This window comes from Amblyraja radiata, chromosome 17, assembly GCF_010909765.2.
Source record: "Amblyraja radiata isolate CabotCenter1 chromosome 17, sAmbRad1.1.pri, whole genome shotgun sequence".
Classification (NCBI taxonomy): Eukaryota; Metazoa; Chordata; class Chondrichthyes; order Rajiformes; family Rajidae; genus Amblyraja; species Amblyraja radiata.
The window spans coordinates 48,225,220-48,451,260 of NC_045972.1; the positions used below are offsets into that span (position 1 = coordinate 48,225,220).

The 226,041-nt window shown below is 42.1% G+C and overlaps 5 protein-coding genes and 1 long non-coding RNA gene across 9 annotated transcripts; 2 read left to right on the forward strand and 4 right to left on the reverse strand.

Moving 5' to 3' along the window:
- The first annotated feature begins 7,565 nt into the window (after window positions 1-7,565).
- Window positions 7,566-43,806, forward strand: slc7a9 (solute carrier family 7 member 9). The gene is made up of 12 exons (XM_033036482.1): window positions 7,566-7,799; window positions 13,931-14,078; window positions 18,275-18,517; window positions 20,092-20,217; window positions 28,862-28,961; window positions 30,264-30,308; window positions 31,719-31,842; window positions 36,233-36,336; window positions 39,091-39,187; window positions 40,089-40,238; window positions 41,622-41,796; window positions 43,405-43,806. The coding sequence occupies exons 1-12, from the start codon at window positions 7,566-7,568 to the stop codon at window positions 43,464-43,466; spliced, it is 1,608 nt and encodes a 535-aa protein (XP_032892373.1). The 3' UTR covers window positions 43,467-43,806.
- A 3,325-nt stretch (window positions 43,807-47,131) lies between these two features.
- On the reverse strand, window positions 47,132-143,734 carry tdrd12 (tudor domain containing 12). The gene is made up of 38 exons (XM_033036483.1): window positions 143,682-143,734; window positions 140,869-140,924; window positions 138,673-138,837; window positions 135,018-135,154; window positions 132,824-132,943; window positions 130,814-130,869; window positions 127,284-127,369; window positions 122,957-123,155; window positions 120,617-120,791; window positions 116,235-116,295; window positions 115,928-116,041; window positions 112,096-112,278; window positions 110,177-110,333; window positions 109,172-109,299; window positions 108,190-108,381; window positions 103,069-103,197; window positions 101,232-101,343; window positions 92,584-92,723; window positions 89,919-90,121; window positions 88,664-88,766; window positions 87,124-87,338; window positions 86,579-86,789; window positions 83,559-83,651; window positions 76,407-76,579; window positions 73,383-73,508; window positions 73,140-73,259; window positions 72,716-72,857; window positions 68,747-68,882; window positions 67,796-68,005; window positions 64,604-64,787; window positions 62,165-62,223; window positions 61,857-62,049; window positions 59,164-59,239; window positions 55,718-55,815; window positions 52,111-52,224; window positions 51,879-52,032; window positions 48,881-48,953; window positions 47,132-47,392 (listed from the first exon to the last, which is right to left on the reverse strand). Exons 2-38 carry the CDS (start codon window positions 140,890-140,892, stop codon window positions 47,295-47,297), a joined length of 4,959 nt encoding a protein of 1,652 aa, XP_032892374.1. The 5' UTR covers window positions 140,893-140,924; window positions 143,682-143,734; the 3' UTR covers window positions 47,132-47,294.
- LOC116982888 lies at window positions 52,333-55,818 on the reverse strand. The gene is made up of 3 exons (XR_004414551.1): window positions 55,718-55,818; window positions 53,283-53,407; window positions 52,333-52,384 (listed from the first exon to the last, which is right to left on the reverse strand). It is a non-coding gene; the product is annotated as an uncharacterized LOC116982888 (long non-coding RNA).
- A 6,949-nt stretch (window positions 143,735-150,683) lies between the features above and the next one.
- Window positions 150,684-152,073, reverse strand: LOC116982890 (regulator of G protein signaling 9 binding protein). Its single transcript, XM_033036437.1, has one exon. The coding sequence runs from the start codon at window positions 151,681-151,683 to the stop codon at window positions 150,964-150,966; it is 720 nt and encodes a 239-aa protein (XP_032892328.1). The 5' UTR covers window positions 151,684-152,073; the 3' UTR covers window positions 150,684-150,963.
- A 434-nt stretch (window positions 152,074-152,507) lies between these two features.
- ankrd27 (ankyrin repeat domain 27) lies at window positions 152,508-210,560 on the forward strand. 4 transcript variants are annotated; one of them, XR_004414553.1, is made up of 29 exons: window positions 152,508-152,703; window positions 158,671-158,801; window positions 160,248-160,367; window positions 160,678-160,834; window positions 162,276-162,430; window positions 164,907-164,966; window positions 165,086-165,139; window positions 165,249-165,314; window positions 165,565-165,641; window positions 168,884-169,005; window positions 171,247-171,325; window positions 172,375-172,507; window positions 175,082-175,174; window positions 179,730-179,857; window positions 182,026-182,108; window positions 182,731-182,846; window positions 183,302-183,394; window positions 187,961-188,158; window positions 189,468-189,527; window positions 189,640-189,759; window positions 192,884-192,928; window positions 197,477-197,593; window positions 197,878-198,075; window positions 199,122-199,241; window positions 201,148-201,321; window positions 203,648-203,762; window positions 204,655-204,736; window positions 207,911-207,993; window positions 209,691-209,745. XR_004414553.1 is itself a non-coding variant. In XM_033036438.1 (29 exons), the coding sequence occupies exons 2-29, from the start codon at window positions 158,694-158,696 to the stop codon at window positions 210,003-210,005; spliced, it is 3,261 nt and encodes a 1,086-aa protein (XP_032892329.1). In that variant the 5' UTR covers window positions 152,508-152,703; window positions 158,671-158,693; the 3' UTR covers window positions 210,006-210,560. The 4 variants fall into 4 exon arrangements, 3 of the variants coding, with proteins under 3 accessions (XP_032892329.1, XP_032892331.1, XP_032892330.1); XM_033036438.1 differs by having other exon boundaries at window positions 207,921-207,993; window positions 209,691-210,560; XM_033036440.1 differs by having other exon boundaries at window positions 183,302-183,334; window positions 207,921-207,993; window positions 209,691-210,560.
- Window positions 210,561-212,511: 1,951 nt separating this feature from the next.
- Window positions 212,512-224,027, reverse strand: pdcd5 (programmed cell death 5). Its single transcript, XM_033036441.1, has 6 exons — window positions 223,897-224,027; window positions 221,021-221,064; window positions 220,640-220,701; window positions 217,116-217,207; window positions 213,632-213,703; window positions 212,512-212,823 (listed from the first exon to the last, which is right to left on the reverse strand). The coding sequence occupies exons 1-6, from the start codon at window positions 223,963-223,965 to the stop codon at window positions 212,776-212,778; spliced, it is 387 nt and encodes a 128-aa protein (XP_032892332.1). The 5' UTR covers window positions 223,966-224,027; the 3' UTR covers window positions 212,512-212,775.
- Window positions 224,028-226,041: the final 2,014 nt, after the last annotated feature.

Consider the following 226,041-nt stretch of genomic DNA (forward strand, 5'->3'; position numbering starts at 1 on the left):
GGCAGCAAATTAGATTTGTTATCTGATTAAATTGATTGAGTGAAGAGGTTTCTGTGCACATAAAATCATGTTCGCAATAAAATGAGGCAGGTCTCTGGAACCGCTGCAGAAAATGCATCTGTTGTGGTTAATCATTTCTCCATTTTCAGATACCTGCCTTTCTAGTTGATTACTTGAGGAATTTAGATCACCAAGGAGTCAGATTTGAGTCAATTGCACCCATAGATACAAACTTTGTTCCACAGTTATTTATTTCTCAATTACTTGGTAATAAAATAATGTGGGGATTTACACGTTTTATTTTTTTTAAATTTGGATTCAGATGACAGACAGACTGCTGGCGAGGCTGCCGCACGGCGCCACTCCATGACGTTAGAGTCCGGTATTGCATTTTGATGAAAGATAGACATACGGTGGAAGATAGAGTAACTCAGCGTGTTAGGCAACATCTCTGGATAGAAGGAATGGGTGAGGTTACGGGACGAGACCCTTCTTCAGACTGGATGAGTCTGAAGTCCAGTTCTTCAGACTGGATGGAGTGTGCAGATCATGTGTAGTCCTCTGTGATTACCCATTGTCATAGAAATATAGAAAATACGTGCAGGAGTAGGCCATCCGGCCTATCGAGCCTGCACCACCATTCAATATGAATGATCATGGCTGATCATCCAAAATCAGTACCCCGTTCCTGCTTTCCCCCCATGTCCCTTGTCCTTTGATGTTGGATATAAAATCCTTGACGTTTTATTTTCATAAAGCTTTCTCTGATCTTCATTTCAGGAATGAGGTAAGATGTTTCTTTGCCCACTGGGAGGTGAATCTTTGGCATTCTCTGATGGAGCCTCAGTCATTGTTATTCAAAATGGAGCTGAACACAGAGCAAAGTCCTTTGGCCACTAAACCTCAGGTTGACCATCGCAGGTTGACCAAAACAACATAATACTCTGTTGGCAGCCTCGCCAACGTCTGGTACTGCGGTAGCAGAACATCCCTCTTTGCTCACTCACTGCTCGACACCTCGCTGCACCCGCTCTGCTGGACAACCTCTCTGCTCCCTCACCGCTGGATACTCTCTCCACCTGCACCTGCACCGCTGAACACCTCTCTGCACCCTCACCATCATGCTCAAATACTCAACTCTGCAGATGGCTGGTTTCTGCAACAACCACATCCCATCCTGCATCCAGGTCGTTAAACAGCTTGGACTTCTGCGTCGACTCCGTTACATCCACAGAGGCTCTCGGCGCAGGCGTGTTTGCTTCAACCACGGACGTTCCATTCCATCCGTCTGCTCATTACCACGCTCTGCCCCCCCTCAACCGCGTCACCCCCCATCCCAGCTGACCGCACGCACTGTCAACCGGGACAACCTCAGATCTCTCCAGCCTGCCCCCATCCCTCCACCCTCTCACAATGCCAACTTTGCCCTCCTCAACACCAGGTCGCTCAACAACAAAGCCCTTGCCCTCCATGAACTAATCCTTGACAACACTCTGGACTTCCTTCTGCTCACTGAGACCTGGCAACAACCCAATGTCTTCTTCTCCCTCAATCAAACATCCCCACCTGGATTTAATTACATTTCCAAATCCCGCCATGGAGGTGGCCTCGCTGTTATTTTTAACCAGAATTTTCGTATCACTGAACTCACCTTCCCCCCAGTAGCATCATTTGAATTCCTCGCCTTCAAAGCCCTTTCCTCCATGACAGTCATCCTCATTTACCGGCCACCTAAACCAAACCCCTCCTTCCTATCTGACTTCACTGAACTCCTCACACTTGCCTCATCCCTCTCCTCACGTCTGCTGCTACTTGGTGACTTAAATATTCACATGGACTCCCCCACCTGCAAGCTCGCATCTGAATTCGCCTTTTTACTTGACAACTTCTCTCTCTCTCAGCACGTCACCTTTCCCACCCATGACAAAGGTCACATCCTTGATCTGGTCTGCTCCATAAATCAACCGGTACTCGACCTCCATCCTTGCCTCTTCCCCCTCTCTGATCATAAGCTTATACGGTTCACCATCCCTTCTCCGACACCTCGCCCCCGCTTCCTCCGAGAAATCACCTTCCGTAATCTAAAATCCATTGATCCCCTCCATCTCTCTGACCTGCTCTCCACCACTCTCCCACTGGACTCAACCCCCATCTCACCTGATGATCTCACAAACCATCTCAACTCCACCTTGTCTACCTCCCTCAACACTCTGGCCCCCCTCAAAACAAGAACCGTAACTTTCAACACATCCTCACCCTGGTACACACCTGCACTTCGTAAACTGAAACAGACTGGTCGCCAACTCGAACGACTAATAAAGAAATCATCTCTCACAGTCCACCTTGAAGCTTACAAACTCCACCTCACTGACTACAAAGATGCCCTCATTGCTGCAAAATCTGCCTACCTCTCCTCCATATTCACCGATCCCTGCCTAAACCACAGAACCCTCTTCTCCACAGTGGGCAACCTCCTCAAGCCTCGAGCCAACACTCTCCCTACCTCTACTCCGGATCTCTGCAACTCATTCCTCCACTTTTTCGCTGATAAAATCAGCACCATCTATCAATCTTTATCCCCTGTACCCGACTCCCCAGCATCTACTCCACCACCTACCACGGCCCCTCCTTTCAACATCTCCACTGACCTCCTTACCCCTCCTCCACACTGCTTCCTCTCCCAGTTTGACCTGGTCACCCCTATTGAAATCTCCAAACTCATCAGCTCTTCCAAACCCACCACCTGCTCCCTCGACCCTCTCCCCACTCCCCTGTTGAAGTCCTGCCTCCCCGTTCTCTGCCCCTACCTCACTAATCTCTTCAACTCCTCATTGTCCCAAGGAATTGTCCCCTCCGCTTTCAAAACTGCTGCCGTTACACCAATCCTAAAGAAACCTGGTCTTGATCCCTCCTCTCTCATTAACTATCGCCCAATCTCAAACCTCCCCTTTCTTTCAAAAACCCTGGAGCGTATCGTTGCGTCGCAACTTCATTCCCACCTCCTTGCGTATAACCTACTTGAACCCCTCCAATCTGGCTTTCGCCCCCTCCATAGCACAGAAACTGCTCTCCTCAAAGTCCTCAACGACCTCCTCACCTCTGCTGACACTGGTTCCCTCAACATCCTCATCCTCCTCGACCTGAGCGCAGCCTTCGATACAGTGAACCATAACATCCTGCTCACCAGACTCAAGGACCTCGGCATTGAAGGCTCTGCACTCAGCTGGCTCCGTTCCTACCTTTCCAACAGATCCCACTTCATCTCTCTCCACAACCACACCTCTGCTACAGCCGCAGTCACTCAAGGCGTTCCCCAAGGCTCCGTACTCGGCCCCCTCCTCTTCATCATCTACATCCTCCCCCTTGGTCAGATACTCCGCCCCTTCAATCTGGACTTCCACTGTTACGCTGATGACACCCAGATTTACCTTGGCACCAAATCCCCCCACAACCCCCCCCTCTCCCATATCAACTCCTGTTTGTCAGCTATAAAAACCTGGATGCAACATAATTTCCTCAAACTCAACAGCGATAAGACAGAATTCCTCCTCATAGGCTCCAAAGCCACACTCAGCAAAGTCAATAACCCCACTCTCACCATCGACGGCACCACTGTCTCCCCATCTCCCCAGGCCCGCAACCTTGGCGTGATCTTTGATTCCACCCTCTCCCTTGAGCCTCACATCCGCCATGTCATTAAAACCTCCTTCTTTCATCTCCGCAACATCGCCAAACTCAGACCCTCTCTCACTCCGCCTGCTGCTGAAAGACTCATCCATGCCTTCATCTCCTCCCGACTGGACTATTGCAACTCACTTCTCCTTGGCATCAGCTCCACCTACATCAACCGACTCCAACTGGTCCAGAACGCAGCCGCCCGACTCATCACCCACACCAAATCCTGGCATCACATCACTCCAGTACTCAAAAAACTTCACTGGCTTCCCATCTCCCACCGGATCACCTACAAAATCCTGGTCCTCACCTACAAAGCCCTCCACCATCTGGCCCCCACATATCTCATTGACCTCCTCTCCCCCTACCAACCCTCACGGTCCCTCAGATCCACATCAGCCGGTCTCCTCTCCATCCACAAGTCCAACCTCCGCAGTTTTGGGGACAGAGCCTTCTCCAGGGCAGCTCCCAGGCTCTGGAACTCCCTCCCCCAACTGATCCGCAATTCCGTGTCCCTCCCCATCTTCCAGTCCCGCCTCAAGACCCATCTCTTCACCTCTGCCTATCCTTAGCCCCACGTCCCCGTCCCTTTTCATCTGTGCATTAATTGCCTCATGCTGTGTTTTGTATTGAATTCTGTCTTTACTTTGTGTACTAGTCATGTCTCTACTATTTATTTCATTCCCCTTACATGTTTTTCCTATACATGCTCAATTTTTGTAAGGTGTCCTTGAGACTCTTGAAAGGCGCCCATAAATAAAATGTATTATTATTATTATTATCCCAACTTCTGCAACCACAATTGTGAGACACAATGTACCATGTACAAAACAACACTGACTATCTTTAATCAGCCCTTGTCTATCCAAAAGCATATATATCTTATCCCTCAGAATCCTCTCCAGTAACTTGCCTACCACAGATGTTAAGCTTATGCCCCTGTCCCACTTAGGTAACCTGAACGGAAACCTCTGGAGACTTTGCGCCCCACCCAAGTTTTCCGTGCGGTTCCCGGAGGTTTTTGTCAGTCTCCCTACCTGCTTCCACTACCTGCAACCTCCGGCAACCACCTGCAACCTCCGGGAATCGCACGGAAACCTTGGGTGGGGCGCAAAGTCTCCAGAGGTTTCCGTTCAGGTTTCCTAAGTGGGAACAGGGACATTACTGGTCTATAGTTCGCAGGCATTTCCTTGCAACCTTGGTAAAGACATTAAGCCACAATAGCCACCGTCCAGTCAAACGGCACCTCATCTGTGTCTAACAATTATTTAAATATCTCGTCCTACAATGTCCTCAGATATATGGGGGATTTACAGGGCCCTCCATAATGTTTGGGACAAAGATCCATCATTGCAGACGGAGCACCAAGGCAAATTCCTTGTAGACAATAGGTGCAGGAGTAGGCCATTCAGCCCTTCGAGCCAGCACCGCCATTCAATGTGATCATGGCTGATCATATGTGATTGAATGTGAATATTTGACCAATAATCTCATTCATTCATTATTTGTTTATTTGCCTCTGTACCCCACAATTTGAGATGTGTAATAGAAATAATCACATGTGGTTAAAGTGCACATTGTCAGGTTTTATTGAAGGCTATTTTTATACATTTTGGTTTCACCGTGTAGAATCTGAAAAATAACAAAGCAGCAGGCCTCGACCATATTCCAGCAGAACTACTAACGAGCGGAGGGGAAACACTGAGAGGGGAAACTCACAAAGCTGTGTAATACATGCTGGGAAGAAAATCCTGGAGGAAAGGTGTGATAGTGAAATTGCCAAAGAAAGGAGATCCTAGTGACTGTGGAAACTGTAGAGGGTTCACGTTGCTCTCTGTCCCAGGGAATGTGCTTTGTACTGTACCACATCACAAACGAGGAGATCTACCGGGAAACTGCAACAAAGCCACTCAGCCAGGACATGGAGGGACGCAGGATGAAATCTGCAGGACATGTACTCACAATGTCACCAGAACATGGACCTAAGATAGCAATGACCTGGCAACCTGACAGAAGAAGGAAAGGAGACCGACCAAAACACACATGGAGGCGAACATTCCAGAAGGATTTGGAAACCCGGGACACAAACCTAACGAGGGTAACCGAACAGAATGGCAAAAGCTTGCTGCCCAATGCACTCAACAGTGTGGGAGGAACTAAGCCAATGTAAGTCATGTAGAAATTACTGCTATGTTTATACATAGTCCCACCCATTTCAGGGCACCATAATGTTTGGGACACATGGCTTCGCACGCATTTGTAATTGCTCGGGTGTGTTCAATTGCCTCCGTAATGCAGCTATAAGAGAGCTCTCAGCACCTAGTCTTTCCTCACCTTTGGAAACTTTTATTGCTGTTTTATCAACATGAGGACCAAAGTTGTGCCAATGAAAGTCAAAGAAGCCATTATGAGACTGAGAAACAAGAATAAAACTGTTAGATACATCAGCCAAATCTTAGGCTTACCAAAATCAACTGTTTGGAACATCATTAAGAAGAAAGAGAGCACTGGTGAGCTTACTAATCGCAAAGGGATTGGCAGGCCAAGGAAGACCTCCACAGCTGATGACAGAAGAATTCTCTCTAAAAATGAAGAAAAATCCCCTTTATTGCTGTTTATTCAAGGTGTGGTTTTGACAATGACCACTGTCCGCAGAAGACGTCATGAACAGAAATACAAAGGCTACACTGCAAGATGTAAACCACTGGTTAGCCGCAAAAATAGGATGGCTAGGTTACAAATACTTAAAATAGCAACCACAGTTCTGGAAAAGGGTCTTGTGGAGAGATGAGACGAAGATTAACTTATATCAGAGTGATGGCAAGAGCAAAGTATAGAGGAGAGATGGAACTGCCCAATATCCAAAGCACCACCTCATCTGTGAAACACGGTGGTGGGGGTGTTATGGCCTGGGCATGTATGGCTGCTGAAGGTACTGGCTCACTTATCTTCATTGATGATACAACTGCTGATGGTAGTAGCATAATGAATTCTGAAGTGTATAGACACATCCTATCTGTTCAAGTTCAAACAAATGCTTCAAAACTCTGCTGGTGGTTCATTCTGCAGCAAGACAATGATCCCAAACATACTGCTAAAGCAACAAAGGAGTTTTTCAAAGCTCAAAAGTGGTCAATTCCTGAGTAGCCAATTACCTGATCTGAACCCAATTGAGCATGCCTTTTATATGCTGAAGAGAAAACTGAAGGGGACTAGCCCCCAAAACAAGCATACGCTAAAGATGGCTGCAATACAGGCCTGGCAGAGCATCACCAGAGAAGACACCCAGCAACTGGTGATGTCCATGAATCACAGACTTCAAGCAGCCATTGCATGCAAAGGATCTGCAACAAAATACTAAACATGACTACTTTCATTTACATGACATTGCTGTGTCCCAAACATTATGGTGCCCTGAAATGGGGGGACTATGTATAAACACTGCTGTAATTTCTACATGGTGAAACCAAAAGGTATAAAAATGGTCTTTATTAAAATCTGACAATGTGCACTTTAACCACATGTGATTTTTTTTTTTTGTATTCTCAAATTGTGGAGTACAGAGGCAAATAAATAAATGATGGGTCTTTGTCCCAAACATTATGGAGGACACTGTATATACCTTACCTGGTGAATGTGGAGCAGTTGGATCTGATTACTATCCTGACACTCAACTCATTTGTGAACCATTATGAATTTGGAATTCAGTTTCCCATTTTCCTAAATAGTTAACTTCGTAAGTTATTAAAATATTCTCTCACCATAATAGCGTTAAGAATTGAAAAGCAGAACTTGTAAAACTGTATGCAAATGAAACAAATTAACTTATCAGCCATTAAAGGAAGCTTTGCTCTTCGCCCTTGATTTTGAACAAAATAATAAAAATCTTAATGACGGTGATACAGTGTACTGTTTTGATTAATCATTACTTTATGTTCTCCTTGACCAGCAAAGTGCATTCAGAAAACCAAGTCAGCAGGAATGAACCATTACAGAAGAACGTTTCAGAATCTCTCACTGACAGCTCAGTTGGCAAACTGTTGCAGCTTTTACAATCAGAAAAACTGATCTCCGAGCACAATTCTTCTTGCATTTCATCGAAACTGCTCAATACTGCTACAAAGGTGGGTTGTGTCATTTTAAGTCTTCTTAGAAGCAATAGTTATTTAAAGTAGATAATAAGACGTGACTGAGTTTAACCACAGTAACCACCAATTTCTAAGGAAAATCTGTTTTAACTTGTTGGTACCAACTTTTTTTAATGCCTGTATGGTACAGGTGGAACTGGTGTTGGACCAAATTTGTATTGTACCATCTAGATAGTGTGTTTCAGTTTAGCAACATAACATAGATAATGGAATACTAGATAGGGTTCACATTCTCTATAAAGTCATGCCTAATAACAACATGATGCTTTTTTTGTTAAATGAGATGAAAGCTTTTTAAAGATGATAATATTTAGCAGGGGTAATTCCAGTTGTCTTAATTGTAGGATTCAGTTTGAAAATATTTCCATTTCTCATTGTAAATGTAAAGACATTATGTACATGGTGTTCTATCGATGCAACCAGTGTGGCTGCTGCATTAGTTAGATTTCAAATTGAATTTTACTTTGTCAATTTGCAGAATGATAGTCTATAAAAAGACTAGTGGAGTAATGTTCTGATATTTTCCAAAATGTTGAAGTTTAACGGGATCTTTAAAACAACGTGAGATCTTCCTGTGTGGAAAGGAACTGGTTTAAATCAAAGACAGACACAAAATGCTGGAGTAACTCAGCGGGACAGGCAGCATCTCTGGAGAGAAGGGATGGGTGTCGTTTCGGGTCAAGACCCTTCTTCACACAGACCCAAGACTTGGGATCTTCTGATTTAGGTTTCTGTGGGATCTTCCTGCTCTTTATTCACAACATATAAATCTTAGCCTCATTAATAATGCAAATTATCTGGTCAAACGTATGATTTGTTATGGAATTTGTTATTTCCCTGTCTGAAGGGAAAACTCTATTGTAATCCAGGAAAAATATGTGATTTTTATAATTGTAGTAAATTTCTATTTCCTATTGGTTTTGTTGCAATTGTAATTAACAGCTAGCGTCTTTGATGGCCTCCACTGACTGCTTCAGGTAGAAGGTTCAAGTTTTCAGAAAATATGTTGTTTGATCCAGTGATGTTGTCTTTTCCTGAAATGCCAAAACGAAATGCCAAAATGTCTCACATTCCAGTAATTAGCAATAAGCCCCAAACTGTGGTCTTCAGACGATCCTTTCTATGCAATATAAACATACTCCAGTGCCTTTGCAAGCTATGATCTTTCTATGTTGGCTGCTTCCTAATAACTGGCAGACATGTAACCCCACAGGCTCACCAGCAATTATTCCAGAGCTGACAAACCAGCGACAATGGATGAGATGAACGTGACAGAGAGAAAGATTGATACAAAGGGGAATTGGAATGTTGAAACAATCGAAACAGAGTTACATGACAAACGGAATGAACCCAAAAATGTGGCTTTACAGAAACAGGCAAGTATGATATTGCCAGCAATACTCGGGGAAGTGTCTGAGTTTAAAAACTTTGTGCGACTAAATGCAAAATTAATTTTTTTAAGTGAATCAAAACTATATGAAGAAGTTTCGAGATCAGGGGCAATGTTGATTCTCTGAAGAAGATAAAATATGATTTTTTTTGAATATGCCATATTTTAAATTGTTTACTTTCTGTACATTGATCAATTTCCAGCTCATTTCAGTACAGATACGCTAGATCTAATGTTCAGTTTAACTAAGCATCAATGCAGGAAATTGCCATCGCATCCAGTTGTATGTTGAATAAATCAAACTATTTTATCCCCCTTTGTTACATCAAAAGAGTCTTAATGGCTGTATTTGTGAAAAACATATTTTCGATATTCATATTGTTTACCAGTTTTGCTCTGAGATTACCCTCTGTAAAGGTTCTAATCCAAATGGGATTTCTTTCACAAGCTTCTCATTCAAAAATATTAGTTTCCGTAGTCAGCTCAAAACCTATTTTGTGGGTTCTCCCCGTATCGATATTTTTGTTCTTTCTGCCTTACCATTTTTATTCGATTCTTTTTAATTCATTGGAAAGCAAAGACTGGATCGACTTGGTTTATACTCTCTAGAATTTAGGAGATTGAGAGGGGATCTTATAGAAACTTACAAAATTCTTAAGGGGTTGGACAGGCTAGATGCAGGAAGATTGTTCCCGATGTTGGGGAAGTCCAGGACAAGGGGTCACAGCTTAAGGATAAGGGGGAAATCCTTTAAAACCGAGATGAGAAAAACTTTTTTCACACAGAGAGTGGTGAATCTCTGGAACTCTCTGCCACAGAGGGTAGTTGAGGCCAGTTCATTGGCTATATTTAAGAGGGAGTTAGATGTGGCCCTTGTGGCTAAGGGGATCAGAGGGTATGGAGAGAAGGCAGGTACGGGATACTGAGTTGGATGACCAGCCATGATCATATTGAATGGCGGTGCAGGCTCGAAGGGCCGAATGGCCTACTCCTGCACCTAATTTCTATGTTTCTATGTTTCTAAAGATAACGATAAACCAAACATGGGAACTGTCCAATGCATAGAACAGCAGAGCACAGTAACAGGCCCTTCAGCCCACAATGTATGTGCCAAACATGATGTCTACTAAAACTAATCACATCTGCCTGCATATGCTCCATATCTCTCTATTCCTTGAAAATTCATATGTCTGTCTAAAATCTTCTTACGCCATCATCATATCTGCCTTCACCGCCACCCCTAATGCAGTAACCCTTAACCCTCATACAGTAGTTTCCAGACACCTACAACTCTTTGTGGGGAAAAAAGCCTTACTCCACACAAAAAAAGACACAGAGTGCTGGAGTAACTCAGCGGGTCAGGCAGCATCTGTGGAGAACATGGATAGGTGACGTTTCGAATCGGGATCCATCTTCAGCTTTGTGTGTTCTTTCTCAGAACACCAAACCATTGTTTCATGAAAGATTTTCCAGTTTTAAGCTCAAGAAACTCACCTGGAGATGGCCTCATGACCGAGCAAATATGGAATACGGGCTAACTCAATCTCACGACCATCTTTAAAGAAGGAGCAAGCAATTGCCACTTGATAAAGTGCTTAAGCAGAATAACAGAAAGGTGCAATGAAAGGTACACAAAAATGTTGGAGAAACTCAGCGGGTGCAGCAGCATCTATGGAGCAAAGGAAATAGGCAACGTTTCAGGCCGAAACCCATAGATGCTGCTGCACCCACTGAGTTTCTCCAGCTTTTTTGTGTACCTTCGATTTTCCAGCATCTGCAGTTCCTTCTTGAACAAGGTGCAATGAAAGACTAGTTTGCGTAAGAACAGCTTTACACAAATTAGTGTGTGGATGATCGGTCCTCAATATCCATCGGAATTTTGTCCCATTAATATCTTCAATAAATGTTTTTGAGAACATTAATTTCTGTCAGTTATAGATGAGGAATGTCCTGTTCCTGACGATGGCAAAGTAAGTAAGTAAGTAGGTTTATTGGCCAAGTATTCACATACAAGGAATTTGCCTTGGTGCTCCGCCCACAAGTAACAACATGACATACAGTGACAGTTACGAATGACTCAGAAAACACTAAACATTAATAATAATAAGACATTAATGATAAGAAGGTGATTATTACCATACCTCTATCCCACAAGGTGACACCATTTTCCATTAGTCTGGGTCTGATGTCTCTTGCCGTGGTCATTGTGGCTTTCTGTGTACAGGCCACCTTCATGCATTGATGGAGAGACAAAAACTGCAGATGCTGGAATCTTGAGTAAAACTCAAAGCGCTGAAGGAACTCAATGAATCAGGCAGCATATCTGGAGGGAATACACATCAGCCTTCAGTCCCATCAGTCTACCCAACACCATTTCCTGCCTAATGAGAATTTCCATCAGTTCCTCCGTCACCCCAGATCCTTTGGCCACTAGTACGTCAGGGAGATTGTTTGTGTTCTCCTTAGTGAAGACGGATCCAAAGTACCTGTTCAACTCATCTGCCATTTCCTTGTTTCCCAAAATAAATTCACCCTTTCGGTCTTCAAGGGTCCTATTTTGGTCTCCACTAATTATTTCCTCTTTACATACTTAAAGAAGCTTTTACTATCCTCCTTTATATTCTTGGCTAGCTTACCTTCGTACCTCATCTTTTCTCCCTGTATTGCCTTGTTACGTAACATTTATGTAGTGGATGGATATATAACGAAATCACAGCTTAGCTAGATTGTTTGGTAAAGACATAACCAAAACGTAGTTGTCAAATGGTATTTCTAGATTGGAGACTTGCATCGACTGTCTCTTGGGCTGTATCCTCTTTGTTTTGATTAAGTAATGTATGGTTGAGAGAGAATAATTAAAATATTTAAAAAATAAGTAATTTTGGTTGAGAGAGAATAATTTCAAAAATTGCCATATTATGCCACACTGAGGAAGTGTGAGAAAGATATCTCAGTGACTTGCGGGTTGGATAGAAATATATTAAACGCAATCTAATCTAGATATTTACTTTAAATGACAAAGCATGCAGATTATAAAATCAGTCGACTACAAGAGTACATTGTTCTCAATGTTTGTGTACCTTGGTTTTATAATTTGGGGTAAGAAAATACACTTCACATGTTCTTTATTATTTTATACTCACAGTGCATTCCGTGACAATGTAAGTATTTGGAGCAACTTCAATGTAATAATAATAATAATACATTTTATTTAATGGTGTCTTTCAAGACACTCAAGGTCACCTTACATCACATAATATCAGTAATAAACATACAATAAGCAACATAGCATTGCACAACGAGTTAAGATTGATATAAAATAAGATGCAGTTGTTGTAGTTAAAATGAACAAGCTAGTTTAAAAGGATAGGTTTTAAGAGCGGTTTTGAATTCTGTCATGGAGTCCAGTGTGTGGATGTGAGGGGTTAGTGTGGAATAAGGCCCTGGTACCCATTGTGCTGAGGTGGATGGGTGGCAGTGCCAGTAGACCTGCTGATGAAGGCCGCAGGGAGTGGGAGGGGGTGTCAGTCTGAAGGAGGTCTGTGAGATAAACTGGGGAAAGGTTATGAAGCGCTTTAAATGTTAATAACACAATTTTATTCCTTTGTGACAGCAAGGGTGTGACATGATCAGTGGACTTTGATCTTGTGATAATCCATGCTGCAGAGTTCTGGATGAGTTGAAGTCGAAGAATACGTTTGTTGGGGATGCCTGCCTGGATCGCATTGCAGTAGTCAGTGCGTGATGTGACCAAAGCATTGACTAGAACTTCCGTGGAGTGTTGTGTTAAAGCAGGGCGTGGTCTGGAGATGTTTCGTAGATGGAAAAAGGCAATCAGGGAGACATTGTTTATATGACTGGAGAAAGAAAGGGTACTGTCCAAAATAACACCAAGGCTCTTAACTTGTGTGGAGACTGGTATGATGGCTTCAGCAATGGGGAATGAACAGATATTGGGTTTTGAGAGTGTAGATTCAGAGCCAATAAGGAGTAGCTCAGTTTTACTAATGTATAAAGTGTGGACAAAAATGTGTGGAGCATGCAGGTACGGGAGGCAGTGAAGAAAGCGAATGGCATGTTGGCCTTTATAACAAGAGGAGTTGAGTATAGGAGCAAAGAGGTCCTTCTGCAGTTGTACAGAGCCCTAGTGAGACCACACCTGGAGTATTGTGTGCAGTTTTGGTCCTCTAATTTGAGGAAGGACATTCTTGTTATTGAGGGAGTGCAGCGTAGGTATACAAGGTTAATTCCCGGGATGGCGGGACTGTAATATGCTGAGAGAATGGAGCAGCTGGGCTTGTACACTTCTGGGGGAGTCCAGAACCAGGGGCCACAGTTTAAGAATAAGGGGTAAGCCATTTAGAACGGAGACGAGGAAACACTTTTTCACACAGAGAGTTGTGAGTCTGTGGAATTCTCTGCCTCAGAGGGCGGTGGAGGCCGGTTCTCTGGATACTTTCAAGAGAGAGCTAGATACGGCTTTTAAAAATAGCGGAGTCAGGGGATATGGGGAGAAGGCAGGAACGGGGTACAGATTAGGGATGATCAGCCATGATCACATTGAATGGCGGTGCTGGCTCGAAGGGCCGAATGGCCTACTCCTGCACCTATTGTCTATTGTCTATAAAATGGGCTAATGGCTTTATTTTCTTATCCTTTGTTTTCTTATCCTTTGTTAAAACATTTTTCTCTCTATTTTCTCTTCTTCCATACGAAGGTAGGGCTGACCAGCGCTATCAGTCTCATTGTGGGTACCATGATTGGCTCGGGAATTTTTATATCACCCAAATCTGTTTTATCCAATACTGGAGCAGTCGGACCATGTTTGATTACCTGGACAGCTTGTGGTGTCCTGGCAACAATGGGTAAGCTGCAGGTGACGACATTTAGAATATATGTGTTTGAATAGAATCGTAGAAGTTCACTCATTGCATGGTAAAGGAGACCATTGTGTCCGTAACATTCAAAATAGAAACTCAATCTTTCCTCCCTCGCCTTCTAGAAATAAGTCCTTGCGTGATAATTCAGGTATTTGTTTCATATCGTGACAGTTTTCATGCAGGAAATTAGTTCCAAGCTCCCACTTCACTTTGGGTGAAAAATCTTTTCTTCATTTTCTCTCTTAATAGTTTTTCAATGACAAAATAATAGTTGTAGCCCAACAGCTGAAGAAAATTATAAAGCACGTGGAAAGTACTGATATAAAAATAGGCCTTGTGACCCACAATGTCTTTGCCGAACATGATGCCAAGATGATCACTTGTCAAGACAAGTCACATTTATTTATATAGCACATTTATAAAACAACTCTCGTTGGCCAAAGTGCTTTACATTTGTTATAAGAATAGTATAAACAAACAAACTACATACATATATACATATAGCCCTCGCTCAGTGGACGTCAGGAAAGGCCTGCACGTATTCCATACCCCTGCATATCTATGTGCCGCTCAAAAAGTCTCTTAAATGCCACTATCATATCTGCCCCCACCACTGACATCACCACCGTCTGTGTACATCTCCTTTAAAGTTTGCCCCCGTCGCCTTAATGGACAATAGGTACAGGAGCCAGCACCGCCATTCAATGTGATCATGGCTGATCATCCGCAAATCAATGCCCTCAAATATTTGATATTTCCATGCAGGAGGAAACGGTTCAGTCCATCTATCCCATCTATGCCTCTCATCATAATTGTATATACGTCTGTCAGGTCTTCCTTCAACCTCTGGTGTTCCTGAGAAAAGAATCCAAGTCTCTCCAGCCTCTCCTTGTAGCTAATACCCTAATTTAGGAATCATTCTGGCAAACCTCCTCTGTATCCTCTCAAGTCTCCAAATGTATCCTGTAATGGGACAGCTAGAATTGCAGACAATAGTTCAAATGCGGCTTAACCAAAGACCTATAAAGCTGAAGGTACACAAAAATGCTGGAGAAACTCAGCGGGTGCAGCAGTATCTATGGAGCGAAGGAAATAGGCAACGTTTCGGGCCGAAACCCAAAAGGGTTTCGGGCCGAAACCCAAAAGGGTTTCGGCCCGAAACGTTGCCTATTTCCCAAGGGTTTTGTCCGGAAACGTTACCTATTTCCTTCGCTCCATAGATGCTGCTGCACCCGCTGAGTTTCTCCAGCATTTTTGTCTACCTTCGATTTTCCAGCATCTGCAGTTCCTTCTTGACCTATAAAAGCTGCATGGTGACCTCACGACTCTTATACGGAATGCCCCAATCAATGAAGGCAAGCATTCCACATACCTTATTTACCAATCTAAATCTTCACACATTTTTAAAGTGTCTGTGAAGTGTAAGAAATGCTCAAAGCAAAATGTCTGAAAACTTTCCTACGACAAAGAATAAATTTGTTCTTTTAACCAATAAACACTCTAAGTACAAGATAACTCTCAAACAAAATAAGAGTTCTTTCCTCCCTGTGTCATTCTAAAACATTGAAACTTCATCACTGGTTTCTTGCTTTTAGTCATAATTGAACAAATGTGCATGAAATTGTAAAGGGCTTAAAGTTGTATTCCCAGAATTGAGTGTAAATACAATTAATAGAAACATAGAAACATAGAAAATAGGTGCAGGAGTAGGCCATTCGGCCCTTCGAGCCTGCACCGCCATTTGATATGATCATGGCTGATCATCCAACTCAGTATCCCGTACCTGCCTTCTCTCCATACTCTCTGATCCCCTTAGCCACAAGGGCCACATCTAACTCCCTCTTAAATATAGCCAATGAACTGGCCTCGACTACCCTCTGTGGCAGAGAGTTCCAGAGATTCACCACTCTCTGTGTGAAAAAAGTTCTTCTCATCTCGGTTTTAAAGGATTTCCCCCTTATCCTTAAGCTGTGACCCCTTGTCCTGGACTTCCCCAACATCGGGAGCAATCTTCCTGCATCTAGCCTGTCCAACCCCTTAAGAATTTTATAAGTTTCTATAAGATCCCCTCTCAATCTCCTAAATTCTAGAGAGTATAAACCAAGTCTATCCAGTCTTTCTTCATAAGACAGTCCTGACATCCCAGGAATCAGTCTGGTGAACCTTCTCCGCACTCCCTCTATGGCAATAATGTCCTTCCTCAGATTTGGAGACCAAAACTGTACGCAATACTCCAGGTGTGGTCTCACCAAGACCCTGTACAACTGCAGTAGAACCTCCCTGCTCCTATACTCAAATCCTTTTGCTATGAAAGCTAACATACCATTCGCTTTCTTCACTGCCTGCTGCACCTGCATGCCTACTTTCAATGACTGGTGTACCATGACACCCAGGTCTCGCTGCATCTCCCCTTTTCCTAGTTGGCCACCATTTAGATAATAGTCTGCTTTCCTGTTTTTGCCACCAAAATAGATAACCTCACATTTATCCACATTATACTGCATCTGCCAAACATTTGCCCACTCACCCAGCCTATCCAAGTCACCTTGCAGTCACCTAGCATCCTCCTCACAGCTAACACTGCCCCCCAGCTTAGTGTCATCCACAAACTTGGAGATATTGCCTTCAATTCCCTCATCCAGATCATTAATATATATTGTAAATAGCTGGGGTCCCAGCACTGAGCCTTGCGGTACCCCACTAGTCACTGCCTGCCATTGTGAAAAGGACCCGTTTACTCCTACTCTTTGCTTCCTGTTTGCCAGCCAGTTCTCTATCCACATCAATACTGAACCCCCAATGCCGAAAGTCTTCCCTCTTATCCTTAAACTGTGACCCCTAGTTCTGGACTTCCCCAACATCGGGAATAATCTTCCTGCATCTAGCCTGTCCAACCCCTTAAGAATTTTGTAGGTTTCTATAAGATCCCCCCTCAATCTTCTAAATTCCAACGTGTACAAGCCGAGTCTATCCAGTCTTTCCTCATATGAAAGTCCTGCCATCCCAGGAATCAGTCTGGTGAACCATCTCTGTACTCCCTCTATGGCAAGAATGTCTTTCCTCAGATTAGGAGACCAAAACTGTGCACAATACTCCAGGTGTGGTCTCACCAAGACCCTGTACAACTGCAGTAGAACCTCCCTGCTCTTATACTCAAATCCTTTTGCTATGAATGCTAACATACCATTTGCTTTCTTCACTGCCTGCTGCACCTGCATTCCTACTTTCAATGACTTATGCATTAATATTATGCATTTTAGTTTAGAAATATAAAGAGAACAGTAGATTCACGTGGCACTTAAGCAAATATAAACAATGTGAGGTTTCCATGTCAAATTGCTGGAAATTCAACCTTTTTCCGTGCCTTTATTAATCTAGAAGCATTTTAAATTTCCTCTTTCTGTGAGTGGTTTCCACGTTCTGTTTATTGTGTCCTCGATGAAAAAGCTATTGATAATAAACCACATCTTAATATTATATTACGTGGAACATGTGTTTGAATAATAATTGAAGGTACACAAAAATGCTGGAGAAACTCAGCGGGTGCAGCAGCATCTATGGAGCGAAGGAAATAGGCAATGTTTCGGGCCGAAACCCTTCTTAGAGAAAATCCCCACATCTCACCATTTATTTTGGCAATGATATATTTCCAGTAATGTGTAATTTGAGAGGTGTTCCTATCATCATAAGGTCTTTTCATTCTTGATGGTAGAGATCCTAAGGTTGGAAGATGCGGTCAAATTATTGTAGGTAGGAAATTGCAGAGCACTTTGTAAATCATATACACTACAGGGTTTTCAGCCCCTTTCCCCCTGTTCTCTATCCTAGTAGATTAGGTCCTGAAGAACCCCATTCCCTTGATTCCATTAATATTCAAAATTCTATAATTCTGTTTGAAAGTGCCCCATCTCTGAGCCTCCTCGGCCTGTTGAGCAAAGAATTCCCAGGGTTCACATCCTCTGGGTGGGAAGAAATGTTTTCTTATCTTAATTCTGAAAAGCTGACCCTTTATTTGAGACAAGAAACATAGAAAATAGGTGCAGGAGTAGGCCATTCGGCCCTTTGAGCTTTCTGGTGAATAGTATCAATTTACCTGGAGTCCACAATAGGATTATATGAGAGGACTTGTAGATATAATATCACGAAATGCATATTATGATGGTATTTTCCCTTTTTTCTAGGTGCTCTATGCTATGTTGACCTGGGGACGATGATCACTCAATCAGGGGGGGAATATTCATATCTCCTCGAAGCTTTTGGCCCAGTTCCTGCATTCTTGTACTCCTGGATGAGTATAATTGTTGTAAAGCCCTCGTCGTTTGCTATAATTTGTCTGAGTTTTGCCGAATATGCAGCAACTCCATTCTATCCAGGCTGTGTACCGCCACAGATTGCTATCAAATTACTCGCTGCTGTTGCTATTAGTAAGTTCCCACAAAGGAATCTTTTAAATAAACATATCTATTGGTGCTTTACCAAATATGATTTCTGAAAGTAATGTTTCTGTTTGAAGAGCAAGTTCCAAACACAGAATAGCTCGAGTGTTTCACATTTAACATGGCGTTGGAGCTAAAATGAAAAGTTTAAAATCATCTGTAACTGATTACCCGACAGTTTGCATGACTTTGTAAGTCAGACAGTCTAACATCTTAAAGCACATCATATTTGCTCTACTCTTTGAAATGAAATTAAGTGTGTGAGATATTTACCTAATGCTTCTGCAGTTCCTTCTTAGTTGTACAAGACGTTGGTGAGACCACATTCGGAAAACTGTGTTCAGTTTTGGTTACTCTGCCATAGGAAGGATGTTATTAAGCTGAGAAGGGTGCAGAGAAGATTTACGAGGATGTTGCCAGGACTCGAGTGCCTGACCTATAGGGACTTTATTCTTTGCGTGCAGGAGACTGGGGTGGGGGGGGGGGGGGGGGGGGGGGGTGATCGTAGATCTGTATACAATCATGAGGAGAATAAATAAGGTGAATGTACAGAATCTTTTTACCCAGGGAAGGGGAATCAAAAACCAGAGGACATGGGTTTAAGGCGAGAGGGGCAAGATTTAACAGACACTTGAGGCGCAACTTTTTCATACAGAGGAGGTGGGTCCATAGAACAAGTTGCCAGAGGAGGTCGTACAATAGCACCATTTAAAAGACTCCTGGGCAGGTACATGAAAAGGAACAGTGTTTAAGAAGGAACTGCAGATGCTGGAAAATCGAAGGTAGACAAAAATGCTGGAGAAACTCAGCGGGTGCAACATCATCTATGAGCGAAGGAAATAGGCAATGTTTCGGCCCGAAACGTTGCCTATTTCCTTCGCTCCATAGATGCTGCTGCACCCGCTGAGTTTCTCCAGCAATTTTGTTTACATGAAAAGGAATAGATGGATATGGATCAAATGTGGGCAAATGGGTGTCGATGGAGCATCTTGGTTAAAGAGATGCTGTATGGTTGTAAGTGGTGCAGACATTGTGCCTGTTCCTGTGTTGTTCTGGTCAATGTTCTAACATCATTAACATTAATTGATGATTAATTTCAGTTTGTATTAAGAGTTGAAGGAGTTGCTACTGGAGCCTGGTGCAGATCCTGACGTGCTCTGCCCGCCTTGCATCAGCTGCTGCCCGCTGCCTGCTCATCTCTCCGCGTCTGAACCTCATTTCTCATAACTTCCTGTTGTCGTGCGAGTTAGTGGTCAGACCTGAAGCTGTTGGTGCAGTTGCACAGGTGTAGGCTTGTAATCAATCTGATGAAGTGACTTGTGCTGAACAGATGGAGAGAGATGGATGCACATTGTTTAAACTTGCAACATCAGCTAACACATGTGGGGCTCCATGCTATTTCATTCTGACAACTTTGTGAAAGCATTTCAAGAATCCTGTTTTATGATAACTATTCTCGTATTGTACCGGTAATTGCGAATTTAAAGATGCCAATAGAAATGTGACTGTTTTATGATCATTGTTTTTATGTTTTATATGTTTATATGTTTTTCCTTTTGCAGTTTTTATCACCCTGGTGAATTCGCTGAGTGTGAAGTTAGCTAGTTATGTCCAGAACTTCCTCACCGTGGCCAAACTGCTGATTGTTGCTGTCATCATTGTGGCTGGAATTGTCCTGCTAGCACAAGGTGAGAGGTAGTGGAGATGCAGCAATGAATGATGTACTAGGATAGGAATATTCTGTTTCACGTGGATTGTTTTAGCTATCGCTATGTTTTAAAGTGAACATCAGTGGTATCTGCAAAGCCCTTATCCAGAGTCAACATAGCAGGAAGTGTCAGTTGATGTTTAGTTAAATAATGACTTTACTGGATTTGCAAAGCAAGCCTGGCCCTTGAAGTTAATTATTATTTCTATTTGTAAGCAATTATCTGAGTTGTAGAATTGTAGGAAGTTGAGGAGAAATGTCTTTAGTCAGAGGGCAGTGAATCTGTGGAATTCCTTCCTACAGAAGGCTGTGGAGGCCAAGTCAGTGGATATTTTTAAAGCAGAGATAGATAGATTTTTGATTAGTAAGAGTCTCAGAGGTTATGTGGAGACGGCAGGACAATGGGTTAGGAGGGAGAGATAGATCAGCCATGATTGAATGGCGGAGTAGATGTGATGGGCCGAATGGCCTAATTCTACTGCTATTACTTATGACCTTATGACCTTCGGAACAAAATTGCGATCTAGAAGATTCTAAAGTAAATGGATATCATTCAGAGGGAGATCATTATTCCTTTAAATGCAGTCGTTTCAAGTGAATGAATGTTCTTCCAATGTAACTAATGGCCAAAATAATTTATTTTTAATCTATTTGGTTGAGAAAACTGTTTCTCCTTTGATCAACAAACCAGGACTGCATAAACAAACACACACTCACTTTCTTCCAATCAAAGAGAATGATTCCCCACATCTCTACACTTCAACCTGATCCCATCACCAGTCGCATCTTCCAGCTTCCTCCCTCCTCCACCAGTCTGAAAGGTGCCGATCTGAAACGTCGCCTGTCCATCCCCTCCACAGATGCCGCCCGACCCATTGCCAGCCTGCAGCACTTTGTGTTGTAATCCGTTCCCGTCTATCCCATCGAGACGTCCTGTCTGTCCCACTGTAGACATCCCGTCTGAACTATCACAGACATCACTGAAGCAAGGTGTCGACCCGAAACGTCATCCATTCCTTCTCTCCAGAGTTGCTGCCCGTCCCGCTGAGTTACTCCAGCATTTTGTATCTCTCTTTGGTTTAAACCAGCACCTGCAGTTCCTTCTCCCACAGACACCGTGTCTGTCTTCCCCTGTAGACATTCCGTCTAATTTGCTGCAGGTGCCTCCATCTGTCTGAGTCAGATGCTCAGGGTTTATTGTGCTCCTGGCCCCATGTCATCAGTCACGTTGGATTCTAGAATATTCTGGAACACAATATGCTAGAATACTCTAGAATTACAATACAGCATTTTAGAATAGTCTAGAATACAACATTCAAGAATGGAGCTTTGGGGATTTCCACGGGTTTGATTTAAGCAGTTATAGATATTATCTAAATCGTATAATATTGAAGGCACTGAAGCTGTGTAGTTTTCATCATGTTGTTACTTGTGGGCAGGGCACCAAGGCAAATTCCTTGTATGTGAACACTTGGCCAATAAACTTACTTACATACTTACATCTATCTATATTACTAAAAGTCTGTTCTTGACCGGTTTTGGCCTTCTGTGCTGCGATTTCCGAGAGAACGCCGCCACCTATGGCTGTCATTTTTGGCCACCTTGCTCAGAGCCCCCCTCCGCCGCATGTGTGCCGAGGTTTTTCTCGTCGATTATAAATGACAGAGATATTAATGTTTTTACAAAATTTCCCATTCTCTGCTGCCCCCGCTGGCGGCAGGGGGGAGGGACAATAAAACCAGGAAGTGGTGTGCCACACAGTCTCTTCAAGATGGAGGAAGGCAGAGGGTCACATTTCTCTGAGCTGTGAATAACACAGAACACATGTCTACTCAAATGTAAGTGCCCTTAGTGGTTCTAAAATGCTTGCAGAATCTGTCTATTGGTTCTAAAGCTTGCAAAAAAAAGTGTCTATTGGTTCTAAAGCTTGAAAAAAAAATGTCTATTGGTTCTAAAGCTTGCAAAAAAATGTCTATTGGTTCTAAAGCTTGCAAAAAAAACGTCTATTGGTTCTAAAGCTTACAAAAAAATGTCTATTGGCTCTAAAGCTTGCAAAAAATGTCTATTGGTTCTAAAGCTTGCAAAAAGTGTCTCTATTGGTTCTAAAGCTTGCAAAAAGGTGTCTCTATTGGTTCTAAAGCTTGCAAAAAAAACGTCTATTGGTTCTAAAGCTTGCAAAAAATGTCTATTGGTTCTAAAGCTTGCAAAAAGTGTCTCTATTGGTTCTAAAGCTTGCAAAAAAATATCTATTGGTTCTAAAATGGTTCATACTAGCGCTCCAGAAAGCGCGCCCCCTCCCCTCCCCCCCTGGTTGGCTTGGCTTGGGTGTGTCTTGAAATGGTGGCATGAAGTTGAAAGGCACTACTTACTGCAAATGGTGGCTTGGGAGCTTTGGCTTGAAGTTGAAAGACACCTCTTACAGGAAATGGTGGCTTGGGTGTGGTTTGAAGTTAACATAGAAACATAGAAACATAGAAATTAGGTGCAGGAGTAGGCCATTCGGCCCTTCGAGCCTGCACCGCCATTCAATATGATCATGGCTGATCATCCAACTCAGTATCCCGTACCTGCCTTCTCTCCATACCCTCTGATCCCCTTAGCCACAAGGGCCACATCTAACTCCCTCTTAAATATAGCCAATGAACTGGCCTCTACTACCCTCTGTGGCAGGGAGTTCCAGAGATTCACCACTCTCTGTGTGAAAAAAGTTCTTCTCATCTCGGTTTTAAAGGATTTCCCCCTTATCCTTAAGCTGTGACCCCTTGTCCTGGACTTCCCCAACATCGGGAGCAATCTTCCTGCATCTAGCCTGTCCAACCCCTTAAGAATTTTGTAAGTTTCTATAAGATCCCCTCTCAATCTCCTAAATTCTAGAGAGTATAAACCAAGTCTATCCAGTCTTTCTTCATAAGACAGTCCTGACATCCCAGGAATCAGTCTGGTGAACCTTCTCTGCACTCCCTCTATGGCAATAATGTCCTTCCTCAGATTTGGAGACCAAAACTGTACGCAATACTCCAGGTGTGGTCTCACCAAGACCCTGTACAACTGCAGTAGAACCTCCCTGCTCCTATACTCAAATCCTTTTGCTATGAAAGCTAACATACCATTCGCTTTCTTCACTGCCTGCTGCACCTGCATGCCCACTTTCAATGACTGGTGTACCATGACACCCAGGTCTCGCTGCATCTCCCCTTTTCCTAGTCGGCCACCATTTAGATAATAGTCTGCTTTCCTGTTTTTGCCACCAAAATGGATAACCTCACATTTATCCACATTATACTGCATCTGCCAAACATTTGCCCACTCACCCAGCCTATCCAAGTCACCTTGCAGTCTCCTAGCATCCTCCTCACAGCTAACACTGCCCCCCAGCTTCGTGTCATCCGCAAACTTGGAGATATTGCCTTCAATTCCCTCATCCAGATCATTAATATATATTGTAAATAGCTGGGGTCCCAGCACTGAGCCTTGCGGTACCCCACTAGTCACTGCCTGCCATTGTGAAAAGGACCCGTTTACTCCTACTCTTTGCTTCCTGTTTGCCAGCCAGTTCTCTATCCACATCAATACTGAACCCCCAATGCCGTGTGCTTTAAGTTTGTAAACTAATCTCTTATGTGGGACCTTGTCGAAAGCCTTCTGGAAGTCCAGATACACCACATCCACTGGTTCTCCCCTATCCACGCTACTAGTTACATCCTCGAAAAATTCTATAAGATTCGTCAGACATGATTTACCTTTTGTAAATCCATGCTGACTTTGTCCAATGATTTCACCACTTTCCAAATGTGCTGCTATCCCATCTTTAATAACTGACTCTAGCAGTTTCCCCACTACCGATGTTAGACTAACTGGTCTGTAATTCCCCGTTTTCTCTCTCCCTCCCTTCTTAAAAAGTGGGGTTACGTTTGCTACCCGCCAATCCTCAGGAACTACTCCAGAATCTAAAGAGTTTTGAAAGATTATTACTAATGCATCCACTATTTCTGGAGCTACTTCCTTAAGTACTCTGGGATGCAACCTATCTGGCCCTGGGGATTTATCGGCCTTTAATCCATTTAATTTACCCAACACCACTTCCCGGCTAACCTGGATTTCACTCAATTCCTCCAACTCCTTTGACCCGCGGTCCCCTGCTATTTCCGGCAGATTATTTATGTCTTCCTTAGTGAAGACGGAACCAAAGTAGTTATTCAATTGGTCCGCCATATCCTTGTTCCCCATGATCAACTCACCCGTTTCTGACTGCAAGGGACCTACATTTGTTTTAACTAATCTCTTTCTTTTCACATATCTATAAAAACTTTTGCAGTCAGTTTTTATGTTCCCTGCCAGTTTTCTTTCATAATCTATTTTTCCTTTCCTAATTAAGCCCTTTGTCCTCCTCTGCTGGTCTCTGAATTTCTCCCAGTCCTCCGGTATGCTGCTTTTTCTGGCTAATTTGTACGCATCATCCTTCGCTTTGATACTATCCCTGATTTCCCTTGTTATCCACGGATGCACTACCTTCCCTGATTTATTCTTTTGCCAAACTGGGATGAACAATTTTTGTAGTTCATCCATGCAGTCTTTAAATGTCTTCCATTGCATATCCACCGTCAACCCTTTTAGAATTAATTGCCAGTCAATCTTGGCCAATTCACGTCTCATACCCTCAAAGTTACCTTTCTTTAAGTTCAGAACCATTGTTTCTGAATTAACAATGTCACTCTCCATCCTAATGAAGAACTCAACCATATTATGGTCACTCTTGCCCAAGGGGGCACGTACAACAAGACTGCTAACTAACCCTTCCTCATTACTCAATACCCAGTCTAAAATAGCCTGCTCTCTCGTTGGTTCCTCTACATGTTGATTTAGATAACTATCCCGCATACATTCCAAAAAATCCTCTTCCTCAGCACCCCTGCCAATTTGATTCACCCAATCTATATGTAGATTGAAGTCACCCATTATAACGGTTTTGCCTTTGTCGCACGCATTTCTAATTTCCTGTTTGATACCATCTCCAACTTCACTACTACTGTTAGGTGGCCTGTACACAACACCCACCAGCGTTTTCTGCCCCTTAGTGTTTCGCAGCTCTACCCATACCGATTCCACATCCTGCAAACTAATGTCCTTCCTTTCCATTGCGTTAATCTCCTCTCTAATCAGCAACGCTACCCCACCTCCTTTTCCTTTCTCTCTATCCCTCCTGAATATTGAATATCCCTGGATGTTCAGCTCCCAGCCTTGGTCACCCTGGAGCCATGTCTCCGTGATCCCAACTATATCATAGTCATTAATAGCTATCTGCACATTCAACTCATCCACCTTATTACGAATGCTCCTTGCATTGAGACACAAAGCCTTCAGGCTTGTTTTTACAACACTCTTACCCCTTATACAATTTTGTTGAAAAGTGGCCCTTTTTGATTTTTGCCCTGGATTTTCCGGCTTGCCACTTTTACTTTTCACCTTGCTACCTATTGCTTCTACCCTCATTTTACACCCCTCTGTCTCTACGCTCACACATTTAAGAAACCCGTTCCCTTTAACTCCATCCTCCACTAGCCCATTCGACACCCCACCCCCCTTATTCAGTTTAAAACCACCCGTGTAGCAGTGGCAAACCTGCCTGCCAGAATGCTGGTCCCACACCTGTTAAGATGCAATCCGTCCCTTTTGTACAGTTCCCCCTTACCCCAAAACAGATCCCAGTGATCTAAGAATCTAAATCCCTGCCCCCTGCAACAGTTCCTCAGCCACACGTTCAGGTCCCGTATCTCCCTGTTCCTGCTCTCGCCAGCATGAGGAACTGGAAGCAAACCGGAGATAACAACCCTGGAGGTCCTGCTTTTCAGCATTTTTCCGAGCTCTCCAAAGTCACGCTGCAGAATATTCATCCCCTTCTTTCCGACATCGTTTGTGCCGACATGCACTACCACTTCCGGATGTTCACCTTCGCCCTTGAGGATTTTCTGCACTCTGTCCGTGACATCCTGGATCCTGGCACCAGGAAGGCAGCACACCATCCTCGCATCCCGTCTGTTGCCGCAGAAACCCCTGTCCGTACCTCTCACAATGGAGTCTCCTACTACAATGGCGTTGCCTGCCTTTGGCCTTTTTGGTTTTGGCTCAACAGCCCTATTCGCATTACAAGCCAGTCCGCCGCCCAGTGTAAACACCTCTTCTGTCCCGACAGCTTCTAAGTGGGTGAACCTGTTCACAAGAGGTACAACACCCGGGGACGTTGGCATTCCATGCTTCCCTCCCGTTCTCACTGTCTCCCACCTTCTCTCTTCCAGTACCTTAGGTGTAACAATCGTACTGTAGGACTTGTCGAGGAACGACTCCGTTTCTCGGACGAACCGGAGGTCATCCACTTGCTTCTCCAGTTCCCCAACACGGCCCTTCAGGAGCTCTACCTGGATGCACTTTTCGCATTTGTAGCAGCCAGAGGCACCAGCGGTGTCCTTGACCTCCCACATACTGCAAGCATCACACTGAATCAGCTTGCCTGACATCTCCTTCTTTCGTCTCTCCCTCTGCAGTGTTTTGCGTAGTCTCCTCTCCTCAGCCTCCTCTCCGAAGACTCTCGAGCCAAAGACTCACACTTTACTCACAGGGCACTTCCCTCGCAAGGCCGCTCACTCACTGCCGCTCGCTAAGAGCAGTCTTGCTTAAATTGACTGATAAATTGCCTGATTTACCAATTTACAAACCAAATTCCTCAGTTTTCAGCTGTTTTCCCAGCACTGACTCACTTCTCTCCTCCCACTTGGGCTAGAGCCAATCAGTCGTATCTCTTGCTAATCTCCTCCTGCTGCTGCTGTTGTTGTTGCTCCCAAAGCTACAGCAGTTCTGAGTCAAGTCTGCCTGTCCTTGACCTGTACTTAAACTGTTTTCACTTCTCTCCTCCCACTTGGGCTAGAGCCAATCAGTCGTATCTCTTGCTAATCTCCTCCTGCTGCTGCTGTTGTTGCTCCCAAAGCTACAGCAGTTCTGAGTCAAGTCTGCCTGTCCTTGACCTGTACTTAAACTGTTTTCACTTCTCTCCTCCCACTTGGGCTAGAGCCAATCAGTCGTATCTCTTGCTAACCTCCTCCTGCTGCTGCTGTTGTTGCTCCCAAAGCTACAGCAGTTCTGAGTCAGTACTGCAAATGGTGGCTTGGATGCATTGGCTTGAAGTTAAAAGGCATTACTTACTGCAAATGGTGGCTTGGGTGCATTGGCGTGAAGTTGAAAGGCACTACTTACTGCAAATGGTGGCGTGGGTGCATTGGCTTGAAGTTGAAAGGCACTACTCTAAATGCACTTACTTCCTGTTTGCACTGTATATTGATTTTAGATAAAACGCTACCACTTACGGCTGTGATTTTTGGCCATCTTACTCAGTCCCCCCTCCGCTGAGCAGGTGCAGAGAATTCTTCCCATCAATGAAAAATAAGTGTTATTAGTTTTTTAAAAAATGTTGAGAATCTCTCTCCTGTCAATCACTCCATGAAAGCCACACCTTTTCCGGTGGGGGGGGGGAAACCCGGAAATGTGGGTGTGGCTCAGTCTCTGCAAGATGGAGGAGGGAGAGGTCACGACTCGCTGTCTTTAGTGGCTTTGCACCCTACTTCTAATGGTATGAAACTGCACTTGAATTTGGTGGCCTTGCACTCTGCTAGAAGTGGTAAGAAACTGCACTTGAATTTGGTGGCCTTATACCCTGCTTGAAATAGAATTTCAAGGATTAGCCGTGAGTCAACTACCAGCCCACCAGTCGTGAGTGAGTTGCCAGCACAACAGGCTTGATTGACTGAGACGCCAGCCCAAGAATCCATTTGGCGCACAATTTGCATACTAGCCCTCTGGAAACCAGTCCCTTCAGCCCACAACACCCATACTAGCGCTCCAGGAAGCCCCCCCCCCCCCCCCCCCCCCAACTGGCCACCAATAATGGAATTGGTGGAGAGGTGGAATATTGCGTTGGATGACCAGCCCTCCTGTGTGATGCTGGGACCCAACGGGTCCCACTTAGTCTAGTATTATCAGAAAAATAGACACAAATTTGTCTTGCTGTCTTTGTATGTAATGTCTCTATAGTTTGACTTTTATACTGTTTTGGTTAATTTGCTCAGCTTCTATTCTTGATCAAAAGGATTTAGTAAAACATTTTCAATCTTTGATCAAATTAATTAGATTTAACGGGTGTACACTTTTCAAGTGGAGAATAAAACAAATATCTCAAATTACTACATAATTAAAGACAAATTAATTTGAGTGCACTTCAACCATAATGTAAATTCTCAAGAATTAATTGTAGCAATGTTTGAAGGCAAAATGTTGGCATAGATACCAAGTGTCTCTGCTCTGATCCAAGAGTAAGTACATGTCGGCATAGATACCAAGTGTCTGCTCTGATCCAAGAGTAAGTACAACGTTTTTAATTTCCTCTCAAATGAGCAAATAAGACCTGGTCGATGTTGCAAACAGATTGGATCCATTGGCCGCCCTGGTTATTCTGTGCAGGTGACAATGGTTGGCCATTACGGCCTTTTCTTAAAAGTTTAATGTAACATTAATAATGACTCCGTAAATTTCAAAGCTTGAAGCAATCGTTTAAAATCTGGCAATGTTAATCTTTGCAGGAAATACACAGAACTTTGAAAATTCATTTGCTGGATCTCAGACCTCCTTTGGTTCGATTGGTTTGGCATTTTATAATGGAATGTGGGCATATGATGGGTGGTAAGTCACTTCCATTGCTACATTTGTCCATTTGGTTGCATAATTAACTCAATAGATAATTGGGTAGATACAATAAGAGATTGCAGTAAGCATGGCTGTACCAAGCTCACAAGGCAGCTTTGTCTTTCTGTAGGCTGATGACTTAAGATGAGAGGGGAAACATTTAATATGAAGCTGAGGGGCAACCTTTCCATGAGTGGTCGGTGAGTGTACACAAAGAGCTGCCACAGGAGGTAGTTGAGGCAGGTGATGTCACAACATTTAAAAGACACTTGGATAGAACAGGTTTAGAGGTATATAGACCAAACACGGGCAGGTGGGACTAGTGTAGATGGAGCATCTTGTGCAATCTGGCTAAGAGGTGGACAGGACTGACAGCTTAATGATCCAGGGTACAATGTTACAGGAGAGGCAGAGGTGGGAGGTAAAAAATGAGTGATTAAGGAGAATGTCACGACAGTAATCTAAGATGACATTACTGATGGTTTGTCCAGTGTGGCTGTATGGAACAGAGAAATAAAACCTTGTTGGGAATGTGCTATTGGCCCCCAAATCATCAACAGGAATTAGAAGAATGAATATGGTGGGAGATTACAGACACCTGCAAGATGAATAAAGTGGTCATAGTTGGGGAGTTTAACTTTCCCAATATAGACCGGGACTGGCTAAGAGCCAAGAGCTTCGTTAGGGTGGAATTTGTAAATGTGTTCAGATATGTTTCCTTGGGCAATATGTGAAGATTACTACAAGGGAGAGGACAAAGCTCGATCTACTCTTAGGAAGAGCAAGTGACTGGTGTCCATGGGTCAGCTTTTGGGACCTGCGACCACTAGTCTTAAAATAGTTGAGGATAAAGGCAGGATGGAGTCACAAGTTTCTGAATTGGGGCAAGGCCAACTTTGACGTGTTAGGCAGGAACTCGCCAAATTTGATGAGAGTGGGTTGTTTGTGGGTCTAGTAACTGGGATGCTTTTAAAAGTGATATCAAGAGTTATGGGCATGCATGTCCCTGTCAGAGTGAAGGGCAAGGCTGGTACGATTAAAGATGCTTGCATAATGAGTGAAACTGAGGTTGTGGTCAGGAAAAAGGAGGAAGCATGGAAGAATGGATATGGGCCAAAACAAAGATGAAACTCATAGTACAATAAAATAAAATATTGCTTTTCATTAATGAATAAAGCTATCGATTCATGATGCGTTGGTCTTTAAACTATAGCAAGCACTTCAAAAATATTTTAACAATCGAAAACAGGAAGCTAGTTTGGATTAATGTCGTATTATTAATGTTTTACTTGCACCTAGGAATCAACTCAACTTTATCACAGAGGAACTGAAGAATCCTTACAGGTAAGATCACATTTTGCAACTAAAACAATTCAAATGTTGGACCTCATATTTATGTGTAGGAAGGAACTGCAGATGCTGGTTTAAACCGAAGGTAGACTCAAAATGCTGGAGTAAATCAGCGGGAGAACCGGGTTCGATCCCGACTACAGGTGCTGTCTGTACGGAGTTTGTACGTTCTCCCCGTGACCGCGTGGGTTCTCTCCAAGATCTTCGGTTTCCTCCCACACTGTAGACGTACAGGGGTGAAGGGTAATTGGCTTGGTGTGTGTGTAAATTGTCCCTAGTGTGTGTAGGATAGTGTTAATGTGCCTGGATCACAAGTCTGGGCGGACTCAGTGGGCCGAAGGGCCTGCTTCTCTGAACTAAACTACATTAAAGGGTTGGAGACAGTCAGACTGGTGGGAGAACTGGTAAGGGGGAGAGGATGGGGGGAGAGGAAAAGCAAGGGCTATTTGAAGTTAGAGAAGTCAATGTTCATCCTGCTGGGGTGTAAGCTTCTCAAATAAAACATGAGGTGCTGTTCCTCCAATTTGCGCTGGGCCTCACTCTGACAATGGAGGAGGCCCAGGACAGAAAGGTCAGACTGGGAATGGGAGGGGGAGTTGGGTCTAAAGGGTCTCTGCAGAAAGCAGAAAGGGGTGGAGATGGGAAGATGTGGCCAGTAGTGGGATTTTCCCATCTCCACCCCTTTCTGCTTTTTACAGAGACCGTTCCCTCTGCAACTCCCTGGTCAACTCGTCCCTTCCCACCCTTCCCACCCCCTCCCCAGGTACTTCCCCCTGTAACTGCAGAAGATGCAACACCTGTCCCTATACCTCCTCCCTCAACTCCATCCAAGGACCACGACAGTCTTTGCAGTGAAGCAGAGGTGTCAACTTCTCGACATCAGCGAGACAAAGCACAGGCTCGGCGATTGTTTCGCTGAACACCTCTGCTCAGTCCACCTAAACCTCTGATCTCCCGGTTGCTCAGCACTTTATCTCCCCCTCTCATTCCCAATCTGGCCTTTCTGTCCTGGACTTCCTCCATTGTCAGAGTGAGGCCCAGCGCAAATTGGAGGAACAGCACCTCATACTTTGCTTGGGTAGTTTACACCCCAGCGGTATGAATATTGACTTCTCTAACTTCAGATAGCCCTTGCTGTCCCTCTCTCTCCATCCCCTCCCCCTTCCCAGTCTTACTGTCTCAGACTACATTCTATCTCTGTCCCGCCCACTCCTGACATCAGTCTGAAGAAGGGTCTCAACCCGAAACGTCACCCATTCCCTCTCTCCAGAGATGCTGCCTGTCCTGCTGAGTTACTCCAGCATTTTGTGTCTGCCTTCAATTCAAACCAGCATCTGCAGTTCTTTCCTAAACTAAATGTTTGATGTTCACACTGATTCTAATGAGAACTAATATATTGGGCAGAGATTTACCACTCGCCATCATCATCGGTATTCCTCTGGTTACTTTTTGTTACGTCCTGGTGAACATCGCCTATTTCGCTGCAATGACTCCCACTGAATTACTGCAATCTTCTGCCGTGGCTGTGGTAAGTGTTACTTTAATTGTTTGTCCATCTTCAAATTCTGTTTGGAAATTCTTCCCAGACATTTTTTCAGGTATTATTTACATAGATACATAGACAATAGGTGCAGGAGTAGGCCATTCGGCCCTTCGAGCCTGCACCGCCATTCAATATGATCATGGCTGATCATCCAACTCAGTATCCTGTACCTGCCTTCTCTCCATACGCCCTGATGTAACATCGCCCGGGGGGTATCGCCTCAGCGCAGAGGGAGAAGTGGAGGGAAGAGACTGGAGACCTAAGACTTTTGCCTCCATCACAGTGAGGAGATGCTGGGTGGACTCACTGTGGTGGATGTTAATATGTGTTTATTGTTGTTTTTTATTGTATTGTATTGTATTGTATGTATGACTGCTTCAATTTCGTTCAGACTTCGGTCTGAATGACAATAAAGGCTATCTAATCTAATCTAATCTAATCCCTTTAGCCACAAGGGCCACATCTAACTCCCTCTTAAATAAAGTCAATGAACTGGCCTCAACTACCTTCTGTGGCAGAGAATTCCGCAGATTCATCACTCTCTGTGTGAAAAATGTTTTTCTCATCTCGGTCCTAAAAGATTTCCCCCTTATCCTTAAACTGTGACCCCTTGTTCTGGACTTCCCCAACATCGGGAACTATCTTCCTGCATCTAGCCTGTCCAACCCCTTAAGACTAGTTGAAAGACTCCATAACATTTTAGAGATGTATAAAACACTGTTAATTGCCATTTATTGTATTTAAATTCTCATACACACACAGTGCACTGTTCCTAATTGTTTTTGGCCTATTAGCTCTGCATATAATATGCCAGTCTGCAACCTGACACAAGGCATTGTTCCAACTAATAGGACGGCCGTTGAGAAAGCAAATGGTGCTCCCTGCGACCTTCAATCTGCTATTGAAGGAAGTTTCACAAGATAAAGGACATTGTAGAGAACGTAAGGACATAAGAATAGGTTGGCAAATCTCTGTGCTGGCTCGCATTCAATAAGATTAAGATTGGCCTTTCTCCTCAAGGGTCTAAGAGTCAACAGTGCTTAATTGTCAGATGTACTGACAACGGAAGAATGAAATTCTTGCAACAGCATATCAGGCCTGTAAACACAATACTCACAGATAAGATGCTAAATAAAAAAAATGCAATGAATTGAAAACCCCAACTATTATTGCTAAAAGCCCCAAGTCCTTAGTGCAACCAAAACAGTAGACAGATTATTGTTTAGTTAGCGTGTTTAAGAAGGAACTGCAGATGCTGGAAAATCGAAGGTAGGGAAAAGTGCTGGAGAAACTCAGCGGGTGCGGCAGCATCCCAGAACACGGGGTCACAGTTTAAGGATAAGGGGGAAATCATTTAGGACCGAGATCAGAAAATCATTTTTTTATACCGAGAATGGTGAATCTCTGGAATTCTCTGCCACAGAAGGTAGTTGAGGCCAGTTCATTGGCTATATTTAAGAGGGAGTTAGATGTGGCCCTTGTGGCTAAAGGGATCAGGGGATATGGAGAGAAGGCAGGTACAGGATACTGAGTTGGATGATCAGCCATTATCATATTGAATGGCGGTGCAGGCACGAAGGGCCGAATGGCCTACTCCTGCACCTATTTTCTATGTTTCTATCTATGGAGCGAAGGAAATAGGCAAAGTCTCGGGTCGAAACCCTTGGGAAATAGGCAACGTTTTGGGCCGAAAGCCAAGGGGTTTCGGCCCGAAAAGTTGACTATTTCCCTCGCTCCATAGATGCTGCTGCACCCGCTGAGTTTCTCCAGCATTTTTGTCTACCTGTTTAGTTAGCATTCTCTGGTGTTCAAGAGCCTGGTCATTGTTGGGATGAAGGTGTTCCACCTGGTGGTCACCATTTTCAGATTCCTGCAGCTTCTTCCCAATGTAGTGGCGAAATGAGAGCGTGGCCCGGGTCTGTTGGATTCCTGCAATAACTCAATGTCCCTTGAAGGATTTGATATCCAAACAAATATTGAGGTCTGTCTTAATTGTACTCAGCAACTGAACCAGGGTGGGTGATTGCAACCTTCACGTGGTCCGCCCTGTTTTGACGAATGCAATCAACCTGGCATGCACAATCAAATAAAAGATTAAATAGAACAAGTTGTCCTACAACTTTAGGCTGTGCACGCCATACGCAAGAAGAAGAAGCAACTCAACCCCATACAGTAAAGAGCCTCTCCCACCAGCATGCGATTGCATGCGTCTAGCGCGACCAAACGTGGTCGCTTGAGGCATACGGCGCCGGTCCCACTTCGAACCGCGGAGGCGTATGGAGTTGTGCGGGGCTGGTCCCGACATCGCGCGGGGCTCTGAAAATCCTGCACTGTCCGAAAATTCAGCTCGCCAACGGCCTGTTGGCCCGCAGGCGCATTGAGGCCGTACGCAGCGTCTTGACGGCGTACGCCTAGCGCGTGGCGTTGCGTGATGACGTCACCGCCCGACGCCGTGCAACGTCCAAATTCAGTCGGCCCGCCTCCTGCCCAGCTGATTGGTGAGTATGATGTCGGGACCAGTCCCGCGCAACTCCAGACGCCTCAGCGGTTGGAAGTGGGACTGGCCCCGCGCGGCCCTACGCCTCAAGCCACCATGTGTGGTGGGACAGGCTCTTAATAGAAACCCAAAGATTCATCATCATCTGATGAAAGATTATCTTCCCATCGTGGTCTTGAGCAGACTGACCATGAATTGACAGACTCCTCATTCGGGGACAACATCCATTGATTCATCTACAATCTAATGAATCTAATAATTAATAATTAACCTGGTCTGAGAAGCTCTTTAAGAATGTCATGTTTTTATAAGATTGCCTCTCATTCCTAAATCCGCCAATCCTCAAACCATTCTAATGAATCTTCTCTGCAAGTAAACAATGGTATATGTTTTCTTGGGTAAAGAGACCAATGTTGTACACTATATTCTAGGTGCAGTCTCACCAATACAATTGCAATAAGGCTCACCCTGAAATCAAATTCTCCCATAAAAAAGGCTCAATGTACTATTTCCCCTCATGTGAACAGGGAATAAGTGAGTTCGGTATTCTGGCTGAGCATGCACAGGTCATAGGTCACTTGCTATAAACATTCTCGGCAACTGTGGTGCTGCATTGTGTGCAGGCTTGTGTTTCGTCCGTGGTTGGGGTCAGGCCCGGGTCTCTGGCGCTGCGGCCGCTGTTGAGTTGCTGTTGTGCCTAGATGTTTCTGTGGAAGTTTCCTTCCATTCGGCTGATTGGATGGTTAATGGTGGTTAATCTCATTCAAAAATCATCTAACATTTAGAATCCTCCTGTCCTCTAGCGCATCTTCATTTGAGGAAATGATTACCAGAACTTCTGCGATTTCTACCAATTCTCCCCTCATCAGTGTAAGATGCATTTCATCTGAGCTTGGATATTGTCCCATTTGGTTGGCGGCCAGCCCTTTAAATGCCACATCTTCATCTATTTTTAATTCATCCAGTACCAACACTGCCTTATCCACTCATACATCAGAGAGATAATGGTGCCAGTGAAGTAATATATCATGGATAAAAGTTAAAAATACTGGAAACCCCAGCCCTTCAAATGGGGAGTGAAACAGAATTAATGTTTCAGACATTTGACCTTCCATCGGAACGGGGAAGTCTATGAGATGTGACACGAAGGTGAAGCAAGGTTCAGAACGAAAAATCTGTGATAGAATTAAATGTAAAACTGATTAAATGATGAGAGTGCAAAACACAAGGGTGTTGTAATGGGACAAATGATAAAAATAGAGATGGTAAAATTGCCATTTAAAAAACTTATTTCATTAATTAAATAAAACGAAATCAACATTAATAAAATTATTAAGGGATTGGACAGGCTAGATGCAGGAAAAATGTTCCCGATGTTAGGGGAATCCAGAACCAGGGGTCACTGTTTAAGAATAAGGGGTAGGCCATTTAGGGACTGAGATGAGAAAAACCTTTTTCACCCAGAGAGTTGCGAACCTGTGTAATTCTCTGCCACAGAAGGCAGTGGAGGCCAATTCACTGCATGTTTTCAAGAGAGAGTTAGATTTAGTTTTTATGGCTAACAGAATCAAGGGATATGGGGAGAAAGCAGGAACGGGGTACTGATTCTGGATAATCGGTCATGATATTGAATGGCGTTGCTGGTTCGAAGGGGCCGAATGGCCTACTCCTGCACCTATTTTCTATGTTTCTAAAACTGAAAGTGGAAGATTCTTATGCTTGCATTCTAAAATCCAAACTGCCCCCTCCTGCTTCACTCTGGAAAAATATTTCTGCTCATATTTCATCTACTTTTATGAATAGCACTATGAATATTATGAATATAAATATGTCTGAAACATTCTGTTTTGTTGGTAATCATTTTTATTTATTGCACAGACTTTTGGAGATCGAATCCTCACTCCCGTCTCTTGGGTAGTTCCACTCTTTGTCGTATTTTCTACCTTAGGGGCTGCAAATGGTTCCTGTTTCACAGCCGGCAGGTAAAGAGTTATTTTACAACAGTATATTCTCTGAACGTGTGTCTGAACAAGTCATCTACTAATGCAAACACTGTTTATGAACTAGCATCTCAAAAGGTAGGACTGCGATATAAATGCTGCATATTGTCAATATTTCAGTAGAGAGTTTAATTCAACACTGTCTTGCTGAGTTTTCTTTGTCGACAAACACCCACAACTCTTGGACTTGAGAGCAGGTACATACTTTTTATGCCATTTTCTATAACCCAAGAGCAGAAATACTTCTGCATTGTTTAAGTAATTCGATGGTTGTGATCAAGTCTCTCTGCCCTCACATCAGTAGTGTTTTCTCCTCGTCCTCCCAGATAACTGGTCCAATCCCTACTCCCATTTCACACACCAAGCAGCAATGATTTCCACTCTATATTCATTCTGGATTGCTGGTCCGAGTTTACCCCAGACATGTCCTGTCCCACTCTCCCCCTGCCAATTACTGCATGTCCAACTGCTCCAGTCTCTTACCACTGCTGTTCCTTACGTATTGATAAATAAATCAATTATCAATCTCATCAATATCATATGGTTCTTGTCTATTTCTGATTGGAATATTTAGTAAGTGGCAGATCTCTGTTTAAATGTCTAGTCTGGCCCAGACTATCAAATGAGACTTGGAAAATTCCCAAAACTGATCTTAGCATTAGGAAATAATCCTTCATGAACTATTTCTGTGCTCCAGGCTGGGGCTTCCGACACAGATTGATTGAAATGTCATTTATTTCTGTGCTGTGCAGTTCTGTGATGGATGCCAATGATAACATAGATTGTTCAAAGATAGATATTTTGCTAGCTGAAGTTTGTAGCTGGTTTGTTGAAGAACCTGCTTATCATTCAGATTCAGTGGCCAGCAGAACTTTGTACATCAATATTGGAGACTCTGTGAGTTTCTGGGAAAGGACCTGCAATTGTGACACATGTTCGGGCCATGAATTAAGACAATAGACAATAGGTGCAGGAGTAGGCCATTCGGCCCTTCGAGTCAGCACCGCCATTCAATGTGATCATGGTTGATCATCCCCAATCAGTACCCCGTTCCTGCCTTCTCCCCATATTCCCTGACTCCGCTATCTTTAAGAGCCCTATCTAGCTCTCTTGAAAGCATCCTGAGAACCTGCCTCCACTGTCCTCTGAGGCAGAAAATTCCACAGACTCACCACTCTCTGTGAGAAAGTGTTTCCTCGTCTCCGTTCTAAATGGCTTATTCCTTATTCTTAAACTGTGGCCCCTGATTCTGGACTCCCCCAACATCGGGAACATGTTTCCTGCCTCTAGCGTGTCCAAACCCTTAACAATCTTAAATGTTTCAACGAGATTCCCTCTCGTCCTTCTAAACTCCAGAGTGTACAAGCCCAGCTGCTCCATTCTCTCAGCATATGACAGTCCCACCATCCCGGGAATTAACCTTGTAAACCTACGCTGCATTCCCTCAATTGCAAGAATGTCCTTCCTCAAATTAGGGGAACAAAACTGCACACAATACTCCAGGTGTGGTCTCACTAGGGCTCTGTACAACTGTAGAAGGACCTCTTTGCTCCTATATTGGATTCCTCTTGTTATAAAGGCCAACATACCATTCGCTTTCTTCACTGCCTGCTGTACCTGCATGATTAATTTCATAGCCTGATGAACAAGGACCCCCATATCCCGTTGTACTTCCCCATTTCCCAACTTGGTGCCATTTAGATAGTAATCAGCCTTCCTGTTTTTGCTACCAAAGTGGATAACCTCACATTTATCCGCATTAAACTTAATCTGCCATGCATCTGCCCACTCCCCCAACCTGTCCAAGTCACCCTGCATTCTCATAGCATCCTCCTCACAGTTCACACTGCCACCCAGCTTGGTGTCATCAGCAAATTTTCTAATGTTACTTTGAATCCCTTCATCCAAATCATTGATGTATATTGTAAATAGCTGTGGTCCCAGCACTGACCCATTAATCCCTACTCTTCGTCATTAAAAAAAATACCTCGTCCGTCATTAAAAAAAAAAAAGCAGCATCCTGTGACAAAAGTATTTATTACACCCCTCATGACCAGCTTTCCCCATTATCAACTCAAACTAACACACTACTTAATCACTCATTTTGTTCCTATGCCTATTTCAACCATTTCCAGTTACTCTTTCAGACAATCTGAGGATGGATTTTGGGAATGTCTAAGTGATTTGGGTGTTCATGTAGACACTTGTGAAATGTCAGCAGCACAGGCTCAGTCAGTCTCTGTGGCAGTGTACATCATGGTGCTTAGCACTTTCTGGATGAGGAAGACCTCATTTATAACCCCTCTAAATCTCTATTCACCCGCCCGCCAACATCTCCGTTGACCTATGTCCTCTAGTTTTATCTATCTTTGATGAAGGGAAAATATTGTAATCCGCCCTGTCTATACCCTCATAATTTTATATACCTCACCCGTGTTACCTTTTGGCATTCTCTGCTCCAGAGAGACCACACCTTGATGCCCAGGAATGACGGCATATTTAGTATGACCATTCCTTTGATCTTAGTTTCCCAGCATTGGGCTAAGATTCACTTCTCTGCGGCCCTACTTCCACCAACCACCACATCAACTGATTTAGAATATTTTCACACCAATTTCATGTCTTCTTTTCTGAGCGGAATATTTTCTTTTAAACTTACTTTAGAACATTGAAGTTAGCTGCAGACAAACTTGACGTAACTGTGGAGGTCTGTTTTGACTTTACTTTTCTTAACAGGCTGACTTATGTGACAGCCCGTGAAGGTCATATGGTTAAGTTATTGTCATACATCAACATCAGACGTTTAACACCCTCACCAGCTCTCATATTTAATGTAAGAAATTCATGTTTTTATTTACAATTACAAAACGTGATAATGCTGCTGTCATGCTATCTTCTGTGGACAGTGGTCATTGACAAATCTACACCTGACTCCTGAAGAGTGTTTCTGATCTGTCACACAGGTGTTTGGGGTTTTTTCTTTATTATAGAGAGAATTCTTCTGTGGAGGTCTTCCTTGACCTGCCAGTCCTTTTGCGATTAGTAAGATCTTTCTTCTTAATTATGTTGCAAACTGTTGATTTTGGTTAGCCTAAGGGTTGGCTGATGTCCCTAACAGTTTTATTCTTGTTTCTCAGTCTCATAATGGCTTCTTTGACTTTCATTGGCACAACTTTGGTCCTCATGTTGATAAACAGCAATAAAAGTTTCCAAAGGTGATGGAAAAAACTAGAGGAAAGACTAGGTGCTGAGAGCTCTCTCATACCTGCATGAAGGAGGCAATTAAACACACCTGAGCAATTACAAACACCTGTGAAGCCATGTGTCTCAAACATTATGGTGCCCTGAAATGGGGGGGCTATGTATAAACACAGCTGTAATTTCTACATGGTGAAACCAAAATGTATAAAAATGGCCTTTGTTAAAATCTGACAATGTGCACTTTAACCACATGTGACTTTTTCTTTTACAAATCTTAAATTGTGGAGTACAGAGGCAAATAAATAAATGATGGGTCTTTGTCCCAAACATTTTGGAGGGCACTGTCTATAACCATGTGCTGCTTTTGTTAGTTTGTCAATGTTTTATCCATATCCTGTGCATCACCTGCAGTATCTATCAAATGGTGTTATAATTATGTAAACTTCCTCAAAAAAGGCTAGTACTACACTAAATGTAAATCTAATTATTTTTTTTTCACTGTAAATTATTTAACACTACACTCTGTTTCACAGGGCTTTCTAGCTATTATCTACATAATTCCAGGAGATATCAACACTCTTATAAATTACTTCAGCTTTGCTTCCTGGATTTTTTATGGACTGACTACGTTCTCGTTAATCGTCATGAGATTTACAAGAAAAAATCTGCGAAGACCTGTTAAGGTTAGATGTAAATGACATTTCTTTCCTTTCAATTACGTGGACCAATTGGTCATTAAGATTTGCATTCATTTTCAGCAAACCTGTTGAATTTTAGGGATCACAAAATACATTTTTCTTTAAGGAATTTACATTAGTAAAAGAGTAAACTAAAATGTCACCATTTGTGGAAGAGGAGTTAATATTTCAGTTCTGAAGAAAGATTAGTGCACTGAAATGCTAACTCATCCTTGACAATCATGGATAACCCATCCAGGGGTTGTGTTTTTGTTTCATATTTGAAGCATCTACAGAAGTTTCCCATTCTGATTTGTTGTTATCCACATCAGTGCATATGAAATAGGTTGTTTCATATCTGACATTTGGAGATTTTGTTTTAGATTTTTTTTTTAATTGTCTCACCGACTCTCTTGTGGCTTACACAAGCACCATGGCAGAGTTGAGGTGGCGATGGCCGTCATTGACGTAGAACTAACCAACTAAACATCTTGTAGGCTTTCGCTTGACTCTACAACTTTGTTTAATTAGATCCAAGCAATCAACGTATTCATGAAATCTATATATTACTAAAAGTCTGTTCTTGACCGGTTTTGGCTTTCTGTGCTGCGATTTCCGAGAGAACGCCGCCACCTACGACCGTCATTTTTGACCACCTCGCTCAGAGCCCACGTCCGCCTTCCTGGACCAGAAGATTTTTCCCATCGATGAAAAATCAGAGAGATATTAATGTTTTTTTTTAAATCACCATTCTCTCTGCTGCCCCTGCTGGTGGGAGGGGGAGGGACTATAAAACCGATAGTGGTGTGCCTCACTCAGTCTGCAAGCTGGAGGAAGCCAGAGGGTCACATTTCTCTGAGCTCTGAATAACACTGAACACATGTCTACTCAACTGTGAGTGCCCTTAATGGGGTTTGAAAATGAAAATATGGTTGGTTTGAAGTAAAAAGATGCTGCCTGCAAATGGTGGTTTGGCTGCTTTGGCATGAAGTTAAAAGTTCAATTGCGTCGGGGGACCAGCCCTCCCGTGTGAACATGGGACCCAACGGGTCCCACTTAGTCTAGTAAATTATAATGACAGCTTTCTCATTAGGTTTTTAGACTGTTCACAACAGCGCTGCTTGTTTTCGGTCGATTCAGTGTTAACAGTATATCTGTGGATGCTCAGTTTTTAAACTATGATTAGCCAACATGTAGCTAAACACTCTGGCCTTTGATTGTGGAATGTAACTGGAAGGAGATAAAGTATAAAACTCACCAAGACAATGGGAAAGTACATATATGTGAACCAATTACACCTTCATCTGAAATTGAGAATGTTGAGAGGAAGGTATGCCTACATCTTTCAGGTTTGAACCACTAAAGTCTCACTGTGTGTTTGTGTTTCAGATTCCCATCATTGTTCCATGCATTGTAACTGTTATTGCAGTTTACTTGGTTCTTGCTCCAATCATTGACTCCCCAGACTGGGCATACCTATACTGTACATTATTCATTGTGGGAGGACTAATATTTTACGTCCTGTTCATTTATTTTCGCTTCAGCTGGATTAGCAGAATAATAAGTAAGTAGTAAAATTAATTGCTTAGTACCTGTAGTCACGTGCACAGTACTGATCTGCTTATTTGTGAGACGATATCACTGCAATGGCAGCAGTTCTGCCAAGGCTTATCTGAGTAATGCCTGGAATGGGTGATTTATCTAATGACGGATTTGGGCAGGCTAAGCCTGTGATTGCTGAAATTTAGAAGAGAGGTCTTGATGGGTTGGAGAGGGAGTTTTCTCGTACAAGGATATTGACCAGGAAGACACTACATCAGGGGTCATCCTTTTAAGACACATGAGATGAAACGGAAGTGCATGAGTCTTTGGAACTATTTTCCTTAGGGTGATGAAGCAACATTGTTGAATATTATTAAGGCATAGGTAAATACTTAATAAAGGTGTGCAATGAGTGGTCTCTTCCTGCCCTGAAACTAGATATGCAAATGTAAAAACAAGTTTGATATCTTCCTCTGTCAAAGTGCATGGGTATTAGCTAATGGAGAGTATAGAGAGACTTGGATTATTTTCTATGGTACTCTAGAGGCTGCAGGGAGACCTATACAAAATTGTGAGAGGCATAGTCAGAATCTTTTTCTCAGTTCGGTGAAGAAGACTTTTGGCACATTGGACCAGTCAGGAAATTGAGTATAGAAGTATGTTACAGTTGTACGAAAAGTTGTGAGGATGCACTTGAGTATTGTGCGTAGTGCTGATCACCCTTAAGTTGCAAAGCGTTCAGAGATTTACGAGGATGTTGCCAGACCTCGAGGGTCTGAGCTTTTAGGGAGAGGTTAGGCAGGTTAGGGCTTTTAGCCTTGGAGTGCAGGAGACTGAGGGGTAATCTTGTAGAGGTGTATAATATCATGCTGGGAATAGATTGGGTGACTCGGCCAAATGGGAATTGCTCAGTTGGGGCATCTTGGTTCGTGTGGACAAGTTAGGCTGAAGCGCCTGTTTCCATGCTAAATGACTTTATGGCAATCTTGCCATTTTCTGAGCAGAATTAAAGCTAAATCCTAGGAATATCAATGCTATTGTGTTTTCAAATTTGTAGGTGCCCTTTATGGGCGACTATTTGCATACCTTGAGTATGCAAGCAAGGAATTTCATTGTGACTTGTCACATCTAACAATAAAGTATTCATTTGTTCAAATAGTTGTTTTTTCAAATTACAAGAATTATTTGACAATAGTATAAACATGAATTAAGACAGAATTCCTTGGCATTATGTTATTAAACTGTTTCCTGGTGGTAAATCTCATTCAGTGTTGTTTTAAATTTATATAAGGAGAGCCCAGATTCAAATTCTTATGTGAAACTTGTTGGACAAAAACTGACATGTTACTTAAGAACTTGAATTAACCAGAGAGAATCTTAGATTAAAATAATGAACTTTGTTTGATTCTCAAAAGGGCATTTGTTAAAAATAAATTTAGATGAATTTCAGCAAATATCACAATATCTCAGATTAATTAGACTGATGCAAATCATAAATCTGAGAATATAGTCTGCTGCACAAACTGCTTTGAATTTTTGGGATATACATTTCCCTTAAACTATAAAATATCTTTGTATAATATTGTCAAGTTCATTGAAGTTGGAGATAATAATTTAGTTGTATTTCCAGGGCCGATTACCATGCATCTACAGTTGTTCCTGGAGGTGGGACCAACAGAAACTGAAAAATAAAAATATTGTTCTTATTGCTTAATGCACCTCTACCTCATTATCATTGATGGAATGAATGAGGCAGATTACAATGTAAAATACATTTAGTGCCACTGAGACACTATTTTCAGACATATTGGTGACTATTCAATAATTTATTCTGATGAACAGTTTGGGATATTATTAACATATCTGTAGCTGTTTAACCAATGCTACCCAAGTCTGAGAGCTTAAAGGGCCTGTCCCACAGTACGAGGTAATTCAAGAGTTCTCCCGAGTTTTCCTCTGATTTGAACTCGGTGAATGTCCATAGCGGTCCGTAGGAGTTCGTGGATGTCTCGGCTCGTACAAGTAACGGTAGGTACTCGGGAAATCCGGTAAACTCGTGACGTTTTTTCAACACTGTGAAAAATGTCCACGAGTAAAGAAATACTCGTGATGAAAAAAATTGTTACTTTTTACTCGTACGAGCTGAATCCATATCCCCCTCCATTTTTTTACATATCCGTGTGCCTATCCAAATGTCTCTTCAATGCCACTATCACCCCCCTTGGCTTTGTGTTCCTGGCACACACCACCCTCTGTGTAAATCAAAGTTGCCCAGCACATCTCCTTTAAACTGTACCACTCACCGTAAAGCTTTGCCCTCTAGTGCTTGATTTTTCCATCCACTACCTCCTAATCCAGGCATCATTCTGGTAAACCTCTGCACCCTTTCCAACGCCTCCACATCCTTCCTGTAATGGCGTGACCAGAATGGCACCTAATACTCCAAATGTAACCCAACCAAAATCCTATAGAGCCCTAATCTTTGAAAGCAAGCATACCATATCAATTCTTTAACACTCTATCTACTTATGTTGCCACTTTCAGGGAGTTATGGACTTGGACTCCACAATCCCTCTTTACATTAATGCTGTTGTCGCTCATGCCATTAATTGCATATTTTCCCCAGACATTTGACCTCCCAAAGTGCAACACCTCACACCTCAGATGGATTAAACTCCATCTACCATTATTCTGCCCATTTCTGCAGTTCATCTATATCCCAATGTATCCCATCAAATCGTTTTAGGCACATGTCTCTGCGACTTAATTTTCCCAATGATGTTTATCTCTGTTGAGTTTAATCTTAAAATTAAATTCAAAACATGAAACATTCAGACTAATATCTGGAGCCTATATTTAACTACAATAATTACAGACACTGCATATCAAAGATCCTATAGCTGAGCAAGATAGACCACTCCTGCTAAATGCAATGGGCTGACGTGTAGTATGCAACGGAGCAGAACGTGGGCCTTTTTTTCGTCCATTTCAGTAACCCGACCCGACTTGTAAATCCCTCTTGGCATTGTGGGGGAACAGTTTGTGTATGTGATATAGGGTTAGATTCATAATTCTGTTAAATTTTGTTAAAGATTAATATGTTAACAAATTAGGATTCTGTTAATTGTCTTTTTTAATGTTTTTTTTTAAACTTTTCTTTTTTTAATGGCTCATGTGCTGTGTTTGAGTTGATTTTTGTATTGCACTTGCACTCTGTAATTCATCTAATCACACTGTTCACAACTGCAGTATTTGGTAAAATAATAGCAATATGAAGATTCCAGTTGCTCTACTATTGGAATGTTCCTTAATAATTTTTTGTGTCTATGGAATTGTTATTCAACAATAAAATGGGCCTGGTTTTCCCAATAGCCAGAGAGTGGAATGAGATCTGTATGTAATGGTGGGGTAATCTAAATGAAGTATTTAACAAAATAAAATTTGTTTTGAGCAAGATTAAAAAATGATGTATAACTTAAGGATGGTTTTATTCAGCGACCATACAACTGATTAGATTGTGTAGGAAAGAACACACATATATTAATGTAATATAGATGTATATAATCATATAACACACACACACACACACACATTTCTCCAGATTTTTACATATGATAAACTTTATTTCAGACACAGACAAGGGACAACATAACATAAAAATACATTGCAACCCCCCTGTAACTATACACTAGCGTCCCAGCCGTGCTGATCCGGGCCAGACTCCCCACACACTGTGGAAGGAACATAGGCATCTTTTTGCTGTGGCAGAGAGGCAGAAAGAAAATGAGAAGATTTTGACGAGGATGTTTCCGTAACCGGCTTCTGTCACTAGTATCTTTGCTCCGCTATGGTGGAGACGGAAGCCGGTTACGGAAATGGGGCCGAAGATTGCCAATGAATCTGCCCATGACATTACTACGCCTTTTTCGTCGAGTGGACTATCTTGCTCGCTATAGGATCTTTGCTGCATATGTCCTGAGTTTGAAGGCACTGTTCATACCATTATGTGGAACTTCGCAAAGTACCCTCTACTGCCCCCTACTGTTAGTTTCAGCCGTTGGCAGAGAGATGCTTGATCAACCTGCAATCTTCAGAATTTTGAGGCTTTAAACAAAAATTGATTCTGTCATTAAACATAGGGCCTTGAATTAGAATTCCTGCAATTTGTTTCCTGAAGATCCACTGATGTGGAGAAGTAATTAGGGGCTAATTAATTAAATAATCAACAGATTAAATAACAAAGATCTGCAGCTGCTGGTTTATAACACAAGAGGCAAAGTGCTGGAGTAACTCAGCAGGTCAGGCAGCATCTCTGGGGAGCATGAATAGGTGGCCTTTTGGGTCAGGGCCCTTGTTCAGAATGATTGCAGGAGGGAGAATACAACATTAAACCCCTCCTCCCCCAACCACCCACCACTGGACTTACACCCATTTTCCCCCTTCCAGGTCCATTCCTCCTTCCAGGTTAAACATTTGAAACTTGCTGTAAAGGCAAACGGAATGCTAGCGTTTATTGCAAGAGGGCTAGAATACAAAAACAGGGAAGTAATGCTGAGGCTCTATAAGGCGCTGGTCAGGCTGCATTTGGAACATTTGAGCAATTTTGGGCACCATATCTGAGCAAGGATGTGGTGGCTCTGGAGAGGGTCCAGAGGAGGTTTACAAGAATGATCCCAGGAATGCGTGGGTTAACGTATGATGAACCTTTGACCCACTGGGCCTGTACTCGCTGGAGGGGGTGTTGAAACGTATCAAAATCGAATAGTGAAATGCCTGGATGAAGTGGATGCAGAGAGGATGTTTCCACTGGTGGGAGAGTCTAGGACTAGAGGTCACAGCCTCAGCATTAAAGGACTTTTCTTTAGTCAGAGGATGGTGAATCTGTGGAATTCTTTGCCACAGAAGTCTGTCAGACCAAGTCAATGGATATTTCTAAGGCAGAGATAGATAAATTCTTGATTAGTATTGATGTCAGGGGTTCTAGGGAGAAGGCACGAGAATGGAGAGATAGATCAGAATGTTTGAATGGCAGAGTAGACTTGATGGGCCAAATGGCCTAATTCTACTCCTATCACTTCTGACATGAACTCCTTCCTCCTTTTGCTCACACCTGTCCTCTGACCAGCCAGCCACCTATCATTACTCCCCCTTACCTGTATCCTCCTATCTTCCAGCTTTCTTTCCCCCTTCTACAATCAGTCTGAAGAAGGGCCTCGACTTAAAACATCAGCTTCGCCAGAGAGGCTGCACAACCTGCTGTGTTATTCCAGCACTTTGTGTCTTTGGAGAGACATTTATGTTTATAAGACAATCTTTACATTAAATCTAATGTTAACCATTGAATGCCTCTTGAAATATAAAGGATACATAAAACCAATTTACACTTTATTATATTTATAGAAAATACTATTTAGAAATTACATCTGAGATACAAAGAACACCACAGGTACAAAATCCTTTACTGAAGTGACTGCCATTTGAATAACTAAGACCGTAAACTTTTTTAATATACCAGAATTTTCAATAATCTTCTTCGGAGCTGTCATAATCATTTGTCAAACTATTCCATTCATCGACAATGGGTTCTAGCACCAATGGATGTCCTTTACTTCTCATGTCTATACAAAACAAAAGTAAAAATAACATGCTAATGCATGATTGTCAATATTTGAATGCATCACATCTGCAATATTTTGTTCATCTCAACTATTAAAACATTTCAATAAAACTGTGGATAATGATCCAAAGGCAATTCATTTCTCCTACAGTATCTGAATCTGTATGGTCTGTTACTGAGTGTAAGAGTGCTCGCACTACTGGATATGGTGCAATGAACGATGAGGTACTAGGTCAGGTATTGAAAAGCAATGTTCACTTCTTAACTCACGGACAAGGACCATTCTCTTTAGACAGGCCCACTCATATTCCTTCCAGACTCAATGCTCCATGGGCAGTCAGAGTAACTATATATATGGTCCACAGAAAGAACCAACTGTTTCTCAAATCAAATGTCACAAAATGCAAAGAAAGTTCAGCACAACTTTATCTAGTATTATGATGCCAGTAATGAGGCTGGTTCTGCGAAACAGTGGGTGGATTTACATGATGACATAGGGACCTGCAGATGTTGGTTTACAAAAAGGGACACAATGTTCTGGACTAATTCAGAGGATCAGGTAGCATCTCGGGAGAACATGAACAGGTGATGTTTCGAGTCAGGACCCTTCTTCACACTGATTTGACCTGAAATGTCACCTATCCATGTTCTCCAGAGTTGCTTTGTGGCCCACTGTTACTCCAGCGCTGCATGTCTTTTTAGGTGCATTTATGTGTCTGTCTCCTTTTCAAAATCCACCTGGTGCATGTGAAAGGAAGGAGGTTGGGCATGGTTCATAAATTGTAGGAGCAGAATTAGTTCATTTGCCCCACCGAGTCTACTCTGCCATTCAAGCATGCTGGATCTATATTTCCCTCTCAACCCCATTCTCCTGCCTTCTCCCCATAACCCCTGACACCACTGAGTAATCAAGAATCTGTCAATCTCCACCTTAAAAATACCCAATGGCTTAGCCTCCACAGCCTTGAATTCCAGATTCACCACCCTCCGACTAAAGAAACTCATCATCGCCATTCTAAAAGTACGCCATTTTATTCTGAGGTTGTACCCTCTGGTCCTAGACTCTCTCACTATAGGAAACTCTCCACATCCACTCTATCCAGGCTTTTCACTATTTGTAAGTTTCAATGAAGCTCATCCTTCAAATTCCAGCGAGTACAGGCCCAGTGCCATCAAATGCTCATCATATGTTCACCCATGGTTACTGGTATTAATAATTGAATGCATCATATCAGAAATATTTTGTTCATCTCAACTTTTAAACATTTCAACAATAAAACTGGGGATAATGATCCAAAGTCAATTCATTTTGTGGTCCAGCCACTTACAGCAGTAATGCGGTTCTTATATTGATCAGCTAGTGACCACGAGCAAATTAAATACTGCAAGTTTAAAATGCTAATCATTGTGCTGGAATACATTGTCCTCATTGAACTGGTTTGGCATACCCACTGAAACAAGATGTAACTCTAGGATGAAAGGACCTTACCAGTGAAAATTGGAAGAGTTCCATCATCTGGCATTTCCTCAAAATAGTTGAAATCAAAAGTAACATTTGGATTCTGAAAGACAATTGCAATACAAACTCTTCAGTTACAGGGTTAATGACCAATATGTATTGGAAACCATTCCCTCACCTTGGCATCTTTGGAGAGAAGACAGGATGCTCAATATATACAACTCGTACTGTTACAAAGTTATCCTAAGTAATGATAAAGTCTCCTAATATCACTACTTTGTTGTTCTTGCAACACCTGGTGAATGAGTGAAGGAATGTTTTGTTGCCTCATGTGACAAGTCACGGTGAAATTCATTGCTTGAATACCCAAGGTATGCAATTAGTCGCCCATAAAGGTTAAAGTGACATCTTGCTTTCTTCAGTCTTTCCTTCTAGCCATTTGGTGGCTGAGGATACACCCTGTAGCATGAAGGTGCTTGGCCTGAATTCCAAGCATGGGCTTTGTCTGTGGCCCCTCAGTTACATCATCCCTCTCCAGTTTTGTAACAGTTTCTTTGTTCAGTCCTGTCACCAAGGCACCTAAACATTTTCCTCTTCCCATCTTTCGCAATAGCCTGCAGCCAGGAACATAATTTAACATTCCCTGCTCTACTTGGAGTAAGATACCTTTTACTGATAATGAACAGTTGCAAGTAACGTTTTGTGCATTCAGATTCAAGAACATTTATAATATTGAAATAAACTATTTGGTTCATTATAAATAGACAAAGAAGCACTTATCCTATCCATCATAACCAAGCTCCATCATATCCAATAGCCAGTACGACATGGTTTTTCAATTATACATTCAACTATATTTTCATTGTTACGAGGATCTTTGCCCAGATCATCGTTTCAGTCTGAAGAGGGGTCTCGACTCGAAATGCCACCTATTCCTTTTAGCAGTTACGTTTGAGGGAGAGCACTTTGTAGGTAGTGACCACAACTCTCTAGGTTTCAAGGAAGTTATGGAAAGGGATAGGAATGGTCTGGAAATGAAGGAAAGCCAATTCAATATAATTATACTGGAACCAACTAAGCTAATGGGAACAGCCACGTGCAGGTAAGTCTACATCAGGCAAGTGGGGATCATTCAACAGAGTTCGGGGCCAATGTGTTCTCATTAGGTTGTAAGGTATACAGCAAGTAAGGGATATCAAGGGCTGGATAAAAATTAAGAGAATCATACAGCAGGGAGAGGACTGAGGGCCTTCAACAGGACAGAAACTGTACAGATGAACTGAAAAACAAAATCTTGACAGCAGATTGGAGGGAAAAACATCAGTAGTGAACAAAATTAAAGAAGGTGGCAGCACAATAAGGTGGTTAAGATGGTGTGTGGGATATTTGCATTCATTAGCCAGGGCATGGATTTTAAAAACAGGGAGGTTATAGTATAACTTCAGAAAAGATAAGATGCAGAACCCAGTCTGAAGAAGAGTCTCGACCCGAAATGTTACCCATTCCCTCTCTCCGGTGATGCTGCCTGTCCTGCTGAGTTACTCGAGCACTCTGTGAAACGTCACCCATTCCTTCTCTCCAGAGATGCTGCCTGTCCTGCTGAGTTACTCCAGTTTTTTTGTGGAGAAGAGATTCACCAAGAGAGCTTTGCTTGGAGAGTAGAATTAGGCTGTTCGACCCATCGAGTCTACTTCACCATTCAATAATGACTGATCTCTGCCTTCTAATCCCATTTTCCAGCCTTCTCCCCATAACCCTTGACACCCATTCTAATCAAGAATCTGCCTAACTCTGCTTTAAAAATATCCACTGACTTGGCCTCCAGAGCCCTCTGTGGCAATGAGTTCCACTGATTAACGACCCTCTGACTAAAGAAGTTCCTCCTCACCTCCTTTCTAAAAAAGTACCCTTTAATTCTGAGGCTACGGCCTCTGGTCCTAGACTCTCCCACCAGTGGAAATGTCCTTTCCACATCCACTCTATCTACGCCTTTCTTTATTCTGTAAGTTTCAATGAGGTCCCCCCTCAACCTTCTAAATTCCAGCGAGTACAGGCCCAGTTATGAGTTAAGATTGGATAAACAAGGTTTTTTTCTTCTTGGGGGAGAGGACACCTTTCTTCACTGCAGAGGTATCTAAAACTAGAGGGCATGGATTTAGAGTAAAGGGTAAAATGTTTAAAAGTGACTAGACCAAGTGCAGACCCGTTGGGTCTGCTCCCCCAATGCAGCCGTTCCCTACCCGTAGCCCCCACGGGAGACGTGGTCCTCCAACTCAAGCGGCTCAGGAATCAGCAGTGCGGCTGTTTTTAAATGGCGTCTTTGAGGCGAGATGCGGGCGCCAGCAGCAGGCGACAAAATGAGTGAGTGGGGGGGGGGAGAGAAGGATTTTATTGAAAATGTGTACATAAACACGACAAAATTTAATGAGGAGTGGATACATGGAATGACAAGTGAAATCTCTACCGAAACGGAAAAAAACTCGGCGTTTCAGGGTCTGACGTTGGCGTAGCAACGAATCAAAGGCTGGCAGCCACAAGTCAGAAACACACACAGTCAGCCAGCCAGCCAGCCACAGAGTTTTAAATATAGATAGATAGATGTCAGGGAAGAACATTTTCACCCAGGTGCTGGTTGGAATCTAGAAGGCAATCCCTGTGAGGATGTTTGTGGCAAGTAATCTCACAGCATTTAATAAGCATCTGTTGCCAGTGGAATCACCAATGGAAGGGAAATGGAATGAATATAAACAGATACCTGATAGGCAACATGGACAGAGTGGGCAGAAAGGCCTATTCCTCTACTGCAATGGGCGATTAAGTAAAATGATAATGGGGAAAAGGAGAGTTGCTTGGTGAGCATCAATTTTGTCAAATTTCAAACCACGGATCATGTATAATTTTAAAATAAATTAGATTCAAGACTATTTTTGTTACTCTTGATCTTCAGTTTAGATTTTGCAAAGTATTTCAAGGTTCATTTCATATAACTATCCAAGTGTTTAGAGTGCCAGAAAAAAATATTGCATACCTTAAGTTTCAGCAAACTGCTCCAGGTACCTCTCTCTTCTTTAAACAGCGTAATGACAGGCTCTGCGTTTTTTATGATACATGAGCACTTTCCCTCTAAAATACTGCCTTGAAGTTCCAAATCTGCCATGTATAATTTGGCATCAACAGAGGCACTGCATTTGAATAAGAAATGTCAGATCAATTGATGAAATATTGTAATATATTTTGTGGGTAATACATATTCTACACACCTGAATATCACTTTGCAATGATCAAATCTGCATGAGTGTCGTGTCACATTTTGCAACTTTATATTCAGCACAAGATGATCATCCTTCTGATGCCACTTTATTTCAGGGTGAAAGCTGTAGAAATATGAAAGATGTCAGTTAAAGGAATGAAGGTTTGAATCATATAACCTTGTTACATGACTCAGTCACAGATTATGAGTAATTATCAGAATGCATAACCTTTTATGATCCACTGTAGACTGACTTGATTTCTCTCTGGGAATATCCATGATATCTGTGATCAGAACAGAATGCATCACAAAATATGCACTAATTGTAGAATGCTTAAAAAACACATACATTCACTTGGCAATTCTATTTTAAGGATGCAGTTAAATGGATGAATTCCAATGACATTAGGCAAGAAATCATTGAGTAGAACACAGTGCAATGCTGATGTTTCCAAATGAAATAAACAGCTGGTTTGTACGACATCCTCAGACCAATGCCAATAACCCGTTTCTAACTCTGGAGAATACGGCATACAACAGATGTTGGGCCAAGCATGCAGCACTCAAAGAGCGGAATCATTGTTTTCCATTTCCAGATAATTGATTGTTTAGATTCAGCCAAAAAGCTTTTCAATAAATTACATAATTTCAATGAAGCTATAAATGCCCTTATTGACCTTGAATCTTAATGTCTCCATTTCATGCAATTTATGCTGTGCTTTCATCATACACTATGATACGATGAGACAGACATCAGAACAGATAGTTTCACAAGCAAACATGCAGCAAACATTATGTAGATATGTTTATCTACATCTTTCCAGTCACTATTGAAAGTAAGTAGGAACAAAGAATTGCAGAGGCAGCCTCTCAAGAGACCCGTTGAGGTACTCCTGCACTCTGTCTACTATTGGAAGTATGGTCACTAAAAAGACTACTTTAAAACTGATGGACATTTGAAGTTATTTTTAAATAGAACCCGTTGCGGAAGAGATGAAATGGGAACAAAAGTGGTTTATCTGTCACCACGGTGATGAACCATTCCTCAAAAACTAGTATAGATTTCATGTAACTGCAAAAGACATTGCAGCTGACAGAATCGTTTCAATACACGCTAACTTCAGGTATATAAAACAATTTCCATTCCATAATAAATATTAAGTATAAATAGGTCAACCATACCATTATTCCCTTCACAATAGACGGCATCATTTTGTAGGTGAACATTTTGCAAACTGGTCAGTGAAAACTTCATTTTATTTGCAACCTTATGTAAAATACTTTTGCTAGATGTGCTCAATAACAACCTAAAGTCAAGAAAAAGCAGTAAATTAAACTGTGAAAGTTCAGTATAGCATCAAAAACCGAGATGTTTGCTCTAAATGTAATAAAAAGCAACTCCAGGTGCTGGTTTATACCAGATAGACACAAAATACTGGATCAACTCAGCTGGTTAATGGCCGGTTCTCACGGTGCGACCTGACGCAAGATGTCACCAGAGTGAAGTGGTCGTGGTCCAGCACGAGTTCCGCACTATATAACGGGGGGTAGATAAAGAGTTCCCACGGTACTCGGCATTTCTGTTATTTGTGCGAGTGACTTGTCCATCTCCCGATCTTTCCCGTTAATCTTGAATGAACATCGTGGACTGTAGTGTTAATCACGTGGCCAAATGATGTTACTTTTTTTCACACACTATATTGGTTTTTTTCGCCCGAGCTCTTTAATGAGCTGAAGAATAATCTGTTTTTTTTTTAGACAAATGTTGTTTGGTGTGATGCACCTTCTCTCAATATGTGCAAGAAGTCGTCTTTTTATTTTGTCAAATAGGAATAAAGACTGTGTCTCACATTGACCGTGATGATTGTCTTATTTTATTATCTACTGAGAGGTGAAACTCTCAGTCTGAAGAAGGCTCTCGACCCGAAAAGCCACCCGTTCCTTCTCTCCAGAGATGCTGCCTGTCCCGCTGAGGTGCTCCAAGCAACTGGTGTCTATCTTCAAAGGACTGACCACCGGGCTGGATGTCGGGGCTGGCGTGTTGCGTTTCACAGACCGAACTGTCCAATTAATAATAACAGATGGGCACTCCCTCTCAACCACATTCTCTTGCCTTCTCCCCATAACCTCCTGACAGCCGCACTAATCAGGAATGTATCTATCTCTGCCCCTATTCTTCACCCTTTTGACAGTAGTTTTGTTTTATTGGAGACGCGGGAGACAGCGGATGCTGGAATACTGAGCAAAACACGAAGTGCTGGAGGAACTCGGTGCATTTGTGTTTAAGAATTATGATTAGAGGATACCGTCTCGCCATCACTCGGATTACCCGCTTCATTTCCAAAACGTTGCCACCTCTCTTTACTTTGCTTACTGAAGCCTGATCCTTGTCAGACCCAGTGCTCTATCGCCCAGCCTCTCATTTTTCAATCGGGTTCGGCCAAGAAGGAACTGCAGATGCTGGATTAAAACGAAGATAGACACAACATGTAGCTCAGCGGGACAAGCAGCATATCAGAAGGGTCTCGACCCGAAATGTCACCCATTCCTTCTCCCCAGAGATGCTGCCTGCCGTCGAGTTACTCCAGCATTCTCTTTAAACCGGCATCTGCTGTTCCTTCCGACACATGCACAAGAAATAGGCAACTTTTCGGTCCGAAACGTTGCCTATTTCCTTCGTTCCATAGATGCTGCTGCACCCGCTGAGTTTCTCCAGCATTTGTGTGTGTGGGTGGGAGTTGGGGGGAGAGAGAAAAGGCAGCCTGAAGAAAGGGTCGCATGTCCATTTCCCTCCGTAGATGCTGCCTGGCCCGTGGAGTTCCTCCAGTCTTAGAAACTGCTTTAGACAAAAAGAGACACAAACTGCTGGAGTAAAATAGCTCAGCAAGTGAGGTACCTGAACACTCAAAAATGAAAAAGAATGAAAATGTGATTATTTCACCTCCCTTCAACTATTTTGTGTTTCAGCATGAGAGGGATTATAACATTAGAGACATTCATCTTGTAGTGATGTGTTAATGAAGAATTGCAGACATCAATCTGATAGTAAAAAATATATTTATTTAACAATGAGGTAAAACAAGCACTGAAATTCAAACTGCTCAGTTACTCACCGTTCGCAGGAGTTCCCACGGTACCCGCAAGAGTTATTACGGATATCGCACGGGCCACTGCGTTCATACAATGTTGCAACGCTCACCAAAAAGTGCTCAAGGCACTCTTGGAGAAATTCAAAGATGTTTGAATTTTCTCCCGACCTTACAAAGTTACACGACTACCTGCCGTTAGCGCCACGGAGGTCCTCGGTGGTCCACGAATGCCGTACTGTTATCGCAGGAGGTTCCCACGATGTTAAACTCTTGTTAAGTCTTGCTTCAGGTCGCACCGTGAGAAAGCCCTTTAAGCAGCATCGCGAGATAAAATGGATGTGACGTTTCGGGTTGGGACCCTTCTTCAGACTGAAGGGTTCCGATCTGAAATGTCATCTATTGATTTCAACATTTCAATACTCCAACATTTTGTGTCGATCTTTTTTCTACATTGGTTCTAAAACCTGTTTTAACTACTGCGTAAGGCAAAACACAAATGCATTTTACAAGTGGTGCAACAATACCAACCTGTTGATAGTTAACTCAAGTCCATTTGCTAACATTAAATTCACAGTCTCAGCTCTTCCAGTGAGATGACACAGAACCCTTAGGATGTTTTCCAAAACCTTTCAAAGAAAACATTTCAAAAAGATTTACATTCACATCAGCATGGTGTCTTCACTTCAATGTTCAATGTACTGATGTTCAATGTTCATCAGTACTATTCAGTGGAGTTCAGAAGTGATATTAAATGTGAAGTGTATTACACTGAAGGGACATTAAACCGAGACCCTGTGTGACACTTTGCTGATGGAGGTACAAGATTCCACAAATTGAAGATGGACAGGAGTTCTCCCAATGTTTAACCCTCAGTTAACATTAACCCGAACACCCAGTTAACACTAAAACAACAATTATCCGATCATGCATCTCTCACTGATGCTTGTGGGACCTAATTTTATGATCTTATTGTCAATCCCTTACAGAGTGCTTGTCAGCCCAATTATTTATATTTTTCCAATTTTAAGGACATTTTAAATAAATATTATCCTCCCACCTTCCTTATATACAATTTGATTCAGGAAATGCACATAGGAGAAAACTGGAATCTTAGCATTAAAAATAATGCATCCAATAAGCCACGTCTTAAGATATTGATACAAATATATCTGAGATCAATCTGCTGTAAAATGGTTTAAAAAAAATATATATAATATATTAAAAAAATTAAATAGTATACATTTTGGAAAATTAAAAAAAAATCTGTATATCACAAAGTTGAGTTCATATGCAGTAAAACAAAACTTCTACAATTTTCAGTGTAAAATAATGGCAACATAATCATAAATGATAGTATTGTGCATAGTGGAAACATTTACTTTAAATACAAGATTCACAAGTGAAGTGCTAAATAAGATATTGCATAATGAACAAAAGATGTACAAGTGGTCCAGGTTATTACCCTTCCTAAATCTTCATTGTAGTTTAGTCTGTATTTTACAACCTAGTTACTAAACTGTGATCCTAATCTTTGTCTTCTCCAATTTAATTCAGAAAATATGGTAATTCCAAGCTAAAATGTGCAGTTGGTGTCAGTTTTGAAACCTGAAATGTGTACAGCGTTTTGAAGAAAAAAAAAAGAAGGTACACAAAAATGCTGGAGAAACTCAGCGGGTGCAGCAGCATCTATGGAGCGAAGGAAATAGGTGACGTTTCGGGCCGAAACCCTTCTTCAGACTTTCTTCAGTGAGAAGAAAAAAAAGATACTGTCTTGTATAAGCCAATGGGAAAGATTAGAAAGGAGAGACAGTAACGATGTGACCATACCAATGCAACATTTTAATGGTGCTCTTAGTGTAAAGCAGACATTCCAAGTTGGTAATTTTAGCAGTTGATTATGTTGATTCTGAAGTATACACTTAAAACAAACCATTTAATGTGTTAACAGCCTGGCCTTAAGATAAGTGCCAAAATTGGCATACAAAATCTTGGATAAAATGTCACACCATACCATATATGAAGCTTCAAAAATGATGACGGAAACGCAAAATCCGTGCAGAAACAGCACACTTATTTTTGTTGCTTAACCATAGGAGACGGTAATGGTCTAATTACATCTACCAATACGGACTGTTATATTTTATGAGATTAAAGGGATTGAGGTGAACAACTATCTATATACTTTAAAGTGTGTGTGTGTGTGTGTGTCTCTCTCTCTCTCTGTTTGTGTTTGTTTGTGTATAATCACATCTTCTCGAAAAAACGACGAGCTAACAGTTACATCTATATACTATTGGTAGAATATTCTGCTAATGTTTTCAAGAGAGTTAGATTTAGCCCTTAGGGTTAAAGGAATCAAGGGATATGGGGAAAAAGCAGGACCTGGATACTGATTTTAGCCATGATCATATTGAATGGCAGTGCTGGCTCAGTGCCCGATGGCCCACTCCTGCACCTATTGCCCTATTAGACAAGACTATTAGCAATTGGACTTCATCCAAATAGATTTGCACACATCTCCCTGAGCTAATTATCAATTTCCATCACAAAAACATGTTACACAAGTAATTTTCAAAAATCATAATCACAGAAAGGTTACAGCATGGGAGGAGGCCACTTTACCCATGAAGTCTATGCTGGCTGCATGCAAGAGCAATCCAGCTATTCCCATTCCTAACCTCTCTAGATAAATCTCCCGGGCCCGATCAGATATATCTGAGGACGCTGTGAGAAACTAGAGAAGAAACTGCAGGCAACAAGGCAAAGATACATGAATCATTATTAGACAAGGGTGAGGTGCCGGAAGACTGGAGGCTGGCCAATGTTGTGGCTCTATTTAAGAAGGACTGCAAGGAAAAGCCTTGGAACTATATGTTAGTGAGCCGAATATCTGTGGTAGGCAAGTTATTGGAGAGTATTCTGAGGGATAAGATATATATGTATTTAGATAGACAGGAACTGATTAGGGAGTCAGCATGGTTTTGTACTTTGGAGACCGTGCCTTACGAATCTGACTGATTTTTTTGAAGATGTAACCAAAAAGACTGATGAAGGCAAAGCTGTAGACATTGTCTATATGAACATCAGCTAGGAATTTAGTTTAGTTTACAGATACAGCGTGGAAACAGGCAACCAGTGGCCACTGTTTAAGAATAAGGGGTAAGCCATTTAGAACGGAGATGAGGAAAAACTTTTTCACACAGAGAGTTGTTAGTCTGTGGAATTCTTTGCCTCAGAGGGCTGTGGAGGCTGGTTCTCTGGATGCTTTCAAGAGAGAGCTAGACAGAGCTCTTAAAGATAGCAGAGTCAAGGGATACGGGGAGAAGGCAGGAACGGGGTACTGATTGTGGATGATCAGCCATGATCACATTGAATGGCGGTGCTGGTTCGAGGGACCGAATGTCCTACTCCTGCACCTACTGTCTAAAGTAGAATATGTGATTAGTAAGTTTGCAGATGACATTAAATTGGGTGGTTTTGTCGATAGCAAAGATGGAACGAGCTGCCAAAAGGGGTAGCTGAGGCAAGTACTATAACAACATTTAAAAAACATTTAGACAGGTACATGGAGTGGAAAGGTTTAGAGGAATGTGGGGGAAATGCAGGCAGGTGGAACTAGCATAGATGGGTCAGCATGGGGAAGTTGGGCTGAAGGGCTCTCCACTTATCCAGTTTACTGTTGAATCTGCCTCTAGTGCTCCTTGTGGCAGTGCATTCCAGGTCCTAACCACTAATTCCATGAAATGTTTTTCCTCATGTCATTTGCAGTTTTTTTCCAACACCTTTATTCTCAATCCTCTGGTTGATTCTTCCTCTTTATATACTGTGTTTCTTCATCTGCTTCTGTTCTCAGAACAACAGTAACTTCCCTGATAAATATAATTAGACTCCCTCACCCTTGGAAGCATTTTGGATTTTACCAATGTTTTCAGATTATATCTAAATTACCTGTTGAAATCAGTTATTCATTTTACCTTATCTTCTGATGATTGATGAATCTTTGCACAAAGGTGGCTGACAATCTGTTGATTTTCAACTTCTTCACAAAACCTGAAGTAGACATTGGATTTAATCTTTCCACAAATTTATGGTGGTTTCAACTTCACAAATTATGAAACCAGCACGTCAGCAAGGTTGGTTGAAAAAGGACAAAGATATTGCTGATTTTCATCTGTAGAATTGTAGCTGAATGGTACCTCCAAGTTACTATCTATTCAGTGGAGATACAGTCACTGACACAGTTCACTTGGATAGAGGGATTACTTAGGGACAGCGAGAGAGTGCTAGATTACTTTTAGCAGAGGAACAGTCAATGACACGAGGTGCTGTGAGGAATTAAAGTCAGAGCTGTACAGCATGGAAACTCGACCATGCCTAACTGAATTAGTCGCTCGTGTCTGCACCTCTCATATATTCCACACAAACTAGTTTCCTCCATAATGTCTGGGACAAAGACCCATCATTTATTTATTTGCCTCTGTACTCCACAATTTGAGATTTGTAATAGAAAAAAAAATCACATGTGGTTAAAGTGCACATTGTCAGATTTTAGTAACTGCCATTTTTATACATTTTGGTTTCACCATGTAAAATTACAGCAGTGTTTATACATAGCCCCCCCATTTCAGGGCACCATAATGTTTGGGACACATGGCGTCACAGGTGTTTGTAATTGCTCAGGTGTGTTTAATTGCCTCTTTAATGCAGGTATAAGAGAGCTCTCAGCACCTAGTCTTTCCTCCAGTCTTTCCATCACCTTTGAAAACTGTTATTGCTGTTTATCAACATGAGGACCAAAGTTGTACCAATGAAAGTCAAAGAAGCCATTATGAGGCTGAGAAACAAGAATAAAACTGTCAGAGACATCAGCAAACCTTAGGCTAACCAAAATCAACTGTTTGGAACATCATCAAATGGTGGAGAAACTCAGTGGGTGAGGCAGCATCTATGGAGAGAAGGAATAGGCTACGTTTCGGGTCAAAACCCTTCTTCAGACAGATGTCGGGGCGGGCGGGGCGCGTTGGAAAAATAAAGGAATAGACGGAGACAGTAGGCTTGTGGGAGAGCTGGGAATGGGAAGGGAAGGAAGGAGAAAGCAAGGACTACCTGAAATTGTAGAAGTCAATGTTCATACCACTGGGGTGTAAACTACACAAGCAAAATATGAGATGCCGTTCCTCCAATTTATAAACACTGCTGTAATTTCTACATGGTGAAACCAAAATGTATAAAAATGGGCTTTATTAAAATCTGACAATGTGCACTTTAACCATGTGATTTTTTAAATTACAAATCTCAAATTGTGGAGTTCCAAGGCAAATAAATAAATGATGGGTCTTTGTCTCAAACATTATGGAGGGCACTGTAGTTACGTACCTGTCCAAGCATCTTTTAAATGTGATAATTGTTCCCATCTCTACCACTTCTTTTGGTAGCTCACACGTGAAAGCATTTGTCACTCTCAGGTCCCTTCTACATCTTTGCTCTCTCACCGTAACCACACACCCACTCGAGTCCCCTACACTGTGATCAACCACCTTTTCCATGATCCTCATGATTCTATAAACTTCTGTGGGACAGTGTGTGGGAGCTGCATTAACATCAGTGGAGAGATCGGATTCTACTTCTACAACCAAAACTAATCTTAGAAGTTGTTTAGCTTTTCACTTGCCTTAAATGCAAACATTTAACTAGATTTCTTTGTTCTTGCAATTCTCCGACGGTGCCTAAATTGGCTGTCCTTTCTACAAAAGTAGAAAGTTGCTTCAACTTGTCACCATTACATTCCATTTGCCCATCCCCCAGCCTGTGACCTTTTGAGGTCCATCACTTTCCTTCTCACTGTTCATCATCCTTCTAAGATTGCATCATCCGGAAAATCTGAAAATGTTACCTTGCTGTCCTAAGTACGACATATTAAAAAATAGTATGCTCAAGACTGACCCAAAGGAAGTAAGTCAGCCTGGCACACTCCACTCAGGAGAAACAATCCTTTACCAGTATTCTCTGCTTTCTGTTTGTAAACCATTTTCCGTTCCACTGTGCTAATGATTCTAATTCTATGTCTAATTTTGCTACCTGCCATTTGTGTTGGACTGTGTTAAATATTTTGTAAAAATCTACATTCCTTCCATCAACTCCTCTGCTACTGAGTTAAAAATAAATCCAGTCAACTTACTCAAAAAATGTTCACCTCTGCAAATCTGTGTTGGATCTTTATCCATTCAAACCTCTCCCTATACACAACCATTTTTCCGAGTTTAGTATTCAAAGCTTGCGTGACAAAGGTATGCTGACCGACGTGTAAGTCTCTGGCAGGCACTTTTATCTGTTTGAACAATGGTGTTTCTTTTGCTATTTCATGTCCTCTGGTATTTCTTCTATATCTTGGGGCTACTGAAAGATTATGGCAGTCCTTTAGACATCCTACCTGGATACATCTCATCTAGACCAGATGCCCTGTTTACTTTAAGCAAAGCAAGTTTTAAGAGTCCCCTTGTCAATTCCCATCCCAACCATTACCTCTCCAACCTCACCTCCTAAGATTTTGCAAGAATTATCTTCCTTACGATGTGAATCTTAATTTCATCCATTTTATGGTTTTATGAGTTTTCTTCCACGTGTATCATCACTTTTATAAGGAAGATACATTGTCAATCCATTTTACCTGTTGGATGACAGAAGCTCAGCTAAAGCTTCTATAACAGCTTGCCAGATGTTATTTTGCACTGGCATCTTCAATAAATCGCAAAGAAGCTTTAATGCATTGGCATCAGTAAAAGATGAGTACAGGTCAGTACTTTTGCCAAGAATCCCAAGTGCAATACATACACTTTCTTGTAGCTCTGAATTAGCTGTACCTAAAATGAAAAGAATTTGAGTAATTATGAAAACAAATTATAATACTGAACAAAATTCTGTGAGATAGTTAAAACTCTATTTTGATCGTAAAAGCAAAACTGAATTCATTCTCACCCTGAAGTAGGCTCACAAGTACATAAATTCCTCTTTCTTCGTTGATTTCATTGTAATCTCTAGTATAAAAATGAATTGAAAAGTAAACACTAAGCGAACAATTCAAATTGCTTAGTCATAAAGTTTTGTTTCAAAGCAGGTACATCTATAAAACCCAGTATTATCATTAAAACAGCTGAGAATTGGGTTGTATAATGAGAGAAATTGGAGTTTGTCGATTTTGGACTGTTAGCGAGCAACTCATATTTTCAGATTACTCGTTTCAAGTCTATATTTATGAGGCCTAGATGTTTAGAAAAGGATGCGAAAGTCATGTTGCCACTTGTCACTATGCTCTCTCTCATCCAGGTTGAGATATTTCCAGATTAATGGTACTGTTAATTTAATGATTACATTTTACCAATAGTAGTCATTAGGCCTGCATTATAGTGGAAAGAATACTTCACCTAGAGGTCAATTAAAGAACAGAACTGTAAAAAGACCATGTGTAAATTGTCTGCTAGTCCTCTTACCTGTGGTGTATACTATACGTTTACTCATTCATTTAAAATTGGTTCCTCTTAATAGTGTTGAAACCACAATTCTATTGGTTAAAAAGATTTAGTTTTAATTTTTGGCCTCCTCTGGATTGGCTGTTCACATTCCAGGTAACAGCACAAAACAACTCCAAAGCAAAGTGCCAAAGGAGAAAACAATTTCGCCTTTTGGTTCTCATAAACTGATTTAACGTTTTAAAAATTGAAGCTCGGATTTTGGTTCAGATGTGATACTCTCCATCCTGGCCTGTTTTTTTTTTAGCCTGAATTGATATGAAGAGTCAATACTTGGGTAATGGGCCTGTCCCATTTAGGCGACGTTTCAGCGGACTGCCGGCGACTGTCAAGTTGCTGAAAAACCGGGAACTGGAACGGCGACTGTCAGAGTGGAACACACACACACACACAAACACATCGCAAAGGCGGGGGCCAGGGCAAACGGCGGAGCATTGCCTAAAAAATTCTCACGGTGCAAAGCCAATGTGATACAGACATACATCGAGTCCGTAATAACGTTTATTATTATTATTATGATTATTATACACCGCGATGAACAGGAAGGTTGGCGCTGCAATTAAGACGGCTAGCACAGTGTATGGTAAGTCCTTTAAAAGATGGGGGAGGGGGGGAGGGGGAGAAGGGGGGGGGGGGATTGGAAGAAGGAGTGGAGACAACTTTTAAGAAGCCAGACAACTTTTAATAAGCCAGAGATACACAGCTGTGAAGTTCGGCGGACATTTAAAATTACCGGTCGGTTATCCTTGGTTCTGAAAACTCCTGCTTACGTTTTTTCCCACCAATGAGCCAATGAAAATGTCCGGTCAGCAAAGGCAATTAACTAAAACTACTTACAACTACCTACAACTACATGGCGATCCCACTACAACTGCACCTACGACCACAGGATTATTGATTATCTCCATGGCGACCAATTTTCTACATGTTGAAAGATTTGCGGCGACCATACTGAGACCATGACTAGTTCCCAGAATGCGGGAACTCCTCGCAACCATGAAGGAGACTCACCAGAGACCACCAGCGAACATGCGGCGACCATGTGGCGTGTGCAGTCTCCTGCACTTGCCTAAGTGGGACAGGCCTATAAAGCCCTACAATGGGGAAAGCAGGAAATTTGGGGTTTTGTTGCTTTTAAAAAATGTTTACAAACTAAGTTTGTGGGCCACGTTTTCTATCAGAATTCATTAGCAACAGTAAATACATATGTAAATATCGTGCAGTGTCTTTATTACTGTTGGTAGCCTGGCAACAGATTTTGGAATCACAACTACGTTAGAGAATATTTTATTCTGCAACTGCACTATCTCTTTAGCACATTTCAAAAATTCCTTAAAAAGTGTTTTTTCATTCACCATGATTTTCTTCACAGCTGAGATATTTAAATAAGTGTTCAAAATAAAAGTTCAACCAAAATAAAAAGTCAGAATATGATTACATGTATCCACGTTCTTCAAGCGGAAAGCTTGGTATTGCCGAGAGAGATTGAAATACACATGAGTCTTACCGTACTTGCATCTTATATACTCCAAGTCTTACCATACTTGCATCTTATATACGAGTCTTACCGTACTTGCATCTTATATACTACGAGTCTTACCATACGTATCTTATATACTATGGGTATTATCGTACTTGCAACTTATGTACTATTACAGTCTTACCATACGCATCTTATATACTATGAGTATTACCGTACTTGCATCTTATATATACTATATACTAACTGCATTTCGTTGTCTCTGTACTGTACACTGCACAATGACAATAAAATTTGAATCTGAAGAGTCTTACCATACTTGCATCTTATATACTACGAGTCTTACCATGCGCATCTTATATACCATGAGTATTACTGTACTTGCATCTTATATACTATGACACTTACTGTACTTGCGTCTTGGCCTTATGAGTCATTGCGACGATTACATCAGCTTGTTCTTTTGGAGTAGATAGGAACCGCAGCAATCTGCATAAGTAGCGCAAACAACCAGATTCGGATAAACCCTCAGCAGGATGGTGCAGTACCAAGTTTTTCAGTTCTTCCACTAATGAGATTCTTAAAGAAGATGCTTTAAAATAAAAATGATTAGAAATATGCTCAAATTCCATTTCATTAGATAAAGTGATTCATTTATATTTTATAAAACATGGTATGCAGAATTAACAGAACTAACTCTAAGCAAGCCATCTTTGTGATGAACAGAACTCAATCAATTTCTTATCTACCTGCCATCGAACCGAAAAACTGCTGCAATCTTGACAAAATTGAATGGTTGAAGTTAAAAAAAACTACCTGAATACCAGATTTTGACCCAAGGGGTTAAAAAACATTGTCATAGTGATACAGTGTGGAAACAGGTCCTTATGCCAGATACATGGAAGTCTCGACAAACTCCATCTAGAGCACTATGCTCAGATCTGTGCAATGTACCTCAATTGTATACTGTATATTAGACTAGGAAGGGCTGTTACAAAGATCAATGGTAAAAGGATCAAAATGAAATGCTAGGTTGCACTAAACAGCCTTTTTTTTAAAAATTCACTCAACTGTAGAAGATTACCAGTGATTAAACTGAAGAATTTCAAGTGATTACAATTTATCATGTACATAAATGGAGATAAACTGTTTCCTCTGGTGGAAGTCCTCAACAAGCAGGAATAACCACATTAAAACCATGATTTGTGTCGTGTTGGCAGGCATTTCTTCACAAAAAATGTTATGTAAACGTGTAAACTAAACTCATCTACACGCCTGGATCAAAGCCTCAACAACCATCTCTGCCTGATTCCCTGACCCACAGATCCCAATCAGTGAGGATAAGTGACAAGACATACTCCACCATACAGTGCCCTCCATAATGTTTGGGACAAAGACCCATCATTTATTTATTTATTTGCCTCTGTACACCACAATTTGAGATTTGAAGTAGAAAAAAATCGCATGTGGTTAAAGTGCAAATTGTCAGGTTTTATTAAAGGCCATTTTTATACATTTTGGTTTCAGTGTAGAAATTACAGCAGTGTTTATAGTCCACCCATTTCAGGGCACCATAATGTTTGGGACACATGGCGTCACAGGTGTTTGTAAATGCTCAGGTGTGTTTAATTGCCTCCTTTATGCAGGTATAAAAGAGCTCTCAGCACCTAGTCTTTCCTCCAGTCTTTCTATTATCTTTGGAAACTTTTATTCTTGTTTATCAACATGAGGAGCAAAGTTGTGCCAATGAAAGTCAAAGAAGCCATTATGAGACAGAGGGACAAGAATAAAACTGTTGGGAGACATCAGCCAAACCTTAGGCTTACCAAAATCAACTGTTTGCAAGATCATTTAGCAGAAAGAGAGCACTGGTGAGCTTACTAATCGCAAAGGGACTGGCAGGCCAAGGAAGACCTCCACAGATGATGACAGAATAATTCTCTCTTTTAGAAAAATCCTCAAACACCTGTCTGACAGATCAGAAACACTCTTCAGGAGTCAGGTGTGGATTTGTCAAAGACCACTGTCCACAGAAGACTTCACGAACAGAAATACAAAGGCTACACTGCAAGATGCAAACCACTGGTTAGCCGCAAAAATAGGATGGCCGGGTTACAGTTTGCCAAGAAGTACTTAAAAGAGCAACCACAGTTCTGGAAAAGGGTCTTGGGGATAGATGAGACCAATATTAACTTATATCAGAGTGATGGCAAGAGCAAAGTATGGAGGAGAGAAGGAACTGCCCAAGATCCAAAGCATACCACCTCATCTGTGAAACATGGTGTGGGGGTGTTATGGCCTGGGCATGTATGGCTGCTGAAGGTACTGGCTCACTTATCTTCATTGATGATACAACTGCTGATGGTAGTAGCATAATTAATTCTGAAGTATATAGACACATCCTATCTGCTCAAGTTCAAACAAATGCCTCAAATCCCATTGGCCGGCGGTCCATTCTACAGCAATGATCCCAAACATACTGTTAAAACAACAAAGGAGTTTTTCTCAGCTAAAAATGGTCAATTCTTGAGCGGCCAAGTCAATCACCCGATTTGAACCCAATTGAGCATGGCTTTTATATGCTGAAGAGAAAACTGAAGGGGACTAGCCCCCAAAACAAGCATAAGCTAAAGATGGCTGCAATCCAGGCCTGGCAGAGGATGTCATCAGAGAAGACATCCAGGTGATGTCCATGAATCGCAGACTTCAAGCAGTCATTGCATGCAAAGGATATGCAACAAAATACTAAACATGACCACTTTCATTTACATGACATTGCTGTGTCTCAAACATTATGGTGCCCTGAAATGGGGGGACTATGTATAAACACTGCTGTAATTTCTACATGGTGAAGCCAAAATATATAAAAATGGCCTTTATTAAAATCTGACAATGTATACTTTAACCACATGTGATTTTTTTTCGATTACAAATCTCAAATTGTAGGGTCTTTGTCCCAATAAATGACGGGTCTTTGTCCCAAACATTATGGATGGCACAGTAACTCTCAATACCAATGTCCCACAAGGATGTGTTCTCAGTCCTTTACTTTACTCAAATATGATGTACAGTCCTATACATTCACAACTGTGCAGCCACATTCTGTTCCAACTCCCGATTTACAAATTTGCAAATGACACCTGCATAGTGAAACTTGAAAAAGTGCACCTTCCCTCGAGCGTGTAATGTTATATTCTGCGCTCCGCACTTTGCCATTTCACTCACCTTTTCTTATCACATTCCATCATTCCAGCCCGTCTTCACCACATCACTTGCCTTTACAATCATTTCCATCTTTCTCTCCCCACCCGACTCATCTGAAAATCAACCCCTCGTTACATGGACCACCTTGGACTTGCCACCTCCTGCCCCCTTGGCCAGAATACTGTTGAGTTTAATAGCAACAGGTGGGTAGTTGTGAGTTTCAGAGGCCGAATGGACTAAGGCAACCTGAAGTTGCTTTCCCACTAATATATGGTATATTATATTTTTGATGTTTCAGAAATTTCAATAAATATTTATAGTCAAAACTGAAATTTAGATTTAAAACAACCTACCAGTACAATTTACTATTTTAAAAATAATCATGTAGGCACTTACAATGCTCATCTCCCAAAAGCGCATACAAGGATGAACAAAGGCAAAGAATGGAGTTCCTTTGGCCATTTGCTAGTGCTTCTTCTGGAAACAATTGATTCCTTGCTGCAGGAGTCCCTCGTCCACATCCTCTTGATATAATGCATTCTGACAGTGTTATGAAGCATCCATTAGTTGGATCTTGCAAATCGACATGGTAGTATTCAGAATTAGCTACAATGGGAAATAAACACAAAAACACAAGACAAATATTGTTTTGTTATGCTTTGTTTTGTTTCTCAGACTTGCAGGATAATCAAGGAATTGATGGTGATGCATTTATGTTGGTATGTTAGTAGAAATGTTCTCATTTAATCTGCAACAATGCCAAAAGGTAGCCAAGGAATTTCAAACACACCAAGCTTTGTGTATTAAAAAAGCCACAAAGTGCTGGAGTGACACAGTAGGTCAGATAGCATCTCCAGGGATGCTGCCTGACCGCTGAGTCACTCAGTTCGTCAATCTCATACATAGACAATTCATAAACATCGGTTAATTCTAAGAATTGATTCATGCACTGAGTGGAACAAAAACGAAACTTTCAAATTCTGCACAATATTTAGCATGCATAAAGTTTACTATTCAAAAAATGACAATGGTTACTTGGAATTTTGAGTCATATTGTTATCTGTAATTTTCTTCCAGAAAAAGAGAAATGACATTGAATAGAATGTTTCCTAATCCAGACTTAACATTTTGCTCATGAAAAGCCATTTAAAACACTCAAATCCAGGAAATAGTGTATTAAATTTCAGGTTAATTTTCAGAAAATAAATCAGACTCAAAATAAATAACCCTCCTATCTTCAAATACCAAATTTAGCAGTGAACTCAAGTCATGGTTTCAACAATAATAATATGTCTGGCCTATTATAATTCTGAATAATAACAGAACTATCATTCTAATACAACTCACTTGATTCATTTCTACTTTGTTCTATAACTTTAGCTTGGAGTTCCTTGGTTTGAAAAGTAGTCCATATCAACTCTTTAATCTCTGGATTCCAGTTTTTCCCCACACGTTCTACACCAAATAGCGAACAGCAGATAGCCTGCAATAAATGCCATGATAATGAAGTACATAATAATTTACAATCATTTGAGAGATCTAAAGGAAATAGTTAAATGAATGAATCAGTACTTCACTCAAGCTAAAACAATGAAAAGAATGGAAACAAATGATTGAGGGAACCTCTGGCAACAATTGGCATGACGTGTCTTTTTCAATTCTGAAAAGTTACCCAATCTAATCCAGCCACAGATGAATCCCCCTGCAGCTCATCACTCTTCCAAGTACACATCCAAGCCCTTTTCAAATGTGACAAGACATTCTGTTTCAGCCACCTTTTCAAGTATTGAGTGGAAAGCTCTTATTGTTTGTGTGGAAAGGTTTTTCCCTTTCTCTCCTCTAATTCTGCAAGGTTACCTTAAATCTCTGCTCTTTGGTGTTCTCCCCTCTATGTCCTGCCTATCCACTTTATCTTGACCTCACAAGTGTTATACATTTTATCAAGTCTCCCCTCACTCCGAAGAAAACAACCCTAATTCATCCTATCTTTCCTCATAGCTGTAATTTTCCAGTCCAGGCAACATCTTTGCAAGTATCTTTTGATATTTCCCCAGTTCAATCACATCATTTCTTAATGCATAAACATACGGTATAGTTAACTGGTTTTAAATGTGCTTGTACAAGTTGGATTTTTGTAGAATTTTCATCAAAAAATGGCAAAGCATTCCATCTGATAAATCAGTTATTTTGTTATGTTTACATAGATACATACATAGACAATAGGTGCAGCAGTAGGCCATTCGGCTGATCATCCACAAGCAGTACCCCGTTCCTGCCTTCTCCCCATATCCCTTGATTCCTCTAGCCCTAAGAGCTCCATCTAACTCTTTTGAATGCATCCAGTGAACCGGCCTCCACTGCCTTCTGAGGCAGAGAATTCCACAAATTCACAATTCTCTGGGTGAAAATGTTTTTCCTCATCTCGGTTCTAAATGGCCTACCCCTTATTCTTAAACTGTGGCCCCTGGTTCTGGACCAACATCGGGAACTTGTTTCCTGCATCCAGCGTGTCCAAACCATTAATAATTTTATATGTTTCTATAAGATCCCCTCTCATACTTCTAAATTCCAGTGCATACAAGCTCAGTCGTTCCATTCTTTCATCATATGACAGTCCCGCCATCGCGAGAATTAACCTCGTGAACCTATGCTGCACTCCCTCAACAGCAAGAATGCTCTTCCTCAAAATAGGGTACCAAAACTGCACACAATACTCCACGTGTGGTCTCACCAGGGCCCTGTACAACTGCGGAAGGACCTCTTTGCTCCTATACTCAACTCCTCTCGTTATGAAGGCCAACATGCCATTAGCTTTCTTCACTGCCTACTGTACCCTGCATGTTTACTTTCAGTGAATGATGTACAAGGACGCCCATGTCTCGTTGTACTTCCCCTTTTCCTAACCTGACACCATTCAGATAATAATCTGCCTTCCTGTTCTTGCCATCAAAGTGAATAACCTCTACATTATACTGCATCTGCCATGCATATGCCCACTCACTCAACCTGTCCAAGTCACCCTGCATCCTCGTAGCATCCTCTTCACAGTTCACATTCCCACCCAGCTTTGTGTCATCTGCAAATTTGCTGATGTTACATTTAATTATTTCATCTGAATCATTCATGTATATTGTAAATAACTGTGGTCCCAGCACTGAGCCTAGTCACTGCCTGCCATTTTGAAAGGAACCTGTTAATCCCTACTCTGTTTCCTGTCTGCCAACCAATTTTCTATCCATGTCAATACCCTAACCCCAATACCACGTGCTCTAATTTTGCCCACTAATCTCCTGTGTGGGACCTTAACAAATGCTTTCTGAAAGTCCAGGTACACTACATCCACCTGCTCTACCATGTTCATTTTACTTGTTACATCCTCAAAAAATTCCAGAAGCTTAGTCAAGCATGATTTCCCCTTCGTACATCCATGCTGACTTGGACCGATCCTGTTACTGCTATCCAAATGTGCCGCTATTATATCTTTAATAATTGACTCCAGCACCTTCCCCACCACTGATGTCAGGCTAACTGGTCTTCTCTGTCTGGCTTTCTCTCTAACCTCTTTCTTAAAAAGTGGGATAACATTAGCAACCTCCAATCCACAGGAACTGATCCAGAATCTATAGAACATTAGAAAATGATCACCGATGCGTCCACAATTTCTAGAGCCACCTTGAGTACCCTAGGAAGCAGACCATCAGGCCCTGGGGATTTATGAGCCTTCAGTCCCATCAGTCTACCCAACACCATTTCCTGACTAATATGAATTTCCTTCAGTTCCTCCGTCACCCTAGGTCCTCTGTCCCCTAGTATATCTGGGAGATTGTTTGTGTCTTCCTTAGTGATCTTCCTTACTTCTCTTATCTTTAAACATGTTTATATATCTATATTACTAAAAGTCTGATCTTGACCACTTCCTGTCGTTCTGTATATTGATTTTAGAAAAAACGCTGTCACTTGCGGCTGCGATTTTTGGCCATCTTACTCAGAGTCCCCCTCCGCTGCACAGGACAAGAGGATTTTTCCCATCGATGAATAATAAGTTATTAGTGTTTAAAAAATGTTCAGATTCTCTCTCCTGAAGGCCACGCCCCTTCCAGAGGGACTATAAAACCCAGAAGCGTTGAATGCCTCAGTCTCTGCAAGATGGGGGAGCAAGAGGGTCACGTCTCTCAGTCTGAGCTGTGAATAAAACTGAACACATGTGTACTAAACTGTGAGTGGTTTTACTGACCTGTCAGTTCCCTTAATGTGGTTTGAAAATATAGTTTGGAAATGCTAAAGCTGTGTTGCCTTTGGTTTGGAAATGCTGAAGCTGTGTTGCCTTTGGTTTGGAAATGCTAAAGCTGTGTTGCCTTTGGTTTGGAGATGCTAAAGCTGTGTTGCCCAATTAAAGTTGCCTTGCCTAATTAAAGTTGCCTTGCCTAATTAAAGTTGCCTTGCCTTCTATATAATTAAAAGTCTAATCTTGACCACTTCCTGTTTGCGGTTTATATTGATTATAGAAAAAACGCTAAGATGGCTGTGATTTTTTGGCCATCTTACTCAGAGTCCCCCTCCGCTCATCAGGTGCCGAGAATTTTTCCCATCGATGAAAAATAAGAGTTATTAGTGTTTAAAAAATGTTGAGATTCTCTCTCCTGTCAATCACGCCACGAAGGCCACGCGCCTTCTGGTGGGAGGGACTATAAAACCCAGAAGTGTGGGCGTGGCTTAGTCTCTGCAAGATGGATGAGGGAGAGGTCACGACTCGCTGTCATTAGTGGCCTTGCACCCTGCTTGAAATGGTATGAAACTGCATTGAATTTGGTGGCCTTGCACCCTGCTTGAAGTGGTAAGAAACTGCACTTGAATTTGGTGGTTTTTCACCTGGCTTGAAATGGAATTTCAAGGAATAGCCGTGTACCAGTAATTTCCTCCCTTGCTTCCCACAACAACCTCTCTACCCTATGATAAATGAATCCACAAAGATTAATATGTGGAAGTTGTGCCAGATAATTTGATTACATTCAAACTATTTGTAATGATTTGATGCTTACAGATGGACATAAAAAAAATATTGTTTTCACTAATTTTAAATGTGATTAATTTTAAAATAATGAATAATTTGGTTGTTTGTACTGATGGCCTGTCGTTTACAGTCCTGATGGCCTGTGGGAAGAAACTCCGTCTCATCCTCTCTGTTTTCACAGCATGACAGCGGAGGCGTTTGCCTGACGGTAGCAGCTGGAACAGTCCATTGCTGAGGTGGTAGGGGTCCCCCATAATGTTACATAATTTTCATAACAATGTACCGTAATTAACAGTCGAACTGACCTGAAAAGGAAGTGCAAGGGCAGCTTTCATTAAAGGTTGAATTTTGTTGATAGAAATCCAGCTGTATGACCCAAAATCCACAAATAATACATGGCAGTTGTTGTTAGAATAGTCAGCAGACATGATTTTCACTCGACGCCACCTTAAATTAAAGAAGTCTTGATTGTTAGTTTTCTAAACACAGTACAAGGCACTGCTAATTTACAATTATTATAAATATTCACTTTCTGTATTTACATTCAATGTAGTTCTTTCATAAAATATGCTAGATTTTAGACAGCGGAGGCAAGTATGTGTACTGTGGGGATATACACTACATGTGTACTGTGAGGGTTGAGGAATGAGAATGAACCTTAGATCAATTCACTAATCTGGCATTGCAAAAAAAGCTACAGGAAGGTTTATAAAATTGTCTGCTTGTTACCTTTTCTTTGTTGTACAGAATGCCAAGCAAATGTCACCAACAATTGGCATGTAACTACTTGGAATATGATCTTGCTTTTCTGTAGCTTGTTGGTTAATTTCATCCTCCAAAGCACGCAGTCTGATAACGGAGAAAAGTAACTCTAGTCACTAGTTCAATTTCAGAAAGAGTATTCCTAAACACAGATATCACCATTCTAGGAATTCTTCATGAATGTGCAAAAACACAATATGGTTTACTCACTTTTCCTGATTTGCTATGGCCTGCAAATAGAAGCACTCTGGAGTATAAAATTCAGAGATAATAACTGAATGATAATTTCCATCATTCTCAAGAATGGCACATTCTAAATCTTTACCATAAGATAACCTAGAAAGTAAATGAGAACATTTCCGTAGAGTTTGGATTTAAATAATATGACGGCTAATGCCTTTTTTAATTTTGTTTTATATTTCCTTGATATTTGGCAAAGCTGGAAATGGAAAATAAAAAAGTGCTTAAAATACTCTTTGGTTTGGAACAGAAAGAGAGATAATACGTCCCAATGTCCAGGAAGCCAGTGAGTCTATCTTAGGTGAAGCAGTGATACACGTGCACTTCTTCCAATCTAGTGTACAGCATTCTGAATTCACAATGTGGTTCTCTCTAGATTGTTGAAACCATTTGTTTTGCAGAATACTCATGTTGAGTCTGCAGAAGCGACCCTGTGCTGCCTGATGTCTCCCATATTAATTCTCCAACTCACACCCACAGTGACCCATTGGTCTGTTGCCTCCGGTACTGCGCTGTACCCAATGTGTGAGCTTGGGGAAGAATGCCTCATCTTCCATCTGGAATCTCATGTAGATAGGGTGGTAAAGAAAGCTTTTGGTGTGCTGGCCTTTATAAATCAGAGCATTGGGTATAAAAGTTGGGATGTGATGTTAAAATTGTACAAGGCATCGGTGAGGCCAATTCTGGAGTATGGTGTCCAATTTTGGTCGCCAAATTATAGGAAAGATGTCAACAAAATAGAGAGTACAGAGGAGATTTACTAGAATGTTGCCTGGGTTTCAGCAACTAAGTTACAGAGAAAGGTTAAACAAGTTAGGCCTTTATTCTTTGGATCGCAGAAGGTTAAGGGGAGACTTGATAGAGGTCTTTAAAATTATGAGAGGGATAAACAGAGTTGACGTGGATAAGCTTTTTCCAATGAGAATAGGGGAGTTCAAACAAGAGGACATGATTTGAGAATTAAAGGACAGAAGTTTAGGGGTAACATGTATCAGTTGTCCATCTATGGTATTATAAACAATAGACAATAGGTGCAAGGGTAGCCATTCGGCCCTTCGAGCCAGCACCGCAATTCAATGTGATCATGGCTGATCATCCACAATCAGTACCCCGTTCCTGCCTTCTTCCCATATCCCTTGACTCCACTATCTTTAAGAGCCCTATCTAACTCTCTCTTGAAAGCATCCAGAGAACCGGCCTCCACCAGGCTCAGAGAATTCACAACTCTCTGTGTAAAAAAGTATTTCCTCATCTCCTTTCTAAATAGCTTACCCCTTATTCTTAAACTATGGAACCTGTTTCTGGACTACCCCAACATCAGGCACATGTTTCCTACCTCTAGCGTGTCCAAACTCTTAATAATCTTATATGTTTCAATAAGATATCCTCTCATCCTTCTAAACTGCAGAGTGTACAAGCCCAGCTGCTCCATTCTCTCAGCATATGACAGTCCCACCATCCCGGGAATTAACCTTGTGAATCTACGTTGCACTCCCTCAAAAGCAAGAATGTCTCTCAAATTTGGAGACCAAATCTGCACACAATACTCCAGGTGTGGTCTAACTAGGGTCCTGTACAGCTGCAGAAGGACCTCTTTGCTCCTATACTCAACTCCTCTTGTTATAAAGGCCAACATGCCATTAGCTTTCTTCACTGCCTGCTGTACCTGCATGCTTACTTTCAGTGACTGATGAACAAGGACCCCCAGATCCCGTTGTACTTCCCCTTTTCCCAACTTGACACCATTTAGATAATAATCTGCCTTTTTGTTTTTGCCACCAAAGTGGATAACCTCACATGTATCCACATTAACCTTCATCTGCCATGCATCTGCCCACTCCCCCAACCTGGATTGGCTCAGCACATTTGTCGTCTACTCCAGTAATGGAGGACAAATCTAGCCCAATCTGCTGGCTATATCTCCTTGCTCTGCATTTTGTTATGCCTCTGTTCTTTTGTCTATGTTCTCACTCTCCATTTGCTCTCTTGTTTATATATATATATTTCAATGGTCACTCTGGTTCTACCTTATCAGAGGCATGCTCCCTCCTCCCCAACCACCTTGCAACTTAATAAGCTTTTTTGCCCCCTACCAGTTCTGAAAAAAGGTCTTCAATCTCCCATTTCTTTCCCAACAGATGTGGCCTGACCTGCTGAGTATTTCTGACAATTTCAGCTTTACAATTTTCCAACCCGTCCTACCCATTGACTATCCAATTGAGGACTGCTCTCACCCCAGCCACAGTCTGTTTACCCTCCTACCATCCGGGAGGCGCTACAGGTCTCTCCGTTGCCGGACCAGCAGGTCCAGGAACAGCTTCTATCCTGCGGCTGTTACATTACTTAACTCTGTACCTCCGTGATTGCCAGTCTCCCCCCCCCCCCCCCCCCCCCCCCGGACACTCCTTTGCACTACGACGACTGTGTGTACGTATATATATTTATTGCTCATATTCTGTGTTCGCTCTTCTGGGGAGATGCTAACTGCATTTTGTTGTCTCTGCACTGTACACTGCACAATGACAATAAAGTTTGAATCTGAATCTGATCCAATCCATTAGTATTCCAGGCAACCATAATTTCTTCACATTGAATCTCAGTCCATGATCCCAACCACTGGCCCATCCAAGATATCCTCTGTCCCTTCCCAGCCCTTACCTTCTTATCAGACCAAGCCCACCAAATTAATAAAAATCAAGTAAACAACAGAAAATTAGGCCAGAAATGGACTGTTCATTGTACACATTCTATAACAAAATGACAGATAAAATGCTTATTAGCTTAAATTTTGGTAAATCTAAACATATTTTGCTGAATGTGATCCATCCGATGTCCCAGGGTATCAGATTCAATCCAGCACATAATTGCATTTGAAACTGCAAACGTTGGAAGAAGTTCAATGAAGATCGAATCCTGGAGACAAACTGAAGGATTGGAATTAGTTTCAAAGTTGATAATTGCAATTATTTAGTTGATAAATCCCAAATCACTTACTCCTCTTGGGAAGAATCCTCGTCTGGTACATCAAAGCCAGCTTCCCTGCAGAGAGCCTGCACCCTTTCAATATGCCTCACATTGTCAGCTCCAAATCCAGAATTCATGATTTCTGAGCGTATGTTATAGTCTAATATTGTGGTTTTCAAATCAGGTAATTTAGACAGGTGTACCTAAATAAGAAACAGAATCAACAAAATTCATGCCAAGACATCTTCCGGTGGACTGTTTCATTTTGATACCAAGTTAAAATATATCATTTTTTCCATGATAAAGCATAAAGTAACGGTTACCTGTTACACTGATCACATTCAACAAATCTGTACAAATAAAACATTCATGCATTTGTCAAACACTCGTCTCCTAAGTTTTCCACAAAGATAATGCGTATGAAGTGAGTATTTATCATTGTAATTTTTAAGAAGCAGGAGTTGTCAAAATATACTCATTACTAGGTAGACATCTGAAATGTTCTCATTCTTCAGGGAACGGGGGTTCCCCATCCCTACTATAGATGAGGCTCTCACCAGGGTTTCTTCAGTGCCCCGTTACACTGCTCTCTCTCCCCATCCCCCCCACTCGTAACAAGGGCAGAGTCCCCCTAGTCATCACCTTCCACCCTACTAGCTGTCACATACAACAACTAGTCCTCCGTCATTTTCGCCACCTCCAACGTGACCCCACCACTCGCCACATCTTCCCATCTCCCCCTGTCTGTTTTCCGCAAAGACCGCTCCCTCCATAACTCCCTGGTCAATTCTTCTCTTCCCACCCGTACCACCCCCTCCTCGGGCACTTTCCCTTGGAGCCGCAAGAAATACTACACTTGTCGCTTTACCTCCCCCCTCGACTCCATTCAAGGACCCAAGCAGTCATTCCAGGTGCGACAGAGGTTCACCTGCACCTCCTCCAATCTCATCTATTGCATCCGCTGCTCTAGATGTCAGCTGATCTACATCGGTGAGACCAAGCGTAGGCTTGGCGGTCGTTTCGCCGAACACCTCCGCTCGGTCCGCTTTAACCAACCTGATCTCCCTGTGGCTCAGCACTTCAACTCCCCCTCCCATTCCAAATCCGACCTTTCTGTCCTGGGCCTCCTCCATGGCCAGAGTGAGCACCACCGGAAATTGGAGGAGCAGCACCTCATACTTCGCTTGGGCAGTTTATACCCCAGCGGTATGAACATTACTTCTCCAATTTCTGGTAGCCCTTATTGTCTCCTCCCCTTCTCAGCTCCCCCTCAGCCCTCTGGCTCCTCCTCTTCCTTTCTTCTTCCCGCCCCCCCATCCTACATCAGTTTGAAGAAGGGTTTCGGCCCGAACCGTTGCCTATTTCATTCGCTCCATAGATGCTGCCGCACCCGCTGAGTTTCTCCAGCACTTTTGTCTACCTTCAATTTTCCAGCATCTGCAGTTCCTTCTTAAACATACTCATTACTAGCATTGCTTTTAAATAAAAATATCAAGTAGAGGATTTTAAATGTATTGCCTTGATACTCATACAAACACGGTGACAAGCCTATATCTTTCATGCTGCAACCTAACTGGTGAATGCTCATAATGCATTGGCGAGGAAGTTTCAGTAGTTTGATCCAGTGAAAACGATAAATCTGCTTGTGTTTCAAATAGTGACTTTCCTGTATGCCAACTCCCATGTTCACTCAGGTGAATAAAAGTTGCAATTTTTGGATTGGCAAATTGATCAAGCCATTATACCTCACCAGTGGATATAATGAATGTATAGGGAAGTGGTGACATGTCTTCACTAGAATGGATAACGCAAGGTGAACCATGAAATGACTGAAATAATAAAGGCTAACATACCATTTGTCATCATAACTGTTTGATACACCTACATATTGGCCTCCAGTGTCTTGTTAAAAAATACTTCATTTCTTTTGAACAACAATATCACCAAATCACTCATGATTTAACAAATATTCTTCTTAAATAGATGCCTTTGTGTTTTTTCACATTATATTTCTCATTTGCCAAGTTCTGGCCGTTCCCTGTTTATCTATAGCTTCTTGAAATCTTTATCCATCTTCCTCCATACTCACAGTTCCAACTTGTTTGGTAACATCAGCAACATTTGACCCCTCAGTTAAATCACTGATATAGATTGAGAATAGTAAGATTAAACGAGAACTTACCAGTTTGAAGTTTGATCTGTATTTTATGAGGAGTTACGATGAGGGATTACGTGAAGAACCCCGCCATGACGCATGCGTGCCATTCTTCAAAGCAGCGGTGTGAAATCACAGATAACTATAATGACTAAACATAGTAAGATTAGAGAAGAGATACCAGTTAAGTATATGATCAAGGGTGGGAGCGGAGGGCACGTAATCCCTCATCGTAACTCCTCATAAAATACAGATCAAACTTCAAACTGGTAAGTTCTCGTTTAATCTTACTATTTTACTTCGGAGTCGCGTGAGTGACTACGTGAAGATTTTAAAGCTCTGTGATTTCATGCCGTGGAAACGAGTCCATGCATCACGTCTGCCTTGATGACTGTAGGAGGAATTGTGTTAACATAATTTGGACATGAATTCGACATTGAAATCATAAAATTTATTAACACAAATTTATAACCCCTTTTTATGGGTTTAAATTAATTTACAGAATTTAAATTTGTTTCTGCAAACGTTCCAGGTTTCATTACTGGTTTATTGTAAAATAATTGGAATGTTCTTTCCCCCAGACCATCCTGCTGCCTTGAGGATTTGGTCCATTGGTACATCCAACTGTATCGCTGCCGATGTAGCTGCAGCCCTGGCGGAATGAGATTTAAAAATATTAGTATCCACCCCAGCCTGTTTCAGCCATCTTGAGATGGTCTGGACCGTCACTCTTTTGTGTGGTTGCTAGTGGCTGACCAAAAAGTGCCTTCTCATTGCCTCTTAGGATTTTCGTTTTCTCCATGTATAACGACAGATGTCTTACTATACACAGACGGTCATCTGTTGGGTAAGACCTAAATTGTATATTGAGGCCTGCTGATCCCTGTCTGTTCTGCTTACTAATTCATAGATATGAAACGTAATATTTTCTGTTGAGGAAGTCATGTTGTCCAGTCTTAGTTTATGCAGTGACTGTACCCTCTGTGCCGTGACCAATGCCATTAGCATGACTGTTTTTAATGTCAGTCTGTGTAGGGACAGAGCTGTTGCTGGAGACCAATTCCTGAGCATCTTCAGGATAATACTTACATCCCATATTTGGGAGTACCTGGTTCTTGGGTGATTAGTATTAAAAATTCCCCTCATAAGTTTTGTTACCAGTGGGTGAGTCCCAACAGAGTAACGCTCTGTCCCCTGCCATATGTAAGTCGATAGGGCACTTCTGGCGCAGTTGATGGCACTGTAACTGAGCCCCTCATCATAGTGGAGGCCTGCCAGATATTCCAGAACAGACGGGATGTTCATGTCTCTGCAGGTGATGTTGTTTTTATGGCAGTGCATCGCCCACTTCCTGATATAGACCAGATACTGTTTTTTTTTTTTTTGGTTGACTGTCTTTGGGCCGCCGAGATCATGTTCACTGTTCGGTCCGTCAGTCCCAGTTGTAGTAGAGGTGTTTTTAAAACTCTACAAATTAGTAAGTTCAAATGTTTATGGCATGGGTGGCTATCCCTTGTTACGGGATGTAGCAATAAATCTGGTCTATGTGGGATGGTGGTACATGCTTCTAATACCATGTTTAATACCACTGGGAACCATGGTTGAGTAGGCCAATCGGGTACTACCAATACCAGACGCAGAGTCTTGTTGTATTTTCCTTAATACCCGACTGACGAGGCAGGAAGGAGGGAATGCGTAAATAAACAATTCCCCCCCCCCAATGCAGCGAAAATGCATCTGTCGCCGCTGCCCCAGGGTCTGGTTCCCATGAAACATAATTTGATAACTGGTGGTTAAGTCTGGATGCGAATAGATCGATATCTGGTGTTCTATATTTTGCTGTAATATCAGCAAATACTTTTTTATTCAACATCCATTCGGTGTTTTCATTAAATTTGCGTGACCTGGTGTCTGCCACTGAATTTAGTCTTCCTGGTAGGTAAGTGGCTGATATCCAAATATCTCTCTGGATACACCATTGCCAAATTGTATTAGCCAGATTGTCACATGATGTCGATTTGTTTCCACCCATGTGGTTAATGTATGCTACCACAGTGGTATTGTCTATCTGTAGTCTAACATGCTGGTGATATGATCCAGTACAATATGACTTTAGGCCATGGAATGCACTCAACATTTCCAGGTAGTTTATGCCCAGTGTGGGTAATAATGATGCCTCCTGAGCAGTCCATCTACCTCCACAGCTGGTGATGGTATTGGTGGCTCCCCACCCAAGTGCACTGGCATCAGTTTGTAGTACCATGGAAGGGTTACTGACAATGATTGGATTGGAACAAAGCCAGATGTTATCTATCCACCATTTTAGCTTGATTGGTAGTTTCATAGGTCTGTCAAAGTGACCTGCATTAATTTAGAGTGCTTGTATTTTTGCTCTCTGTAAGTTTTGGTAATGTAGAGGTCTAAATTGTGTGGCTGGAAAGGCAGCCACCATTTGCCAATTACTTTTGCTACCAATCTGATGGATGGTTTGCTGATGTCAATGAGGTTATGCAAGCCTCTATTAATTCTCTAGCCTTTCCCTTAGGCAGAGTCACCGACATGTGAACTGAGTCAATGGTGAAACCCCCAAATAGTCCATAGTAGTGGAAGGCGTTAGTTTAGATTTAACTGGATGGATAATAAATCCAAGTTTTTCAAATAACTGTTTTGTGGCTGTTACAGTTTGTTTGGCCAATTCCAAAGTTTTGCCCACAATGAGAAAGTCATCTAAATATGCCATGACCATGTGTTTACGTTTCCGTAGAAACGCTAGGGCTGGTTTCAAAATGTTTGTGAACAGCCTGGGGCTGATGACCCATTTGGCAGTGCTTTATACTGCCAGAGTTGCCCATCCAGTTGAATTTTAAGTAACATCTGTGGTCACCTCGTATAGGCACTGAATAGTAAGCATCTTTTAACTCGATGCTGGCCATGAAGTAACCTTTGGAAATTAATTGTTTAGCAGTAACAAAGGTATCCATTTTGTCAGATCTATGGTGATGCGACAACCACCACCTTTTTTGTTTTTGATAAATATATTGGACACGAATTCTAATGGTTCGTGTTGAGTTTTCTCAATTACACCTTTTATGTAAAGCCGCTCCAGTTCAGCTTGCGCTTTTGATTTTTCTTTATCAGAAGGCACGAACATTCGGTTCGGTATATGTTGAACTGGAGGGCTGTACTTGTGTATAAACTCTATTGTATATCCCTGGATACTGCTTAAGATGTAAGTATCGGTTGTTAACATGCTCCATGCATTCAGAAAAGAGTGTATTCTCCCCCCAACCTCCATGCTCCCTGTATTTTGTAGGGAACCAGACCCGCCTACCTCCATAGTTACCAGTGGCAGGTTTACTTCTTTTTGTAAGTTCTTCGCTGCTGTTGTTGCGCTGGTGTCTGGATTTTCGGTTTGGTTGGCGTTGGAGGTCCCCGCATCTTCCAAGAAGGCCGGCCTGGGCCATGGCCTAAAAAGACTCATGTTTTGAATACCGTGCCTTCGAGCTTTCACCAGTTCTGCTGGTGGGTGCGTAGGGGTGCTGTCTTTGGCTGTAGTGTTTGTTGGGAGTCCATTTTATTAGTCCAGTAGGTTCTCTTGTCTTTCCTTCTGCGGACCCCTCTTCCAGGTCAGCCCAGAACTGACCCGCAGTGCTCCCCTCTGATGAAGTAGAAGCACTGTGCAGCCCTTCAAGAGGTACTGCTGTGGGTTTATCATAGGGCCCACAGTGACCCGACTCCATCTCCTGGAGTCTGTCACATTGGAGCAAATGCTCCACACACCGCTCCATCCGGCTCCAGCGCTCTCGGTCGCTGGCCGCCCGCGGTTGTTCAAAGTCGGACTCCTCTGAGTCCACGACCTTGTTTGATTTTGTGTCTAGCCTTTCCGCCCGGCTGCGTGGATCTGGCCGGTGCGGAGGCGACATCGGGCACAGCTGATCCCACTATCGGTGATCCGAGTGCCGCTGGCTGCTGCTGGCTGCCCGCTGCTCCGCGGTCCTCCCTCACCAGCTTTGTCCTTACTGCCCTGCCATGGAGTGGATCTGGCCGGTGCGGAGGCGACATCGGGCACAGCTAATCCCATCGCAGCCCGTTGGTTTCTCCACCTGTAATTAGCATGGTAAAAACACAAAAAAGACCGCAGCTCTTACCTGCAGGTCCAGGTTAAAATTGTCGCTACGGGGGAACGTCGTTCCACCCCGTCTCCTGCCGTTTTCGACTTGTCCAAAAAGTCGACGGCCCCATTTGAATAGTCTCCCACCCAGCCGTGGAGTTCTGGCCGGCGCGGGGCCAAAAGTCGGCACAGCTGATCCCTTACGGGGCTTGTGCCTTCAGCTGCTGCTGGCTCCTGCAACTTCGCGGTCCTCCCCACCCAGCTTCACTCGCAGCACTTGTGGACACTATTTTGTCCAGCTTCCCCCCCTGTGTAAAAACAGCGCGGGGACAAAAACTATCGCAGAGTAAATCACTTACCTGCAGGTCGCGGTTTCAACTTACCGCTGCGGGGGACGCTCCACCCCGCCTGTCGTTTCGCAAGCGTGAAAGCGATATGGCACGCATGCGTCGTGGCGGGGTTCTTCACGTAGTCACTCACGTGACTCCGAAGTAAAATAGTTGAGGTCCAAGCACCAATTTCTGAAGTAAATCCTGCTATTCCCAACTTGCCAACCACCAGTTTATTTCCACTCTACGAAAATTCAGAATATTACCCCCAGTTCCGTTTGCTCTAACTGGCTGGTGGTTGCTTCCTTTCTTAATTAGTAGGGTGACTTTACTACCTTCCAATCCACAGGGACATTAGAATTTGTAGAATGTTGGAAGAAGAAATCCTCATTTGACTACTCTTGCTTCATTTCACTTAGAATTGCATTATAGATCGCTACAATATTGATTTAGTCAGTTGACAGATCTAACAATTTCGTACAAATCTATATAATTTTTAATTAAGTTTGTCGAAAAGAAAATTCTGGCTGCTTAGCATCCACATCATTAACATATCTGGAACAACACAATTAATTTCTCATACTTACTACAGGGTGTAGCCATAGAGTATTACCAAGAGCAAGGACAATTTTAGCTTCAAGTGATTTATTGCTGATTTTTTGCTTAATAAATCTGGATACCTGTTTAAATCAAACAAAAATCTATGTGAAAACTAATCTCTGCCCCTGTAGACTTCAAATGTGCAATAAACTGTTTACTTATAAGAGACGTAACTCAAATATTCAGTGTTAATCCTTGAACAAGTTAATTCCTTAATTTCATATTTTCCAAAAATAACTGCATGGTTTTCTGTATTCGGAAAAAAGGGTGGGGGAGGGGGAGTTGTTAAATTTAAATTGATTATAAACAATGGATAACAGTGCTAAAAGTCAAAATGTGCTGGAAGATATAATATATTTTTGCATTGATATCATGTATTCCAAGTAATTTAACTATCAGGTTCAGATGAGTTTACTGCCACACACAATGGGGTGCAATCATGTTCCTTGTTCTCATGAAGTACATAGTTACATAATGATAGGTGCAACATGGATATCATGAGAAATGCAAAACAGCTTGATGTTGGAAATGGGAAGTTTCATCCTTTCAATCTCTGCTACCTTCAGAGTGAAATGCCTTTTGGTGACAGATCAGTAGAAAAATCACAATTTGCAAATGTATTCTGCAAATGTATTACAATTCTTATTGTAAATGATTCTTCAGTTCATAAACAATGATTGTGTCATAAATCCAGTATCACTATTAACATTATGAAAAAATATTATTTTTTGCCTTTTCAAATGTGGTAATGTTCCCTTACAGCTTGTTTGAAGCAGCAAAACAAGACAATCAATGTAGAAACATAGAAATTAGGTGCAGGAGTAGGCCATTCAGCCCTTCGAGCCTGCACCGCCATTCAATATGATCATGGCTGATCATCCAACTCAGTATCCCGTACCTGCCTTCTCTCCATACCCTCTGATCCCCTTAGCCACAAGGGCCACATCTAACTCCCTCTTAAATATAGCCAATGAACTGGCCTCGACTACCCTCTGTGGCAGAGAGTTCCAGAGATTCACCACTCTCTGTGTGAAAAAAGTTCTTCTCATCTCGGTTTTAAAGGATTTCCCCCTTATCCTTAAGCTGTGACCCCTTGTCCTGGACTTCCCCAACATCGGGAGCAATCTTCCTGCATCTAGCCTGTCCAACCCCGTAAGAATTGTATAAGTTTCTATAAGATCCCCTCTCAATCTCCTAAATTCTAGAGAGTATAAACCAAGTCTATCCAGTCTTTCTTCATAAGATAGTCCTGACATCACAGGAATCAGTCTGGTGAACCTTCTCTGCACTCCCTCTATGGCAATAATGTCCTTCCTCAGATTTGGAGACCAAAACTGTACGCAATACTCCAGGTGTGGTCTCACCAAGACCCTGTACAACTGCAGTAGAACGTCCCTGCTCCTATACTCAAATCCTTTTGCTATGAAAGCTAACATACCATTCGCTTTCTTCACTGCCTGCTGCACCTGCATGCCTACTTTCAATGACTGGTGTACCATGACACCCAGGTCTCGCTGCATCTCCTCTTTTCCTAGTCGGCCACCATTTAAATAGTCTGCTTTCCTGTTTTTGCCACCAAAATGGATAACCTCACATTTATCCACATTATACTGCATCTGCCAAACATTTGCCCACTCACCCAGCCTATCCAAGTCACCTTGCAGTCTCCTAGCATCCTCCTCACAGCTAACACTGCCCCCCAGCTTAGTGTCATCCGCAAACTTGGAGATATTGCCTTCAATTCCCTCATCCAGATCATTAATATATATTGTAAATAGCTGGGGTCCCAGCACTGAGCCTTGCGGTACCCCACTAGTCACTGCCTGCCATTGTGAAAAGGACCCGCTTACTCCTACTCTTTGCTTCCTGTTTGCCAGCCAGTTCTCTATCCACATCAATACTGAACCCCCAATGCCGTGTGCTTTAAGTTTGTATACTAATCTCTTATGTGGGACCTTGTCGAAAGCCTTCTGGAAGTCCAGATACACCACATCCACTGGTTCTCCCCTATCCACGCTACTAGTTACATCCTCGAAAAATTCTATAAGATTCGTCAGACATGATTTACCTTTTGTAAATCCATGCTGACTTTGTCCAATGATTTCACCACTTTCCAAATGTGCTGCTATCCCATCTTTAATAACTGACTCTAGCAGTTTCCCCACTACCGATGTTAGACTAACTGGTCTGTAATTCCCCGTTTTCTCTCTCCCTCCCTTCTTAAAAAGTGGGGTTACGTTTGCTACCCGGCAATCCTCAGGAACTACTCCAGAATCTAAAGAGTTTTGAAAGATTATTACTAATGCATCCACTATTTCTGGAGCTACTTCCTTAAGTACTCTGGGATGCAGCCTATCTGGCCCTGGGGATTTATCGGCCTTTAATCCATTCAATTTACCCAACACCACTTCCCGGCTAACCTTGATTTCACTCAATTCCTCCAACTCCTTTGACCCGCGGTCCCCTGCTATTTCCGGCAGATTATTTATGTCTTCCTTAGTGAAGACGGAACCAAAGTAGTTATTCAATTGGTCCGCCATATCCTTGTTCCCCATGATCAACTCACCTATTTCTGACTGCAAGGGACCTACATTTGTTTTAACTAATCTCTTTCTGTACAGGTAATGTACAGGTAATGACTCCTACAGATCTGCCTTTTCCCATTGCTCAGCAAATAAAATGTATTTTTAGAGATTTTAGTGGGATGAATGACCAAGTTCAGAGAGACCTGTCTGAAGAAGGGTCTCGACCTGAAACGTCACCCATTCCGTCTCTCCAGAAATGCAACATCACCCGCTGAGTTACTCCAACATTTTGTGTCTACCTGTCGTTATTAAACCATGTTGCACCATTCCATTGTACGAAACATCAAGAGGTACATTCACATTCCGAGCAGGATTTCATGATTACTCAGTTTGAACATCTAGTGAAAACAAGGTGTCTAAACATCTAGTGAAATTTGAGGACTTAATATGCAGTTCCCCAAACTTAAAACCATTTACTTTACCTGTGGATTCCAATCCTTTTCATGGTCAATAGGTTTCACCTTAGAGACGATAAATTCAACAATCTGTGCGGGTAGAAGCTGGAACTTAGCCGGGAGTTCAAGCAGCTGTTTTTGCATCACACGTCCAGTTTGACCACTGTCGATATATTTCACTTCTGCATTACTGAGAACTGTACTTTGATCTTGGGGTGGTAATGCCATTAATTGCACCCTTATAACACAATACATAAATCAATAGAAAGTAAATGTTCAGAAAACTTCAATCAGATTTTGGTTGATGCGCGCACCGCTGCCCGCTCCCTTCCTCCACTTCCCGCTCCCTTTCTCCTCTCCTCCCCTCCTCCTTTCCCCCCTCCTCCTCCACCCCTCTCCTCTCCCCCCCTCCCTTTCCCCTCGGGCTCCCCCACCCCACCCGGCCTCTCTTTCATCACCCCCCCAGGGCCTCTTTCCCCCCCCCCTCCCTCCCGCCCTCCTCCTCTCACCCAAATAGATCCTAGAAGTGCAACACATCCCTGAAATATCGTTCTTGAAAAATCCCACCTTACCTGCAATACATTTTTTCTTGAAGTGCATACAGAGCAAATAGTTTCAATTGCTCTACCGGTTTCTGGTGATTCTCGTCCATGTAGTATTCAGCCATATCTTTTAGAAGTGTCAGATAATCATCTTCCAATGAGACTGGAGGATTTTCCCATTTATTTCGGTGATGGATTATTCGGCCATAATAAATAGAAGCATTACTGACCCAAGTCGGAATTATCTAGAGAAGATTCAATTCTAATATGAGTATATTATTTTATTACCATATACTCTATCTATATATTACTAAAACATCCATCCATCCATACATATTCATGTGATCCTGGAACTACGCCAAAATGACACACGATGTCCCGTGGTGGTCACTGTGTCAAGTTTCATTTAGATTGATGTTATATTTCACAAGTTATTCATAATTTTTAACATTAGAAATTCAAGTTTAAAACAAATTAAGCAGCTAAAGTCCTTGCTGGCCCAAGTTGCAATCGAGGAACATTCAGTCCTTCCAGCAAGTATCAAGAATGTTCCTGGCAGCATGGAGGGAGATTCAATGTTTTAAAGTCACAATACACTGTAATTTGAATAAGGTGAAATGAGCAGCCCCTGCGCAGTGGTGGAATATTGCATTGGGGGAACGGGTGAGTGGTGGAATATTGTGTTGGGGGAATGGGTTGCATTGGGGAAACAGGTGAGTGGTGGAATATTGCGTTGGGGAACGGGTTGCGTTGGGGGACCAGGCCTCCCGTGGGGGCTATGGTTGATTGGTGGAATATTGCATTGGGGTACCAGGCCTCCCGTGTGAAGGGATCCAACGGGTCCCAGTTGGTCTAGTATAATTATAAACTCATCCTTATTACAATGTCCATCAAATATTACAGCATAGCAACAAACAGATCTTTTGCATTAATGATGACCTCCAAAGAGAAGCCAGTAATGTGAGATTTATTTACAACTATTAGGTGCCAATATAATCTATGAGAACATTTACCTGTTAACAAATAACAATTGCTTCTCGGGGACCAAAAGGATGGAAGACAAAAATTGCAGTAAAAAGGGGAGTTTTGGCAGCTCAGCACACTCAAAAATGGTATAGTCTACAAAGTACTTTTCAGTTGCAGACATTATTGTAATTTAAGAAAATATGTTAGCAAATTTGCCAGAAAACAATTATGGGATAAAACCAAAATCATAAACTTTAAAAATTCAAAACTCTGTTGATACATGGAAATGTCATCTTCACATTAAAAAAAACCGAATTAATTCAACATCAGAGTTAGGTTGCATGCATGTAAATTATAAAATATTAGCTTTCAACGGGATTAACTGAAGCTACTGTGCAAGTTAGTTATCACCCGTAACATTACGCTGGAGAAACGCAGCGGGTGAGGCAGCATCTATTGAGTGACTGCCATTAGTAAACACAATTGTGGAAATAATCTTCATATTGCTAATTTCTAAAAGAGAAAGCTGAATGAGGGAATGCAACAAAAACTTGAAATCCTGTCCGCAAACTAAGGCACAAAAATAAATCGTTAGCAAGCTTACCTCAACGTATCCTCGAGACGGCAAACACTTTTTATCTGAAAGGCGCCGTGGTTTGTCCATATTTGGGTGAATTTTATGACGACTTGCACAAGTTTTAATATCTCTGAAATGGACACATTAGAGTAAAACTTTCACAGAATCTTGTCCATCTGATACGGATTATAAAATATGAAAGTATCAAAGAACTAACAACCTCAGCGATGTATATCGTTTACACAGCTCAAGCATGTATGCCGCGAAATTATTTAAAGAAAATTAAAGGTCTTTGCAGTTACTTTAATACAAACACTTTGAATTGCTTATTGTAAATCTCCCAAATTTAGAGTTAATTTCCTTTGTGATACCAAAATCAAGTGTTTCCAGTAGGTGTAGTTTACGGAGGCTAAAAGTGCAACTACACAAGTATCAACATGTACTTTAAGAATACCATGCTGTTATGGAGAATGCACTCACAAAAAGTCTTCAAGCTTTTTATGACCCCATTTATTTTAAATCAAGGCACGTTCATTCATTTTCCATCCTGTATGAAAATATAGCACTTTTAACAATGGACCATGGTACCGAACATTGGAAAATGTACTAAACATCAAAAAAATCATTTATTTTTGTTCCTATACACTCTTGATTTTAAAAATAATTGCATGTACAACACTAGCTAATCTATTTGATGAACTTAAAATTGAATCATTTTCAAGGTCATATAATTGTCATTTGCACATACAACACACATCATCATTAATGCTGGGGTGGGAGACTGCAACCTTCACGTGGTCCGCCCTCTTTCAACGAATGCAATCAACCTGGCGTGCACAATCAAATAAGATCAAATAGAACAAGTTGTCCTACAACTTTAGGCTGTGCATGCCATACGCAAGAAGAGCATTAATGCTTTGACCTGTTGTAGACGTCTCAATTCAAATACGAGTGGATTACACCTATGCGTAACTTGAAATTTGATATTCCACTGTCAGGTATCAAACCCAAGTTAATTATATGAAACATCCCTGATCAAGTGAACAGTTTCTCTAATGGATGTTATAAATAAATCAAAATATATTTGGTGTTTCATGTGACCCAGAGCTAAAGCATCTAATGTTAACCAATCATGAATTCATCTTTTCCAGAATATAATGGACATCTTGTGGTATTTCTCTCCAGCAAATGATGGTAAAGCCTCATCATTGTAGTTACCGAGATATTTCTCTCAACTTGCCTTAAATTGACAAAGCAAATCATTGTTAAATAAATTTCTTACCTGCAGATTCCATACGCTTTAAGGTATTTACATAGAGATTTGTCATAGCAATTGTCATCTTTGTCATTCAAGTTAGAAATAAACTTATACAATTCAGTAGGGATTTTGGCTTCTGTTCTTTCTAGGTACTGAAGAAAGGAGACTATTTGAGGCGCATTTTTGTCACTCATTATAATAATTGACTGAGTTCGAAGAGTTGATTCCTAGTATTAAAAAGAATATTTTTATATCATAATAGGAAGTCTAATTTGTTAAAGGTTCTAAACATATCTTTAGCTGCAAGGCAACACCAAACAAACAAAATGCACAAGACAAAATTTGAAATTTGAAATTAAATTTATCGAATTCACATCAATCCCTCAAATTTCTTCCTCAAAATAATAAAACCACAATTAGCTACCAAAATAACCATGATTGCATCCATTTTAACCTCCTGTGAACCTTTCAAGCTAATTTCAGTAAATTCCTCATTTCGCTGAGGACAAAGATCCAACTGCAGCTGCTGGTTTACAAAAAAAAGACACAATGCTGGAGTAACTCAGCAGGTCAGGAAGCATCTCTGGACAACATGGCCGAAAGAGTTAGTTATTAATTGATTGTTGTCATATTTAAGCTTTCCTGTTGTAAAAAGCCAATTGTAATGCATGATGGGATTTGGACAACTCCCATCGTGACAAGGGTTTTTTTTTAACTTAAGTTGAATAGTTCACAGCTCTCTTACAAGGTTTTTTTTAATGTAAGTTGAAGAGGTTAATCAGATAAGAAGGGGCCAGAGGATGCCATTGGGATGACTGCCTTTCGGCAGAGTGAAAAACAACTCCATATATGGAGGTGGCTGATGGTTTTTGTACATTACATCATGCAATTGGTTTTATATCTGTACGTATATAAACTCGGGTTTTCTGGTATTTCTTTGTGTGTGCTGCTGGAGATTCAGACGTAAAACTGTTGCCTCTGGGTCTCTAGGTCAACATCCGTCAGACGTTAAATTAAAGCTTTGTATGGTCTTAAGAATTTGTACCTTGTCTATCTTCTTAAGTGAACTTTTACATGGATAGGTGACGTTTCGGGTTGGAACTCTTCTTCAGACCGACTGGTGGGGGGAGGGGAAGAAAGCTGGAAGAGAAGTGGAGGGAGGCCAAATCTGGCAAATAACAGGTGGATACAGGTGAGGGTGGGTTTGATTGGCAGATGGTTGAACAAAGGCAAGAGATAAAAAGATAAAATGTGTGAGAAGAGGAGATAAGGATAAAAGTGGTACACATTATGAAGCCGGGGATTGAATTTTGGTGGAAGGGGATGGGGGAGGGAAAGGGGAGATATGGGTTAGCATCCAGGAGGGACACGAGGAAGAAAGGAGGCAAAAATGGAAGGGATGTTTGGAGGTTAGTTATACAAAATTGGATACCGTATTTCCCGGCAATGAAGACACTATTTTTTACCCTAAAATAAGGCCCAAAAATTTACCTGTGTCTTGGAGGCCGAAGTTTGGATTGTTAGCCAAGAAAGACAGACTTAGCTATCCCTCAGCACAGCGGTTGTAAAAGGACAGCTATGCTGGGGGGGGGGGGGGGGGGAAGAGTTCCTTTCACAGCAAGTGGGGAGTCTGGCCCGGATCAGCATGGCTGGGCCGCCAGGAGTAAATTTGTGGGGAGGGCAGGAGCGTTGAGAAGGAGGATGTCGGGGATCATTCCAGCAACTCATTCAGTAGCTCGGGTGGCTGCGAGTGGCCGCCGGGACTGGACAGCAGAACTACAGCTAGTCCCGGGCCTCGCAGGCGAATTGGGAACTGCAGCCAGTCCCGGTGCTCGCAGGCGACCTGGGAATTACAGCCAGTCCCGGGGACACAAGGGATCTGGGAACTGCAGCCAGTCCCAGGGCACGCAGGCAATCTGGAAACTGCAGAAAACTAATTGAAAAACATGTGAAAACTAAGTATTATTAGTATGTAATATTACTAATTTATGTATTATTAGTATGTATTATTACAAATTACTAATTTAGTTAGTATGTATTATTACCTCCATTTATTAACTATGGCGATAGATGTGGCCCGCCATCAGCTCACAAACATGGGTCCTGGCCCCTATGCAAAAAAGGTTGCTGACTCGTGGACTAAATCAAACCCTTGATCCTGTCCCGCCAGCCTTTTTTCAAAATTTAGCAACTCAAAATGGGGGTGCGTCTTCATTGCCGGGAAATACGGTAATTCAATGTTCATACCGTTAAGTTGTAAGCTATCCATATGTTGTTGAATATGAATAAGTGTTGTTCCTCCAGTTTGCATGTGGCCTTACTTTGGCAATGGAGGAGGTCCAGGACAGAAAGGTCAGTATGAGATTGGAAGAGGAGTTAAAATGGTTAGCAATCTGGAGATCCAATTAAAACGGCCATTTGACACAAATGTGCAAGCCAGCAAAATACCAAAGTACGATTAACATGAATTGAATAGGAAATAACGTGGAATTTAATAATTCTAGTAATACAGCACACTAAAACGTTGGGACTGAATATTGTAAATACATGTGGTAACGTGTAGCTCTTTACAACGTCAACACATATTCTAGAGCTAGCAACGACAATTATAACAGTAGCAGTAGTGAACAAATTATCTTGTCCTGTAAAATTACAAATGTAATTGCATTTTCCTTAAAATTAACAATACCTCTATAATCAGGTTCTTAAAATTGTCAACCATGCAACACAGGCGAGTTCCAAATATTTCCTGAGATGAAGGAAAACTATAATGGATTACATTGGTGGCATCTGTAATTCCCAGCGCTTGGAGGCACTCATCTGTTGTGACTGTTAAGAAAATAAGTGTTTAAAACAATATTCAAGATTTATGAATGTACTGGAAAATGTATGGGGTATTATTATGAAAATATTTTCTTTTGAATACAACAAATATGACCTGCAAAATGTTTGGACAATTAATATTGTGGCAAAACAACAATGACAAACCAAACATATCTCACATTCCTGGAACTAGGACTCAGAAACATTCTATGCAACTGGATCCTCAATTTCATGACAAAAGATAGGTGACAAACATCCTCTGCAATAATTTCAACATTGTTGCCCTTCGATGACACCATTGAAGTAGTTGAAAAATGACAAGATGAAATACAGGAAAGGGATAGGGAGCTTATTAGCACAATGTCAGGACATCAACTGCCCCCTCAATGTCAGCAAAATGAGGAGCTACTCATCCACCTCAGGAAGTGTGGTGGACTATATGCCTCAATCTACATCAATGGTGCTTAAGCTTCAAGTTCTTAAGCGTATATATCACCAACATTTATTCCTTGTAAAACCACATTGACAGTACTTCAAAGAAAACATACCAACTGCATTAAGATACACAAAATGCTGGAGTAAATCAACGGGACAGGCAGCATCTCTGGAGAGAAGGAATGGGTGATGTTTCGGGTCGAGACCCTTCTTCAGACTGATAAATCTGAAGGGTCTTGACCCGAAATGTCACCCATTCCTTCTCTCCAGAGATGATGCCTGTCCCGCTGAGTTACTCCAGCACTTTGTGTCTACCTTCGATTTAAACCAGCATGTGCAGTTCTTTCCTGTACCAACTGCATTACTTGTTCAGGAGGCTAAAGGGCCTGTCCCACTTACGTTGTCCTTGGCACGCAAATTACGCGACCTCGTGGTCGCGTTGAGGCACACAGGCATCGTAGGGCAGCGCGGGGCCGGTCCCACTGAGAAGCGCGGAGGGGCATGTAGTTGTGCGCGACATCGCACGGGGCTCCGAACTTTTTGTAGCGAACAAAATCTTCGCTCGCCAATGGCCAAATCTTCGCAGAACTGCCGGCCAAAGTGGGACAGGCCCAAGACCCTGGCGCGACGCAACGTCTCACCTCCAACAGCAGCAGAAGCAGGCAAACTTCCGGTTGGCGCCACGATGTGAGTGGAATCGCGCCATTACAGCTCCGAAAAAAACTGGATTTAAAACGGGGGTAAAAGGGTCAAACAAACGCACTTACCACAGGAGATCGATTGTGAACGGCTCCGGCAGCGTTTAAAAGGTGCGTGACGTCATCAGGCGCGCGATTTAAGAAGAAATTATGACCCAGCGCTCCCCCACCCCCACCGCTGGAAAAAAAGCTACGAGAAAAGAAACTGGCCTCAGCTCGGGTGCAACTGCTGCTTCTCAAGAAGATATCTCACAGAGGAAAGCTGAAATGGAGGAACTTAAGACTACCATTCTAGGTGAGATAAAGAAGCAGAGGAAGGAGTATATGGAGGAGATAAAGAAGCAGAGGAAGGAGTATATGGAGGAGATAAAAAGTTTAAAAGCGGATATGCTGGTGTCTCACGAGAAAAATAAAGAAGATAAAGAAGACTTAATAAAACAAGTTATAACGACGGTAAAAAGTATGATGGATGAGTGGAAGGAAAAGGCTAATGCCGAGTTACAAACTCAAATTGAGGATGTAAAGGAAATAGCTGCTGGGATGGAAAGAAAGCTGGATGACAAGATAGATCCTACTATAATTTCGCTAGACCAACAAGGCGAAGCAATTAAAGAGCTAACTAAAATTGCTGAAGTGAATACTAAGGAGACCGAAAAACTCCGTGCCGAGAACAAACGCCTCTTAGAATTATTACATAAAACAAACGAGAAATGTATTGATCTGGAGGGACGCCAACGCCGTAAAAATTTGCGTATAGTTGGTCTGAGCGAAGGTCGTGAGGGGAGTCAAGATCCTCGAAAATTTGTTGCTAAACTTTTAATGGATATTTTGAATTTGGATCATGAACCCCTGTTGAGCCGTGCACATAGGGCTCTAAGACGGGCCCCTGGGATAGGTTCATCGCCCAGACAAATGATTGTAAAAGTGGCCTTTGACCATGTCTTCGAAGACATGATGAAGATTATAATAAAAAAGAGAAACCTGAAATACGAGGGAGACAACATCAGTATTTTTAGAGACTTCCCAGCAGAAGTGGCCAAGAAAAGAGCACTATTTAAAGAAACAAAAGGTATCCTGAGGAATGTACAGAATACTAAGAATCTGAGATATGGCTTGATGTACCCAGCAATACTGAGAGTAACTTATGATGACAAGGAATATCGTTTCGTTAAGCATACTGAAGCATTGAAATTTGCCCGAGGCATACAGCAGAAGCCAGAAGATGAAGAGAGAGAAGATGCGGAGGAAGAACCCGAGGGAGAAGGAGAGGACTGAACTTTTATCATCGACCTGTGGTTATGAAATACTCACTTAGAAGGAAGTGGAATAATGGGCATTTAGTAGTAGTTCTGTATTAATTATTAGAAAATATTTAATTATTCCATGATAATAGTATTACATATTATAGTATTAAATACAATTGATATTAGTAATTAGCAAATAGTAATATGAATAATATAAATAATTACTAAGTACTAAGTATATAAAGTTAGTACCCCACCCCAATATATATAGCATTTGAGATAGGAGCTGGTATAATCAACATCTTTTTTTTATTAAAAAAACGGAAGTCTTTAGATTAATGGCCACGTTAGTGTGGCTTTCACTTTCACATACTACACACTATACAAGTGTAGTTTCTTTTTTTTCTGAGCACCCTATTAACACCCTTTACTTTTTTTTTATTATTGATATTTCTTATTGTTTTTGTTTTTTATTGATATTATATTATATATTATTTGAATGTAGATGTGAAGGATATTGTGTATTTAGTTTAAGAAGACATAGATGTGGATTAAGGTGGAAAGAAATTCTCATTGGATTGATGTCCGGGTGCAACGGGGAGCTGGGTGAGTCAAGAAGGCTACTCCAAAATAAGCCGCCCTAATAGTAAAATGCATGATATAAAGGTGAAGACTGGGGGTGATGGAGTAACCTTCTGCAGTTGGAATGTAAAAGGAATTAATGAACCAATTAAAAGGGGAAAGGTGTTAGCTCAGTTGAACAGATTGAAGACAGATGTCATTTTCCTTCAAGAGACTCATCTTAAAAAAGATGCTCAACATAGATTAACAGCTAAATGGATTTCTAAGGTGTATCATTCTACATTTATTCATAAATCTAGAGGAGTTGCAATAATTATTCGCAAAGGTATACCTTTCATACAAAGTTCTATTATAGAGGATAAAGAAGGCAGATATGTAATAATTACAGGGGAATTATATTCAAAAAAGGTAATTTTAATGAATATATATGCCCCTAATTTTGATAATCCATTATTTTTTAAGAAAATATTTAATAATATTCCTATATCCACTCAACACAATTTAATAATTGGAGGTGATTTAAATTGTACTTTAGATAATTATCTAGATAGATCATCCGCAAAAAGGAAAGCTGCCTCGAAATCAAGTAAATTCATAAATGCTTTTATCAATACATCTAATATTAAAGACATCTGGAGGTTAGATAATCCATCCGGACGAGAATATTCTTTTTTCTCGCCCGTACATGGAACCTATTCGAGGATAGATTATTTTTTAATAGATTCTAAATTACTTCCTTTTACGTATGATGCAAAATATCATAATATTATCATCTCGGATCATGCGCCATTAACATTTAAGATAAAATTAAAAGATATATCTAATAAAACTACTACCTGGAGATTTAACCCTCAGATATTAAAGGACAATGACTGTTGTAAATATGTGATGGATCAGATTAAATTATTTTTTGAAACTAATGATAATCCTGAAACTTCTCCATCACTATTTTGGGACACATTTAAGGCATTCATGCGTGGCGCAATAATATCCGCACAAGCACATCTCAATAAAGAAAATCGAAAAATAGAACAAAATTTAGAAAATGAGATAAAACGTCTAGATAATGAAAATATAAAACAGCCTTCCAAAGAGTTAAGTAATAAAATTGCATCAGTAAAATATAGATTAAATAAAATATATTCTAATCAAGTGATTAAACTTTTTCAACAAACTAAGCAAGTGTATTTTGAATTTGGAGATAAGCCACAAAAATTACTAGCACGACAGCTTAGAAAATTAGAAGATGAGAAGATGATACACGGAATTAGATCTGAGTATGGAAATATATTAATTACTCCAAAAGATATTAATGATAGATTTTTACAATATTATAAAAATCTTTATTCGTCAAAACTAACAGGACAAACAGATAGTATGGAAATATTTTTACAAGAATGTCAAATCAATAGCTTAGATCAGGAAGGTAGAGAATTGTTAAATGCTGAAATAACAGTAAAAGATATTATAGAATCAATTAGTTCGCTAAAGAACGGAAAAGCAGCGGGCCCAGATGGCCTGAGTGCAGAATTTTATAAAAAATTTCAAGATCTGATTTCCCCAAGATTACAAATAATGTATAGATATGCATATGACCAAGGAAAATTACCAGAATCTTTAAATGAATCCACAATTACACTCATCCCTAAAGTAGATAAGGATTTGGAAGATCCTGGATCATATAGAGCGATTGCCCTTTTAAATACAGACCAAAAAATATTAACTAAGGTCTTATCTAGGAGATTAAGTTTAGTGATCTCTAAATTAATACATTATGATCAAACAGGTTTTATCCCAAAACGTTACTCATCCCATAATCTCAGACGTTTGTTTAATATTATATATTCAAAAAGAATACGAGATACGGAACTAGCGGTTATATCACTAGATGCAGAAAAAGCGTTTGATCAGGTGGAATGGATGTATTTATTTAATATAATGGAAAAGTTTCAATTGGGGGATAGATTTTGTAAATGGGTAAGAATTTTATACTCGAATCCTATGGCAAGAATTTTGACTAACCAAATTTTATCAGCCAAATTCAAACTCTCTAGGGGATGCAGACAGGGATGTCCGTTATCACCCTTATTGTTCGCATTGGTGATAGAACCATTGGCGGAAAAAATTAGATCTGAACCTGAAATATATGGCTATAATACTGATACAACAATTAATAAAATTTCTTTATATGCAGATGATGTTTTGATTTATATTACAAAACCGGAAATTAGTATTCCCAACCTGCTAAACATTATAACTAAGTTTGGTGCATTTTCTGGGTATAGGATTAATTGGGATAAAAGCGAGATTATGCCAATAACAGGAATAAATCTTAATACATTACAACAATACCCATTAAAAGTAGTTACAGACAAACTTAAATATTTAGGGATTAACGTAACTAAAACTCATAACTCATTAATAAAATCCAACTATCCTCAACTATTAGATAAACTTAGAAAAAATATTTTATATTGGAAAACACTGCCTATATCCATGATTGGTAGAATAAGTGCCATAAAGATGGTATTTCTACCGCAGTTGTTATATTTGTTTCAGGCTATTCCTTTTTTTCTTCCGAAAACTTTTTTTAAAAAAATTGATAATATTGTCAATAGCTTTATTTGGGATTATAAAAATCACAGAATAAATAAAAAACATCTATGCAAAGCTAAGATAAATGGAGGATTAGCACTTCCAAACTTTTTATATTATTTTTGGGCTGTTCAGATTAAGAATATGAATTTCTGGTGGGTAAATATGGATCATGAACCGACATGGTTAAATATAGAAAAGGAGGACTGTCTACCTTTCAATGTAGGTTCGATAATTTTTGCACCAACGGAAGTACAAAAAAAATATTATAAAGACAACCTAATAATATATAATAATAGACGTATTTGGAAACAAATAGTTAAGACTCTACACTTGGATAATCTCTCATTTAGATTACCAATTATGAATAATCCATCGTTTAAACCTGCTATATTAGATGGGGGGTTTAAACAATGGGATGATTTAGGAATTACAAGGATAGAACACCTGTATAGAAAAGGAAAATTTCTTTTATTCCAGGAGTTACAAGATATTTATGGATTGTCTCCACAACATTTATTTAGGTATTTACAAATTAGAGACTATATTAAATCCAATACACAAGATTATAAAAATAAAGAAGCAGGATTGTTAGATGAACTGTTTAATTTATATCCAAATACAGAAAAATTAATAGCTTATATATAACATCATTTTGGATAAGGAGAATCCAATAACGGAAGTATATCGTCAAGCATGGGAAAATGAAATGGGATTGGCTATAACAAAAGAAAACTGGGAAGAAAGTCTACAACGAATACACCGGTGTTCATTAAACGCCAGACATATACTGATACAATTTAAAGTATTATATAGGTTACATTATTCGAAAACTAAATTAAATAGTATTTTTCCGAATCTCTCCGCTATTTGTGATAAGTGCAAGAAAGCAGAGGCAAATTTAATACATAGTTTCGTTACATGTCCTAAATTGAATTATTACTGGACAGAAATCTTTAAAGTTATTTCTGAAGTTATCAAAGTTAAATTGGACCCTAACCCAAAGCTAATAATATTTGGAATTCCGGATTTACATCTATCACTTACAGTAAATCAAAGAAATTTCTTTGATTACTGTTTAATAATTGGAAAAAAAATCATATTGAAATTTTGGAAGGGAACATTATCCCCCACAACCAAAATGTGGGCAACAGAGATGATGGAGACGTTACATCTGGAAAGAATTAGATTTGTCCTATTGGACAAGTATAATTCTTTTGAACAGATATGGTCTCCATATATACAGTATTTAGAGAAGTAGCTGTTCTTGGCAACACAGCTCGACGTGCACCCTGCGGGATTTGGTGAGAATAATTCATTTTTATATTGGAATTACATATATGTCTTTATTGATACTATCACTTGTAGTAGTGTTATTAATAATACATATTGTGGTTACTAAAAATTTTTTTTTTTTTTTTTTTTTTTTTTTCGTTTCTCTTTTCTTTCTTATATATAATCAAATTATTATTTAATCACTCTCTTAATGATTTATAACTGTTCTATTCTTTCTCTATCATTATTTCTAAAAAAATAGTAGATAAGTATTACTAGTGTTTTACTTAATGCAAATTGAATTAATTTGATATAAAGTTGTTTGAAGCATTGTAATTGATTACCTTTAATAAAAAAATATATTAAAAAAAAGAAGCAGGCAAACGATCGCCGAGCTCGGCCTGGGGTTCACGGCCGTTGCAGATCCGGATCCGCCCCCACTCCTACTCCCAGAGCGGGGCCAAGAAAATTGAAGATGGACACAAAATGCAGGAGTAACTCAGCGGGACCGGCAGCATCTCTGGAGAGAAGCAATGGGTGACGTTTCGGGTCAAGACCCTTCTTTTCAGACTGAAGAAGAGTCTCGACACGAAACGTCACCCATTCCGTCTCTCCAGAGATGCTGCCGGTCCCACTGAGTTACTCTAGCTTTGTGTCCATCTTCAAATGACGTCATGCGATCCAGACGGCTGTGCGTACACATGAAATCGCGCGCGACCTTCGCGGGACCGTCGCGGCTCAACGCGACCACGAGGTCGCATAATTTGCGTGCCAAGGACACGTAAGTGGGACAGGCCCTTAAGGATATTTATCATGTCTCCAGTGACTCTAACACATACACAGCATCAAAAGCATTTTATCATAACCTATCATCTTTGCAAGACATGAAATTGCAGAAATGTGAATGCAGCCCAGCCCAATACACAAACCGCCTCCCTGTCGCATTCCCCTTTCCCCCTTCACTTTGCACTTCCTGAAGAAGGCAGACAACATTATCAAGGACCACTCACACCACAATCATTTTCTTCTCTCCTCTCCCATTGGGCAGAAAATTACAATGGTTTGAAATCATGTACCAGATTCAAGAACAGCTTCATCCCCACAGTTATCACTCTTGAATGGACTGCTCATATGCCAAGGATAAATTCCTAATCTTCCAATTTATTTCATTGCAGCCATTGCACTTAATAAAATCTGCACTTGCTGTGCCAGACACTATATTCTGCATGCTGTTTACTTTCACTTTTGCATCACCTGATGCTCTCAAAGTTTGAGTTGCTTCGGTAGTATGCAAAGGTGTTTCCACTTTATCTCTGTGCACACGAAAATAACAACAAACCAAACCATTTCCATGTTGTGACTGTGTACAATACACTTCCATGGTATCAAGTATCGAACAAAAAAAGTAATGATCATTTAAATGTAAAGGTTAACTGGATGGAATATTGCAACAACGTAATAATTCAACATTTTATTTGTTTTCGTAAATGGATTATCTTTTTAAACTTGCAGGACATAGCAATGACCAATCTGGGCCATCCATTCTTTTTAAAAAAATATTTTTAATAAAAAACATTGTTTTTCTTTCAACTTGTAAAAACGATTTTCATTAATGAACATACTTAAATTGTCATACTTAAATTGAATATATTCTCTGCACATTTTGAAAACATTAAAATACATACCTAATATTACATGTGTGCCAGGGCTGAATTTATTATTCCACTGTTCCATTATTTGGCTCAAGCTTCTTCCTTCATGGGCTTTGATGCAGAAATTTGAATTGCTGTCCAAAGCCTAGAATTTATGACCAAAAGGAATTCAAGTAAACACTATTTTTAAGTCCAGGGATATCTGAGTTATGGAGTGGCCCAGAAATTCACTCAGGTGTAAATATTTCCGATACAGTAATTCAGTATTTAACCTGCACAAATTTCAAACACCTACAAATGAAATCATTTATTTTGTATCAAATGTATTTCAGCAAGATACATGTCTCAAGATTCATTAAAATGGTATGATTTTATTGAAAAATGCAAAAATCCACATTTTGCAGTCAGTCAAAGATGATCAAAAAAGACCAAAATAGAATGCAATTGAATGGAAAAGAAATAAACTTGAATTGTAATGAACATGTTACAGTAAAAGACCATTTGATCCAAATAGTTTATGCTCATTCCATCTGGTTCCTCCTTATATGGGATAGATGATGGTTAAACAAATGCATGAAAAAGATAAAGTGACGAGGTGCAAATCAGCCTTATTGCAGAGAGAAAATAGACACAAAATGGTTGAGTAATTCAGCAGGACAGGCAGCATCTCTGGAGAGAATGGGTGACCTTTCGGGTCAAGAATCTGTTTTAGTTCTCAAGATCTAGAACCTCAAGTTCAGAAAAATTATAAATAAATTTCAGCTAGGCATTAAGTGGGTGGTATCATAGGTAACAAAGTTGGTTATCAAAAATTACAATAGGATCTTGGGAAGCTGGGCAAGGTGGCTGAGGAATGGTTAATGAAGTTCAATGCAGGTAAGTGTGAGGTGTTGCAACTTGGGGTGTCAAACCATGGCACAATCTTCACAGTGAACACCAAGGCCTCCCCCACCATCCCCTGCTCTCTTCATTGACGCCAAACATTAAGATTGATGGGTTGGTAAAAGAGCACTTTGCCATTCGAAAGAAAGTAAGTTAATCACTGTATACTGCAGTAGAGTATTAACAGTCAAGAGAAAGAGTGAAATAGAAGAAATGGAACAAAGAGCACTGGTTGACATAAAGTGAGTTTGTGAATTGGGATGAGGCTAGAATTGGGACACCTGGTTGGTGTTGGTGCGGGAACATAGCTGACAGAATTTACAGCTGTATTGAAAATTCCTCTACTGCTGAGCACAGGGAAAGCAGAAAAGAAAGTTCTGAAAAATAAACCCAGCTAACCTGAGCATCGTGTCTTGGGGAACAGGGACAATGTGTTAAATTGTAAAGGCATAGAAATGGTCATTGGAATGCACTGCAGGGCTTGTGGAGTTAGCAGATATGAGAGTGGGGTTTAAGAGACATTGAGATAGGCACATAAATAAACAGGGAACAGAAGAAGTGTTCAAAAGGGAACTGCAGATGCTGGAATATCGAAGGTACACAAAATTGCTGGGGGAACTCAGCGGGTGCAGCAGCATCTATGGAGCGAAGGAAATAGGCGACGTTTCGGGCCGAAACCCTTCTTCAGGGAACAGAAGAATATTGATCATGTGCAGGTAGATGGGATTAGTTTCATTTGTCATCATGTTCGGCGCAGCCACCATATTGTGACAATGGGCGTGCTCCTGTGCTGTATTGTTTCAAGTTCTATGTTCATGAAGGACTTTTTTGGATGCAACAAAAGAATGTGTGCAATTTTGAATTATTAAACAACTATCAGTCCGTGCCAGGCGAAGATGCACATTCTTTTTGACGTGGCAATTGCATATAAATTGATTGTTTTATTCTTGTGAACGTCTCAAAATGTATTGTAACCATGATTACTTACTTTACACAGATGATCCACTTCCTCAGCACAATTAGCAAGAATTACAGTCTTCTGTACAACCTCAGAGGTGAAGTCCAATATGGTCAATAACTGCGATGTTTTCTCATGGTCTAGACAAAGCTGCACTATCTAATGTAGAAACATCATCAAGAAACATTTATTGCAAATAAAATCCCCAAATATATTATTTTCAATTGCTACAGAAAACCTTACAAATAAAAACATCTTTTGATGAAATTCATGAACTGCAAGCAGTACTGGGCACATCCACTTCCACAACACTCCTAATTCTCAAGAGGGGGAAGGGAAAGAAAAAGAGCAAAAGAGAGTTTAGTTTAGTTTATTATTGTCACTTGTACCAAGGTACAGTGAAATGCTTTTGTTTGCATTCTATACGGTCGAAGAAGATTGTAAGGTTACAATCAAACCGTCCACAGTGCACAGATTAGTGAAAGATAACATTTAGTGAAAGACAAAGTCCAATTAAAGATAGTTCAAAACATCTCCCATGAGAGAGAGAAAAAGAGGGAGATGGAGAGAGGGAATACGTTCCGGAACATATTCATGAACTGATCTTCCACCTTATCAAGAGTGTTTTATTGTCATGTGTCCCAGATAGAACAATGAAATTCTTACTTGCTGCAGCACAACAGGATATGTAATCATAATAAATAATATAACAAAAACTCATAGAAAAAAACCCAAGAACAGTGCAATAATAATAATATATTGTCAATCACAGCTTATGAGGTTGTAGTATTTAATAGCCTGATGGCTATGGGGAAGAAGCTGTTCCTGGACATTACAGGTCTCAGGCTCCTGTACCTTCTTCCCGATGGCAGTGGTGAGATGAGTGTGTGGCTAGGATGGTGTGGGTCTTTGATGATGTGAGGCAGCGACTATAATTTGTTGCAGTCTTTTCCGCTCCTGGACGTTCAAGTTGCCGAACCAGGCCACGATGCAACCAGTCAGTATACTCTCTGCTGTGCACCTGTTGACGTTCAAGAGAATCGTCTTTGACATACCGAATCTCCGTAATATTCTCAGGAAGTACAGGCGCTGATGTGCTTTCTTTATGATTGTATCAGTGTTCTGGGTCCAGGAAAGATCGTCGGAAATATGCACGCCCAGGAATTTGAAGTTTTTGACTCTCTCCACCATTGTCCCATTGATGTAAACAGGATTGTGGGTCCTCAACCTTCCTCTTCCAAAGTCCACAATCAGTTCTTTGGTTTTGCTGATATTGCGAGCCAGGTTATTGTGCTGGCACCATATGGTCAGTCGGTCGATCTCACTTCTATACTCTGACTCATCACCATCTGTAATTCGTCCCACAACGGTGGTGTCGTCAGCGAACTTAAAAATGGAGTTTGCACTATGTCCGGGTTACACAACCATGAGTATAGAGTGAGTAGAGCAGGGGGCTGAGCACGCAGCCTTCAGGTGCTCCGTTACTGATTATCATTGAGGAAGAAGTGTTTGTGCCAATTCGAGCAGACTGTGGTCTGTGGATGAGGAAGTCGAGGATCCAATTGCAGAGGGATGCGCAGAGACTCAGTTCCATGAGCTTCGTAACCAGCTTTTTATTCGTATCAAAAAATTATTTATTTAATTTCAACACGATACAAAAACCAAAACCGTGGTGACATACCCACCACCATGTTACAAAATCATCAAACTATGTTACAAATATTCGAATAACTATTATACAACCACGGTAAAGGGGCAAGCATCTGGCTCAGGCAAAGCCCTGTTACATCTGGCACCGTGACTAGCGGATGGCCAGCTTGGCCAGGCGTAGGAGCAACCCAACCAGGACATCTTCAGCCCTGCCTACTCCTATCACCAGTCTTTCGGTCACTGACAGCAGAGCTACTCCTCGCCTTGCGGACCCTAGGTGGAGTGGCGGTGCTCCTTGCCCTCCGGACCCTGGATACAAGGGACGCTCTACTGTCCCTCTACCCTCAACAGGAACGATGCTGCACTTGGTCTTGTCGTCCTTCTCCAGGTCGTCCAAGAAGGACCTGAGCTGACGCTGGTCGTTCCCCTTCACCCCCTTGCCCCTCCCCCTCCTTCTGGTGAGCTCTTGTAGGTTTGGACACCGGAGGGAGGCCATTCTGGGCCAATGCCGTGCTCCCTTGGTGGCCTGGATAAACTCGTGGATTTCCTCCACTGGAATGAGTGGAGTGGCGACGGGAGGAGCGAGAACATCCACTAACTCATTGTCCAAGGAGTCCCCTTCCACCTGCTCACTACAGATGGAGTCACCATCCCCATCCCAGACACAGCCTCAGTGCTCGATACTCTTGCCCCACTCTGTGCAGCGGTTGCCTCTTCCCCACACGCTGGTCTCTCCTCCACCTCAGTCCCAACCCTAGGGCCAGTGGCAGAGGGGCCTTCCCCAGATGTACCCGGAGAGTCAAGACCTTCGACAATGGGGGCGACTATCCCTCCCCCAGTTGGGCCCAGAGTGAACTCTGGTGCACCAGACTAAGGGAGTCCCTCTGGAGCCAGGTCGACCCCTTCCCCACCTACAGTCTCTACACCCTCCCTGCCTACAGTCTCTACCTCCAGAGGCGTGCTCTGCGCCTCATCTTTGGTGGGTTGCTCCTGGGCTTCCTCGGGTGCCTGATGCTGGACTCCCTCCCCAACAGGAATCTACCCCCGCTCTATATCACCCGAGTGGTCCCCATCGCCACCCTTCCCAGAATCCCCTCCAGAACATGGGACCGGGGCCTGAACCAGAGGGAGGGAGTCTTCCTCCACCACAGTACTCCCCTCCCCCCTGAAGGATTCCCGTTCGTCCCCCTTCTGCTCCTCCCTGGAGAGATTCCTCCTTCTCCTTTTCGATGGGGAGGAGCTCACAGACTCTGGGGTCACCTGAGTAAGCTTCCTCTGTGGCACCCCCTCCTCCCGCCCGATCCCCACCGCCCCCGGCTGGATTATGGGGCTAGCAGACTCCCTAATGGGAGGTGATGGGATGTCACTGGGGGTTTTGTTCTCCAGGTGCTTCACCTTCTTTGCCACCTTGCCCCCCCTACCTTTGACCCTCCCCACTCCCAACCCCAGGCATCCCTGACTCAACTGCAGGGAGGGTGGGAGCGGGGGGAGAAGAGAGGTTAGTGGCACCGGAGGCGGAGGAATTTGGGGCAATTCCTCCAAATATGCCCCACTTCTTTACAGGCATGGCACCTTGGGCGCCTCGATGTCCAGAAGATGGTAAAATTACACCCATCCTGCTGGGCACAGAAGCGCCCGTCAACTACCTCCTCCCGGTCCAGCAACATAGTCAGCTGGCGCTGGAGGGAAAGAACGTTCCGCAGCTCCTTCCTGCCGAATCCCTGGGAGATCGGGGTGATGTCCGGGAGTACCCTACCCAGGGTGAGAAGGTGGGGAAGGAGGGCCTCGTTTGTAATGCAGGGCGGGACGTAGGCCAGGACCACTCGCTGCGCGATGGACCCTATGGGGTCGACCTGCAAAAATACTCCCCCCCCCCCCCCACTGTGACCCCTTTCTCACAACCGCGTTCAACCCCTCAACGGACTCAAGGAAGAGCACGGCCTTCCCAAACATTTTGCCCACGTACAGGATGCCTGCGTGCTTGGCCGCCACCGCCACGGCAGCCGAGCATCCTCCAGGTTGATCTGGGGGGGCAAGTAGCATCTTACCCCATGCTCAAAAGGCAGGCTCTTCATGGGGGACCAGGCCCCAACAGGAGTAGCTGAAGCAGCTAAAGCAGCCTCCTGAGCATAGCTCCTGGACGGCCCCCGCTCCCCAGAACACTGACCCGGCATGTCTCAGGCACTACAAATAAACAGAATCAAATTTTTGACAGTCAAAACTGGCACGAAGCCAGTGTCCAAACACAAATATGGAACAGTTCGAGGGAGGCAGCGAGTGAGACGCTGATAATGGCGGCTCCCCCACAAAACTGCTGCGTCGCCACCTCTTCGCCCGGCTATCTCAGCTCTCCTGAGTTCCGCTGCGAGCTGCTGACCTTCACAGACAATCCCAGCTGTTCCTCTCGGCTTCTTCAGCAACAAAAGGGACTTGCCTGCAGCAAGTTGATGTTGGAAAACAACCTCCCTCCGGGAGAAAGGAGGCTTTGTCAGCTCCAAGGCCACAGAAAGATGTCGAGATGGTGCAGGTGTGGAAATCCTCCCACACCACACGAAAGCCAGACCGGCCCAGTCGGCACCGAGGAGGCAGTAAGGGGCGGGTTGTTCTGGTGTAAAAGTCCAGAAAGACTTACTCCCCTTTGCTGGCACGCAGCTCACCAACTCCTCTCTCCCCTCCTCACAGTAACTTGTCTATCGTCACCCTAGCACGACCAACTCCACCCTAGCACGACCAACTCCACCCTAGCACGACCAACTCCACCCTAGCACGACCAACTCCACCCTAGCACGACCAAACCCACCCTAGCACGACCAAACCCACCCTAGCACGACCAAACCCACCCTAGCACGACCAAACCCACCCTAGCACGACCAAACCCACCCTAGCACGACCAAACCCACCCTAGCACGACCAAACCCACCCTAGCACGACCAAACCCACCCTAGCACGACCAACTCCACCCTAGCACGACCAGACCCACCCTAGCACGACCAGACCCACCCTAGCACGACCAAACCCACCCTAGCACGACCAAACTACTCTAGCACGACCAAACCCACCCTAGCACGACCAGACCCACCCTAGCACGACCAGACCCACCCTAGCACGACCAACTCCACCCTAGCACGACCAAACTACTCTAGCACGACCAAACCCACCCTAGCACGACCAAACTACTCTAGCACGACCAAACCCACCCTAGCACGACCAAACCCACCCTAGCACGACCAACTCCACCCAAGCACGACCAACTCCACCCTAGCACAACCAAAACCCCAACAACAATATTAATTCTGGGCCTGCTGAGATATGATGTCGCATTTTTTATATTTTCTAAAGTTTCAAAAAAAAGCACACTTTATTTTCTTGTTTGCTCCTTAACATGTTGGAGTACAAAACAGAATAATATAGAACTTACGATATCAGAGACCAAAATTTTGAAAACAAATAATTTGTCAACAGTGAGGCAAACCATTCTGAATATGTTTCTCTGGTACGAACCTGATGTACGTTTCCATAAAGTGCAGCTTCTTCCATGGCTGCTATAACAACATAAGGATCACTGTGACTTTCCTTAACCAAAATTTCCATTTCTTTTCTCCACTGCTTTCCAACAGCTATGAGCTGTTGTGGAGTTGACAGTCTTTCTGGGACATTAGTAGCCTCCCTGAAGCATTGCAAGATAGTAGTCACCTATGATTCAAAGTTAATCAGTACAATTATTCTATTATGAAATGGTGCTTATTTTTGTTTTGGCCTGAAGCAGTATTAATTATTAGCAATTATTACATTTCAAAATGTATTTCAGTTTGAGCTTCATAGATTATTACCATTGACAATATGTAGCTTCCCTACTGGAACAGGACAGTACAGGAACAGAACTTTGAGACTTTCATTAAAAAAAAAATCATCTCTAACACAAGACCCCAACTGAATCTTTTCACCATCTGCAAGGATCAACCCACTTGTATGATGAGTCCATCCCCAACAATGCAAGCAGTTTAACGCAAACGAGAACAGCTGGCTTGATTAGCACCCTTCTATTTCCCTAAGCATACATTCTCCACCACTATCGCACTGTGGCTGCAATGTGTAATGTTTACAAATCCATACAAAGCTGAAACGTAAAAATATTGGTGTTGGCAGCAATACCCACATCCGAAATAATAAGAAAGGATTTTCACCTCATCTATGCTCTTTACTATCTCCCCGTCACTGAGATTTTCATAGCACCCTCTTCCTTGATCAGTAGAAAAACAAATAAAGCATATGTATTTCAGGCGTTCCCTCTGCTTCCTTGCAATGATAATCGTTGCGGTTCTCATATAATCATAACTCTCCTTTTATGACCTATTTATCGTTTGTATGCCAAAGGACGGTTTTAGATTCCAGATACAAGCCTTTTGTTTACAAAAAGCTCAAGATATTGTTCTATCAATCATTTCAACACGTGGATCCTTGTTAAAATTGTGACTCTACTCACTTCATCCATTGCTTTATCGAATAGCACATCAACTGTGTCCAATACTAAATGACCAAGTCTGATGAAAAACAGGCAGTGTGTTTTGAGGACCCGTACAAGACTGTGTGGAGTGGTAACAACTACATCACCTGCAATTTAATTTATATATTTCAGTTGTAAATTAGACATTAACTATTGTATTCACAAGGAAATGCTGCTGGAAAATTACATTCACTAAAACATAGTATCAACAATGAATGTAAATGTAATTTTGTCATTTAAACAGCTTTTTCCATTTTTAAACTAAACTCTATACAATTCAAAACGTTTTTTTGAAAATACTACAAAAAATCAATGTTTAAACAGTTGGGGAAAATACTGTAAATTCAAGACAATACAATATTACGTTAACAATAAACATGAATTATCAGGATAAATTGAGGAAGGACATCCTTGTGATTGAGGCAGTGTAGCGTAGGTTCACAAGATTGATCCCTGGGATGGCAGGACTGTCATATGAGGAAAGATTGAAAAGACTAGGCTTGTATTCACTGGAGTTCAGAAGGATGAGGGGAAAATATTATAGAAACATATAAAATTATAAAAGGACTGGACAAGCTAGATGCAGGAAATATGTTCCCAATGTTGGGTGAGTCCAGAACCAGGGGCCACAGTCTCAGAATAAAGGGGAGGCCATTTAAGACTGAGGTGAGAAAAAACTTTTTCACCCAGAGAGTTGTGAATTTGTGGAATTCCCTGCTACAGAGGGCAGTGGAGGCCAAATCACTGGATGGATTTAAGAGAGAGTTAGATAGAGCTCTGGGGGCTAGTGGAATCAAGGGATATGGGGAGAAGGCAGGCACGGGTTATTGATTGGGGACAATCAGCCATGATCACAATGAATGGCGGTGCTGGCTCGAAGGGCCGAATGGCCTCCTCCTGGACAGAGGACATTAAATTCCATATGCTATTCTTTTCTTAGCAAGAAGAAACAGGTCTACCAGCACTTACAAATTATATACTTACATCCTTTGACAAGCTTTATTTTCTTACTTTCTTCTGGATCTTGTCCAACCAAAACCAAAGATAGATTAAACCGTTGTGAAAACTTTGTCAAGTCGCTTAATACTTGGCAGACAAAATGGGCCTTCTTTTGTCCAGGGCACACAATTATTGCTGATGGCTATTATTCAAATGAAACAAATACAAGTTGATCAGTTCATATTATATGCATACATTCAATTTTTTTTAAATTCGGAAAACACTAGATTGTTGTTTTACTCTAGCCATTAAGTCTAATTTATTTGCCTACTGTCTTGGAGAGGAATCATAAAATTAATAGTGAAGTTCACAACAAAACCATTGCATTAACAAACTCCCCACAGATACCAAGAATTCTCTGGACACCTCCAAAACAAGTCCGATGTACAGGTTAACTTACCTTTCCTCTAAATGTCTGTGGCGATCTTTTGCTTGCCTGCACTTTCAAATGTCCAGAGTAGTTTACTGGTGAGCGTTCCAGTAAACACCTGCAATAATGACTGATTATTCACCGACAACACTGAGACGTGGATATAATAGTTATGATAAGGTCAAAGTGTTGAGGGGAAAGGGATGCCAAAATCTGTAGAGGTAAGCCTGGTCTTACCACAGATACAGCAACATGTCACACTCCAGGGAGGACCTGGAGCAAAATGAATAGAGATGACCCCAGGTATGTAACCATGATGTGCAAGGTGCGAATTTATAAAATCATAAACTGGGTGTAAATTGGTTAATGATCACTCACTAGTCTTGGGGATGAAACAAGCATTAGATAGGGTAATTGAAACATTTGTTAATATTTGTTAATATTATCACCTTATTTTATTTTGTGAAAAATAATCAAAAGATATTTACTGGATGCAAAATGAAGGTCTTTGTATAAAGTTGAGAACATGACTAGGCTTGTATTAACTGGAGTTTAGAAGGATGAGGGGGTATCTTATAGAAACATATAAAATTATAAAAGGACTGGACAAGCTAGATGCAGGAAAAACGTTCCCAATGTTGGACGAGTCCAGAACCAGGGGCCACAGTCTTAGAAGGCAATTTAAGACTGAGGTGAGAAAAAACTTTTTCACCCAGAGTTGTGAATTTGCGGAATTCCCTGCCACAGAGGGCAGTGGAGGCCAAATCACTGGATGGATTTAAGAGAGAGTTAGATAGAACTCTAGGGGCTATTGGAATCAAGGGATATGGGGAGAAGGCAGGCATGGGTTATTGATTGGGGACAATCAGCCATGATCACAATGAATGGCGGTGCTGGCTCGAAGGGCCGAATGCCCTCCTCCTGCACCTATTTCCTATGTTTCTAAGGTCATCTGTCTGGTCCAGAACAAGTATTTCAGAAGAATGAAACTCATTTTTTTTAATGACACATTCTAGGAACTGTAACTGTGGGGATATTTAAATAACTGGCAACCTTTGACCCATCTTGTAAAATAAGGGGAAACAAGATTAGTGTTATTTAAAATGGAGTTGCAAAAAACTCACATTCCCAGCATTCAAATCACACCCAACATCTGGTAACTTTATTATCTTCAACAATTTCTACTTCTGATGAACTGAATAACTTGAAATGTTAGTTCTGCTACACTCATCACAAATGCTGCTTGACCTACTGAGTATTACAAGAATTTTCAGTATTTAGTTCTGAAAATGAATCATTTTTTAGATCTGCATAGAAATATGTAGGAGGGTAGAAGCAAGGACAGCAATCTGTATTAATCCTGCTAAATAACAGATGCTATAATTATAAGATGTTCATAGTTTATATTACATTTTGTAGTGTATTTTGTAGTGCACTGTAAGAATTAATCAATATTTTTGGTTGCCATTTACATGTTAAAGTTTGTGCTTCCCATCAAAATAAGAACAGAAACAAGATCTACAGAGCTCCTTACCAAATTCCGCTTGGGTTGGAAACTGTACACGGATGGAAACTGCAGAAATGTCAACAATGGAGGGATGTATAAAAGAGGATCATCTCCTTGACGTGATACTGCAACTAAATCACAACCGCGGCTGATGGCTGGCCAGCAGTACGATTGCACAACATCGGGACTAATATTTTTCTTACACAGTTCCTTCAGATAAAACGCATCAAGTAACATGTAAAGGAACAACATTCATTATTTAAAGGGACAACATTCATTATTTAAAGGGAAACATATTAACACTAACTAAAAAAGATTACAAATGTTATTTAAAAAGTTGCATTCTGCTTTACAATGTAATAATAATAAAATGCTTTTGATAATTCGCCAAGGTTCCGCATGGTAGGCTGCTCTGGAAGGTTAGACCGCATGGGATCCAAGGAGAGATAGCTGAATGGATAGCAAATTGGCTCCATGGAAGGAAGCAGAGGGTGATGGTGGAAGGTTGCTTCTCGGACTGGAGGCCTGTGACTAGTGGTGTGCCTCAGGGTTCAGTGCTGGGCCCGTTACTGTTTGTCATCTACATCAATGATTTGGATGAGAACATACAGGGCAAGATTAGCAAGTTTGCTGATGATGCAAAAGTTAGTGGTTTTGCAGATAGTGAAGATGATTGGTAACGATTATAAGCAGGATAGTAAAAGCTTCTTTAGGTATGTGAAGAGGAAAAAATTACTTAAGACCAAAGTTGGAACATTGAAAACGGAAAAAAGGTGAATTTATTATGGGGAACAAGGAAATGGCAGATGAGTTGAACAGGTACTTTGGATCTGTCTTCACTAAGGAGGACACAAACAATCTTCCTGATATAGTAGTGGCCAGAGGATCTGGGGTGACGGAGGAACTGAAGGAAATCCACATTAGGCAGGAAATGGTGTTGGATAGACTGATGGGACTGAAGGCTGATAAATCCCCAGGGCCTGGTGGTCTGCATCCCAGGGTACTTAAGGTAGTGGCTCTAGAAATCGTTGATGCATTGGTGATAATTTTCCAATGTTCTATATACTCAGGATCAGTTTCTTTGGATTAGAGGGTAGCTAATGTTATCCCACTTTTTAAGAAAGGCGGGAGAGAGAAAACAGGAAATTATAGACCAGTTAGCCTGACATCGGTGGTGGGGAAGATGCTGGAGTCAATTATAAAAGATGAAATAGTCGCATATTTGGATAACAGTAACAGGATCGGTCCGAGTCAGCATGGATTTACAAAGGGGAAATCATGCTTGACTAATCTTCTGGAATTTTTAGGGAATTTCATTGAAACATATAAGGTTGTTAATTGTTTGGACACGCTGGAGGCAGGAAACATGTTCCCAATGTTGGGTAAGTCCAGAACTAGGGGCCACATTTAAGAATAAGGAGTAAGCCATTTAGAACGGAGATGAGGAAACATTTTTTCTCACAGAGAGTGGTGAGTGTGGATTTCTCTGCCTCAGAGGGCGGTGGAAGCAGGTTCTCTGGATGCTTTCAAGAGAGAGCTAGATAGAGCTCTTTAAAATAGCAGTCAGGGGATATGGGGAGAAGGCAGGAACGGGATACTGATTGGGGATGATCAGCCATGATCACATTGAATGGCGGTGCTGGCTCGAAGTGCCCAATGGCCTTCTCCTGCACCTATTGTCTATTGATTGCAGCAGGATCTAGATCGATTGGCCAGGTGGGCGGAGGAATGGTTGATGGAATTTAATACAGAGAAGTGTGAGGTGTTGCATTTTGGGACGTCGAACAAGGGCAGGAACAACACAGTAAATGGCAGGCCTCTTGGGTAGTGTTGTAGAGCAGAGGGATCTAGGAGTACAGGTGCATGGTTCCTTGAAGGTCGAATCGCAGATACATAAGGTGGTAAAAAGGGCTTTTGACATTTTCGCCTTCATCAGTCAGAGTATTGAGTATAGAAGTTGGAAAGTCATGTTGCAGTTGTATAAGACGTGGTGAGACCGCATTTAGGATATTGTGTTCATTTCTGAGCACCATGTTATAGGAAAGATATTGTCAAGCTTGAAAGGGTTCAGAAAAGATTTACGAGGATGTTGCCAGGACTAGAGGGTGTGAGCTATAGGGAGACGTTGAGTAGGCTGGGTCTCTATTCCATGGAGTGCAGGAGGATGAGGGGAGATCTTATGTACAAATTCATGAGAGGAATAGATCGGGTAGATGCACAGAGTCTTTTGCTAAGGGTAGGGGAATTGAGAACCAGAGGACATAGGTTCAAGGTGAAGGGGAAAAGATTTATTAGGAATCCAAGGGGGTTACCTTTTCACACAATGGGTGGTAGGTGTATGGAACAAGCTGCCAGAGGAGGTAGTTGAGGCTGGGACTATCCCATCGTTTAAGAAACAGTTAGACAGGTACATGGATAGGACAGATTTGGAGGGATATGGACCAAGCGCAGGCAAGTGGGACGAGAGTAGCTGGGACATTGTTGGCCGGTGTGGGTGAGTTGGGCCGAAGGGCCTGTTTCCACACTGTATCACTCTATGACTTTAATGAAATTTGTTTGCCAAAGGTATATTCTAATTATTTTTGAAAATTGGCGTAAATTGCAGGTGAAAATTGTATATTCAAAAACAAATATATCTCCTTGAATCATGATATAATTAATCCATGAGAAATTTATGCTGATGTTTAATGATAATAATTTCACATGAGATTTGGGAAAGTTAAAAAAATGAACTAAAGTTGTACTTTTAGAAGGTAGTTAAAGTTGGGGACAATGATGGAGAGGCAGATGAGCTTGGGGGGAGAATCTTAAGTATACTGAAGACTTTTCTGTCAAAAGTTGAGTAGCGCATAAGGAGAATGAACAGGAGGCCTATTTTAAAATCATGGATGTGGCTGCTTAGAAACCAAGTAGAGTGATGAATGAGTAAATTTGTTGTCAATTATCAAAGACATTTGGACAAATAGCGAGTCAGAGTGATACAGCGTGGAAACAGTCACTTCGGCCCAACTTGCCCACACTAGTCAACGTGTCCAGATGGCCTCGTTTGACCCGTATCCCTCCAAACCTGTCTTATCCATGTGCCTATCTAACTGTTTCTTAAATGTCCCAGCCTCAACTACCTCCTCTGGCAGCTTGTTCCATACTTCCACCACCTTTTGTGTGAAAAAGATACGCCACAGATACAAAAAAACATTTCAGCATCAGTCGACAAGGTGGAAGCAGGATTGAACAATGTTATGTAGCGCATATTAGTAGAAACGGTATTTGAAGTGGTCTGGCATAATAAACAATCCAACATTGCCTGTAGTCTGTGGGCAGTCAATGAGCAACAAATAATTCTGAAATTTGGCCATGTTGACAAAGCAGCTCCAATTTAAAGTATAGTGTTGAATTAGAAATTAGTCTAAACCTATTGCCAAAGTTACATCATTCAAAATAAATATATTTTACACCTAACATCATAGAACTGACCAAATTGATGTGCGGAAACTAACAGCAATAAAGAAGAGAATGTTGGAGACACGATGGGGACAAAAATAATTAGCTGGTGTAGTGTGTGGCAAGTTCTGGGTTAATACTTTTACAAATGAACTACAGTTCCCCTTCAGGGTCACATGAGGGTTCCTCTCCCGAGAGCAGTTCGTAACCCGAACAGTTTGCAACTCTGAAATGTGGCTAGAGACTGAGTTTCCCCTGCAGCTGCTGGCAAATCCATCGCACCATTCTTCCAAAGACTAAAACACATGTACAGGCTATGTACAACTTGAGCGTACATAAGCTGGCGAAGATCTATACAATACATATCAGTTACAGGAAGCTATTTAAAAAAAATGTATTTAGGACTGCAAAAGATTACCTTTTTTAAATCCAGAGAAATTGGTGCAAATTCCATGCTGCTACATGGAGTCAGTTTGTTAACTGCATGCACCAGGACGCCACTCCATCGGTCAAAGGCTATTTTCAAAGATGGCTGAAAACAGAACATCGAATAAGAGCAGGATTTTACTCAGACATAACTCTGAAGTAAAATATTCAATAACATCTTCAACACAGAAAACATGTGGGTATATCACATGAAATGTGTTTGCCAAACAATCTCCATCAATTTAATTAAATAAAATTACTTAAGTGAATACAGATAATTTGTTATTCCAGAAAGTTACCTGTTGTGGATGAAGTACTCTTTTTGTGTTGAATGGATCTGGGTTTAGAAACTGTAAGAGTCTGTGTAAAGCAATTACATACATGCTGATAATGGTAACAACATATAAATAATATGCAAAGCATTGAAATTAGCCAGAGATTTTGAAGAGGAAAAAAAATTAACAATGTATGTCTAAGAAGGAACTGAAGGTGCTGGAAAATCGAAGGTAGACAAAAATGCTGGAGAAACTCAGCGGGTGAGGCAGCATCTATTGGGCAAAGCAAATAGGCGACGTTTTGGGTCGAGACCCTTCTTCAGACTGAAGAAGTCTGAAGAAGGGTCTCAACCCGAAACGTCACCTATTTCCTTCGCTCCAACAATGTATGTCAATATTTTTACTTTTGCTCCCTCATATTTGATTTTTTTAATTACAATTAAATGTAGAAAAAATGAGAATTTACAATATCCTCCCATTAAATTTCTATGCAATTTTGATCAGGGGTTATGGGGAGAAGACAGGGTATTGGGGTTGAGAGGGAAAGATAGATCAGCCATGATTGAATGGTGGAGTGTAGACTTGATGGGCCAAATGGCCTAATTCTGCTCCTATAACTTATGAACATGAGATGGTAGGACCACTCATGGATAAAAGAGGGAATTTATGCTTGGAGTCAGAGAATGTAGGTCAGGTACTAAATAAGTAGTTTGCATCGGTATTCACCAAGATGGACATGGAGAATGGTGAGATTAATGTGGTGTGAACTATTATACCAGCATTTTGAGATCAAGTAGGAGGTGGTGATGGGAATGTGAAGAGCATTAAGGAGGATAAGCCTCCAGGGTCTGGTGAGATTTTCCACTAGAGGCAAGAGAGGAAATTACTGGGAGATACACACAGATAAATAGATACATACAAAATAGGTGCGCGAGTAGGCCATTTGACCCTTCGAACCAGCACCGCCATTCAATGTGATCATGGCTGATCATCCACAAACAGTACCCCGTTCTTGCCTTCTCCCCATATCCCCTGAATGTGCTAGCCCAAAGAACTCTATTCATCTTTCTTTGAATTCTGAGGCAGAGAATTCCACAAATTGACAACTCTCTGGGTGAAAAGTTTTTTCTTCATCTCAGTTCTATATGGCCCGTTATTCTTAAACTGTGGCCCCTGGTTCTGGACTCCGCCAACATCAGGAACATGTTTCCTGCATCTAGCGCGTCCAATCCATTAATAATGTAATATTTCTCTAAGATACCCTCTCATCCTTCTAATTCCCAGTGCATATAAGCCCAGTCATTCCATTCTTTCATCATATGACAGTCCCACCATCCTGGGAATTAACTTCATGTACTGACGCTGCACTCCCTCAATAGCAAGAATGTCCTTCCTCAAATTAGGAGACCAAAACTGCAGTCAATACTCCAGGTGTGGTCTCACCAGGGCCCTGTACAACTGCAGAAGGACCTCTTTGCTCCTCCTACACTCAAATCCTCTCATTATGATGGCCAACAGGCCATTAGCTTTATTCACTGCCTGCATGCTTACTTTCAGTGACTGATGTACTAGGACACCCAGGTCTCGTTGCACTTCCCCTTTTACTAAACTGACACCATTCAGATAATAATCTGCCTTCTTGTTGTTGCCACCAAATCGGATAACCTCACATTTATCCACATTATACTGCTTATACCATGCATCTTCCCACTCACCCAACCTATCCAAGTCATCCTGCATCCTCATGGCATCCTCCTTACAGTTCACGCTGTCACCCAGCTCTGTGTAATTTGCAAATTTGCTAATGTTACTTGTAATCCCTTCATCTAAATCATTAACATACATTGTGAATAGCTGCAGATCCAGCACCGAGCCTTGCGGCACCCCACTAGTCACTACCTGCTATTCTGAAAGAGAACCGCTAATTCCTGTATGCCAACCAATCCTTTATCCATGTCAATACCATACCCCCAATACCATGTGCTCTAATTTTGCCCACTAATTTTATGTGGGACCTTAGTGAAGGCTTTCTTAAAGTACAGATACACTACATCACTGGCTCTCCCTTATCCTTTTTACTTGTTACATCCTCAAAAAATTCCAGATGATTAGTCAAGCATGATATCCCCAATGCTGACTTGGACCGATCCTGTTACTGCTATCCAAATGCACCGCTATTACATCTTTAATAATTGACTCCAGCATCTTCCCCACAACTGATGTCAGGATAGCTGGTCTATAATTCCCCGCTTTCTCTCTCCCTCCTTTCTTAAAAAGTGGGATAACATTAGCTACCCTCCAATCCACAGGAATTGATCCAGAATCTATAGAACATTAGAAAATGATCACCAATGTGTCTACGATTTCTAGAGTCACCTCAAGTGCCCTGGGATGCAGACCATCAGGCCCTGGAGATTTATCAGCCTTCAGTCCCATCAGTCTACCCAACACCATTTCCTGACTAATGTGTATTTCCTTCAGTTCCTCCGTCACCCCAGATCCTCTGTCCCCTAGTACATCTGGGAGATTGTTTGTGTCTTCCTCAGTGAAGACAGAACCAAAGTACCTGTTCAAGTCATCTGCCATTTCCTTATTCCCCACAATAATTGCACCAGTTTTTGTCGTCAAGGGACCCACATATGTCTTAACTAATCTTTTCACCAGGAGATATAAGGGGATTGGGTGGAGAGCAGTGCTCAGGCCCAGATCCATGGGGACTTGAGAGCACCCAATGATTGAACAGGCCCAAGCAGCTACATGGCCTTTTTCTGATGGTCTGGGAGACCATGATTTATGCATGTGTCTGTTTCAACGTCATGTTATATCATGCTTGTTAAATGCAGTTTGTGCCATTTTGATTTTCTCCAGGCTGAACATATGGTCAATTGAAAGTGGATTGAGACACTAATTTTAGGAGTAAGATCCCAGTAAATATTCTTCTCTGATTCTATAATATTTACAAAAAAATGTCCTGCTCATGTACTTACCCTGCAGCTAGGATCAGCATATGGCTTGCAGTCCAAAACTCAGTTATTCAGCAGATAAATCTCATGGACCATTTTAAGGTTTAGGTTTTTTATTGTCACGTGCATCGATGCAGTGAAAAGCTTTGTTTTGCATGCTATGCAATAAATCATATAATTCTGTACATAAATAATGAAACCAAACTCGTGTACAGTAGGAAGTGGGTGAAGGGAAAACTACAGTTCAGAATATAGTTCTCAGCATTGTAGCGCAACAGTTCCAGACAATGACAAAGTAAAACGCAAACAAAAGTGTGTTCTTACAATGAACTCAATTTATGCTCAAGATTCTCAACAATATTACAATAATGAATACTTAACTTGTAGAAACTGGTATTTCATTACTTGGCTGCATTGTCGTGGATGCCATCCCATCTTTATGGATGTCATTACAGAGGTCAATTCTAAATTAAAAAACATATTTTTTTCTGTTCAGTGATGGTAAAAATGAGATAATTAGAATATTTGGCAGCAGATCCATCAAAATTCATACTACGATTACTACAAATGAAAGACACTGTTCGTAAGGGAAAGAGACAAATTCAAGACGGACTTGTTAGCAGTTAGGCAGGTGGATATTGAAGGAAATTTACTAAGAAGAAATCTTGGTACGTTTGAACAGGTACATGGATAAGAAAGGTTTGGAGGATAAGGGCCAAACCTGGGTAGGCGGGACAATCGTAGATGGGGAATCTTGGTCCGCATGGACCATTTGGGCCGAAGGGCCTGTTTCCATGCTGTATGACTGACTCTAAATACAAGAGAAAGTGGCACAGGAAATGTGTACTGAATACTTCTTGCAGCATTTAACTTGAATAAATTTAACGTATAATGTGTATGAAAAAGCTACAGATGCTGGTTAAAATCGAAGGTAGACACAAAATGCTGGAGTAACTCAGCGGGACAGGCAGCATCTCGGGAGAGAAGGAATGGGCGACGTTTCGGGTTGCGACCCTTCTTCAGACTTGTATAATGTTTATTTTCAAGAAAGGAAAGCTGAATTGAATTGGGGAGACTCATTAAAACTTACCAAATAATGAAAGGCCTGATAAGAGTGGACATGGAAGAAGGATGTGTTCACTAGTGGGTGAGTCTAGGAACAGAGGCCACAGCCTCAGAATAAGAGGATGTATCTTTAGAAAGGAGAGGAATTTCTTTATCCAAAGAGTGATGTGTCTGTAGAATTCAGGCCAAATCTTTGGATATTTTTAAAGCAGATTGACTTGATTAGTGAGGGTGTCAAAGGTTACAGGGAGAAAGCAGGAGAATGGGGTTGAGAGGGAAAGATCAGCCATGACTGAATGGCGGAGTAGACACGATGGGTCAAATGGCCTAATTCTGCTCCTAGCACCTAGGAACTTATTCATACGGTATATCACATACCTCATCTTCTCATCTGAATGCATTTCTGATAGGAAGATTGCTTGGAGAGGCTCTGCTGATGTTGGGTGATGCGACAATGAGGGTGTCTTACTGGTTTGTTTACTCATGTGTTCACAAGATACATTTCTTTCTTGGCCTTGTTGACATTGAACATCTGATTCCTGGCCTGAAAAACCTGTAGAAAAATGTAGGAAACAAATAAGGGTTACTGTGAATATAGAATTATTTGGTAATGGTAAATCTTGTCATGAGCGTTTGTTCGAGAGTTCACCTCCATTTGAGAGCATTTGCCTATAACTCCATTACTACAGATTCTGCGTTGACATACAGTATATATATCAATGCCGTCACTCAACCTAGTTCAGATGAAGGAAAATAATTGCCCTATATGGACAAAAGTCTCATCCCGAAACGACCTGAGTGCGGCCTTCGATACCCCCCCATATCTCATTGACCTCCTCTCCCCCTACCAACCCTCACGGTCCCTCAGATCCACATCAGCCGGTCTCCTCTCCATCCACAAGTCCAACCTCCGCAGTTTTGGGGACAGAGCCTACTCCAGGGCAGCTCCCAGGCTCTGGAACACCCTCCCCCAACTGATCCGCAATTCCGTGTCCCTCACCATCTTCCAGTCCCGCTTCAAGACCCATCTCTTCACCTCTGCCTATCCTTAGCCCCACGTCCCCGTCCCTTTTCATCTGTGCATTAATTGCCTCATACTGTGTTTTGTATTGAATTCTGTCTTTACTTTGTGTACTAGTCATGTCTCTACTATTTATTTCATTCCCCTTACATGTTTTTCCTCTACATGCTCAATTTTTGTAAGGTGTCCTTGAGACTCTTGAAAGGCGCCCATAAATAAAATTTATTATTATTATTATCCTGCTTACCAGACTTAAAGACCTTGGCATTGAAGGTTCTGCACTCAGCTGGCTCCGTTCCTACCTTTCCAACCGATCCCACTTCATCTCTCTCCATATCCACACCTCTGCTACAGCCACTGTCACTCAAGGTGTTCCCCAAGGCTCTGTTCTCGGTCCCCTCCTCTTCATCATCTACATCCTCCCCCTTGGTCATATACTCCGTCACTTCAAACTGGACTTCCATTGCTATGCTGATGACACCCAGATCTATCTCAGCACCAAGTCCCCCCACCACCCCCCTCTCTCCCATATCAACTCCTGCCTGTCAGCCATCAAATCTTGGATGCAACTCAACTTCCTTAAATTAAACAGTAACAAAACAGAATTTCTCCTCATTGGCTCCAAATCAACACTTACCAAAATTAACAACCCCACTCTCACTATTGACGGCACCACTGTCTCCCCATCTCCTCAGGCCCGCAACCTTGGCGTGATCTTTAACTCAACCCTCTCCCTTGAGCCTCACATCCGCCATGTTGTCAAAACATCATTTTTTCACCTCCGCAACATTGCCAAAATCAGACCCTCTCTCACACCCCCCGCTGCTGAAAGACTCATCCATGCCTTCATCTCCTCCCGACTGGACTACTGTAACTCTCTTCTCTTTGGCACGAATTCCAGCAACATCAACCGACACCAACTGGTCCAGAATGCAGCCGCCCGACTCATTTCGCCACACCAAATCCTGGCACCACATCACCCAAGTCCTCAAAGAACTTCACTGGCTTCCCATTTCCCACCGGATCATCTACAAAATCCTGGTCCTCACCTACAAAGCCCTCAACCACTTGGCCCCAACTTATCGCACTGACCTCCTCTCCCCCTACCAACCCTCACGGTCCCTCAGATGCATTTCAGCCAGTCTCCTCTCCATTCTGAAATCCAACCTCTGCACTTTTGGAGACAGAGCCTTCTCCAGGGCAGCTCCCAGGCTCTGGAACTCCCTCCCACAATTGATCCGAACTTCTGAGTCCCTCACCATCTTCCAGTCCCACCTCAAGACCCATCTCTTCACCTCCGCATACCCTTAGTCCCATGTCCCCCTCCCCTTTGCATCTCTGTCTCACTGCTCTATTTTGTTTTGTTCTTGACTTTGAGTCCTTGAAAAGCGCTATACAAATAAAATGTATTATTATTATTATTAAAAATAAAATAAGAGAGATTACCACATAAAGTATTAAAACAAGAACATACAATACATAAATTAATGCCTCATACTGGCCCCGTATCATACCAGTTACCAAGCAGGTCATACAGAAACAATTACAATTGAGGTCCAGGTACCAAGTGACCGATGAAGAAAATGCGATATCCTAGAAATACCTTAAATTTCAATTTTAAAACTATTAAAAAAATGTTTGTTCCCATTCCAGAAATCAAGAAAAACATGATTAAGTCATCAAATGGCAGTTCCTACCTTGACTTTGTTCCTCTATTGTAGACCCTTCCAGAATTTCAGACCAAAGGGCTAACGTTTTATAATCAACATTGTTTTTCACTGGTGTTTCTTTCTTCCTGCACAATGCCGATGATGTCTGGCTTTCTGCTAGATTTTGCTTCTTTGGTGAAATGTAATGTGCAAACATTTTTGCCACTAAGTCATCATTCAAACACACCTACAGAAAGGAAATTTTATGTTGTCAAAAAAAGCTAGTGTTCAAGAATTTTGGCACACCCAGTTCTTTTATACAGGAAGCTCCATGATTTCACCCAGCAAAAAAAAATATTAACAATGATATTTCCAAAATAGTTTCCATTGCCTGGTAATTTACAAATGCTCAGACTTTGCAACTGTTTCTCTCGTACTTTTATAATGGTGTAAATTTAAGAAACTCTATCAGAGTGACTTAGGTGAATAACGTAATTATATGTTCACATCAGACACAAAGAAATCAATGGTTGAGGTTAATGGGGAGGCATTAGGAGGTAGTGACCATAATATGGTCACGTTTAATCTACAATTGGAGAGGGAGCAGGGTAGATCGGAGGTGTCAGTGTTACAGTTGAATAAAGGGGACTATGGGGCCATGAGGGAGGAGCTGGCCAAAGTTGACTGGAATGATACCCTAGCAGGGATGACAGTGGAACAACAATGGCAGGTATTTCTAGGAATAATACAGAAGGTGCAGGATCAATACATTCCTTGGAGGAAGAAAGATTCCAAGGGGAGTAAGGGGCGACCGTGGCTGACAAGGGACGTCAGGGACAGTATAAAAATAAAAGAGAAGTACAACATAGCAAGGATGAGCGGGAAGCAAGAGGATTGGGTAATGTTTAAAGAGCAACAGAAGATAACTAAAAAGACAAAACGGGGAGAAAAGATGAGGTACGAAAGTAAGCTAGCCAAGAATATAAAGGAGGATAGTAAACGCTTCTTTAGGTATGTGAAGAGGAAAAAATTAGTTAAGACCAAAGGTGAATTTATTATGGGGAACAAGGAAATGGCAGATGAGTTGAACAGGTACTTTGGATCTGTCTTCACTAAGGAGGACACAAACAATCTTCCTGATATAGTAGTGGCCAGCGGATCTGGGGTGACGGAGGAACTGAAGGAAATCCACATTAGGCAGGAAATAGTGTTGGATAGACTGATGGGACTGAAGGCTGATAAATCCCCAGGGCCTGATGGTCTGCATCCCAGGGTACTTAAGGAAGTGGCTCTAGAAATTGTGGATGCATTGGTGATAATTTTCCAATGCTCTATAGACTGAGGATCAGTTCCTGTGGATTGGTGGGTAGCTAATGTTATCCCACTTTTTAAGAAAGACGGGAGAGAGAAAGGGAATTATAGACCAGTTAGCCTGACATCAGTGGTGGGGAAGATGCTGGAGTCAATTATAAAAGATGAAATATCCGCACATTTGGATAGCAGTAACAGGATCGGTCCGAGTCAGCATGGATTTACGAAGGGGAAATCATGCTTGACTAATCTTCTGGAATTTTTTGAGGATGTAACTAGGAAAATGGACAAGGGAGAGACAGTGGATGTAGTATAGCTGGACTTTCAGAAAGCATTTGATAAGGTCCCACATAGGAGATTAGTGAGCAAAATTAGGGCACATGGTATTGGGGGTAGAATGCTGACGGATAGAAAATAGGTTGGCAGACAGGAAACAAAGAGCAGGGATTAACGGGTCCCTTTCAGAATGGCAGGCAGTGACTAGTGGGGTACCGCAATGCTCGGTGCTGGGACCGCAGCTATTTACAATATACATCAATGATTTAGATGAAGGGATTCAAAGTAACATTAGCAAATTTGCAGATGACACAAAGCTGGGTGGCAGTGTGAACTGTGAGGAGGATGCTATGAGAATGCAGGGTGACTTGGACAGGTTGGGGGAGTGGGCAGATGCATGGCAGATGAAGTTTAATGTGGATAAATGTGAAGTTATCCACTTTGGTAGCAAAAGCAGGAAGGCAGATCTAAATGGCGTTAAGTTGGGAAAAGGGGAAGTACAACGGGATCTGGGGGTCCTTGTTCATCAGTCTATGAAAGTAAGCATGCAGGTACAGCAGGCAGTGAAGAAAGCGAATGGCATGTTGGCCTTTATAACAAGGAGTCGAGTATAGGAGCAAAGAGGTCCTTCTGCAGTTGTACAGGGCCTTAGTGAGACCACACCTGGAGTATTGTATGCAGTTTTGGTCCCCTAATTTGAGGAAAGACATTCTTGCGATTGAGGGAGAGCAGCGTAGGTTTACAAGGGTAATTCCTGGGATGGCGGGACTGTCATATGCTGAGAGAATGGAGCGGCTGAGCTTGTACACTCTGGAGTTTAGAAGGATGAAAAGGGATAACATATAAGAATGTTAAGGGTTTGGACACGCTAGAGGCAGGAAACATGTTCCCGATGTTGGGGGAGTCCAGAACCAGGGACCACAGTTTAAGAATAAGGGGTAAGCCATTTAGAACGGAGACGAGGAAACACTTTTTCTCACAGAGTTGTGTATCTGTGGAATTCTCTGCCTCAGAGGGCAGTGGAGGCAGGTCCTCTGGATGCTTTCAAAAGAGAGCTAGATAGGGCTCTTAAAAATAGCAGAGTCAGGAGATATGGGGAGAAGGCAGGAACGGGGTACTGATTGGGGATGATCAGCCATGATCACATTGAATGGCGGTGCTGGCTCGAAGGGCCGAATTGCCTACTCCTGCACCTATTGTCTATTGATGTTCAAAATGGCGGCTAGTGTTCTAATCAAGCAGGTTGTTTTATCTTGCATAGTGTTCGTTTTAGTTCAAGCTCAAGTTCACATTTATTGTCACATGCACCAATTGATAAAGTGAAATTTGAGTTACCATACAGCCATACGAATAAAGAGAACACAATACACAATAGTGTTTAATATAAACATCCACCACAGGGGAATCAACGCTTCACACTGTGGTGGAAGGCAATAAAGTTCAGTCATCTTCCTCTTTGTTCACCCGAGGTCGGAGCCTTTGAACCCTCCACAGTCGCCGCTACGGACGACCCGATGTACAGGCCCTCTCGCCAGGATGATCGGAACTCCGACGTCGGAACGGAGCAGAAAACACTCAGCGCCTTGGAGTTTCCGAATCGGCCGCTTCCTACCGGAGACCGCGGCTTCCGATGTTAAAAGTCAACAGGCCGAGCTCCAACACTGGCAATCCTCGGCAAAAGATCCCAGACCTCCGCGATGTTAAAGTCAGCCCCCGCGGCTAAAAGCTCCGTAGACCACAGCTCCACGATGTTAAAGTCAGCAGGCCCAACACTCCGGACCTCCAACGCTGGCGATCCCTGGCAAGGCATTGCCTCACTCCGAAATGTCAATTCAGTGCTGTGCTGCTGCTGAAGCTCTGGCTGCTCTCCGGTAGGAAAGGCCAGGCCAATCCACTCCGCGAGGGGGGGGGGGATGGGGGCAAGATGCGACATAGAAAAGACGCATCTCCATCCAGGTAAGCAACTGAAAAACGGTTTCCCCCTGATCCCCCGACCACCCCCCCACATAAGACATAATAAGAAACATTAAAACATACATTTAGACGCACAAAAAATAACAAAAAGGGTGAAAGGACTAACAGCTGCTGGCGAAGCAATCACTGCATTGGCGCCACCCTGTTTTATTCGAGAGCTGCTAGAACTGCACAGACAAAAGAAAACTATTCCAAAAGAATCATACATCCTGGAAAAGCTTTGGTCAGTCAGGAAGTGAGACCCAGTTACTGAGTAATATCTTCAACATTTTTGAAATTAGATCTTGCTCAATTTCAATCTCAAAGATCTCTAAGAATAGAGAATTTGGCAATGAAAATCCTATTGAGATTGAGATAATCAACAGGGATAATTTATCATTGAATGCGACCTGCACTTGTTACAAATGCTATTTGATATTTCTCTATATCTGCACTTTTAGATTAAATTCTGTTTACAGGTTGAAACCTAAAATATTAACTGTTCCTCTGCACAAATACTACTTCACTTATTAAGCAAATCCAAGCATTTTCTGTTTTTATTTCTCAGATCAATTGCTTAAATATCAACTACCTTCCAGAGCCTACAAAACAATGCAGGTAGTTTGTGTACCAGTGGTCTGATATAAACAGTTGGGACCATTGCCTTAAGAATGATAGAATTTCAGCATTTATAGAACAGTGCAAAATGTTATTAAAATGGGATACCAACAATGAAAGCTTGTCCAAAATAAGTAGAAATGGTTAAGTAAAGATAATAGTTTTAATCCATATTCACTTGTATAATCTGTATCCAGTTGTACTAATTAACAGTTACCTTTTCATCTTTCAGAGTGAGATATAGTTGAACTGCAATGGTATCCCCAGCAAAATCTTTTAATTTTGCTTCAGCAGTCTGAGATTCTGTTGTTACAGACACAATAAGGGAAATCATATCATAAAATTCCCACAACAGTCAGTTTCAAAATTATGCATATTGTATGATGGACTAAAGCAGTGAAGCCAAGTTAATTTATAAAAATAAAATTTAGGATTACAAATAGGCTTGCAAATATTACAAATAGGCTTGCAAATATTACAAATAGAAGTATTGTCCGCAGTTCTGATCACCCCCTTACAGCAGGGATGTGGAGGTTTTGCAGTGGGTGCGGAAGAGGTTTACTAGAATGCTGAAGATAGACACAAAATGCTGGAGTAACTCAGTGGGTCAGGCAGCAGAAAGGTTTCGACCTGAAACGTCACCTATTCCTTTTCTCCAGAGATGCTACCTGACCTGTTCAGTTACTCCAGCATTTTGTGTCTATCTTCAGTATAACCATATAACTTCAGTATAAACCATTTATCTTCAGTATAAACCAGCATCTGCAGTTCCTTCACATTACTAGAATGCTGCCTAGATCTGAGGATATGAGCTATAAGTAGAGGTTGGATATTCTTGGATTATTTTCTCTGGAGGCTGGAAATTGAGGGGATGCCTGATGGAAGTATTTAACATTCGGAGAGACATAGATAGTCAGACCTAGGGAGCATAGCTATATGGTCGGTGAGAAAAAGTTTAAAGGAAATATTCTTTTTTAAATAGAGATTTGTGGGTGTCTGGATCGCACTGCTCGGTGGTGTAAGCACATAAGATAATGGCATTTAAGAAGCTATTAGATAGCCATATGAATATGCAGGGAAATGTGTTCCTGTACGGCTCTATGCTCTATGAGTTTCCCCAGCAATTTTGTGTACCTTCGATATTCCAGCATCTGCAGTTCCCTTTTGAACACCTCCTGTACGGCTCTATGTTTAAATCAAAGTTTGTTTGCCTGGATCACCAACATTAGGTTAAGTACTCAATTAGAATGTGTGCTCTCTGTTAAGGATCTCGTGTTTTAATAGTTTTGAATAAGCAAGTTCCGTATTTCAACTGCGCATGCCCAGGTCATAGACCATTCGCGATAAACATTCTCGCCAGATGAGCTGCTGCCTGTATGCAGACCTGCGTTTCATCCGTATTTTCCAGTTTTGCTCCTTCGAGGTAAGAAAATACTGTTTTCAAAACTATTAACTAGGTGTATTTATGGTTCATTTGTACTAAACTACGATGATTTTGTTGGTTTTATTGCTTTTTGCTTCGGTGTTTTATCGCTTTATGCTTCGGAGCGTATAACTGTTATACCAGTATCTCAATCTAACTGCTATTTCAGTAGGCATAACTTTGCTTTAAGCAATATTATGTCTACTAAACATAGCAGTTAGTTTGAGACACTGGTATAACAGTTATACACTCATTGCAGTTATTGGTGTGCCTGGTAAGAACTTCGGCAAACAAACATTTACAGTTTTCTGTGATATATTTGGATTTGTTCACTCTTTGAGGTATAGTAATGTAATTTTATCAATGGCAGTATGTAGAACATTGGCAGTAAGTGCGGTGATCATTCGGGAAGTTTGTGTTTTCTTTTTTTAACTCAGCTGAAAATAAACAAACTGTAGAAACAGACTCTCGCTCTTGCTACTGCCGTTGCAGTGTCAACCCTTGTGGGTCCATCATTTACATGCTGCTGGAAATTAAATCTCGCCCCACACTCCTCCACTCTCTCTCTTTCACACACCTCACAAACAGCCACCCGCTACAATAAGCGAGTTTGGTTATTGACCCAGGTCATGGGTCACTCGCAATAAACATTCTCTGTGTCTGTGTTGCTGCATGGGTGCTGACCTGCGTTTCGTCTGTGGTCAGGATCGGGCCTGGGTCTCCGGCGCTGCAGGCGCTGTTGAGTTGCTGCTGGACCGTCCCTGTCCGGGGGCGGCTGGGGATGTCCGGGGTGGCCCTGGGCAGGCGGGGCACCGGCCCGGGCTTGCAGCCGGCTCTGCCTGTTCCGCCGGGTTGACCGGAGGCCCTGGACTGGCGGGGTGCCGGCCCGTTGCGTTGGCGACCCGGGCTTGTAGCCGGCGCGGAGAAGAAGCGCTAGCTCCACTGCTCCGGGCTGGTGTCCCATCAGTCCAGGGCTGTCAGTTGGCCCAGCGGGACGGGCAGTTAGGCTGGAGTTGGCGCTTCTTCTCCGTGCTGGTTGTGGGCCTGAGCCGCCGCTGCGGCGGGCTGGTGTCCCGTTGGTCCAGGGTCACCGGGCATCTCCGGCCGCTCTTGGACGGGGATGGGGCGCTGGGGGGAGAACAGTCCAGTGGCGGTTTGGCGGATGGGTGCGGGTCTGTGTGCATGCGGTGGCACAGTTGCTGGGGGTGTTTATTGCAAGTAACCTTTGACAAATCCCATGATTCCTTGCATTTTTCGGAATACCGAACTCGCTTATGGCGGAATGAAGAAAGGCGGAATGGTCCTTTCTTTCGTTAATCCTGCCCGCAGTCTCTGATGGAGCTGGTTTCGCTGACTTAACCGTGACCGGCAGCGTTTAACCAGGACTCTGGGAACTCGGCCTCTGACGGGGACGAGGAGGATTCCAGAGGGAAGGCAGGGACAACTTAGGATCCGGCAGCAGAGTGGCTCAGTTAATGGATTAATTCCACAGTGAGTTCAGTTCGGAAAGAACACACGCTGATAGATCCGCGGCCACTGGTACTGGAGATCGATCCAATTATTGGCGAACAGGCGGTGGAATCCGTCTGTGATAGACTCCACAGTGAAACGTGTCCACAGGAGCGGGTGTTCACTCTGATCAATAACTCAGGCACAGTGAACTTCACAATGTAAAACCATCCAAGTCAAAACCGTCCCGGAGAGCTGCCTTGCCCGAGCACTGGGACAACTCTGGGCAAGGTCCCACTGAAGGCAAGAACAACATTCTAGTCACTAAAAAAATACGCCTGCGGGCCGGATGATTTTGGGTTACGGGGCGGATCCGTCCCGTGGGTCGTAGGTTGCCGACCCCTGCCTTAACGGAACACTCACACCGCCTGTAGGTAAAGCACCAGCCCACATCACACTGATACAGTCGCTGCCTGCCCCAGATTAAATATATTTTTACACATAAATTATGAATAAAGATAAGAAAATGTTTCAAACACAAGTAATATTTTCTTATTCCAGTAGCAAACACATTAAGGATTAAATGAAAATAATAAGTTCTTTAACTTTTTGAATATCTCATAATTGCAGATTAATGAACTGAACTAGAACTGGGACTGTGTACGCAGTGTGTGAACAGCAGGACAAGAAAGGAAACTATTTAGTTTCTAGAGAATTCTAGATTAATTCCTTGGTAGAATAGTTAACACTTCATACAGTTTATACAGCGCTGCATTAGCTTTTTTCGCCTGAATGACATTTGACAAATCCCATGATTCCTTGCGTTTATCAGAATACCGAACTCGCATATTATAAAACAAACAAAAAACACATACCTTGAGACAATTTTTGGAAATACTGTATTGCAGCGCTATCCCATCTTTTTGCTGGACTGCAAAGTTAAGAAAAAAAGAATTTATAAAATAGAGGGCAGAGTATAAAAGGTTTTGAGAGAAAATAGCCAATTTAATCAAGTTGCCTAAATAGTTTTTTGTATATAGAGAATTATAGATTTCAGAAGTAACATGTGAAATGGATTTAGTATATAGTATATAACGTTTTAGTATAAAAGTAAAGATAATTGAAAAAATTCAAATAACGCAAAATAAAATTATTCTAATTTAACATATAGTTAGCAATAGGAACTCTGTCTTGAAGTGACATGGTAAATCATTACCATACAAGTCCCTGACAAGTGCTAATTATTTGATAATCTTGTAAACACAAATAATTCAATTCATGGGCTAAATCCTGCAAAAAACATTACTCCCGCTTCCTTCAGTTTTCTTATTGTTATGCTCTCTTCGCATGCAAGACTAAGTCCCATCACATATCACACATAGAAGACACTGGTTCCATAATACACAATGCTCGCTCACACATTGTTGCATACATAAGTTCCAAGATTTCCCACATGGTAGTAGCTTGCTTTGGCATTAAAGGGTTCCACCCCATTTGGCTGATGTCAAAGATTTTAAATCATACACCTTTTTCACACAAAGGGTGGTGGATGTATGGAACAAGCTGATAGAGCAGGTAGTTGAGGCAGGGACCATCCCAACATTTAAGAAGCAGTTAGACAGGTACATGGATAGGACAGGCTTGGAGGGACGTGGACCAAATGCTGGCAAGTGTGACTAGTGTAGCTGGGACATGTTGGCCGGTGTGGGTAAGTTGGGCCAAAGGGCCTGTTTCCACACTGTATCACTCTCAGACTCTATCTTCCTTCAGAATTGCATGACTTTTAACTTTCAATAATTCTTGACTACATCCACACTTCCTTCTCCTCTACTCTCACACACCTAGCTGCTGATGTTGTTAACACTCAATTTCTATCTGACACATTTCTTTCTGACCATCCTCACATCACTAGGAAACTGTAGATGTTGGAGTTAATGAGCATATCTGGGGGACATCACCGAATGCCCAGCTCAACAGATGTTTCTTCTTTACCAATACTGATTTGATTTATCTTGCTTCAGAATAATTTTGATTATTTTCAAAATAATTATCATTTTCACCCAGAGTTGTGAATTTGTGGAATTCTCTGTCACAGAAGGCAGTAGAGGCCAATTCACTGGATGAATTTAAAAGAGAGTTAGATAGAGCACTAGGAGCTAGCGGAATCAAGGGATATGGGAAGAAGGCAGGCACGGGTTACTGATTGTGGATGATCAGCCATGATCACAATGAATGGCGGTGCAGGCTCGAAGGACCAAATCTGCACCTATTTTCTATGTTTCTATTATACTTAATCTTCAGCATGGCTGCATTTTTCCTTTTATTTTCTCCGTTGTTTCTCCACGCGGTCACAAGGAGAACGTGCAAACTCCACACAGACAGCACCCAATATCAAGAACAAACTGAGGCGCTGTGAGGCAGCAGTTCTACCAGCTATATCACTGTGGTCCCTAAAACCAGGTGCTCAGGCTTCATCCCACATCCCAAAGCCGTACAGGTTTGTAGATTAATTGGGCGTTTGTAAAATTGCCCTAGTGTGTGGAGAACAAGGTTTCAAGGTCAGTTTATTGTCAGAGGTACAGTGAAATTCGATTTACACTGAAAAACAAATGAGAAAGTGAAATAACATAGAACTAGTGTGAGTGGGTAATCGATGGACAGATGGCTTTGGTGGGCCAACACATGCTGTATCTCTACAAAACATATATATGGGCTATGATCATCTTCAAATAGTGATGATCAACTGTCTTTACAAAAAGGGTGAAAGGGATTAATTAACTGATTGCCTCATTCCTGCCAGACATGTACGCATGAAATCAGATTTGGCGACATTATCAAAGTTTCAGACAAAAGTGCAATGAATATTTTGGAACATTCACACTTACCCAATAATTGCTTTCTCCTCGCAAACATTAAAATTCAATGTCATTGGCTGTATGCCAAATAAATTGAACTTTTTTGCTCGATATGGTAACTTCCAAAAAGTATCAACTGCCCTTCGAACACTAAAGAGAAACATTGAACCTCATGGTAATCGTAACGATGGGAAACAAAAACACAACACATACACGATCATTTAAAGCAAGTCCAATGGTGTTTTTAAAGAGGATTTGCTTATCAAAGAAAATAATTATCATAAATGTATGCATTTATTTACTACATCTAAGGAAAAGCATAGAATTGTGGACGATCTTAATCTTTACTTCTTCTCAAAGCTCAGAACTAACTGGTTATAATAATATGGACATTTGAAAGGCTGTTGTTCTGACAGTGTTGAGGTGTTTTCACTTGTAGGAGAGTCTCAAATAAAGACATAGCTAAAAGAAAAGTATGACCCCACTGATGCAGATTTCCTGGAAACTGGGTTTTAGGATAATCAATATTCAGAACGTATCTCTTTCGTTTAGTCCAAAACATCCAAAGATATTTCCAAGAGCGTATTTTGATCTAATTAAGCAAAAATTAAAAGATCCAATTTCTACAAACACAGATAGTGGCCACCGGTGCATGCCGATTGCTTGTAGACCAATCAATTGCATTCCACCATTCTTTGCGCGTAACTCTACAAATTATTTTCCTCAGGTTTCTCAGTAGTCTACAAACAAACCAAACACCATTTACATGAAATTCTCTTAATTTTAGGCAAGCGTTTCCCCTTGATCCCTCTCTGCCCCCTTTTCACACAGGTCTCCTGCCATGTCTGTGTTTCTTTGCCGCAAACACACCTTTCACCAAGTTTCTTTTTACCCATTCCACGTACCCATCAACCACACGCTCCCCTCACCCCGTTCCCCATCTGCCCACCTCACCTTCCTTATCATATTCCATCATTTGCAGCCTTTTATCACATAGAAAATAGGTGCAAGAGTAGGCCATTCGTCCCTTCGAGCCAGCACCGCCATTCAATATGATCATCTAAAATCAGTACCCCGTTCCGGCTTTTCCCCCATATCCCTGATTCCCTTAGCCCTAAGAGCTAAATCTAACTCTCTCTTGAAAACAAGAAATCTAGCACATCCCAGTTCTGTCACCATCTCCATGCTTCTCTCCCCTATCTATCAAACAAACCTTCCTCACCTGGATCCACCTCTATCACTTGCCAGCCTTTGTTCAACCCCTCACCTCTTTATACTACCTACCTCCCCTTTACCTTTTTTGACCAAAGGGTCTCAATCATCCATTTTCTTGCAGATGCTGCCTGACCCACGGAGTCCCTCTAGCAGCTTGTTTTGTGCTCTGAACTCCTGCATCTGCAGTCTCTGTTGTGTATCCCTCAAGTGTTTACTTAATTCATATCTGAAAGCTTTGATTGCTTACAGGTAGAGTTCATTCATAATAATTATACTCTGTGCTGAAAAGTTTTTATATCACATGATGCCAACCATTACCCATTTTACAAACATCTACCATGGTCGTCCAGCAATAAAAATAGTTTAATATGTCTCTCTACATCAATTATAATTTTTGCATACTTCCCATCAAATAGAATAAATTTATATCTGCAGCAGTTGTTTCTCTACAATTTTGACATTTAAAAATCTAAAATTGATTTAAATGGAATGTAAAAATTAAGCTGTTGCCTAATGCTGCACAGTCCTTTATGGTAAACTGATAGCCTAAATGTTCCACCCAGCAATATGTCACAAGTGAACATACAATAGCACATGCAGAGAGTATATGTAAGCCTTTACAGAAAAAAATGAAAGCCGCACTTGCTCACTCTGTAGAACATGTGCTTCCTCATAAGTGTTGGTGATATCAAAGGGTTCTCTTAGGAGGTTCCAGGGATTGCCATGGAAAGCTAACTGTCTTACCTCCAATGTGCAGGTATAGTTTATTTTATTTATGTTTACCTTATTTGCAAACTTGTAACTAGATTATATGTTACTAAAGCTTCAAGGGCATCCTGTAATCTTTAGAGATCACCCCTCCACCACTCCCTTCCCTCAATTCAACATGTTCAACTGTGATCTCAAGGCCACACAATGCTAATTGACAACGGCACAGACTATTTTTAATTTATACTTCTAAAGTAGAACTGTTGGTAACTCCGTGATGGAGGCAGAGTTAAATCCTTACTCTTTTGCCTTCACCAAAATGTGCTTTGCATGGTCAACTAGGAAACATTCTGCAAGGTAACTGTTTCCACTTGGTACAAGAGATTCCAGAACTGCCCTGCACCAGCAACGGAGTTCATGGCAATAAATAGCACAGATCTGCAACAAAACACACAATCATTAACCAATCGCATGAGATATGAAGACCATTACATTGTTTAGATCCTACAAATCCCTTCATCAGTAAGGGGATTGAGTGCAGGAGTTGGGACTCCATGCTACAGTTGTACGAGAAGTTGGTGAGACCACATTTGGAGTATTGGTAGAAATTCTGGTCAGTCTGCTATATGAAGGATGTCATTAAACTGGAAAAGGTGTAGAATAATGTTACAAGGGAACAGGTTCATGGATCTGACTAGTAGAACAGAAAAAGGCTAATTTGTCTGTTTAGTTACAAATCACATTTATTGGCAAGAGAGGACAAAAAACACTACTTGTCTCGGTATGCGCAGGGTCGTTTTACAACAGCACACCCCTCTCTCTGTCTCTGCCTCCGTCCTCAGCGCTGATCGTGACTCAGGCCATCGGTGAACCCCTCTTGTACATGAACACATCAGATTTATTGGCAAGAGAGAGAGCAAAAATAATACTTGTCTTAGTATGCGCGGGGTTCGTTTTACAACGGCACACGTCTCTCGCTCTGCCTCCATCCGCGGCGCTGATCAGGATTCTGCCCGTCGGTGAACCCCTCTCATACATAAAAACTAACTTCTGGCTTACTGGCGCCTGCCTTTATACAGGTAAGAAATCAGGTTTTAAAATAACCGCCGGTATGTCCTGGCCAATAGCGCTGCTCCCAAATTCAAACTATAACCAATGCATCCCAGCAAGCCCTCTCCCCCCTTTGGGAACAAAGGACGTTCAGCTGCAGACTGCCGCATAGAGCAATACACAGTGCTACAGATTTGCGCATAAATCAATACATACAGTGCTACAGACTTGGCACGTAAAAGTAATACACACAGCGCTGCAGGTTTGGCACCCAAAGGTTTAAACAGAGCGCTGTCAGCTTAACGCGTGGGAATTTAAGCAAAGCGCTGTCGGCTGCAGCGCTATGGGATCTAAATATAGCGCTACCGCCACAGGGCTATGGGCTTTAAACATAGTGCCTTGGCCACAGCGCGATGGGTCAGACTGTTCGGGAAAATTATCGTATAACAAATTGATTTACAGGATATTATCAGGACTCGAGGACTTCTGTGATAAGCAGATGCTGCATAGGCAGGGACATTTTCCCCTGGAACAGAGGAGCCTGAAGGCTGAAGAGAGGTATGCAAAATCATTGGTAAGATGAATGGTCAGTCTTTTCCTCAGGGGAGATACAGTGGCTTGCAAAAGTTTTCATACCCCTTGAACTTTTCCACATTTTGTCACGTTACAACGCAAACGTAAATGTATTTTATTGGGATTTTATGTGATAGACCAACACAAAGTGGTGCATAATTGTGAAGTGGAGGAAAATGATACATGGTTTTCAAATTTTTTTACAAATAAAAAACTGAAAAGTGTGGCGTGCAAAAGTATTCAGCCCCCCTGAGTCAATACTTTGTAGAACCACCTTTCGCTGCAAGTCTTTTGGGGTATGTCTCTACCAGCTTTGCACATCTAGAGACTGAAATGTTTGCCCATTCTTCTTTGCAAAATAGCTCAAGCTCAGTCAGATTGGATGGAGAGCGTCTGTGAACACCAATTTTCAAGTCTTGCCAGATATTCTCAATTGGATTTAGGTCTGGACTTTGACTGGGCCATTCTAACACATGAATATGCTTTGATCTAAACCATTCCATTGTAGCTGTATGTTTAAGGTCGTTGTCCTGCTGGAAGGTGAACCTCCGCCCCAGTCTCAAGTCTTTTGCAGACTCTAATAGGTTTTCTTCCTAGATTGCCCTGTATTTGGCTCCATCCATCTTCCCATCAACTCTGACCAGCTTCCCTGTCCCTGCTGAAGAAAAGCATCCCCACAGCATGATGCTGCCACCACCATGTTTCACAGTGGGGATGGTGTGTTCAGGGTGATGTGCAGTGTTAGTTTTCCGCCACAAATAGCGTTTTGCATTTAGGCCAAAAACTTCAATTTTGGTCTCATCTGACCAGAGCACCTTCCTCCACATGTTTGCTGTGTCCCCCACATGGCTTGTGGCAAACTGCAAATGGGACTTCTTATGGCTTTTTTTCAACAATGGCTTTCTTCTTGCCACTCTTCCATAAAGGCCCGATTTGTGGAGTGCACGACTAATAGTTGTCCTGTGGACAGATTCTCCCACCTGAGCTGTGGATCTCTGCAGCTCCTCCAGAGTTACCATGGGCCTCTTGGCTGCTTCTCTGATCAATGCTCTCCTTGCCCGGCCTGTCAGTTTAGGTGGACGGCCATGTCTTGGTAGGTTTGCAGTTGTGCCATACTCTTTCCATTTTCGGAAGATGGATTGAACAGTGCTCCGTGAGATGTTCAAAGCTTGGGATATTTTTTTATAACCTAACCCTGCTTTAAACTTCTCCACAACTTTATCCCTGACCTGTCTGGTGTGTTCCTTGGGCTTCATGGTGCTATTTGTTCACTAATGTTCTCTAACAAACCTCTGAGGCCTTCACAGAACAGCTGTATTTATACTGAGATTAGATTACACACAAGTGGATTCTATTTACTAATTAGGTGACTTCTGAATGCAATTGGTTGCACTGGATTTTATTTAGGGGTATCAGAGTAAAGGGGGCTGAATACTTTTGCACGCCACACCTTTCAGTTTTTTATTTGTAAAAAAAATTGAAAACCATGTATCATTTTCCTTCCACTTCACAATTATGCGCCACTTTGTGTTTGTCTATCACATAAAATCCCAATAAAATACATTTACGTTTGTGGTTGTAACGTGACAAAATGTGGAAAAGTTCAAGGGGTATGAATACTTTTGCAAGCCACTGCAAGTCCAGAACTAGAGGGCTTATGTTTAACTTGACTGGGGAAGGATTTAAAAGAAACCCGAGTGGAAATTTTTTCACACAGGGGGTAGTGGTAACAGGAAGCTGTAGAGGTGGGTGCAATAGTGATCTTTCAGACAGGTGGATGGAAAGGAAAGCGTTAAGAGGAATACGGGCCAAATGTAAGGCAAATGGGACTAGCTCAGATACAAAAAGTGGTCAGCAGGGATGACTCTATGACTCAAATAGCTACATATTTAAATTGTTGGAATTAAAACGAGACCAGAATTTTATTTAATTATAAACACAATTAAACATTAAAGTATTTCATATGTTATATCACCAGACTAAGAAGCAATGCAACAGTTTCTAACTTTCGCTGGTTAGAATACAAGAATTTGAAAAGTCAAGGTGTACTCTTTACAAATCAGCTGCCTTAGAGTCTGAGAAATCTTCTAAAAAATGTAAGCAATTAAATCTTTCCAATCAGAAGCCTCCAGCAGATCAAAGGTCCAGACTGTCAAAAGGCCTGAGCATTTCAGGTGCGGCCCTCTGGTCTGCTGCAGAAGAGTACTACCTCGAGGGATGGCGGTAACAGCCAGGCCCACAGACACCTGGGCCCCACACCATCGGGAAGTAGGAATGAAAGCGGGAATAATGTGGATTTCATTTCCTGAAGTTTTCATGTAATTAATTATTACCTGGCCTTGTTCTAGAACAGGAAGTTTAATTTCTTCTAATTCCTCATGGCTCCTATGGTACAGCTGGTTCATCTTTGCTTCTAATCTTTCATACTGATTTTCATTTTCAGCCAGATCACTGAAGCCATGTGGTATTCTCCCCCAGAAACAGCCAGAATCCTCCACCTAAGCACACACAAAGTTTGTATTTTAACATCAAGTGTGTGGTGGAAGTTATCAACTTCAAACAAAAGAAATGGAGTTAATCAAAACAAACTGCCTTTGGGTGTACATCACAACCGTACACTCTTCTCTCACCAGTAGATTAAGTAATTTAGGACCAACGTATATACTTCTTCATTTGAACAGTTCAATTTAGCTAAATTATTTGCTTTTGTTGAGCAGAGATCACAATCGATGTTGAGTGCTGTCACTCCTTATACCTATTTTATGAGATTGTAGAATTATAAAAAGTGAATTTAGGGAGTAAAGATGAATATACTTTAAAAATGTTTTCAGCAATTGAGGAGTTGTTGAAATTCTGCCTATATTGGGCTGATTAATTTTCATAGAATATCTACTATTCCAGTATGCATTTGATGAGGTTCTACATCGTGAAAGCTTATTCAAAACTGTGAGGATTCAAAGAGAAATAAGAAAACGTTGTTTAATAGCTCCTACCACTTCTCTCTGTTTTTATTCGAGTAGAGAGAGGGGGGGAGAGGAGGTGTCCATAGACAGGGATGAAATGTTTACAATTATTTTAGAATTATTATTGTTAAACAGAAAACACTGGAGAAATAAAGGGGATGGGAATCTCACGTCATTAGTCTACAGCAAAGTGTTTTAAAACAATGGTTACAACTGCATTAACAACAATTCTCCCTACATTCAAACATCATAAAGGAATTATTATCGCTGACCCTAATTATTCCAGTTACATCCTTGCATCAACTTTATTATCAGAGATGTGTACCATCAGGAATATAAATAGGGAATTATGATATTGATATACAAATAATTTCCAAACATTAAATTAATTTGCCCACAGCATTTAAGATTGAAGTTTGTGGTTAAGCAAGTACAATTACTCAAAATAAGCACCTCAATGGCAAGGTTTTGTGCCTGGGGTGCTTGTTTGACAAATAAATTAGCCAAGGCAGTGCATTAGTTATTAGAAATAATAGAAATATATCAGGCACATGCTGTCAGGGTAGGCAAGGGAGGCAGTGCCTACCCTGAATAAAATTATAAAATGGTAATTATTAAATATAAATAATAAAGGCACGGGAGAATTATGCTTACCTAAGAGATCGATGAAAGGCATGAGAGAATTATGCCTATCTAAGAGATCGATCTCTTAGGTAGGCATAATTCTCCCGTGCCTTTCATCCACAGTACATTTAGCACACGGAAGTATGTGCTACTCACGTGCCGTCGACGCTGTTTCAAGTCATCAGCGGCAACGGTCGAAAAAGGCAGCTGAAATTCTGCCTTTACACTGTGGACTGCGTGCATGTGCTGCGCAGCGCACTGCGCAGCGCAAGTTTCTTGGTGGGTTTTTCAAAGATGGATAGTGATTATCTTAAGAGTTTCTCTAAGCAATCTTATGAGGAAAAGACCAAAATAATAAAAAATGGCAGACAAACACCGGAACTTAAAGAACTTCAACAGTGCAAAGGAACAAAAATAATTAGAACATTTAAAACAGCTTGATACAGCAGGAAATAGTGGATATGCTGTTGTATTTCAACAAATAGAATGTGGTAAGTAAATTTCTTTGAGCTATATGTTTTTAAATACTTTAGAAAACAAATTACTTTATAAAAGTCAAGAGAACAATCTGCGCATGCACGGTTTTCAAGATTTTTTTTTAAGCCGACTGACCAAAGATACTGACTGCCTTCCCTGACTAATTACTCACGGCACGTGCCTGAAATATATCAACATCATAACAATGATTCCCATATATTTATATTCTGTATTTATTACTTAACTCGTAAAAACTATTCAGAGTTATCAAAAGACAATCGAAGGTTGCAATTTTGGCACACCAATATGTATACATGGGTTGAATGATTAATCTGTTCCAGCATCTTTGGCAGGTTGAAAATTCAATTCTAAAATAAATTTCAGTCTGATCCATTGAACCAAAATTAAATCTAAATTTTCATAAAAAGAAGGAATTAATAAAATATACACAATTTTTCTGGTTACCTTTATAATGACAATTTGTATCATCTTCTGTTTAACAGTACAAATTCTCAGTAATCCTGTTTTGAGAAAACAAAAATCAGTTTATTACATTTTCTCTCTTAAAAATGTTAGAAAAACAATTAAACAGGGTAAGTGAAATAGCTCTCTGATAGTGCAGTTGTCAGTAAAGAAACAGGCTGCAATGCAAGAGACACGAGGCAGTTATTTTTCTTTATATTAAATGCCAAAACAAACCGGACTAAGGGGATTCAATTTATGATCTATAGAACACTTCCAATTAGCTGACAAGGTATTTTTTGAAATGGGATTTGAATCTGCTAAGCACTGTCCAGATCTTATTCCTGCCATATTCTGCCTTGCAGCAGTTCTGCACCTCATCAGAAGAAACCCATAATTTAGAATTTAGAAGCCAAATTAAAATTTGAGTTCATTGCTTCACTCAAAAATCTCAGCAGTGCGTTGTTCAAGCTAAATTATTGCCATTCTCTGTAGACTTACAATGCTTCCTTGTGTTTAGTTTCCATTGTGATATAGGAATGTGCATGTCTCAGGTGAAAACAGAAATAAACCATGAAGACAAAAAGATGATGGAATCTAGAGTAAAAATTGCTGGAGGAACTCGGTGGGTTAGGCAACATCTGTGGAGGGAAAATACTGGCGATGTTTCAGGTTAGGACTCTTCTTCAGACTGAGCGAAGAAACCCTGCATTTGCACCAGCATTTTCAACAAAGATTCAGAAAGTGGCACTTCTAAAAATTGTATAATAGTTTGGGGAATAACTTCACAATCATGTTTCTTTATGATATTATGCAAAATTTAAGTAAATAGGATATTGAATTGAAAAATGTGCCTCAGAAGGTTCTAGTTGTTGTCATTTCGCACAGTGAGTGGAGGAGCATAGATCCTTATTATAAAGGGGAACATCGACAAGAGCACGTACATGATTAATGTCTTGCAAATAGATTTATTTGCTTGGAAGTCTCCTTTCAACAACAATAGATGATAGTGATCTACACTGCAGAATACTGACTCCTCGCTGCAATATAATCTTTCAGTTCGTTTATTTGTTTCTTGTTGATCCCAATTAAAATGTGATAAGAATGGTGTTGCAATTTAATCTGTAATTGCATTGTGTATTGTAATTGCATGCATGTAAATACATTTACCTACTGTATACTAAACAAATAAGAAAAGTAGTGTGGTATATGAAAATCAAAGCTCCAGGTGGTGGAAATCTGAAGGGTCATTGAACTGAAACCTTCACCCGGTTCTACCTGCACAGATGATGCGTGTTGAGCATTTCCAGCATGTTTTTTTTGTAAATAGTGTGGCACAATGACTTTAACTGGAAGAGCAACTTTTAGTCTTAGAAGATCAGTGGGCTGCCATCATCATTGTATTGTGTGTGCTTGCAGCATCAGTTAAGATCCAACTGTCACAGTGGAGAAACATACACCGCCCCCCCCCCCGCCCCCCCGTATACTGGCTCCACTGTACACCGCCCCCCCCCCCCCCATGTACACCGGGCTCACCTGTACACCGCCCCCCCTGTACACCGGGCCACTGTACACCGCCCCCCATGTACACCGGGCTCCTCTGTACACCAGACCCCCTGTACACCGGGTTGTCTGTACACCGGACCCCCTGTACACCGGGCTCCCCTGTACACCGAGCTCCCATGTACACCGGACCCCCTGTACACCGGGCCCGCTGTACACCGCCCCTCCTGTACACTGGCTCCCCTGTACACCGGACCCCCTGTACACCGGGCTGTCTGTACACCAGACCCCCTGTACACCGGGTTGTCTGTACACCGGACCCCCTGTACACCGGGCTCCCCTGTACACCGGGCGGGCCCCCCTGTACACCACCCCTCCTGTACACCGGGCTCCCCTGTACACCGCCCCTCCTGTACACTGGCTCCCCTGTACACCGCCCCTCTTGTACACCGGGCTCCCCTGTACACCGCCCCTCCTGTACACCGCCCCTCCTGTACACTGGCTCCCCTGTACACCGCCCCTCCTGTACACCGGGCTCCCCTGTACACCGGGCTCCCCTGTACACCAGCCCTCCTGTACACCGGGCTGTCTGTACACTGGCTCCCCTGTACACCGGGCTGTCTGTACACCGGGCTCCCCTGTACACCGGGCTCCCCTGTACACCGCCCCTCCTGTACACCGCCCCTCCTGTACACCGGGCTCCCCTGTACACCGGGCCCGCTGTACACCGCCCCTCCTGTACACCGGGCTCCCCTGTACACCGGCCCTCCTGTACACCGGGCTCCCCTGTACACCGCCCCTCCTGTACACCGGGCTCCCCTGTACACCGGGCCCGCTGTACACCGGCCCTCCTGTACACCGGGCTCCCCTGTACACCGGGCTGTCTGTACACCGGGCTCCCCTGTACACCGCCCCCCCCTGTACACCGCCCCTCCTGTACACCGGGCTCCCCTGTACACCGGCCCTCCTGTACACCGGGCTCCCCTGTACACCGGCCCTCCTGTACACCGGGCTCCCCTGTACACCGCCCCCCCCTGTACACCGCCCCTCCTGTACACCGGGCTGTCTGTACACTGGCTCCCCTGTACACCGCCCCTCCTGTACACCGGGCTCCCCTGTACACCGGGCTGTCTGTACACTGGCTCCCCTGTACACCGCCCCTCCTGTACACCGGGCTGTCTGTACACTGGCTCCCCTGTACACCGCCCCCGCCTTTACACGACGGCAGCGCCTCCGCCCCAGCCAGCATGGACACTACGGTTCATCTCGTTGTCCCGTTCACCGGCAACGTCGCGTCTTCATCCGACACCCACCTGACAACCGGCGCCGTCGGTGGCCGGTCGGTATAGACCAGTACACGCCGGTATAGACCAGTACACGCCGGTATACACCAGTACACGCCGCACAGACCGGTACACGCCGGGACGGGCAGCGCTGAGTGACCGGTACAGACCGGTTGTTGGTTCAGGCGGTAACCGCCCCGCTGCACGCGCTCCCGGCGCATGCGCAGCTGCGAGGCTCCCTCTCCCGCCCTCCCCTCGCGCAGTGAGTGTGAGTGTCCGTGTCCGTCCCGGGCTCCAGGCCTCGCGCAGTGAGTGTGAGTGCCCGTGTCCGTCCCGGGCTCCAGGCCTCGCGCAGTGTCAGTGGGGGTGAAGAGCTAAGTGTCAGGTTTGTTGTGATTCATCCGTACTGATAACTACTTCCAACCCTTGGTTTCAGTCAAGATTCTATCATTTGCGGTCTTCGAATCATTTACTTTTTTCCCTCAGTATTTCAAAAATAATCTCCACAACTTCAGTCAGTGGGCATCTATTTTCTGAAGAAGGGTTTCGGCCCGAAACGCTCCCTATTTCCTTCGTTCCATAGATGCTGCTGAACCCGCTGAGTTTCTCCAGCATTTTTGTGTACCATCTATTTTCTTAATCTTCAGCTCTGGTTTCCTCTGGCTAGCAGTGCATTGGTCATATTGTGAACGTCACTTTATTTAAAAAATATATTGTTTTATACCAGTTGAAACCAATTCAAAAACTTTTCAAGCAATTTTAAGGTTATGACACGCAAAATGACTTGAGTGTAGCAAAAGGATTTGAGTATAAGAGCAGGGAGGTTCTACTGCAGTTGTACAGGGTCTTGCTGAGACCACACCTGGAGCATTGCGTACAGTTTTGGTCTCCTAATCTGAGGAAAGACATTCTTGCCGTAGAGGGAGTACAGAGAAGGTTCACCAGACTGATTCCTGGGATGTCAGGACTTTCATATGAAGAAAGACTGGATAGACTCGGCTTGTACTCGCTAGAATTTAGGAGATTGAGGGGGGATCTTATGGAAACTTACAAAATTCTTAAGGAGTTGGACAGGCTAGATGCAGGAAGATTGTTCCCGACGTTGGGGAAGTCCAGGACAAGGGGTCACAGTTTAAGAATAAAGGGGAAATCCTTTAGGACCGAGATGAGGAAAACATTTTTCACACAGAGTGGTGAATCTCTGGAACTCTCTTCCACAGAAGGTAGATGAGGCCAGTTCATTGGCTATATTTAAGAGGGAGTTAGATGTGGCCCTTGTGGCTAAAGGGATCAGGGTGTATGGAGAGAAGGCAGGTACAGGATACTGAGTTGGATGATCAGCCACGATCATATTGAATGGCGGTGCAGGCTCGAAGGGCCGAATGGCCTACTATTTTCTATGTTTCTTTTTATCTTTGTTTTTTTTTCTTCTACATATATAAGTTTTCTTTTAAACATTTAACTATATTCACAGAGAGACCGGGAGGTCTATATTCAATGTGTATTTTGACACTGGACTAATATTTAGGTTATACCTGTTATTAATGTAATCCTGATCCCTATGTATCAATATCATTGTTATGTTTATCATTATTCTTTTTGCTTTGTTTTTTTGTTTTGTTTTGTTTTTGTTTTTTGGAAAAACAGTCTAATAAATTTTTTTAAAAAGAAAGAGTATATTCACCATGAATTGAGGCACAGGATAACCACCGATTTTTATGGCAATTGATGGTCTGGTGCCTCCTTTAATCCGGACAAAATCACGAATGCGCACTTCACCTTTAAATGAACCGAGTGGCAAGCAAGGCCTGGCATTCCTGTGGTCCGACTGTTGCAGCAAATGGCCACTTTCCAAAAGATTGAAGGTACCATCTAATACATAAAACCATAATCCCTTCAGCATGTAGGAGCCCAGAATGGGGGAATGTTGCAGTCTTGAATCCAGTATTTTATGTTGGTATTAAATAAAAGTGACAATTTGTATCGTTGAAATTTATGAATGGGATTACATTAAATATACCCCTTTTAACTTCTTCTGAAAGAATTTGCAGACTTTTGGAAATCTTTGCAAATAGATGTAACACTGGTAAATTGCAACTGTTGTACTTATTTGCAGTAATTGATTTGCACCCTTTTCAATTTACCACCCTGCAATGTTAACACAATTGCATGGGCAATGAACGGTTATTTGCAAATGATACATGTAGCTGAGTGTACATAAATTCATATGATAACACTCTCTAAGGGCAAGGTTTATATTTTGACACTGATAATTGCTTTTTCCCCAGACTGGGGAAAAGTTGGGATAGTCCCTGCCTCATATACCTCCTCTGGCAGCTTGTTCCATACACCCACCACCGTTTGTGTGAAAAAGTTACCCCTGAGATTTCTATTAAATCTTTTCCCCTTCACCTTACACCTATGTCCTCTCGTCCTCGATGCATCTACTCTGGGCAAGAGACTGTGCATCTACCCGATCTATTCCTCTCATGATTCTATACACCTCAATAAGATCACCCCTCATCCTCTTGAGTCTCGGCCGACTCCACCTATCCTTATAGCTCAGACCCTCTAGCCCTGGCAACATCCTTGTAAATCTTCTCTGTACCCTTTCCAGCTTGACATCGTCCTTTCTATAACATGCTGCCCACAACTGAACACAATACTCTAAATGTGGCCTCATCAATGTCTTACAAAACTACAACATGACCTCCCAACTTCTATACTCAAAACTCTGACTGATGAAGGACAATGTGCCAAACACCTTTTTGATCACCCTGTCCATCTGCGACTCCACCTTCAAGGAACCATGCACCTGCACTCCTGGATCCCTCTGCTCTACAACACTCCCCAGAGGCCTACCAATCACTGTGTGGGTCCTGCCCATTTTAGACTTGACACCTCACATTTCTCGGTATTAAATTCCATCAACCATTCCTCAGCCCACCAGGCCAATTGATCAAGAGATCCTGCTGCAATCTTTCACAGGCATCCTCACTATCTGCAAAACCACCCATTTTTGTATCACACGCAAATTTGCTTGCCTTGCATGTTCTCATCCAAATCATTGATGTAGATGACAAACAGTAACGGGCCCTGCACCCAACCGTGAGGCACACAACTAGTCACAGGCCTCCAGTCCGAGAAGCAACCTTCCACCATCACCCTCTGCTTCCTTCGATCAGCCAATTTTCTAACAATTTAGCTATCTCTCCTTGGAACCCATGCGATCTAACTTTCCTGAGCAGCCTACCATGCAGAACCATGTCTAATACACCAACGCACTGTGCCTGTAATACCCCGGCACTCTGCGCCTGTAATACCCCGGCACTCTGCGCCTGTAATACCCCGGCACTCTGTGCCTGTAATACCCCGGCACTCTGCGCCTGTAATACCCCGGCACTCTGCGCCTGTAATACCCCGGCACTCTGCGCCTGTAATACCCCGGCACTCTGCGCCTGTAATACCCCAGCACTCTGCGCCTGTAATACCCCGGCACTCTGCGCCTGTAATACCCCGGCACTCTGCTTGTAACAGGAACCTTGGGGTCGTCACAGCGGACTGAATGCGATGACCCAATGAGTAAAGAGCCACGCTAATAATTCCCAGACTTTCATGGCTCTTTCTGTTCAACTAATGTGACCACGTCTGGTCTCACTAATTTTAAATCATTTAATGCCTGTGGGGCCTTCGTCTGTGACAAATCTGAAGAAGTGTCTCTACCCGAAACGTTACCCATTACTCCAGAGATGCTGCCGGTCCTGCTGAGATACTCCAGCTTTTTGTGTCTATATTCGGTTCAAACCAGCATCTAGTTTCTTCCTACACGAGAAATTATTGCTCGCGATTCAGGATCTATCCAAGGAAGATTTTGCCGTTCCCTCCAAAGCCGATGCCTTCTATATGTGACAAGAGGATGTTATTTTTAAATCGGACTTTCACCACATATAGTATTCGGTCATACACTTCTCGGCATGATTGGTTTTAGCTAAATGTCAGGTAGTTCCAGTGATGAATGATCCGCTTTAATTCGCGAAATCCAATTCGGTACAAATGCGCACCTCGTACCTTCGCACCTCAAACGTCCAGTTTAACTTAATGTTGACATGTTCATTCCGCACAGCTATTCTTAACATCATTATAGCCAAAAACATAATTTGTATTTTAAGTGTCACTTTTAAATAGGCTTTGTGGAATTATGAAAGGGAGTTCTGAGTAAATCGGGGGTTAATATTAAGCCCTGCCATTTACCGGCATTAAAGGCTTGCAGGTTTCATCCGTTCCTTAAGGCACCTGTCGTGTTACACGTGTAGGAAGAGATGCGATGTTGTGAGACAGTGGAAATCTTAACGTGAATATAATGTATTTATTCAGATGGGGCGCAGTCACACTAATACCAATTCTCTAATTAGAGCACTACGGTAGGTGCTGACTCCAGTGCGGGTCATCCAGTGTCCAAGTGAACGTCATCTGGACACACACCACAGCGTTTACAAGATCAACAGGGGCCTGAGCAGGAGCTTAACGTGTGTGAGCAGATGGAAACGGCAGGCTACATTGCTTATGAGGCGGGGATGTTATTCAGAGTCCTGAATTGAAATGTTGGCTTTTAATCGTATTGAGGACCTTTTTGTAATGTTCTAATCCAAGATTTTGGCGGGGCTTGCATTTTACATAATGAACGTTGATCTGTCGAGGTTAAAGCTGCTCAGCTGCATTAATGGACAGGGACACGTAAAACGTCTATCATGCCAAGTTACACTATTTATTAGCCTTTACATTAAGGAAAGTTCATAGGGGCTCAGACCATTTTCAAAATCTCAAGCAGAAACAATTTACACCAAATGTTAGTAAAGGTCTGCTAGGAAGACCTTCATTAAGGAGTAAAAAGGGAAAGTGAGGGGATGTGGATTAATTAAAAAAATCTAGAGCTTTTAGCGCAGCTTGGTGAAGAGGTAGATACCAATTGTGAAGGACAGATCAAAGACCAAAGTCGTGAACTATGTTTCCAGCGGTAGAAATCAAAAGTGATGGATGTACAATTGATGGTCAATGCACACGGAAGCCTATTTGGATGATGCCTTAAAGCAGCGTTTAATTAAGTAGGAATGGGGCAGAGATACCTTAAGGTAAGGTGATTAGTCTGGTAATGATTGGGTATACACAAGAGAAAGCAAAGTAAGAAATGGTTATATTTATTTAGTTAGACATGCAAGAGTAGAATTAGTATGGTGGCTATCTGAAAGGGTTTGAAACTGAGTTCATTGGTTTCAGATAGCCACCTAATATGTGATTAGATGTAAAGGATGTACGGAATTGTATGAAAGACACATAGATTTGCAGTCCGCTCAGAAGGTGGTTTGTTGAAGATGGAAAGGATAAGGTGTCAAGGATTTTATGAAAAAAGTGTTTGTCAACTATTCACCCTGTCAGTTAACATGCTCGAGATGCTGGATGGTTAGCAGTTTACTAAATTAGTCTTATTTCATTGATAAAATGATTGTGGGAGATATACAAATGAATTAATATTTATTCAATATTACACAGGCAGTATGGACTAGAATTTAAAAGATAAAGATATGGGTGCAGAAATGACAGTTGGAGTTTAGTTTGAGCAAGTGTGAGATGTTGCACCTTGGGAGGTCATATGTAAGGGGGAAGTATACAGTTAGTGGCAGGGGTCATGGAAACTTACAGAATAGTGAAATGCATAGATAGAGTGGATGTGGAAAGGGTGCTTCCACTTGTGGGAGAGTCTAGGACCAAGGGTCGTAGCCTCAGAATTAAAGGGTGCTCTTTTAGAAAGGAGGTGAGGAGGAACATCTTTGGTCAGAGGTGTGTGGAATTCATTGCCGCAGAGGGCTGTAGAGGCCAAGTTAGTGGGTGTTTAAGGCAGAGATAGACAAATTCTTGATTAGAACACGATTATGGAGAGAAGGCAGGAAAATGGGATTAGGAGGCAGAGATCAGCCATGATTGAATGGCAGAATAGACTCGATGGGCCGATTGGCCTAATTCTACTCCTATAACTTGTTATTTTTTTAGTTTAGTGACACATTGCCCTTCGGCCCACCGGGTCCACGTCGACCAGCGACCCCCGCACATTAACATCATCCTACACACACTAGGGACAATTTACACATACACCAAGCCAATTAACCTACAAACCTGTGCGTCTTTGGAGTGTGGGAGGAAACCGAAGATCACGGGAAAAAACCTACGCAGGTCACGGGGAGAACGTACAAACTCCGTACTGACAGCACCCGTAGTCAGGATCGAACCGGTGCTGCAAGCGCTGTAAGGCAGCCACTCGGCAGCTGCGCCAACTCATTATTCTGGATACTTAACATTATTGATGTACAGAGGGATGTTGGTGTCCATAGGTTCCTGGAGGTGGCAACACCAGTAGATAGGGTGATAAAAAAAAGGCGAATGATGGGCTTGCCTTCATCAGTCCGATTCAGGACGTCATGATGCGACGATGTCACGCTGTGGACGTGGAGAGATTCAAGATTCAATTTAATTATCACATGTACGAATTAGGTACAGCGAAATTTGAGTTACCATTTTGCATTTTGTGCAGGCAGAGGGATTAGTTTGGAATCATATTGGGCACCGACATTGTGGGCTGTACTGTTATGTTCCTAACCATGTCCTAGCACATAGAGCCATCCATTCTGTGGATTTCCTCGCTCGATTATTTAGGTCTCCACCATTATTCTCTCTCCAATGGAAATTCCAGATGAACTTTTAAAAGCAGAAAGCGTTCCACTCAACACAAAAGGACTGTATCGGCTTAATTTAAGCTTGAATATAGCCTCCACGAAAGTTGTGTTACCACAACAGTACCATTAGGTTTGTCTCCGACTACAACACGGACCCGTTTCTGATCTTTTTTGTGTACCTTCGATTTTCCAGCATCTGCAGTTCCTTCTTAAACAACCCGTTTCTGATCTAACCGCTGCAACAAGTGCAACCCATGTTCACATTCACCACGCTCCCAAAGTACAGAGCAAGCGAGTGACAGCGACAGAAAGACATCTCACTTTTAGTTGAAGAAATGAGGGCGTAACATTTCGCAGTTGTCCAATCTATCAAAAATTAAGGTATTAATACAATAACGATTAATGGCGGGTACAGCGAGAACATGTGGTTTTCTACTGAACATTAATTTAAAACATTGCCATTGTACATTTCAGTTGAAGTACCTGAATATTTACGTTGTACTACTACTGTAACATAACAACCAACACTACCTCGCATAGACGGAAGGGTCAAATCATTTCTTCGCAACAACGAGGAAATTGAAGTGTTAAGCAAATTTTACAATAAACACAGTTAGAACAATGGCAATTATTAATACAGCGCTGAACATCGTTCCAGCAAAAACCTTGTTGGTGTCACATAGTTTCTCGTTGCGCCCACCGTTGGCGCACACCACAGCAAGGGACGAAGCGCCAGCAGTGACAGCAGACTTCAGCTCGGAGCCGGGGCCTTGCTTTGCTTCTACGGTCCACTGAAGGACGTTCACTTTCATGTCCATTTCGTATATCATTTCCCCGACTTCATTGATCTCTTGTTCCAAATCGTTCAGATCAGCAGTGTCTATGTTGTTCCCCTCTTCGTATTTCATATTCTGAATATTCATAGCACGGGCGGCTACCGCAGATGTGCCGCCAACCACCCCCGTCTGAATCAGGCGTTTCGTGGGGGCACTCAATGGGAACTCTTGCCCCAGTTCCAAAGCCCTTCTCATGTCGATCTCCAAGACCTCCATACACGTCGAAAATAGTACCCACAGCCGCTCGAATTCGGCTCGATCATCTTTACTGATACTTTTGTCCTTTAAAATAGTTGTTAGCTTGTTTTTGTTAGCAACTGCTAATACCTGTGCTTTTCGCCTGGTTTTCTTTAACTCTTCCCGTAGATTTTGCGAGTCCGATGTCCCACCAGCACACGTAACCAAATGTCGATAGCAAGCGGACACTTTGTTCAGAGCATTCAAAAGCGTTTTACATTCATCCTTCACCATATTTATAACCCAGCCACCATCCTTTCAGATGCGTCTTCGTTATCGCTTATTAGTCGAACGTTTTAATAATAAAGAAATACGCAACTTGCGTAATTATCCCACTAGATCCAATAATCTTACCATAACCAACCATTCGGCCGAATCCTGATTTATCATGATTTTTCTTGGCTTTTAACCATTTAAAATTAGCTTTCCAAGTTATTTTACCGGAGCTCGCAAGGATAATTTCAATGCATTGATTTTAAACAAATAGCTGCGTATAATAAGCAAGCCCACTGGTTCCTGCATTAGACAATGAATTCCTGCCTGAGCCAATGCATAGCTTCAGCGCCTTGAGTCGCCACATTAAATAGAAGCGCCGTGTCACGTGCTGCCTCAACCGGGAAGTGAAATTTTGCCATGGAGCTCCGCCCCACGGATCGCCAGTGGGCGAGAGCCGCAGCTCGGAGCTCCGCCCCACGGGGGCGCCAGTGGGCGAGGGCCGCAGCTCGGAGCTCCGCACCACGGGGGCGCCAGTGAGTGAGGGCCGCAGCTCGGAGCTCCGCCCCACGGGGGCGCCAGTGGGCGACGGCCGCAGCTCGGAGCTCCGCCCCACGGATCGCCAGTGGGCGAGAGCCGCAGCTCGGAGCTCCGCCCCACGGGGGCGCCAGTGGGCGACGGCCGCAGCTCGGAGCTCCGCCCCACGGGGGCGCCAGTGGGCGACGGCCGCAGCTCGGAGCTCCGCCCCACGGGGGCGCCTGTGGGCGAGAGCCGCAGCTCGGAGCTCCGCCCCACGGGGGCGCCAGTGGGCGAGGGCCGCAGCTCGGAGCTCCGCCCCACGGGGGCGCCAGTGGGCGAGGGACGGAGCTCCGCATGGAGGAGATGTGAGTGGGTAATGGAACAGTCAATCACGGAGATGGCAGCACCGTTTCCGCCGTCAGTCACGGAGCAGCGGCGGAAAGTTAGACGCGAGTGAGAGAGACAGACAGGGGGAGTGAGAGACACGGAGACTCCGGAGATGGCGCAGAGTGCGGCCGCTCGGTAAGTGCTCCGCTCCGTGTGGGTCTGGGTCACGGTCACGGGGGGCCGGGCCTGTGGACGGGACGGGACGGCGGCGCCTCCACACAGTGCGGGTTATGTTGTGTTTATATGCGGGTTTGTGCTGCTGCTGCTGTGTCAGCCTGTGTTTTGAGGGAAGGTCTGCCTGTCCCCTCAATGTTTACACCGGACACTTGAGCTGAAGCGGCCCCGCGTTGTTTAAGAAAATGACCAGGCCTGTAATGGCACTTAGCTGCTCATTATTAGCTGATTATATTGACTGGAGTTATTAACCGTCACCGTTTTCCAGTTTGCAGCTAGTGAGGAAAGAGATCATATGACATCAAAACAAGCTGCTGAGTTTATTGAGGACGGAACATGAGTAGATATTAAGAAACACGTTTTCTGTCGCTTATGTTACAGAAAATAGCACATTAAAAGTAGACATTCTAAAATCTGCTTCTGGGATGCCGGTCTTAGCTATTATCGAAATCAAGAGTTTGAACCCACATCCCCTACTTCCGCGATTGAAACACAATGTTGTTAAGACCAAGGCAGCGTTGCACCGTTTGGAAGTGCTATTTAATTGATTTTAAATTGTTGACCTTTCTACTTCTTCTATTGGATTCGAAAGATCCCGTGTTGCCATTTGGGGAAGAGCCAGTCTATTTGTTCCTCCACCAACATCACCACCAGACAGAGGCTGGCAGGTTGTTTCGAATCACATTCCAGTTCACACTACTTGCTGTTTCAATTTTAAACTTCCTCATGTAATTTCCAAATGTATTCTGTTCTGACAGCTTTGGGGGAATAAATATAAATAGTTTTTGTCACAAGTTGAACCATTTGTCTTCAGATCTCAGACTAAGAAATACATAAGCCCCAGGTAACTTGTGGCAGTTAGATTAAACAAATAAAGATTGAGAGACAATTTGCAATGCACCGTCCTTTAACAAGACCCAAACCAACTGAAGAGATGCAACAACTTTCCTTTTATCCCTCCCACCATCCAGGTACTGAACAATCCTTTCAAGTGGAGCAGCAATTCATTTGTATTTGTTCCAATCTAGTGTACTGCATTTGGTGTTCACAATATGGTCAGTTCAACACTGGAGAAACTACGTGCAAATTGAATTACTGTTTTGTGGAATACTAGCATTCAGTTCATGGAATTTTCCTGTTCCTGCTATTTAATTTCTCAATTTTATTTATCTGGTTTTCTGACTGCTTCTTGCTTCACACACACAATGCTAGAGTAACTTAGCAGGTAAGGCAGCATCTCTGGAGAATATTGACAGATTATGTTTTGGGTCGGGACCCTTACAATGTGTTTTGTGAGATGAACACAAACTTTTTGGGGGATATTTTATTAATGATGTACAGAATACAATAACAATGCCACTAGTCACAGCATAGGAATCTATGTTAAATTACCCAAATCAATTGAGTTTGTGATGTGCTCTGTTTAGGCATGATTACCTTTAACCGGTTATCTACCAGCTTATCTTACCTGCCTGCTCACTTGAAGCGTTTGATAGAGACAACGGGATATTCTGTTTTGGGAACATTGAAAGGTTAATTCTTGCTTGAATTCAAATACATTTTTGGTAAATTGCAAGAAAATTACAAATCACACTTTCAGGACCATCTTTTGAATACTCTGAAGTTATTTATTATACATTAATCTAATTGTTCAGAGTATTTTCATTCTATTGAATGTTACAAAGCAAAACGTGCAAATAACAACCGCAACTGAGAACGTTGAATATTGAGGATATTTCGCAGTACGCATTGTTGTTTTGATGTCTAACTCACTGCAACTTTACAGGAGCATTAAACGCAGCAACAACAACAAATAAATGTACAGTAAATTATCAGTTATTCTAAGTAAACCAGACATAGAAACATAGACAGAAACATAGAAAATAGGTGCAGAAGTAGGCCATTCGGCCCTTGGAGCCAGCATCTCCATTCTATATGATCATGGCTGATTTATCCAAAATCAGTACCCCGTTCTGTCTTTTTCCCAATATCCTTTGATTCCCTTAGCCCTAAGAGCTAAATCTAACTCTCTCTTGAAAACATTGGTACAACCATTCAATGCTGCCTGAGCCACCATTGTAATGCAAAATCCATTGTGGTGTTTTGGTAAGGTTGTGGTTAAGGTTGTGCAGGGTGGTTAAATAACTTGATTATTGATGGGAAGATGCAGTTTTGAACCTGGAGGTAACAGTTCTCTGGCTCCTGTACCTTTTTTCCAATGGTAGCAGAGAGAAGAGAGCGTGGTCAGAGTTGTGTCGGGCTTTGGTATCAGCTGCCACCTTGAGACAACACTTCCGGTAGATCACGTCAATGGTGAGGATGTTAGTACCCATCTTGGAACATGCTGTCTACCATTAACTGCGGCCTTCCACATCCTTGAGTGCTTCAGTTTTGTTTATTATCATGTGTACCGAGGTACAATGAAAAGCTTTTGTTGCATGCTCTCTAGTCAGCGGAAATACAAAACGTGATTGAATTACTGAACCAGTCATGCGGCGACATGGTCAAACTCCTCTAACTTATGAGGAAGTAGAGGCATTGGTGTGTTTTTTTGTCATTGATTCAATGTGCTGGGCCAAGGACATATCAACAAAGCTATTGACTCCACCACTATCCCGTTAATGAAGACAGGGGCATAATCCCTCATCTTTCATTTCCTGAAGTCACCAATCAGCTACTTGGCCTTGTAAATATCAAGAGCAGGATTGTTGTTCTGGCACTACTCCATCAGATTGTCAATCTCCCTTCTGTACTATAACTCGTTGTTACCTGTTATTCTTCCAATGATCGTGGTATTGTCGGTAAAATTAAAGATGCCGCTGACACATAGCCCTGAGGTGCACCTGTGTTGATGTTGAGGAGGAGGAGGAGGAGGAGGAAGCTTATTAACGTATAACTTTTTGATTTTTTTTTTTTGTCAATCATCCTCCAATCTTCCTTCAGAATAATTTTAGATTATACAATGTGTTAGGAAAAGTGCTAAAGTTTCCTTTTGGAGTTGGTTTAGTTACATTGCACAAAAGTGAAAGCAATTGCCCCAAAGTGTATTGTTCAACTTTACACATCCTTTCATACTTATAAAATACTCAAATAATTTATTTCTTGGTTGGCTGCTTCATATCACTTCCTTGTTACAACGCGGAAGGGGGCCATTTCAAGTTCAAGTGAGTTTATTGTCATGTGTCCCTGTATAGGACAATGAAATTCTTGCTTTGCTTAAGCACACAGAAAATAGTAGGCATTTACTACAAAACAGATAAATGTGTCCATATACCATGATATAAATATATACACACATGAATAAATAAACTGATAGTGCAAATAACAGAAAGTGGTTGGTAATAATCAGAGTTTTGTCCGAGCCAGGTTTAATAGCCTGATGGCTGAGGGGAAGTAACTATTCCTGAACCTGGTTGTTGCAGTCTTCAGGCTCCTGTACCTTCTACCTGAAGGTAGCAGGGAGATGAGTGTGTGGCCAGGATGGTGTGGGTCTTTGATGATACTGCCAGCCTTTTTGAGGCAGCGACTGCGATAAATCCCCTCGATGGAAGGAAGGTCAGAGCCGATGATGGACTGGGCAGTGTTTACTACTTTTTGTAGTCTTTTCCTTTCCAGGGCGCTCAAATTGCCGAACCAAGCCACGATGCAACCGGTCAGCATGCTCTCGACTGTGCACCTGTAGAAGTTAGAGAGAGTCTTCCTTGACAATCCTTGGCCCATAGTGTCTATGCCGGCTCCCATCAAAGTGATTCCATGAATCCAATCCCCCCCCCCCCCCCATCCTTTTAGCCATGTTGCCCAGCAACCTATTCTTTCTCAGAGGCTGACAAAACTTCCTCATTAATGTTTACCACTTACAGGACCTCCAGGGTGGTTATCTCCAGTTTGCTTCCAGTTCCTCGTGCTGGCGAGAGCAGGAACAGGGAGATACAGGACCTGAATGTGTGGCTGAGGACCTGGTGCAGGGGGCAGGGATTTAGATTCTTAGACCACTGGGATCTGTTTTGGAGTAAGGGGGAACCGTACAAAAGGGACGGATTGCACCTTAACAGGTGGGGGACCGGCATTCTGGCAGGCAGGTCTGCCACTACTACACAGTTGGTTTTAAACTAAATAAGGAGGAGGGGGGGAGTGTCAAATGGGATAGTCAAGGACGGAGTTAAAGGGAAAGGGAGTAAAGGGATAGTTAATGACCCCACAATTAAAGGGAAAGAAAGCTCACAAAGGGATAGGAGAGTATGGCCAAGTGTAATAGGGATCGATGTGAATGGTGAGATGCGTAAGGAAATAAAAATATTGTATATGAATGCGCGAAGTATAAGAAGTAAAGTAGATGTCCTTAAGGCTCAGTTAGAGGTTGGTAGATATGACATTGTGGGGATTACTGAGACGTGGCTGCAGGAGGTTCGGGCATGGGAACTTAATATTCAGGGTTATACATCCTATAGAAAGGACAGGCAGGTGGGCAGAGGAGGGGGGGGGGGGGGGTAGCTCTGCTGGTGAGGGATGGAATTCAGACCCTTGCGAGGGAAGACAGATTATTATCTCAATGGGGTTAGGTTAGGTAAGGGGGAGGTACAGCGAGACCTGGGTGTCCTTGTACACCATCACTGAAAGTTGCCGTGCAGGTACAGCAGGCAGTGAAGAAAACTAATGGAATGTTGGCCTTCATAACAAGAGGATTTCAATATAGGAGTAGAGAGGTTCTTCTGCAGTTGTATAGGAGTCTGGTATGACCACATCTGGAGTATTGAGTACAGTTTTGGTCTCCTAATTTGAGGAAGGACATCCTTGTGATTGAGGCAGTGCAGTGTAGGTTTACGAGATTGATCCCTGGGATGGAGGGACTGTCATATGAGGAAAGATTGAAAAGACTAGGCTTGTATTCACTGGAGTTTATAAGGATGAGGGGGGCGATCATAGAAACATATAAAATTATAAAAGGACTGGACAAGCTAGATGCAGGAAAAATGGTCCCAATGTTGGACGAGTCACTAACCAGGGGCCACAGTCTTAGAATAAAGGGGAGGCCATTTAAGACTGAGGTGAGAAAAAACTTTTTCACCCAGAGAGTTGTGAATTTGTGGAATTCCCTGCCACAGAGGGCAGTGGAGGCCAAATCACTGGATGGATTTAAGAGAGAGTTAGATAGAGCTCTAGGGGCTAGTGGAATCAAGGGATATGGGGAGAAGGCAGGCACGAGTTATTGATTGGGGACGATCAGCCATGATCACAATGAATGGCAGTGCTGGCTCGAAGGGCCGAATGGCCTCCTCCTACAACTATTTTCTATGTTACACTAAAGGGCAATTTACTCACCTGCACAGCTCTATGTTACACTAAAGGGTCTGTTCAGTCACCTGCACAGCTTTCGGGTGTGGGAGGAAAACGGAGCATCCGTCAAAAACCCAAGTTTTTGCAGATAGTATGTGAAAACCACATATTGCACCCAAAGTTAGGATCCAACCTGGGTCCCTGGAGGTGTGAGGTTACTGGAATGAATTCCAAAATGATACATTGCAGTATTAAGATACTATGATTTATGAATATGAAATGCACCCCAAATTCAAATTTATCCTTTGTTACTCAAGGGAATTTAGCTTGGAGAATGAGACTGGTGAATGAAAAGGCAAAATATTGCTGAAATCTGGGAATAGAAATAGAACTTGCTGTGGTCATAAGACGTGTTGCATTCGTTACTGCTCCTTGTCTAAATGCTGCTTGATGTTTTGGGCACATCACTGCGCATTCCTGCACAGCCTCATGGGACTGGCAGCTTTCTTTGCTTCTTCATTGTCCCTATTGATGTTATTTAATTAAACTCAATATTTGCCATTTTTAATTTGTAAAACATTTTTTATTATTGTTATAATGCCACAATAGTTGTAACTGTTGTATTAATATTCAACTTTTACATTTCTTGCACAGTTGAAATTAGTGCACAGCGCCTGATGCCCATGGCTATGTATGATGAAGATATTTCGAGAAATCCTTTCTATTTAGCTCTTCAGAAGCAGAAGCCAAATGCCTCCAACCGTGTAGCGGAACTACACGGGATTGTGAGTATTCTGTTACATTTTCAGAAGGAAATTTGAAGAGATGTTTTTGCGTGCAGATTGAAAGAAGGGTCCGGACACAAAGTCATCTATCCACGTTCTCCAAAGATGCTGTTTGACCTGCTGAGTTACTTACTCCAGCACTGTCTTTTTCAGTAAACCAGTATTTGAAGTTCCTTGTTATGTTGGGAATTATTTCAATATTGTCAAGCTATGTCAAGGAAAGTAGGACCAGCCTGGGCTCCCTGCTATAGAAAGGATGTTGTTATGCTTTTTATTGGTATGACTATGGCAAATGAAATTCCTCGTACATACTTGGCTAATAAAGTGATTATTATGATTAAGCTGGAAAGTGTAAAGAAGATGTACAATAGACAATAGGCTCAGGAGTCGGCCATTCGGCCCTTCGAGCCTGCACCGCCATTCAATGTGATCATGGCTGATCATCCCCAATCAGTACCCCGTTCCTGCCTTCTTCCCCATATCCCTTGACTCTGCTATTTTTAAGAGCCCTATCTAGCTCTCTCTTGAAAGCATCCAGAGAACCTGCCTCCACCGCCCTCTCAGGCAGAGAATTCCACAGACTCACAACTCTCTGTGAGAAAAAGTGTTTCCTCGTCTCCGTTCTAAATGGCTTACTCCTTATTCTTAAACTGTGGCCCCTAGTTCTAGAATTTACGAGCATGTTGGCAGGACCAGAGCTACAAGGAGAGGTTGGGCTGGTTAGGACTTCTTTCTTTGGAGTGCAGGAGGCTGAGGCGTGATCTTAGAGGTGTATAAGATCATGAGGTGAACAGATAGGGTGAATGCACAGCCTTTTACCCAGAATATGGGAATCAGAGGATGTAGATTTAAGGTAAAAATGGAAAGAGTTAATAAGAACCCGAGAGTCAACTTTTTCACACAGTGGTGGGTATATGGAATGATCTGCCGAAGGAGGTAGTTGAGGCAGGCACTATAACAACATTTGGACACCTACATGGATAGGAACGTTTAGTAGGATATGGGTCACATGCAGGCAGGTGGGACTAGTGTAGATGAGACATCTTGGTTGACATGGGCACGTTGGGCAGACGAGCCAGTTTCCGTGCGGTATGACTCTGCGACCACTTATAATGTTCTTGTTGTCTTTTTTAATAGCTTACTTTCACTTGGAAATTTATCCATATGGTTTAATATTTGTCAAATGAGGAGATAAAAACAGCCCACTTGTGGCTGAGATCGCATTCTATGACGAGATAAAATAATTCAGTAATGGAAAGACAAGGATTGTGAAAAAAATCACATTATTTAAGATCTTTTGTTTTACCAGTTTATATGCTGTATCAGATGCATGTTTCTAATAAGATTGTCTTGTAATTTATGCTCTGTAAGGACCTCATTTTGTTTGTCCTTGGCTATTAAGACCCTCTTGTTCTATGTTGACTGTTACTTTTCATCTGACTGTAGGTGCTGGTGCCATGTAAAGCTAGCTTGTCACGAGGCAGCCTTGCTGCGGCCCACTTTGAGTCTTACGTCCTGCATCCTGTCGACGAAGCTGGTAGTGCTTACAAGACGTTAAATGGAAAAGTAAGTGGTGCATTTAAAATATTGAACGTTTTTCCAATCTATAATTTTAGTTTACAAAATCTGCTAGGATATTTTAAAATTTGCTACACCTTTATTTCTCTCACCTACAGAAATACTAATTACAATAAAAACCGGGGAAAGAAAATGTCTTCTTTAGCTGCACATTTCATTTAAGGATAATGAAATTGAGTAATAGTAATTATGTTATAATGTTGCATACAAATATTGGAGATTTTTTGCAGAAATTCCGGCTCTTAGTTTCCAATTTAAATGTTCTTTTTCCTTCGCTCGAAACCATTTGTAATTGCAGGAAGTAACAATCAGAGGAAACCTAATTAACCTCGGTGTTGGTTTTAACTCAACATGTACAATACCTGTCCTTTTTGAAGAAACTTTCTACAACGTGAAAGAAGAAAGTTTCAGTGTACTATGTATTGCCCGACCATTGGAAAAGAAATCCTATCCAGGTCAGTAAATACAATTTTGTATTTTAACTGCTACTCCAGTCTATCTTTGCAACAATAGAAACATCATGTGCATATACTGAACATTTATAGTAATTTTCATAAGGATTATAGTTAGAGAGTCATAGAATCACAGAGTGATACAGTGTGGAAACAGGGCCAATTTACCCACACCGGCCAACATGTCCCAGCTAGACTAGTCCCACCTGCCTGCGCTTGGTCCATATCCCACCAAACCTGCCCTATCCATGTACCTGTCTAACGGTTTCTTAAACAATGGGATAGTCACAGCCTCAATGACCTTCTCTGGCAGCTTGTTCCACACACCCACCACCCTTTGTGTGAAAATGTTACCCCTTGGATTCCTATTAAATCTTTTCTCCTTCACCTTGTACTTGTGTCCTCTAGTCCTCGACAGGAAATCTTGGAAAATACTTATTTTGAATAAGATTGTACAATAGATATGAGAAGGGGACTTGCACATTACGTCACTCTGTAGGCTTTATATCTTCACGACATCTCGCACTGTGTACGGAAATGATCTTGCAATCCACATTATGCACATTTTTTTCCTTTGCGCAGTCAATTAAATCAAGCCTGCAATGACATACAGCTGCCAATCCTTCCATGACAAGTGTCAGCTTATCAAAACATGAGTGGTTTGCTTTTCATTTCCTGCAGCCTTGCAGGGAAGAGATGGACTAGCTTCAGACTTCACTCACGCTCCATGGCAGTTGGCAACTGGCAAATTTGTCAATGCAGCCACCCACGTTCTCACCCTTAGTTCCCGCTGCAACTTGCTCATACTCTGGATGATGGGTTTGGCTGTTAAGTCACCTATGATTCCGATTTGGACTCTTGTAATGCATGCATCCCACACTTCAGTCCCCGGCAATGGATGCAGCACAAGTATCTGGCACTTTGTACTTCCAACACTATTCATTGCTTGCCCCGCGGGACATTAAGTACAATCCTTCTCATGGCAACTAGATTCACTTTAATGTGGGAGGAGAAAACACCGTAAACTCGTGTTGGATGCAGAGCTGGCAGGGAGAGAATATATTGAGTCTGAATGGAATGCAAAGCATACTGCTAGCAGAAATGGGTATGTGTGAGTTTGAACTTAAATTCGGAAAAGAAGACTGCTAGATAGAAGTGAGTGTCTGGTAAGTTGGGCTGAGTGGGAAGTAAAGATGATTAGATAAGCGGGGTGCTTGTGATGTTGGCTTACTGTCCACATCTACATATATAGGCAGATCATTCAGCTGAAAATACCAAGTAATCATTAGATGTATGTTAATGGAACACGATCACACCATGACTGCTCAGTTTATCTATGGCGTATCCTGATCATGATTCAGTATCAATTATTGTATGATGCTGTGTTCTTCTGTATGTTTGGCAGATTTTATATGACCATCCCTGTTCTAATCTTTTTTTCCAGAAGAAAACCCTTCATCTTTCGATTCCTACTGCCTAAAAAACTTTGAAGATGCCAAAGAATTTTTGGGTGGGCAGTTATTCAAAGTGGATAAGTACATTGGTGCTTTCCGGAACTCATTTACAGAGCTTGAAATGAAAAGTCTCCGGCATCATATAGTTAGTAACATTTTTAATTTGTCATTTATTTGATAACATGGGCCTAAGCTGATTTGCAATTGCACTGTAACAGTTTAGCAATGAATCAGTTGCATTTCTGGTGCACAGTTTTAACTCTTTCAAATTATTTGTATTAATTTCAATACAATTGCCATCCAGCATCCAAATAGTACATTATCCAAAATAATATTCTTGTTATCAATATCTCATCTCATGCTCCTTTAGTAATGCCTCAAATTCTTTACAGACATCCAAGTTGAGCAAGTCGTTGCATAGAAACATAGAAAATAGGTGCAGGAGTAGGCCATTCGGCCCTTCGAGCCTGCACCGCCATTCAGTATGATCATGGCTGATCATCCAACTCGGTATCCTGTACCTGCCTTCTCTCCATACCCCCTGATCCCTTTATCCACAAGGGCCACATCTAACTCCCTCTTAAATATAGCCAATGAACTGGCCTCAACTACCTTCTGTGGCAGAGAGTTCCAGAGAATCACCACTCTGTGTGAAAAATATTTTTCTCTAACAATGCATCCATGAGTACAGTGAGATACAGTGGGAAATTACACTTGCAGCAGCATCACAGGCATATGAACTCAGACACAAAAATGAAATGTACATAAATCATACACAACATTCTGAAAGAGAATCAGGAAATTAGTGGAAAACCAAAGAAATTAGTGGAAAACAAAAATTGTGGACGGTGGTGCCAGAGGTGAATGGTACTGTTCCGTTGTAGAGGTAGAATCCTAGCTTGCAGGTTGATTCCAGGACTTGATGGTTGTTGGCACATACCTCAACGTGATGATATGAATTAGAATTAGAATTAGAATTACCTTTATTGTCATTCAGACCTTACGGGATTTCAAGCATCTGTATCTCCTATCCGATGGCAGTGAGATGTGGGCATGGCCTGGATGGTGGCAATCCTCGATGATGAATGCTGCGATCCTAGGAAGTGCCTTTTGTAGATGCTGTCGATGGAGGTGAACACTGTGCATGTGATGGACGGGCTGGGTCCACCACTCTCTGCAGACTCTTGTATTCCTTGGAATTGCCTTACCAAACCATGATGCTACCAGTCAGGATACTTTCCACAGTATATCTGTTAAAGTTTGTTAGAATATTCAGACATTCAGAAAAGTAATAGGAATGTTATATAAAATATTAGTTAAAAGGCTCTGTTTATGTCCGCTCATTGTTCAAAGATTCTTTCAAGGAAACTAAAACTGTGCTATCAAACCTTGTGCCTCAGCTGCTACTGTGTATTAGTAGGCCTATACGCTCTGAGACTTGACAGTTATAATTGAGAGCAGATTTCTAAATTGTGGCTTAATGCCATGTTTTTATGTCTCTACAATTATAATCTAATTTAGGGGTTAAGATGACGGATCATGGAAGTAAAGTTTTATTGAAGCATGTCATTCAAATCTTAGATTAGATTACACCCTTCAATTACTTCATTCTGTTATTCCTTATAATTTAATCTCATTATATTCTTTGGCATGTGTTTCATCCTGTGGCTGGAAGCAATGAGTTAAATATAAAGTTATCCCTCTTTTAAAAAAAATGCACGTGACTATGTGGCTACAATATCTCCAGCAGTGATACAAGGATAGGTTTCAAAATGTCCAGTCTGCTCCACACTGGAACAAATAAACTTGTGCAAGACCATGGCGGGTTAAGCAGCATCCTTGGAGACAAATGCGTTGACGTTTCTGTCCAGTTGGACAGTCTCTGTCCAAAACGGCGACTATCCCTTTAGCTTCACACATGCAGCGTCTTGTAGTTTATTGATCTAGATTTCAAAATGATTGATCATGTTTGTGAAGTGCTTTTCTTAAGAAAAAATAAGTGGGGTTTTGGTGTTAATCATCAGAAAAGGATCACGTCTGGAAATAGATATTTAGATAGCCCTCATTTTAATGTGGATGTTGTTGTAATTAATCTGTAATTCATTGCAAGTATATTCTTAACTCAAAGTATTTAGATAGATACATAGATAGATCCTTTATTGTCATTCAGACCTTTCGGTCTGAACGAAAGTATTTGATCAGCCTTTCCAAGTTCCTGGTCTAAATTGGCCAAATGCATTGCAAAACCTGCATCTTTCAGTTTTATCATTATTGCAGAAATCAATTAAGTTTTTACAAGGGTTAAAGGCAGTGACAAGTTCTCCATTCATTTTTGAAATGGGATAAGACTTGTTGAGTAACATTAACATAAAAACATTATAATGCCTCTGCTGCAAGTTGAAAGAAATGTTGAATGGTACAGGCCCAGAAGAAAAGTGCATCTGAACTAAATACCATTTGGATGTCGAGGACAAAACTGAACATCCTACATCTGTTAAATTCCCCCAGCATTGTTGCAAGATACCTAACGTGAAGCCCAGTTAGTCGTAGTGGTGTGTGAATTGGACTGTAAATTTAACTTAAAAGCTCATGGAAATGAATTTTATTTTAAAATAAAACAGGATGAAGTAAATGCACTCTATACAAAATGCCTTCAGAATCTTCTGAGAGACTCAAGATTGGTGAGTTATTAATCAGTTTTCTTGCAGTCTTAATATTGAATTGCAATGGTTAAAGTGAGTATGTATGTGGTTTAAACTGCTCATCAGTAACTTTTTCTTTCCCTCTTTGGTGGAAAAAGAAAATCTTGATAAAGCAGGAGGTGCAAATGGCCTTGCTGAAACAAGCCGTTGAGGTATGTAAATGTTCTTAAACTCACATTGAGATCCAATTTTCACATTTGTTGATCGCCCAATCGTGAGATTATAATTAATCCTGCATTACTTTCATCATTACTTCTGCAGATGTATGTACTACATGGTATCCATGATCAGATTTTTATGAGTGTGGGAACTATCGAGGCCGGTCCGGTATAACCTATTTCTTTTTTCAACATTCTTGCATTTTATATGTAGAATTATGTGTTAAACATGTTGTGATCTTAATGAATCCAATTTTAAAACCTAGGCTTTTAAATTATTGTTATAACTTTTATGTGGCCAATCTGCATTGAATGCATAAAGTTTGACTAGCAAAGTGAACATGTCCAGTAACTGTACTTTAGTGTTATGCATGGTATTAATCTTGACTGATTTTTTAAAATTGTCTGCTTGTTTGAAGGATGCTGCTTTTAATAAAACTACCCGAAGTTTACAAGACCTTCAACTGAAAGATTTAGGAATCAAGTCACAATTCAGGTGAGTTTTTTGTTTTATAAATGTATATCCTGAGTGTTTCAACACTTAATATCTCTGTCGTCTGTGCCTACTATAAAGTATAATAATAATAAATTTTATATTTAATGGGCGCCTTTCATACAAAATCTCAAGGACACCTTACATAGTAATCGGAATAAAAACATATAATCGGAGTAAAACAAGTAATTAAAGACATCACAATGACACAAATTAAAAACAGAATTCAATCCAAAAACAGAAAATCAAAAACACAGTGTGAAGAGAGAGCAGCGGCAACCAATTCGTGCCAGCGTCCACTCTCCCTTCACGGCAGCCATCTTGGACACAGACCTACAAGACTAGTTAGACAAAAAAAAATCATCCCCCCACAGTGGATAGCACTGTGGAGGAAGGCACAATGTCCAGTCCCCACCCCATGTTCACCCCAAAGTCAGGCCTATTGGGGCCACCGCAATTGCCTCTACGGAGGCCCGATGTCCCTGGCCGTTCTCACCGGGTGGTCTTGCCCCGGCGTCGGGAGAGTCCTTTCGGCGGCTGGGCCACTTGGAACGGCCGCTTCTTGGTTGGAGCCCGCGGCTGCCGAAGCCGACAAGGCCGCGCCGGTTTGGCGCTCCTAGGCTCCAGATGAAAAAGTCGGCGCCCGCTCTCGTCACTGCCGCCTTGCCGCCTCTACGCACGCCGCCTCTCCGCTCCGCAAACCCGCAGCAATGTTTTTTTTTCTCTATGGAATTAGCCTTATTTTTAAACTTTTTTTACTGTTATTATAATGATAATGCTCAGGATAATATTTAACTGTTGTTGAAAAAATGACGTGCACCTATTATTAGATACAGTTCCAGGCAGCAAATCACACTTGTATTAACATGGTTAATTAACTTTTAATACAGTGTGATTTACAGCTTGGAACCGAATCTAATAATAGTTGCACGTCATTTTCTCAACAGTTAAATGTTATCCTGGGCGTTATCTTCTGTCACCCTCCGAGCTACCACAGGAGATGCAAACGTATCCCTTCACTTCTCTCCCCATCATCCGGGACTCACAGTCTCTCCAGGTGAAGCTTTGATTCACTTCGCTGCTTCCAAACCACTATCATTGATCCCAATGTGTTCTCCTCATTACGGTAGGGAGCTTTTGCATTTTTCAGCTTGAAATTGTGCAATCTGGTGCATACAGTAGCGAGCCTTTTAACACACTTGAATGCAACATTTATGCTTTAAATGAATAAGGTTAGGCTAAATTACATTCCTAATTACATTCCACAATAGAGTCAGGCTCTGATCAACAGGTGCAGCACATGAATGATTATATTCATGTATGGAAATCAGATTATATTCATGCTGCTATGCATATATATATATATATATAGAGAGAAAAACACAGAGAAACAAAGCAAAAGTCGGACTTCCATCACTGTCTGCACAAATAAATTAATCAACCTTACCCTTTGAATAGAGAAACAAGACAAAAATAATGCCACATATTCAATCATATATGGTTCAATGAAATTAAGATTTATATGTAAAAATATATATGGAAACAGGCCCTTCAGCCCACCAAGTCCACACCGACCAGCAATCTATCATACACCAATTCCATCCATCAAGCCAGGGACAATTTACAGAAGCCAATTAACCTGCACTTCTTTCGGATATGGGAGAAACCGGAATATCCAGAGAAAACCTATGTGGTAATAAGGCAGCAACTCTACCGCTGCGCCACTGTGCCACGCCATTAAATTATTTTTTCTGTAATATATTTATTATGGTGTCACGTCAATAAAGATGAACACATGATTCTGATTTCTGCCCTTAGTTGGATAACACACATGTCCAGTCATTGTGTTTTATGGCTGGTTGTCAACCTCTTCAGGCTGAAGGTCTCGACCCGAAACATCACCCATTCTTTCTCTCTAGAGATGCTGCCTGTCCTGCTGAGTTTATCTAGTTTTTAGTGTCTATCTTCAGTTTATACCAGCTTCTGCAATTCCTTCCTACACTATTTGTTAAGCAAAGCAGGTCCTTTTCTAATAATATTATTCACCTCAACTAAGTTTTTTCTTCACCTCCATTGCTGCAGAGAATACAATACCAGTTATCAAATCTTTCTTCAAAATGAAAAAAAAATTCCAGCCCTGCCTGCCAACATCTTTATAAATCACCCCTGGATCCTCTCCAGAGCAATTGCACCCTTTCTACAATGTGTCATAGTCTTACAGCATGGAAATAGGCCCTTCATCCCAACTTGTTCATGCAGATCAAGATGCCCCATCTAAACCAGTCCCAATTATCCGCATTTGGCTCATATCCCTTTAAACCTTGTGTGTGCCAGTATGTGTACGAGAGTGTGTCAGTGAAGCGGCGACAACATCCGGAGTGTGCGGAGACTTGGCGATGCCCGGGGAGCGTTTCCCTTCCCGCTTCCCCCCTCTCGGGAATGCGGGCCAGCCCAGGTGCTCCTTGTCCAGCTGGGGTCCGGGGGAGGTGAGGGTCAGTGACCCGGGGGTCAGGCATCGGAACGGAGCATTAGCCCGAGATTCAACCCCGCGGCTCCGGAGGCGGCACCGACGCCCCCACTCACCTGGTCGGCTTCTGGCCGGGGTTAAAACTCCATGGGGTGTGGACAGAACGACCAACGGACATAGAGCCACAAGAGGTGAGGGTGGGAGGTGTGTGCCGTGCCTCAGGGGGGAAGGGGGAGGGGGGTTGGTGCTGGGACCACCGCCGCCGTGTCTCACCTATCACACCATCTGCATGGGAGAAACTAAACTACTTTTTTCCCCAAAATCATCCGGCGGGCCTGTAGTTTGATAGCCCTGCTTTAAACCAAAGCCCTCTAGTGCTTGAATCACATATCCCGGGAAAAAGACTATGCATTCACCTTATATTCCCCTCATGGTTTTTACTCACCTCTAAAACAATTTTTGCTTATTTTGAACTTCCAGCACCTGCAGATTTTTGAGCGTCAGAAATGTTGTGATCAGCGTGAGAGCGTGAGAATTTTGTGAAATGTGTGAGAAATTGTTGATGATAAGTTTATAAGATATAACATCTTAACAACAATAGAATATCTCGGCTCTGTGGGTATGTTGTGAATGCCAACCAAAATTGAAGTCTTAATATGATTTTTAATAGCAATGTTTTGTTATTGGCAGCAATATAATTTTGATTCATTTAAATGTTGGAACAGAATGATGTAAATGCAGAATGTTGTGTGCTGAGACTGTTCATTTGATATTTTAGTATAAATATACCTCGTGCCAAGAGGGAGTTGAGTCAGCTGAATCAGTGCACCAGTCCACAGCACAAACTGATCTGCTTACGGAATGTGATACATGTGATTATGCAGTCCCCCAGTCACAGAGGTCAGTCCATCTACATTGGTTGGTAAACAAGTGGTATTCATGCTTTGCATTAGTTTTGTTCTCTATATTAGAATAATTTACTGCAACTCAAAATCTATAAAATTACTTTGAAATGTAAGTGAGTGTGAGGGTTACCTTGGATTATGTGCAAAGATGGGTAAGAATTGCTGCAAATTGCTGTTCTCAACGGCTGCCCTTTTTGTCACAAGTGCAACCTAGTTGAGTGTTTCTGTGTCTGGATCTTTTTGCCCTCAGCTGAAGTTTGTGTGTAGGCTCTAACATTGGATTACTCACAGAATTTAGTCCTAGAGTACCGATTTGCTGCAATTCCCAACATGTAGGGTGGTCATGGTGGCGCGGGTTAGATCACGACAACAGGTGCTGTCTGTATGGAGTTTGTACGCTCTCCCCGTGATATGCGTGGGTTTTATCTGAGATCTTCGGTTTCCTCCCACACTCCAAAGATGTACATGTTTGTAGGTTAATTAGCTTGGTAAATGTAAAAATTGTCCCTAGTGGGTGTAGGATAATGGTAATGTGCGAGGATCGCTGGTCGGCGCGGACCCGGTGGGCCGAACGGCCTGTTTCCGTGCTGTATCTCTAAACTAAACTATACTTATTCAAGGAATCTACTCAATTTATTTCAGTGGAAAGGGGCAACATACATTATTAGAAAAAAATACTGATTTTTAATTTTTTATGACATGGGAATTATTGTCAAGGCCAGCATTCACTGCTCTTCATTACTTAGCATGGTAATGGTGAGCCCTTTGAATTCTTTGTTGAAGATATTACAATGTTGTTGTTGGGAAGGGAGTGCCAGGATTTGGACATAGCAACAATGGGGGGGGGGGGGGGAAAGCCTATGACCTGGAGAAAAGCCTGCAAGAAGTGGTGTTCCTATCCTGGGAGAGATCGCGGGGCTGGTAGTTGCAGCTGCCTCGGGAAGTCCAGAACAAGGGGTCACAGTTTAAGGATAAGGGGGAAGTCTTTTAGGACCGAGATGAGAACAATTTTTTTCACACAGAGAGTGGTGAATCTGTGGAATTCTCTGCCACAGAAGGTAGTTGAGGCCAGTTCATTGGCTATATTTAAAAGGGAGTTAGATGTGGCCCTTGTGGCTAAAGGGATCAGGGGGTATGGAGAGAAGGCAGGTACAGGATACTGAGTTGGATGATCAGCCATGATCATATTGAATGGCTCGAAGGGCTGAATGGCCTACTCCTGCTCCTATTTTCTATGTTTCTATGAGTGACTGTGTTGCACAGAGCAGCTATGGTGCTCCAACGGTGGATGGAAGAAAGATTTATGATATTGGATGGGATACCAATCAGATAGGTTGTTTTGATCTGGATGGTAATGAGTTGTGGAGTACACATCCAGCCAGTGGTTCAGCCATCACATTGGTGACATATATCTTGCTGCTTGCAAATGGTGGAAAGGCTGGAAAGGATGAATTACTCCGCACAGCCTCTGCCCTTACAGCCACTTTGTGAATATGCCGGTCCAGCTGAGTTTCTGCCAATGATGACCCCTTGTAGGTTGATGGGGGAATTATCAATAGTATTGTTGTTCAATATCAAGGGGAGCTATCTGGAGATGGTTTCTGTTATTTCCCTGCTATGGATGTAACAACCCAGATATTGTGTTGGCTTCACAGCGCTTGCATGTATTGCTGCATGCACTGAGGAGTTAGTGAGAAATAGATTTAAACATTCCCCACTTTGGAAGTAATATTTGCACTGGACGGAGAAGTTTGAATGTGTTGTTTCAGAATTAATACGCTACATGGTTAATGTTTATTCACTAAACCTCGAATAGCCCAAAAGTCTGACTTCCAAGACTGCACAAATATTCAACATAAGGAAAAAAATATTTGCCTGTGCTAATTAGACAGTTGGTGTTATCACTGAGATATTTAGATCAAACTAATACAGATTTGTATTTTGTGTGACATTGTTAAGCAAAGTAACACATTGCAGACACATGATCCTTGAGATGAGTGTGAGTTTTGGAATGGGAAGCTAAGGGCCAGTTCAAGGTTTGGAGAAAACTCTGGTATCACTTGTGACATTATTTATTTGGATATTTGCACAGTAAATGAATCCTGCAATGCACATGTGCTATTACACTGGATACTGAATACAGACCCAGAAATCCCTATGGATCTGCTGCCTATTTGCAGTATACTTAACACGGGTAATTGTAAAATCTTTTGTTAAATTTGTTTTCTATTTTCAGTTAATAAACATTTTATGTCTGCTGATGACCTGCTCCCTGTGCTGCTTTATTTACTTGTCAAAACAGAAATCCCTAACTGGTAAGTTTATGAATATTCAAACTAAAATGTGATCTGGTGAAGTTAGCTACATAATTCTTCACAGATTGCTTCCATTCTTGTACTCAAATTCTCAATGTGTTTTCTGCAAAATTGTACTCTTGCTTCACCATGATATGACTTTTTCCATCCCTGAGCCATGATACTCTTTCATATTTGCCTTGCCAGCACATAATTAATTGCCGCATTCCTGTGATTTCCCAGCTAAAAATAAATATTTTATCGGAGCACACACAAGCACACTTTCCTAAGAACACCATTCTTAAATATAAACTCAGCGGGACAGGCAGCATCTCTGGAGAGAAGGAATAGGTGACATTTCGGGTCGAGACTCTTCTTCAGACTGATGTCAGGGGAGTGGGCCGGACCGAGATGGAATGTAGTCGGAGACAGTAAGACTGGTGGGAAAACTGGGAAGGGGGAAGGGATGGATTGAGAGAGAACGCAAGGGCTATTTGAAGTTGGAGAAGTCAATGTTCATACCACTGGGGTGTAAGCTGCCCAAGCGAAATATGAGGTGTTGTTCTTCCAATTTGCGCTGGGCCTCACTCTGACAGTGAAGGAAGTCCAGGACAGAAAGGTCAGTGTGGGAATGGGAGGGGGAGTTAAAGTGCTGAGCAACCGGGAGATCAGGTAGGTTAAGGCGGACTGAGCGGAGGTGTTCAGTGAAACGATCGCAGAGCCTGTGCTTGGTCTCGCCGATGGAACAGCGGATACAGTTGATAAGGTTGGAGGAGGTGCAAGTGAACCTCTGCCACACCTGAAAAGACTGTCAGTGGGCGATGGAGGCAGGTTCTCTGGATGCTTTCAAGAGAGAGCTAGATAGGGCTCTTAAAAATAGCGGAGTCAGGGGATATGGGGAGAAGACAGGAACTGGGTACTGATTGGGGATGATCAACCATGATCACATTGAATGGCAGTGCTGGCTCGAAGGGCCGAACGGCCTACTCCTGCACCTATTATCTATTGTTAATGAGGAAGTGGTAGAAAAATGTATTGCTGAAATGTTTATCAACTTTTTCTTGTTGCAGGATGGCTAACCTCAGTTACATCAAGAATTTCCGATTTTGCAGCCCAGTTAAGGACGAGCTGGGATACTGTTTAACTTCGTTTGAAGCTGCAGTGGAGTATATTCATCAGGGCAACCTGACTCTTGGTCAGCCTGTAAGAACACTTACATTATTGAGAGACTTATTCATCTTTGCGGCTTTCAGTTTTGTGTGTGAATGTTAACACGAAATTGGAGCTATGTAAGAGAGTGATTGAGAACCTCAAATCAAGTCCATTTGAACAATTGGTAATCTCAGTTTAAACCTAGATGGCGTGCAGTTTTGAAAGGAAGCAGTAACTTGTAGTCTTAAATGATTAAATTAGCAAATCCCTGAATACTGAGCAATAATTTGTGGATAAGTGCAGTCATTAAGAATGAAGGTAAACAGTGAAGGTAAACAATGAAGGTATGGAGAGAAGGCAGGTACGGGATACTGAGTTGGATGATCAGCCATGATCATATTGAATGGCGGTGCAGGGTCGAAGGGCCGAATGGCCTATTCCTGCACCTAATTTCTATGTTTCTATGATAGTTGCAGAGCAGACTGGGATGGTGGTATGAGACGGTGGCAGGAAGTGGCACTGATTGAGTGTCTGTAGTGGTGATGGTTTCAATTCTGCGGGAGGATCGGAAGGCTGAATCCATGTTCATCACTTATTCTAATAAACGTCACCACCATTGGCCAGTTCAGAGTTTTGAGTGGAATTTGCTTAAAGTTGTGAAGATGAGATGTTTGTAGATGTCTGAGAATTGGCGGGACTTCCACGAATGATGAAGCCGTGGACATGTTATGTTGTAACTGGGGTTTAGCGTGTGGTGGAGGTAGTAAATGGTGACAAAATTAGATGGGAAGAAACACAGGGAGAGAGGGTTATGGACTAGGCTCATCCCAATCTGGCCACATGGGATGGGAGCAGGTGGCTGAGCAAGTGGGGGATTAGTAACAGCAGGAAAGGAGCAATCAGAAGTGGTGGCTGCTGCTAGAGAGAGCAGTTTGCTGGAGGTGTGCTGAAAGGTTTCATGGGCAGATAAACAACACTGCAGTACTTGCCACATTCAAAACAAAGATGAGACTAGAATACTTGATCAGAGGGAAGTGGAGCAATTAGTTAGGAAGTAGTGGGAATTCTAAAACCCCAGCTGGAATGTGCTAAGAAGAATACATTTTTTGACCAAATAATTTTACGCTTTAGATCAAAGGACAAATAAACATAGTTGTTGATTTTGATATTCAAAGTTTACTGGGTTCAATTAAATGATCCTAAGATTAAAACAACAGTTTTGTTTTTCACGGTTGATTCAATAACCCTATAGTCCTCTCTCACCCTTTCAGTAAATAAACTGGATAACTATTTTTGCAAGTCATACTGTGATAATCTGTTCAAAAGAGACCTTGTTGATTTCATTTTTTGAATCCTCTAGGGAAGTATTTTTAGCACCATTTCATCTCTCATTTCCACCCAGCATCCTTCAGGCAAATCAAGTTGACTAAAAGCTGGGGATTCCAAAATGAACGGTTTATTCCAGAAGTGGGGACCTTGGCATGTGGTCTTGTGGAAGGGGGACAGGGCAAAGGGCAGAGGGCAACGGGCTTTACTGTTAGACCATTGAGTCTAATGGTATAGCAGTGACATGCTGAAGAGTAGGTCAAGTTGCACCTGGCCCTCGGCTCTACCCAAAGGTGGGCAGGCACGGGAATGATGGGGCATTTCATTTCAATGGGTTTGCCAACCTGGAGAAATTTACGAATAAGTTTGCTTATTTTAATTTTCCTTTATGACAAGAGATGGCCATAAAGCCAGGGAAACTCCTCGAGCACTTGTTGGAAAAAAAAACCCCCCAACATCCCCCCCCCCCCCCCCCATCAGTTCTATTGATATTCAACCTACAGATCTTTCAATAAAAGATGCATCATGCAGGATTTATTTTTGTAAAGGTTCTTGGGATATGAAGGGCGTAAGTACAGACATGCTGCAGTGTCACATTTGGAAAAGTACCACATGATGATTGTTTGTAGGTGGCATAAATAAACAGTATTTTTTAAATTATATTTACTTTTCTTTATCATTCTGGCACTTTAGAATTGATCAGTTGTTGCTGCACACCAGTCTTCCTGTGATTTATGTGTTTTTAATTGAATACACTTTCTGTTTGAGATGTACAGTGCCCTCCATAATGTTTGGGACAACGACCCATTATTTCTTTATTTGCCTCTGTACTCCATAATTTGAGATTTGTAATAGAAAAAAAGTCACACGTGGTTAAAGTGCACATTGTCAGATTTTAATAAAGGCCATTTTTATACATTTTGGTTTCACCATGTAGAAATTAAGCATACATGAGCAATTACAGACACCTGTGAAGCCAAGTGTCCCAAACATTATGGTGCCCTGAAATGGGGGGGACTATGTATAAACACTGCTGGAATTTCTACATGGTGAAACCAAAATGTATAAAAATGGCCTTTATTAAAATCTGGCAATGTGCACTTTAACCACATGTGATTTTTTTTTTCTATTATAAATCTCAAATTGTGGAGTACAGAGGCCAATAAATAAATGATGGGTCTTTGTCCCAAACATTACAGAGGGCAGTGTATTATACAGTGGAAATGATCAGATTATATTGGTAATAATAATGCTGCATTGTTATAAAATAAACTTTTCCAAAATGTTTGTTATTTCCAGGGATCAGGTGAACTAAATGATAAAGCATTTTTCAGAGAAAGAATGAACTTGCTGTACCAGCCACCATCAGCTCCAATAGATATTTTATTTGAGGTGAATATGACATCCATCTATATCTATCTTTATATATTACTCATAGTCTCGTCTTGCTTCTATCTATCTCTCTATGCATATGTGATCTGGGACCTACGCCAAAATGGTACACAGTAGTGCAAACATTTTTGCACCACCTTACTCACCTTTGTCCCGCGGTCGTTCCTATAAATTTTCAATAGTTGATAGGTGCAGGAGTAGGCCATTCGGCCCATCGAGCCAGCACTGCCATTCAATGTGATCATGGTTGATCATCCCCAATCAGTACCCCGTTCCTGCCTTCTCCCCATATCCCCTATCATTAAGAGCCCTATCCAGCTCTCTCTTGAAAGTATCCAGAGAACCGGCCTCCACCGCCTTCTGAGGCTGAGAATTCCACAGATTCACAACTCTCTGTGTGAAAAAGTGTTTCCTTGTCTCCGTTCTAAATGGCTTACCCCTTATTCTTAAACTATGGCCCCTGGTTCTGGACTCCCCAACATCGGGAACATGTTTCCTGCCTCTAGCGTGTCCGAACCGTTAATAATATTATGTTTCAATAAGATCCTCTCTCATCCTTCTAAATTCCAGTGTATGCAAGCCCAGCTGCTCCATTCTCTCAGCATATGACAGTTCCGCCATCCCGGGAATTAACCTTGTGAACCGACGCTGCACTCCCTCAATAGCAAGAATGTCCATCCTCAAATTTGGAGACCAAAACTGCACACAATACTCCAGGTGTGGTCTCACTAGGGCCATGTACAACTGCAGAAGGACCTCTTTGCTCCTATACTTAACTCCTCTTGTTATAGAAACATAGAAACATAGAAAGTAGGTGCGAGAGTAGACCACCAGGTCCGTCGAGCCCGCACCGCCATTCGCTCATGGCTGAACACTAAACAGACACACTTACCCACAAACAGTAGACACAAGACACAGAACACAAGACACTACCCTCCCCTTTATACCGCTATCACCCCTCACCACCCCAAGAACCTCGTGATCTCCTGGGGGAGGCAAAAAAACGGATAAAAACCCAGGTCCAATTCGGGAAAAAAATCCGGGAAATTCCTCTCCGACCCCAATCCAGGCGATCGACACTTGTCCAGGAGATCACTCAGGTCTTACTATACTAACCATACCTAGGTCCATATCCCTGCCCTCTCCCCGTAGCCCCTTATCCCCTTGGCAGCTAAAAAACCATCTATTTTAGTCTTAAATATATTTAAAGTTTCTGCTTCCACTGCTCCCTGGGGCAGTGAATTCCATAAATTAACCACCCTCTGGGTGAAGAAGTTCTTCCTCATCTCAGTTTTAAAAGAGCCCCCCCTTATTCTGCAACTATGTCCCCTAGTTCTAGTTTCCCTGATCATTGGGAACATCCTCGGTGCATCCACCCGATCAAGGCCCCTCACGATCTTATATGTTTCAATGAGATCGCCTCTCATTCTTCTAAACTCCAAAGAGTAGAGTTCCAGCCTACTTAACCTTTCCTCATATGTCAATCCCCTCATTGCAGGAATTAATCTTGTAAACCTTCGCTGCACTGCCTCCAGGGCTAGTACATCCTTTCTTAAGTATGGACCCCAGAACTGTACACAGTATTCCAAATGTGGTCTCACTAATACTGTGTACAGCTGCAGCAAGACCTCCGTGTTTTTATACTCAATCCCCCTAGCAATAAAGGCCAAAACTCCATTGGCCTTCCTGATTGCTTGCTGCACCTGCATACTAACTTTTAGTGATTCATGTACTAATACCCCTAGATCCCTTTGCGTTGCATTACAACGCAGCTCCTCCTCATTTAGAAAATAACTTGCCCTATCTTTTTTTTTCCCAAAGTGAATGACTTCACATTTATTAGTATTAAATTTCATCTGCCAAGTTGTTGCCCACTCACCTAGCTTATCTATATCCTTTTGCAGACTCTTCCTATCCTCCTCATCCCCTACTTTTCCTCCCATTTTTGTATCGTCCGCAAATTTTGATATATTACACTTGGTTCCCTCCTCCAAATCATTTATATAAATTGTGAACAACTGGGGTCCCAGCACCGACCCTTGCGGAACCCCGCTAGTTACCGGTTGCCATCCCGAGTATGAACCATTTATCCCCACTCTCTGCTTCCTATTTGTTAGCCAATCCTCTACCCATGCTAATATATTACCCCCAATCCCATAATTTTTTATTTTTAGCAATAGTCTCTTATGTGGCACCTAGGCCAACATGCCATTCACTTTCTTTACTGCCTGCTGTACCTGCATGCTTACTTTCATTGACTGATGAACAAGGACCCCCAGATCCCGTGGTACATCCCCTTTTCCCAACTTGACACCATTTAGATAATAATCTTTCTTCCTGTTTTTGCTACCAAAGTGGCTAATCTCACATTTATCTGCATTAAACTGCATCTGTCATGCAGCTGCCCACTCACCCAACCTGTCCAAGTCACCCTGCATTCTCATAGCATCCTCCTCACAGTTCACACTGCCACCCAGCTTTGTGTCATCTGCAAATATGCTAATGTTACTTGTAATCCCTTCATCTAAATAATTAATATATATTGTAAACTAGACCAAGTGCAGACCCGTTGGGTCTGTTCCCCCAACGTGCGGGTGTGGGGGGGAGGCGGCATGCAGCGTCACACATAATAACTATCCCCCCGCACTCACGCTAATTACCCCCCTTGATATTATATTAATATTATTAATTTGCTCCTTTTACCCCATAACCACCCTATCTACTGACGCATAGCCCCCAACTTGCAGTCATATCTAGAGAGGGGGGGGGGGGGGGGGGGGGGTAGAGAGTGAGGGCAGAGAGAGAAGGGGCAGAGACACAGAGAGAGGGGCAAGAGGGAGAGGGGGGTGGTGAGGAGGAGAAGGGGGAGGGTGGGTGAGAGGGGAAAGGTGGGGGTGAAAGGGAGGAGAGAGAGGGTGAGAGTGAGGGGGAGAGGGGGGGGAGAGGTGAGGGGGAGAGGGGGGGGAGAGGTGAGGGGAGAGGAGGAAAAGAGGGGAGAGAGAGGGGGGGAGGGGAGAGGGGGGGGAGAGGAGAGGAGAGGGGGAGAGGAGAGGGGGGGGGAGAGGAGAGGGGGGGAAGAGGAGGGGGGGGAGAGGAGAGGAGAGGGGGGGGGAGAGGAGAGGGGGGGGGAGGAGGGGGGAGAGGAGGGGGGGGGGGGGGGAGAGAGTGCCTTTTTATTTCAACCCAAACCCCCCAAACAACCATTTGCAGGCAGTGCTTTTTTACTTTAACCATATTTTCATTTTCAAACCACATTAAGGGTACTTACTCACAGTTGTGTGGACCTGTGTTCAGTGTTATTCGCAGCCCAGAGAAACGTGACCCTCTGCCTTCCTCCAGCTTGCAGACTAATTGAGGCACACCACTTCCTGGTTTTATAGTCCATCCCCCCTGCCGCCAGCGGGGGCAGCAGAGAGAATGGGGAATTTTGTAAAATCATTAATATCTCTGTCATTTTTCATCGACTGGAAAAATCCTCGGCACACATGCAGCGGAAGGGGGCTCTGAGCGAGGTGGCCAAAAATGACGGCCGTAGTTGGCGGCGTTCTCTCGGAAATCGCAGCACAGATGGGCAAAACTGGTCAAGAACAGACTTTTAGTAATATAGATAGATAGCTGCGGTCCCAGCACCGAGCATTGCGGTACCCCACTAGTCATTGCCTGCCATTCTGAAAGGGACCCGTTAATCCCATCTCTTTGTTTCCTGTCTGCCAACCAATTTTCTAGCCACGTCAGCACTCTACCCCCAATACCATGTGCCCTAATTTTGTCCACTAACCTCCTATGTGGGACCTTATTAAATGCTTTCTGAAAGTCCAGCTATACTACATCCACTGGCTCTCCCATGTCAATTTTCTTAGTTACATCCTCAAAAAATTACAGAAGATTCGTCAAGCATGATTTCCCCTTTGTAAATCCATGCTGACTCGGACCGATCCTGTTACTGCTATCTACATTGATGTGATATTTCACAAGTTATTCATAATTTATAAGTTTAAAAAATTCAGGTTTAACAGCTAAATCTCTGCTGGCCCAGCTTGGAACAAAGTTGTAATCGCGGAAAACTCAGCCCTTCCAGCTCAACATGAGGGGGAGGGGGAGGAGGCAATTGCATTATTTTTTTAAAGTCCTCGAAGCAAGAGGAGGGGGAGGCATTGCTGGGGGATACGTCCCTGCACAATTGGGGGCTATGGGTGAGTGGTGGAATATTGCGTAGGGGAACGGGTTGCGTTTGGGGACCAGGCCTCCCATGTGACAGGGACCCAGTTGGTCTAGTTTATTATAAAAATCAATTCTGGGTATTAATGAAAAAGGTTTGAAATGTACTTTAAAAACCTATATATATACTGTTGAATCAGCATATAGGTCATTAATTAACCTTCATGAACATGACGGGAATGTTCTGAACTTCGACAAATAACAAATTAATGTTTTTAACATTCATTTTGGTGAAATGTTTGCAGTACAAAACTAGGACATTTGAAATGTTAATGAGAAAATAATATACATCCTCCATGCCGAAGTGTCCACCTGAGGTTGTGCTTATTTCCTGCAGCACATTGCAGCTGGTAACCAGGCAGAGGTTGAAGCATTGTTGAGTGAAGGAGAAACGTACGAGGACTGTGTTCAAAAGATGTGCCATCCTCTCTGCTTTTGTGACAGCTGTGAAAAGCTTGTGTCAGGGTAAGTTGGTCATCAAATAACCATCTAGCAGTTATGTGTCTAATTGAAAGAATACCAGTCCATGTTATGTTTTATTACACTGGGCTAAGTATAGTATTTAGACATATGAACTTAAAAATGGTTGCTAATCATTTTAGTTTCCAAAGTGCAAATCTCCCCAAAATGAATGTAAACCTTGAGTAGATTGCCCCAGCAGTCATTTCCTGGTGGAAATGCATTGAATGTCACGTCGGACTGAAATTATTCAGATTGGTGCTCAGACAAACTTTGAAATGACCATCACTAATTGCGCAATGCCATTTCTGTAATGTATTCATACATATTCATGTATATGTTAATGAGTTGGTGTTGTATACAAGCAGGGAATGTTGGGTAATAAAGCTCTCTCTCTCGTGATCCAGGCAACCTGCGTGTAAGTTGTTATTCATTCTGCCGTCCGGAATATAACAATTTCCTACTTTACCAAGAAATTGGCTTTGCAAGAATAATTTGCAACATTTACAGATAAATCGCAATGGAACACAGCAGATTGTAGGAAAGATACTGGAGAGGATTTTGAGGGATAACAGGTAGATGAATTTGGAAAGAGGTTTCTGTGCCGGTCATTTTTTAGCTTATCGTTCTGAGTCTAACCCACTGGAACCGTTTCAAATATCTTTTTGACCAATATCAATTTTTATTGTGGAGTTCGAAATGGACGTTGACATAAACTTCATGACAGTTTCTGGCAACAGTGAGGGGAATCTCAGCTGTGGTCATTGTTGTTTTAACACATGACAATACCTTACTCAAAAATTAACATTAACCTCTCAATGATTGTGGCAATGATAAATCTAGCATATATGGTAATTTCAAGGACTTTGTAAGAATATTTGCTTTCATAGGATGCTTGATTATTTGTGATATTATATTGATCCTTTATTATCTTCCAGAGTGCATTAAAACAGAGCTAACTAAAGGAAACGGGCAAATTAGGTTAAATGATGGTTTCCATGCAGTATTAAGACTCTAATTGAGATGCAGTAACAGATATTCAAGGTGACCTTTCAGAATACAGAATGGGTATATTCCAACAAGAAAGAAAAATGTACATTTGCCATCAGTGGTTAATTTAAAAAAAGGTTGGTTAAAGTTAACAGAACATTAAAAATAGCAGAGGCTGAATGCGAGATTAGTAAGGCAAGTAAAGATGGAGGCAAAACTAGCTAGAAACATTACAAGCAGTACACGTTTTTATAGATTCTTAGAGTCAGCAAAGTGAGTGTTGATTCTTTAGAAAGTTAACCTGAGGAATTAATAACGGGAAATAAGGAAATGGCGGATGCATTAAACTGGATACTTTGCATCAATCTCCACTATAGAGGTTAACATCTTGAAGTAAGAATTGGAAGCAAGGTAGAATCTCTGAAAGATTGCCTTGAACAAGCACGGGGTGATGGTGGAAGCAGATACAATAGGGGCATTTAAGAACATTTTATTCTATAGAATTGGGCTTCATTGGTATGTGTCAATTTACAAGAACTGAATCCCATCATTTGCCGCAGGGACAATGCAAATCAGTGACTCATTTCTGAATGTTGCTGCTGAGACATTTAGTTCATTGCTAGTGTTGACCCAGTGGTGTATTGTCCACTGTGTGTCAGAGAGGGTGAAAGGGGGGATGGGCGAAGATGCAAGAGGTGTTCCTGCTTGTAGGCACCAATGATGGTCACATCAGAGAATGTCAAGAAAACACAATGTCTGGAAAGATGACAAGATACTAAAAAAATTATAATAAAGAATTGTCACAGGAATTAGAGAAGATAAATAAGTGGTAGTGGAACAGAATAAAGGAAGGGAAAGAAATCTGTCTGAAAGGACCCCGAGCTTCAGGACTGGGTGGTTGTGATTGTTAATTGCTGATTCCAGAATCCATCACGTTTCCAATATCTATTTGAAATACTAAAGTTGAAACAGCCACTTCCTGCACTTCCAAGCACCAATCCTGCACCTTCAACTTCTCCTAGACAGCAACTTATGCACCAGAAAATTACAATTCTGACGTGACAAGAATATTGTTACTCTTTATGGAAACTTCATCATGGTGACACATTTATTTTAATTTTTGTATATGATTTAAAAAAATCGTAATTTGAATTTTCTGGTCAAACAAAGGTTTTATTTTGTAGTAGGATGAATGACCCATCGATAGTCACTCCATCGTCCAGAGATGACCGGGGATATACACCTTTACACGTGGCTGCTTTCTGCGGTATGTGTTTTTAATACTCAGATTTTTTAAATTATATTCAAACTGAGTTTTAAATGTAAGCATAACATTGTTTATTGAGCTGCATCCAGAGCACATTATTGACAATAGACAATAGGTGCAGGAGTAGGCCATTCGGCCCTTCGAGCCAATGTGATCATGGCTGATCATCCCCAATCAGTACCCCGTTCCTGCCTTCTCCCCATATGCCCCGACTCCACTTTCTTTAAGAGCTCTATCTAGCTCTCTCTTGAAAGTATTCAGAGTACCTGCCTCCACCGCCCTCTGAGGCAGAGAATTCCACAGACTCACAACTCTCTGTGTGAAAAAGTGTTTCCTCGTCTCCATTCTAAATGGCTTACTTCTTATTCTTAAACTGTGGCCCCTGGTTCTGGACTCCCCCAACATGGGGAACATGTTTCCTGCCTCTAGCATGTCCAAACCCTTAACAATCTTATATGTTTCAATGAGATCTCCTCACATCCTTCTAAACTCCAGAGTGTACAAGCCCAGCTGCTCCATTCTCTCAGAATATGACAGTCCCGCCATCCCGGGAATTAACCTCAGCAATAGTTTTGTTTAAAATGTTCTTCTAAATAATAAGCTAATATATTGCATCCTCAAGGTCAGCCAATGATGATTGATGTATTGGCATGTAAAGGAGGTGCAGTTAATGCTACAGACTATCATGGATCCACTCCACTTCACCTATCCTGTCAAAAAGGCTATCAAAATGTCACTGTAAGTAGATTCAACCGAGATTTTCAAGACTAAACTGTTATTCGTCTTTCCAGTGTAAGTAAATGCAATTATATTTAAAAGTGAAAGTTATTGGCCATGAAGACTTACAAAAAGTTGTATAATGCAGTGAATGTAAATGAAGAATAACTTCATGTCAGCAAGTTTGTAGCTTGAGGCACCAGTACTATAATACTGCCCACTCTCCCCACTCAGTTGTGGAAGTAAGATATTAACTCCAGGATTGTTTAGGCTAAATAACATTTCTTTGTAAATTAAATACTGCAGATGCTGGGAAACTGAAAATATTCAGTAGGTCAAGCAGTATTTGTGAAGAGAGAATCTGAGTTAATGTTTCAGGTTGTTGACTGTTTTATCAGGACATTGACAAAAGTAAATATTTTATTTTAATAAATTAAGTACACAACAATTTTAAATTATTTTCCTTTCATATATAGTTACTACTTCTGGATTACAAGGCCAGCACTGAGGTACAAGATAATAATGGAAATACAGCACTTCATTTGGCTTGCATGCATGGTCATGAAGATGTGAGTTTTAATATGTTACTTGATTTATTGGTGCGGTTCCTTTATGTCTACAAAGCCCTTAACGGGCATGCCCCCACCTACATCAAAAGTCTGCTTACCCACCACACCACATCCAGGTCCCTCAGATCGGCCGACTTGAGGTTACTGACCATCCCGCGGTCTAGGCATAAGCTCAGGGGTGACCGTGCCTTTGCGGTTGCAGCTTCTAAACTGGAACAGCATCCCCCTTCCCAGCAGAACTGCCCCCTCCATCGACTCCTTTAAGTCGAGACTAAAAACTCATCTTTACTCTCAAGCCTTTCTTGACGTCCTCTGAGGGAGGGCTATATGTATGTATGTAATAAATCTATGAACCACTGTTGTATAACGTTAGTACCTCCACCAATGTAAAGCACTTTGGCCAACGAGAGTTGTGTTTTAAATGTGCTATAGAAATAAAAGTGACTTGACTTGACTTGATAAACACATAATTGTGGATGCATTGGTGATTATTTTTCAATGTTCTATAGATTCTGGATCAGTTCCAGTAGTCTGGAGGGTATGTAACCCCACTTTTTAAGGAAGGAGGGAGAGAGACAACAGGGAATTATAGACCAGTTAGCTTGACATTGGTAGTGGAGAAGATGTTTGAGTCAATTATTAAAGATGTAATAGCAACACATTTGGAAAGCAGCGACAGGATCAGTTAAAGTCAGCATGGATTTATGAAGGGGAAATCCAGCTTGACTAATTTTCAGGAATTTCGTGAGGATGGAACAAGTAGAATGGATAAGGGAGAGCCAGTGGATGTGGTGTATCGAATTTCAAAAAGCCTTGGACCAGGTCCCACACAAGAGATTAGTATGCAAAACTAGGGCACATGGTATTGGGGGTAGGGTATTGACGGATAAAGAACAGGTTGGCAGACAGGAAGCCAAGAGCAGGAATTAACTAGTCCATTTTAGAATGGCAGGTAGTGACTAGTGGGGTGCTGCAAGGCTCAGTGCTGGGACCTCAGTTATTTACAATATGTATCAATGATTTAGACAAGGGAATTAAATGTGACATCTCCATGTTTGCGGCTGACACAAAGCTGGGTGGCAGTGTGAGCTGTGAGGAGGATGCTATGAGGCTGCAGGGTGACTTGGATAGGTTGGGTGAGTGGGCGGATGCATGGCAGATGCAGTATAATGTGGATAAATGTGACGTTATCCACTTTGGTGGCAAGTTCAAGGAGGCAGATTATTATCTGAATGGTGACAGTTTAGGAAAAGGGGAGGTGCAACGAGACCTGGGTGTCCTTGTACATCAGACACTGAAAGTAAGCAAAGGTACACAAAATTGCTGGAGGAACTCAGCGGGTGCAGCAGCATCTATGGAGCGAAGGAAATAGGCGACGTTTCGGGCCGAAACCCTTCTTCAGACTAATGGGGGGTGGGGAAAGAAAGAAGGAAAAAGGGAGGAGGAGGAGCCCGAGGGCGGGCGGATGGGAGGAGACAGCTAGAGGGTGAAGGAAGGGGAGGGGACAGTACAGGCTAGCCAAATTGGGGGAATTGAATTCATGATTTGAATTCCCCCAATTTGGCTAGCCTGTGCTGTCCCCTCCCCTTCCTTCACCCTCTAGCTGTCTCCTCCCATCCGCCCGCCCTCGGGCTCCTCCTCCTCCCTTTTTCCTTCTTTCTTTCCCCACCCCCCATTAGTCTGAAGAAGGGTTTCGGCCCGAAACGTCGCCTATTTCCTTCGCTCCATAGATGCTGCTGCACCCGCTGAGTTCCTCCAGCAATTTTGTGTACCTTCGATATTCCAGCATCTGCAGTTCCCTTTTGAACACTGAAAGTAAGCATGCAGGCACAGCAGGCAGTGAGGAAAGGAAATAGCATGTTGGCCATTGCGAGAGGATTTGAGTATAGGGGCAAGGAGGTCCTACTGCAGTTGTCCAGGGCCCTGGTGAGACCACACCTGGAGTATTATGTGCAGTTTTGGTCTCCTAATTTGAGGAAGGACATTATTGCTATTGAGGGAGTGCAGTGTAGTTTCACCAGGTTAATTTCCGGGATGGCGGGACTGACATGTTGATAGAACGGGGCGACTGGACTTGTATTCACTGGGATTTAGAAGGATGAAATTTGGAAACCACTTAACAAATTGGGAATCAACAATCGACAGTTAACCAAAAGTTGTTTTATCAGCAACCTTGACCAAGTGAGAGGTTTTAAGGCAGTTTTTAAAGGAGAAACGGTAAAGATAAGGCAGAGTAGTTGAGGACGCGTCTTCAGAACCATTTTCCTCAAACTGTAACCACCTCAAGATTTAAACATGAAGAGGACAAGGAAACATCTCCAACCTTTCACTTTCCTTCAGCAATGGACAATAGACAATAGGTGCAGGAGTAGGCCATTCGGCCCTTCGAGTCAGCACCGCCATTCAATGTGATCATGGCTGATCATCCACAATCAGTACCCCTTTCCTGCCTTCTCCCCATATCCGCTAATATATTCACTCCTTTTTAAATTTCAGTCATTACATCTCTGAAGTGTCCCCACCCCTCCTTTGTGTCATGCACCTATATCCTGCTTGTCATTGTGGCCTGCTTGGCTACGCCCTGTTAAATGGTTTTTGGTCTGGTCTCCACTCTGACAACCACATCAGTAAAAACATCCGACATCACCAGTGATGCTTTCTGTAACTTACCCCACACCTCTCTCAATTAGTGGGAGTTTTATATGGTTAGACTAATTTTATAATCTCCACTTTGAGGTACAAGGGGAACAAGGCAGTTTAAATTTAGCTGCGTTATGTAAACCACAATGTACTGTTTAAGAGAAGTAACTGCTAAATGATTAAGTCCAAGACATCTGGAAAAAGATCAAAGTTTTACGCTTTTCCTCAAGGAGATCTGATCTTTTCTGAAGATAGACAAAAACACTGGAGAAACTCAGTGGGTGAGGCAGCATCTATGGAGCGAAGGAATGGGTGACGTTTCGGGTCGAGACCCTTCTTCAGACTTTTTTCTTTTCTGAAGGTTATTAACCTTCTTCTCTGTCCACTCTTCCACCAATTCTGATGCCATCTGCAAACCGTGGCTAACCATGCCAGCAAGTCACATCCACATTATGAATATAAATAAAAACAGCGGAGGCAGGATGGATCCTTGTGGCACATCACTTGTTCCATGCCTCCAGTCAGTAAAACAACCATCTGCCCCCAACCTGTCTCCTAACTCTTAAGTAAATGCTGGAGAAACTCAGCTGGTGCAGCAGCATCTGTGGAGCGAAGGAAATAGGCAACGTTTTGGGATGAAACCCGAAGGAAATAGTAAAGGAAATAGGCAACGTTTCGTGCTGAAACCCGAAGGGTTTCGGCCCGAAACGTTGCCTATTTCCTTCGCTCCATAGATGCTGCTGCGCCCGCTGAGTTTCTCCAGCATTTTTGTCTACCTTCGATTTTCCAGCATCTGCAGTTCCTTCTTAAACTCCTAACTTTAAGTCCGTTTTTTAATCCATTTGGCTAGTTTTCCCCAGATCCCATGTGATCTAACCTTCCAGACCAGTCTACCATGTGGTACCTCATCAAAGGCCTTACATACACAAGGTTATTGCAGAGTTTGCAACAATCTCCTTGGTAATATCTTCAAACAACATGCATCAGTACATCCAAAGTCAAACTTCGGCCCCTCCACCTTTACTTTCTCCAGTCTATGGAATTTTCAGGTGATCCATTGACCACTCTGTATATCACCAGTGACTGTGATCAGAAGCAGGGATCCTGCTGATGAGAGTGAGCTTTTCATTTCTCCTTCCCACGCACGGGCTGCTGCAAATCTGACCATGCAGCACAGACCAGGGCTTTGCCATTTCCTGTCTTGTGTGATGGTCTTCCACATAAACAGAGACCTGCTAACGTATGCATCATTAATCATGAGGTCACTGACCAGAGCTTCTGCATTAGGTGATGGGAGATAAATAAATGTGACTGAAAAACATTTCTTGCTCCTCCTCTAAAGCATTTTACCTGAAATGGAGAATATGTAGGCTTTACTCTTCTGAAATCACTTAACAATTACATCTCTGAAGAATCTATACACAGTTAATTTTCAGAATGCCACAACTGGTAAACAAATTGAATATAGTGATTAATATTTTGTAAAATGAATGAATACTAACTTTATTGATATATTGGACACAAGGATTTTGTAATGAGGGAAATTTAATGAGACATAAGAATGTTACTGAGATGTATGGTGGACAAAAGTGCTGGAGAAACTCAGCAGGTGCAGCAGCATTTATGGAGCGAAGGAAATAGACAATGTTTCGTGCCGAAACCCTTCTTCAGACTCAACGTTTTGGGCCGAAACCTTTCTCCAGCACTTTTGTCTACCTTTGATTTTCCAGCATCTGCAGTTCCTTCTTAATTACTGAGATGTATTGTACATACTGGTTATTCTGACAAGTACTAAATTCCATTCTCAATTTTAAAGTTCTCTTTTGATGTGACTTTAGACGAATATTAAGATAAAACTTAAAAGCAAATAAATATCCAAAGTTGTTCTTTCAATGAAGATTAACATTTATTTTTAATTATTGGCAGTGTGTCAAAGCTTTGGTATATTACCAATTATACACCTGTAACTTGGACATGACAAATGACAAGGGGGACACTCCTCTCCACGTCGCAGCTCGATGGGGATACGATGGCATCATTCAGGTTCTGCTGGAGAATGGAGCTAATACTGAAATGCAGAACAAGATGAAAGAAACACCACTGCATTGTGCACTCAACTCCAAGGTAGTAGAGACGCTGCAGTTCATTAAACTGTTTGTTGGTGTCACCTGAAGATGCTTATAATCAGAACCCATCATTTGGCAGCATAGTTTAGAATCTCATTAATACCGATTGGTGAGTGTGAAAATGTGAAAAAGCAAGAGTGAGGTTTTTAAAGTTTCAAAATCTATCTGATCGTTAGAGACATCATTACGATTATTTTGCTGCAGTTGCATTTTTGTTTTCCCCAAAAAATTCAATCTGACTTTTGTACCATAAATGCAGTGATTCACTGGGAGAGAGAACTATCGCAGTCATTGATTAGAGACTTTGTACGCAAAGGCTGACACTCATTTTGGTCATGCGATTTTCATCTGTTCTCACAAAGATAAAAGGAAAGATGAAACCGTTTGGACTTTTATTAAATTATCGAATTAATTAAATTAATAATCTGATGAAGTCAAATTTATTTATCATTCAGCTGTATTTTAATTGAGAGCCACAAGATCTGAGAAAACAACTTTTCTGATGTGAGTACGTGAAATTCCTGACGTTATGGTTTAGTTATCCACCGAAAACGGCACACTAGCCTCAGAATCTCATTGTTGTAATATGTTTCCTTATAACATGAGGTGTGTGTTATCTCACATGTTCAAAATAAAATGTTGAAAATGAAGTACAAACAGGGAGCTGTTAAATTTTGATGGAAAAGAGTACATTTGAATAGTATATTCTTTGGTTTCTTCTGCAATGGCTGCATCTCTGGAGAGAAGGAATGGGTGACGTTTCGGGTTGAGACCATTCTTCAGTCTGAAGAAACGTACCCCCCCCCCCCCCCTTCCTTCTGTCCAGATATGCTGCCTGTCCCGCTGAGTTACTCCAGCATTTTGTGTGTACCTTTGCTTGAAACCAGCATCTGCAGTTCTTTCCTACACGTTCTTTGGGTTATTTTTCTGCAAGACGTTGTACGTCCCCTCAGTTGTTCACATTCACCATCAGCCGGGTTTCCTTGCCAGAAGAGAGATTGCCACATGGCTGCTGGTTGTCAAGAAAAATCAGCAGGTGCAGGATGCCTATCGCTTTAGAGATTTGAAGCACGTTGGAAAATACAGGGTAGAAGGAAATTTTGAAAAACTTAAGAAGCATGAAAATGAAGCACGTGCCTGAAAGGGACGTTGTGTGATGTTGACCAGCTTGTTCAAGTCTACTTGGGCTTTTCTTGTGCTGTAACATCCTTCCAGTATAAGAAATGTTGATGTTAATGCATTGGTATTCATAGTGACTGGAATGTTTTCTTAATCATTGTACTTAAAGTTGTTATTTACCCTTATAGATACTAGATTTGCTGGAAATAACCTGCATTAATACTGACAGACAACAGAGTAAGCAAGAGGTAAATAACTTTGTCCCTTTATCTTTAAAGACGAATGCAGGTTTAAATTTAAATTTTGGATTAGTAACTTTTAACACTTGTTTGTATTGAGTAATTTTAATTGGAAATTCAGTCTGTTAGCAGGTCTCCACAGTCTTCCATTGATGCTGGCAGTCAGAAGTCGACCATTTCCACAATCTCATCAATATCGGATGAGGTGAGGCAAGAAGAGGACAAAGGAAAGTACAAAGAGGTGAACGCTGTTCTATTGTATTGTTGATGACAAGTCCAGCTGTCACTTTGAGAAGTCCATTAAACAACATATAGAAACATAGAAAATAGGTGCAGGAGTAGGCCATTCGGCCCTTCGAGCCTGCACCACCATTCAATATGATCATGGCTGATCGTCCAACTAAGTATCCTGTACCTTCTCTCCATACCCCCTGATCCCTTTAGCCACAAGGGCCACATCTAACTCCCTCTTAAATATAGCCAATGAACTGGCCTCAACTACCTTCTGTGGCAGAGAATTCCACAGATTCACCACTCTCTGTGTGAAAATGTTTTTCTCATCTCGGTCCTAAAAGATTTCCCCCTTAAACTGTGACCCCTTGTTCTGGACTTCCCCAACATCGGGAACAATCTTCCTGCATCTAACCTGTCCAACCCCTTAAGAATTTTGTAAGTTCAAGTTCAAGTGAGTTTATTGTCATGTGTCCCTGTATAGGACAATGAAATTCTTGCTTTGCTTAAGCACACAGAAAATAGTAGGCATTTACTACAAAACAGATAAATGTGTCCATATACCATGATATAAATATATACACACATGAATAAATAAACTGATAAAGTGCAAATAGCAGAAAGTGGTTATTAATAATCAGAGTTTTGTCCGAGCCAGGTTTAATAGCCTGATGGCTTTGGGGAAGTAGCTATTCCTGAACCTGGTTGTTGCAGTCTTCAGGCTCCTGTACCTTCTACCTGAAGGTAGCAGGGAGCTGAGTGTGTGGCCAGGATGGTGTGGGTCTTTGATGATACTGCCAGCCTTTTTGAGGCAGCGACTGCGATAAATCCCCTCGATGGAAGGAAGGTCAGAGCCGATGATGGACTGGGCAGTTTTTACTACTTTTTGTAGTCTTTTCCTCTCCAGGGCGCTCAAATTGCCGAACCAAGCCACGATGCAAGACCCCCCCTCAATCTTCTAAATTCTAGCGAGTACAAACCGCTTTAATGATCTGGCTGCCTAATGATATAACATTAAATTATTATGCAACAAGGAAACAGATGAAAAAAAGATTGTTTATACTGTCACTTCAATATACCAAGCAAATGTTTCAACCTGTTCTCAGCAGTAATATGAGGAAAATAATGTTAATATTAGAGACTTCAAGTTCTGATAGAATAAACCAAATTAATTTTGTAATTATTCATTTTGTTTCTTGGTCGGGTAAGTTGTAATTATCTGGGATATGATTCTGGGAAGTGCAGGTGAATGAAACCTAATTCTGCCGTGGATCTTTGCTTTCAATGAATCTCAGTTATTCACTGTCCTGTTCTTTTGTAGAGCATTATTGTTAAATTATTGGATAATTGGACCAAAAATTGAGAAATGTGAGTTTATATTCAACACCGGTTAAACATTGGTTAAATAATCAACAATAAGAGCAGACACAGACAGTAAAACGTTCAAGAAGGAACTGCAGATGCTGGAGAACATCTGGATTGTTGTAGAAATCTATCTGCTCACTCGACTCTTCTATCCCCAGAGAAGAAAACTGACTTTCTTTCCTGGTCTGGTACTCGGCTTGTACTCGCTAGAATTTAGAAGATTGAGGGGGGATCTTATAGAAACTTACAAAATTCTTAAGGGGTTGGACAGGCTAGATGCAGGAAGATTGTTCCCGATGTTGGGGAAGTCCAGAACAAGGGTCCACACACAGTTTAAGGATAAGGGGGGGAAGTGTTTTAGGACCGAGATGAGAAAAACATTTTTCACACAGAGAGTGGTGAATCTCTGGAATTCTCTGCCACAGAAGGTAGTTGAGGCCAGTTCATTTGCTATATTTAAGAGGGAGTTAGATGTGGCCCTTGTGGCTAAAGGGATCAGGGGGTATGGAGAGAAGGCAGGTACTGGATACTGAGTTGGATGATCAGCCATGATCATATTGAATGGCGGTGCAGGCTCGAAGGGCCGAATGGCCTACTCCTGCACCTATTTTCTATGTGAGACTCATAACTGCTTTCTGACAATCCCCAGCAGGTAACTCTGTTATGGGCAGACAATAGATTCCAATCCAATGAATATATTTCTTATCAGCATGTACAGAGGGAAGAAATGAATTATAATGGAGGTTTTTGTTCCATCCTCCCCAACATAGCCATCAAACTACAGTGACAATAACATCATTTTTACTGAAATAACATGTTTCTTCTCAGGACAAAGATTTTGAAACTAGTTAAAATAACTGATGAATATCCTCCATCAATATCAATACTAAATAAAAGTGTGTGCCTGCAGTAATGGGTGGGAAGGGAGTTTATTCTCATTTTAGCAGACTTTATTAGCTGTGAAGCGCATGAATAATTAGTGCGGAACTGAAGATGGAGGTCTTTTATTTAGTAGATATTAGAACACGTGTTCCTGGCTGTGACATTATGTACTGCAATTGGCAAGGTAATGTTGCAATTAAACTTTCAGGGGAAGAAATGACATTTAACCATGTTATGGCCTTTAAATATTTTCTACCGATTGACTGACTAGTGATTCAAAATCAAGTCATTATACCTAAAGGAAACCGATGAAAAAGTAACCTCTTTCATGATTAAACAGATCTAGCAACACAAAGCAAGAATAAACGTTAATGGCTTTTAGTGATGTTTATATGCCCTGGAACACTACCAATCTAATTTGATGAAACAACTTGACAATGATGTGTTCCAAAGCAAGCATTTTCTGTACCTATTTAGGATTTAAAAAAAAAATTCATTTGCCACCTACATAAATCTTGTAGACTAGGTTGACAAAAGTGCTGGAGAAACTCAGCGGGTGCAGCAGCATCTATGGAGCGAAGGAAATAAGGCAACGTTTTGGGATGAAAACCAAAGGAAATAGTAAAGGAAATAGGCAACGTTTCGGGCCGAAACCCTTCAGGTTTCGGCCCGAAACTTTGCCTCCTTCGCTCCATAGATGCTGCTGCACCCGCTGAGTTTCTCCAGCACTTTTGTCAACCTTCGATTTTCCAGCATCTGCAGTTCCTTCTTAAACACTTTGTAGACTAGGTTACTGATCTGCTAGAAAGAAATGTGCTGAACCAGGTTACTAATTTTAATTCTTTACGGTTAATAAAAGGATCTTAGTAAATTGCTTTTTATTGCAGACGGAAAAGTTATTGCGAGCTGTGGCTGATGGAGATGTGGAAATGGTAAGTACAGAATATCAGTCTTGAAACCTGATCTGAAAATTAGTGAGAAAGATGACGGTGGCGTTTTCCTGAATTCCTTTTTGGTAACTTTATAAATCCATGGGCAGCACGGTGGTGCAGCGGTAGAGTTGCTGTGTTTGGTGAACTGTTGGGACTGAAGGCAGATTAATACCCAGGGCCTGATGGTCTGCATCCCAGAGTATTCAAGGAGGTGGCCCTAGAAATCGTGGACGCATTGGTCATTTTCCAATGTTCTCCCGACTCTGGATCAGTTTCTGTGGACTGGAGGGTAGCCAATGTGACTCCACTTTTTAAGAAAGGAGGGAGAGAGAAAACGGGGAATTTTAGACCAGTCAGCCTCACATCAGTAGTGGGGAAGATGCTTGAGTCGATTATTAAAGATGTTATAACAGCGCATTTGGAAAGCAGTGAAAGGATCGGTCAAAGTCAACATGAATTTATGAAGGAGAAATCATGCTTGACTAATCTTCTGAAATTTTTTGAGGATGTAACAAGTAGAATGGATAAGTGAGAGCCAGTGGATGTGGTGTATCTGGACTTACAAAAAGCCTTTGACAAGGTCCGACACAAGAGATTAGTATGCAAAATTAGAGCACATGGTATTGGGGGTAGGGGATTGACATGGATAGAGAACTGGTTGGCAGACAGGAAGCAAAGAGCAGGAATTAACAGGTCCTTTTCAGAGACTAGTGGGGTGCCACAAGGCTCGGTGCCTTCCCTGAACCTATCATTATTCTCATAATTACCCAACACGAAGCTTTAGAATTCAGCAGCATTTAACATTCAGCCAAACCCTAGATAATTTTTTAAACAATTGATTTTAGTTTTCAATCTGAAGGAATCCACTGAAATCCACATGTTTTATCATTAATGCATTAATGTTTTATTATTATTAATGTTTAGTGTTTTCTGAGTCATTCGTAACTGTCACTGTATGTCATGTTGTTACTTGTGGGCGGAGCATCAAGGCAAATTCTTTGTATATGAATACTTGGCCAATAAATTTACTTACTTAAATCATTCCCTAGACTGGACAACTGTTTGTCCCGCTTTCCTGTTGCTTTCTGTCATTGTGACGAGTTTATATTCTATGCTGCCACTTCCATTTGTTGATCATCCCAACCCATTACATAGTTCAGAGGTGACCATCCTTTCCTATGCCAGTTCAGAGTGTTAATGAAACAAACCCTTGTGGATTAATGAATGCACAGATGCCGTAATCACAAAACACAGCATGGAACTCCCTCTCATGGTGCACGTCCACAATTGCAACGCTGCTCAGGTAAGTATCCTCTCAAGCACAAGGCCTAAAGCAAAGTCTCCTTTAAATCAGTATAGTAGTCGAGCAGGATAGCTGGTTTGGATCAGACTTTAAAGTACGAGGTGTGGTACTACAGAGGGAAAGAAAAAACATTTTAAACCAGTTAGTGATTTCTGCAGATCTCTAGCTTCTGTTTACGACTCTACACTGACCTTCATTAAACTGATTGGAAATTCAGCAGCATTAGAGTAGATCATTTAATCCTCTTTCTCTGCTAAAGCAGAAGGGCTGCTCGTCAATCAACTAATATTGAATCTTGTGCTTTGAGTGCCTGAGAATCTAGGCTAGTATTGGAATGTAAATTATTAGCCTAAAAAATCATAGTAAAAATAAAATAAAATGGTTGCGAGTTCAACGTATTAAATATTCTGTTTCTTTTTACTTGACTTAGGCCTTGTTTCAAGAGAGTTAGATTTAGCTCTTGGTGCTAAAGGAATCGAGGGATATGGGGGGAAAGCTGGAAGGGGGTACTGATTTTAGATGATCAGCCATGATCATATTGAATGGCGGTGCTGGCACGAAGGGCCAAATCCTACTCCTGCACCTATTTTTCTATGTTTTTTTGTTTCTATAACCAGATGTAAGTGTTTATTCTGTGGAAACAGGCCACTGAATCAGTATTGTGAATGAAAAGAGACGAGTTTTTGGCTGTATCTTTAGGGAGTTGATACGGAGGTCTGCAACTTTTCATTGAGAAATGCAAGTCATTGGGAATAGAATAGGAAAGATTCTCCACTGAGTGGAGCATACCTTGCAGCAAGAAGGCCATCAGCATCCATAAAGACTCCTCACACCCTTGTAACTGACTGTTTGAACTACTTCCCTCCGGCAGACGTTACAAGGCCTTCTACGCCCGAACCTCCAGACTCAGAAACAGCTTTATTCCCAGAGCTATAGCGGCTCTGAACCAGCCCTGCTGAGTGCCCCCCACCCCCTCTGGACTGTCTCCCTCGGATGGTCACGTCACACAGCTTATTTATTTATTTTACTTTTCTTTTACATCGGTTGGAAGCTGCATACTAAATCTCGTTGCACTGACGTGCAATGACAATAAAAGATATTATTATTATTATTATTATTATTATTATTATTAAGAGTGCTGTTGGCTGGACTTGGTGAGTCACGGGTAGTAGAGCAGGAATAAAAAGGGTGCAAACAGAACTTTAGCAGTCTTTGAGAGCAGGTCGGACAAAGCACATACTTCCCAGCTCATCAGAGGAAGGAAGGTTAGGAGTGAGCAGGGCCGGATTTACGTATTAGCTTCACAAGCTTAAGCTTGGGGCCTCGAGATCTAGGGAGCCTCGGCAGGGCCGGATTTACCTACAGGCCTCATACGCTGAGGCCTAGGGCCTCAAAATCCAGGGGGCCTCCGGCCAAGGTGTTTTTTTTCATAGAGTTAAAAAAAATGCGCAGTGGGCCCGGGCGGGTTCAGATCTCCATTTGCACTACACACAATCACCTCGATGCTTCGTGTCTACTCCAGGTAAGTAGTGGAATATTGCGTTGCGGGAGTGCCCGTTTCTCCGGGCGGGGGGGGGCTGCGGTGTGTGGGAGAGAGAGGGGGGGATGTGAGAGGGGGAAAGGGGGGGTTGAGACGGGGGAGAGGGAGGGGGGGGAGAGAAAGAGGGGGAGAGAGAGATGGGGAGGAAGGGGGAGAGGGGAAGGGGATCTTTAGTGAGATTGCAAAATTAAGGTAGGTTTTAGAGATATTTTCTCCTCCATATGAATAATATGAAACAATTGGAACTGCTTTCTATTCCTTGATAACAATACTGAAAAATATAAATTCCATAGTTTGCAATTTTCATTTTGCATCATATTTTTAATGTGCACTCACTAACACAGTCGTACAGTAACAGGCAATCAAATCAACACGCAAAACATTTTCTAAAAAAAGGTTTTATTTACTGCAAAAACTTACAGTATTTTATTTGCAGTGTTTGCATGCTCCGTTATAACATTTTACAGTACAACTTGATTATTAAAACAAGGACAGCTTCAATTCTTGATTTAAAAAAATGTATACAACAATGACCCCAATCATCCAATTCCAACCACTCATTACTCTTGACTCAACCAAAATTATTTCTGAAATATTGGTCATATATTTGGTGCAAAAATGTTCCAAAATAAGGGTCAGAATGCACCAGAGAGCATCTAAAACCCCAGAGCTTCCAGGGCCCGCTTAAGGGCCCTGGACCCCGGCCGCAAGGGTCTTTCAGCTTTGCGCTTGTGATATGCGCTGTGTGCACTTATTTCACTAGCACTGGCAATAAATAAAAAGCGCAGCTTTCCAGCCTTTATCTCATTGGCCACGCTCAGCTGCATATCGGTCAGTGTCAATCTGGTGGACTCTTCCATCTTCCTCTCGTCGTGGGGGATTGGGAGGGGCCTCACAAGTGGAATAGCCTAGGGCCTCTCTTCATCTAAATCCAGCCCTGGGAGTAAGTGTGGGGATTGGCTGAACAATTAGATTGGAAGATTGGTAAATTGGACATTTAGGCAATTTAGCATCTGACAAGGGGTGCAGCCTTGTCGAGGGAATGCCCTGATTGTTACACCTAAGATACTGGAAGAGAGAAGGAGGGTGACGGTGAGAAAGGGAGGGAAACATGGAATGCAAAGGTCCCCGGGTGTTGTACCTCTTGTGAACAGGTTCACCCACTTAGAAGCTGTCGGGACAGAAGAAGTTAACAGACTGAGCGGTGGACCCAGACTGAGCTTGCGAAGCCAAAAGGGCTGTTGAGCCAAAACCAAAGAGGCTGACGTCAGGCAACGCCATGGTAGTTGGAGACTCCATTGTGAGAGGTACGGACAGGGGTTTCTGCGGCAACAGATGGGATTCAAGGATGGTGTGCTACCTCCCTGGTGCCAGGATCCAGGATGTCACGACAGCTTGTAAGTGGGTGAACCTGTTCTCAAGAGGTACAACAATATTGAATTGCTCCCAAAAACGTCACATAATTAAATACTTTTTATGAAGTACAGAAGGTGTTGAAATGCAGGTTGTTGCAAACATTCTATATCAGTACCTGCCAGAAATAAATTAAAACAAGTCTTTGTTCTCCTGTCTGCGAAATTGTTTCACAAGGGTCTTTGATTACAATTGAATTCTTAGTGACGTAAATGTTCTCCAAGAAGTTAGCAAAGATTTCTCTTCTACCCACCCTTCTCCTTCCTTATAATCTTGTGTGTTCTACCTGCAGGTACGATATCTGTTTGAATGGATGGACGAAGATCCAGATGAGGAAGATGGACTTGTACTGAAACCAGAATTCTGCCACCCTTTGTGTTGGTGTCCCAAGTGTGAACCTGCACAGAAGGTAGCGTCACCTGCTGCTTGCTGTTTGTAATGCGACCTTATGGTTTCTTGATCATAGCATTTGAGATATGATTCCAAAACTATAGTTGATGACTTTGGCAAGAAACCCTGGTTCTAGACCCAGGGCAACGATCTACCTTGACCCCTCTAGAAATGATCCTTTGTTTTAGTCTTGCTCCACCTTTGTTTGGAAGTGTTTACAATATATGTGCTTGTTATTCCACATTTGGGGAATGCTGTATATCGGGATAATCCCAAGACTAATGGTGGGTGTGATCTCTCTAGAAACTCTCCAGTGTTACAGTAAATGGATTGGGTGTGAATTCTGCCAACCAAGATGGGTTTACTCCGTTACATGTGGCCTCTCTGCACGGACATATTGACTTGGTCGCACTTCTGCTGCGTCATGGTGCTAATGTCAACATGAAAAATTCCCATCATTCCACCCCACTCCACCTGGCGTGCCAACACACCGACCTACAGGTAAACGAGATTGGCTTGCAATAAAGTTTTGGTTTGTGAAATATTTCAGACTTGTTTCCTGACAATGATTACTCTTTAAAAATAGCGTTTCACCTTTGAGTTGTATATTCTTTCCTTTTTTATCGAGGAACAAATGTTTGACATTCATGAACTAAACACGGAGGTATGCCGGTGTCAGAACTCCACACATTGGGAATCCTGGCACAGTTTCCACTGGGAATCTGATCCATTCACAAGGTTGGAGTTCAGAGCACAAACCCAGATCAATTCTAGTAGAATTGTAGAATCAAGAAAATAAATTCATATAAAGTGCTGAGAGACCAACAGTGGAACTATCCAGTATTGTTGAATGAAACTGTGCCAATTAGTTAATTAATATTTAATAGCAGGATCTTCTGATGAAGAGAGATCGTAGCATAATAGAATTTCTCTTTGTGAGAAAATGCGATTAAAATATTAGGGTTTTAAACGTAAATAGATCCAATTATATAGCTATGTGGGCTAGAAGGCTAGATTCAATTGGGAAATGCCATTAAAAAAATCGGAGTGTTTAAAATCATGAGAGGAATAGATCAGAGTCTCTTGCCCACATTAGGTGAATCGTGGACATATGTTTAAGGTGAAGGGGAAAAGATTTAATAGGAATCTGATGGGTAACCTTTTCACACAGAGTGGTGGGTGTATGGAACGAGCTGCCAGAAGAGGTGGTCGAGGCTGAGACTATCCCAACGTTTAAGAAACAGTTGTAGGTACATGGATAGGACAGGTTTTGATGGATATGGACCAAACGCAGGCAAGTGGGTCTAGTGTAGCTGGGACATGTTGGCCGGTGTGGGCAAGTTGGGCCGAAGGGCCTGTTTCTACATTGTACACTCGATGACTCTACACACTTTGTCTTCTCTCACTTCAAAACCCCTCTATCCACAGATATCTTCATCTCACGATTCCTCCTGCCTTTTCCTTTCACCATTCTTGTCCTTAACAATATAGAACTATCTTTACATATTTAGATTAATACCACCTGTTCTGATTTTTTTTGGAAACAGATAGTAAAATATTTGCTGAATTATAATGCCAAACTGAACAAGAAAGATTTGTTTGGTAACACGCCGTTGCTGCATGCTTGCCTTCGAGGCTATCTGGAAATTGCTGAATTGCTGCTGAAGGTAAGAACATCACTTGTGTGAAATGTCGTTGTTTTCATTGTTGAGATACAGCTTCTAATTCTGACATCTGTTTTTCCCTAATATTTAGCACTTTCAACTCCATAGTCAAAACAAACCTATTTATTTGTAGTTGCATTTTCTTTTGGTGGAATTCATCACTGGTTAAGAACACAGTATTTCAAATCCCATCCCAGAGATGTGATCTAGTCTGTCACTACGGTGCCAGCTCTGGGCAGTCTTCAGCTGCATTTTAAACATGGCACCACATATAGAAGAGGGTTAACCCTTTGCATCTTTACAATACTCATTTCAGAATAACAGGTCTAAGGTTCCATTTCCTCTTAAATTGTGGGGTTACTTTGTGCGACCCCCCCCCCCCCCCCCCCCCCCCGAAGGAATTCTGATCACAGTTTAGCCAGTTTACATTGTCTCTCCTTCAAAACCTCAGTTAATTTCTCCACCAGATGCTCAATTTTTAAAAAACTATTGCATTATTTTCAGGTTCCCGTTGACGCAAGACTTGCAGTTCCTCCCCACTGCTCTGCCATTTAGTTATTCTCCAAGGTGATTTTTCTTGCTTCAGACTGTATGACACCAGGGCTGCCAACATTGGGTGAGAGTTGGCAGCCCTGTGACGCCCACACTAATTTGTGCCCATCTTTCATTTGCGTATCTGTCAAAGCTCTCACCGTGTTTTATATTATACTTTACTTTTTCTTACCCATGCCTTGATTCCTCCTTTGAATTCTGAAAAACTCTCAATCTTCTTTAGGCACCTTATATTTTACATGTTTTCCATTAATCTCATGCTATTTTTAACCTGATAGCCACTGCTGACCCAGTTTTCCTGTACTTTTTTTTAACTTTCAAGCGATACATATTGCGTGTAATTCTATAAATGTTGGCGTTTGCATGTTTAGTTTCTGCCTCTGGATGCAACCTCCAAGACTATTATAGTCCACTCGTGCCTCGTGCCTGTAGTTTGCTTATTCAGATTATAGAGCAAATTTTCAGATTGGATCAAACTATTTTTAATTTTTACAATCATATCTATCGTATTATAATCAATAACTAATCCTTTCTAAATATAAACTATTGGATGTAAATGAGCCATCACCTTGTTATAAACAGGTAAATGCAGGAAACATTCAGCGGGTCAACATCATGAGTACGTTGATGAAGGCTTCCCTGGCTATTGTTGGCACTGTACCCTGCATGGAGGCCGTGTACAATTCCCACTTGCTGCTTAATAATGTTGGGGCAGTCGAAGCTTCGGCAGTCAAAGCCCCCGCGTCGGGGCGATCAAGGCTCCTGCGTCGGGGGGATCGAAGCTCCTGCGGCTTTGAGCTCCCGAAGTCGGTCTCTAACCAGATGTTAAAGTCCGCAGACTTCCGCGGTTGGAGCCCCAAAGTCGATCCTCAACAGGGATAGTGGGTTCCGCGATGGTAAGTCTGCAGGCACCCGCGGTGGAGCTCTCGAAGTCAGGCTCCTCTCCAGCTCCTCTATGTTAGGCCACAGTGCGGACGGAGATACGACACGGAAAAAAACGCATCTCCGTCGACGTAAGAGATTAGGAGAAGTTTCCCCCAACTCCCCCCACCCATATAAAACAAGCTAAAGAACACTAAAAACATACATTTAACACATAGAAACAACAAAGAAGGAGGGGACAGACAGACTGTTGGCGAGGCAGCCAGTTTGCCTTTTCTATATACACATATGTCCTTAATAACATATAACATATAACAATTACAGCACGGAAACAGGCCATCTCGACCCCTCTAGTCCGTGCCGAACACATAGTCTCCCCTAGTCCCATATACCTGCGCTCAGACCATAACCCTCCATTCCTTTCCCATCCATATAACTATCCAATTTAATGTTTGCTTATTGTACAAATCCTCAGCATGGTGCCTCTGTCAATGTCGCCAATAACCAAGGGAATACTGGTCTACATGAAGCTGTGAAAGGACAGTATCAAGCCCTGGTCCACCTGCTCATGTCCAATGGAGCATCAGTCAATTTGCGAAATAAGCAACAGTGTACACCAGTGGACTTTGCAGAAGCAGTCTGTGGAAAGGTAAATACTTCAGCCGACAGCTCCTTGTAGATCATAGAGTCCTAGGGAATATAGAATCATAGGGAATATCAGAAGGCTGAATGGTCCCACAAGCCTGGATAAATCTTGGTGATAAATTTGCCCTGGGCTTTTTCCTACTTGTATCACTTATTCCTTGATTCCCCTCCATTCCAAAAATCGATTGAGATCCGATTTGGCTGAAACGAACTGACCATACGTGGTACTCTGAGGTAAACTGAATGATTCGGGACTGGCTGTATGAAGAGATTCTTCCTGACAATCTCAAATAGCCAAGCTCTTCCCCTGAAACTGCAGGCCAGAGGAGCTGCCTCTCTGGTTAAAGGAAGCAATCTCTGCAGACATCCAATCTGGACCCTTCAAGTGATCACCGTTTGCCATCTAAGCTCCAGAAACTATAGTGGGTTTGTCTTTTTAACATCATAAATACAATCTTCTCATCCCAGGAATCATTTGATAAGCCTTTAATGTGTACATCCTTCCCATCGTAAAAAGATGAGAACTGTACCAAGTATTTCAGGTTTGATCCCCAGGGACCTGTTGAATTGGAGCTAGATCATGCTGAGAATTGCCAGTTCAAGGCCAACATCATTTGCCATCCTGACTTGCTCAACCTACCCGTTAATATCTGTGATTCACCAGCAAGGATGTACAAATCCTTCTGAACAAGAGTTAAGCAGCCATTTGAACTCCATCGATCCACAGCCACTCCCATATTTCCCGTGTAAATATCTGTTTGAGAAATGCTAATGAATCTTATCGAGAAATGTTTATGAAAAATTGTTCAGCAAAACTGTTCAGAAAAAAACCCGCTGACTATTCTTTTCCCATAAACCCATCAAAAAAACATAATTTTGCATTTTCACAAAGTCATGTTCGCCCCTGCTTAAAATGGCACGTCAAAGGTGAACCTCAGTAATTGGGTAAAACTTCCCTTCTCTTATCCAGTTCTAAAATCCAGTTCTAAAATAATCAGACCAATCTTATTAATGGTCCCCACAGATGCAACCTGACCATCCATGTATTTGCAGCAATTTCTGTCCCACTTTATATTTTACTAAATGTAAGAACAAGGTGTTACAGATGCTAGTTTACAGAAAGTGCTGGAATAACTCAGTAGATTAAGCAGCTCCTCTGGAGAACATGGATAGGTGACGTTTCACAGAGTGCTGGAGTTACTCAGCGGGTCAGGCAGTATCTGTGGAGAACGTGGATAGGTGACGTTGTGGGTTGGGACATTTCTTCATTCTGATTGTGGCGGGGAAGGGGGAATCTGGAAGAGAAAAGGGACAGGATAAAACGTGGCAATTAATGGGCGGATACAGGTGAGGAAGGGGTTTTGATAGCAAATGATTGGACAAAGGCCAGAGATTAAAAGAGGGATCTAGGAGTACAGGTTGTTGATAATGGTGGTTTGGTGTGGCTCTGTATGGAAGGGATCCAACACAAGAGACACAAATCCAGTGAAAGCAGGAAGCATAATTTTCATGCACTGTGTAGTGGAAATCTGAAATACTTCTCTGTAAGAATCCAATAGATGAATTGAAATACATGAGGCTGAGATCAGATGGTCATCATAAGTTGAGAACATGAGGGAAGTGGAGAAAAATAGGAAATACATTTAAATCTGGATAAATAACGCAACATATTCAGGGATTGATTGGTAATTTTGTTGGTGTAAAGCTGTCCCTGGCATTTGCGTGTAGGAACAAGGCGCTGAGATGGCGGCCGGTTTCTCCGTCCGGTCCCGGCGGCCGCTCGCAGCCACCCGAGCTACTTCCCTCCCCGGCCACGCTGCGGTGGCTCCGCGCCCGGAGCGTCGCGGCAGCGGTGAGTCAGTTGCTGGCATGATCTCCGACTTCCTCCTTTTCAACGCTCCTGCCCTCCCCACAACTTTACCCCTGGTGGCCCAACCAAGTTTACAACTGTGCAGCCTAGGCCATACTGACCCAGGCCAGACTCCCCACACGCTGTGGAAAGGAACTCTTCCCACCCACCCCCCCCCCCCCCCCACAGCGCTGCTGTCTTTTTACAGCCGGTTCCCACTTCAACCAGTTCCAGGATCGAAGGCGTGGCAGGTTCCGCGGAGCAGTCGCTACGAGAGTGGCATTGCACGGCCTAACCTTCTGCCTCCAAGACGCGGGTACATTTTTGGCCCTTATTTTAGAGTAAAAAAATATCGTCTTGGACGCGGAAAATACGGTGGTTGCATTAAAATGCTGTCTGACTCCAGATTAATTGGAGGCCAATGTGAATGCACCATAATCACACAGAGCATTTAATTTTGTGTTCTCCTTCACTTGTTCAGAATGTGGAGATTCTGAAGATTCTGGAAACTGTGCCTGCTCGGGTAACGGAACAGGGCCATGTGATCGCAGTAAATGCTGTTCGGAAGCCAATGCCTGCAAATGTCAAAAAGAAATGTAAGTAATTTCTCCCTGTAAATTAAATAATTTGCCCAGATTGCAGCTTAACGTAGAATCTAAGTCGGTTGTTGATTTAGGTAGTCCTGTTAGTGATGCTGCATATGGTTGTCTATAATAGAAGTACATCATCTGCATATAACCATATTTTATTGGTGGTGTATTTGGTATTATATCCATAAATGCCTGAATGGGACCTGATACTCTCAGCAAGAGGTTCGATGGCTAAAGCAAATAACATCGGGGAAAGGGCACATCCTTGTCTGTTACCCCTAGATAAATAAAATTTAGGTGAAAGCATTTGATTTGTCAGTATTCTAGCTGTCGGATTAGTGTATAAAAGCTTCACCCATAAAGTAAAGTATTCTCCCAATTGAAATTTTCCCAACACTGTGAAAAGATAAGACTATTCCACTTGGTCGAAAGCCTTTTCTGCATCTAAAGAAATAATTGTTAGATCTTCATTTGTCATTCTCTGCGAATACATTATGTTAAACAAACATCTCAAATTATAAAACGAATGTCGTTTAGGTATAAACCCAGTTTGATCTGGATGTATTATTATACCGATAACTAGGCTTAATCTACGACCCAAAGTCTTGGCTAGTATCTTCTGAACCGTATTTAGAAGGGCTATTGCCCTATAGGATCCAGGCTCCTCAAGATTTTTATCTTTTTTTGGAATCAATGTGATGGTTGATTCAGCTAGAGTTTGTGGTAAAGTGTTCTTTAAGTGCTTGAACATAAAGGGTTTATAAACGTGGGGAGATTAAATCATTAAATTTTTTATAAAATTCGTTACTAAACCCGTCCAGACCCGGAGTTTTTCCACTTTTCAATGATTTAATAGTCTCTACGATGTCTTTCAAAAATTATTTCTTTTGTTTTCTAGTTGATGCACTTAAGAAGGTAGAAGCAATTGATGAGTCAAACGGTAAAATACAGCTTGCACAGTCCATACATCAATTTGACAAGTGAGTGAAATGTAAATGGGTGAAGTGAGTAGAATTCATCCTGCTGGCTGCTGTTAATGAGAGCCACAATTTAGTTAGGTTAACTTTAGTCTATGAATGTTCTTCGCATGACCATTTTCAAGATGTTGTGCCTGATAGCATACATTTCAAACATTGTAAGTGGATGGGATTATTCAAACATTAATGATTTGAAAGGGAGGTTGCTCCTGTTCAAACTGACACATTCCAGATCAGTCCTCACTGACGTGTGTGAGTGTTCCCGTTTGATTGGTACGAGTTCGCACATCGTGTTTTAAATTATGTTTGGAAATATTTAAATTATGTTTAGAAGTATTTGCCATTCTTGTTGATAATAGAACCAAGTTTTTACCATTTTGAAAACATGAGTTCAATTCATTTTCAACTTGAAATTCACAAATTTAGCTCATACATAACCTTGTCTTGACCTTCAATTTATACATTTACATGCAGTAGAACGTGCCATTCCTTGGATCAAATGGAGCTGTTGCTGCAGTTCTGCTGAGTTGATTTGTTTTAGAACATTGGGATTAATTATAATTTTAAATGCACTTCTGGCACTAAAGCTCAATATAAAAAGTACAGTTTGGCAACAGTGAACGTATTGGGGGGGGGGGGGGGGGTTGTGAAACCTTTAATTTTGGATAAATCAATTCAATGATGAGAGACCATATAGAGGGAAGCAGGAAATGTTGAGTTTGTGGTTACAACTTTGTCCTGTAAAGGAAACGGCAACACTACCGTGGAAGTTGTTTCTGGGATCCTTTAAAGCAACTTGGAAGGTGCAAAATCATGAATGCAGGGATTTCATAAAGCATGCGGTAAAAAGTGTTCTTAACGTGGAACGTTAACATCCATGAAATTCAGGGTATGTTCACTAAATGTCCCAGAATACAAAATAGGGGAGGACCATATTAAATTTGTTCATGTCAGATTAAATTAACAGTCAATGCTGTGTGAATGTTTCATGAACAGCATAGTTATGATAATAACTGAATTATAATGGATATATATAGATCTAATAACCCAGCATTTAAACAACACTTGGGACTGGTACATGGCTGGGAAAGGTTTAGAGGGATATCGGCCAAATTTGATCACTTTTCCATTGTAACTCTTTTTGAATCATGAGAACTTTGCAGATATTGCCTATATAATTCTTCAATTTAAATGACAATTAAATAATTCTATTTAAGGAAATTGGGGAATTACAAACCAGTTATCTTAAAATCTTATTTAGCAAAATTACTGGGAAAGAGTGGTTTAACATGATATTCACTGGGATACTAAAAGATAGCACGGATTTGTTAGATCATACTTTGTTAGGTCCATACTTAAGAAAGGATGTACTAGCCCTGGAGGCAGTGCAGCGAAGGTTTACAAGATTAATTCCTGCAATGAGGGGATTGACATATGAGGAAAGGTTAAGTAGGCTGGAACTCTACTCTTTGGAGTTTAGAAGAATGAGAGGCGATCTCATTGAAACATATAAGATCGTGAGGGGCCTTGATCGGGTGGATGCACCGAGGATGTTCCCAATGATCGGGGAAACTAGAACTAGGGGACATAGTCGCAGAATAAGGGGGGGCTCTTTTAAAACTGAGATGAGGAAGAACTTCTTCACCCAGAGGGTGGTTAATTTATGGAATTCACTGCCCCAGGGAGCAGTGGAAGCAGAAACGTTAAATATATTTAAGTCTAAAATAGATGGTTTTTTAGCTGCCAAGGGGATAAGGGGCTACGGGGAGAGGGCACGGATATGGACCTAGGTATGGTTAGTATAGTAAGACCTGAGTGATCTCCTGGACAAGTGTCGATCGCCTGGGTTGGGGTCGGAGAGGAATTTCCCGGATTTTTTTCCCGAATTGGACCTGGGTTTTTATCCGTTTTTTTGCCTCCCCCAGGAGATCACGCGGTTCTTGGGGTGGAGAGGGGTGATAGCGGTATAAAGGGGAGGGTAGTGTCTTGTGTTCTGTGTCTTATGTCTACTGTTTGTGGGTAAGTGTGTCTGTTTAGTGTTCAGCCATGAGCGAATGGCGGTGCGGGCTCGACGGACCTGGTGGTCTACTCTCGCACCTACTTTCTATGTTTCTATCATGTCTGATAAGCCTGATTGATTTTGTTTTTATAAAGGTGACTAAGGTCTCAGATGGAGTGCTCATTCAATTAGAAAAAACTTATCTGAAGGCAGATTCTTGATTTGATTATACAGAGCAACAAGATGCAGAGAGGATAATGAGCACCAGATCACGTTGATGTGATGTAGACTGCAGAGAGGATCTGTGTGAATTACAATGTCACAACCAACAAGGCAGATGTTTCCCTCCAGAGGACTAGATCACAAAAGGGTGAAAGTGTTGGTCCAACGATGCCTGATGGTTCAATAACCTCTGTTGGAAATTAGGCAAGCTCTAAACTTTACTCCGCTCCTTTAACGGTGACTGAGTGAAAAATCCCCCCAAAACTAGTTTAAGATAAGGACCCTAAGTGCAATTAAGCAGTGGAATGTGTTTGTAGAATCTTTGGTGTTTGTAGCTCTATTTGATTACATAACTATATTTAAATGATAATGGTAACTCTGTTGGTGTAATGAACTAATGAAATAATGTAAATATTCACTACACTTGTGCGTTCACTCCCTCAATTGAACGGCCCCACTGCACTCGTGTTATAGTAACTTGCAATGAATGCAGTGAAGGACATTTGATCCCAACTCTACTGCAGAGTAGACACATCAATACATCTTTCACACTGTAAGGAGCAAAGACTGGCTCACAGGAGTGGTTCGGGATGGACATAGATATCTGGTGTGGGGGGAGAGATTTAATGGGTGCCTGAGGGGCAACCGTTTCACATGGAGCTGCCAGAGGAAGTAGTTGAGGCAGGTACTATAACATTTAAAAAGCATTTGGACTTTTTAAAGGTTTAGAGGAATATGGGCTAAACGTGGGCAGCTGGGACTAGTGTAGATGGGGCATCCCAGTCGCTGTGATCAAGTTGGGCAGAAGGGCATGTTTCTGTGCTGTAGCACTCTGGAAAAACATGAAAATATGCTGTTGTGTTCCCTGATCTACCCACTTATATGTTATGAAAATGGGGTGCATCTATTTAAGGAGAATCATTTGTTCTTGAAACAATTTTTTTAACTGTCAAAAGTTTTTTTTAGATCCAAGAATTTAAGAAAGACTGTGACAAGAGATAAAAGTATCCCTAGATTTGATGAACAATTAATCCATGAGGTAAGATCATAAGAGATAGGAGCAGAATTAGACTATTCGGTCCATCAAGTGTACTCTGCCATTCAATCATGGCTGATCTATCTCTCCCCCTAACCCCATTCTGCTGCCTTCTCCCCATAACCTCTGACACCCGTACAAATCTTGCAAGAAACCTTGCAAGTCAAGAACTGAGTAGATGCAGTGTGATCTATTGCACACCATGTATAATGTATTTCCATGTATAATGTCTTTAACACAGAAATGTCCCAAGATACTTTGTGCGAGCAATTATATGACAACCTGTACGCCTATGGAGTGTGGGAGGAAACCGGTGCATCCGGTGAGAACCCACGCGGTCACGGGGAGAACGTGCAAACTACATAGGCAGTAACGGTAGTCAGGATCTAATCTGGGTCTCTGGCGCTGTGAGGCAAGTCTATCGTAGTGCCACTGTCCATATGGCCCTCCACTAACATTAAACCCCCAACTCAAATGATTATTTTGTTTGGCATCTTATTGAATTCTTTCATTCCTCCAGTTATATCATAAAAGGACCGTGCTAGATTTGTTTTGCACTATTTCACTTTCATGATAATTCTCCTTAATTGTTTTGGAAATGCTCGCTATCTCTTATTTGATATTTTTAAAATCTAATATTTCAAAGTACAGTAATGTGACCGTTATATCTATGTAATTGGCTTCAAGTCTAGCTTAGAAGTTTAAATCAAATTTCGGAGTAATGTATTTAATTACAGTCATTATGATCACAGTAGCTCTGTAACTATTAATTTGTCTCAATGCAGAAGGCAGGGTCTTCCTGTTTGGTTTGAAATGTTATTCTATTAATTCATCTTCCCAGTTTGTGTGAATTCCAGTGAACATAGATTCCATGTATATTGCTCATCTCTCCCACAAGTCAACGTTACCAATACGCTCCCAACAGTATTACCCTGGTAGGGGAGTGTGTGCATATCCTTCCTCACCAACGTGGTCAGTTTTGTTATCTCTTTCTATCCATACTAATTCTACTTACTGATTTTCTGATTTGTGATCGTCATTTTATTTTCTGAACTACCCGACTATTTACATGTAATTTTGAAACAAAGAATTCAAGAATATTTTATTTTCAACTTTGATAACCATGCAATCATGTCTCTGTTATAGGTAATAAATTAAACCTATTTGTTTTTTGTGCCATTCATTTATTGTGTTACAATGCTTCATGCCATGAGGTAAAACCAACCCAAATTTCCCTTGTGACTGTTTTTCCCAGAGGTGACATAATTATTAATAACTGACTCTTTGTGTTGCACTCTGATCAACACTGACATGACTGAATTGCTCCATAGTCTTGTTTCTTGGGTTTGTAAATATCTTCCATTTCAAACGATATTCCACCTTTAATTTAAAGGCCATCCAGTACATGGGCCCAGCCTGGATTTACTTCCGAAATCCCACCGACCAACACAACACCGATTTCATTCTTCTGTATCAGAGGTCAATATCACAAATTCTGCTCTCGAGGTCTGTGTACGTGTATCAAGCATGAGCCATTAAATTGTTTAATGTAACAGTCACTTTGGTCTCCGCACCAATCCTTTAATAACGCAGCTTTCCCAATATTTGCCTTAATTGCCAACTTGAAACTGTATATTTTAATAAAACATCAATTTTCTGACTAATCCACCCAGCCTTCATTTATGTTCCTGTTCTAACAGTTGGCAATCAAGACTTTTGATAAAGGAACACTGAAGCACATCGAAGCAGAAGGTCAAAGTGGATCGTCACTTTTTATTTCTGACGTTGAACTTGAAACTGGGAGAGAGAGACTGCCAATAATAACCATCAGCAAGATGGATTATCCAGGCAAGATACACCCGTGTTTACCTGATAAAGCGGATGATGTTAATGGCAACAATGAATTTGTGGCCAAGTTTGGAGAATTTTGTAATCATTCACAAGATATTGAAACATCTAGAGATGCAAAGATAGACAAACACAGCACTTCAAGTTTTCCTGAAACTAAAAAGTAACAGGTGCTTCAAAACAAAGTGATGATATCCAACATGTTGTTGATTTCTTCAGTACCTTAAAACAAAAAGGACTGTGCCTCCTGTGATCTACTTCAGTCATCTATCTAACCAGTTCAAAACTGAAGCTTTGGATGAAGATCAACAGAATCCATGGAGAAGCATGCCCACTGTGAGGTCACAAAGGGAAAAGCACTTAAGACCAAAAGAATATAGATATTACAGTAGCAATATTTTATTTTGCACTTGAATAGGGAAATGGAGCTTCATCAATAAGCTGCTATGTGGTATTGCAAGCCCTGTATTGTGTATATGTATATAACTATTCTTCACTCACAATTATTGATAGTGTTTTTTACAAAAAGACCACTTGAACCTATCAAAAATGTATTTTTTAAACTCTTGCCAATCTTCCTGCCGAGCTTCTTTCTGTTGATGTCTGTGTTTTTGAAGGGAAATTTCTATAATGATGTGTGCCTTACATTTAATTTATATATGTGCATAAGCAATGTGGCTTCTTACGAGATTAAATATTCAAAAATAAAATGTGACTTTTTATGTCCCCTCCTACTGGTGAGGCTCTAAGGATAGATGATGAAATCTATTAGAGTCTAATCAGTTGATTGAAAGTAGAGTCGAATTTATTGATCAACTCTAACGTCATGAATTCAGGTTGCTTCTCTGAAGACACGATTGTTTTGACATTTTACCTGGTGTTAAATTGCTAATAATCACGTTATCATAAATACTCTTGTGACACACCACGCACACACACGCGCACACACTTCCAGCCGTGTTATGAGATTGCATGTTATCTGCACATCTGATATCGGGGTATCTAAAGATGCCATTTAAAATTGTAATGAGATACTTGTTCACATTCTTACTGTTGTATATAACTGCTATGATTTTTAAAAAATGGTTTTAACTGAGCAGGGGTCAATAGTGATGTTCCAGTTATAATGAATGAGTAAGGAAAAGCATTGTTTTAAAAGATTAAAGCTTTATATGGTGTTCTATGCGAGGTGTTTAGGCAAATCCTGATATAACTTGGTAACTATCAAATAACGAATTTGGACTAAAATTCCCATTTGAATTCATTGTTACAACCTTGCAGATGGCAAACAAAAATAATGATAAATTATAATAATTGCCTAATTAGCTATGATCAAGGATTTAGATGGATATCTGCAGAACTTGATGAGAAATAGACCCTGAACTTAGCCATGCTCAAAATGACATTCCAGCTCCAAGCAGAATGGATACATTGGGTGAGCATGTTTGGTTTGGGGCACTTGGAGCATTTGGTAACAGTGGGAAGTAATAAACTAAAGGGTTGTCCACCTTCCTTTCACACACGTGCAGCATTTTCGCTACATGAAACTGCTTTTGCTTTTTGCCTTTCCATTTCATCAAACTAATGCTGTCTCAAAGCTTGCTACTGTCCTAACTTAATTTTACTACCATTGTATGTGCACACTTTAGAATAATGTCAAATTGAATACTTATTGCCCAAGGAGCTAATATTGCAGATCAGTAGTCTCTCCAGAACAAATGAAATAATAATTAACTTGTTTTGCTTTCTATTGCTTCTAACATCTATAAACTTACTTTCAAAAAGCAGTTTGTTGTACCGAATATCAAATGCACTAATCATCCCCAATTAATTTTGAGCTAGTCACATGATCAGGCTTTATTAACCTATATTTTGCCAAGTGCCAGATTTCACATTGTTGTCGGGTTCAACGTGATGGAGGACTAGTTCTCTCTGAAGTTTTCAGTTAGGACCATTCTTCAGAAACGTTCTGTCCATTTGCTTGTGCAGATGCTGTCTGTCACTGTCCTCCTAACACCGATTTCTCCCGCACTCTCCTTTTTCTGACCATTTCCACTGTCTCTTCTGTGTCGCCATCAGCAGCATCTGTACCTTCAGGCATCAGGTACCTCTGCCATGTCCCTGCTTTAACATTTCCCCCACCTTGCTTTCACTGTTTCTTCACAGTGTATGAAGACTTCAGTCCCCTTACAACAGAGAGTGTAAGTTAAACCACTCTAATCCTTTCGTGCTTGTGGACAACCTGCTCAAGAATCGGGTTCTGATGCCTCCTCCTGTCTATTATGTTCATGTGCATTGGGGATGATTCTATCTGAGGTTATCTTGTAAAATGTGAATGCCATTGTTTGCGACATGAAAAGTAACGAGGGACAGCTGAAGGGTGGAAAGGATTTGTATGGTACTGCGAGAACATGATGTATCTAATGAAGTTCAAATTTATTACTGGCAAAGCAATATTTCTTTAAATTGAAATTACAATTATCAGGCACATTATAAACTCCAATCAGAAATGGTTAATCATTCATTCACAGCAAGATGCACACCATGGCCAATGGACAAAGTTGTGTTTTCTGCTGCCACTGTTCCGCATAGAACGCGTACATAGAACCCATTGAGCAGGTATGCACGGTCATTCATAAACCACTGTTTATATAAATAGCCACATCTTACAACTTGCTCATAGTCCACAATATTGCAGTTTAATTTAAATTGTTTGAGTTCTCCAAGTCTTTTCAAAATTTCCATCTTGAAATACATCTCCACAACTAACCAAGAGGTTTGTTTCATGCATTATAAACTGCATTAGGAACCACATTGTCAACCGATACAAACTATAAAATAATTCTTCCAGCAAACCAGGGGAGAACACTAATCGGTCCATTCTCTGTCAGTACAGTGCTCGAGTTCCAACTGATATTTTAGGCTCACATTCAGAATTCAGTAATCGTCCTCTTCATCAGAATCCATTACTTTTCTTCTGTTAAACTGAAATATACAAGATATGAAAGTAAGCTTTGCTAAACATTTTGCCGAGTATACATACTGTTACTGTTCGGTTCAAATCATGCAATTTCAATACCAAGTTTTTATTTCTATTTTCCTGCCAAGCTGATCTTCAAAGTCTGACTATCAGCAAGAAAAACAAATTTATAACTCCAAGATTTGAGATAGCCCTATATATCCTACAGAATGACTCCAGCTATTAATCTGAATCAAACTATTTTCTTTGTTGGCACCACTCGCAGTGGTCTTAAAGTGGAGACCAAATTACTTGTTAAACACTGAATTATAGCCTTGGTCGCAGGGGATTGGGTTTAAAAACACCCAGGAGAAAACTCATTTAAAATGTTGCATCAGATTTACAAAAAAACATCATGAATCCTTCCACTTTGATTTCCCTAATTAATCAATACTTGAAGTTCGTAGAGACATGTAGACATAATTCAGGACACATTCATCTTCAGGCTGATTGGAGCATCTTTTTCTAATAAATGTAGTTGTATTCATAACGACACCGAGCGATGAACATATAACCAAATGAATTTGTAATATCAAATACTGTAGATCCCACCCGTGCCATGTCTGTTTTTTTGTCTATGATTGTACCTGACTTTTATGTCTATGTTGTAAAAGCTTAACACGTTTTACAATCTCACCATTTCTATTTTAAAGGATGTATTTTATCTACAGATGCATAGTTTTGTTGTGGTGAAATTGTCGGGCTGCCAGAAAAGCAGCAAGACTTTTGTCACTTTGGAAATGAATCATTGGATTGTTGCACATATGCACATACCTTGACCATTGTTCGCTTTCCCAGCTGTTGGTTGACTTTCTCAAGGATTTCAATCAATCCTGATTCAGTAATCTAAAAATAATAAAAATATAGATGAGGTTTGAGATTTGTACCGGGGTCGAGTTCATTTCTGTATTTGCAGTTATTTAAAAAAACGAAAGCAGTACACTTTAAAAAGCATCAATTGGTCTTACCAACTTAAAATTCAAAACACTGAAAAATATTTCAACCAAGTGTTAATTCTTCTCCATTCCCCTTTTATAGCCTTCCTTACATCTCATTCTTTCTAGGACTAGCATGGAAAACTAGTTATTTTTGGTCAAATGCCAGTTGTGAAATGAGGCCCATGCAACCGATACAACCTCGCTGTGGATTTTGTTACTTAAAGATTCAACTTTTTAAAGTATTTCTAGGTTACTTTTCCACCACTAAAACATTCTGAATTAAGTCATCTCAAGGCTGCACTGAGAATTAGTTAATTAATTGTCAAGTTATAATTCTTATCCCTTGCATTTGATAAGGTCCCACATAGGAGATTAGTGGGCAAAATTAGGGCACATGGTATTGGGGGTATAATGCTGACATGGATAGAGAATTGGTTGGCAGGCTGGAAACAAAGAGTAGGGATTAACGGGTCGGTGCTGGGACCACAGCTATTTACAATATACATCAATGATTTAGATGAAGGGATTCAAAGTAACATTAGCAAATGACACAAAGCTGGGTGGCAGTGTAAACTGTGAGGAGGATGCTATGAGAATGCAGGGTGACTTGGACATGTTGGGGGAGTGGGCAGATGCATGGCAGATGAAGTTTAATGCGGATAAATGTGAGGTTATCCACTTTGGTAGCAAAAACAGGAAGGCAGATTACTATCTAAATGGCGTCAAGTTGGGAAAAGGGGAGTACAACGGGATCTGGGGGTCCTTGTACATCAGTCTATGAAAGTAAGCATGTATGTACAGCAGGCAGTGAAGAAATCGAATGGCATGTTGGCCTTTATAACAAGAGGAATCGAATATAGGAGCAAAGAGGTCCTTCTGCAGTTGTACAGGGCCCTAGTGAGACCACAGCTGGAGTATTGTGTGCAGTTATGATCCCCTAATTTGAGAAAGGACATTCTTGCTATTGAGGGAGTGCAGCGTAGGTTCACCAGGTTAATTCCCAGGATGGCGGGACTGTCATATGCTGAGAGAATGGAGCAGCTGGGCTTGTACACTCTGGAGTTTAGAAGGATGAGAGGATATCTCATTGAAACATATAAGATTGTTAAGGGGTTGGACATGTTAGAGGCAGGAAACATGTTCCCGATGTTGGGGGAGTCCAGAACCAGGGGCCACAGTTTAAGTATAAGGAGTAAGCCATTTAGAACAGAGACGAGGAAACACTTTCTCACAGAGAGTGGTGAGTCTGTGGAATTCTCTGCCTCAGAGGGTGGTGGAGACAGGTTCTCTGGATGCTTTCAAGAGAGAGCTAGATAGGGCTCTTAAAAATAGCGGAGTCAGGAGATATGGGGAGAAGGCAGGAATGGGGTAATGATTGGGGATGATCAGCCATGATCACATTGAATGGCGGTGCTGGCTCGAAGGGCCGAATGGCCTACTCCTGCGTCTATTGTCTATTGATTAGGCCATATTTATGAGTGTGTAGGCTTGCCCTGACTTATGAACCTCTCGATATACAATTCAGCTCCTATAAATATTATCGTCCCCTCTGTGGCAACCTCCCCACAGTAATCAGTGCCCACTGATCGGCACAAAAGGTTGGTCTGAAGAAGTCTCAACCCGAAACGTCACCTATTCCTTTGCTCCAGACATGCTGTCTGACCCAGAGTTACTCCAGCATTTTATGTCGATCTTCAGTATGAACCTGCATCTGCAGTTCCTTCCTACACAATCAGAGACCATTAAGAACACAGGCTGTCAGTTTCAACAGAGGCCACTTCAGGCAGTTGTTTAGTTCAGTTTAGATTGCAGTATGGAACCAGGCCCTTCGGTCCACCGAGTCCATGTCGACTAGCGATCCCCCTGCATCCTTCCCAACACCAGGGACAATTTACAATTTTACCAAGCCAATTAGCCTACAAACCTGTATGTCTGCAGAGCGTGGGAGGAAACCGGAACTCCCAGAGAAAACCCACGCAGGTCACAGGAAGAACGTACAGACAGCACCCAGAGTCAGGATCGAACCCGGGTCTCTGAGCTGCGGCCCCGTTGTTTCGGAACTTGGCACGCTATTGATACTTGTGCACCCCTAAATAATGTAACATGGGTCGATACGTTGAGCATGGTAACAAGCCTGGGAAAGATGCTAAATACATGTTCATGTTAACTGGCCTTCGACAACACCAGTCGTCACAACATGTCGAGGTGTGGTTACTGTAGAATGATAGATTTCTGGACATCGGAATAAATGTAACTGGGAGGACCTGTAGACTGCACCCTACCACATGTGAGAGGACCACAAGGAGGAAACGATCATACTCACAAAATAACATGGTATAACACCCAAACCATTACAATTAAACCAGTGAGCTAGAAAAACATTCTCTTACATTTTTTTCCCAACAACTGAGGACATTAAAACATTTCAATAGAGAATACACAATAGGTGCAGGAGTAGGCCATTCGGCCCTTCGAGCCTGCACCACCATTCACTGTGATTATGACAGATCATCCCCAATCAGTACCTTGTTCCTGCCTTCTCCCCAAATCCCGACTCCGCTATTTTTAAGAGCTCCATCTAACTATCTCAAAAGCATCCAGAGAATTTGCCTCCACTGCCTTCTGAGGCAGAGAATTCCACAGATTCACAACTCTCTGGGTGAGAAAGTTTTTTCTCATCTCCGTTCTAAATGACCTACTTAAACTGTGGCCACTGTTTCAGGACTCCCCCAACATCAGGAACATGCTTCCTGCCTCTAGCGTGTCCAATCCCTTAATAATCTTATATGTTTCAATAAGATCCCCTCTCATCCTAAATTCCAGAGTATACAAGCCCAGCCGCTCTATTCCATCAACATATGACAGTCCTGCCATCCCGGGAATTAATCTTGTGAACCTATGCTGCACTCCCTCAATAACAAGAATGTCCTTCCTTGAATTTGGAGACCAAAACTGCACACAATACTCCAGGTGTGGTCTCACAGGGGCCCTGTACAACTTTGCTCCTCTACTCAACTCCTCTTGTTATGAAGACCAACATGCCATTAGCTTTCTTCACTGCCTGCTGTACTGATGAACAAGGACGCCCAGATCTCGTTGTACTTCCCCTTTTCCCAACTTCACACCATTCAGATAATAATCTGCCTTCCTGTTTTTGCCACCCAGGTGGATAACCTCACATTTATCCATATTGAACTGCATTTGCCATGCATCTGCCCACTCGCCCAACCTGTCCAAGTCATCCTGCATCCTCTTAGCATTTCTGACCCATAATTCAACTTCAAAAGGAACTGGAGTTATATTTAGATTGACTGTCTTACCTTTCCACCAAGCTGCCCAATCTTTGCCATCTGTATCAAGTAATTCTCCACCGACTTGGCTTTTTCAGGCTTTACGAGAGCCAAGTTACTTACTGGGGGAGAAAAAAAAATGAAATTGCACTTAAAAGAATATTTTCACAGACAATTTGAATCATTTTGCAAACTACCTGAGCACTTTCTGAGATTAAAAGTTAAACTTAATGCTATTTTTAATATTTCTAATCACTATTTCACGGTGGATGAATTTTTCGGAAATGTTATATTTATAGCTGTTTGTTACGAGAAGTAGAAAACTGGTTGAAAAATGTCCAAAGTATCATCCATCAAACAGTCTGAACCTCAAAGTTAAGATAGGAATGAACGTGTCTTTAAACAGTTGTGTTTAGACTGCAGGAAGTGGCAATTAATTGGGTAAGTCTCACAAATTATTCACACAACCTGTAGCTGTTTATTCTTGTAGATATAGTGATGTGAAATTTATTTTTTAATGTAAACTGGTCTTTTCAATTCTGGCAGTGCACACACCATATGGTTGTCAGCAAATGCATAAAAACCACTTCAACCTTTACCAGCGTGAATCAAATAACTAATTATTTGTCTCATGGCATCTAATTTGTAAACGTGATATTGTAGTCGCCAAGAGATAAAGGTGATAAGATTACAACAACATTAGCAAGAAAATAAACATTGGGGCCTTCTCTAAATATATGCATTCTTCTTCTCCCCCAAATAATTAAAATCTGGTAAACCACAACCTGCTTGGCCAACTGTCACAGACAGGTGTAATCATGCAGGTGCTAAGACAGCCTCCCCATTCCCCACATCATCTAGAATTGGAGGCGGATAACATGCAGCCAGAAATGAATCCCTAGGACATAGTTGAGAAAGCAGGTTTAAAATAGTTGTCATTTAAAGGCTGGGTTGCAAGGAAGTTAATTGGAGAAACATTTAATGTCAGAATAGAAACCTGATGTCTCTGGGATGGCCGCAGAGTAGTTGGCAACTGTGGCCGAGGAATGTCAGAGCTTGTAACACTGCTGAGCTCAGTCTGATAGTGATTATCAGCCTGTATCACTCACCCGGCTAAGACTGATAGTGACGTTTACATGGGCACAGAGCATGATCTGTGCAATGATGAACAGAGATATGAAGTATCAGATGTTCCCGATGTTGGGGAAGTCCAGGACAGGGGGTCACAGTTTAAGGATAAGGGGGAATTCCTTTAGGACCGAGATGAGAAAAACATTTTTCACACAGAGAATGGTGAATCTCTGGAACTCTCTGCCACAGAAGGTAGTTGAGGCCAGTTCATTGGCTCTATTTAACAGGGAGTTAGATGTGCCCCTGTGGCTAAAGGGATCAGGGGGTATGGAGAGAAGGCAGATACAGGATACTGAGTTGGATGTTCAGCCATGATCATATTGAATGGCGGTGCAGGCTCGAAGGGCCGAATGGCCTACTCCTGCACCTATTTTCTATGTTTCTATCAGCTGGAAGACTGAAGTAAATTAGGAACATTTTACATATGGGTTGAAGGGAGATGTTAACATAGAAACATAGAAAACCCCGTGTTCTGGACTTCCCCAACATCGGGAACAATCTTCCTGCATCTAGCCTGTCCAACCCCTTAAGAATTTTGTAAGTTTCTATAAGAACCTCCCTCAATCTTCTAAATTCTAGCGAGTACAAGCCGAATGTTAATGAGTAGGAAAAGAAAGTAAATGTTAGAAAGGTTCTGTGACAGCTTGAGTGGATGAGCATGAATATACATATAAAACAGGTCTCGCCAGGCAGACCCAAAACATTAGGGCCCACCCCACTGAAGCTTCACCACACGCAGAGCAAGTAGCAAAAATAATGTCTGAAAGACCAGCCACACAATTCCACAAGTGATGGATCAGGTCAAAGCCGGCAGCACTACTGTGTCGAGCTTGGAATGGTGCTGGTCACACAATGGGCTAACAGGAGGTGGTGGTTTAAACACCCCATCCTCAACAATGGTGAGACCCACAATGTGAACAAAACAACCAGGCTCATAACTGTTCAGATCCATCTAGGATGCCAGCCTTCAATGGCTAGAACCTTCACTGGAAGAACTTCAGCAGCTCAAGACTCATTCCCATCTCCTCAAAGGCAATTAGTTAGGGTCAGCAACACTCACATAACTGAAATACAGATACAAAAAGCAAAGCAAGATAGGAAGACAGTAAAATCAGAACAAGTCACAAAGAATGAACCCTGTTCTGTGCCAATGCTACAGGAATAACACACTAATAAAGTACATTTACAACTGTGATTGTTACTCAGGTCCTTGCCTTTCAGATTGTGTGCGGTGGATTCAAAACTCCATTAATTTTATTAGGATTGCAGGGTTGTGGATATGAAACACACAGAATTTTTTTTAATGTTATGTCCATTTCCTTTAATGGTATGTGTTTTAGGAATTTTATAATATTTTCAAAATGATCCATTATTATTTGATTTGCTTTGAATATTTTTTACAATATCTCTAAATGTCAGATTAATCAACCAATTAATCAGATCAGATCAATCATAAATCTATTAAACATTCAGCATACTAGTTCTACCTCCCAAGGGTGTTTGGTGGGATGTTGCCAGTATTGTCAGGGGCAAGATGGTGGTGCTACAGGAAGCTGTGGTGTGATTCGAATCACACCCATCGAGTTGCCGAGGAAAGCATTCTTGGCATGGAGAGACCGCTGACCAGTACAATCTGCTCCAAATTGGTCTTTCTGCTTCAAGCTGACTTTGATCAATATAACACTGATTATATTTGAACGGTAAAATAGAAACGTAGAAAATAGGTGCAGGAGTAGGCCATTCGGCCCTTCGAGCCAGCACCGCCATTCAATATGATCATGGCTGATCATCCAACTCGGTATCCTGTACCTGCCTTCTCTCCATACCCCCTGATCCCTTTAGCCACAAGGGCCACATCTAACTCCCTCTTAAATATAGCCAATGAACTGGCCTCAACTACCTTCTGTGGCAGAGAATTCCACAGATTCACCATTCTCTGTGTGAAATTTTTTTTCTCATCTCGGTCCTAAAAGACTTCCCCCTTATCCTTAAACTGTGACGCCTTGTTCTGGACTTCCCCAACATCGGGAACAATCTTCCTGCATCTAGCCTGTCCAGCCACTTACGAATTTTGTGAGTTTCTATAAGATCCCCCCTCAATCTTCTAAATTCTAGCGAGTACAAGCCGAGTCTATCCAGTCTTTCTTCATATGAAAGTCTTGACATCCCAGGAAACAGTCTGGTGAACCTTCTCTGTACTCCCTCTATGGCAAGAATGTCTTTCCTCAGATTAGGAGACCAAAACTGTATACAATACTCCAGGTGTGGTCTCACCAAGATCCTGTACAACTGCAGTAGAACCTCCCTGCTCCTATACTCAAATCCTTTTGCTATGATCTTTAAAACTGACTTATGGCACAATCCACTTGATACTCTTAACATAATTACATTTACATTTTAAAGTCGTGTTTCCAGTTACTTACATCTGGCTCTAGCAGACTGATCCAAGACTTGAGCAAGGATAGTGTTCCTCATTTCTGTCTCCCTGCAATCAAAATGTGTTCATAATAAGGAGGTATGAATAAAGGATTGCATTGGTTCTGTACAAAATGAACATTAAAAAAAAACACTGGATTACTTAGAAGGGAACAGCAACATTTCAATACCAGAATTAAAATAAGGCCTTAAAGTCAGAACATTCTCAATATGTAATCATCTATGATAAACTCTGATGTGAATTTATAATCCTCCATCTGCCACCAACAGACACCTAGATACAACCAGTTGGAAAATGACAAAGTATAGCACAGCCTAATGTAAATAATGTCATTATAAAGATATTTTTCAGCAACTGGTGTTCTTACCGTTGCTTTGATTCTTGTTGTTGTTGCTGATCATCTGCTGCATCCTGAATTAAATAATTAATATTAATAACGTTAGAAAGTTCCCTTAAACAAATCATGGTTCTTTAAAAAACCCAGTCAGCTGACAACTCTGCAAATTGTGTATCATGCAAATATGACAGATTGAAGCATCTCGTATAAATGCACAATGATATTTTACACAATGTACAATTGATGCATCACATATAAACTTGACCTCTGTCAGTAGCTGACTTACATAATGAAAGAACTGGAAACTGTCAGTGAAATAATCTGTGCAGCCTTTTCTCTGTAAAAATAGCTTGTTCTTAATCTATAAGGTCAACGACCAATCCCAGCTACCACCTGCCCACATTTGGTCCGTACCCCTCCAAACCTGTCCTATCCAGACAGCATCTCTGGAGAGAAGGAATGGGGTATGTTTCAGGTTGACACCCATCTTCAGATAAACCAAAGCACTCCTTTCTTTACGCCCCCCCCATCACATCAGTTTGAAGAAGGGTTTTGGCCCGAAACGTCGCCTATTTCCTTCGCTCCATAGATGCTGCCTCACCCGCTGAGTTTCTCCAGCATTTTTGTCTACCTTCAATTTTCCAGCATCTGCAGTTCCTTCTTAAACACTCCACACAGGAGGTGACTTTCCAGTGAATGTACATCTTCCACAACTGCTTTAGTTGTGTACGAGCAAAAACAAATGCGGATTTATTCACGTTTGACCATCCAGTCCACACGGATGTTGCTGGGCACCGACTCACCTTCGTGTTAAACATCGACCTCCTAAAGCGTGGAGACCGACCCTGCCCCCCCCCCCCCCAACCCCCCCAAGTATTGTTTAAGAAGGAACTGCAGATGCTGGAAAATCGAAGGTACACAAAAAAGATGGAGAAACTCAGCGGGTGCAGCAGCATCTTTGGAGCGAAGGAAATAGGCAAAGTTGCCTATTTCCTTCGCTCCATAGATGCTGCTGCACCCGCTGAGTTTCTCCAGCTTTTTTGTGTACCCCCCCAAGTATTGGGTAGGCTAATGGGACTGAAGTATGATAAATCCCTGGGGCCTGATGGTCTGCATCCCAGGGTCCTCAGGGAGGTGGCTCTAGAAATAGTGGACGCATTGGTGATTATTTTCCAATGTTCAATATCCCCCTAGCGGCCCTGCCGCCTCACCGTTCAGGATCAGTTCCTGTGGAATGGAGGATAGCTAACGTTATCCCACTTTTCAAGAAAGGAGCGAGAGAGAAAACGGGGAATTACAGACCAGTTAGCCTGACTTCGGTGGTGGGAAAGATGCTGGAGTCAATTATTAAAGAGGCAATAATGGGGCATTTGGATAGCAGTAAAAGGACTAGTCCAAGTCAACATGGATTTATGAAAGGGAAATCATGCTTGACTAATCATCTGGAATTTTTTGAGGATGTGACAAGTAAAATGGATGAAGGGGAGCCAGTGGATGTAGTGTGTCTAGACTTTCAGAAAGCCTTTGATAAGGTCCTGCAGGGGAGACTGGTGACTAAAATTAGAGTACATGGTATTGGGGGTAGGGTGTTGACATGGATAGAAAATTGGTTGGCAGACAGGAAGCAAAGAGTAGGAGTGAACGAGTCCTTTTCAGAATGGCAGGCAGTGGTGAGTGGAGTGCCGCAAGGCTCGGTGTTGGGGCCGCAACTGTTTACTATATATATTAATGATTTGGAAGAGGGAATTATGAGCAACACTAGCAAGTTTGCGGATGACACAAAGCTGGGTGGCAGTGTGAACTGTGAAGAGGATGTTGAGGTTGCAGGGTGACCTGGACAGGTTGAGTGAGTGGGCAGATGCGTGGCAGATGCAGTATAATATAGATAAATGTGAGGTTATCCACTTTGGTGGCAAAAACAAGGGGGCAGATTATTATCTCAATGGGGTTAGGTTAGGTAAGGGGGAGGTACAGCGAGACCTGGGTGCCCTTATACACCGGTACACTGAAAGTTGGCGTGCAGGTACAGCAGGCAGTGAAGATAGCTAATGGAATGCTGGCCTTCATAGCAAGAGGATTTCAGTTTAGGAATAGAGAGGTACTTCTGCAGTTGTATAGGGCTCTGGTGAGACCACATCTGGAGTATTGTGTACAGCTTTGGTCTCCTAATTTGAGGAAGGACATCCTTGTGATTGAGGCAGTGCATCGTAGGTTCACGAGATTGATCCCTGGGATGGCAGGACTGTCATATGAGGAAAGATTGAAAAGACTAGGCTTGTATTCACTGGAGTTTAGAAGGATGAGGGGGTGATCTTATAGAAACATATAACATTATAAAAGGACTGGACAAGCTAGATGCAGGAAAAATGTTCCCAATGTTGGGTGAGTCCAGAACCAGGGGCCACAGTCTTAGAATAAAGGGGAGGTCATTTAAGACTGAGGTGAGAAAAAAAGTTTTCACCCAGAGAGTTGTAAATTTGTGGAATTCCCTGCCACAGACGGCAGTGGAGGCCAAATCACTGGATGGATTTAAGAGAGAGTTAGATAGAGCTCTAGGGGCTAGTGGAGTCAAGGGATATGGGGAGAAGGCAGGCACGGATTATTGATTGGGGACGTTCAGCCATGATCACAATGAATGGTGGTGCTGGCTCGAAGGGCCGAATGGCCTCCTCCTGCACCTATTGTCCATGTGTCTATGTGTCTATGTGACCCCAACATCCCCAACCCCGGTCCCGCCGTATTTCAGCTTCCGCTCGGCGACCGTTCACGGTGCTGCTTCTCCGGGCCTCGGCTCATGGGCCCCGTGAACGGCCGCCGCCCCCCCTCTCCCTCGCCCTCCCTCCTATACCCGGGCCCCGCCCGCCACGACCCGCAGCCCGGCAACGCGCCGCCACCGCCGCCCTCACCCCGCGCTGAGCCCGTAGCTCCGCCAATCTCTGCCGCCGGATCGTCTCCAACTCGGCGTCCTCCATCATCACCGTCCTCCTCCTCCTCACCGCACCCGCACCGCCCCCTAGTGGCCCCGCCGCCTCACCGCACCCGCCTCCTCACCGCACCGCCCCCTAGTGGCCCCGCCGCCTCACCGCACCCGCACCGCCCCCTAGCGGCCCCGCCGCCTCACCGCACCCGCACCGCCCCCTAGCGGCCCCGCCGCCTCACCGCACCCGCACCGCCCCCTAGTGGCCCCGCCGCCTCACCGCACCCGCCCCCTAGTGGCCCCGCCGCCTCACCGCACCCGCACCGCCCCCTAGTGGCCCCGCCGCCTCACCGCACCCGCACCCGCACCGCCCCCTAGTGGCCCCGCCGCCTCACCGCACCCGCACCGCCCCCTAGTGGCCCCGCCGCCTCACCGCACCCGCACCCGCACCGCCCCCTAGTGGCCCCGCCGCCTCACCGCACCCGCACCGCCCCCTAGTGGCCCCGCCGCCTCACCGCACCCGCACTGCCCCCTAGCGGCCCCGCCGCCTCACTGCACCGCCCCCTAGCGGCTCGCGCACCGCCCAGCAGGTCCTGCACCGCCCCCTGGCGGCCGCCCGTCACGGAGACAGGCCCTTCGGCCCACATGCCCGCGCTTGGCACATATCCCTGTAAACTTGCACTATCCATGTACCTATCTAAATGTCTTTTGAATGTGATAGTCCCTGCCTCAACTACCTCCTCTGGCAGCTCGTTCCATACACCCACCACCCAACCAAGCACCAAGGCAAATTCCTTGTATGTATACATACGTGGCTAACAAAATTTATTCAATTCAAAAATTTCCCCCCCCCCTCACCGTAAACCTATGTCCTCTGGTTCTTCATTCCCTTACTTAGGGTAAAATACTCTGTGCATTTAGAAACATAGAAAATAGGTGCAGGAGTAGGCCATTCGGCCCTTCGAGCCTGCACCGCCATTCAATATGATCATGGCTGATCATCCAACTCAGTATCCCGTACCTGCCTTCTCTCCATACCCCCTGATCCCTTTAGCCACAAGGGTCACATCTAACTCCCTCTTAAATATAGCCAATGAACTGGCCTCAACTACTTTCTGTGGCAGAGAATTCCAGAGATTCACCACTCTCTGTGTGAAAAATGTTTTCCTCATCTCGGTCCTAAAAGATTTCCCCCTTATCCTTAAACTGTGACCCCTTGTTCTGGACTTCCCCAACATCGGGAACAATCTTCCTGCATCTAGCTTGTCCAACCCCTTAAGAATGTTGTACATTTCTATAAGATTCCCCCTCAATCTTCTAAATTCTAGCGAGTACAAACCAAGTCTATCCAGTCTTTCTTCATATGAAAGTCCTGACATCCCAGGAATCAGTCTGGTGAACCTTCTCTGTACTCCCTCTATGGCAAGAATGTCTTTCCTCAGATTAGGAGACCAAAACTGTACGCAATACTCCAGGTGTGGTCTCACCAAGACCCTGTACAACTGCAGTAGAACCTCCCTGCTCCTATACTCAAATGCTTTTGCTATGAATGCTAACATACCATTCGCCTTCTTCACTGCCTGCTGCACCTGCATGCCTACTTTTAATGACTGGTGTACCATGACACCCAGGTCTCGTTACATCTCCCCTTTTCCTAATCGGCCACCATTCAGATAATAGTCTACTTTCCTGTTTTTGCCACCAAAGTGGATAACCTCACATTTATCCACATTATACTGCATCTGCCATGCATTTGCCCACTCACCCAGCCTATCCAAGTCACCTTGCAGCCTCCGAGCATCCTCCTCACAGCTAACACTGCCCCCCAGCTTCGTGTCATCCGCAAACTTGGAGATTTACTCTATTTATTGTCCTCATGATTTTATCCACCTCTATAAGATCATCCGTCATCCTCATGAATATTTTTTTGTCTCCTTTCCACCATATTAACATCCTTCCTATATCTAGGCAACTAGAAATTACACACACTTCAATGGCCTCACCAACATCTTGTACAACTGTAGCCTAATGTACAACACCCATGAAGACGTGTGGCAAATACCTTCTTTACCACTGTGACTATGTGCGTTGCCTCATGCAGGTACTCTACCTGTACTCCAGGTATATTTGCTGT

Coding starts and splice junctions, on each gene's coding strand:
- LOC116982890 (XM_033036437.1), bottom strand. CDS start 151,683: ATGGTGAAGGATGAATGTAAAACGCTTTTGAATGCTCTGAACAAAGTG.
- pdcd5 (XM_033036441.1), bottom strand. CDS start 223,965: ATGATGGAGGACGCCGAGTTGGAGACGATCCGGCGGCAGAGATTGGCG. Junction 217,208..220,639: donor TCAGTCTGCTAGAGCCAGAT/GTAAGTAACTGG, acceptor TTTCTCCCCCAG/TAAGTAACTTGGCTCTCGTA. Junction 212,824..213,631: donor GAAAGCGAACAATGGTCAAG/GTATGTGCATAT, acceptor TGTATATTTCAG/TTTAACAGAAGAAAAGTAAT.
- slc7a9 (XM_033036482.1), top strand. CDS start 7,566: ATGACGGTGATACAGTGTACTGTTTTGATTAATCATTACTTTATGTTC. Junction 14,079..18,274: donor TGGTGTCCTGGCAACAATGG/GTAAGCTGCAGG, acceptor CCTTTTTTCTAG/GTGCTCTATGCTATGTTGAC. Junction 28,962..30,263: donor ATGTGGGCATATGATGGGTG/GTAAGTCACTTC, acceptor ACTTGCACCTAG/GAATCAACTCAACTTTATCA.
- tdrd12 (XM_033036483.1), bottom strand. CDS start 140,892: ATGATACAAATTGTCATTATAAAG. Junction 127,370..130,813: donor TTTCCAAAAATTGTCTCAAG/GTATGTGTTTTT, acceptor CTGTAACAACAG/AATCTCAGACTGCTGAAGCA. Junction 55,816..59,163: donor ATCAATCATCAGAAGATAAG/GTAAAATGAATA, acceptor TTTCTTTGAAAG/GTTTTGGAAAACATCCTAAG.
- ankrd27 (XM_033036438.1), top strand. CDS start 158,694: ATGCCCATGGCTATGTATGATGAAGATATTTCGAGAAATCCTTTCTAT. Junction 160,368..160,677: donor ACAAGACGTTAAATGGAAAA/GTAAGTGGTGCA, acceptor TTGTAATTGCAG/GAAGTAACAATCAGAGGAAA. Junction 183,395..187,960: donor GCATGCATGGTCATGAAGAT/GTGAGTTTTAAT, acceptor AATTATTGGCAG/TGTGTCAAAGCTTTGGTATA.